Source organism: Uranotaenia lowii, chromosome 3, assembly GCF_029784155.1.
Source record: "Uranotaenia lowii strain MFRU-FL chromosome 3, ASM2978415v1, whole genome shotgun sequence".
Classification (NCBI taxonomy): Eukaryota; Metazoa; Arthropoda; class Insecta; order Diptera; family Culicidae; genus Uranotaenia; species Uranotaenia lowii.
The window spans coordinates 158,222,528-158,510,885 of NC_073693.1; the positions used below are offsets into that span (position 1 = coordinate 158,222,528).

Consider the following 288,358-nt stretch of genomic DNA (forward strand, 5'->3'; position numbering starts at 1 on the left):
CGATTTGGGCGATTTCACCAGATCTTTGGGTTGGCCTTTTTGCACTCGGATTTGCTGCTCTTTTTCGGCATCACCCGGAACTGATTGCAGCAAGCCTTCTGGGCACATTTCTTCTTGGAAGCGTTGTTTGCTTTGGAACGTGCCATCCAGGTGAAATTCTCCGCCTCTGTTGGAAACGGCACTGGTATTGAATCCGGAACAAGTTTCCGTTCTTCGGGATAATAAAGAGAAAAAAACAGCTCAAACGCAATTTATACGGTATAGAAATAAACCAACCAGCTGATATTTGTTTACATCGGGAAGCATGTGCTGTCAAAATTCATGATAGTATTGGTGAGAGCGCAAGCAACACCGAATATTTTCAGAGTGTTCCACCGTCCACTTTATGGTGCACTACCAGTGGACTAGTCATCCTGAAAACGAGCATGAAAACAGCAAAAAGTGCACTACCGGTAGTGCCCCGGTGCACCACCACACGAAAACAAATTCTCTATTAAAAAATTCTGGATTATTTGCTGCGTGACTTGATTTTTAACTAAACCACCTGGCATCTCTGTTTGATATTCACGCTCGAGAAGAATTAACCATGATTGGTTAAATAAAAAAAAACAATTAATTTTTTCTAATTTTACTCATTTTCTAGCTAATGAAACAGTTTTTAAAAACTACTGTATAAAGAGTTACGTTTTGATTTAGTGAAGAAACATTTGATTGATCAAATATTTGAGAAATCCAGTAGGTAGTATTTCATCTGTGGTGATATACTACTACTATGCTACTATGGTCAGTGTTACTACCACTGATCATACTGACTGGACACTCGTTTTCGTTTTCTGGATAATTTTTCCAACAGTACGCAATGTCGATTCTAGAGTGCGCATCGATCGATTTGAAGAAATGCTATCCCAGTCAGGAAATGTCACCCAACTTTCAAAATAAAACACGCAATTTCTACGAGAAAATCGGGCTAAACATGACCATTTTTCCTACAGGGCATTTTTTGTCAAATTTTTCAGGTTCGCCACCTGCCGTCGGTGTTGCGAACCTGCAAAATCTGACAACAAAAAATTAGACAAAATGGTTGAATTTTTGTTCTAAGTGTCATGTCAGTGTGGTCATCTGTATGTGTGTGTGGAATCTGAATGTTTTTCCAAGATCAGCCCTTAATTTTAAAGTCGTTTTCCGGCTGAAAATAAAGATTAAAAAATTTACTACTTCAATCGGATTACTTGAAAAAATATATCTTACCTCGACGCGACTTTAAGAAGTTTTGACAAACTATATAGGACTTTTGCAGGCAAATTTACAGAACTAGTAAAAAGAATATTCTTTTAGTTATGCTTTGTAGTTCATATTTAGAGTATTGAAACGATCAACTGGGCTTGGGCCTACTAAAATTTACACTTTTGCTTGCTCTTACAGATTTCCATAAGAATGACAGCTTATCGGAGTGAAATTTAGAGTGAAGGCTATTGCTTTCTCTGTTTAACACATGAGAAATCGTATACTGGAATGGCGAGCGCCCATCGCCAACTCACCGAAAACTTCCTTTGGGTGAAAATAATTTCACCTTCAAAAATACAAATTCCAATTTTGACAGATCGATTGCTGGTTCAGCAATGTAGATAAAGTGCTGGAAAAATCAGTTGGACGTTTCCAGCATTTTTTTTTGCTGAAAATCGAGGCATGAATTTGCTGTCTATGTTCTCTTTGGTAGTAACCAGTCACAGATTTATAATAAAATCGATAGTGCTGTAAAGCTATGTGTTTGGTAGAATTAAGACATACACCTTTTTGGCCGATTTAAGCTTTACAGACTGAATAAACGTGGACAACCTATCATGTCACCAGTGCACAGTGGTTCGAAAGGGCAAAAAGTGGAACTTTTTTCCTACCGCGTTTGTCTTGATTTTAAGTTCTAATTTTTTTTCCGAACATTTGCTCCTTCAATCATGCTTTATAACTAAAAAAAATTAGCCTTTATGGGTCTTTATAATAAGTAGTCATTACTATATATAGTCATTAGGCAAAACTACTATTAAAAATTGAAAATGTTAACTTTTTTGTTTCAAGAGATAGAGCTTCATTTTGTCTTTAAAAGTTGTAGAATACGCAAAAATATGAAAACATTATAACCAGGGTCACAACTTTGTTTCTATCAAGAGCAGAGTCATAGAGCTTTAATTTTAAAAACTGATGTTAAAAATGTTCTTAACAGTTGTTGAGTCACATGTTTTGCACAAGATTTCAACGTTCTTCATTTTTGTCATTTTTGTAATTTTTGTAATTTGTGTAATTTTAATGATTTTTGTAATTTTTGCAATTTTTGTAATTTTTGAAATTTCTGTAATTTTTGTAATTTTTGTAATTTTTGTAATTTTTGTAATTTTTGTAATTTTTGTAATTTTTGTAGTTTTTGTAATTTTTGTAATTTTTGTAATTTTTGTAATTTTTGTAATTTTTGTAATTTTTGTAATTTTTGTAATTTTTGTAATTTTTGTAATTTTTGTACTTTTTGTAATTTTTGTAATTTTTGTAATTTTTGAATTTTTGTAATTTTTGTAATTTTTTTCTAATTTTTCTTATTTTTATTAATTTTTGTAATTTTTGTAATTTTTGTAATTTTTGTAATTTTTGTAATTTTTGTAATTTTTGCAATTTTTGTAATTTTTGTAATTTTTGTAATTTTTGTAATTTTTGTAATTTTTGTAATTTTTGTAATTTTTGTAATTTTTGTAATTTTTGAAATTTTTGAAATTTTTGTAATTTTTGTAATTTTTGTAATTTTTGTAATTTTTGTAATTTATGTAATTTTTGTAATTTTTGTAATTTTTGTAATTTTTGTAATTTTTGTAATTTTTGTAGTTTTTGTAATTTTTGTAATTTTTGTAATTTTTGTAATTTTTGTAGTTTTTGTAATTTTTGTAATTTTTGTAATTTTTGTAATTTTTGTAATTTTTGTAGTTTTTGTCATTTCTTGTAATTTTTGTAATTTTCGTAATTTTTGTCATTTTTGTCATTTTTGTCATTTTTGTCATTTTTGTCATTTTTGTCATTTTTGTCATTTTTGTCATTTTTGTCATTTTTGTTATTTTGTCATTTTTGTCATATTTGTCATTTTTGTCATTTTTGTCATTTTTGTCATTTTTGTCATTTTTGTCATTTTTGTCATTTTTGTCATTTTTGTTATTTTTGTCATTTTTGTCACTTTTGTCATTTTTGTCATTTTTGTCATTTTTGTCATTTTTGTCATTTTTGTCATTTTTGTCATTTTTGTCATTTTTGTCATTTTTGTCATTTTTGTCATTTTTGTCATTTTTGTCATTTTTGTCATTTTTGTCATTTTTGTCATTTTTGTCATTTTTGTCATTTTTGTCATTTTTGTCATTTTTGTCATTTTTGTCATTTTTGTCATTTTTGTCATTTTTGTCATTTTTGTCATTTTTGTCATTTTTGTCATTTTTGTCATTTTTGTCATTTTTGTCATTTTTTTCATTTTTGTCATTTTTGTCATTTTTGTTATTTTTGTCATTTTTGTCATTTTTGTCATTTTTGTCATTTTTGTCATTTTTGTCATTTTTGTCATTTTTGTCATTTTTGTCATTTTTGTTATTTTTGTTATTTTTGTCATTTTTGTCATTTTTGTCATTTTTGTCATTTTTGATTTTTGTCATTTTTGTCATTTTTGTCATTTTTGTCATTTTTGTCATTTTTGTCATTTTTGTCATTTTTGTCATTTTTGTCATTTTTGTCATTTTTGTCATTTTTGTCATTTTTGTCATTTTTGTCATTTTTGTCATTTTTGTCATTTTTGTCATTTTTGTCATTTTTGTCATTTTTGTCATTTTTGTCATTTTTGTCATTTTTGTCATTTTTGTCATTTTTGTCATTTTTGTCATTTTTGTCATTTTTGTCATTTTTGTCATTTTTGTCATTTTTGTCATTTTTGTCATTTTTGTCATTTTTGTCATTTTTGTTATTTTTGTCATTTTTGTCATTTTTGTCATTTTTGTCATTTTTGTCATTTTTGTCATTTTTGTAATTTTTGTCATTTTTGTAATTTTTGTAATTTTTGTAATTTTTGTCATTTTTGTCATTATTGTCATTTTTGTAATTTTTGTCATTTTTGTCATTTTTGTCATTTTTGTCATTTTTGTCATTTTTGTCATTTTTGTAATTTTTGTCATTTTTGTAATTTTTGTCATTTTTGTCATTTTTGTCATTTTTGTCATTTTTGTCATTTTTGTCATTTTTGTCATTTTTGTCATTTTTGTCATTTTTGTCATTTTTGTAATTTTTGTCATTTTTGTAATTTTTGTCATTTTTGTCATTTTTGTCATTTTTGTCATTTTTGTCTTTTTTGTCATTTTTGTCATTTTTGTCATTTTTGTCATTTTTGTCATTTTTGTCCTTTTTTGTCATTTTTGTCATTTTTGTCATTTTTGTCATTTTTGTCATTTTTGTCATTTTTGTCATTTTTGTCATTTTTGTCATTTTTGTCATTTTTGTCATTTTTGTCATTTTTGTCATTTTTGTCATTTTTGTCATTTTTGTCATTTTTGTCATTTTTGTCATTTTTGTCATTTTTGTTATTTTTGTCATTTGTATCATTTTAGTCATTTTTATCAGTTTTGTAATTTTTGTAATTTTTGTCATTTTTGTAATTTTTATAATTTTTGTCATTTTTGTCATTTTTGTAATTTTTGTAATTTTTGTCATTTTTGTCATTTTTTTTTTTTTGTCATTTTTGTCATTTTTGTCATTTTTGTCCTTTTTTGTCATTTTTATCATTTTTGTCATTTTTGTCATTTTTGTCATTTTTATCATTTTTGTCATTTTTGTCATTTTTGTCATTTTTGTCATTTTTTTCATTTTTGTCATTTTTGTCATTTTTGTCATTTTTGTCATTTTTGTCATTTTTGTCATTTTTGTCATTTTTGTCATTTTTGTCATTTTTGTCATTTTTGTCATTTTTGTCATTTTTGTCATTTTTGTCATTTTTGTCATTTTTGTCATTTTTGTCATTTTTGTCATTTTTGTCATTTTTGTCATTTTTGTCATTTTTGTCATTTTTGTCATTTTTGTCATTTTTGTCATTTTTGTCATTTTTGTCATTTTTGTCATTTTTGTCATTTTTGTCATTTTTGTCATTTTTGTCATTTTTGTCATTTTTGTCATTTTTGTCATTTTTGTCATTTTTGTCATTTTTGTCATTTTTGTCATTTTTGTCATTTTTGTCATTTTTGTCATTTTTGTCATTTTTGTCATTTTTGTCATTTTTGTCATTTTTGTGGTCGTTTTTGTCATTTATGTAATTGTTTTTTTTTTGTTTTTTTTTGTTGTCATTTTTGTACTATTTTAGTTTCTGCATTTTTATTTTTTTAATATTCCCAAATTCGTAGTTTTCTTTTGCAATCACTTCAGATCCTCTCGCTCAACGTGAAGTTGTAAATTAATTTCACACTGTGGCCAACGTTAGTCAAAACGAAATTTCTGAAACGATTTGAACGAATGCACGATCCTTCAGCGACTCGCTGCTCGTCATTGTGAGATGCGCCGATTTAAATTGCAAACTCGCATCTCAGTCCAACAGGTGCCTTCTGGTGCGTTCTGTTCAGTTAAACGCTAGCCACCGAGGTGTTCAAACGTTTCTCCGGTATTTTCCACTGCTGGCCGCAGAAAATTATTTCACTCTGACGAATCGTTCGGTGGCAATTCTATATGTTTAGCTCTGCTGGTTTCGAACAATAATAATTGTCGAGTGAGCGATTATTTTAAGCAGCTAAAATAGTGCGTTTGGTGCTTCATAAACAGTGGAGCTCAGTTTATAAAATAATCTTCATCGTTCTAAAGCATGTGAGCGCAATATGGATAAGCTAACTTATAAGGTTCGTCACTTCACGAGCGCGCAAATTCTTTGATATGTTAAAATTTTGTCAACTTGAAGTGCTTCGCGATGTTATCAACATAATTTCATTTATTCTAGTGATAATATGTTGAAACGATAGATTGGCTAAGCTGTGTGTTGAATAGAAAACGGTGAAAATATGACAGTGCAAGAACAGCACTACAAATCGAGTTGTGCCTGGTACTTGGCAACCTGCTAGATTTCTATCAGAAGTGTTTTGAAATCACGTAGATTGAAGAGATATGTTCATCGAAGAATGCAAATCCCATACTATTGGTTGGAACGGTGGATATCGTTTGGCTTTTTAAACGGCGGCTGCGGCGTGGGTGCGAAGATGATCCATATCGTTGCTTCGCTAACGGCGATCTTTGGAGTTATTATTTTGCAGCATGGTGAGGCAGTTAGCGCTTTCCACCTGGATGTGCAACGAGTAAACCACATTCTGTTAGATAACTCGAAGGTAATTGGTTTTTGCATACTTTTATTTCACAAACCATGTTAATTACTTTAGATTTTCTATGAGCTGATTTTGTCAAATATCTATTGAAATAAGTAAAATAGTTAGTAAATTCACTGTTTCTTAGAACCCCATTTATTTTTTTTTTGCTTTCAACTTAATTTTTATTATGTCTATTAAATATCGAAAGGGAAAGCATTTCAATAAAAATTTCAATTATTACATGTGGAGCTTCATCACTCTGAAGTGCAGAAAACACTTAATTAAAGTTTTCATTTGTGTAAATCATATAATCCTTTCATGATGTATTCTGAATACGTTCAAACAGCGCATAATTTTTAACTTCCTTTTAAAGTACACCTGAGAATTACAAGTGTTTTCGTGAAGCGAATCCTTGCCAAAATTCAAACAAAATCGAGATTAAAGGTTCATTGACTAAAGTTGGCTATATAACTTTTAATTTAACAGTTGAGAAGTGTCAGAAAAGAGAAATGTTTGTCTACAGCTTAAAGGCGCTATTTTCTAATTTTTAGATTCATCTTGAAAGTTATTTCTACTAGGTAATTATTATATAAATACTAAAGCTGATTGTACCCGTGCTCGGGTTCACATAAAATATAAATCAAAATGTGTCGTTAGCCTTCTTGATATTTCGGAAGCCTTTTATCCATCATTATAAGAAATTTGACCCATGTCATGAAAGCTTTGTAACTTTTGTTAGTGTTTTTAAAGTTTTGATTAAGATTTTACTGTGTTTATCGTTTTCAAAATACTGAGAAACTTATGGTTGTGAGGTTTGTAATAATGAATACTTAAAATAATTTCCCTTGAATGCTTGTTAATCCTATCACGAAAAACATTTAACCACCCACCATTTTTCATGAAGTTCGAAATGATTTGGCCTTATATTTTTATCTTCAAATGATAAAACTGTTTTTTTCTTTCCCATCCCATCTAATAAATATCTCTTTTGGAGTTTATCCAACTTTTCATGATGAATAATTTCCCCGTACAATGGTTTATTAAAATTTTATTTACTAAGAAATTAAAAAAAAAAGACTTGTTTAAGACTCACTTAGGGACCATTCAAATATTACGTAACACTTTCAGGGGGGGGGAGAGGGTCTAGCAGTTTGTTACGATTTGTGAATTTTTGATAGAAAATCTGATAAAAATGTGTTACGTAGGGGGGGGGGGGGGGGGGGTTGAAAATGACCGAAAATTGCGTTGCGTAATATTTGAACGGCCCCTTAGCATGTTTTCAATAGTATGTGTGTGTTTTTTGCTGTTTAATTTCACACTGTTTTATGATTAGTTTTTCTTAAATGTTGAAACTTCCTGAAACTTCAGCTTTGATTTTAAAATTGCAGCCTTCAACTTATAACCCTGTATTTATTTGATTTATCTTTCTCTCTGAGGATTTTCGAAAATATGAAAATGGTTGAATCTTAACCCTTAAGTGCATGACTTTTTCATAAATAAAAATAACATCTACTGAGTCAGTGAAATAATAACATTATTTTTAACAATCATCCGTTCCTAAAATTTTACCCGCTTCAGTCCCTGGAGTGTCAATTTGACACTCTTGACTTAAACCATTTATAGTTATGTATGAAAACCTCGTAATGTAATTCAAATATGTTTCTCAGAAAATATTCACCTACAACACTTCAGGCTTTCGTTATTCAAAGTCTAAGGATAAAATTCCGAAAAAACATGCTTCGGAAAAAAGACTGTAAATCAGCTATGAAATGTTGCAAAAATTTCACTAAGTGTCCAAGATAGCTGAAGTTAGAAACTATACGTTGGCCATAAGCATATATTTTTTTGAAATTTTTCAAGATCATGACCACAAAAAATGTAAAAAAGTGGTGTAAAAACCGTACCTTTCAATCAATGAATCGTCAAAATTGTTAAAGTCATACCAGATAAATTCCGAAAAGAGGATTGGAAAGTTGACGTAATTTGGCCTATTTTTGCGATTTAAGATTTTCAAAATACGAAACAGAGAATTTTTGACGAATTTTCAAAAGAAGCTGTTTTTCGAACTTTTTTCAATTTGCAATTTCTCAAATTTTCTTGCACTTAAATTTAACTTTAAGATTTTAAGTACATAAAGGCTAGATTTCCGTTTTAAATTTCTATTCGACTAGCTGATTCAGTGTGCGTTGCAAAACCTTCCAAAATACATGAAATTTCAAGAAATTATTTTTGTTTTTCTTTTGTTTTGTTTTTTTTTTTTTTTTTAATTGAGCAGGGAAAAGCCCCCGGGAGTTGGTAACCTTTTAAGACCATTCTCCTGAAGGCATAAAACCTCCTCACTTTTATTCATATTTTTTCCATTTTTTCTAATTTTGATTGAAATTTTACACTATTTCTTTTCATCACAATTCTGTTATTTGATTTGTTGTTTGAATGGTGGTGGTGGTTGGCGGCTTGTGGCGGTGGTGGGTGGCGGTTTGTGGCGGAAGTGGCTGGCGGTAGTGGCTGGCGGAGAGGGAGAAAAAATATTGTATGGCGGCAGTTAGTGGCAGTTACATTTCAAGTGAGGAACTATGAATTTTCCGAGCCTCCAGTGAGAATAATCTCTGTTAAGGAGGCTCTGTTGGACTAATCTACTGCTGGTTCATCGATCTAGTTTGCCCTCGTTTTACGTTAGAAAGTTGGCTACATGGGTCTTAAGGTGGACTTTAACTTTGCGTTTGAAACTGGTTCTGTTACTTATGAGTTTCAAGTTTACTGGTAAACTGTTGTATTTCGTTTTCCCGAAATATTCTGGGGACCTTTTCATATTTTCGGTGTTAGCCCTTCTTTGCAGTAGATTTTCTCTTGATCGTGTGGGAAACCTGTGGTTTTGATGTCGAACTTTTTGGTTATGGTGAAAAAGCGGGTTGTGCAGCATGCTGTGGATCCGAACGACACTCTGAAGTTCCCTGAGTGCGGCTACCGGTAGGATTGACTCTGAGGCTTCTTGGAACAGGGTTTGCGTTGAGAAAAGTTTGGGTTTTTTATAAACTGCTTTGAGACATCGGTTTTGTATGGCCTGTAGTGGTTTTATGACGCTTTTCCTAGCAGCTCCCCAGATGGAGACCATATATTGCAATTTCGATTGTACAAATGCATGGTACATACTTATGAGGTTTTTGGTGGGAATAAACCTGGATATCTTCCACATTATGCAGTGTATAGCACTAAGCTCTTTCCTCAAACGGCCTATATGGGTATCCCATTTGATCAGCTCGTCGAAGGTCAGCCCAAGATACTTAAAACTTTTGACTTTCTCAATCACTGTTTGAACAACTTGTAGTTGATAGGGAAAGTCGAGATGCCAGTTAGTTGATTTAAAAATGACATATTTGGTCTTTTCAAGGTTTAACGACAAAAGGTTTGCATCGAAGTAACTTTGAAGTGTATCCAGACCTTTCGACATTTGGGATATTATTACGCTTGCGTCAGAGTGTTCATATGACAACGAGGTATCATCGGCAAATAGTCTGGGTTTTCCATGTAAACGAAGTTTGTTCAAGTCGTTTACATACAAGATGAACAGAAGGGGACCCAAATTACTACCTTGAGGAACTCCAACAGGAAGGTGTCCTAAATCGCTTGTAGTTTGGTTAATTCGTACAAACTGTTTCATATCTGCAAGATAGCTGGCAAATAGAGAATTCGCTGTACCCCTGATTCCAAGCGCATCCAGTTTTTTAAGCAGTATTGTGTGATCGATCGTGTCGAAGGCCTTCTTTAAATCCAGGAACAAAACTGCCATGAGTTTGCGGTTGTCAAGGGCGTTGTGAATATCGTTAACTAGTTCGGTTGCAGCTGTAAGAGTACTTGAACCTTCTCGGAAGCCGTATTGGTAATTGTATAATAGATTGTACTGTTTGAGGAACTGCGAAACCCTAGCTGCTAAGAGCTGCTATAAGATTTTACTGAAGACCGACAAGATCGATATAGGGCGATAGTTACTACAGATCGATTTCTTTCCTGCTTTGTAGATTGGAACGACGCGTGCGATTTTAAGGAATTCTGGAAATTCTCCTGTTCGAACAGCGTCGTTGAAAACGTCTCTGATCAACGGTGCTAAGATGTTATGATGAACTTTTACGAACTGCGCAGAAATTCCGTCTGGGCCTGGACTTCTCGAGGAATCGAGTTTGTTCATTAAAACAATGACTTCTTGCCAGCGATGGAAATGAAATGAATATGATGCGATAAAGGTTTTATCCTGAACTGTACACTTAGCGATCTGTACAAGTAGCGAACAAACTTGGTTCCTCTCAATCCATAACAAAATGTTGGTACGGTTGTCACTCGGAGAGAACGAATACATTGTTAGACAACATATAGCTCTGACAAGTGAGTAACTTTCTTTGCTCGATGTGTGCTCAAATCGCAAGCTGAAATGCTGCACGGAGAATGAGTGTCGATAACATTTTTGGCTTGTGACAGTCGAAGATTCTGTTGGTCCTCTGAATGTCGGAATGACATTTTTGAATTTTTGATTCCGTGACTGTCATGGAAAAATTTAAAAAATGTCATGATGCGACACATGAATAGAAAGCTCTTGACCTGTACATGATGGGAATTGATAGGAAAAGTGGTTCGGGGCCATCTGGTCCTGGCCACGGCCAATCTGGCCGGTTCCGGAATCCGAAAAATCAAAATGATCAGATTTTTACTTGCGACACATCAATAGAAAGCTCTTGCTCTGTACATGATGGAAATTTATGGGAAAAGTGGTTCGGGGCCATCTGGTCCTGGCCACGGCCAATCTGGCCAGTTCTGGAATCCGAAAAATCAAAATCAGATTTTCACTTGCGACACATAAATAGAAATGGAACAATGATTATATGGAAAGTTAAAATTGAAACATCAAATGTTTTATTACATGTTCATTGTGTTTTTATAAACTAAATTTATTTTGGAAAAAAATCATTTACTATTGCAAACCTTATCGAAAATTTCGCTTTTTAAAATACACTTTTTTATATCCTTTTATGTAAAACGCCTTCATGTAGGCAACGAAATTCAATTTCTTAAATTTTTCGAATCAATTATTGGTGCACCTTTTAAACTTGGAAAAGGACGAAATTCAATATAATTATGCATTCTTATTGTAATTTGGGAACCAGAAACTTTTCTCAAAGGGTAACAGTATTCTAAATTTGAGCGAAAAACACGTGGTCTGGCAGGCATTCTGCCTCAATTTTGATTGATTTTAGTTAAAATTTGTGGGAAGTTAATAAAATACATCGAAACATACATTGAAATATTGATAAAAAAACGCTAAGCTGTAGTTTCATCAGACTTCGCAGGCAGGTTTACCATATATTACCATATATATATTAACCATGCAAAACTCAAAAGCTTTCTATTCATGTGTCGCAAGATAAAATCTGATCATTAAGATTTTTTGGATTCCGGAACGCACCAGATTGGCCTTGGCCAGGACCAGATGGCCCTGAACCACTATTCCTATCAATTCCCATCATGTACAGGTCAAGAGCTTTCAATTGATGTGTCGCAAGTTAAAATGTGATGATTTTGATTTTTCGGATTCCGGAATCGGCCAGATTGGCCGTGGCCAAGACCAGATGGCCCTGAACCACTTTTCCTATCAATTCCCATCATGTACTGGTCAAAAGCTTTCTATTGATGTGTCACAAGTTAAAATCTGATCATTTTGATTTTTCGGATTCCGAAACCGGCCAGATTGACCGTGGCCAGGACCAGATGGCTCCGAACCACTTTTCCTATCAATTCCCATCATTTGCAGGGCAAAAGCTTTCAATTGATGTGTCGCAAGTTAAAATCTGATCGTTTTGATTTTTCGGATTCCGGAACTAGCCAGATTGGCCGTGGCCAGGACCAGATGGCCCCGAACCACTTTTCCTATCAATTCCCATTATGTACAGGTCAAAAGCTTTCTAATCATGTGTCGCAAGTTAAAATCTGATCATTTTGATTTTTCGGATTCCGGAACCGGCCAGATTGGCCGGGGCCAAGACCAGATGACTCCGAACCACTTTTCTCATAAATTCCCATCATGTACAGGGCAAGAGCTTTCTATTGATGTGTCGCAAGTTAAAATCTGATCATTTTGACAGTCGTTTTCGTACTGATGGATGATCCCTGCTTATTAGTAAGAAAATCTTTATCTTTGACGAAATGATTATGATAGGATCGCTTCTGTTCGTCAGATGTACATTTTCCGATAAACTCTTTATACCCAGTTGTGCACTTTGAGATCCACATTTAGTGGTCAGCGCACACTACAAGAGAAATATGGTAAGAAGGAGAGCGTAAAGTCTGAACCAACACGGATAGTATTTAGATGGTGCTCTTTTGAGATACTCGTAACTCGTTTCTCTCAGAGGTCTGTTTGCAATTGTGAGAGGAGTATGTGAGTGTCGTCGACAGGCAACGATGTCTATGCATCGTAGACGAGGTTTGTATGTATTCAATTATCGCTAGAAGCGATTTTTTTCCATCGCTGCTTCTTGCTCTGTTGCTGGTCGGAGGTATATGCTGCTATGGTGACTGGCTGTTAGAGTTTGATTTCCGTGAATATTTCTTGGGATTGTGGCAGCTAGTTGAGTTCCAACGTTACAGAAATAACCGTTGAAAGCATTTGCTACGAGTTTTTCTTCTGATGTGAGGACTCCATCCAGTTCTAATTTTATTGTTTCGGTTTGAGGCTGATTTCGTCCTACCAGTTCGTTTAAATTCTTCCACATCGTTTTCTGATTTGATTTGTTGAAAAGTTTGTGATAATAGCTTTGTTTAGCTTCCGCTTTGGCACGTTGAAGTTTTTTTGAGACATGCAGTAAGAGGTCATTCAAGTCATCGTTCAGAGGGTGTTTTTTACATCGGGCTAGAGTGCGATCTTTGATTTTCATCAGCTTCCATACATCTAGTGAAATCCACGGGCAGTATTCCCTTACCTTCACTTCTACATATACTGTTTTCGAGTATCTGTTTTTCAATATACTGTATAACTCGATAAGTTTGTTTAATTTTTCTGAAGGATTGGACGCTTGTATATTTTCAAATTCTATTCGAAATGCGGCATTTATTTGATCGTGTTGAGTAATTATTTTTTCTAGTTTCCTGTGCATTATGGTTTTTTTTTCAAATTAATCGTTGTCAACACCACGCTATGATCACTGATGTCGAGTGGGAGTGTCTCATTCAGAACCTGATCAGCTATTGAGTCCGAACATACAACATGATCAAGTATGTTGCTACTAGCTGGGCGAGTTATATGCGTGTTGGTCACTCTACATCCGTAACATCTCAGGAGATCTGTATATCGTTGGACAATAGGGCAGGTGATCGTGATTGATTGGGATGTTGATGTCGCCAAGCATTAATAACACTAGTTTACAAAATTTAAAAAAAATCGTGAACTTGATTGACCGACCAACATTTTTAATGTAAAATCGGACGCTGAATCCGAAAATGAAATTCAAAAAAATCTCAGTAGAACCGTTTTTGAGTTATGCTCCAAATATGAAATTTCGAAAAAAATAAAAAAGTTCTTGTACTTAGATTAAAATATCTCGGACGGCGTAGCAGTAATTTGAAATCTCTCTTTTGCATATTGAAGGTGAATTAGTTTTCTTTCGATTACCTGAACAATGTTTTAGCGTTTGACCAATAATATTGTTGATATTAGTGACTTTATGATAAAAAAAATTATAAAAAAACGCATTTTTTTAGGGAAAATTTTGTTTCAATGAAAGTTTTAGACTCGATGGTAGCATTTAAAAAATCTGATGTTCTTTTGCGCTTAAATGTTAATTCAAGACAAAGATTTCAAGTGGTTATTTATCAAAATCGGTTGAAAATTGAAGAAGTTATGGCTACTTAACCATAACTGAAATTTTTGGAGTTTTTAATAATTTAACGAACCGCAGTACACTTATCATAGTATAGGAAGAATGAAACATGATAAATCTCACTCGCTCCAAGTCAAAATTATTTATTAGCTTACCAGAAAGTCACATGCCAAGTTTCAGGTAGATCTGACCATAGGGAGGGGTTGCTTAAGTCTCAAACGTGCATAAAATTTTAAGGTATTTTACCCGGGAGGAACGAAAAATACTGGTTTTTCATCAATAACTTTTTTCATCACAAGCCGATTGTTTTTTATGGTTGATTTTCTTAAAGCCTTAGTTGAGACAAATATTTCATCCGAAGACTGTAACTCGATTGGATTTGAAACAGAAAAGTTATTGCGGTTCAAAGGCCGCAAATTTTGTCCAACACTCAATGAGTACTTTTTACGCATTGCGTTTTATACGACAATTTTCGACCAAAATACAATCTTTGAACCGCAATAACTTTTCTGTTTCAAATCCAATCGAGTTACAGTCTTCGGGTGAAATATTTGTCTCAACTTAGGCTTTAAGAAAATTAACCATAAAAAACAATCAGCTAGTGATGAAAAAAGTTATTGATGAAAAACCATAATTTTTCGTTCCTTCCGGGCAAAATACCTCAAAATTTTCTTCACGTTTGAGACTTAAGCAACCCCTCCCTATGGTCAGATCTTTCTGAAACTTGGCATGTGACCTTCTGGTAAGCTAATAAATAATTTTGACTTAGAGTTGATGAGATTTATCATGTTTCATTCTTCCTATACTATGATAAGTGTACTGCGGTTCGTTAAATTATTAAAAACTCCAAAAATTTCAGTTATGGTAAAGTAGCCATAACTTCTTTAATTCTCAACCGATTTAGATAAATAACCACTTGAAATCTTTGTTTTAAATTAACATCTAAGCGCAAAAGAAAATCAGATTTTTTAAATGCTACCATCGAGTCTAAAACTTTCGTTGAAACAAAATTTTCTCTAAAAAAATGCGTTTTTTATAATTTTTTTTATCATGAAGTCACTAATATCAACAATATTATTGGTCAAACGCAAAAACATTGTTCAGATGATCGATAGAAAACTAATTCACCTTCAATATGCAAAAAAGAGATTTCAAATTACTGTTATGCCATCCGAGATACTTTAATCTAAGTACAAGAACTTTTTTAATTTTTTCGAAATTTCATATTTGGAGCATAACTCAAAAACGGTTCTACTGAGATTTTTTTGAATTTCATATTCGGATTCAGCGTCCGATTTCACATTAGAAATGACCTTCAGTTTACTGAGTTCAAAAATGCTGTAAACTAGTGTAATCGAGAGCTAGGCTTCAGCGATGCAAGTACAAAGTCAAGTTTATCGAAAAACAACTGTGAATTTTGAGAGGACGGTCGATAAATGGCACAGATATCAATAGGCGAACATTCCGGCTCAAGACGCAGGTGGATAAAATGGAAACCTTCAATGTGTGTGTTTTCGATTTCCGAGAGATTTGTTGGTATCATAAGTGCTCGGTTTCTGCCAAAAAACTTGTATAGTAGCCCCTTTTCCCGTTCCCATCCGCAAATGTTGGAAGGAGGTAGGGATCTCATTTTTTCGTAATCAAAAACTCTCACATAAATTTGGTTATATTGGTTGATAAGTTTTAAGCAATACATCAACATTTATATGGAACCCCGAATTTTTTCCTTCCCCTCTCCACACTGCAAGGCAGGGTCTGTGAAATTCCATAGAAACATATCTTGTACTCAAAAACCTTCCCATGTCAAATTTTATATTTTTACTTGATTACTTCTATACCAAAAAATTGGGTTGGACCCCCCTTCCCCCCATTTTCTAAGTACTCACTGGAAAAAGATGGTGTTTCAAATAATCATGAACCATTTCTCATACCCAAATGATTTCCCATGTCATATTTGGTTCCATTTGTTTGATAAGTTCTTGGTTTATGCAAAACAGTTTAATGTGAGTTCCCCTCTTCCCTAATTTTATCTCCAATTCAAGTAGAAAGGAATGTAATCATTTATCGCATCCAAATGCCCTAGCATGTCAAAGTTGTTTCCATTTGCTCGATTAGTTCTCGAGTTATGCAAAAAATTGTAACGGAGCCCCCTTCTCTGATCCCTATCACCCCACTGGAAGTAGGCAGTAGTACCAAATATTCATAGTAGTATTCCTCTTAACTACTCAAATACCCTACCAAGCGAAATTTGGTTCCATTTGCAGGATAAGTTCTCGAGTGATGTAAAAAATTGTATGAGTGCACTCTCCCACCTTAAAATTTCCCCACAGGAAGAACAGAGGGTTCTCAAAATATCATAGAGACATTTCTCGAATTCAAATACCTTCCCATGCCAAATTAAGATCCATTTGCTTTATAAGTTTTCCAATTATGCTGGAAAATGTAAAGGAGCCCCCTCCCCTCTTTCTATCTCTCCACAAAAACTAGAAAAGGGTATCAAATATTCATCTTTCTCGTACCCAAATACTCCTCCGAGCCAAATTTGGTTCCAATTGCTCGAATAATTCTCAAGTTATGCAACTTAAAATGTATAGAAGCCTCCCCTCTCCTTGCTTATATCCCCACTGAAAAAGGGAGGGGTCAAAAATAACCATAACGAACACACACATATAGGATCTCAGTGAAACATCATGTTTCTTTGAAAAGATCTAAATTCCGCTTAAGACTAAAGCGTACATCTTTCAAGGACATGATGGCTAGCATCTTACTAATGCTAACACCAGCAGCTCACAGAAAGAGTACTATGTATGCCGTGACCGAGAATCGATCTCATGACCTCTGATTTAGAAGACTTAAACGCTATCCTCCATTTCTTGTGTTCCGAAACCCTCCCATGCCAAGTTTGGTTCCAATATCTTGATTAGTTCTCGAGTTATGTGAAAAAACGAAAAGTAGCCCCCCTCCGCCTTTCCTATCTCCCCACTGGAAGGAGAGAGGGGTATCTAATATTCGAAGAAACATTTCTCGTATCCAAATACCACCTCATGCCAAACTTAATACCATTTACTTGATTGGTTCTCGAGTTATGCAAAAAATAGTCTTTTGTTTGGGAGGCCCCTCCCTCCCTTCCTGTTAAGGGGAGGGATCCCAAACCATAATAGGAACCTTCCCTGGCCTCAAATACCCCCTCTTGCCAAGTTTCACGTAAATCGGTTCAGTAGTTTCTGAGTCTATAGGGAACAGACAGACAGACAGACAGACAGACAGACAGACAGACAGACAGACAGACAGACAGACAGACAGACAGACAGACAGACAGACAGACAGACAGACAGACAGACAGACAGACAGACAGACAGACAGACAGACAGACAGACAGACAGACAGACAAACAGACAGACAGACAGACAGACAGACAGACAGACAGACAGAAATTCATTTTTATATATATACACTAGCGGACCCGGTGTGCTTTGTACACCTTTCAAAAACAAATGATATTTTCGGAAATAATTCAAATTTTTATTGTTTTATTGGCATTATATAACAAATTATAACATAATACAAAAGCAAGCGCTATAAAATGAGAGCTGCAGCTGGAGTTTCGAATTGCAATACAAAGATAAATTAAACTAATTTTCTGAATCTTGATCTATAAATTTGTGCTAAAGTTCTGATAGTTTTAATCTGTTTCTTTAAGCTTCACACTGAAAACGAGGGTCTCAAATTAATCCTACGCAAACAATCTAACTTATAAAATATAGTTGTTTTAGCTGGATATATTCTAAATTTATGCTAAACAACTGATAAGAGAGCCCCCCCCCCCCCCTGTCCTTACCATCATCCCCTGCTGAATAAATGCCATGGTCTAAAAATCATACCTATTTTTTGGCACCCAAAAATCCTCTTATATAAAATATAGTTCTACTGGATGAAAAGTTTTTAAGCTTTATAGCAAAATTTATATGGAGCCCCCTCCTTTTTCCCCTCTCTACACTGTAAAGCGTAAGGGTCTATAACAATCGTAGAAACTTATCTCGTAACAAAATACCTTTCCATGGCATATTTCCTTCCATTTGTTGGCTTTGTTAGCATGAATTGAGAACTTCATGCTAACAAAGCCAACAGACAGACAGACAGACAGACAGAAATTCATTTTTATATATATACACTAGCGGACCCGGTGTGCTTTGTACACCTTTCAAAAACAAATGATATTTTCGGAAATAATTCAAATTTTTATTGTTTTATTGGCATTATATAACAAATTATAACATAATACAAAAACAATCGCTATAAAATGAGAGCTGCAGCTGGAGTTTCGAATTGCAATACAAAGATGACTTAAACTAATTTTCTGAATCTTGATCTATAAATTTGTGCTAAAGTTCTGATAGTTTTAATCTGTTTCTTTAAGCTTCGAACTGAAAAGGAGGGTCTCAAATTAATCTTACGCAAAAAATCTAACTTATAAAATATAGTTTTTTTTTGCTGGATATGTTCTGGATTTATGCAACAACTGATAGGAGAGCCCCCCCCCCCTGTCCTTACCATCATCCCCTGCTGAATAAATGCCATGGTCTAAAAATCATACCCATTTTTTGGCACCCAAAAATCCTCTTATATAAAATATAGTTCTACTGGTTGAAAAGTTTTTAAGCTTTATAGCAAAATTTATATGGAGCCCCCTCCTTTTTCCCCTCTCTACACTGTAAAGCGTAAGGGTCTATAACAATCGTAGAAACTTATCTCGTAACAAAATACCTTTCCATGCCATATTTCCTTCCATTTGTTGGCTTTGTTAGCATGAATTGAGAACTTATGCTAACAAAACTGTCCCACCTCCCTCCTTCAATGTGCCTACTCACTGGAAGGAGGATGGTGTGTCAAATAATCACAGAATCATATCAAAATGATTTTCTACGCTCAGTTTTGACCATTTCTCAAATTTTGTAAAAAAAAAAGTAAATGTAAGCTTTCCTCTTCCCTTCCTATATTCCCAACTCTATCCTCCTACTGCCAGAAAGGAATTGTTTCACATTGAAAAATTTCTCGTATTGAAATACCATCCCATGTCAAATTTGGTTTTATTTGTGTAAATTTTTGAGTTATGCATAAACTTGAAAGGGAGTACCACCTTTCCACCCGCCTACCCATTGAATGGAGGGGTAAGAACTTGATATTCATAAAAGTATTTATCGTACTCAAATACTTTTTGATGCCAAATTTGGTTTCTTTTGCTCGATTTATTCTCGAGTTATGCAAAAAATTTGTATGGAAGCCCTCCTTCCCCCCTTTATATCATTCAGCTGAAAAAAGGTGGGGCTTCAATTTATAATCGAAAAATTTCTCGTATCCAAATACCCTCACATGCCAAATATGGTTCCATTTGTTCGATCAGCTCTCAAGTTATACTAAAAATTGTAATGGAGACCTCTCCTCTCCCTTTTCATCCACCTTTTTGGAGGAGTGAGGGATACCAAATATTCATAGAAGCATTCCTCGTACACGAATATCGTTCCATGCCGAATTTGGTTTCATTTGCTGTTGTGGTTCTCGAGTTATGCAGTACAAATTGCATGAAACTCCCCTCCCTCTTTCTTTTCTTCCCGCTGGAAGAAGGAAGGGGTCTCGAACAATCATTAGAACATGTTACGTTCCCAAATACCCACCCATGCCAAAAAAGTCTCCTCCCCCCTTTGTATCTCCCTACTGGAAAGAGGGAGGAGTCTCAAATAATCGAAGAAATATTACCCTCCCATACCAAATTTGTTCCAATATCTTGATTAGTTATCGAGTTATATGAAAAATTGTCAGGTAAGGTGCCCCTTCCCCCTTCCTATCACCCCACTGAGTGGAGGGAGGGGTACTTTTATTCATAGAAATATTCCTCGTTCCCAAATACCACCCTTCATGAGAGAGGGAGGGGTCTCAAACCATAATAGGAACCTTCCCCTGCCTCCAATTCCCCCACATACATATGTACATACATACATTTCATTTATTAAAAGTTTGGTGTTGTTTGGATTCGGTGACAAAATTTTTACTATAACACTGAATCAAAGCAATCGAAAGATTCATTTTAATTCAACCATGGTAAATGAAAAGTTCAGATACCGGTATTTCGAGAGCAACTTTTTATCTTCTTCAGTAAGCGTTTACAATTGAATCAATCAAAAATGGTCACATTCATCCAAGTAGGCCCACAACACAATAGAGCATACAACATTATTGGTTGAAAATGCATACACAAAGAATTTAAAAAAAAAAGTGATTCTAAAACTATCTCATTTTTCGGGAAGTTCCGTTTAATTAAAAGTTATTCAGCTAAAATCATTACTTTCAGTTTTTTTCAGTTCAGTTTTTTTTGTAGCTTCAAAAAATAAATTAGGAATTTAGAAGGCTTCATTTGAAAGAAAAACTTGTTTGGAGTTCAAATCAGATTTATTTTTAACTCTTTCAGTTTAAATCTTAAATATATTATTATTAATAAATTATCATCAATAATTTATTTCATTATTAAAATCCTGTGAAAAAAAATTGAAATTTTTTTTTTTTAAACGCAATTGTAAAATGAGAGTGGTTTTCACCTGCTTTGTGATTTGTTTTGGGCCATTTTGAATTTTAAATCCGAATCTGAATTCTGCATTTTGAACCTGAATAAAAAATCTGGATTCCTAATTCAAAACTGATTTCTAAATCGGAACTCCAAACAAAAATTCCCAATAATTATGAACCATAAATGGCATTTTATTTTCTTCAACTATTTATTCATAATTCAACTGATTTATTCATAATAGTCTGATGAACATTCCGAGTGATTAAACTCTGATATTTCAATTCTTTAAATTTTCTTTCAAATTTAAATCCAAATCCTAAAAATGGTTTGTTTTTTTCTCTTATATTTTCTGTTTATATTCCGGAATGATGAGTTTTGAACATGGAAAATGAATATAATTTTAGTTTTAAATGCAAAACCATGATTTTTTTCAGGATTTTGTCTCAATGATGAATTGAACTGAAAACAATAATAATGAATAATAAACTGAATACAGATTCCACAATCCGGTCACAGGCAACAAATTTTGATTTTTATAAAAAAAATGGCACCAGAACGTCGGAAACGATTCAAATCAAGCTCACCGGGCGGGACAAATCCGGGCTATTTCATCTAAAAACCTTTCAAAATCCTGGCATTCTATTTCAAAGTTGACAACCCAAAATCTGGGCAATATCCAAGCAGATTTGGGGATTTTTTAATTCAAATCAAGAAGAACTCGAAAAGTTGTTTTTTTTTTCATCGCAACCTTAGTGAGCCAAATTTTAATGAAAATTCGATATTAGAACAGAATTAGAATTGTGGACCTGGGAAAAGATTTCGAGGTTTTGGCCTTAGTTCTGAGTGGAGATTGTTACTCTTGATTCATTTTAATAGTTCATCAAAATCTAATTAAGAATTCAAAATTTTGAGTTAAGAGAAGAACATTTTGCTTGACTTTTTTTGGACCCTCGTGGGGGGGGGGGGGGGGGGGTGGGGGGTGTGTAAGGGTAAGGGGAAGAAGGTGACCCCAACCCCCTCCTTCGTTCCTAGGGCCATGCCTTGAGGTGTTTGATACGTTCAAGTGAGTGATGGTCAAGGTTGCCAGATGGTTTTTATAATCTGTATCGGCGTCATGAAAAAAATCTGTATTTTTCTGTATTTTTCTGTATTTCAACTAAAACTTCTATGTTTTTGTTTCTGTGTTAGTTTTTTGCTTAATATTCCAATTGGATATGTGTTCTAACGTTTTTAACGCATTCGTAATACAAAAATTGACAAATAATTTTATTAATTGAATTTAATCTAGAGTTATAAATATTAGTTTTAAGGGTGTAAGATATGAAAATTATTAGTCTTTCAATCTCAAGTCAAAAAGTTCATTTTTGTTCGAAAATTTTGCGTTATGGAGAATTTAATGTTTCTGCCAAAATTCAAAAATTCGACTGTCTTGAAGAGAGCTATTCCAATACCAACCGTTTTAATTAAAATCTTTTAAATTATTTGTTGAAATCAAAATAAGTCACTTAAATTTAATCCGTGAGAAAATAGTTGAAACTGCTTTAACATTTCGATCATGGTTTAAAAAGTTAAATAATATCTATATCTGACATCTTTCAAAAAAGTCTTTGAGCATTTGATATTGAAGATTTTAACCCATTCAACAACTTTGCTGAAGACTGCAACACGTTTTGACGCATGCCTTAAGAAATTTCGAGGATTGATTTTTTTTAATTCAAATATCGTAAAAAAATCCCGTTTTTATTTTCTGAATTTTTTTTTATTATAGTTAACAGTTTTTTTATTTTATTTTATTTTTCACAAGTCTAAATTACTGTTTCCGGGAAAGTTGATCATTGGATTAAAACCTTTATTTTAAGTATCTTTGTCTAGTTCTATAGTTTTGCAAAAAAGCATACAAATTTATTGAATTAATTTTTAACCAATTTCCAACATTTATATCGAATATAAGACCTAATATAGCGTGTATTTTTCAGTATTATTTTTAAATTTTTAGAAAATTTAGGACTAACTACGAAAAAACTCGTCTTATCGGGTTTTTACGAATTGAAACTCGTATCAATAAATGGGCTGACTTCCTTCAAAAAATGAACTGCAAATCGTATAAGAATTTGTTTTTTTTTTAATTATAAAGTGTCTTTTTTTTAATTCAGACAATCTATAAATTCGGTGCAGTATTTTGTTACTTTTCGACAAAAAACTGAAAACTTTTTTGAGAGTTGTAATCGTTGAGGAAAAAACTCGTGCCCGTATTAAACAAAACTTTTGTTTTTATAGATTAGCTCAGTTTGTTAAAATTTGTAAACCTGTTCAATGCAAAACTTTTTTAAAGACTTTAATTTAATAATACCTACCTAAGGGTCCAGCGCCGATTGACCGGCGCATAGGGCTGAGATAAAAGATCTCCACTGCTGGCGATCCGGAGCCAGCGTCTTCACTTGCTGCCAGCCGAGGTTCTCGTCAACTGTGCAGATTTCAGCGGCTAGACTTCGCCGCCACGAGCTTTTGGGCCTGCCTCTTCTTCGATGCCCATCTGGATTCCAGTCAAGCGCCTCTCTGCAAATCTCGTTTTCATCTCTTCGCAGCGTGTGCCCAATCCATCTCCACTTACGTTCCCGAATCTCGATTTCTAGCGCCTTTTGATGACACCGGCGATGAAGTTCAACGTTTGAGATCCAGTTGCCAGGCCACCAAGCGCGGATGATGTTCCGCAGGCAGCGATTCACAAAAACTTGCAGTTTTCGCGTCGTCACCGCATATGTGCACCAAGTTTCACACCCGTACAGCAATACGGATTTGACGTTTGAGTTGAAGATTCGGATCTTAGTTCGTAGAGAGATCTGGCGTGACCGCCAGATGTTTCGGAGACTCGCAAACGCAAATCGGGCTTTTCTGATCCGGGTTTCGATGTCCTTCTTGGTCCCACCATCAGGCGTAATCTGGCTACCAAGATACTGGAAGCACTCCACTGTCTCAACCTGTTGTCCAGCTACCACGAAATTGGAACGATTTTCTGTATTGATTTCCATCGACTTGGTCTTTCCGACATTGATTTTGAGACCTGCTGCCTTGGAGCTTTCGGTGAGGTCGTCGAGTTTGCTCTGCATGTCTTGTTGTGTTTGGGCGAGCAAAACAATATCGTCTGCCAGGTCAAGGTCGTTTAGTTGCTCCATGGTTGAAGGATTCCACGGCAATCCTCGGTTTGGTCTACAGTCAATCGATCCAGTCAAGATCTCATCCATTACGATGAGAAAAAGCAGCGGTGACAAAATACATCCTTGTCTCACTCCAGCAGTTACCGGGATTGGTTCGGACAAGACACCGTCGTGCAAGACCTTGCACGAAAATGCCTCGTACTGTGCTTCGATGAGATGGACTAGTTTCTCTGGGACCCCTCGTCGTCTAAGAGCAGCCCAGATGTTTTCGTGGTTCAGTCGGTCAAATGCTTTTTCGAAATCAACGAACACCAGCAGAAGAGAGTCCTGGAATTCGTTGATTTGTTCCAGTATTATTCGTAGCGTTGTGATGTGGTCCACACATGATCGTCCGGATCGGAGAAATTTAATAATGATCATTCTAAAAAAACAAATTTCGATGCCTGCTCACTGGTCAGTGATTTGATCATAGACCTATTTGACATTTGAACGTTTTTTTCAATTTAAAATTTTCCAGCACCAGGTTAAAATCGGGGTTTCTTAAGAGTTTTGAATTAAAAACCTGACGACGCTAACTTTATTTAATTTGAAATAAGAATTATATGATTCTCAATCTATTTACTTTAAAACTCTCATAAAGTAACAATCTTAAATATATACTACCATACTCTATAGATTAAAAACTTAAGGATAAGAGATTTAATATGAATTTAATTATCTAAATTTGTGTACTGTATTTGGGGGGCTATCATTCACCGTTAAGAAGATATACATTTAAGTTATGCTTACTGTTGTTTGAAAGAGACTATTGAGGCTTCCTTCCTACAAACCTAGTATAAATAATAATTACATGGATATAGTCGTCATTGATAAACTTAATTGTAGAAGTTAAAGATCTTTGCAACGAAAACAGTATTTGCGATATACTGCAGGTGGAAAGATGAAGGCCTAAAAAGATATAACTCGGTTAGCCCATGGAAACTGGTTCATTAACAATTGATTTTGAGTTTATAAAAAAAAATCTGTATAGGTAAATCTTTATTTATGTTTAAACATCTTTATAAAAATCTGTAGGGGAGATAAGGGCATAACGAGCAACCGGGGCATAACAAGCACTCCTCTTTTCTACAAAAGAACGTATTTTCTTAAACAAATTTTCATGAGGATTTGTTTCATACTTCATTTAGTATTAATTTTTCACCAAAAAAGAAATCTTCTTATCATCTTTACAGAAATATTTAGAAAAAAAAACCAGCTAGGTTCTCAAGTGACGAAAATATTATAATTTTTGACCACCACGAAATAAGCTTTTATTACATTAAAATCATCTTGATCACACATTGTTCTCCAATTTTCACCATCATCAAATTTTTTATTTTTCACTTTAATCCATTTTAAAACGCGTTTTTCCTTAAATTTGTTGACTCGGAGTGAATAGAGCACTATCAATCGGGGCACGATGAGCGTTTTCTACCGTATAATCTATCAGCAAATTCAACTCGATGCAGTCAACTGAATTGTACAGCTACAGTTTGACTAGTCTACATCTGATGATGATGATGATGATGTTGATCTTTTTAATTCAGTTGACTTCATCGAGTTGAATTCGCTGCAAGATTCCCCGGCAGAAAACGCTCATCGTGCCCCAATTAATGGTGCTTATTCTGCCTCAGGGGGGGGGGGGGGGGGGGTTCTCATTATGCCCCTACAGTGACTAAATTTTCAGCTTTCGGCAAAACAAATTAAAATGCATTTTTAAACGTTTTCATCTACTTTTTCAAGTTTTAGCTCATTAGGAAATAGACTATTTTAGTGTCTGAACAAGAAACAATGATGTAATTCACATATTATTGCTGTTTTCTATGATTACATAAGCGTTTTCCTTAAGGTGACCATTATGCCCTTATCTGTATTGACGTTGAAAAATGTGTATAATACAGAAAAATCTGTATATATGACGCCGCTGGTGATGATGCATTGAGCTTAAATTGAATTTAATTTTTTTACATCATATCGGAAACAAATTTGTCTTTAAAACATTACAAATGGTCGTGCTTCGACCAAACTCAAACGAGTGGCTGAGAAAACTCTTGAACATCGCACTGGAATGTTTTGTGACCGATATGTGAGATCTAAAAACAAAAGTTATTGATAGTAAATAAGAATGGTAAAGATGTTTTGAGTGAATTTATATGTTCGATTTTTTTTTAGTTTTTTACATATTTATTTCATGTTTGTTAATCTTTTTTTAAAATCGAAAATAGCGTAAATTTGTTTTTCGGCATATCGGTGAAAAGTAGTTCTGAAATTGATAAAGATGGATAGAGAAGTGAGAAGAAAATTTACAGATGTTGAAAAGAGCGAAAGAGCATTTTTGCGAGGAAACTTATTAACGTACACCATACTTTACCCTGCAACATTTCATTATTTAGGAGAAGTAGTACCGGGATAGAGGTGGCACTACCTTAACTTATACAATGAAATCTGGTTGGTCCGAAGTCTACATGTGGTGAACACGTATACTCCGGACGGGCTATACGTGTGCCGGGAAACCCCTGCCTTCAGATTTTGTACACTCAGCCACCTTGTCCTTGTCCTTGTTTGCCTTGAACTGCTGCTCGTCCTTAGCAGTTTTTTGACGTAGAATTACGTCTTACGCAACAATTGAAATTCGCGAACGGATCTCGCGTCACGAAAAACGCCTCTTTCACGGACATCTTTTCCGAACAACATTTTGGGTCGGCTATGTGTTGGTACACCAATACTAAAACGCGCTAATACAAATTGGTGCGCAAAACACCCGAGTGAAAAAACCCCGATCGTTGACCCAAACTGCACTAGATGCGAAGTCATAAAAGAGCAAGGATTGCCCCGACTCGGTTTCATTTGGTTTATGGTCTTTCTCCCGGTCGGTCGGTTGTTGCGACCAAAAATGTGTGCAATGCTGTTGAGAGAAGGCCGCTTGCTAGGATTGTGTGTGCTGTTTGAAGTTCTTCATAAGGACGACGAGGACAACTATGCTCGGATGAGTAAACCATTTTCACTGAAACCCGGAGCATTCATTATGCTTCACTACCAATGTTGAACTGGTGCAGCAGTGGCCTGGCATAGGGTTGCCAGAACATAAACATAACCTTGAAACATCCGGTTCCTTTGAGAAAATCAAACTCAAAGGAACCGAAAAGGCCAAAAGCCCACCAAACCACATCAGCAGCATCGTCCAGATTCAGCAGTTTTCCACATTTGCGGGGTCAGCCAACTGAATCCTTCAGGCTACTTTACAAAGGCATAAGTCAATATTGAAAAAAAAATCATTTTAATTTTTTTTTGTATGGCGACCTGTAGTTTTTTGAATATAAAAAAATTTTACAACATTTGATTAAAATTATAAACCTTTCGTTACTTTTCAATAACGTTCTTCTATAGAGATGAAATTTGAAATAAATTTTTTATTGTGCATGGCAAAGATAATTCCACGGTTCAAATCTTAAATCAGAACTTTGATAAAATAATTTAAAAGTAATCCGCGGTCCCGATTTCTGAACAGAAAAATTTCACGTAATTAAAATGTGTAGAAGTTTGAGTATGACACCATTCATTGACATATTATATTTATTCAAGCAAAAAATTCCATTGGAAAAAACCTGAAAAAAATTTCACTCTAAATAATTTTGTATTAAGTGCGCTTTTCATTAAAGTTAAATTTGTTGTTGAATTTTTATCTCCATCCAATGTACAATGACGACCTCTTCTGTATACCCCTTAGTGCGCATTTCCCCTACTGATTCGAATTAAAGACATAATACTGAATCTTTAAAGCTTTTTTCCGAAGCGTTTGATAAAACGCTTGAGGTTTGTAGTTGCATAATTGCAGGCGCATTGGCTCAGTTGCATTGGATTTTGAAGCAGCTAGAAATATTTTCCCGCCTTTTGCTATGCAATTGTCTAGAGCTACAATCTGTCTCAATTGGCCGTGATAGTTCATGTCAAAACGATCAACATTTTCCGAATATGAAAATTTATTATAAAACATATCCTATTGACACAGGACCGGCTGTCGTAATTCTACGTTAACCTTGCGGTCGTGGCTTATGTACAACCTGTTTAACTTTTTTGTCTTCTTTAGGTTCCGCTTGACAACAGCCCGTTGGGACGAATAAACCCATTGGGCTTAAAATCCCGAAAAAAAATTGACGATAGCCCAGTATTTCTCAACTGGGCGGAGCTCTGGCGTGTTGGGAGGGTTCTTGTCCTTGGGAACCACCTGCACGTTGTTGCCGGCGTACCAATCCATGGCCTTTTTACCGTAATGGCAAGATGCCAAATCCGGCCAAAACAGTACGGAACAATCGTGTTTCTTCAGGAAAGGCAGCAGACGTTTATTCAAAAACTCTTTCACGTAAATTTCTTGGTTGACAGACCCGGAAGCTATGAAAATGCTGCTTTTCAAGCCACAGGTACAGATGGCTTGCCAAACCAGATATTTCTTCGCGAACTTTGACAGTTTCATGTGCTTGAAAATATCTGCTACCTTTCCCCTTCCTTTTGCCGTATAAAACTCCTGTCCCGGAAGCTGCTTGTAGTCGGCTTTGACGTAGGTTTCGTCGTCCATTACCACGCAGTCAAACTTCTTGAGCATCGTCGTGTACAGCCTCCAGAATCACGCTTTGGCCGTCGTATTTTGTTTATCATCGCGATTTGGAGTCACTACTTTCTTGTAAGTCGATAGTCCGGCTCGTTTTTTGGCTCGATGTACGATTGTAGACGATACACCCAGCTTATTTGAGGCATAGGATTTCGCTTGACTACCGGCAACTCTCTTTGTCGTCTCAGCGGCTTGCGGTTTTCAATTTCCCCTCGATCCAGACTTCCTGGCTGTCGACAAACGTTCCCCAAACACTTTAATTACATTTGTAACGGTTGATTAGGCAACTTTTAGCGATTTTGCCAGCTTTGCGTGCGAGTAGCTCGGATTTTCGCGATGCGCAAGCAAAATGTTGATACTCTGCTCTTCTTCCTTGGGCGGCATTTTGACAACTGAAGAATGAATTCCAAAATCAAAATAGGAGCAACATTCTACACACACACCTTCAAAATAAGGGTGTTCAGGTTTTTTTTAAATGCAACAGAAACAAGGCATTATTCTCAAACAAACAAGAGGAAAAAGAAATAAAATTACTTGAAATTTCAAGTTTTCATCGAATTACAACAGAAGTGTTCAAATCGAATCTAACAAATAAATTTACTCTAAAAAATCGTTTTGTAACAGAAAATTTAAAAAATTTCAAAGAGATATTTGATTTTTTTTTAATTGATTAAGCAAAAAAATCTGATAAACCCGGGTAAAATCCGGCAAGTTTAAAAAAATATGTAACAATCCCGGTCAGATTTAACTTTTCTCGAATTCTTTATTTAATTTATGGGCAAGCCTGGATATATCAAGAAAATTAGGTTTATTCCTAATCAAAGTATAAAGCTATCTACAGTGAAAAATACACGGATACATTTAAAATGTTTAACTGAAACCGTAAGTTTTTGATGATTTTGGTGGTTTTTCAACATTACCTTTGGATATTTAATAAATTATCTCCAACATCAGTTGAAAAATTTGAGAAGTCTGTTTTTAATTTTAAATTTTAAATATCTAATAAATATTCAGCCTATTCGGTCGAATACTTAGCTCAAGTATGCGGCTTACCTGTTTTTTGGCGGTATTCGGTGCAGAATATTCGGCCGACCGAATATTCGGTACATCTCAGTTTCCAAGCATCTAAACATCTGCACATTACTATAATTGTGCGTTAGTTGCGCAAGAAATGCTTAATGAGCATATATTCCTACCCAACTGACTGTTGAACTTCCATGCTTCGGTCAGCAATATTAACCGGTGTCATCAGCCATTGTAGCATAAACTCGCTCTATGCCAATAGCAGCGATGATAATCAATTCTGAGGTTGAACCAGATCAAAGCCAGCATCACACTCACTTGTTTTGTTGTGCTGGTGGCTGCCCGTGACTGAACCAACTTGCCCTGTAAATCTGTCGTGTAGTTTGTTGAGTATGTAGCTACGTATGCTTATTTCAAGTTGGGTTTGCGTGCCGGTGGCCATCAGAATCAGAGCCGTTCGCACCACGACCTGGATTCTAATTACATATATGCCAAGTTGATCGTGAACAATCCACGCCTTTTAGTGGAGGGGGAGATAAGGGCATTGTGGTCACCTTAAAGAAAACGCTTGTTTAACCAATATAAAACACTGTGAGTTCCATCACTGAATCGTAGACACTAAAGAAGATAATTTTGTGTCCGTTTTGAAATTTTAAAAGGTTGATAGTAACGTTTAAAAATGCATTTTAAAATCGTCAAATTCAGTCACTGTGTGGGCCAAGTCGAGAACCCCCTGGGGCAGAATGAGCTTCCTTTGAAATATAAGCTTGTAGGGTGTACAGAGGAACTTAAACTATACACATATTCATAGGTTACTAATCCTTGCACATATTCACACATACAAACATTTTACACACACATACATTATTTTTGTGGTTCTTTGATTAGAGTGTAATGCGTTCCGCCGTATTGTGGCCAAGGCCGCTTATGGCCACCCAGTATTCCTCTTGTTTGTATGCACCATCACTGAAAATTAGCACTGGTGGAATAAACAAAACCAATTGTAAGCCTGCCGAGTTGAATCAGTTGTAGAATTCAGCAGAGGGTGCTTAATCTGTCAAAGCCAATGGTGCTCTTTTTGCCCCTAGTCAACAAGTGTAAGTAAAAACGATTTTTGACATTAACTAAGATGAGAAAACAAAACTTCAATGAAAGTTAAACTTGAGAACTAATGAGTGAATCATGTTGCAGTATACAGATCAAGATGATACATCTATCCTTAAAAATTATTTCCTTGCGCTCAAAAATTATAAATTTTTAATCATTTAAAAAACAAAGGTTTTTTCTTTGAATATATTTCGGAAGAGATGATTACTTGTTTGTCAACAGATAGATACTCTATGAACTAAAGATGTGTTTCGCATGAAAAATTATTTTTTTGAATACGTACTTTCGTTAGAAAGAGGGGTGTTCTTTTTGCTTGGGTGCTCGTTATGCCCTTATCTCCCCTAGGTATGATACAATTGCCTTGCAATGCCATCGAACCATCGATAATTGTGAATGGCTCTAGGTGTCTTCTCTCAGAACAATAATTTGTATGGCACCATAGTACGTTTGGCTACCGAAGGTGACATTTTTCATACCATCCAGAACGGTTGAAAAGAACTGAGGAAGATAATTCCCACCGCGTAGTACAATGCTCAATTGAAGCTTCAACACCATTTTAACTAATTCAAATCCAAGCTTAAGGCATCGTGTACCTTCCCCTAGAACGCTGTTAACAATTTAACGTCCGAGAGTGAAATTTTTCATTCATTTCGACTTCAGAAACAAAAGTGAGAAAGCAAAAGCCGGCATAGCTCACGATTGATGATGTTTGCTCCAGTACAATGTGTGTGGTGTGAATAATTTGAATGTCAAAGACTCCACAATTCGTCACAGCTGGTGGAGTCGTTGGAGGCGCATCGATGAAAAGCCGTCCAAAAAAAACCAAATGTTTGTTTACAAAGTACATCGCTTAATTTGCAATTGAAAATAAATTCAAATACAATGAAAACCAAAAGTTTGATGTGTTTTTGAATCGTTAATTTTCACGAACTGATGTATTTTAAGGTTGAGGGTACATTCGGAGGTCAAACACCAGTTTTATGTTATAGCACGCCTATAGTACCTTCTTTATAACTCGTACAAAAATTATAAGGCGATTATGAAATTTATTTTAAAATTCCTACATATATTTCAAATCAATAAAAAAAATCTGAAATCTGAAACCTGAAATGTGAAATCTGAATCTGAAATCTGAATCTGAAATCTGAATCTGAAATCTGAATCTGAAATCTGAATCTGAAATCTGAATCTGAAATCTGAATTTGAAATCTGAATCTGAAATCTGAATCTGAAATCTGAATCTGAAATCTGAATCTGAAATCTGAATCTGAAATCTGAATCTGAAATCTGAATCTGAAATCTGAATCTGAAATCTGAATCTGAAATCTGAATCTGAAATCTGAATCTGAAATCTGAATCTGAAATCTGAATCTGAAATCTGAATCTGAAATCTGAATCTGAAATCTGAATCTGAAATCTGAATCTGAAATCTGAATCTGAAATCTGAATCTGAAATCTGAATCTGAAATCTGAATCTGAAATCTGAATCTGAAATCTGAATCTGAAATCTGAATCTGAAATCTGAATCTGAAATCTGAATCTGAAATCTGAATCTGAAATCTGAATCTGAAATCTGAATCTGAAATCTGAATCTGAAATCTGAATCTGAAATCTGAATCTGAAATCTGAATCTGAAATCTGAATCTGAAATCTGAATCTGAAATCTGAATCTGAAATCTGAATCTGAAATCTGAATCTGAAATCTGAATCTGAAATCTGAATCTGAATTCTAAATCTGAAATCTGAATCTGAATTCTGAATTCTGAATCTGAATTCTGAATCTGAATTCTGAATCTGAATTCTGAATCTGAATTCTGAATCTGAATTCTGAATCTGAATTCTGAATCTGAATTCTGAATCTGAATTCTGAATCTGAATTCTGAATCTGAATTCTGAATCTGAATTCTGAATCTGAATTCTGAATCTAAATTCGGAAGTTAGAGTTAGAGAGTTTGTTTTTATTCTAACCTAAGTAATAGATATATACAACACCGTTGCGTTTTTATATTTGTCTGTTGCTGGAAACAACTTACGTCAACGGTGACTGATTTTTTTCATTCTCATCTCTGAAGTAAATGTAGCATCTTTGACCGCCTCCAATGTCCACATCAGTAAATCAGAGCATCGTAGGGCGTCCACAGACAAAATACACTGCAGAATAGATGTTTGTGCAACAATAAAGCACTTTTGTATAATCTCGCGCTTACTTTTAGACCATTAAGCGCATAGAAAAGATTCGCACCCCCAGATAGAGCGAAGGGGGTTTAGCAGATTATGTTTAATGGTCCCGTCCCGCGACCAAAATCTTGCAAGCATGACCGAAAAACGCAAGATGATGGCGGGCGGTGCGATGCATTTTCCACCAATGGAGTTTTGTTTTCATTTTTGTATTTCTAATTATGCAATCAAGCGCATAGTAGATGAGTTTAGTTTGTGAATAGTGAAAACAAACACTTCATGGAAGAGACTAATTAAATTTACTTGAAATTGTTCAGCTGTTTTAGCTGTTCACGAGATTAACATACTAGACCATTGAACTGGGCTAGATAAATAAAAATTTAAGCTCAGTGAAGCTTAAAGATCATTCCATTCTTGGAAAAAAAAAAGTGAAAACTATGTTTAACAATGGATCAATCATATTGACATACTAGCGTAACAGTATGTTTATCAAGAAACAAAAGTCGAAAGCTTTTAACACGTTCAATTCTTCAGTTTGTGTCAGTTACAGAATTTATTTTAAAAAGTGATACCTAAGGTTATCATTTGTTTTTTAATTGGTTTCCAGCAGTTTTTGGGTCTCCCAATGGGACTTTCTTGATTGTTCTCGATTCTGCCCAAAAATGTTTCTGAGTCGATTTTCGATCATTTATGAATTCCTCGAATCCTGGGGTCTAAAAAGATTCGTTTTGGTATAAAACTCATTCATGATTTATTGTACAATTTTTATCTAAGTAAATTTGAACTTTTCTGTTTGTATGGGAAAATTGAATATTTTGTACTGAAAAATCAATATAATTTTTGTTTCTTCTGTGGAACCAAGTCTGTTTATGGTTTTTGTGTCAATTTAAAAATTCTCTAATGGAAATTTTTCGATGAACAACTTTGTTGAAGACCGTAACTTCGTATCCTATTAGGCAAAAAAGTTATTATGTCTTTTGGCATTGATAAACAATAAATTCCATTGTCATCACTTCTGGTGCCTAGCGAGGTATTGCATGAAAAGTAGCCCAAAAACCATAACCAAACCAATAACCAAAAATGATTTTGTTTTTTCAGTACAAAATATTCAATTTTCCCATAAAAACAAAAAAGTTCAAATTTACTCATGTAAACGTTACTTAAAAATACTGCAAAAAATTATAAATTAGTTTTAACCAGAAACGAAGCTTTTTAGACCCCAGGGTTCGAGAAATTCCAAAATGACCCCAAATCGAATATTGTAACAGTCTATCGCTCCTGAAATTAAGAACATTTTAAAGAAAGCTAAGGAAAACAAATCGGATTTCTTTGCAACAATCGATCGGATGCAAGCCGATCCAAACCTTAAAATAATTCAAAACACCATAAAAACTACAGGAGAAACCCGTTTTGAACCTACAGGCTTAAAAAATAGGTTCAGCTAGTGGTTTCAACGATGCTAAATATCCCCTCTCTATTCATCAAGGTCTGCTTAAGCTAGAAGACATTCGGCTAGCCAAGAAAACACTTAACATATCTTGAAACCTCTCACGTTTATTCAAGTTCTAGTTGTTGGTCTTGGGTCGTGTACTCTGGAGACTGCGTCCCACCTTTTTAGCTACTCTCTACCTCGAAACTCGGAACCACTGACTTATCCTGTTTCAACGCGAAACACCTCCTACACTGAACGGGTCACCCTGCTTCGTAGTTCCACAACGCGGCTCGGTGATCGTGCAGGTTACAGATGTTGCACGATTCAGCACTGGGTTGGCTGTCGGATGGCGGTTCTCCAATACAACTCTAGGAAGGTTGTAGGTCGGTGCTCCAGACTACAGACTAGGCTGCATTCGTGGTTTCGGTTGCAAGTTACGACGATTGTATTCTCGACGCTCGGTATGTTGACGGACCGATGCGTCGTTGTCTCGTCTCTAGCAGAGCCTTTGGTACAAGCGTGGCCTTAGTTCGAGCCCCGGTGAGTGTTACTGCTGCGTACGAGCCTGAACTCTGTCGTAATTGACTGCTTTTGTAGGCCAAGCTAAGGAGTAGGGAACACACCTTCGATATAAGTTAAAATTTCGGAGTCCTATGGGATATCAGAAATGGGTTCAGAAAGCCACTTAAATAGAAAGATATATGACGTCACCGTTCTTTCGCCTCATCCCTATCCTCAATTTACTTCGCTTTTTTGCCGCATAACACTGCCATCTGGTAGTGAAGTTCCGAAACCTGACATTACGCGCTGCTGTCAGGTTGGTCCTCTACAGCGAACTTCGACGCAAGGCGACTTCTACAAAAGTAAATTATCTTTTTGGAACATTTAACATTTACGCGCAAATATTAGAAAGTGTTAGAAATGTTTGTTGTTTTCATCGACTTTTTTCGGCGAAAATTAAAACGAAAATACTTGCCAGTTGGTCCAAACGTTTCGAGCTACTTTTGGCGATTCGTTCCTCCTCAGTGGACCTTAAAATTAAATTTATTTATTGTATAATTTTCCATTTTACAAGAGCTAATTATCTTACTTTATCTAGCGATCGTCGTACTGTTATTCGCTGTCTGTTGTTTGTTTTTGATGTTATGTTTATATTGATCTGTTAGTGTCTTGATCTATGGTAAAATGGAGTTGTATGCTGATTTGAAATTGATTGAATCTTTCTGTTTGTTAACAACGTCGTTGTCGCCTCTAATTTTAATGTGAAACATTTCTGCACAGATTCTGGTGTTGTATTTCGAAACTTTTTCCAAAATTTTGGTAATTTTAAAATCAAAAACATGACCATATTCGATACTATGTTGTGCAAGTCCGGTTCCTCATATTTTTTTTTTGTTTTAACATCGTTTTTATGTTGTTCCAATCTTTTTTGTAAGAATTGACTTGTTTCTCCAATGTAGGATTTTTCACATCCTCCACATTTTATGTTATAAACCACATTTGCTGTTTTATCTTTTGGTATTTTGTCTTTAGTTTTTGTGAAAATTGTGTTCTTAACTTTGTTTAAAGATTGGAAGGCTACATTAAAATCGTATTGCTTAAAATATCTGGCTGATTTCTCACCTAGACCTGCACAATACGGAATTGTAATAAAGTTTTTTGGTTGCTCATTTTTTGTTTCACTTAGACTGTTGTGCATTTTGTGGGTTCGTTCTTTTATAATTTTTGCAACAAGTTGTTGAGGATAGTTATTTATCTTTAAAATATTCTGTACTGTTCTTAGTGTTCCTTCTCTATAGTTAACATTGGACAATTTTAAAGCTCTGTCAACTAATGCTACTACTGTGTTAATTTTGTGGGAGAATTGACTCACAGGTCCAAAATCCAAGTATAGACAATTCATCGCGGCGATTAACCAGTTAATCAAATATTAGAAATATGTGTGTAAATAGCGTTGAAGTTTTCGACGTGTAGTGAATTTTCTCTACACCTATCATTTACTGCCATTTTTTGCAGCACTAAACTGCTCTCGAGTGATTTTAAGTAGAGTGTCCATCACCCAGCCATTTTAAAGTTCTCTGGAATCACGAAATCTGACAATAAATACATTTCCGGGAATCCGGGATCCGGGAAAAATTGAAAAAGAAAGCATACGAAACCTTATCTATATGGTTTTTTTTTTCAAGTATTAATATATTAAGTATATTTAGTAGATATTTAAAATCATTTCAAACTATTTTAATGCCTTGGAAATTCAATATGCAATCTAGAAAACCTAAAAAAAGTTATAAAATATAGATACTTTTACACTATTTACAAAGTTAAAAAATGCTTTTTTGCACTAACTTCTTGGTTACCGGTAAGCAAAGTTATTTTCACCGTTTTTTTTTTACTTTTTGTACATATAATTCATGCAGTAAATGGTTAAAACGGTCTACTATCATGCAAATACGTTAAATTGACAGTATAGGTGCTGAAAATAGAGTAGAAAATAAATGCAAAACACAGTGAGTAAGTACTTTTACCGACAATATTGACTGCTGCAAAAATTTGAAACTATTGAGAATGGTTTTTCACTATCGATGGAAGTTGGTTTGCTAGACTTCAGTTATTCATCAAATCGAAACGCATGGTCTAAATATGATAAGTGTGGCATAATAGAAAATTCTAATTGCGTTTGTTTGGTTTACCGGATTTTTTGTCATGTTTCACTTTTACAATGAGTTTTCGAACGAGAAAAAAACATTTACTTGTCAAATTCAATGTTTCAACCTGTTTCAACGAAAAAAAAAACTAAAGTCTAGGCCATATATTAAGTCAGGATTTTACTTGCTGAAATTGATTCATTTTTTCAATTTAGCTTGTTTTTTTTTTGTAATTTAGCTCTGTTTATTGGGTTGGGGAATTCATGGGGTTTTTCAACATTTCCCGAGATCCGGAAATTAAAGAAATTTTCTGATATCCGGGAATTCTCGGTCGGAAAATCACTGAATTCGACACTCTAATTTTGGTAGGATGATGATGATTATGATTTAGTACCCAAAATTATGGTTTTTTTTATACCCCACTGATCTACAGAATAGTATATTTTTTCAAAATTTTTCCAATATTTCCGTCTGCTGATATACTAACCAACGAAAAATGTGACTGTATTTGATTAGCAAAATCGCTTCAGTATTTAATTTGGAATCACTGTGGCTGCATACATTTAATTAGCATAATATCTGTGCCACATCACGTATGCATCCAATTCAATTAGCGTCCGTTGACCCTTGGGAACAGAAAAAAAATACTACCAAGTTTAATTAAAAGTGAAAACTGTTTAAATCCCTCACCCTTGCTCGCATCTCGTACATTGGAGCAACAAACGCAGTAATTTATACACGTTCTAGAGCAAATTCGTCTCCACTAGAATGATGTATTCATGATGTGAGAATAGACTGCGTCGTGTGGTGGATCAGTCTAAAACTGTAAAGCAATAAAAAAAACTTTAAACGTCAGAACCATCTCTATCGTGTGACACAGGGTCTATTGCTGACGAGAGTTCTCAGCAGCATTTAAATTTTCATTATCACTGCAAGAACGAAAACAATGCTGCGTATAAACTGAATCCCAAATTTGACTGTTGATCATTTGGCGGGACTTACGGGTTCGTTTGATGGTCAACGTGCATGGTTAGGGCAGCTGTAGGAAATCATGGAAGATTTATGACTGGGCTTGGCTAAATTTTGGGAGTTTGCGGAAAGAGAAATCGTAACGGTCTATTGTTTGTGTTGATTTCCTTATTTCATTCCCAGGAATAAAAAAATTTAGAACATCTACATATAGCCTATGTTTAGTTCGAAAAAATGGACGTTATTATCTTTTTTTTTTTTTTTTTTTGTAAATTATTTATTTGAAACGGCTCATACCTTTAGGCTTTAAGGAGCCAAACTCGTTTTGTTTGATTACAATTGTGTACTTAGATCTAGTTCACTTTTTTTTTTTTTGAAGAAAAAGAAAGATAGAAAGGGAAATATGAAAATAAAGAGAATTATAGTCGAAGATCGATAGCTTTTAGGAAAAGGTATATCTCGAACATATAGTCCAAGTCCATCATACCTAATACATCCCTCACTGGAACGTCGGGTGGTTTTCCTCGGGCCCGAAGGGAATCTATAAAGTTCGCTCTGGCGAATAGGTGGTCCTCACACGACCAAACAATATGCTCGATGTCATGGTAACCTAGACCACATCCGCATAAATTGCTGCCAGCAATATTTAAACGATAGAGTACCGCATTCATGGAATAATGATTGGACATGAGACGGGAAAATATACGAATAAAATCCCGAGTCAGGTTCAATCTATTAAACCAGGGTTTAAGGCTTACCTTTGGGATAATCGAGTGGAACCACCGACCCAACTCATCCTCGTCCCATCTACGCTGCCAGTTGACAAGAGAGTTTCTTCGAGCCAAGAAGTAAAATTCGTTGAATACGATTTCACGCTGGTAAATGTTGCCTTCCATCGCACCCACTTTTGCAAGGGAATCTGCCCTCTCATTGCCTGCTATTGAGCAATGTGAGGGGACCCAGATAAAGGTGATAGAAAAGCAACGTCTTGATAAAGTGGTCAATATATCTCGTATCATTTCGAGGAAGTACGGCGTGAATTTTCCTGGTTTTATAGAGCGGATTGCTTCAACAGAGCTGAGACTATCAGTTATAATATAGTAGTGTTCAATAGGTCGTGTGGCGATACTATTCAAAGCCCAGTGAATAGCTGCTAACTCTGCAACATATACAGAGCATGGTGACTGGAGACTGTGAGATGCGCTGGATATTTCGTTGAACACTCCAAATCCTGTTGTTTCCTCTATAAGTGATCCATCGGTAAAGTACATTTTATCAGCATCGACGTGTCTATATTTAGCTTCGAAAATTCTTGGAATCAGAAGAGGACGATGCGGATCCGGGATTCCACGAATTTCCTGCTGCATAGACAAATCAAACTGGACAGAAGAATGATCGTAGTCTGGGCTACAAACACGAGTTGGAGAATACGAAGAAGGGTTTACCTGCATTGACATGAGGATATGGTATATAGACATAAATCTGGTTTGAACATTTTGCTCAAGTAACCTTTCGAAATTTACAATCACCAATGGGTTCATGACCTCACACCTGATGAGGAACCGAAGTGATAGTAAATTGAATCGATCTTTCAAAGGGAGTATTCCTGCCAAAACTTCAAGACTCATGTTGTGTGTTGAGGGCATACAGCCCAAAGCGATACGGAGACAACGGTATTGGATACGCTCTAGTTTGATGAGGTGAGTTTTGGCAGCTGACTGGAAACAGAAGCTACCATATTCCATAACGGATAGAATAGTTGTTCGATACAATTTGATAAGATCTTCTGGATGGGCTCCCCACCAGGTGCCAGTAATTGATCGGAGAAAATTGATTCTTTGTTGGCATTTTCCTTTCAGATACTCAATGTGGGCTCTCCAGGTACACTTGGAATCAAACCAAACCCCAAGATACTTGAAACTCCTCGATTGAGTGATCGTTCTGCCTAGGAGTTGAAGCTTAGGTTGAGCAGGTCTACGTTTCTTAGAGAAAACAACCATTTCCGTTTTCTGAGGGGAAAACTCAATCCCAAGCCCCAAAGCCCAGGAAGACAATCTGTCTAAAGTATCTTGTAAAGGCCTGTGCAGATGAGACTCAGTAGATCCTGTGACAGACACTACTCCGTCATCTGCAAGTTGTCTTAGAGTGCAGCCTTCAGAGAGACAGCTGTCGATGTCACTCACATAAAAGTTGTACAAAAGTGGACTCAAACATGAACCCTGTGGGAGGCCCATGTAAGATGTTCTTCTAACTGCAAAATCTCCGTGAGCAAAGTTCAAATGTTTCTCACAAAGTAAGCTGTATAAGATGTTGTTCAATAGAGGAGGCAGACCCCGGGAGTGCAACTTGTCTGACAAAACCTCTATTGAGACTGCATCAAAAGCTCCCTTTATGTCTAGAAACACTGAAGCCATTTGCTCACGTTTTGCGTACGCCATTTGTATCTCTGAAGACAGCAAAGCAAGGCAATCGTTTGTCCCTTTGCCCCTTCGAAACCCAAATTGAGTATCTGAAAGGAGACCATTTGTTTCTACCCATTTGTCCAAACGAAACAATATCATTTTCTCCATCAATTTGCGTATACAAGACAACATCGCTATTGGACGGTAAGAGTTGGGATCAGACGCTGGTTTTCCGGGCTTTTGGATAGCAATGACTCTCACTTGTCTCCAATCTTGGGGAACAATGTTATGCTCCAAGAATTGGTTAAATAAATTTAACAAGCGAAATTTTGCAGCATCCGGAAGGTTTTTCAACAAGTTAAATTTGATTTCATCAATTCCCGGAGCTGAATTGTTGCAAGAGAGGAGGGCAAGTGAGAATTCGACCATCGAAAAGCTTGAGTCTAGACCACTATCAGACCTATCAGGAGGCACGTTCCGGATTATTTTTTGCACAGGTGTAGAATCTGGACAGACTTTCCGTGCGAATTTAAATATCCACCTATGTGAATATTCCTCACTTTCATTTGTAGATGATCGATTACGCATGCTTCGTGCCACTTTCCACAAAGTACTTAAGGATGTTTCACGCGATAACCCACTGACAAAATTCCTCCAATACGCCTTTTTCTTCCCCTTGGTTAACTTTTTAAACTGATTTTCAAGGGAAACGTAAGCTTCAAAATGGACAAGAGTTCCATGTTTTCGAAATTCTTTAAATGCTGTTGATTTGTCCTTATAAAGCTTAGAACACTGAGGGTCCCACCATGGATTAGGAGGCCTTCGATGAATAGATGATTCTGGGATGGGTTTTGTTTGAGCGTCAACTGCACTATCGTGTATCAGACAAGAAAGAAAGTGGTACTCCTCCAAAGGAGGTAAAACGTGCATAGAGTCGATGGCGGTTTTAATTGTGTCCGAGTACTTTTTCCAGTCGATGTGTCTTGTAAGGTCATATGTCATATTTATTGTGTTCAAAGAGCTGACCCCATTGGTGATAGTAATTTCGATAGGTAAGTGATCACTACCATTCGGATCATGGACTACCTTCCACTGGCAATCAAATGATAGTGAATTTGAGCAGAGTGAGAGGTCAATTGCACTTTGTCTTGCAGGAGGTTTAGGTACCCGTGTTTTTTCACCCGTGTTCAATACTGTTAAATTGAAACTGTCGCAAATGTCATAGATAAGAGTAGAACGACTATCGTCAATTTGTTCTCCCCAGACAGTTCCATGTGAATTGAAGTCACCCAGGATCAACCTTGGCTCAGGGAGCACTGAGCACAGGTCCTCTAGGTGATTTCGATCCACTGCAACTCTCTGAGGCCAGTACAAACTGACAACACATAAGTCCTTACCTCTTATTGTTGTATGACATGCAACAGCTTCAATTCCGCCTGATAAAGGAAGGTGAATTCTATAAAAAGAGTGGCACTTATTGATCCCCAAAAGCACCCCTCCATAAGAATCGTCACGATCCAGACGGATAATATTAAAATTGTGGAATGAGATGTTAGATTGAGAAGATAGCCAAGTTTCGGACAATGCAAAGATATCACAGTTTGTTTTATGAAGTAAATAATTCAATGAATCCAATTTTGGAATAAGACTACGACAATTCCACTGTAGTACAGTGATATCTCCGACCTCTCGGCGTAAATTAGCCATCGAGAGATACAAACACTGAAAGGAGGGGCCAAGTTTGCATCAATTGCTTTAAAAATGTCTTTAATACAGGAAGCATTGCAAATACAATGTCTTTCACGGGTTCTGATACATTAAAACACGAAAAAAATCCGTTCAAAATGTCAGTCAACTTAAAGAGCCCAGACTGAGTCGTTGATTCTGGCATCACGTTTGGGGTTTGGGTTTGCGAAGCTCCCGCAGCTGTTGGTTTATTCTGCAGTGGTACATTTCCGCGGAAACCTGGAGGAACTTGTTTTTCCTTTTCAGCAGCAGTCGACTTTTTCTCGTTTCTATTTGAAGAGACAACCGTAGCTATTTTAGCTGGTATTTTCGGAGAAGGCGCCTTTGTTCGCTTCCGAGAGCCTCCTGCAACGAAGACTGGCTGAACTTCATCAGCCGTATCTGTGTCTTCATTGTCAACTGACAGCACAGAAAAAATGTTACAGGTCTGAGGTTGGACCGGTGGAGAGGCGCTCTTTAATATGGCGGCATAAGAACGCTTGGAGCGTTCTTTTAAAGAGCGCCTCTGTTTATCCCAGCTTGCCTGAAATGCCTCGCAGGAGGAGATATCATGGGGTGAGCCCCCGCAATAGACGCATTTTTGCTCAACTGCTGAGCATGCTCCTTCCCCATGATTCTCCCCACAATGCAAGCATCGCTTCTTGTTGCAGCAATGCGAAGCAGTATGCCCCAACTTGATGCAATTCTTGCATTGCATTGGGCGAGGCACATAAAGGCGTACTGGAAGCCTTAAAATTCCGTCAATCAAGACGTAATGAGGGAGGGCTGTTCCTGCAAATGTAACCCGAATCGAGGCTGAAGGCGAATACTTGGTAACGCCATCAACGACGGAGGCAGTCATGAGTTGGCGACAATCCAAGATTCCGACCGAAGTCGAATCAAGGCTCTTGAACTTACCTACGCCGTGAGACTTAACGTATTCAGCCTCCAAACTCGATTCGGTGATCACACCTGTGGTATCCTGTTTGGAGCTAAAACCTAAACTGGAATGTGAAACCGGTTTTGAGAGTGTAGAGTCAGTCTTGGTGAGAACGGTACGCGAATACAGACGTATGAATAAGAGTGCTTGTGGTTTAGATATTAATAATCCGAAATATCATATTGGCGATCCTCTGCCAGTGAATTTTAGAAACATCAAGGATAAGAAGTCACAATTTGGTAAGTAATAGAACTGTTATTTTAGTCTGAGATGTGGTATAGTTTTCATAAGCATTCCGTGAAAACGAAAAGTGCAGCCATTTTGGAGGACGCATAGCCATAATCAGTTCAAGACACTAAAGAAAAGGACAGCTATTAATAAAGGAGAGAAAAAGAAAAGAAATCGTGCATAAATCTACTGTTCGTGTTGCCAAGTTGCATCCTAGAAAACAAAATAAAAAGGAACACGAATGAGACGTAGTCAAAATTGAAAAAAAAAGTTTAGTCGGGTTTGGTCCAAGACAAACTAAATTGATAGAACTGAGTCGGATAAGGTCCATGACCAAGTTTCAATATATTGACAAGCATCATGTAAACTTGAACCTGGGTAAGCCATGGTCAAAGTTAAGTTAAAGTTTAGTCGGGTTTGGCCCAAGACAAACTAGTTAAAATGAACTGAGTCGGAATAAGTCCATGACCAAGTTTTAAGATGTTGTCTTGCCTCGAAAAGAGAGTATTGAATCGATAGTTGTGAAATTGTTGAGCAGGGATTTGCCCAAGACCAACTAAACCAACTAAACAGAATTTGAAGAAGAGTTTATTAAAAAAAACAAAAAAAAAATCATTACCAAAAAAAAAAAAAAAGTAAAGCTGAAAGCACTGCACTATGAAGAGAAATCGATACGTGATGTGTTCAACCAAAAATGGTACAAGGTAATCAGAAGTGAACTATAGATATCCTTTTCTAAATTCCCACAGGACTATACTTCGCTCCTTGTTGAAGAAAGACAGCCTGAGTAATTTTGGTGGTCAAATAAAGATGTTTTTCTACTGACGGCGCCCATTTTGTTTCTTGAAACCGTTGCGCTGCTACTCTCGTTTGTGGAAGTCATTTTTTAATTTTGTGAAGGAAAAACTTTGGATTTTATAAGACAGGTATGTTAAATATATAACCTTTAATGTAAGATTACTGACAAAGACAATTTATTAGGATGAGTGGTTTTTGGCATGAAAGTGACATCTCGTTGTCGGATGATTCTGACGGAGGGTGTACCCCGGAAAAAATGCCAGTACCAGCTGGAAAAAAATCTGCGTATTACAAGAAAAATACCAGCGTAACTAGCGTAGAGCAAAAGAGAGAGGACAATACGAGATCTGATTGGCTTTCTGGACCGTGGCCGCTAAAGCCTTTTAATGAATCCCTTCCGCCAAATCAAAGAAAAGCAGAATGGTTCCGCTTCAAGGGACAGTTCGAAAGAATTGTATCGTGTAAAGGCACTGTTGATTCCTCTACCAAACTGACTGGGCTCAAGATTTTTGCAGGTGATTATCTGCTAAGCATTATAGAGCTGCAGGAAAAGATGTTTACAGGTGATCAAAACGAAGTGTATGACTATACAATTAATGCACTTAATAAATATTTTGGCCAAACTTGCGACACAGCAAAAGAAAGAATCAAATTTCGTGAGATGGAAATGGAACCGACCGAGTCTTTCATGGACTGGGTTTTACGCCTTGAGTCGCAGGCAAAGTTCTGTGATTTTGTCGAGGATCAAAGGAAGGAAGAGTTTGTCCAAGCGTTGATCCGACGGTCCGTTCCAGACATAGCTCAAAAGCTCTTTGAGATGTCTAACATTTGGGAAAATGATCTCGAACTAATTATGAATCACGGAAAGCATTTAGATTACATTCGGAACGAAACTAGGCGCTCTGGGGAAGCCGGTGGAAAAAGAGGTTTATCGATTGAAACCCCGGAAAGCACTTATGAAGATTCGCGTTATAAACCAGTTAACACAGTATCGTTTCGTAAGCGTAAACTCAATACAAACCGTTTTGGATCTTTTCGGAAGCATGATTCAGATCGTTTTCCACCTCAGCATGGTAACAATTTTGTTCAGGGCCCATCTCGACGTCGTCCGTGGATATCTGACTGTACCAGGTGTGGCGAGAACCACGTTCCAATGGAATGCAAAGCTTATAGGGCTCAGTGCTATAGATGCGGAAAATGGAATCATTTCAAAAAAGTGTGCTACTCTCCAATTGATGATAATGAGCACCGGAAACATTCTGACTGGAGTCGTTCGGGCAGGAAACATGTTGATCGACAGCAGCAATGGAAGAAGGAGGCCGAGAACATAAATCAGGTAGCTACAGAGAATTTAAATGAATAGTTACTTATCTTTTTATCACACTTACACTGTTTTTGCTTACTTTTTTTTGAATCTCAAATAAATTTGGAAAAGATCTTCATTCAATCACATAAACATTTTCATTTCGCAAAATGTAAACAAACGGTACAAACTGCACTGAAACAAAATCTATTTTTAGTACTTGAGTTTTACTGAGGGTAAAATGATAATGAAATGCATGGTATTATTTTTTTTTTGCTTATTTTTAATTTTTGCTTTTGGCTTAGAAACAATAATTTTTTCTGTTTGTTATTAGAAACTATTGTCGTGAGAATTCATGGGAAATAGAATGATAATCTCATAACGATTTTTTTTCTTTGTTTTTTTTTTCTGACAATAATATTGCTTTGTTTTGCAAACATGAATTATAAACTTAACGTATTTGTTGTCCTATTATTTGTAGTTGATTACTGGAAAAACTCATCAGCAGAGAAACACTGATTCGAGATTTATCAAATGTTTCATTGGATCGGAGAACATTACATTTCTAATAGATTCTGGCGCAACCGTAAACACAATAACAAGCGAAATTTGGAATTCAATTAAAAAGAATTGTCGTACTGTTGTACAGGACTTGACTGTACATCCTACGGAGGTGTTGCAGGGTTATGCATCCCAATCGCCTTTAGAAATTGAATGCGCTTTTACTGCATATATTGGTGTTGCTGGAAGCAACAATCCTTTGGAAATAGCTAAATTCTTTGTGGTCAAGGGTACCAAGTTGTCGCTGCTAGGTTTTGAAACTTCAGAAAAATTGCGTCTTATTAGGATTGGGCCATTTGAAAATGTTAATAGTCTTACTACATCACAGTCCGAACAAATGAAATGTATGAATACGAAAAGTATGAGCATATTTCCGAAAATACCCATTAAAGGTGTTAAGTTCAGAGTGAACGAACATGTTATACCTAAACAAATTATCAGATACAATATACCTAAAGCGTTTGAGGCAGCTTTGAATGAAAGGTTAAGAACGATGGAAACGCAAGGTATCATAGAAAGAGCTGACAAAGAGCAGGACTCAATAACGTTCGTATCCCCATTAGTGTTGGTACCAAAAGGAAGTAACGATTTCCGTATTGTTATTGACTACCGAGAAGTGAACAAAGCTATAATTCGAGAACCTTATCCAATGCCCAGTCTTGAAAAAATTTGGACCGAGATCCCTAACGGTGGCGGCAAACTTTTCTTTAGCAAACTTGATCTTAAAGATGCGTATTTTCACATTGGGCTTCATGACGATGTACGCCATCTTACGACGTTTATGTCCGCTAATGGTTTGATGCGTTTCACAAGATTGCCATTTGGATTGTCATGTGCTCCAGAGCTTTTTCAAAGCACCATGGAAAAACTATTGGTCAAGTGCAAGAATGTTATTATCTATTTAGATGATATTCTTGTGTTCGCAAAAACCCTGGAGGGACTGAAGAATAATGTGAAGCTAGTTAAGGACACCCTACATCACAACAATCTTACCATAAACGAGAAAAAATGTTTATATGACCAAACGACAATTGATTTTCTTGGATTTACTATTGATGGTTCTGGAATTCTGCCAACGTGTGAGAAGCTGTCAGATATTAAGAATTTTGTGAAACCAAAAGACCTTTCAGAGCTACGTAGTTTTTTGGGAATGATGACGTTCATAAGCCCGTTCTTGGAAAATTTTTCTCACAGAACCAAACCGTTGCGTGAGCTACTCACACCCAAATCGAAATTTCAATGGGAGCAAAAACATCAAATAGCTTTCGAGGATTTAAAACAGGCTGCGGAAAACGATCTAATCAAAAGAGGGTATTTCGATGAAAATGATAAAATAATTCTGTATACCGACGCATCGCCGTGGGGTCTGGGAGCGACTCTGGTCCAAGAAAGTTTCGACAACAAGAATCGTAGAATTATTGCTTGTGCCTCTAAGAGCCTTACTGCGGCAGAGAGTCGCTATCCTCAGTTGCATAGGGAAGCACTTGGAATAGTGTGGGCCATGGAGAGATTTTCGTATTATCTATTGGGAAGAAAATTTACGTTGCGATCGGACAGTGAAGCGCTTATGTTCATGGTTAAAAAAGAAAACCGTAAGGACATTGGAAAACGAATCATGTCTAGAGCCGAAGGGTGGTTGCTCAGAATGGACCATTATCAGTTCGATTTTGAACACGTTTTGGGGAAAAATAATATTGCCGATGCTGCTTCAAGAATATCTCCAAGGAAAAATGATGTCGAGTTTGATTTAGAAAAACAACCTCATGAATTGTGCTCAGTAACGGCGGACATGAATGGGCTCAATGATGAGCTTTTGGCCTTAACTAATTCTCAGGTGAAAATGGAATTTGAGAACGATTCTGAACTCCAAGAAGTTTGTCAGTGGATCGACAAAAAAGAAAAATGGCCCGCACATATTTCAAAATATCAAGCTTTTCAGGAAGATCTGTACGTCCAGAATGGGATGCTCATGAAAAGAGAAAAGATGGTGTTACCTATTAAATTGCGCGCTCGGGCGTTATCGCTGGCTCACCGCAGTCACCCTGGTATGTCAACAATGAAGTATTTCCTCAGGCAAGGGCTCTGGTGGCTCGGTATGGACAAGGACATTGAAGACTTCGTAAAGCGCTGTCCGGAATGCCAGTTAGTCATCAAGGGTAGTAAACCGCTTCCCATTACCTTGACTGAACTACCTAAGAATCCATGGGATTACGTTTCAATGGATTTCGCATGTGCATCAGATATTCGTGGTTGGAAAGCTTTGGTGCTGGTTGATAATTACTCTCGTTTTCTGGTTGCGATGCCTATGGAAAAGACCGACATAAGTGCGCTGAAAATAGTGTTGAAGAAAATTTTCAATACTTATTATATTCCTAAAACATTGAAAGCGGACAACGGCCCTCCATTCAACAGCACAGAACTCGAAAATTGGCTGAGAAATGTTTGGGGAGTAAAATTGATACATACAACCCCACTCAACCCAACTGAAAACGGTTTAGTTGAAAGGAGCATGCAAGGTATAAATAAAATAAGCGCTATTGCAAACTTACGAAAGCAAAATTGGAGGGAAGCTCTATCCGATTACGTTGCTGCATATAATTCATGGCCGCATCATGTTACGAAAGTTCCTCCAGCTGAACTAATGTTCGGACGAGCAATCAGGTGCCTAGTACCGAATTGCCGAACTGATACGAAACAGTTTGATGATGACGAATTGCGCGAAAGGGATCGTATGGCCAAGTTTGTTCGGAACTCTAGGGAAGATGCTCGGCGACATGCAGGTGATCCTCAGATTGGTATTGGAGATACGGTACTAGTTGAACAATCCAAGAAGGACAAAACGGATACGAAATACAAAAACGCCTTACACAAAGTAGTGAAAATTTCTGGTGCTGGAAGAACAACAATACAAGATTTGACAACAAACCGAGAACTTGAGCGGAATGTCAAACACTTGAAAAAATTCAATGGTAGAAATTTGGGAAATGATGGTATAGTACAGACAATCGTGAAATTATTGCAATGTAATTTAATTTCTTTAATTACTTTTTTTTTTTTTATTTTCTTTTAGTTGCTTCGGAGGATGACTCCTCAGACACGGAGATGCATTCAAGGGAACCCTTTATTGTGACCGGGGATGGTAAAGCTGGCGATGAACTTGATGGAGCACCTCCAAACAAAAGGCCTCGTTCCACACGACAAATCAAGCGTCCTCAGAAATATTTGGATAACGTTGAATCGAATATTTATTGAAAGCCAGCGTTATTTACGTCCCGGGGAGGATGTGGTATCCTGTTTGGAGCTAAAACCTAAACTGGAATGTGAAACCGGTTTTGAGAGTGTAGAGTCAGTCTTGGTGAGAACGGTACGCGAATACAGACGTATGAATAAGAGTGCTTGTGGTTTAGATATTAATAATCCGAAATATCATAACACCCTCGATCTCTACGTCTCGAGATGGAATATAGAGCTGATACTCTAAATTAAAAAAATTACTGGCAAGAATTCCGTTTGCGGCCTTCCGGTCGGCCACAACAACGCGCAATTTGTTCGGACGTACTTTGGAAACACTGGTAACGGAGGGCCACCTAGCCAGATCTTTCGTGATCTGCACTAAATTTAATGGTTTTCCGTTAGTTTTGGGCCGGATGAAAACCACCCCCGGCCCAGAAGAGGATGAATTATCAGGATAAACTCGGAGTCGGGTTGTTTTTCCCGCAGCTGCAGATGGAGTAGCAATATCAACTGGCGGAGAAGGATGAGCATTCGAAGAACCAGCTACAGCTGAATCCTCCAGATGCTCCTCATCCTCATAGATGATTTGCTCACCATCCACCTCTGGCGGGTCCGACCCCCCGCCTTCGCTCATATTTCATGAAAATAAAAGCGAAGCTCAATTTGATCGAAATATATAATAGAGAAAAAATAGAATTAGAAATAGAGAAAAGTAAGAAAAGTATAACAAACTTGATTTTTGTTTTGATTGGCTCCTTCAGTGGTGATCCCAACCACGTGGTCCTTCTTCGAAGATGGCTGCCACGTCAAGTCTCGGCTCGAGCAAGAACGACCAGATTGATGATGATGATGAGTCAAACAATGGCGGCGGCCCTCGTGGTGACCAGTTGAGGGCAGTCAGCTAGCCAGAAAAAAACCTTTTTTTTTGTCGACCAACACTATAATAGCACCACTTTGGCGAGCTGGGGTCTGCCTTTGGCAGAAAAACGTATAGCGCGGTACAAAACACCGTATTAAACGCCCGAACGGAACGAAACACCCGGATATATTGGACGAAATCTCGAAACGCGACTGTTCACTATGAGCGATACGAGACGAATGTGTTATTATCTTTAAACAGTTTTATAATTTATTTCAACGTACTGTTTTGGCTTCACAATTAAATTAGCTCTTTTAAATTTCTGCTTACCAGAAGTGAATTTTTCCGAAAAAAAATTAAGTGGTTGTTCCGTTCAACAATGATAACAATTTCTGAAGTGATTACTTTGCCATCTAGTGGCGACATTTAGTGGTAAGAATAAGGTTTAGCAATTGCTTCTGTTAGCTTTTACTTAGCTCAAAATCAAGCAAAGGAAAAGCCCAAAGCATTTGCTTAATTTGGTATGAATTAACATTTGCTTAGCGGATGTGTACTAAAGTCTTAGAACATAGCTTTTGCTTCGAAAAATATAGCTATCCAACCAGCAGAATCTGAAGTTTTCTAAAGTAAAATGAAAGAAGACGATCAGAAAATTGAAAAGGGAAAAGTAGGCGTATGCTGAACCGTCAACACGTGTTTTTTTTCGTCCTGTTAAAAATTTTACTAAAATATTTAAAAAAAATGCTATATTTTCGAGGAATTTCAAAATAAACACAGTCAGAGAATATGGAAAATGTACAAATACAGTGTTTTTGAGATACATGCGCGGGTGAATCAGGAGGAGCCGTTCGTGAGCTACCAAAGGAATCGGTCGATCCTATGTTTTGCTCCATGTGGGTAGTTGGTTTGACAAAATGTTATTACAAACATCCAAGTTATGCAAGTTAATACATTTATTGTGAACAAAAAAGAGTTTTAAGTTTAATGGCGAAACAAGAAAAATTTTACATCTATCAGCCATACGTTTTGTAACGAGCTATAAATTTAAGTGAAAAATGGTTTTGTGCGGGGGGAAGAGTATTTAGCCATGCTGAATTGAAGGAGAATGCAGAAGAATTTTTTTTACGCATGTGAGCTCAGAAGTGTTCAAGAATGAATTAGATATTTGCAATAACATTTAAATGTTAGTTTTTCGGTATCTGAGGTCGAAACTCATTCAGTAGATTTTGCGAAAAAAATAAATAATTTTTTGTCACTGACAACTTGTGATCAAACTGTTTAATTTTGTGACTGCTGCGATCTTTTCAATTTTTTTGGGGAAGTGCAACCAACTGGGTTGCTAAAATCTACCTGAGGAAATGGGATAATCATCATGAGCAGGAGAAATGAAAGCTAAGTATAATTCCTGCATCTTTTGTGCTTATTTTACATAATATTTTATACCAATTAACCTTTACAATATTCAATATATGTTTAAGGGAATGTAATAAGTCAATTGTTTATGAATCTAGGTCAAAGTCGTTTAAAAACCTTTCGAGTTATCAACTTGACTCGTAAGGTTTTGTGTTCATTTGATTTTTTTTTGTTCTTTTTTCTTTTCAAGAGCGAGTAAAGGCGCTTTATCCTTGGTCGATGACCAGAAATGATTGTACACTGAAATCCAAAACAGTACAAGAAATACAAAATAAGCTTAGATTTCTTAAGTTATTTTATTTATTACAGCGAATTCTTCAAAACACTTGGATTTTGTGATTTCTGTGTACAAAATAAATCATTTCCAGCCCCTCAGAATGACCCAAGTGATTGGCCAAATTACTCTTGGTAACGCAGGGTTTCTTCATCAAGGAGCATTTTTCTTAGCATGCTTCCAACGATACATACTCAGCTCACTTGAAACGTATGGTACTGGTGGTCCACGTTTCTTCCTGTTCCTGTGTTCCGGATGTCTCTGCGTTCTCTGCTCCATGGTAGGCCCAACCATTTTGTGTTTTTGATCATTTTAATGTTTTAATGTTAAAATGATTAAAAACATGAACAAAGACAAGAAGAATAATAACACATTTGTTATTCTTTGGGACTCAGACATAAGTTCTGGCTATGGAAGTACGATTAGTGATTAGTGATTAGTGATTAGAAGACGATCAGAAAATTGAAAAGTACGGCTAAAATAGCCATGAAGTCGACGGTGCGGGTGGTGGGTGTAAGAACGACCGGATTTTTTTTAGTTAAGGGTGCTCGTATGTTTAAAGAAAAATGAATACATATTTGAATATGATATATGAAAGGACAATTCCAATTGGTCTAGCGAGCAAGAAACAGTTAGTTCACCTGAAAAGCAAAATGTTTTACCAATTAAAATTAGCTACTTTAAAATCAATAAAAAAATTTGTTTTGTTAAAACTTAAAAAAAATTGTTAAAAATTATTAAAATGGTATTCCAAGTTCGGGCCAGTAGGGAATTCTTCCACTATTCCCGGGATTCTGGAATGTTTTCTAATCGATTTGTTTAATCTCATGTAAGACTAATCATTCCATACAAACGCCAAGTATATGAAAAAATGGGGTTTCTTTTTTTTTTGTTTATCCATGTTGAAAATGGCTATTTGAATTGTTTTGAAGTGCAATATTGCCAAATTGATAAAATTATGACTTTATAAAAGAATTTTTTATTTGAAAAGTCTGCAAGCAAGCGAGCAAGCTTTGAAAATAAAGCAATTGCTTGGAGATTTGTCGAGCAATTGCTTCAGATTTGGGCTCTATTCATACCAAACTAGCTTGTTATAAAAGTAAAAGATTCTGTCAGAGAAAACAGCTGTCAAAACAAACTTTATTCATAGCAACCGCAGCAATTGCTTCAAGTGACAACTCGACTGCTCGATTTGGTTGGACAAAAGCAATTGCTAGGTTTTTTTTAACGAGCCTATAGTACTATAGTTTCTTTAGGTTTTTTTCAAACCACCCATTGCCTAGCTCCATGGCTTTTAAAAAATGATCAAGGATGCCTATGAAATGAGATTGAACAGAAAATTGTAAACAAACGATTATGAAAATTGCGTGCTCAATTTTCAGTTACCTACTTACGCTGGATGTGAACGAGAAATCTGAAAAAGTTACCACAGGCAAAAAACCCGGCAAAGAATCAAAGGTTTATTAAAAACCTTGCAAAGTGATTCTGCCAGAGAATTTTGTGGTTCAATGGTTCCGCGTGGAGTAACGGTCTTTAAAAAGCAAATACCTATAAGCAGCACGTCAAATAGAAAAAAAAACCTGAAGCTTCTGAATATTGAATAACAACTCTTAGCGTATCGGATACTTCATAATGCATTCATGCAAATTTTTGTGACATTATTTAAGGTGGTTTACCGTCAAATGCAGAAGTTTTTCGACTTTAATTTCTGGGAACCTTTTTCCAAATCAAGGCTATTTTTGATAACGTTTTCTGTTTCCTGAAGCTTGATCATCAAAACTGCTCAATTTTGTAGAAATTATGACAAACTTAGCCGTTTGTCCTCCTTAGGTACCCTTTTTATTAATTAAGGCTATTTTTGATAACTTTTTCTGTTTCCTGAAGGTTCATCAAAATTGCTCAATTTTGTAGAAGTTTTGACAAATTTCACCGTTGTCCTTTGGCACAAAAACAACATACCGTCAAACGGGGCATCAGCAACAGCGGGGTTCGATGAAACATTTATATAACACTACATTGAATCAATTTTTAATTTTTTGTATTGTTATAAAGTTATCTTTTAATGATAACAAAATGATGATGACATAATTTCTCGCATCTTAAGCTAGTTGTCTTAAGTTTTTTATTTTTATGTAAAATGTGAAAAATCGAGCAATAAATGTACAAATTTTAACATTTTTTATGCCGAAAAAAACTTTACCCAGTATGACGGATCGGCTTGATAATATTACCTACAAACTTTTTACAGGTTTCCTCATGTTATACCAACATTGTTGGTGTAAAAATATTTTTCGAACAATATCCCAATTTTTTTAAATGAATATTTTGAAAATTCAGTTAGGTGTCTGGGGTTAAATGCAACAAAATGCAAATCAAAGAAATACCTTGTAAATCTCGTTTCCATGTGCTGGAATATGAATGTTTTGCATCACGCGTTTGTAAACATTTAAATTTCATTCATCCAAACATTTATTTTTATGATTTCAGCTTGTAGAATTTTTCGTAGTATTATTTAACCCCTAAATGTATGCAGCATCCTTATTTTCAGAAAAAATGTGAAAATTTTTTTTTACAGACCCAAAAACTACTGCAATTGGTGTTGTCATGCGTAATGGTCTTTAAGGCATCGCAAATATATTAAACACTATGAATTTTCGTACGTGTTCATAAGATTTTTCATTAAAAACAAAGTTTGTTGCAAGTTACCCCATTTTCTAAGAAGTGTGAAAATCGCATGTTTTTAGAAAATTAAAAATAACTGAGGAAACCAATAATTTTTTTAACTACGCCAATTTTATGCCCCAACATCCTTAAAACTTTTGATGCATAAAGGATACGATTAACTGTGAACATAAGTTTTTTAGAAGCCATCGAAGTTGAAAATTGTTGCATGTTGCCCCAGTTGACGGTATTTGACATTTATCACTCCACCGCAGCTTTTCCATAAATTGCACGATTCCATATCTAGCCGAAACAGAGTATAAACTTTGTGGGACCTACTTAAAGACTATGCAGGAAAAACGGTCGCATTTGGAGGCAGTCTTCTTTGTACATTTAGCCCCCATGGTGTCAACCGTTATGAAATACCGACTGAATTGTAGCTTCAACAGATTATCAGCCTCCTCAAGAACTAGGCATCCAATTTTCTAATCGTTTCTCCTTGTTTATTTCCGGAACATCCATGCGAGACTTGTTAACGAACATTTTTTGGCTGGAACCTGGCAGATGCCCGCAAAAGAGTTCGTTTTGCTGTTCATTACGAAATTTTTCAAAGTTTTGCCCCGCCCGTGGTCCAAATGTTTTGCGAACGATTTGACCACCGTATTTTGTTAATTCAACCAAGGGGTAGCTTTTTTACCTTGTAAAAATTAAGTAAGGCTGTTTATTTTTTCGAGATAAAATCAGATCTTGACGTTTTATGTATTTTTCAGTCATTTGGCATTACAATTAAAATTTTTCTAGATTCCCTTTGGTCTTTCCTTAGGTGATTTTTGAGGGTAATGGCGGTTTGAGGTATCCCTAAATCAAGTCTGATTGAGCTTAAATTTAGCTTGGGCAGTTTTTTGGACCAATCTACAAAATGTTTTTTTACAATAGCCGAATTCGATCTTTAAATTTGTCTAATACACCCGCCACCCTAGCGGCCACATCTCATATCCGGGATCTGTAAAAAAATCAAATGTTCTAGAAGAATGTGCCAAATGGTACCAAACTAAACCACTATGCTGTTGACTTTAAAATAATTGAAAAAATATTTTTTGTGTTTATTGAATTTGGTTGCAATTTGAACAAAAACTAAAAGTATTTAAAAAAAAATTTCAAAATGAAATAACCATAATAACAAAAATATGTATTTCATTCAATATGTCAATAGTAGGAAAATGGTATGAACTTTTTAATGCCTTAATTTGAGAGCAATTGTGTGCTCTTAATATGTCTAAAATGTAACTTGTGGTTTGAGGCCGGAACACTATTTTCGGACACAATTTAGAACGCGACGGTTAAACTTCAAAAACTCAAATCGATAAACTTTTATTTTCGATGGTATGATTGACGGTTTATTAGCGAGGTCTTAATAGCACGGCGGATTGGTTTGGACTGTGTCTACACTTGTGTTGTACCAAAAGTGGCGAATGGTGGAACAGAATACAAATCAATAAGATTTCACACATCTACATTTTGTGAACGTGTTAAATATGAAATGAGAAAAGATTATAATTTTTACTCTGTGTGCATATTTCTCCCTGTACTGAACAGAGCATAAGCTCTTTTAGATTGCTTTCGGGTTGGTCTAAATTCCCTTCAAAAGATGTCAATAGAGGGAGGGGGGTGGGCTTGCATACTATTTTTATACATAACTCGTGAACTTATCGAGCAAATGGAACCAAATTTGGCATGGGAGGGTATTTGAATACGAAAAATAATTGTAAGATTAATTGAGGCCCCTTCTTTCTTTCAGCGGGGAGATATAAATGGGAAAAAGGGGCTTCCATAAAAATTTTGTAGAGATTAAAAATTATTCGAGTAAATAAAACCAAATTTGGCATCGAAAAGTATTTTGGTAGAAGAAATACTTATTTCTATGAATATTAAGTACTCACCCCTCCATCCAATGGAGAGATAGGTTTGTCTGTGTAGAAAGGGTAAATGGGACTCTCTAACGTGGTTTTGCATAACTGGACTAACCAGCTAAAAAAGCAAATGGAATCAAATTGTCATGGGATGTTTTTTGAATACGAAAAATATTTCAACAATTATTTTAAATAATTTCTTTCTTGCAGTAGGAGCACAGGATTGACGATACAGGAAGAGGCGAGGAGGGATTAAATACATTTTTTTTAATAACCCGAGTATTCATCTAACAAATGGACTAAATTTGACAGGGGAAATTATTTTGATATGGTTCTATGATTATTTGAGACACAACCCTACTTCCAGTGAGCGGGAACATAGGAAGAGGGGAGGATGGTCCAATACAATTTTGTTTACATAAGTTCTAAATTTATGTTGACAGAGCCAGCAAATGCAATCAAGTATGGCATGGAAAGGTATTTGAGTACGATTATTGAATATCCTTACACCATGCAGTGTGGAGAAGGTAGGAAAGGAAGGGGTTCTATAAAAAAAATTGTTGTAAAGCTCCAAACTAATCAACTAATGCGATTAAATTTTATATAATTAGAGACCCCGACTTTATTCCAGCAGTGGACGATGGGTATCAGAAAAGGGGTAGGCTTGATAGCGGACGATGGGAAGGATAGGAGGGCTCCCTTATGATTTTTTGTTTTGCGTTAATCGAGAACATATCAAGCAATGGGACCATATTTTATACAATTGCATATAAATTAACCTCCCCTTTCAGGATAAAGTCAGGAGAAAAAGGGAGACTTTACTCACATTTCATTTGACGTAACTCGAAAACTCTTATCAAACAAATGGAGCCAAATGTGGCATGTGACATTAGACTGAGTCGATTTGGGGTCATTTTCGAATTTCTCAAACCCTGGGGTCTTAAAAGTTTCGTTTTGTGCTAAAACTCATCCATGATTTTTTGCCAAATTTTTAAGTAACGTTTACATGAGTAAATTTGGACTTTTTTTGGATTTGGACTGTTCGAAAAACGCTATGAATACATTATCGCCCAACAAGCTGGCCGAAAACAAATGCCAAAGTTTAAATCGAAAAAAAGATTTGAGTTTCCAAAAATAAAAAGATACATTATAGGTATTCGCTTTTAATTTAAATACATTAAATATCTGATTTTTGAATTATTGCATATTTATGTTTTTTATGGTTACCCGGGGGAATATGTTTCAACAAAAGGCGTTCAGTTGAAGCAACTTTTCTTAAGACCTCATGATTAAGTTCTCAACTTTGTTTAACAAAATGCTAAACGAATCTTTTATCTTCATTTTGATATCCTGTTTATGAATATCGGTCAAGAACAGGCAACGATTCTAATATAGGTGATTTTAATACTGAGTGTGGGGTTCGTTGTTTTGCTGTTCCAGCTCTATGTGAAATGTTGATGCGCTTGCAATCAATTGAATGCCAGCCCTTCAAGCATAGTTATTTTTATTTATAGAAACCATCAAAACATGGCTCCTAATGTAAAGAACAATCGCTCCGAAGAAACTAGTATGATAAAATTTGAAAGAAAACATCTACGAGCAAATCAGTCAAGCAATCTCTCGTTTGTACCCAGCAGTGTTGCGGGTTTATTTGAATTGCTTTCAATGCCAAAAGACATACCTTCATTAAATTGGGTATAACTTCGTTGTCTGGAGAGATAATAAGTTACAGTCTTCGGCAATGTTGTTAAGCGGAAAATTTCCTTTTAGAAATTTATAAATTGGCACATAAAGGGTTGAATGGCTTGGTACCAGAGTAAAAAGAAAAACCATGTTCGTTTTTCAGTACAAAATTTTAAATTTTCCCATACAAACCTAAAAGTCCAAATTTACTCATGTAAACGTTACTTAAAAAATCGGCAAAAATTCATGGATGAGTTTTAGCACAAAACGAAACTTTTAAGACCCCAGGGTTTGAGAAATTCGAAAATGACCCCAAATCGACTCAGTCTAATGTGACATTTGTCAGATTCTCAAGTATTTCCATGGTATAGTTCGTGAGCCCTTCCCGCATTGGAAAGGGGGAGAGAGTGGGGAATTTATATCAATAATTGAATTAAATAATTGACTTTTGAAGCATATAAAAACAGATTTAAAATTTCAAATCTTGGAAACATATTAAGTTAACAAGTTTCAGAAAGTTAGTTTCAGTCTTTTTTGTATTGCAATTCGAGATTCCAGCTGCATCTGTTATTCTATAGCGGTTGCTTTTGGTTTATGTTGTATTTAATAATTCTTTATTTGAAACGGCTCATACTTTGAGTTTTTAGGAGTTTATGTTGCAATTTGATTTAAAATAATGCCCACAAAACAATTCAAATTTGAATAAATTTTAGAAAATTTAATTTATGTTTGTCAGATGAAAAAGATTTAAAAGATTGGTTTTGTCTAAATAACTGAGATTTTCGCTTTTACATTCCGAACCGTGCCCTAGACTAAATGGTGCATTTAGAGTGTTACAAACGAAAATTAATGAATCGTTGAAAGGAAGAACGCTGCTAAATTTTGAAGATCTATTCCGTAGAGTCTTGCAAATAATTAACAAGCAAAACAAGTTAAAAAATTTCAAATATCTTAGTACCTTTAACTGGGGGAACTTTGATCACTTTTTTCATTCATTTTTGAATAATTTTGAAGAAATTGCTTTATTATTTATTTCTGATCAACGGATCGCATGTTGATCCAAATGGTTACTTAAAATTAAAGCTAAAAACAAAACATTAAATCTAACTATGGGGTTCTCAAGGCCCTAATCACTTTTCTTCGGAAAACATCCCTCGAAATGTCGACGTCAAAATGCTCCGAAAAACGGTTGAAAGATTTCATTGCACCGATGAGGGCGCTATTAGCTCCGTAATTGTTCATTCGAAAGGGAATGTACAATTAAAGATCCTGATTCCTAAATCCACGGGGTCGATCACTAAGCGGAATAGCCTCCAGTAGCGTAGGACAGTCGATTCGCGATGTCAGGAGGTCGGCGACAAATAAGGCACGTGTTGCTTGTCTGCGGGCTTGAAGGGTGTCGATATCTATGAGGCGACATCGATTTTCGTAGCTAGGCAAGCGAAAAGGGTCTTGCCAGTTCAGGTGTCTAAGGGCATATCGCAAGAATCGCTGCTGAATGGCCTCGAGCCAATCGATACCGTTCTGGTAGTAGGGACACCAGTCACCAGACAGCTGAAGCGTATTCAAGGATGGAACGAACAATGCTGCAGTATAAGCTTTTCAGACAATACACATCCTTGAAGTTCTTCGCCACTCCAAAAATGAAACCGAGACTTCTGGATGCTTTGTCAAACACGTAGTTGGTGTGTGCCTCGAATTCCAGGCGCTGATCTAAGATTACGCCAAGATCGTTAACGTGGTTCACACGTGAGATGGGTTCGTCTCCAAGGAAGTACTCCGCAATTAAAGGCTGCCGCTTACGGGAAAAGCTGATGACTGCACATTTGCTGCGGTTTAATGGCAGGCAGTTAATGTCGCACCACACAGCGAAGAGGTTGAATTGACATTGCAGAAAATTTATGTCGTCGTTGTCGTTTATGGTGAAAAATAGTTTTAGGTCATCAGCATAGCAAAGTTTGGGGACGTCGAGGAGTGACAACACGTCGTTGAAATAAATTGGAAAAACAATCGGTCTGAGATGGCTACCTTGAGGCACACCGGAGGTGGCAGGAAACTGCCTGAAAAAGGTGTCACCCGTTCGAACAATCAATTTACGACCAGTTAAGTAACTGCGGAACCAGCCGAGTAGAGTACCACAGAATCCTAGGCGTTCGAGTTTTCCGATGGCAATCTCATGATTCACCTTGTCGAATGCAGCGGACAGATCGGTATAGATTGCATCGGTTTGAGATTTGGCAGCGAAACTTTCGTGCACAAAAGAAGTAAACGTTAGCAAGTTACTTGTTGTAGAATCCGTGTTGATCATTGGAGATGTTATTTTTGCAGCACGTGAAGAAAGGATCCAAAACCACCAATTCCAATAGTTTGGCAATCGAACATAAGCCTGAGATTCCACCGTAATTGTTAACATCTCTCCTATCTTCTTTTTTATGTACTGGGAACATGTAAGCTTCCTTCTATAGTAGAGGGAAGGTGGCTCTATCTAGCGAAGCTTGAAAAATGAGCCGAATAGGGGTCAGCAAAACAGGCATAAAACTTTTTTAAAAGGCAGCTGGTATCCCGTCCGGGCCCGTAGAAAAGGAATTCTTAAGCTTCGCTGCTGCTCTAGAGATGACTGCTTCCTCGATGTCAATACCATTTATTGAAAAGCCCAATGGCAAAACGTTCCTGACAGCGCTAGCTAAATGTTTTGGGGATGATGAAGCTGAAGTGAAGATACTGGAAATTTTTTTTGGCGAAAAGATCGCAGATTCCACGGTCAGAGTTCGCCGTTATGCCGTCAAAAACATATTTGAAGGTATACCAGGTTCTTTCCGCTGTCTATTTACGTGTTTCCATAACGATTTTGACGATTTAAAATACTTACTGAGATGCGGAGTACAAACATGATCATTCATTGCTGAAAATTCAAACGACATTGGTGGTTATAATTAAATGTTTGTGACAAAACCTGATTTCGAGTTCGAGCTACCCCGAACTTTGATCACTTTGGTTTTAAGGTACATCAACATCTTCAAAACTACTTTGATGGTGCCATTTAGCACGAAGACATAAACATTAATAACAGTTATTTTCGTTAGGACTAAACTGATTTTTTCAACCTTTTTTTTCAAAAATTTTATATCTTCAAATTGAACCATTTGATAGGGTTTTAGCCATTTTGACTGTACGGGCTTTTTAATGGAAAATTTCCATTTTTTTTTTCAAAATCCAAAAATTATGACCAAATGACCATAAAAAGATCACTTAAACTAAACCTAAACAAAGAAAAAAGTTGAACTTTCATATAAGAGAACCCATTTGCTCCTAAATGCTTGAATTTGATCAGGGGAAATGTTTGTTTGTGGGCCTTCGAAAAACCAGATATTTTAAGATTTTAAAATTACATTTTAAGTACTATCAAAAATCTACTAGTAAAAACCAAATTTAGCTTATTGGTAACACATTTATAGGCTTCCAAATGTTTTAAACAGATTTAAGATATTCTAACATTTTACTTATGTAATGATGATTATCTGAAAAAATTTCATTATGATCAAAAATACCCCGGTGATCAAAGTTCCCCCAGTGTACGGTAGTTACATCAGCTTCATTGATACAAGCAATAACAGATTAGATGTTCCAGCATTAGAGTTTCATTTAGATCTAGAGACGTAATGTGTTAGCATTATTTTATAAGACTAAATAAAACTATTTTAAAAACAAAAAAAATCCATAGGGTAATAAGCAAATTTTTAGAATTAAAGATTTTCGTTAAAATTTTTAACGGGTTTCCAAAATAATTCGATTTTGCTAGTGTTGTTTCGAAACAACATTAAAGAGTAAACATTTATACCGTTAAGTCCTTTCCCTTTTTTTTCATTCAATATTGTGTAAATCCATAAGTTCCATTATTTAAACCTCGTCTTGGGCTGACAAAGCTGAGGTGGACAGAATTAATACGACAACCAACAGAAATCAAATTCACTTCATTTAATAATTTACTTATTATGCACGTTCTATTCGTGAAGTTTTGTGAAGTTTTATTCATAATGTTGGTAACGATCAAAAGGCGCAGCGCATCGCAATCAAACGATCTTCAACAAGCATCGAAACAATGCAAACTGGAAACCTATTTTGTCACCGGTAAAAGGATGAAACTTGACATTGACGATTCATCTCACAGCTGGACGACCCTGCACAAAAAACAGCAAATCGCTGAAGGAAAAGTTCAAATTGTATGCAAAACCATCACTCAGCACCAAACCTCGCTTAGAAGCTGTTTTATGCGAATACTCAACCATGGCGTCTGTCATAAATTGCGACAAGCATGTAGTTAGAGCCATGGGGTATACCGTTACGACCTAAGACGTTCTGTGTCAGTCCTACTGCCATCTGCTGTACTAAATATCTTTGTTAACAAGTTTCACGAGGGAGGATGCAGTTGTCCAATCTAACGACATGAACACATGCACAATGCACTTGAATTCAGGTTAGGAAGCTTACCATAGAAATTTTATCAAGCCGTACCTACATGAAGATATATATATGTAAGAAACCTTCAAAATCGCTTATTTACGACGGAAAGGTTTGAAGAGAATCATTATCGTTTGATACAAGGCAAAATAAACGAAAAAAAAGTATTTGCTTCTTCGCCATTGTTTGCTAATTGTTTTGTCTTATTAAGTGGCGGCATCGATGAAGTTCAAACCTCTAACTAAACCGTTTGTTTGTGTTTTGTCTCTATTGCAGATCAACGAAAGAAATTTGCATCAATTTCTGGAACAGCACGAACGTCTTTTGTTGTTTGGAAAAGAAAGAATAGGTAAGTAATGTGGTAGATACTTTCCAAAGAAAAACAATTACCGGCTGGTCGTGCAAACGATTTTCACACCCGCAACGCAGCCCTTTCTCCACTGAAAGAAAGCTTTTCCGCACCTTCGAATGAGCCATGCGGTCACTTTGAATCGAAATTCATACAATTTGCCACTATCAACTTCAATTCTATTTTCCACAATAAGCATTCATGCCACAGTTGGCTCGATCTTCGGGCGCATTTGTCACATAACGCACGCACGCGCGACTTGGCGCTGCAGAGAACCATCTGAACTCATTGCTGAAATGACCCACCGGAAGTTGATCATTTTCCAGCGCAGACACACTGTACCGCGGCTGGCTTTGAGTTGAACTATAGACTACAGCGCAGTGAACATTCATAGATTATTTATAATTCCAGTTTTGAACTTGCAGCTCAACTGTTCGTTGTAGGGTTTAGAATTCATAACTCTTATACATAAGGTTAGATTTTTCTTTAAAAAAATATTATTATATTTTCAAATACACAAAACTTTGTAAATTTTCAACGGAAATCATAAAATAGCACATCAAAACGCATTGGAATTGAATGTGTATTTCAAACAAGATGTTTGAAAAAAAAATTACTAGTAAAAATGCAAATAATTTTTTTCACAAAAAAAACAACTTAAAAAATATTACGAAAAAAAATTAAAAAAAGCGAAAAAATCATAATATGATTAGGTTTAAAAGCAAAAATGGATCAAATTTGGAAGTTTGGAGAAAATTTTGAGGACCCTCTATTTCAAATTCCACAAATTCTGATCGTGCGTACAATACTGTTGTGCGGTCATGGCATGCATATATTTAAGCTGAGAGATTTTCCATTCTGCGATGCTATATTTTCCAATGTTCAGCCACCGGTGTCGCGACATTTAAACTACAACGCTGGTAGACTGGTTGTTTCCGTTTGTTTTGTTTTAAGCCCGCCTTTTACGAATCTATTTCGGAGCAGCCGGTAATTGCGGTGGGAATTTTAGAGCAAAGTTCAAGTTCACCGCTAAATTTAGGCGTGACATTCACTATTACGACTACGAGTTATCGTTGTGGAAGATTTCAGCGCGTTTAACATTGTGTATAACTCTATTTCAGATGACTTCAAACTTGTCAGCGTGACCCGAAGAAGAAGAGACACCAGGTCAGCCGGTAAATTGGTTCAGTTTAACATAAGTGAAAGTGAAGGTAAGTGAGACAAAAAACTTAACCTAGCAGTTAAGCTGAAAATGCAGTCTGGTAATTCGCTCTTAGATTTCAAAACTATTGCTCCATGTTCAAATGCCTTCATTAATTTACTAACATAACCAGAGTAGATATCAATCCAGAAAAATCTGAGTTACGAGCTCTTTCCAAAGGGTGAATACGAAATTATTGCGACACCGAAAATGTCATGCCAATTTTCTTATAAAGTTCAGAATCGAACCAAAATTTTAGGGTAGTTTTGTACATATATTTGCTTCAAAAATCAAAAGAAAAGTTAATCGATGGAGCCTTAGGTGTAAATTTGAACGCATTTTCGGTTGATGCCCTCCATCAAAGTCTTTACAGTGACATCCGGTACCAGATTGTCAGTTTTTTTTTCCATTTTCTCAACATGTCCTTCTCGTCTTTGACTGTCTTCTTGCTCTTCCGAAGTTCCTACTTCAGTAATGCCCAGTACTGCTTCACCGGGCGCATCTCCGGACAGTTTGGCGGGTTCATGTCCTTTGGACCGAATTGGCCTCATACCACTCCAGGACACTTTTAGAATAGTGGCATGATGCCAAATCTGTCCAAAATAGCGGAGCTTTGTCGTGCTACTGCAAGAAAGGCAAAAGCCGCTTCTCGAGGTACTCAGATTCACTCGCCATTTACTGTGCGCTTTGTCACGAAAGGCTCACTCCTCAGTCCGGAAGAGCAGATGACCTGCCGAACGAAATATTTGGAAACGAATTTCGACATTTTCTTCTTCTTAATATTGTCGTCCACATAGAATTTAAAAAAAAGGTGAAAAACTCCAACCCCGGAACTTGCTTAAAATCGGCTTTTATATACGTTTCGTCGTCCATCACACAGCAGCCATATTTTGTCAGAATCTTTTAGTAGCGCTTCCGCGCCCGAGTTTTAGCCGACGATTGATGCCGCTCATCGCGGTTTGTGAAGTTATGTATTTTGTATATATGAAATCCAGCTCTCTTCTTTGCATTCTGGACGAAGCTCTTCGACAAGCCGATATTTTTAGCCAAATCACGGCTTGAGATGTTGTGATTTGCTTTAATCATCCGCTTTACCTTCGTAACCGGTTGGTTACAAATCGTTTGATTTTTGTTTAATTTTGTAGTTTTGTATATTTAGCTCTAGAAAATTCATGTTCCTTGTACAGTCTCACAACAAGATAGCACCACAGTAGGCTACATTTTACTGCTGGCTGCTGTCAATTAACAGAGGAGGCAAAGGAGGAAAGAAAAAGAGGACAAGAAAGGCGAAAAGGAAGCTTGCTACCGGAAAATTCGCTCTCTTCTGTACCAGGCGTCCGCGTGTGAAGTCATAGGCCTATAAAGTGTTTGTGAACGTCCACGGAATTCACTCGAATACCGGTTTGCCTTCGACACGGGTCGGCCCGTAGACCTTTGGTGGTCTCGCGCCTAAATCGTAAAGGATCAGCATTCAGCATCTACGTCCTCGGGTTCTGCGGAATCCTAAATTCCAAGGAGGTCTTCCCTTCTCGGCCTGTCTGGATACGGGGCACTCTCGTGGGCAGGCCGATTAAAAGCCAAAGAAAGAAGACGCCTGCAACCACCGAGTTCAGCAACGCCCCCTGGCGCCGACGGTTTCGGCACCCCGTCGATACGCTCTTAAATCTAGCCGCAGCTTTTCGATCCGTAACACCTTTACTTTCGTCTTTTTATTCTCTGTTCCCGGTTTGCTTCCAGCTCCTTTGTCGTGGTCCAACGTCAACCACTCCTGGAACCGTTTCAACATTCTAGAGACGGTTGAATGGTAAATGTTCAATATTTTCCCGAACTAGCAGGCCGACAAGTCAGGAAATTCCTGGTGTTTGGAAAGAATTGGTTCTCTTCTGTTGAATGTGTCGCAATAATTTCGTGTTCGCCCTTTAAGGTTAAAACGGCTAACTCTTTCGTATAGAACAGTGATTTTCAAACTTTGTTCACTCACCGCCCCCTTTTTCAAAGTTTTTGAGTTCAACGCCCCCGTAGAGAATTTTTTGAAACTCTTTAAAATTTGATGATCAGGAACGCTGAACAACCATTTGTAGAACAAATATTCAAACTTGAAGAAAATTAGTTTGCTTTGAAAACCAAACTTATATCTTAAATGTTGTTGAACAAAATTCTTTATTTGCCATTTATTTGTCATTATTGTATTAATAAAACAGTAATTAATGTCAAGCCGGTGAAATAACTTATTTCTTAATGTGTATGTATGTGTATGTAGATAATCCACCATGGGTGCACGGATTCACCGCAGTTTCGCCAACGTATGCGCTAAATTGCATTCTTTAGATTATAAGTTCGGCCAATCTTCAATGCAAATTACCACATACCCGACACCATGGCTTCGTGTGAACTGTCATGTAATGAATGTATTTCGTGTATGTGTATGTCTTATTTGTAGAACGAGCAAACAGTTTCGCAACCGTATAACATTCTCAGTGTTATGAATCTACGACAGGTATTCCGCATGCGTGTAGATACCTGCCCAGATGGCAACTGGTTGAACGTTCTTATACAATATAATCAACAAATGAAATAGTTATACAACAGAATAACCTTACCTTTATACCCAACTTACCTCAAGAAACCCTAAGCTTACCTTTATCTGTAACCGACCTTATTCAGTATCATAGTCATATTAATTTCCATCTGATCTATCGGTCGATATTAGATTTCAAACCTTAAAAATCATGCCGATAACGGAGTTTTACACCAATACACCTAGGCTACCTGGATTCTAGATACGTTTGATCATCATTTGCGATCAACTTCTTGAATGTGTACAGCTTTCATTTGCGTACCGCCGCACGTTTCACTACCGACTGCATTAAACGACACAACAAAGCATGCGCGAAATTTTTCCACCCACTTTTCATTTCTTCCTTTTCAAATTTCTGGTATGATTTTCTTCTGCTTCTGGAACACTCGTCCCCGCCGATAGGCCATTCAGATTTTATTTCCCTCCTACTACAAACTTCTTCAGAAATTGATTTTTCGAAACTTGTGGTCAGCCATTGAAAAATCTTGCATAACTTTCTCTTCTTTTCATCCCCTCTATTCGTCACCACACTTAAGCCTTCTTCAAAACATTTTATCAACGAAGAGCTCAGAATCATCCCCCACTGCTCGGGATGGACATGGCTATATGTAAGTTTTAATTTTTTTTTCCGAGACAAATTCCCCGGCTCAGCTCTTCCGCCCTTAAACATTCATCGAATACCCATTACTCGAATCATACTTAAGGAGTAGGCACACATTTTTAGTGGAAGAAAAATAAAACCCATTAATTGGCTCAGACTCTTCGAGGAAGCTTTTGCATTACCGAATTCACTTCTTTTTAATTTTTATTTTCGGCTAACCAACCACCCATCCCGTTTTATTCAGCAACAAAGCAATCAAAGCAAGCGCTGATTTTCTTAATACCGAGACCGTTACATGCCGCGCGTTACCAAGGCAACCACTTTGGTCACGCGTAAAGAGACGCACGCGTTACCCTCAGAAAGCCGATCAAACGTATGCCGGGTATTTCACTGATATTCTACCGAAAATACTTCACTGTTCGACCGCGCACTACATATTATAATGGTTTCCTTGTCCATCTGATGAAAACCACAAGTGCAGCCAAATAAAAGCAATACCAGCCAGTCCTCTGTCGATGAGTGTACCATTAAGACGACATTCACCTGGTCATTTTTCTCCTATTACTTGCACAACATTTCTCTCAATTCATATAGAACATAAAATTATTAGGACTAAACCACATATCAATTATATTATCACTTCAATTTCCTTAAATCTATTCGGACACGTAGAGACATCCAATTTTCTCCAAACTGACGAACAGCCCTCCCCCACAATTTAAGCACTAAACACGGAGCGAGTGAAATTACAAACCGAACCGTTTCAAGTCCCGCGCGCGACTGTCGGTGAAATAACTTATTTCTTAATATCATAAATTGTAATCTTATATTTATGAAACCTAAAATCTGAATTCAACAGCATTCAATGTTCAAAGATAAACAGCATTCGTCGTTCTTAGACTTTAAAATTGATAATAATAACGGAACTTTGGCAATGATAGTGATAAACTAAGCATTCCAGATTGCTCGGTTTTATCAGGGCTGGGTCTGGATTTTCAGAGAAAAAAGTTAGAAAAAGGGCGGATTTTTCCACAATAACACCAAAATCGAAACCAAAAACTCTGATGGAGGTAAACATGATAATTTTTTTTTTCGACAAATAACGACATTTTTTTTCCCTTGCATAATTATTTTTAATCGTGAAATGAGATTTTAACGCCGCTCAATTGTCTGGATAAACAATATTTTTTTGTGTTTATATTACGCCTTTTTCTCCTTTTTAATACCTGGTTTTTGGAAGCATGAGCGAGATTTTAAAGTTGAAAATTATTAAATCCAATGTTCGAGATTTTTCCACGTTTTTGGATAAAAATTCCAGCTACGTTTAGAGAAAAATCTGAAAAGCTTATTTAATGATTTTTTTTTATTTTTTTTTTTATAAATTATTCTAAACAGTCGGAAACAATGTGTACATTGAGAAACAATATTAAAACTACGATTTTTCACTTTTTTTATACAAAAACTGTTGCTAATTTGTAATTTTATTAAACGAAGGAATAAAAGAATAAAAGTTCTCTTAGCCAAAATTTCATTATTCTTTCCATATTTTTAATTAATATTTTTTAGTAAAATTCAGTTAAAACTGACAAAACCAGATCAACATCGTATAAAAATGACAATTTAAAAAAAAATCTGCTCGTGATTGAGATACAAGGGCAAAATTTACTTCGCAGCTCTGCGAAATTATGTAAATTTTAGTCTTAATCATTCTATGTTTAGTAATGTAATTTCATTATTTTGCTTCGTGTTTACTCGTTATTATTTCAAATCTACGTTTTTTCGTGATTTCGGAACGACCTCGCTGCCCCCCTGAGCCCTTCCAGCGCCCCCAAATTCCAAACTTGAGCTCACCGCCCCCGTGGAAGTTCTCAACGCCCCCCAGGGGGCGGTAGGGACCACTTTGAAAACCACTGGTATAGAACCTCGTAACACCACCTCTAATTTTTTTTTCTAATTTCTCATCATTTGTATGTTTTATTTTACTTATTAAAACAATTTATTCTGCGCTTGCGAAAATATTACACATGTGTGGTAGAGTGTAGAGTGCCCCAAATTACCCGACTTTTGAAAAAGTTATGCACAGCAGGCTTATATTGATCCTAGGCCTAGTACAAGATTCCATGCCAAATTTGAGCCAGATCGAGTCTGAAGTTTGTATGGGACACTATGGGATTCTGAGACATTTTGTTCGGGAGGAACATGAAAAACCAGTTTTTTTTCATTAACTCTGGTCCCCTTCGGCCGATTTCTTTTGAAAACGGGTTTTCTTAAAGCCTAAATTATGACAAATGTTTCATCCCAAAGCTGCATTCCGAATAAAGTTAACATAAAAAAAGTTATTAGGCTTCAAAAATGGGCTGACATTTTTAAGGATGATATTCACCACTGTTAATGAGGCGTCAAAATGTTCGACCACCCCGGCTGAAACACTCAAATTGAAATGCATGTCATTTCGTCAAATCATGACCGATTTATATGGTTTTTGTTGCGTTAGATTGTAAAATCTCTAATTTTTCAAGCATTTGGTTGTGGTCTAATGCTGCGAAAGTGATAATTTTACGAAAAATAGTTCCAATTACAGTTTTCTTCCGTTTCTAATATTCTCCTAACGAAAGCTTTTTTTTTTAATTAAGAATGAAGGTTTAATCGTTTTATTGGCTGTTGATTGAAAAAAGTGTTTTATTCGGGTAAGAGTAAATTGTGTTGATGTTTGGAATTGCTGATTTGATAAATTTATTACGTTTAAATGAATCGATAAATCTGCTTCCGAACATACTTCGAAAATGAAAAAAATCTCTGTTATTTGTGAAATTTTTTAACAAGAATTGTAATGAATGTACCCTTGAGTCAGTCTAAAATGTTTCCAAATCAAGTAAACATGATTGAAGGGTGGCATGCATTACAACTGAAAAAGTAGGGGAGAATGAGGATAGTTGATCCCTGGGGATACTTGATTCCTTAGCTATATCTCGAAACTGGAATGTCTTACAAAGATCAAATGTTCTAGAAAAATGTGCCAAAATGAGCAAAATAACAATGCTTATAGTTTAAAATTTTTTAATAATTGTTTGAGTAATTGAACTTTGTTTGAAAAATTTCACAAAATGTAACTTGAACATCTTTTTTCATCACTTTAAAATGTTCCTTACATGGGAAAATTATGAAAAAAAAATTTGTTCCAATGTATCAATCGTTCGAGCGTAAAATGAACTTCATAATGCCATATTTTCAAAGCAATGGAAAACTCTAAACTTTTTTCAGAAAAAGTTTTCTAAAATGTTGATTATGGGTACAATTGATCCCCTAGAGTTGGGTACAATTGATCCCCCTTCCAAACGGCATATTCTTCTTCTGAATTGATAGTTATGATTGCTGATTACGAAATTACTAATATTTATCCAAAAACTAATATCTATCAAACAATTGTCTGAAGAAAAGAACAAAAATAATTAATTTTCTCTTAATTATAAAAAATAGCGCCTTTAAGTATGCAATGTTATTAGCGTTGAGAGAAAGTTATTGAATTTTCTTCATATGTCTGCTATAAATTGTGAAATGAGAACAAACATGACCAAAATAGTCAATTAACATTCTATCTTGGTGTTTTGTTTGATTTTTATACAAGGATTAGGGCTTCCTGAATAAAAGACCAACTCTCCTTCAATAGGGGATCAAGTCCCCTAACTTCAGAAAAATCGCAATTTTTTTACTCCCACGAAAATGCTTCTAGTTCATCAACGGGTTCAAGTATCGTTCTAATTTTTGGAGCATAGAAACTTGAAGTTACAAGCTGCCTTAAAATGTCAAAGACGGCGAGTTGCTAAATTTTTCCAAAAAGATATGGTGAAAATAAGAAAAGGGGATCAAGTATCCCCATTCTCCCCTACTGAAAGTCATGTTCTTTAGCCCCTGTGGTTATGCAATCATAGAAAAAACGGTCAAAAATTTATCTTCAACGATGAAGTTTTTTGCTTTGCAAAATTCGTTTATAATCATCACACTTAACCTATCCGTATTTTACAGCGAAAACGGAGTTCTGGGGTGTAATTTTCACTTGAAAATATGATGCAAACGAGAAATGGGGAACAAGTAATTCAATTCTCCCCTAAAGTTTCGCCTGGACTTTTCCCCGAACTATCACTTCATCTGTGCTATCACGTGAATATTATCCACAACCACAACGAAATATTTAAAAAATCAGAGATTTTACAATCTAACGCAACAAAAACAATCTAAATCGGTCATGATTTGACGAAACGGCATGCATTTCAAATTAAGTGATCCGGTTGGGGTGGTCGAACATTTTGACGCCTCATTAACGGTGGTGAATTTCAGCCCATTTTATAAGCCTTAATAACTAATAACTGTTATGGGATGAAATATTTGTCATAATTTAGGCTTTAAGAGACCCCGTTTTCAAAAGAAATCGGCCGAAAGGGACCAGAGTTATTGATAAAAAACTGGATTTTCATGTTCATCCCGAACAAAATGTCTCAAAATCCCTTACAAACTTCAGGCTCGTTGAGCGATCCCTTCCCTTGATCCAATCTGGCCCAAATGTTGCATGGAATCTTGTACTAGGCCTAGGATCAATATTGCAGAGCATAACATTCCACAGGTTTTGATTTTTCCTTACAAGTTTGGGGCACTCTAATGGGGAGCTGTCTTTAAAGTTTAGCAGTTTTTTTATTTTTTCTGTAAACTTGACTTGTAACTTGTTCTCTATTTTGAAAGCTGTTATTTCAACCTCATCAAAATGAGATTTTTACGAAATTTTTCAATATTTTCATTGATTCTAACAAGCTTTGATCAACAGCTTTCAGGGTTTTAAAAGCTTTTTTATTAATTTTGATTTGAGGAGACAACCCATTCAGTTAGATTTTTCCCAAAGTATTTGAAGTCCATACTTAACAGGCCTACTTAAAATTTTAGGCTGACCCTCTATTTACTCTCACCAATTTGTTAAAGCTGTCCTTTTGAACCCCTTTGTTTACCATCTCTGTTGTTTCGAGTCATATCATCTTTCTAATATTGTTTATTTTTACAGATGAAAATTTCTTTGTCAAGCTGATAAAATCGAATCTCCTGATAGACGATTCATTCGCGTTACTCGAAAGCTTCGATAATTCAACCTATTTGCTAGGAAATTCCTTACAACTAGTACAAAAATATGCAGACTGCTTCTATCGCAGTGATCATGCAGCTTTCGATCTTTGCGAGGGTGGAATAAGAGGCGTGATGAAATCGAATCAATCAGATTTGTTCATTCATCCCCTGCCAGAAAGGTTTGGATTAGATAACCACATATTGATCAAAAGAAATCGTACTACCCACTCAACTGCCTCTACCGATCAGACTGATGAAAATGTGATATTTGAACCTGATATGTCCCTCTACGAGCCTCACTATACCAAACCAAAGACTAAGGATCGCAGTAAAAGGCACATCAGCAATACCAAAATCCCAGACATACTACACATAGAGACTGCAATATTCATTGACAAAGACCTCTTCAGCCACATGTCAAAGAATTTTCCTAAAAACACCGAAGCTCATCTGATCCGATTCGTGCTGGCGATGATCAATGGAGTTCAACTACTATACAACCACCCATCTCTGGGACATCCTATCAATTTCATCCTAAAACGCCTGGAGATACTGCACAACGACCCGAAAGAACTTCGGAGGGCCAGTGATATTGATATTTATCTGAACAGCTTCTGCAACTGGCAGCGGAAGCTTAATCCTATTTCCGATGCTGATCCTGTTCACTTCGATCATGCAGTTATTCTGACCGGATTGGATTTGTACGTAGTTAGCAAAACAGGCAAGGTAAGCAATCAGGTTGTCGGATTGGCTCCGGTCGCCGGGATGTGTACGATGACTTCCAGCTGTACGATCAACGAGGGGAAGCATTTTGAGAGCGTTTTTGTGGTTTCGCACGAAATAGGTCATAAGTAAGCAATCTAGGATAAATTAAACAATCTATAGAAGCTGATTTTATTAGAAAAAAATATTTTTTCTAGTTTAGGAATGCGACACGATACCTCGGAAAACAAATGCGATCCCAGTTTGTTCATTATGTCCCCAACACTGGGAAGTGGTAAGACCACGTGGTCTTCTTGTAGCCGAAATTATTTGGAGTCTTTTGTGAAGTATTCCTTACATATTCCTTAAACAATATTGGGAGCAATTAATATTGAAATTCACACCCTTAGGACAAGTCAAGCTCATTGCCTTTTCGATCGGGGCCATTACGGTCCGAGCCTTGATCACAGCGCTGCAGGAAAGCTTCCCGGGGAAAGGTTTGATGCTGATCAGCAATGTATGCTCAAGTACGGTAAGGATAGCATCCGGTCCCAGTCCCAGAAGCTCGGCGATATTTGCCGGGACTTACATTGCCAACGGGATCGGTACACCTGGACTTCACACCCGGCACTCGAAGGAACTTCCTGCGGAACACTTATGGTATTTGGAAAATAACACGTCTGTAACGCTCACATCAAAATAATATGTTTGAATTCATGCAAATTTCAGTGAAAAGTTATTGGTCGCTTATCGTCTTTATATGTTTTTTTTTTCTAATTTTGTAAATGTGCCTTGTTCCTTAAAATTATTGCATAACTGGAGTGATACACAACTACAATTTTAACTACCTAATACGATTTCATTTACAAAAAAAAAATCGTACTCAAAAATGTTTATGCGGATTAAAGCTCCGCTCATGTGTCACAAAAATTCAGCTTTTCTCCAAAGTTTGGCTACAGGAGACAATTGATTTTTCTTTGCTGTACTAAAATATGACTACATAGTTAACGGGAATCTACAGTAATCTTCGAGTCAAGTAATTTATTTTAACAATCAGGTCCTGGAATAAATACTTTTTCGGTGAGAATCGGTTTACTTTTCTACCGAATTTCGTTAAATCTGTGGTTGAATAATCGAAATTCGTAGATTTCGTAATCGAAAATCACCAAGTTTTTTTATCGGTAAAAAGCACCTAGTAGACTTTAACGTATTTGTCTGGCATAAACGACGTTTCACAAGAGTATCCATCGATTAAGCTACGTGTAGCCATATTTAAAGGATAACGTCATAAAAAAAAGTTAGTGATAAATTATGCGTCCAGTTAACCATTATGAAATCAGTCATTTCAGTAAACATTATCAAACTACTTGGCAAAAATTAACGAAATTTGGAAAGTTGTTTAGAAATAAACGAAAGCTCGGTAAAGCATATGCCATATCGATTAACTTTTAGCCCTCTGTTAAGGTTTTTTTTACCAAATAATACTTATCATTAAAGGGTGTTCGGGTGAAAAAGTAGTCGAACTAAATTGCGTGTAAATCGATTATTACTTTATTTTAAAAAAAATCAAAGTATCTTTTTTTTTGATGTTCAATCTGTCATAAAAGACGGAAAAAATACTCAGTTAAGATTCCGGCCATCATATTTTGTCACTTTATCCACTTTCTTCGGCGCAGAACGCCAGTTTAATTTGAACTGCTTCTCGCTGCTTACAGTTTTTTGGGTCTTCTTACGGGTTTGCTTAGCTCTTGTCCAATATTTTTCGATTGGGAGAAGTTCTGATGTGTTGGGAAGGTTCTTATCCTTGAGCAAAACCTGAATGTTGTTAGCGGAATACCACTCCATGGCCTTTTTCATATTGGCAGGATGCTAAATCCGGCCAAAACAGCGTAGACAAGTCATGTTTTTTCAGGGAAGGCAGCAAACGCTTTTGAAGACACTCTTTTACGTAAATTTCCTGGTTGACGGTCCCGGCTGCAACGAAAATGTCGCTTTACAAGCCTCAGGTACAGATAGTTTCCCAAACGAGATGTTTCTTGGTTAATTTTGATAGTTTAATATGGTTGAAAATGTCTGCCACCTTTCCTATCTGGTTGCTGTATGAAACGCTTTTTCCGGAAGCTGATTGAAGTCTGCCTTGACATGGGTTTCGTCGTCCATTACCACGCAATCAAACTTTGTCAACATTGTTGAATACAGCTTCCGAAATCTTGTTTTTGACATGAGGTTTTGCTTTTCATTGTGGTTAGCAGTCACTACCTTCTTATAAGTCGATAGTCCGTATCGTGTTTAGGCTTCAAGCACGGTTGTAGGCGATGTTCCCAACTTATTGGCGATATCTCGTACGGAGATATTGGAGTTTCGCTTGAAAGTGCTAGCCACTCTTCTGTTTGTCACTGCAGCTACCGGATTTCGATTTTCCCCAGATCCCGGCTTCTTAGTTGTCGAAATACGTTCCCCGAACACTTTTATTATTTTGGTGACTGTTGATATCGTCACATTCAACGGTTTTGCTATTTCTGCGTGCGTGTAGTTTAGATTTTCACGACGCATGAACAAAATTCGAATTCGTAGCTTCTTTTTCTTGGACGCCATTTTGAAAACTAAAAACCTAATGTCGAAAATTTTATAAAAAAAAATCGAGTTCGTCGATTACCGCTTGTTGTATTCAAGAATTTTCAGAATATGGCACAATTTTTTTAAATTATTGTTTCGTTTTTGATAGTAAAAGCTTTCATTTAAATTGAGTTATAATCCTAACAAATAAATGAAACATAATCGCTTTCCTTTTTTCACATGAGCAAGTAATTTGATTATTTCACGTTCACAGTGGTGCCGAAGTGGGGTTTGCATTTCCAGAATACCCGGACTAACTATTCAATCCAGCGGGAAGCATATTACGGCTTTCAAAACAATCGACAAAAAGGCCTTCATAGAAGGGCTCAAATTTGCCAGTTTGAAGCAGGATGTAACGAAAGCTTTGAGTGTACTGCCAGTGTGGGATGCCTGGGAAGGTCCGACCGAATGTGAATCGGGTTGTCTGTACGGCGAATCCGGAAGACTAAAGGAAGGAAGCGTCGGGTTGCGGCAGTACAATCGCGTTTGTTTGGATAAAAGGTAATTTCAAGGTTTCGTGGTATTTATTTTCTCATTTTCACAAATCTAACTAGTCTCGATATTCTTGTAGATAGTATAAATGGTATAAATTTAGGCGCATTTAACAGCACCAATTCTTTAGAATAAATCTCACCGAGTTTTCTAAAATATTGAAAGGCACGTGACAATCAACACATTCACATTTTGTTGTGAAGTTTCACTAATTCATGTTTTCATCACCTTAATCATAGAAGAAACTGATAATTATTTTTTCTTTTCCAATATCAATGCAATCTTTTAGAAAAAGTTGTCCAGGATCTAATAAAAAATATGAAACTTGTATAGCAAAACAGGTATGACATGAAAATCGCTTTACTGAACACTTTTGAAATTAATTCATTTTCTTATTAGTGCTATAACATCGCTAGAACAACAATACTGGAGTTTGCGAATCAAATATGTGGCCGGGCCAAAGCTTTCGATCCAGATATTCTGGGATTCGGAGTGCAAAGGGTAGCTGAAGATGCTGAGGATGCGTGTAAAGTGTTCTGCGAAACTAAATCCGGGGAACCGAAAACCAAAAGTTGGATATTTCCTGACGGGACAGCTTGCAAAGTTCAGAGCGCCGATTTTGACGATTATTTTTATTGTATAAGCGGACGGTGTCAGGTAAATTTTCTTTTTTTTCCGTAATAAAACTCACCATAATCGAAACATCTATCTTCTTGAAGCAATTTTCATGCAACAATTCTGGTGAGAATTTCTATCGAATTGATCCCACGTTTTGTCCTCAACATCATCAACCAATTGGGAGAATCAGTAACAGCATTTATCAGGAAAACGGCAGAGATTATAAGAGCTTGAGCTTTGCAAATGACATAGCTGCTCGCAGACATGAAAACATATCGAGTAGATACGGTAAATTAATCATACAGTAAATATAATTGTAGTACAATACCAGATTTTTTAGCTCAACATAATATTTCGGAACGACCACGATATCCGGAAACGAATTTTTACAAAGCAAATGCCTACGGCCGTTGGAGAGCGCGAAACTTTGAGTCCGAAAAATATGATACTCTGTCTCAGCTAAGAACACGGAACCATAACTGGGATGTAAAATCTGGCTGTCATTTCAGCTGTATAGAAAAATCTAAGGGCATACAAATTGTGGCCTCCAAATCGGATATCCGTACAAATATTCAGCTATGCACACCGAATACAATAGTTTGTTTATCTGACTTAAATTTTGTCCATTTTTTTTGTTTATAAGTAGCAATTTTATAATTTCAGGCATGTGACAAAGTCTTAACGGCTTATGAATTTGCAACCCGCCTTTGCAAACGATACCAGCTGAAGGTTCGTGGACTTTCGGGAAGTGGAATGCAGATAGCTCCGAGTACCGAGGATCCGGATCGTAGCTGCAGGGTAGCCTGCCAGGATAGTATGATTCGACATCGCTTTTATTTAGTTAATGGAGAGCAAGGACATTTTCCATTCGGAACCCGCTGTAATCATGACGAGCCCAACAGATTTTGTGTCAATGGGAAGTGTTTGGTGAGACAATATTTGTTTAATTCATTCGATATACATATATTTATATTTTAATACTATCGTTTTATTTTGTAATGTTTTCAGCGATTTGGTGATGATAACACTCCAATCAGTGAATCGTACAACAGTCTTGCCCATTTGAGGAGTAGGAGAAGCCTAACAAGGATTAAACGGCATTTCGATTTCTACGCCCCCATCAATATTACGGAACGAATAAGCCAAGAATATTTGGATAATCTAATAGCGAACCTTGATTTTACTCATCAGCCAGGTAGGGTTATGAAAGTTTTGATTTTCAGATACTTGAAAATAATTGTTTTGCAACGATAGAAAAAATGACTTAAAACCATATTGTGTAAGGTATGTGACACATAAACGCTTATCGACTAATCATTAATTAGAAAGCAGACTTTTGGTTAACGAATTAACGATTTGTTAGGAATACTACTCCGTTGTTAGCATATGTATTAGTAAACCAACCGAAGAATATTTATAGAAATTCCTCATAAATGTATGGAATTTTTTTAAACATTAGTTTTCTAGAAAAACTACTGAATTCAAAATTCTGCAAAACATATAACAATGCTCAACGAAGTATTTACAATGCATTAAGCGGATGAAAAAAATATTTTTACGTGGATTTTTTTATTGAGTTAAACGAATTGCTTTTTGCCAAATTCCTTATAACTGTTTTTTCTTATTTTTTTAGGATCTTAAATAAAGAAGCATTCATTATAAGTTTCAACAAGCCTTTTTTCAGCATATTTTTACAACTACATTTGAAAAAATGCTTTCCGAAATTCGAATATTTTGCTGACATCCACACATTTCCCTTCTACTTACTCATATGATTTTGGTTACGATGTATCCCTATATGTCACGTTTTCATGTATAACATAGAACAACCAGTATTTCACAGCCACACATTCCCCTTCTACTCACAAAAATTGAGAGGGTAAAACAAACTACAATAAATTCCCATTATTTGCAATCATTTTAAAATGTCTGGGCCAATCACGAGAACTAAAATCCAAGTCAATTTTATTACGAACCATTGAATCCACAGCTTGTTTAGGTTTATTCTGCAAAGCAAACTTTTGCGCAAAATTTAGCGATTTTGATTAGAGATCTCTAACTTTGACCGAGTTAGCGATTTCATTAGCGCCTCAAACTTTTCATTAGCGATTCCGAACACTTTACATTTCTCTTATCCCACCTAAATTTGATTTCAATTTTTCAGATGACGTGCTAGAGGAAAACATCGATTTCAGAGATCCAATCTATTTTCGGCCGCTGAACATCAACTGAAATGACATCGCCAAATGGTATTTGATTTTGGATATCGAATTTTTAGCAATACACCGCAAAAAAAAGTATTCGACTGTATTTATAAATTCGTAGCTTTTGTAAAGTATTTATTGTTTTTTTTTTCTATGTTAAACAATTAAAGCAATTCTATAAAAACATATCTACTCTTATTATTTGAGGAAAGAATCATTATCTTAACCATGGGGTGGCATCTATTAAATATACAAAATTGTCGTGTAACGGTGTTAGTCTGATTTCTTCTCCGAAATACCTCAACTGATTCTCACGAAATTATTTTCAGAATATTCTGTAGGAATAGGTTTATGTCAAATACGCAGCGAAAAGATTTTTTATTTCAAAAAGGAAAGTGCGCCGCAAAAACAAAGAAAAATTTTCTAAATAAAAATGTCTCTGTTTAAAATGCATTTTCGTTTATTTTTTCAAAGAATTTTTCTTTTGAATAATCCTTTATTCAATTTGAATCATTCAAAATATTAATGCTCTAATATAAAAAAAACAGTTTCTTTTGATTTAAAGTTACTTTTTTTTGCATTTATTCTTTGAACCATTTTCCATTTATTCCAATTGGAAGAATTTTTTGCTGTTGTTTTGAAATTAGGAATTTCAAATAATTAAAAGAAAGGATTTTAAATCTAAAATTTATTTTATTCATAAATAAATGAAACACTGGTCACACACTGGTTCATTTTAATCGAATCATCCGGTTTCAATTTTCGTGGACCTGACGCTGGATTTGAAGCGTTTATGTTTATTAAAGAGTATAAATATTGGATATTATCTATAAGTGGACCAAGGCCGACGGGTGGTTTATTCAAGTCCCTGGATGCCTCAACCGAGGTAAAAGCTGCGCAAGATATGACACCGTTCCAAAACCAGCAGTCAGGTCGACGAAAATGTGAACCGGATTATTTGATTATATGTGAACCAGTGTGTGACACAGTGGGTGGTATGAAAAAAGCTTAGTAATTGCTTTTGCTAAACTGAATCGAGCAGTCGCTTAAAGCAATTACTTCGGTTGTTATGAATAAAGTTTTTTTGACAGCTATTTTCTCAGTCAGGAGCTTTTACTTTTAGAACAAGCTAGTTTGATATGAATAAAGCTCAAATCTGAAGCAATTGCTCGACAAATCTCATAGCAATTGCTTTATTTTCTAAGCATGCTCGGTAGCAGACTTTTCCAATGAAAAATTCTTTAATAACGTCATGAACTTATCAAATTAGCAATATTTCACTTCAAAACAATTCAAAAAGGTATTTTCAACATGTATGAAGAAAAGTCGAAGTGATAACCCAACTTTTTTCATATTCCTGTCGTTGTATAAAATCATTCGTCTAAGATGACAATAAACAAATCAATTAGTAAATATTTCAAATTTAAAAAAATCCGGCTATAGTGGAAGAAGCCCCAATTGGCTCAAAGTAAGAAATAAATGGTAATAATTTAAAAACATTTTACAGATCTCTCATTTTTATATAATTTTTTATAACCCTAAGATTTTAAAAATATCTAAATTAAAATGCGCGCCTATTGCCCATTTTTTCTATACATCGGATTATCCCGATCCGAATACATGTGGGAGAGCTTATGATAAATATTGAAGTTAGGCCATTTTTTGTTTGACAATATTCGAATATGTATTCATTTTTCTTTAAACATCAACATACGAGCACGCATTAACAAAATAATTCGGTCGTTCTTACACCCACCACCCGCTTCGTCGATTGCAAGGCTACTTTAGCCGTACTTTTCAATTTTTGATCGTCTTCTTTCATTTTACTTTAGAAAACTTCAGATTCTGCTGGTTGGATAGCTCTATTTTTCGAAGCAAAAGCTATGTTCTTAGATTTTAGTACACATCCGCTAAGCAAATGTTTATTCATACCAAACTAAGCAAATGCTTTGGACTTTTGCTTTGATTGATTTCGAGCTAAGTAAAAGCTACCGTAGCAATTGCTAAACCTTATTCATACCACCCACTGGGTGTATACTATTATGTATATATGTATAAATGTATATATTGTATAAATATATAAATATGTATGTGGTGTATAAATCAAATATATTTCTCAATGCATAAATTTTAATCGCAGAAATATTTCTCAGTGAGAAATATCCCAGCAATTACACCATGAGAAATATTCTTGTGCGCAAAAAGGAAGAAAAGTGAAAATACCTAAAAAATGATTGTTTGATATTTTATCTATTTCTGAGTGTATGTCATATGTTTTTGAATAAAATAAATTTAAAATTTTAAATACTTTCTTTTTATTATTCGAAATTCCCAATAGGAATTTCGAAGCAACAGAAAATATCACTTCCAATTGGAATAAATTGAAAATGGTTCTATAAATATGTGCTTTTAAATCTAAATCTAAATTACATTGTGGCAAAAGAAAATAACTTTGAATCGAATGAAACTGTTTTTTTTAATAATATCAAAGCATTAATATTTTGAATCAAAAGTTTTTCAAAAGAAAAATTTTTTGAAACAAAGGAAAATGCATTTGAACCAATTTTTTTATTAATCCCCAAATCAAAGAAAATTTTGTTTTGTTTCTGCGACACTTTCCTTTGATTTAAAAATCTTTTTGCTGCGTGCGTGGAGGATTTGGTGAGTTTTCTTTAAATTTATTTAAAGTAAATTATTAAAATTTCAAATAAGTTTCAGGTCAATTGTTCAGCCGACGACACGATTGGAACTAAGGAAAGTATCGAATTGAAAGCTGCGGAATTCCAAGTTGTCCGATAAGGTTCAGATCATCGCTATCATGTTTAAAAGTGAGAAACTACCTTCAACATTATTTATTGTTACACTACGATCTTAAAGTTGCTAGTGCTTAATTACCTTCCCTACATTTCATTCAATGTTTTTAAGGAAAGTATTTTTGTCATTCGTTTGTGTCTTGTTATCTTGAATGTTTTCTCTTTTACTCTCTTCTTTACAGGAAGACTTCCGGAAATTTGGCCCAGGATGTGGAACGAAGCGGCAAAACTTAAGATAAATAAATTATTGGAAAAATAAAATTTACTATAATTTTTGGAAATAAAATATTTGTGGTACTATTTTTGCAGAAACGCAAGAAAATAATTCGACCAAAGTAATGTTTATTTATCCCAAAATCATTGTCTCATGTTTTCAACAACAACAGATAACAATTCTCTGTCCCGCAACCGAAATTCAGAGTTCGCCATCCTTTTATCTGTGCAGCGTTGAAATATACCCAAACATTGAAATATTTCGAATCTGTACAGTCATTGGACACTAATAAGCTAAAATAAATTCAGCGTGTTACGGAACGCAAACTTCGAGTTGCTTTGTTGGTATGCGTGTGTTCGCCGAAGCTTTCCCCCGTTATGTAAAAAAATCCCATCTGTTCTGCTGCAGCTCAAGTAAGCTTTGCTTTTAAAATCCACTCCGTTCGCTCAATCACATTCAACGTCTCGCGCGGCAGACATCGGCGCCCTAAAACGACCGTTGGGATCTGTCGGACCGAAAATCAGTGTTGCGTTGTACAGAAAACTGGTTTTTGTGCAGTTTCCCCAAAATAGAATAGAAAGAAAGTACGTGATTTTGATAAAGTGATTAACCAGTTTACAATGGCCACCCAATTCTACATTGCTAAAACTGACGAGGTGAGTAAAATATTAATACATTATTTTAACACTTTCCTTTCCCTAGCCACAGATGGACCAAGTGGACGCCATTGTGAAATTTAAAGGGACAGTTCTTTTGTTATGGGAATGACCGTTATGGCGGATGGACCATTTTGAATTCGGTTTTAAAGAACATTTGAAACGTGGATTTCTAGGTGGGAAGTTGATGCTTTTGCTAGAATATTTTATATTCGTGTTTATACTATGTACAAAGCATTATTTTATAATCACAGACTACGGGATGTAACTAGGGTTAGTAGGAGTTCTAATTCTAGTGACGAATCCTTCAATATAACTGCCTAGGTCGTAAAAATTTCAAGGTAGTGTAAAAATTTCACAAATACTGTTTGTGTTTATCTCAATGGTAATTAAATTTACACATTTACATTTCCCTTTTTTGTTTGAATATGTAAGACTAACCCTATGTCAACTTAATTGATCAAATCACCAAAAATTCGTAGCGAAGAATAGAAAATGAAAAGGTTATCGAACTATTTCTCCTCAAAAGTCCATCTCGCTTTTTTTTTGCTTCATATACATCAGTGGAGGGATGGCGTACAGTCGGCCTCCGCCAAACAAATTATCACATGTGCTGCATTTCCCTTCCTCCTATCGACTACAAGGACTTGGCCGGCGTCGTTACCGGTTCACATTAAAGTAGGAGGCTCTCAAACTTATACGGTGATGCTTGTTCCCATCCAAGCCAGAATCTTTCGTTAAGTTCATGGTGCATGCCATGGTAATGGTAATAATAATGATGGTAATCTATCCATGTATTCAATGAAACCATTAAAAAAATTTAAAATACCTTTTTATTTATTCAAAACTGTAATTATTCCTGTTATTTTTTCTCACTTATAATATTGTTCGGCGCTGAAGATCAAGAATCTCGCCAAAACCAAAAAGTGATGAAAGTTCCTTCGACATTTGGCCTCCAGTGCTGCATGGTTGTCCAAAGATTTTATTTTCGCCGTTTCGAATAATCGTCGCCCCGTGCGCTAGTAATAAAAAAAAGGAATCTTAAAAATTACATACTAATAAAATTAACGTACTCTTGGTATTTTTTAAACTGTTGAAATCAACTCTCAGATGATTACTCTCCAGAGAATTTTTTCTGCTTACAACAATCTGCTGTCCGGAAGACAATTTTTTTTAAATTTTGTTAAGTGTTGTAGTAATTTTAAACTCTTGTTTGTTGCAATTTTTCGGTTAACGCTGTTTTTTTTTTTTCGATTTATAGAATGACGCTGCCCGTTTGCAAGCGAAAAAGATGATTAAGGACCCTGGGCAGGGCAAACGCGCTGTCTTGGGCGAGCTAGGTAATAAGGTTCTTAAGAACATCGACATTGTCAAAGGGAAGGACGGAACGCTGCTGAAGCAGGTCGATCCCGCCTTTAAGCATGTGAAAGCTCGTGTCGATAGCCACTGGAAGAAGACCGAGGAAACTAACGTACCGGCTGCAAGTCGTCTACTGAAGAAACCTGTTACCCGTTCAGACTCGTTGAAACAGAATTCAGCCGCTGCAGCCGCTGTGACTGCAGCACTGAGGCAAGCAAATGTCAAATCAACAGCAGCTTTGAAACCAAAAATTGTTTCCGTCACCAAAGGAGCAGAGGTCAAAAAGGTAAAAATCGTCAATCTAAAGCGTGAAGAAAGTCGGCTGACTCGGCGTTCGTTGACCAAACTGAAACAAATCCGGAAAAATTCGGATGCTTCCTCAACGACTTCTTCAGAAGATGGTTCCAGTGGTGATGATGTCAATGTTTCTGAGGTAATATTGTTTTATTTCTGGATCGCGAAATGTGGTTGAAACTTTTTCTCTTACACAGAAAATTGACACTCCTGATACTCATTCGCATAAACTTTTGGAAGGAATCGAGAACATTGATATCAACGATGCATGGAATCCAATGTTGGTGTCGGAGTATGTGAACGACATTTATAAATACCTCAACCGTTTGGAAGATCAGTATGCTCTCCAGGAAAACTTCCTGGAGGGAAACAAGCAGGTTCGTTGCTGTTATGATAATTTTTTTTGGGAGTCATCTCAATTCATACATTTTTTTTAAATTCAGATCAATCATAAGATGCGGACAATCCTAATCGATTGGATTAATGAAGTTCACTATCAATTTAAATTAGAAATTGATACGTATCATATGACGGTTTCTATCATCGATAGATATCTACAGGTAAATTAATCATTATTGCGGGTCTAAGCTATCCATAACACGTTTGAATCTTGACATTTCAATTACAGCTAGTCAAGGACACGCAAAAGAAGGAACTGCAGCTCGTCGGTGTAACTGCTATGTTCATCGCTTCCAAGTACGAGGAACTGTTCCCACCAGATATCAGCGATTTTGCCTACATCACTGACGACACTTACAACAAGAAACAAATTCTGGAAATGGAAAAACGAATCTTCAAAGTGTTGGACTTCAACCTCGGCAAACCCTTGCCGACGCACTTTTTGCGGCGTTACTCGAAGGCTGCTCAGGCGGCTGATCGGAATCATCTGGTGGCTAAATATATTACCGAGCTGGCTAGCATTGATTATGGAACTGCACATTACAAACCATCGGAGGTGAGCAATTTTCTTTCAAGATATTGTTCATTTACCTCAATTTTTCAACCTTCACTTTTATCTTTACAGGTTGCTGCTGCTGCTTTGTACATTTCGTTGAAACTGTTTCCTCTCGCCAACTCGACTGCTGATTCGAAACTGTGGACCAAAACTCTCGAACACTACACGCATTATACGGTCGAGAGTCTTTCGCCGGTTGTGCAGCGGTTAGCCAAGGTGTTGAAGAATGCTCCGAACCAGAAAGTGCAGGCAGTGTACTCGAAATATCAATCCAGCAAGTTTGAAAAGGTGTCCCTACAACCGGAAATGCAGAGCTCGATCCTGGACAAACTGATAGAGGGTCAACTGTCGCCTTGAGATCGGCAAATAGTACCAAGTTTATTTTTTATTTAGCTCTTTTGCAGACGACCGACCCGGTCCTCGCGGTGGCAATTTTATACTGCAGACACGATAATTGTTTTTATATAACTTGTAGTGTTAACCTTACTATCTAAGATGATTTTACAATCTTGCTAAATTTTCTTTAAGTATCTGATTTAGGCATCGTTTGCCAGCCAACTTAGAAAAATATGCGATCAACTTAGCGGTAATTATCGTTTTGAGTATATTCTAACGAACTTAATAAAAAATGACTGAACAAATAAAAATTAGTTGATTCGAGTCACAACCAGAGAAATCTCATTCCTTGTTAAATAATCAAATAATCAAATGCGAGTTGAATTTTATCAACTGATTTGCTATTTACTAATGGTAGTACAATTGTATGGTGACTTCGACGAAATTTAGCGCAAGTGTATGCTTTATGCTGTGCTTTGTACGATCAGAGCGGGACCGTATCGTCCACCCATCGGCACGTTTTTATTGTCGTTAGTTAATGCGAACCTTGCCCGGCCTATTATGGTCATTATTTCATTTAAAATGTAGATCTAATTAGGAAACACTCGGTATCGGTTGGATTCAGTTCGCGCCTTTAGTTTGCTTTGGTGTCACCAGAGGAGAAGGAGAAGAAGAAGCAACAATCGGTCACTTAACTACTTACGTTCATTGACGGGAATGATATTTTCCAGTAACCTAGGGGGGATACGTCACCAAGTGAAGATTAAATTATTTGGTGACTGTTGGCTGTGGATGAATCTGGAACAAATTATCCATTTTAGTATAATGAGGGATGGGTTGATTGTGCTGCTGCTTAGCTTTATCAACTCGAAGAGGACTCGTTTATATTTTTGAATTATATCCACCATAAGAGGCCGTTCAGATACCACATGGACAGAAAGATGAGATTTTTTACCCCCTCCTCCCCCTCCGTGGACATTTGACAAACCTTACCCCCTCCCTCTTCGTGGACAGATTTGAAATTGTTTTTTTTTTTCTAAATCTGATTTGACAATTAGTTTTTGCCTTTTCTTATTGAAATTGCTGATTTTGTAAAAAAAAGTGGCTACTAGTTGTTCAAAATTAAACTGGAAAGCTTTACAATTCTAAAAGTTTGATTTAAACATCTTAATATTTATTCAGCCTTAGAAAATATTTTAGAAGTAAGTATGTCCACGTGGACATGACCCAAACCCCTAAGCCCTCTCCGTAGACAAGCGTGGGCATTTGCATAAAGCCTCCCCCCCCCCCCCCCCTAAGTTCTCCACATGGTATGTGAACGGCCCCTAAGTGTAGCATTGTCACCCAATTTCCAGAATTTGAACTGTTTAGAAAGCCCAATAAAACCTTCCGCATATTTCAAAGTTTTCTTCCATTAAATTCAATACTACCTTGCTTGCAAAAAATTGAAATGATGAATTATTTAGGCAATGTATGGTTTTTGAACGTACCTACATTTTTATATAAGTAATTACCTATATAAGAGAATTAAAAAAAAAACATGTCGTTTTTTGAAACTTTCGAATTGAAGAGTATAATTTGACAGTTTTGTTTTTTTTTGTAATTTCTTTATTAGAAACAGCTTCAAGGAGCCACACTCGTTTTGAATGTTTACAATTGTTCGCTTGAGTCTAGATCGTCACTTTTTGAAAAGAACAGGAAATAGATAGAGAAAAGTGAAAATGAAAAGAATTATACACGAAGATCGATAGTTTTTAGAAAAAAGTTTATTTCGAATACATAATCATCGAACATATATCAGTAGTATTGTTGTATAAGTAATATTAAGCTATATTTGAAAAACATCATGATCCTGAAATTCCATATCGGTGAATCTGTTTTATTACCTATTCGTTTGGCTTGAACTGTAGTGAAAAAGTATGTTCAGCAGTCATGCGTAGCTTTCAAAGTTTCAACCGCAGCATCAAAAGAGCGCCAATGCTTCTGGTTGATATTTTGAGAAAGAGAGAAAAAAGAAGCTTTTAAAAGAGTGTTGTCAGATATTCACCCTTACTCTCGTTTTCGAACGAATAATATTCGTTTCGAAAGTTTCAACATTGGATGAAGTTCCAATTTCCAACTTCATATTTCAGCTTATTCCGCTAATTTAGTTTAGATGAGTTGAAGAATAAAGTCTTAACCGAGTGAATAAAAATGAAGTAAAAGCTTAACATTTCTGTGGCCTATTCAATAACAGGTTCATTTTCTTAAGTTTCGTGAACATAGTGTTAAACAGATTTAAAAAAATAGCAGAAACGTTGTATGTTTACAAATACAAGTACAATAAAGTGATCGCTGTAAATCCGTCAAAGAACCCAAAGCTCTGGCAACTCTGTGTGTAAAACGCACGTGTGCCTCTCACAACTTTCGAGAAAAAGTTTTTGTTTTCGAATATACGCTTTTTGATTGGCTACAAATCTTGCGCGACTTCTCTGAAACATTTTTTACTCTCTTTCTCTCTCCCTGCTCTTTCTTCGGTCGGTGTAGTGTAAATTCTAAAATCGGTTCCTTTGGCGCGTCGATCGATCCCGTTTATTCCTAAACAAATCGTCGCATCAAACGGATCGGAAGTGCGCGTGTGAACTTGGGCTGCGCAGACCCAATTACGCGCCCCCGCTTCCCTTGGAGCGGGGGTAGTAGGTCGTGGGGGCTCCGAACTGACCGGACGACATCGTGCTCGCGTGCCGTTGGGGGAAGTGGGTCTACGCATTCCCACACTACCGGAAAAGAAAATTATTCAGAGGAAAAATTGTGCAAGTGATAAAAGAGCCAGAGTTGATTCCAGAAAACGGAAACAGAAAACAAGTGTTGGAAAATTAGTGGTAGTGCTTTTTCATAAAATGGTTTAGTTTAAGCTGTGTAGAAAATTACACAAAAAAAGTTTATTGGTAATAAAATGTGAGCATCCTGATCGTTGGGAAACCAGAAGGAGTATCAACTTTTATGGATCTTAACTTCGATTAAAACAACTTCAAATATACACAATTCTGTAAGTATAATCGTATAATCCACCGGAAGTTTAGTTTATTTATTTATTTTTTAGTAGCAACTCAAAATGCAGTTGCAGCCGAACTCAAAAGTATTGTTTCTATTCGAAAGCTGTTAAGGGAATTGAAAAAAGGTTATAAATTTCTGGAACCGGATATTGTAATTCCGGTGAAGATTGCTTTGGGAAGAGCAGTGGAAAAGCATCACACTTCCGGTAAAAATTACAATGGAAATTTCCGGATGCTTCCCACAGGAAGTAACAGTTAGCAGTTTTAACTCCGTTTTAAACCATCGCTTAATGGGGAAAAAGGTGTATAAACCGCGAAGAAATTCAATAACTCCACTCCTACACGAACCAAATCTTTGAAATTATACTTTGCTTTAGTGAAAAGGTCCGGAAAATCGATTGGACGATTCAGACGCCGCAAAAGCTTACGAACGGAGATATAATTCCTTTTTAACCCCTTATTACCATATATTTTTTAAACTATCCAAAAAACGCAGCTTTAAACTAGAAAATTCTGAACAAAAATGAACCTAACTTGTGTGATTTTTTTCCGAGAAAACGAATGAAGGCTGCTTTAGCCATCACCTGCATCGGAAAATGGAGTTATGGTTGTTTTACCCTCAATTCCCCTACATTTTTCAATTCATTCAGGAAAAGTATGTTCAGACTTGAAAATTTTAAACTAAATGAGACTTATCTTGTGTTATTTTGTTCGAAGAATCGCACGAAGGCTATTTGAGCCACCGCACACATCGGAAATTGGAGTTATGGCTGTTTTCACCCTGATATCCTCTACATTTTCAAAAATTTCAGCCATAACTCCTTTTCCGAAGCGTGTGGTGGTTCAAACAGCCTTCATTCGATCCTTCAGGAAAAACTACACAAGATAAGTCTCATTTGGTTTTAAATGTTCCAGTCCGACCGAACATGCATTTTCTGAAAAAAAAAAGCTGTAGGGGAATTGAGAGTAAAACAAAACTCGATGCGTTCGGTGGCTGAAATAGCCTTCGTCCGATTTCTCGAAAAAAAAAATCTCATTTGTTTCGAAATTTTCCAGTTAGAACAAGCTATTCTGAATTATTAGAACAATGTTGAGAAATTGAGGGTGAAATAGCAATAACTCAAATTTCCGATGCGTGCGGTGGCTCAAATAGCTTTCATTCGATTCCTCTAAAAATAATCACCTAACATTGTAAGTCCATTTTGGTTTGAAATTATCAAGCGAGAAAATGGTTTTCTGCAACTTCAAAAAAATTAGGGGAATTGAGGTTAAAACAGCCATATCTCCATTTTACAATGCGATCGATGGCTCAAAGCCTTAATTCGGTTCCTTAAAAAAAAATCACACTAGATAGGTCTCATTTGCTCCAAAATATTCAAGTCCAAACAAGATTTTTCCTGATCTATATTAAAAATCTTGGGAGACTGAGCCCAAGCAACCAAAAGTACGGATAACATTCCTCTATCAGGTTTGATCAGCTTAATCGTGTATGCTAATACAACTTCTTTTCAGCTCAATTTTTAAGTAGTTGAACGAACTTTAAAGTTGACAAAAGGTTCGCATAAATCGCCAAACAACTTCCAAGCAGCTTCAAAATCCACTTTATAAGCAGCATAAAAAATCGAAAAAATTACGCTTTCGCTCCTTCAATTGCCTTCTCAAGTCCACTAATTTGATTCATATTAATCAACCATATTTGTTACTAGCTCACATTACATTTAAAAAACATGTTCTTACCAAGCCTCGAACCCGAGCTCACCGCTTGGAAGTCGAGATCCATACTTGTTGCCCTATATGAACATCATGAGTAGGCAACGATTTTACTCGATGTGATGATTTTCTTTAAAACGACTTTCAGGTTCTTAATTTCTACTTTATTCCCACTTTCAAGTTGTTAAAAAGTTCTTCCGGAACTAAATGTGTACTTCACATTGTTGTTTCCCAAGTAACGATGTGTTTATTTATGCAAACACGTGTTGAAGTTCGGAAAAAGTAGATATAAGCTTTTAAATCTACTTCAAAGTTTCTATAATGCGAAGTTGCTTTTGAATGCCCGTTGGAACTAATTAAAAACTTTCAAGTTTACAAAATAGTACAACTGAGATTTTTTACAAACTATTGAGCTGTACAAAAAGACTTGCAACCCTTTGATAGCTACTTGATTTTGAAAAAATGAGAAGTACGTAACAAGTAGATTGTTTTTCTTCATACAAACTTTAAAGTTCCCAAAAAGTAGAAACAGAAACCAAAACAGTACTTTAAAGCTTTTTTTGAGTATCGGCTGAACTTGATAAAGAATGAAGTTCCATGGACCTCGAAAAAGCATTTTGAACAGCAAAAAAGTTCCGCAGAACTTTTGTACAGCTTTATATGAACTTATTAGTTCGTTCCTTAAGTGATATTCGAACTTTTGGTTGCTTGGGAGGGTAAAACGGCCATTACTCCAGAGTTCGATGCATGCGGTGGCTTCCTGGAAAAAAACACAAGATAGGTCTATTTTTGTTAAAACAATTCTTGTCGAAATCAGTTTTTTTTCTGGATTGTTTATAAAGTATAGGAGAATAAGGGGTTAAACGGCACTATTTCTTCGTGTGTAAGCTCGTGCGATATGTCCAATCGATTCTCTGGACATTTTCACTAATTGAAATTATATTTTCAAAGATTTTGATCACGTAGGAGAGAAGATATTCAATCTCTTCGCGGTTTATATACTTTTTTTCCATTGTGCATCGCAAGAAAAAGAAGAAGAAGGGAACTCAACTTTAAGTTCATAGAATCGAACTATTTGAATCTCATTCAAACTTACCAAAAAAGGAGCCTGAACTGTAGTATTTACCTGTTAATATATGACCTGGTTGCGACAAGACCGTACTGAACGCTATAAGAAAATTTTGAAACTGGAGATTTTAAAACTCATCTAATCCTTATGTGAGACCTCAAAAACTAATATAACTCAAGAGAATGTATAGCTTGGACTATAAACTTTAATTGATAAGCTTTACTAATTATGTATAAAGTTGGACATATTTGTATATTAAACTCAAGGGACTTTTCGAGTGTTGGCGTTCAGTTCGGTCTGGTCGCACCCCGACCATGTTATGAAATTAAAAAAAATGTTTACAAATTGAACAAATTATCTAATACTGTACACTGGATTCTTTTTTTAAACGATCTTATTTTACACGGTTTTATTTTAAACGACTTTTTTTAAACGATTTTCTCGAAATAAGACGGTTTTTGAACATGTCAAAAACAGGTTCTACACATTCCCGCTTTTTGTCCGAACCACTCTTGGGTGGTAAATGGATTCGGACGTTGCTTCCCGACGGAAACATTTGCCGGAATGGCCACTTAGAGACTCTGCGGAAGTTCCGGAACAACCGTGGCTTAAAACCCAAAACAAAGCAATCCAAAACAAATCTTTGAGCTTCCCGGTTTCACTCAAATCACTTCCGAATGGTCTACCTGGTTGGAAATGATCGATTTACAGTGCAAGTTGGCCACTTTACTCAAAATGTGCGATGAATTTTGCCCGGTTGTTTCGAACTTTTTTTACACGATTTCTTTTTTTTGCACGAACACAACAATCGTTTAAAAAAAGAATCCAGTGTATTTGTTTTCTCCACTCGTGGAGTGTTCCACCGTACCCGATAAAAACAAACGCAAATCGTCGCCAGTGTATTGCTACCCAGCGGTGTTTAAACTCGCCTCGGAAAGAATCATTCGGCTGATTTTTTCCGAGTTTAACTTGTTGTGTGCAGATTGATTTTATCTTCGTTCCAATCATGACGTGATTGCACACAAAACAAAGAGAACAGTTCCGAGTTGATGTTTTCCCCTCTTCGCAGGAATAAAATCACACCAATGAAACAACAGAACGAAGCTTACCGTACACGAATGCTCACGAGCGATCGTTGCCCGACGGACCGAGTTAACATTCCTCGCACCCTTCTCTCGCTCGTTTCCCGTTCCCTTGTATCTATCACTTTTAGCCACGCCCCCATGCGTTGTCCGATTGATGTGTTCGGCTGCCGAACGAAAACGATTTTTTCTTTAATTCGCTGAACTGTTCGTTTGCTTCGCTGATGTTTCTCCCCCGATTGCTGTTTACTCCTGCCGAGTTTACCCGAAGCTTACTTCCTGATGCTTTCCGAGTTGAACTTTAGATAGCATCATTGCAGATTGAGTTTAACGAAATAAAAGCTGCGTTCAATCGTAAGTAGCGATTGGTTTCGACTAGTTTCTGTCAAGTGGTCGTTGTTCAACGGGCTCATGTTTTGGTCGAAACAGGTCTGGTCGTTGTTCAACGGAGCAAGTTGAAATCGATCGAAACTAGTCGAAACCGATCCAGCTCGAAAGCAGGATTCGTTTCTACCACACTAACACACATGCAGCGTGTGTGTCAGACAGAGAGCATGTTTTTGTTTCGTTTTCGCCATTTCATTCTCATCAAGTGCTCTGGATGCTTGAATTCAGTCGGCAGTCGGTTCTGTGTGTTTCAAGTCGGTGGGATTGTTGCTGTGCTAACTCTACCTGCAATTATTCCTGTGCTGTGCGGTAGAAGACGTTTGCACTTGCCCCGGGGGGAATGAATGGAATAAAAAATTGTCATAAAGTTATCTTATTTTAAGAAATTTAATGGTTTTACCTCTCGAATGCGTTTGAAACACGTCCACGCAATTTTTGTTATTAATTTTTTGTTTGCGGATGGCTATATAAGACCAAGATGGTCTACTAATGTGAACACATCCACAAAAAGCAAACCGCCAAAATGTCGCGGAACTCTGCAGATGCATGGGAAAATAAATTCAGATTGTCCCATCATCGCTTTTTCAGTCTCATTTAATATTACGAAATTTTTTATTTCAATACATTTAAGGATTCCATGCATATAAGCTTGTTTTCTAGCCCGTTACGATACGCGTCTAAATTTTCACGTGATCTGTTTCGGTCTGTCTAGAAATTCGTGTGCAAAACGCACAAAACATGCATTAGTATTGGTGTAAGTATGTTCAACGGACGACCTGGTTGAAATCGGTCGAAGTCAATTGGAAAGAGACAGATTACCAACTGTCAAAATCCATTTCTACTTGTTTCGACCTATTTCAACCTGTTTCGACTAACTTCCATTGAACACACATAAAATCGTTCTGCAAAGAAGGGCAAAGTGCGATTTTAACATCTCTGTTGCTACCTCGCTCACTCACACGCTCTCTCGCAACACTGACAAAATTTTCGGGGCAACACCGCCCGATGGCAGTGCAACACCAGGTCAAAACCAGTGCAACACCGTCCGAATAAACAAACAGTTTGACAGCACCTAGTGGTGCACCAGTGCAACACTCGGCATAAACAAATACGGTATAAATAACGTTTGTAGAATCAAAATAAACGCTTTTATTGACCTTTAACTTAAGACAAAAAAAAATTTTGGACAACTTATTCTGTGTGGATCGGCTGGATTGTGCCCTTCCTTTTTGTCTTTTTGCACATAACCATGAACAATGGATTAAAAACATTAGAAACAGGGTGAAGGGTGTCCACGATGAAATTGTCACACTTTGAAATTGCTCTAACTTTTTAACCGTTGGGTAGAATTTAATGAAAATTTGGGTGGATTTAGTTCTTAGTGCTTTGTTAACATCCAGCAAGTTTTAATGTCCTGTGATCAAAACTTGCGGAAATGGAGTCGAATGAACAGCTCGTGCGTGTTAAAATCTTCCGCATTCATCACGAGAACAAAGATCTCTCGCATCGTTCCATCGCTAAAACGTTGGCAATCGCGAATTCCACGGTGTCGCGAGTGATTAAGCGGTTCGAGGAACAATTGACCACCGATCGGAATCCCAGAAGTGAAGGAAAAAGTATTCCGTGCAACACCAAAAATCACTACCGCGTAGTTGGGGCCTTCAACGGAAACCCGAACGCCTTCGTTCGGGGTGTGGCTAAGTAGCTCTCCTAATAATATTTATCAATCATTTGCAAAGTAAAGCAGTATCAAAATTTAACGTCAATCTTCTGTAATTTAGTTTTGAAAAAAAAAAAAGATAAAACGTATCCAATGCAAGGAGAACAATTACTGACTTGAACTTCGCGAATATTGATCTTTCTTCCAAACCAAAACATCATTTGATTCGCTTTTTTATAATCAAAAGAGAAAATATTTCAAGGATTTGTATTGTTTAATAAATTTGAACTGTTTCCTAAGAAAAATCAATTTTTATCAAACCCGTCGAAACCTTCTTCGTTACTTTTGTTTGAAAGTCTTCTAGGGCTATAACACAGCCAAAACTAATTCTTAAAATTTCCCTTTTCTGTGATTGGTTTTTGTAAAGTTTTTGTTCATAATTTAAATTTGTCATCCAAGTCCTGATTTTCCCTAAAAGCTGTTTTAATTTTCCCCCTCCCCCTAAATTTTCCACGTGGTATGTGAACGGCCCTTAAGCAACCTCCTAAAGTTAAGTTATCCTACGCCGATCGCAATGTTATACAATCTCAAAATTCTTTGCAAGGCCATCATATTTACAACTTAGTGCTGGCGCAATAATTCTCGATAAAGCATTAGAAGTTCCTTTACCTACGTCTTTCGATTTCTGGATTGACTCAATTTATTTAAAAATAGTATACATATTTTATCCTGCGTTGTGGCAATGTTCAATTCCAGGCTGAAAAAAAGGTTGTTCAAATTATAATCTGAAAGTCGGAAATTTCCTTGGGGTCTCGAAACTCTGATCGGTATGTTAATTTCTGGGGGAGCAGTGAAAAATTATTTCGCCATACATGATCGATTATTTAAGGTACAATCTCGTGGAAAGCTCGAAGCGTGCACAGAAAATTAACTAAATTATTGGATTAATCGACGTTATGATTTCCCATCTTCTTCTTCCAGATTAATCCGCTCTCAACGTCCCGTATGCTGTTCTCAGGAAAAGAACGGCAAGATCGAGAGAAACGCGTAATTATCGGAATAATCATTTCAAGAACCAGGCAGCGGCTGACCAGCAAGCGGATACACGTCGTTAATTGAGAAAATTTTTGGTGTTTTTCTGAGGTAATTGTAATTAGTTTTCATTTTTTTTTTTGGGATAAATGTGAATTTGAATTCGTTCTGTGGAAAACAGTGATCGATTACAATTATCTGTAAAGATTAAATGAAAATAGGCCTTAATATTTCTTGTTGGAGATTTTCGTTAGGTTGGTTCTCGGCCACAACTGTTGATATTACTAATAATTGAGTAAGATCAAACCGATCGTCTCCATATTTCATAGCTTTATCGACACTTGAAATCGCAATGAATAGAAAGATTTGATTTTAGGTCACATGTTTTTGTCTTTGTCTTTTTTGGTTGAAATTAACAAATTTACATACCTACAACACTTTGAGATACTATGGTGCACAGAACGATTTTTTCATTCGGTATCCAATCTCAAGCTCAAAATACGAGACAGCAAGCTTACTGGAACTGTGTTCGCATCTGATCAAACTTAATGATGAAAAAATAGAAGCCGAGAAAAGAAGGGATAATGCTAACACGCCAAATTAGTGCTCCTAGACTTCTAATCATTTTAATAATTTGTTTTGAGCATGAACGGTAATTATACTACACACCGTTGATGAGTTTTAAACGTGCAGTTTTTGGGCTTCTTCAGACGATCTGAAGCCGTTTGGTTTTTTTTTTCTTCTCTCCTCTGTATTTCAACACATCTTTCTTCGTGATCATTTATTCCTCTTTCTCTCCCGGCTTTGCCAGACCTCGGTTGATCAGCTTTGGTTATTGTACCAAACATCTCAATTAAATTTGCTCCTCTGAGAAATAATTATAAGTAATTATTATTTTCGTACACTCTCTTTCCTGTTTATAATTTGGCCTTTGCTTGTCGGCAATTTGACTCATATTTGGAATCTTCTAATCAGTGCTGGTGTCCAGTTAATTTTTTTTCCTCACAGTTTAAGTTGAATTTGGAAAGTAACGGAGTTTTAAGGCTTCGAAATATTATTCAAATCATTCGATAATTATAGTATAACCACATTATACTATTCGTTACTAATTATCTTCTTGTCTGTAGAAGGAATTTGAATATGTATTTCTGAACAGACACTCGTAAATAAAAGTGTTTCAGTAAAATCTTTCAACTGTCAACATATTTTTAAGAAAAAAAAAACATAAAAGAGAACATAGTAATAAACAACAATTGAAGATTTCTTCACAGGAACGGTGTTTATGTAGATTTCCAGAGCTAGAATTTAAGTTTCCAACAACTAAATTTAACCATTTAATGTATTAAAAAAAAGGAATGCGTATAGACGATACAAAAAGGTAGAGAAAAACAAATACCTTCAAAACAAAATTCCAATCGCAAAAATTTAAATTTGGAAAAAAAAATAAGACGGAAGCGAAAAAAACCAAACATTCTTACAATTCAACCAAGTAACTTTCAATAAAATATAAAAAGCGCTTAGGTTGGAAAAGGGTGTTACATATTATTTTTTTCCGTAAAAGTCTGCATTTTAAAATTAATTCTTTTTTTGTTTCAGTCACATTAAGTGCCTTTTTGTTATGTTTATGCATATAGGACTAAGTGGGGTAATTCTGAACAAATGCCATACGCGCTGCTGTGGGGAATGAATTATTACAAAAAAAGTTCAAAAAGGAGTAGTTTGACATCCGATTAATAGCTAGAAGCTGTTTCCGATCTGTTTTGAAACCCTAATGATATCATTTCAGATGTTTTTTAAAATCATTTGGACAGTGTTCAATGTTTTGAATATCTGATCATAGGAAATCCAGCTAAAATGTTGTTATCCACTGTTTTACATCCAGTTTATGATGATTTTGAAGAAATTTTTTAAAAAATTATCCGCACTGATTCACAGATCAGTCTTTATTAGACCGCGGCAAGCTTTGTATGGAAATTTCAAATTCTTAAATTTTTACACCTCCCATAACTTTTTTGGCTGTGCCTGTTGCCGTATAGACACTTTACAACGTTTGTGGCGTTCGTGTCTAAATTTATGATAATAAATAAACATATGGAGGCTGTAAGTGTGCCAATTGAAGAAAATCTATTCGTCATTACCCCACTTAGTCCTACATCTCTGCAAAAAACAATGAATTGGACAAAATCTTATATTGAACAAAATTTCATACAATCTACATTGAATAAAGAATAACTTAAAAAAAAAACACACAAATACGAATGCATTCGAATATTTTACTAGGTAATTAATTGAATTTTTCATAAAATTTTTTAAACGTTATTTACGCATGACGTCATAACACATGAAGGACAAAACCATGCTTCCGAAAATCAATCATTTTCACTGAGCCATGCTTGACTACATTCAGAGCCAAAAAATCAAAGCAGTCAAATTTTCCTTCTTCAACCAAATCATACAAACAATCATGCATGACAACGACGCTTCTGTATTTGAAACACTTTTGCGATACATGATGAGGTAAAAAAGGACGCAGACTATCAGCAACGAACGTCTCGATGCTGATTTCCTCCCTCTAACGACTTTCAACCTTTAGGATCATAAGTGATATGTATCAGTTCTCAGCGATCTATGTAGGCTATCAGATGATTTTTTATTTTTCGTTTTGCCTAGAAGGACAAAATCATGACTAGGTAACCGCAATGAACTGTCCAGCATGTGCTATAGCTTTTTTGAACATGTGGTCCTGGTATTTATTCAGATTTTTCCTTTTGAAACATTAATGATCGTCTATCAATAACGAGCATTATCAACAATGATGCGAGGATAGACGTTCGGGAATGATTGAGGGAGCGACGTTCAAAATGTATCACCAAGTATGTCGATCACCGTCGATTAGCCACGTGACGAATAACAACGGTAGCCTCCGGTGGGGCAAGGTATATCTTCTTGTATCAAGTTAGTGTTGATTTTCGACATATATTCAATGGGTACTTTTACCACGTGCGTATCACAGCACTCGGAGGTAGCATCATTCTAGCTAGAAACCATTCCTGATTGCTTTTCTTGAGCGATTTTTCGACCACTGGACAAAACACTAGAATTCTCGGTTATTCGCTTGCCACAAATGTGCTACTCTTAGAAGCATAATTCAAATGTTATAATTTTAGTGATGAAACTCAATTCTACAAAATGGTACACAAAACATACTTTCGGTAACTCGAGAATACTAAATTTGTTAAAATTGATCCGGCGATGTCTTGCTAATTACTGAATCGAGTTTTACAAATTTGGTTTTGTTGATTACTTTAAAGTGTCTTGTTTTTTAGTTAGTAGACATTTATTCACTTCAAAATATAGAATTTTGTTATATTTTAAAATGTATAGACAACTTCTGTTGAAAAGTAATCGCTACTTTTCCGTTGTTTTGTGATGCTTTAACTCATCGTAAATTTTTCCGGCTTTGGGCTTTAAAGTAACACTAACAGAGGTTGGATTTCAAATGTAAAATATACATTACAATTCAGAATATTATAGATATTGATATGATAAATGTATTCACATAGTTGCCTTGTAGCATTAATTTATTTGACCGTTAAACCTACCTCAAAATAAAACCGTATTTCATGCATCACTTCAAATCGTTGGAAAACAATACACGATTTGAGTGAGAGCCTAATTATTCTCAGCACATCAAACGGTTGACAGACGCAGCAGCGCCAGTTATAGCTGCGTGTTCATTCATAATTATCCCCTAATTTACGTTTAATTTGAATGTGTACCAGCGGAACAAAAATCATATTTAATTTAATAATAATGACACAAAATGCAGAAGCAGTGTGTTGTCGTCGTCGTATATGCGGTCGCTATCAAAAATAATGGTACTGAGAAAGAGAAGATATCACCGGGCTATGGGATGGAACGGAAAGCAAGCTGAAAAAATCTTGCGGGCCCAAGAGGCAAATCAGTGTTCGTACGGTACAAATAAAAAAAAAGAAATAAACAAGACAATAATAACAACCCATAAACACGTTCAATTAATTCAAATTAAGTTTCATTAATGAGTGTACGCAACCGAGAACTCGACATACATACATACATACATATGTAAGTAGATATGCAGCATGACAAATCTGTGTGTGAACTGAGCGAGACGAAAACTATTAGCTTGTTTTGCGATAGGGAAATGAGTTTCGAGAAAGTAAATAAATAGTTGTTGCAGTTTTGAGCAAATATGTCACACAGGAAAAATTAATCCATAACAGACGTTTGTTTCCATTTCCAGATTTTCAAATTTTATTACAATGCCATCACGTACATACATAAGTTCATATTTCGTTTTCTCTAACTTTACTTGCTTGTTTGTGACTCTAAGCTACTCAATAATACATTTTTACAAAACCTAATCAATAACGTTTACCACAATAAATTGCCATCACATTTTTTACTTATCTGTTATTATAAATATCTTTTTTTCTCGTATTTTTTAATGTATCGATATTTTAAGTATAGAGCCTTCTGAAGCTCTCAATTTTTTTTCTAAGGTAAAAGTGTCTACTTTAAAAAAAAATCGGATTTCTGTCCGTCTGATCTCCCATGCAATGTTCGCTCGATTTTTCTGCATTTTCTCTGCTACTTTGATTATGGGGTTTGACAGCTCTATGTGATCCAGTGATCCATCGAAACACAACCTGTTCAATATTAGAATAAATTTTATGAAATTAATTTGCGGCTTTATCGGTGAGGGTTAAAGAGTTGAAATGAAAGACGGATTGAAGATCAGAAGAAAATTCTAAGGTGGTGAAAAGAGCGAAGAGCATTTGAAATAGAAGCTTGACCACATACTAAATTCTTTGTCCCGCACCAATTAACTGTTTTGAAGAAGTAGTACCCAATAGAGGAGGCACTACGTTTTTCGATACAGTTAATTATGGATGGTTCGACCGCCATGTGAATGCGCATGTGTCCGTAGAATCGCAAACGCAAATCGAGCCTTTCTGATCCGGGTTTCGATGTCTTTTCTGGTACCACTATCAGGCGTTATCTGGCTTCCAAGATACTGGAAGCACTCCACTTTCTCAACCTGTTGCCCAGCTACCACGAAATTGGAAGGATTTACTGTGTTGATTTCCATTGACTTGGTCTTTCCGACATTGATTTTGAGACCTGCTGCCTTGGAGCTTTCGGTGAGGTCGTCGAGTTTGCGCTGCATGTCTTTTTGTATTTAGGCGAGCAAAACAATATCGTTTGCCAGGTCAAGGTCGTTTGGCTGCTCCATTGTCCATATGCATACAAAAAACCATATCGGTTCAAAGCTTTGAAACAAGCTAATTCAACACTATCAAAACTTTACCACATAAGTCTTTTATTACTTTTTATTTCACTATTCACAATCCATACTTCCACAGCCAAAACTTTACAGTACCTACAGGGTACCAATACCATACGTTCCAAGGCGTCATTCGTAGGAAGATAAAAAAATACTTCTTGTCGTTAGTGGAAGTATGGCCCATCATTCCACGGCTGGAAATGAGTTATTTTGTACACAGAAATCACAAAAGTTTATGATCAGAGTGATAATTAAAAGTAATACAAGTATTTTTATTTTAACATAAGAAATTTATCATTTTGTATTGTTCCGGATTTCTGTATACCATTATTTCTAGTCATTGTTCAAGGTTTAGGCGCCTTTTCTCGCGAAAGAAAAAAAGAACAAAGAAGAAAGTTAGTAGAACAAAAACTTTTCCAGATCTTTTAAGAACTTGAAAGGTTTTTACAATATTTGCTTTTAACCCTAGCATGAACAAAGTGTGAACTAGTGACATAATTTCAAGAATGCCAATAATTAAAACATGAAATATTAAAAAAGTCCTAAAAATACAAAATAATGTAAACATACTATCATTGAGTCATTCTTCAGCAAATTCTTAGAGCACCTGTATCCGTGGTCGATTCTTGGGTCTAATTTATACAAGAATTGAACCAACAAAATTAGATCCAAACCAGTGAAAAAACTGGCAACCCCACTGGTGTTTCATTAATTGTCAAACGAATTGGAACTGCGTCAAATTAGATCCAAATGTCATCACTTTTGGATCAATCCTTATACCGGTTCTAAAAAATGTTGAGTTGAAAATGGTATAATGGAACACGGATGCGGTTGCTTGGGTCGGAATTTGGGTCTAAACCGGCTGTTTGGACCACGAATACAGATGCTCTTAGCGAACCACAAATGGAACTGAAAAAAACTTATCCGATCGTAGGAAACCTTTTTCCTTCACACTTGCATGAAACGCCCATTCATTTTCCAAAAATCACAATCCAAACATCAATTTGAACATTTATACTTAAAATTTAGTTGTGACTGTTCTTCATTGAAATGGATTCCTTAATTCGATCAACACACTTTTATCACCAGATATGAAAAAAAAACTCCAGCCACAGCAGATTTTCAGAGCTATGAAATCCACTCTTTTGGGAGAATTTGTGAGATCTGTCAGATGTTGCATTTAAAGTATTTAAAAAAAAAAACATTTCAATATTTTGCACATTTTCTGACCTCCGGATACCATGAACTAATTGCTCAAAGAAACGATTGAAACCTCCTGCATCCAGCAAATTTTTACACACCCATAACCCAGTTTAAAACACATCTACAAGCCCGTCCACAAGCAGGTTTAAAACACTTCCAGGCAATTAGTGTTTCTGTAGACTTCCGCATACTCGTTTTATATATTTAAGAACAACTTATCACAATAAATGAACTAAAAACAATCAATTTTCAAAAATTTTCACGGACTCAAAACAACATGTGCGATGCTATCAGGTCAACGCCTACTCTCCTCTTAGTCTTTTATTACTTTTTATTTGCCACTAATTTGCCAATTCCAAAACATGGTGTTCAACATCTAGTTTTTTTTTAACTTCTTGTTTGGGATCTAGACGGAGATTGTACTTAGCTCGAAGCTTTCACAAAATAAAGAATTATTTTGAAAATGGAATAAGTTACACATGAAATGTAAGAGTAATAGTGTGTGTGTAATATAGTGTATATAGTGTAATATAAGAGTTTGGCATTAAATTTTCGTTTCTTTAGACCCGAATCACTCAGGGTTTAAAAGGTCACTAATAAAACTGAAAAAAAAAATTAAATTTTCGTTTTCAATTAGCATAAAATTGTAAAAAATTTATAAAAATCTCAGAGCATGAAAATCATTCCGATCTATCTTAACCGGGCATGTGCAAGTTGAATTTCACCCTGGACGTTAATTATGGCACCAAATCCATCAGCAACAGTTGCGAGGCACGCTGCATAATAACAACGAGAATTGAACACTCCGCGAACCGGGTTCGTCTTCTGATTCTCGCGGTTTTCACTCATCTGAGCTGAGAGAAGTATCCCATCCATGCTGTTGCCCTCATCCGTAGTCATCCGGAATTCGATAAATGAGTTTGCACTCATCGCGGCTCGGTATAGGGTACCTTACCTATGCCTTCGAGTCATCCTGAGAATATAATAATGAAATTGAGTCTTGCCACCCCCGTTCTTCTTCGTTGCAGTCCATCGCTCCCTTGGGACACCTTTGGAATATTATCCCTTGAATTCCGAGGAGGGCTGCAACTGCATCTCCTGAGCTGAGCATGGAGCTAAATGGGACCCACAAGCTGGGGCAGAAACAGATTATAACTAAGAAAACTGCGCGCGCGAAGAAAGATCTTTATTTACAGGCCGAATTAACATTCCAGATATGCAGAACGGGTTGGCTTCAACGCGCCCGTTTGGTGGTTTGCCCAGGGAAAGACGATGCAAGAAATGATGAATTATCATTCGATGCTGTGGCCGCACATCGGTAAGGTACCGAGCAGTGTAAAATTAACGTAACATATACTTAATTCGATGAACTCGAGTGCAAAAGTCATTATACGATAATTTGATTTTTCTTTTTATCTGGAAGATGTGCTTGATCGTGATCCTGATCTTCCACGAACGGAGAAATATTTTTGTTGATCAGTGGCTGATATTTTTTTCCTGTTCAATTAATTGTAGAATTTGATTTGTAACATTAGACTGAGCCGATTTGGGGTCATTTTTGAATTTCTCAAACCCTGGGGCCTTAAAAGCTTCGTTTTGGTCCAAAACTCATCCATGATTTTTTGCAGAATTTTTAAGTAACGTGTACATGAGTAAATTTGAACTTTTAAGTTTGTATGGGAAAATTGAATATTTTGTACTAAAAAATCAACATCATTTTTGTTTCTTCTGTGGAATCGAGCCCGCTAATGGTTTTTGTGCCAATTTATAAGTTTCTTTCAGGAAATTTTCTGCTGAACAACTTTGTCGAATATCATAACTTCGTATCATTTTAGACAAAAAAGTTATTAGCTGTTAAACAGGTGTATGTATTTTTGGATTGATAAACCGTGAATTCAATTGACACCACTGGTTGTGCCCAACGAAGTATGGCATGAAAATTGGTCTTGCAATACTCCGCTAGGCACCCAGCAGGGGTGTCAATTGAATTTCTTGTTTATCAATGCCAAAAGACATACACCTGTTAAAGAGCTAATAACTTTTTTGTCTAAAAAGATACAAAGTTGTGATATTCGACAAAGTTGTTCAGCGGAAAATTTCCTGTAAGAAATTTATAAATTGGCACAAAAACCATTAGCAGGCTCGGTTTCACAGAAGAAACAAAAATGATGTTGATTTTTCAGTACAAAATATTCAATTTTTCCATACAAACCTAAAAGTTCAAATTTACTCATGTAAACGTTACTTGAAAATTCTGCAAAAAATCGTGGATGAGTTTAGGAACAAAACGAAGCTTTTAAGACCCCAGGGTTTGAGAAATTCAAAAATGACCCCAAATCGACTCAGTCTATTGTAACATTCAAATTAAATCAATGAATGATATCACCTTACTTGCCTTCATGAAGTCGATTTTCTAAGCTTTTGTTTCACACTCACCCCACCCCTGGGTCCTCTAACTCTCTTTAAACGACTTTTCCTCATAGATAATGGTCAAATAGTTGATTTCCAGCTGTTTCCGGTCCAAAATATGTTCGTTTATACTCTTCTTCTTTAAATGCTATCTCAAAAATAACCAAACTTTAAAGATGTGACAATACATTTGTAGCTTGTTTTGCTGAAAATTCTATCCACGAAATCAAAAGTGGAAAGCGTTAGGTACATTTTTTGTCGATTATAGTCCTTATTTTTGCAACAAGGTGCAACGTTTCTCATATCGTTACACCTCCTATACACACACCTTGATAGAAATCGAGCTATTTTTGCATCACAGCATGCGAAAATAGAACACGTGTTTGAAAATAAATTGAAAGCCGAACTGAATTGAGAATCTTGAAAATGTTTTTGCATGGTAAAGTTTTCAATAGTGTCAAAATTTCTATCACTTTTTCCCAACACCAGTGAACTTGCTCTAAAGAAGGTTTTTGCGGTATGTTTAGTACAACAATGAGGCTTGTCAAGTGCGATTTTTTGTGTTTGTTAAATTTTCAGCTGTGTAGCATGCTATGAAGGTTTTTTAAAAACTGAGTCAGCTCTTAAGCCCCCTTTTAATTGAACTTTTGGATGGTAAGGTACAGTACCGTTCATAATTGTATAGAAATTGGAAGCACGCGCAATGTCACTTCGACTTTGAACTTCCATAACTTTTCACTCTGATGATATTTTTTGATCAAATTTTCATTCAAACTGCAATATCTCTGAAACTACGCTACATTATATGTTGAAATTTTGCAGAGTGATTGTTGAAATATAAAGCTAGCATGTCTGAAGTTTTCGAAAAGTTCTATTGATGAGATCAAACGTTACGGGAGCTGCAGTAATTCAGGCATGAACCTAGAAATGCGATTTCTATAGAATTTTGGACGATTCATGAGAACAATATCGTTTCCTCCACCAATCAGGCAAAAAATGTCTGGCAAAAGCAATGAAGAAAAAATTGAATAAATGATCCATTTGTGTTTTGAAATCAGAATCTCGCGGTATTGTTTTGATTGTTTGGTTGAAATAGATTTACTGGTTGTTAAACAGAGAATATGATTTTCCTATGGAAACATTCGTCCAAAATTTTATAGAAATCGTATTTCTAGATCCATGCCTGAAATATTGCTCTTCGCGTAACTTTTGATCTCATCAATAGAACTTTTCGAAAACTTCAGACATGCTAGCTTTATATTTCAACAATCACTCTGCAAAGTTTCAATAAAAAATGTAGCGTAGTTTCAAAGATATTGCAGTTTGAATGAGAAAAGTCCAATAAGTCCGATTTTCTTAGAATTACTGTTTCTCAGGCCATTCAAATTCCAGATAGCTCAAATATTGTGATATAATAGTGTGATAGTTGATCTATCTAACGCAAAAAGTTTGATCAAAAAATATCATCAGAGTAAAAAGTTATGAAAGTTCAAAGTCGAAGTGACAGTGTGCGTGCTTCCAATTTCTATACAATTATGAACGATACTGTATATTATGCTCAAGAAATATAATCATTTAAAGTTTTAGGGGATTTCGAAGATAAATCATTCATTTTGTTTATACCTCAATATCTGATTGTAGGAAATTCGGCTTCAGAGTCATGTTTATTTTCATAAGCGAACACAAATTGCAATGAGGGTTGGTTTTCAGTCAAAACAATTCTTCCGAAGACTTTTCCTATTGGGAAGAGTCCACTTCGACCATTTAGTTGATCTATTGTGGCATTATCCCCCGTTACTATTTTTACTTTGCTATGCTACTTGACACCCCTGCACTATCATTGGTTGAAGTGGCAGTTGTTTACCTGTAGCATTTCGAGCACACACATATTGTGCGTTTAGATAAAAATTTTATAAACGTCGTTGGTGAACTGGCATCATGGCTGACTTCCGACCAAAACATATTGAGTCGTTTTATTTAAGCGTGCGCCAAGAAATTTTCTGTTTTCAAATTCACATAAAATCAACGTTGCCACAAATTCATTTGAATCTTTTGTGTATCTCATTCTTGCCCGTTAGAGTATATTTCACATGAACACAAACGATTGCTGGCGAAAACAGCAACAGCAACAAAAAAAACATTTCTACCCCGGCAGAGGATGGTGGTTTGTACAAAATATTCCGATCCCGACCGATTTTACTCAAACTGTTTGGGCGCTCATACAAGCAGTGCCATACACGATGCAAATCGTGTTCACAGCGACAAAATTTCATCGAATTTCATCGCATTTGTACCAATGTTGTGTAGTCTGTGGCCCGCTTAATGTATGTAGAGATACTCTGGTGGATACAAATTTATGTGTGGCAACGTTGCATATAATACACTGTTATTTTTTTGAACACAACTGTCAAAAGTTCGGAAGTAAGTTCGAGATCGGAAGTCCGGACTTCCGAAGTAAAATTTAGTGCTGGCGCTATAATATTTAGATAGAATCTCCAAGTGCAATCAAAATTCCCTTGAAAAGATCCATCCACATGCATGTGCTACATCATTGAGGCGTACAAATCCAAGGTATACCCGGATAGCATTCCACTTAGAGATGTGTCATCCCAGAGAATGAAAATCCCGTACACAAAAAAAATTGCATTTCACTAATGCTAAAACCGCCAATCTCCATCGTACTATGTGTGCCACTTTATTTCACGACCGGGATTCGATTTCATGACCGTTGGCTTAGAAGATAAGGATGCTATCCTCTAGACCACGATCTGCTGGCTACTTCAGGCATACACACGCACAGCGCTCGGTCAATTCATTCGAATTTATATATGCACTCGCTGACCCCGTACCAACTCCGTTTCGCTTTCAACTAGATATGTACGAAGTAGTGGTATTCGGCGAACGGCCGTTATTTACATTTCCTTCTTTTTCTTCCATTTTAATGCTCTCCGTGTTTGAGTCGATTATTTTCAACCAGGAAGGACAACAGATGACTTGTCGCTTCTAGGGCGTTTATCAACAAGGAGATTGGGTTCCTGTAAAATCTGGGACGTAACATGCCGAAACAGGTGCCAAGCAATTTGAAATTGCTTGTTTGATAACGAATTAGATGAAGGTCGAATTTGAGTAAAATATTTTCAAAATAGTTGTTAAAATAATGTTTCCGCATAGTCGAGAAATTTAAGACAGTTTTTGAAAAAAAAATAAAAAAAGGGCAAATCTGAACGAAATCTAGGATTTATTCTTAAATATAGGGGAGATAAGGGCATAATGGCCACCTTAAGGAGGGTGCTAATTTAACCATAGAAAACAGCTATAATTTGTGAGTTCCTTTATTGTTTCGTGTTCAGACACTTAAAAAGTCTATTACCTAACTGGATAAAACTTGAAAAACTAGATGAAAACGATAAAAAATGCATTTTAATTTTTTTTGACAAAAGCTGAAAATCAGGCATATTGGTTAGGAGAGATAATCAGAAGGCTTGAGATCGATTCCTGCTCGAGGTGGTTTTTTTCATTTACCATTCAACATTACCTCAAGCTATTTCATAAATCATTCAAAATCTTTTGAAAATTTGGACAAGTCTGTTATTGTATAAATTTAAATAATAAATATTCGGCCTATTCGGCCGAATACTTAACTCAACTATTCGGTGAGCCGAATATTCGGCTTAACGGTTTTTTGGCTCTACTTCTAACCATAATTATGTGAACATGAGTTTGCGTAACCGGAGAGAATCCGATGCATTTTCGCGACAAATTGGATAAAACATTCAAGAGTGTTTAAAGACTTCTCTTTTTCTTGTCCTTCAACCTATAATCACAAAACACTAAACAGGTAATAAGGTTAGTTAATAATGTCAAAGACTCAAAAACAGTTAATATGGACAACCCCTTTTGCCGACCCCTGCCCCAAACTTTGACTCCTGACATTTATTGTCCGTCCCTCAAAACACCTTCGTGCCAATTTTTATAAGAATTTAATGTATAATAACGTCAATATAGCAAAAACAGTGAAACGTTCGTATGTAGACCCCTTTGGCCGACCCTTAACCCAAAATTTTATTCCTGCAATCAATTGCTCGTCCCTCAAAACTCCCATATGCAAATTTTCATCTCAATCCAATGCATAATTACGTCAAATCCTGTATTCGAATCTGGTTTCAGGCTAAGCTTAAAGTTTTTAGGTCCAGAGATTCAATTTTTCAACGAGATATCATTGTCAGGTTGTCAAATCAAATTGTAAACTTGTTACAAGACGCGATTCTACTCAAACCGAATTTTGTATCTGACCAATCTTTACCAATTTTAGTCTGCTACGCGTATAATCTCACACTGATATGAAGCACTCGTCTGAAGTATGAAGCCAATTTGGTTTCATGCAAAAAGAGCATAGTAAACAACCATTTGTGGGCTTATCCGTTAAACTGAGTTTATTGCCGTTCCACAACATTGTAAGTGGGCTTTCTTTATGGTTTGCTCACGTTACACTTGAATGTTGACGTTGATTACAGACCAGCATATCCGAAGGCACATAACATCAGTTGGAGTATGTAGTTCATTGATAAAACTAAAGGTAGCGAAGTTTTTATTTGTTCAACACAATACTAGAACCTATGAAGACAAATGTACCTACACTTGTTGAATCTCATACCGACGACTTCGTAGACAGAGGTTCGAAATGTGGAACGATCGATTTGTTTTCGCTACTCTTCCTACCGCTCGCTCACCGATTGTTAATGGTTATAAAAATACCAGAACAGTGGACAGAAATGCAAATGAAAATAATTGCTATTCTCCGAATGATTCGCGATTTACCGTGGGGGCTTCGATCTTCCCGTCATCATCAGTATCGTCATCAATGACAGCAACATCGATATGTGTGCCCGGTTGCAGTCGAGAATCTGCCATTCAACGCGAGTTTAATTAAAACGGCCATTAATATAATTGTCCGTTTGGTTGTGAGTTTCTCTGCATCTGGTCAAATTGTTCGTGATGGCTTTGAGGTTGCTGTCCTACCCACTTTATTTGATGGCGATAGTGTGTCATCAACGACTTTCGATGTGATTTTTTTGCATTTGATCCAAACTGTGAAAAAAATGCGACGATCGTTGTTAGGTCGACTAAGTTTAGATTAGCAAATATTCTGCTTTGAAACTGTAGCCATGATCGTTAAAGTCTGCATAATTTAAGAAAACCGTTCATTCAAATGTGCTTACTTCAGGTGTTGATTATTCTATGAAATGTCAATTGTTGATTCCACAAGTTGTTAAATTTAGTTGAGTGTGATCAATACTTTAGTCTTAGGTTTGTATTTGAAACAATTTTTTTGAAACAAAGTTTGTCCAATTGTAAATCATTGTGAGAGTTTCACTTTCATCGTTTATGACTCACCTGTCTTTAGCGTTAATCTGATAACGCAAACATTTTCCGGTTTATTTTGGTCTCAAAGAACACCGACCCAGGTGTGGATTATTCAACGCTATGCGTTGCCTTTCAGCTCGCCCGGACTTGACACTTTTTCCGACACAAATCAGTTTTTATTCAACGGGTGTAATTCATGTGTGCACTGTTATAACTTAGGATTTATGTGGTAATTGAGCCAACATTTGCTTCAACTTGTGTTCATTAGCTTAAAAATTATTTATACTGTTATTGTTGACCGTTTATCGAAGGAAGCTATTTAGTGTCTTTAGCACTAACAATCAAGTTAGCTGATTTTAATTGCCGTTTTCATAGTTCACCAGATTACCGCTTATGTATAATATAGTGCTTCACCAAACACGGAACAGTCCTCTGTTTGCTTAGCGACCCTCCTTATTCGGGACAATTCCTTCCCACAGCAGAAGCAGCGAGTTTATCTTTTTCACTGCGGCGGTCATCACGAGGCTCATTTCTTTTTCTGCGCACTCACCAGTTCTGGGCCTTTTTCTCGCCATCTGGTTGTTTGCTTCTCGTGCTTAATGTTGTTAAAAGATGGCAGTCATAATTTCATATTCTTCGCGCGAAATCTTCCCTTTGAGTTAGTAATATATGTACCAGTAGAAGGGTCCAATATTGCCGGTCATCGTTTTGTGATTTTTTTTTTCAAAGCAACAATTTACAATTTTTTTTTCGAAAAATTGGAACATTTCTCTAAGTTTCCATATTCATATTTTAAAATTTCGAGAAACCTTTGACATTATTAATTTTTTTTTTTTCATTTTTCTATTATACTCATTTAGCTCTGACCCTGTGAGGGGTACATTCAGTCATTCAGTGAAAATAAGGTATTGAAATGAATCATGAATCTATCATCACGATTTGAAGCTTTTGGAAACAGAATATATGAAAATAAATGTTGAAAAACATGCGAAAAAATTAATCGCCGTACCCCAGTTGGATTCGAACCCACATCTTGTGCCTCTCTATGGCCCATGTGTTGCATTCTACGACAGAAGATCAAGGTTGCCGGAAAAAAAATCTGTGTTTTTGCGAAAATATATTTCGACTCTTTCTTCTCCTTCCTGCATAGCCCAAACATATAAACATCTTGAAAAAGGAAATACCTGCGTCCATCATTTTTCTTTTCAACGGAATATCTGTTACATAAAACATGCATTGCAGAGATAACCACGGCCAGGCCAACCATGCTGTAAATACCGCAAAAGATTCTGGAGCCAGGGGAGGAATAAAGCGTGGAGTTTCCTATCAAACGCTTCATATGGATTACTTATATACCTGCTACATAAGTTTCTGTATTAATTTCATTACACTGTGTATTAGGAAAATTATACAATATAAACGTTTAAAATAGTCCTCGTTGTTTTCGACTAGAAACATCTTCCTCTAGTTCGAAGCGGCTGTCGTTCAGATTTCTTTTAAACTTCCCTAACCCGGTTTCAGCATTCTGAAACAAAGCACAAATCACTCCAGAAACTTTCGCCCGTCACTTACTTAATCATTTTCCAATGTTCAGTTTTAAAATTAATTTAATTAAAAAATTTGATGGACGAAAACAAAAAAGCTTGCGGCGCCCAAAAGTCAAGGGTTACTTCTACCACGAAAAAGTGTTCTGACTTTTTGTAATCTTAACTAAAAAATTTGTGATGGGTTTCTGTGATATTATTTTTACTAACTTTATTGAAAAGTTATGAAAAATTTGGTCTTTTTTCTCTTATACTTGAAAAAAAAAACATCAATAAACAGTACCAATCTCATTGGGGGCCGTTCAGATACCACGTGGACAGAAAAATTAAATTTTTGACCCCCTTCTCCCCCTCCGTGGACAAGCGTGGACATTTGGCAAACCCCTACCCCCCTCCCCGGATGTCCACGTGGACAAAGTTGAAAAAGTTTTTATTTAAAATACCTATAATTTGACAGTTAGAAAACACCACTTTTTGGCTTATGGTTATAGAAATGGCTGATTTTGTAAAGCAGAATAAGAATTTCCTGATATAAAAAAAAAAAATTTAAATTTCTTAATTATCATATTTATCACTAGCTACTTATTGTTTAAACTTAAACTGAAAAGGTATGCCATTTTTAGAATTTGATTTAAACATCTTAATATGTATTCACCTTTAGAAAATATTCTAAAGTAAGTATGTCCACGTGGATATGACCCAAACCCCTACCCCCCTCTCCGTGGACAAGCGTGGGCATTTCCATACCCCCCCCCCCCCCCCCCCTAAGTTGTCCACGTGGTATGTGAACGGCCCCTTGTATGTAGCCAATTTAAAGTGAGATATCCGAAATGCATATTGGCATAAAATTTTATAGTTTTGAAAAACGAACTAAATTTAAAAAATCTTTGAAATCTGTGAATTTTTCCAAAATTCTATGTTCTGTAACACAAATTCTGTGATAAATTTTTGTTCATAAATTTGTGAAATATCTCGTGATTTCAGCAACTTTGCAGGACACAAAAGACTACCTATATGATGGCATATATTATCAATTCCAGTGTCGATGTCCCCAGATGGAAGGGATTTATCTTTCCCCATAAATATTATCATAGTTTTCGTTGTCCGTTCATTTCTTATTATGATAATTGAAGTCATAGAGAGGTGCAAAATAAACCATTATACACTTTTTAAAATTTATCTATAATGATTTCAACCATTTTGACGGTTCATTGGTTGAAAAGTACGGTTTTGCAACACTTTTTTACATTTTTTGTGATCATGATCTTAAAAAATTTCAAATAACTAAAGTATATACTTTAAGCACATAAAGGGTGATACGTTCAAAATTTGGTCAAGGGAAAACGCGTGTAAATCAGTGAAATCGTTTATTTAAAAAATCAAATTGAATTTCTTTTTCAAGTTTAATTAGTATAAAATTCAGGAAAAATATTCAGTTAGGCTTTCGCTTTTCCAAATCCGAATTGTCGGGCCTTACGCTTAACCCCTGCCATCAGATTTTGTACAGCCACCTTGTCCACCTTCTTCGCTGCAGAAAGCCAGTTTGCCTTGAACTGCTGCTCGTCCTTAGCAGTTTTTTGGTCTTCTTTAGGTTCCGCTTGACAATAGCTCAGTATTTCTCAATTGGGCGGAGCTCTGGCGTGTTGGGAGGGTTCTTGTCCTTGGGAACCACCTGCACGTTGTTTGCGGCGTACCACTCAATGGCCTTTTCACCGTAATGGCAAGATGACAAATCCGGCCAAAACAGTATGGAACAACCGTGTTTCTTCAGGAAAGGCAGCAGACGTTTATTCAAACACTCTTTCACGTAAATTTCTTGGTTGACAGTCTCGGAAGCTATGAAAATGCTGCTTTTCAAGCCACAGGTACAGATGGCTTGCCAAACCAGATATTTCTTCGCGAACTTTGACAGTTTCATGTGCTTGAAAATATCTGCTACCTTTCCCCTGCCTTTTGCCGTATAAAACTCCTGTCCCGGAAGCTGCTTGTAGTCGGCTTTGAAGTAGGTTTCGTCGTTCATTACCACGCAGTCAAACTTCGTCAGATCGCGCTTTGGCCGTCGTATTTTGTTTATCATCGCGATTTGGAGTCACTACCTTCTTGTAAGTCGATAGTCCGGCTCGTTTTTGGCTCGATGCACGGTTGTAGACGATACACCCAGCTTATTTGCGGCATCTCGGAGGGAGAGGTTAGGGTTTCGCTTGAAACTACCGGCTTTGTCGTCTCAGCGGCTTCCGGTTTTTGATTTCCCCCTGATCTAGACTTCCTGGCTGTCGATAAACGTTTCCCAAACACTTTAATTACATTTGTAACGGTTGATTTGGCAACTTTTAGCGATTTTGTCAGCTTTGCTTGCGAGTAGCTCGGATTTTCGCGATGCGCGAGCCAAATTTTGATACGCTGCTCTTCTTCCTTGGACGGCATTTTGACAACTGAAGAATGAATTCCAAAATCAAAATAGGAGCAACATTCTACACACACACACACAGACCTTCAAAATGAGGGGTGTTCAGGTTTTTTAAATGCAAAATTGAAAGAAATACGTCAAGTTGATATTGCAGGGCTGGTAGCGAGTCACTTTTTAGTGACTTGGTCACTTTTTTCGGGTCAGTCACTAAAAAGTCACTTTTTTCATCATTTGGTCACTAAAGTCACTATTTTCCAAAAAATGGTCACTTTTATCACCAAAAGTCACTTTTTTCACCGAAAATAAACCAATGAAAGAGTAATTTTAATTGCCCTTGTTAATATTGACTGTAGTAACGGTAAATTACTTGATCAGTCAGTCAGAAATTTTCTTCGCCTCCGGCGGAATTTCGGCGTGAATCACCCTTGGCTTGAGACATTTCGATCTACGACATTATTTGACGTTCGTGAATTGAAACTAACTTTGATTGTAGATTCTAGTTTTTAGTTCAATCAACCTTTTGTATTGGAACTCAAAACTTGATATACAAAAACCCTATCTCGTCTTTAGTTAGAATAGGTTTTTATTAAGAAGTGTAACTAAGATTGAGATTGAAATGAACCATTTTTTTATGAAAAAAAAATTTTTATGTCATAACAAATGTTATGATGATATGAAATATTATTTAAAAAACAATAAACAATAAACAATTTCGTCTTTGGTTTAATTACCGTACAGACTGATGACTTAAAAACTAGGAAATTCTTCTGAAGCCTATTTTAAAACGACGTTTGCACATATTAAAATTAAACAAAGTATACACTAAATTAAAAAGTTCACAACACTTGTCAATAAGGTGGTTTTGGCCATAGGCAGTACGGTGGTGAGGAATTGAAAGAAACTGACGTTGTCGAAGTGTTCTCGTTGGTACATAAATGTTAACACGTTGTAGAATGTAAGCACAGTCAATACGGTTGGTCAATGTGTCGAATATAAAACCTTGCTGCAGTTCGACGCGCCGCTTTTCGAGTGAGGTTAGACATATCAGAGCACACCTTTCCTCGTACGGTGGGTTTGTTATTGAAATGAAAATAATTTAAAATCTTTAGAGAAGTTTCTGCACTTTCTTTTTACAAAAACTCAAATCAAAAACATATTATTTAGAAATAAAAGTTTTATATAAATTAATGAGCTTTAAATAGAATCAAGTTTTTTTACACTTTCTGCTGTGATGTCAAAAATACTTGTAATGACATTTTTCCATAATCAGTTATCTATCAATTTTACTAGTAATAAACTCTTTATTACCAAAACTAAATGGCCGAATTTGACAAAATTTCTAGTTGAGGACACTATTTACCAAATCAATAATTGAAAAAATAAGCACCAAAATGGTTATGATGAAACATGTTTATTGAAAAAACTCTTCCTGAAATGTTATTAAAAACTAATCTTTTTTATTTCCATACTGTTTTTTCAATTTTTTAAATAAATCTACCGAATTTTATTGTACAGTGTTTTTTTTCAATTTTATAATCAACTTGCCGGATTTTTTTTAACCAAACTTTTTAAATTTTTAAGACATATTTTTAACAATTGTTTCCTTGTTTTTAAATTCTAAATTTTCGTGTTCTTCAACTATTAGCCTTTAACTCCAAATTTTATATAAAAAAAAAACATAATTTCAACCTTCTGTTCTTTCAGGACCCAATATTTTAATCAAAAGAGACAAAATACTCAGAGCTTGTAATTCAAAGCTTAAAAACCTGCGATTGAAACTTTAAAAACTTTTTATTAACATTTTTTATATGAAATCATATTTTTGGATCGATCATGATTTTTAAATTAATCTAAAAAGTTTGAAAAATTGTTCTAAGAAGCAACTTTCAAAATAAATTTTAATACGCAGTGTGAATAACAAAAGTTTTGAACTCATTATTTTTAATTGTTTATCAGTTTTTATCATTCACATAATTACTCATTTTCTAACATTTATTTGTCAGTATAGTTGAACATGGAGGATTTTACTTTATTAAACGTTTTATGTCTGGCTTCTATAACTGGCACTTTTAAAATAATTATAAATATATTCTTCTTTTTATAAAATTAAATTAAAACATCAAACATTAAATAAATTCTGTTCAAAATTCATTTCTTATTCAGTAATCGGTAATTTACATTTTAAATCGCGATTAAATATTTTTTGTTCAAATTAAAAAATTACAGCGGAATTTCTCACTAAACTTCCAGTTAAAAATGAGGAAAAGAATTCCAAATTTAGATGAATAAAAATTAACAATTATTATCATTTTCCTAACATCTATTCATGCTAAGTTTTGTACAAGATTTGACATTTATTTTAGAATTCAGATATTTTCTAATTTTAAATTTGCTAAGAAATTCTTTTGAAACTAATTTATTTCTAACTTTCTTGACTTATCGATAATTTGAAACATTCATTGTTATAAGTTTCCAAAATTTTGTTTATCAGTCATTTTTTTAGTTTTTGTGTTGAACATGAGTAAAAAATGGTGTAAAAAAACCCTTTCCTTTTCAATTGTTTATTTTTGGTATTGTTATTAATTTTATCTAAATTTGAATTTTGAAAACCCCTCCGGAAGGGTCCATCGCACGGGCCTGACTGGTCACATTTTTTGTACGTCAAAGTTATTTTTTCGTTCTACATAGTCACTATTTGGTCACTTTTTTCGGTCCTCAAAGTCACTATTTGGTCACTTTTTTTCAAATTTTGGTCACTAAAGTCCCTACTATTTCATTGTCAAACCGCTACCAGCCCTGATATTGACCAAATTTTAACCGTATCACCCTTTAATGCACATTATATGTGCAACGTATAGCTTCTAACTTCAGCTATCATGGACACTAAGTGATTTTTTTCAGCATTCCGTAGCTGACCTACAGTCTTTTTTACGAAGTATGTTTTTTCGGATGTTTTTCTTAGACTTTGAATAACGGAAAACTGAAATGCTGAGTATTGTCTGAAAAACATATTTGAGTTACGAGGTTTCCAAAACTATAAATTTTGTAAAAATCGGTTGAGTAACAAGAGAGATTTATTGGCTTTAGTCAGGAGTTTCAAATTGATACTCCAGAGACTATGCGGGTATAAATTTCAGGGACAGGTGAGGGTTAAATACCTAAAGTACAATAAACTTTTTCCCGATTCTCAAACACCAGCGTTTACCATTTTTAGGCAATTTTTGCATTCATCCAGTTATCGAACTATTTTTAACGATATTCATAAAACATCATCATCTGACATACGACTTTTTTAAACTAGCGCCAGTGGCGATTATTTCGTTCAATTTGGAAGGTCTTCTGACTGCTCACTCTTCAGACTGACATACTTTCTTTTTAACCCAGTGCACAAGAAGAAATTCAATATCTTCCCTCCTACACAGAACAAATCTATGACGAAGTACTTTCCTTTAGTGAAAATGTCCGGAATATCGATTGGACGTATTTTCAGACGCCGCACGAGCTTTCGAACGGAGTGTATCTTGTGCGATTTTCTCTTTGAACCACAGCACGCTTCGGAAAATGGAGTTATGGCTGTCTTTACCCTCAATTCCCATATATTTTCAAATTATTTCCGAATAAAGCATGTTAGGACTTAAAAATTTTGATCCAAATGGGACGTATCTTCTGTGTTTTTTTCCGAGGAATCTAACGAAGCCTATTAGAGCCACCGCACGTATTGGAAACTAGAGTTATGGCTGTACCATGAATAAATCCTAACATCAAAAAAGGCAGTAGTTTCAAAAGCACTCGTATGAATCTGCAGTTTGAAAACCAAGGCAATAGGAGGGACGTGCGAAAGTTATTTTTATAGGCGAAGGGCTGCCGAATTTGGGTGATGGTTTTGCCTTAGTAGAAGTGGGATGCAGCTAAAATTTCACCGGTTTTTTTAAGGAGAGAAAGAATAACTTTTCGATTCCATCGCTAATTATCGTCTTTAGCCACTTGGTGATACCGTAAAATGTCTTTTAAATAAGATTTCATTGATCTAACAGTTCCGTGACGCAAAATTCAGAACTTTGACTGAAATTTTCATAAGTTCAGAAATTTTAATTTGCTTCTGTAGGTATAGCCTAATGTGTTTTGAGGCAACATGGTTGAATAATTCTACTGAATCAGAGTAATCGAAAGATTCCTTTTAATTTAACCACAGTCCAGCAGTACAGTGTACAAGACATAATTCTACGATTAAAAAAATTGAATCAGTTCAGTGTAGCATTGTGTCTCGCTTGGCCCGCAAACATGGTCTATCTGCGGTGCATCATACACGTATGGATATTTTCCGGTTGTTATTCTTTAACAGTGCAACTTCAACAACAAAAACAACAACACCGGCCACAGTCTTTCACCGGATCGATATTAAAATAAGGTGAGAAAGAATTAATGATCTTCTCCTTTGGGAAACTTAGCGAAGATGCTTATGCACATTTACGAGTTTACTCACTAGGTTGGTAGGTACCTAAATGTATGAGCCAAGTCAGGATATCTGCATAAACGAGGCCTCTGGTGGCCCGTACGATGATATATGCAAAAGCATTCGACAAACAACAATGAGACTTGATGTGTTTTTTCTTTCTTGCTGGCTGGTAACTACAGAACGGAGGTCGTGCTGAGGTCCGTTTTATATATGTGAGCAATTGTGGAAATTATTGAATTTCATATTTGTGTATCGGCATTTCTGAGAACTGCTTTACGACGTTGAGTATTTTTTTCGATTAATAAGCAAGGGATACACCTATGGGTAGTTGAGGCGCAATACCATTTATAAAACAAGGCCAGTTTATTTTTTTTTTAATTTTACCAAAAACAAATTGTTTGTATAGATGTATAGGTTTCTTGTTCAATCATATTTAAATGTTGAACTAAGTTGTTTTCACGAAGAAGATGTTGAAGCACTGAAGTTTGAATAGCAATTGCCAACTCATATCCAGAATTGAGATATCAAATTCGAAATTACAATTTTGATCTAAGAAAATTGTCATGCAAAGCAAGAAAAATTTCATGTTATTTACAAGCTTAAACCTTCAAAGGCTTGGAACAAGCCTTTTGATGCTAATTTTAAATTTCATATACCTATGCAAAGTTGACATGAAATAAATGTTAAGTGGATCATTTTTGTATCTTTCAAATTTAACATCATTATATTTTACATCTCAATGCTCTTTACGCGTCATGTAAATCCCAATTTGTTAAAATTGTCTCATCTATTCAAATTGTCATAGTTAGTTAGTTTTTATTCATTTATCTAACAGATCTGTTCAAACAATGAAATTATTTAGAAAAGGTTCAAAAGAAACATGAAGAGCTTCAAAGCAACGGTTAGAAAATGTGATAAAATCATGAAATTATTGATTCTGCTTCTAATACTTCCACACACGAGAATTTGAAAAACCAATTTAAATCTCGAGTTTATGTTTTGTTTACCGATTGTATGCAAATTAACGAAAACGCACTTCCGGGAGGAGACTATTCCACATTTTTTTTCCCTCTCTCGATATTTTCATTTGGGTCAACGAATTAAGCCCGACTGAATCAGACACGCAGTGTGGTCGCTCCACAGATGAATGGATGAGACGAAAAAAAAAAAAATTGAAGAGGCGTGATCCGATGGGTTTTCCGCTCACCAACCAAATCTTTCCTCGTGTTCAACTTTTAAAACCGTAAAGCGATCCGACAAAAGCGCCCGAGTGACATTTAATTAATTAGGGAGTGTCCTTTATAATTCCCCTCTGCTGCGTTCATTCAGGTCGCGTTTTACATCTGCTGACGATGATGGGTTTGGTTTCGGTAGTTTGGTCGCGTTTCTGACGGTGATCATCATCAGCAGTAGAAGCAGCGGCGATCAAAACGATCATGTGAATTCGGACGCGTGAAAGATGACAGCGTTTATTCCGCTTATATGAATATATGACACGGCGGCATGAAGGGGAAACAACAATGATGGAGTTTTGAGGCGCGTTTTTATCTCTGTTTTTATTTCATTTGAGCTTTTTGAATTTTTAATTCGTTTTGATTGAAATGTGTTTTGGGTGGCTTTTTTAGCGAGTGTATGGTGATTTCATATTTGATAAATCGTGTTTGTGTTAATAAATATTTCATTCGGTGAAAATTTCATGTGAATATCGCAGCTTGTTTCAAATTGAAATTTTCTAAATCTTTTTTATAGATTCAAACTTTCAAATATAATTTTTTTCGTTAAGTCAATTTGAACAAACAAAACAAACTGTTTTACAAAAAAAAAATGAAAGACATGCCCAGCAAGATGATCATCTCAGGATTACCACCCCAAGCTTGGGCTATAGTTAGTTAGTATAATCTCCATCAGCAACGCGAGCAGGCAGACTAAAGGCGTTTTGCGCTCCGCTGTTCCCAATGTGTCCGCATTTGGTGTTGTTCATGCTGCTTGGTATGTCATTGTTTGATCGCTCGCTCTCCAGCTCATCTCGGAGTCCCATTTCCAGATCCGTACGCGTGAACGACATCTTGATGGTGAAAAGGGAAAGAAGGTACGGGCAGACAAACGGACAGGCGATGTGGCAAGTTCGGAGAAGAGGCTCTGATGGACCGCTCGAAAGCTTTTATTAATTTACAAGTAAATGATGTCAGATAAAATTAAAAGTCATTCAATTAATCTTTCCCTCCGAAGAAGAAGGAGGAGGTTAATGACATACAATACTCCTCGATCGCGGAATCGTGGCTGTGATTTCAATAATAATTAATCAGTCTGTTGGGCTATTGGTGGTGGTCACCTTGTCGGTTTCCACTTCAACATTTTGCTGACCTAACTGGGCTGGATGTTTCGTGTTCGAGATTTCCTCTCTCAATAATGATAATAATAACACCCCACGACGAGCCTCTTCGTTTCGGCTTAAGTACGATTTGTGAGCATAGATGAAAGTTTATTCAATATCCGACCTCTTGTTCTTCTACTGTAACGCACTAGAGTAGTTATTTCCATGCAAACAGGCAATCGTTTCATAAAGGAAAAGGAAACACAATAGTTCGTTATGTTTTAACCTTAAATAATAAACAACTGTTTTCCAAGTCAGTTTAGATGTGCATTACGGTGATCCAAAAACTGAGATCACTCCAAATTATGACAAACATTGACAAAAAATAACACAAATGACTAGGCCAACACAAGGCACTGACCCAGATTTCAGCTCATTTGGACCACATTACAGGATGTTCTTCTTCATTAAAGTACTTGCTTGTTCTCCGCAAATTTAATACGAATTAATTTTTTTTAGTATCTAGTTGACTATAGGGCTCTGAACAGTTAATTATTGAGCTGAACACCTCATTTAATGTAATAATGGAATGATGAATTGGAACAAATAAAGACATATTTAAAAAAAAAGCTAATTCGGACCTCACTAAAGGATCGATCATCGACGCTAAAGTTTGTATGGGAATTTGGCACATGGTGTCTGAGCTTAAGTTAAAATAACATTTTTTGAAGCTTTAATTTTTGCATTCGTTTGACTTTTGCTAATCGCACGCGTTTTTCTTTTCGTCCGTGGAAATTTTATATAATTTTTTATGTCAGTAGGTACGTTAAATAGTCGGGAATAAACTAGAAATGGCTTTAAGTGAATGCTGTAAGGAAGGACGAAAATTTAGAGGGAATATGTATGTTTTTTTTTTTAAAGAATTGCAAACCGGTAGCTGCAGAAACGGAGTATTTATATATTGACTTTCAATTTTATTCTCGTGTGGAAGTCCAGGGTTGTTAGGGGAGGCGCGTATTGTGAGAAAGTTTAGAAGTAGTTTTGTCCCTTAAAAAAAATTCATAGGGGAATGTAGAGAATATTGTAGATAGATAGGTAAATATAAGTTTCATTGAAATCAGTTTAATTAAACTAATGAGTTAGCAATATTCAAAAGTCGTATGAACGACCCTGTATGATTGTTTGATCGATTTTGTGAACATCGATACTGTTGTCAAGAATGACGGATAGAATAGACGAGAGAATATCAATTTAAAAGTACTCGAGTGTATAATACATGTATGAGAGAGTGAGAGAAAGCGAGAAGCTGGAACAGAATAGGTGTCGTGTGTAGATATAGGAATGAGGAGTCAGTTAATAGAGCGAGCTTTAAAGGTACGGATGATTCGAAGTGCTTGTGTGAAAAACGTGCATTTAAGGAAGTGAAATTGAAATTTAAAAAAAATAATTTGAAGCAAACGTGTCCGAATGAGGCGACGATCAGTCACGACAGGGAAAACTGCACAAGACGCACCAGTTAAGCATAATCGTTATTTACAGGGATACCAATCTTCTAAGAATCAAATTGAAAGTTTACGACGATTCTGGGATCAGATGCAAGTATTATCGAAAAGAAAAAATATGATAAAAACACGATGTTGATATTATATTTTTGTAAAAAATAAGGAAACAGCAACAGTTTCATCGTATTTTTGTAAACTAACCATTCTTTGGCTAAAATAATTTATTATTACCAAACTTATAAAAAATTTCGCTTTTAAAATACACTTTTTTATATACTTATAGGTAAAACGCCTTCAGGTAGGCAACTAAATTCAATTTCTTGACTGATATCGCGGCAAACATGGCGGCAGATAATTTTATTGAGTCGAATATCAATGCTCCTTTTAATCTCGAACAAGGAAGAAATTTGTTATAACTATGCATTGTTATCGTAATTTGGGAGTCAGCAAATAGAAGAATGGCATTTTGTTTTGATATTCGGGTTTTCTCATAAGTTAATAGCATTAAAAATTTGAGTGTAAAACACGGGGTCTTGTGGGCATTTTGCCTCATTTTTCATATTATTGATTTTAGTTAAAATTTATGGGAAGTTAGTAAAATCTTCTGAAACTGCATACGAATTGCAAAACGATAAGCTGTAGTTTCATCAGATTGCGCAGGCTGGTTTACCATAAAACCTTACGTGTAACCCATGAAAGTTACAAGTTTCACGCTGATTCCATTAATCCTTCTGTTTCTAAGATCTAAAGTCGTTTTGCTGAACTTTTCATCTAATGAATGATGGAAAAGCTTGTTTGCTACATTAAAAATGAATAAAAATATCATTCAAAGCCATAGGTTAGTGTATTTTTGAGAGGGAATGGCATGGGCCATCTTACCCCGGTTGGGCGTCTTGTACAGTTTTCCCCTAAATGAATGGGCGATGGAATCGCAAAGTTATTCTTTCTCTCCTTAAGAAAAACTGGTAAAAGTTGGATGAAATTCTAGCTGCATCCCACTTGAACTAATGGAAAACCATCATCATTCAAATTCGGCAGCGCTTCCATCGCCTATTGTGGAAAGCCTCGAACGAATAGGCAGAAATCGGCTCTGATCTGATGTGTTTTATTTGGCTCTTATGCGGTCTACGCAAATGTTATTTTTCTGTGCTCGGCTTGCTACGATCGATTTATTTTTCTGTCCTCAAATGTGAAAGATGAAAGGATCAACTCGAAAACACTGGTGAGATGACTGGTAATACAAATAAAATAAATTGCAAGAAACATTATATTCATTCACCATCATATTCAGAAAAAAAGTTGGATTAAGGCAACGGTAGTTATACCCGAAATTTGACACCGTATAGTCGTTGCCATTGGCCCTACCCCCCTTGGACTGCGGCCCAAACAGCAGGCGATCCAGCTGTAGAAAGAAGAAGAAATTTGACAACCGTAATTGACAGCTCTGCTGGCTGATGGATTGCATTTTCGTCAGTGTAGTCTAGCAACACTGAAGCAAATCGTCATATAAAATGTTTATCGATTTCAAAGATGCACTAAATCAGGGGTGAGCAACCTTTTGAACCAACGGGCCAATTTTAATTTCAATTTCTTTCAACAGGCCGCACTCAAAATAACACTGATTCAAATTTATTAAAAATTTGTAGGCTTATCGCTGTTAATCATTTCTCTGCCCAGTGGGTCATTGATTAATAATTTGTAGAAGTTTAGGGATGGTTATCTTTACAATAGAAATATTTAAATCTATATATATAAAACAGGGAGAGAGACAGCCCATACAGAAATGTACGAACACGCAAAACTCTTCACTGGATCATCCGATTTGCATGAGATTTTTTTGTTGTGTTCGTCTTCACCCGAAGAATAACACAACGGAGAGATAATTTCGAAAATGTTTTTGTGGAATTATAAAATAAATTTTTAGTTTTTATTCGTATCAAATAAAAGTCATGGCACCCAATTTCCATTTTTTTTTTTCATTCGAATCACCCAGAGTAGGAAGGCGCCAAAAGCAATCAAGGCTTACTGATGTGCATCCATCTCTCTATAGGAAGTTTTGGCGCCCATTTTCGTTGCAAGTGTACTTTTCACGTGGCACCAGTAAAATGGATACTTGGATGTGATTTTCCCTATGAGGTTCCGCAACTACGAAGCATAGCAAAGCCTGTACGAAGAATATTGACAAAATTTGTAATTTTTTGCATCAGAATCAAGGCAATTCTAAGATTTTTTTTAGATGTTTGTTCGTTCACCCTTAATTTTTTTTAAATGTCATATTCTTCTAGCAACTCAAGCAATATGGCTGTAAAATTTCCAATAGACTCAAAACAACTTAATGAGATTGAATTGAAACATTTCATTACCAATAATTTTTTATGAGTTTTGGTAACACCAATAGAAAGTCATATAACTGATTAAAGATCACCTTAATTTATTTTTTGTTGATTTTATCCAGTTAGTTTGAGAATTGAAGGTTATTAATTTTGTGGTTCCATGTAAATTGAATCATCATCATAAAAACGGATTGGAGGATCTGGAAACATTGGAAAATCCACACTACCTTTCAGGCTCAGTGGTTAATCGGAACTTTTGAAAATTTTAGCTATATAGGACTTTATATTGATATTAGATCAAACTCTCAGTTTCAAAAGCCAGAAAAAAGGATCGTAATCAATAATATCATCAGGTACTAAAAACATGAAAGAATTAAAAAAAATTAATTTTAAGTAAAAAGCATGTCACTTAAAATTTCGAACATTTAAGTATAGAGAAAATTCTGAACCAATACACAAAAATAAAAAATAAAAATTCGTACCAGATAGAAGATAAAAAAAACAATCTGTCAAGCATAAGTAAATTAAAGAATATAAACACTTAAATTCGACCAAAAAAATAAATAAAATAAAATCAAGATCAACGAAAATCCAGCTTTTAAATTTACTTTTTAATATAACTGAAAATCCAGATTCATTAAGCCAAATTTAGAAAATTGATTCAAATTAAAAATAAAATTCAGAATTAAATTTAACTGTCTGGATTACAGTTTCCTATCTTACGATCATAAAATATTAATTTAAGTAATTGGTGAACATTTTGAATTTTTATTCCAAATACTCAATATAGATTTGCTTTCATTTAGGGTTTGCCTGTTAAGAGAAAAATAATCTAAATACAAGAGAGTTTAAATTCTTTTTTTTGTTCTAAATTCTTTAATTCTTAGTGAAATTTGAAAATCCCTAACTGAAAATTGAAATAAAGATAATGATGACACAAATTTCGAAGACATTTTCAAACATTATATTGATTAGAAAAGTGTTGCTGTAAAATAAAATGATTAGTAACTTTTTCTGAATCGTTAAATATTTGTCAATCTTAGCTCTGTGAATTCACAATAAGATTCAATTAGGGTATTTAGTGCAAAGTCCGAAAAAAAAGACATTTGAAATAATTAAAAATTTAAATGTTCCGGGTCCGTTTTTTAATTATTCTATTCTGACGACCATGTTTAAAGAAAACTGTAATGTATTTAAATACAGAGGTTAAAACAAATCGAAAAAAAACTCTATTTATGATGACTCCAGCTAAAAAGATCCATTTTCTGTTGAAATCAATCTTCAACATTTTTAAAATACTTTATCAGATAGGAGTTTTTGAATATGAATGATGACTAAACTAAATTGACACTTGATAGATGAAGCGTTCTTAAGTTACCGGAACTGATCATTAGCAGAACTTTATTATACGCTACCTCAACAAGAAAATAAGTTCGCTGAACAAAATTTAGCGAACTTATTAGAGCAAATCGTATGAACATTTTTGTGTCACGAACTGCCGGTTTTGAATATAAATTTATGTATGATATTTTAAATTCCATTAGCGGTTTTATGAATGAACTTAAAATAATGAAACTCGAATAACGAACCATAATTCTGGATTTTTTTTTTCTGATACAAAGGTATCTGTCGGATTCGGTGATACTAAAAAACTTCAACACAACCGATAGCGTCTATAGTCTCGAGAATTCGTTAGTAAACTGATTTTCCGTTGCTCGTTTTTTCAATTCGTTTGTAAACTCTCTGACTCTCTCATTCCTTTTTTTCTTTCGGATCGCTCTCCAAAACGATTAACATACTTTCATCGATAAATACACGATCAATGAAAACTTGCCAATCTTCTTTTAATTTAAAAACTTTCTCGATGAACAAATAAACTTAATTTCCCAGCCAACATGAAATCGTAAAAGAAATCATCGTCGAACTCGTATATAGATGCAACTCAAATCGGAATCGTAAATATGTACACTTACCATTCGACCATATCGTTTATTCATCGTAGAATATGCAACTTCCCGATGAAATACGACTTAGTTACGATATGTTGGATGAAGTCGTATTTAGTTCCACCGATGTCAAATGAAATCTTATAATGATCGCATAAGATTTCTTAAGAAGCATTTTATTGGTACACAAATTACTTTCGAATCGAAATCGTAAATGACTTCGAATAAATTCGTAAATAATACTACGTAAGCATCGTCTTTCGTATCACGTTGTATGTTTACTAGAATGTCACATTAGTAGGCAAATTAACACCGTGTCTTTCCGATATAGCTACAAATATTATAACAAGTATAATTATAATCGTATAATCGGTCACTTTACCCACGATATAAATATATTTAATGCGATCAAATCAGATTCGTATTAACAGATACTTAGCGTTCGCCCACATCTCATCATGATATGAAAACTTCATCGTGATAAATCGTGTTCAGTGGATGTGCAATTTTGCGATCGTGCATACTACGAGTATCAAGGAATGTTTACGGACAGAATTGTGGCCCGGCAATTTCCGCTGTAAACCCGGAAGAAAGATGCGTCAAAGATCCTGAGGGAGGCATGGAGGCGGTGGCAGTTAGGAAAGTAAAAGTAGCGAGCGGGACAATGCCCGGTTGCGGTACCTACGAAAATATATGTAGTGCATTTCAATGTTAGTTATAATAAAAATCAGTTAAAATCATCAATTAATTTTATTTCTTCCTAGCGTCGTATTTCAATCACAATATTACACATAACATGCTACATAAAATGGTCCGCAAAATCGTTTTATGATACAAATCGTACATGAGTACATCCCAACTCACATAAAATATCGTTTAAAGAGTCCATCAAATGTCAAATTGCATCATATCGTACAAGCTTACAACACACATCTTATAAAATGTGACTTAAGTTGTCAATCGATGTTAAAATCTCTGAACATCGTATAAGACTGCAACACATCTCGCATAAAGGATGACATAAATCGACATTCCATCGTCAGATTGCTTCGAGTCATACAGGAGTACAAAACATCTCGCATAAAGGGTGACTTAAATCGCCAATCCATCGACAAATTGCTTCAAGTCGTACAAGAGTTCAGCACACCTCGCAAAAAAGGTGACTTAGATCGCCAATTTATCATCATATCGCTTCAAGTCGTAAAAAAGTAAAACACACATCGCATAAAGTGTGGATGGAACTGTCAATCCTCCCATCATCGTAAATGCACATGAATCGAATCCTTTAATGTAACGTACAAAACGACGCCAATGCGACATAAAGTACCAAAGTATTTTTAACATCGTAAATGACATCACATATGATGTTGTCGATGTCGTAAACCAGAAAATAACGAAAACATGTACGTATATTGCCTCCACTTTTGGTAGGTATATGCTTTTTTCTAACGTCATGTACGATGATTTGTGTCGACATAGACGTACGTATATCTTTTGATAAACCTACCAAATTGTTGGCTGGGTTCTTTTTTCTCAAAATTTTTAACTTATTCATCTTTATATACTACAATCTCCTCCTCCCCTAATCTTACAGAGAATGATTCTTTTGTATTGTTTCGACGGTTAATAAAATTTTTCGTGATGAACTGAAAAAAAAAATAACATCAGCAAACTTTCGAGTGAAAATGCTTTTCACTAAAATTCGTCATACTCAGATTTTCGATTTGCGTCACTTTAATTCAAGTCAAATAAACGATTTTTAAACTATTGAAATTTGAACATCTTAAATGTAATGTTGTGATATAACAACTACGTAAACAGATAAGATCCATCATTTTAATCATTATAGTCGAGGATGACGTTTTTTTTTTCTTAAATTTTATATATTTTTCTTTAGTTTGATTATTTTTATAAGTATGCATTTTAACATTTTTTTTCTAAATTGGGAATTTCACTGAAACTGTTTCAATCAAATGACTACGTCCTGAAGCTCGTATTAATGCTTTTACCAAGCCAGTGTTTAAATCATCATATCATCGTTTTAGCTGACGACAATTTTTTTTTTTTATTACTTAATCTTTTTTTTGTCACTTAAAAAATTTAAATTGATTTTCATGGAATTGATTTTCAAGAAGCTCGTTTCATAAATGCTTCTACTTATTTTTATTCAAATAGGTTTTTAGATTCTAGAAATTTGTACAGATATAGAATTTTTTTCATGATAACTTTTTTTTTCAGGATCTTTACCTTCCCATCGAAGCCTTTCCATTCAAAATGATAAGGATCTTTTTCTTAACATTGAAGTCCTTATTGCCTTTTTTATTGATTTTTTTTTTACTACATAAATAAATATAAATACATCACGATTCTCCAAAGTCAGATCTTAAATTAGCGATAATATTTTTTAAAAGAGGGTTTCAAATAAGCGGTTTTCTAATAATCTTAAAATTTGAATAGCTTGAATGTAATGTTATTACTACTGAATATGAAAATTTAACTTTGGTTTGAAATTCTATCACAATTATTTATTTTGATTTTTTTTTGTCAATTGAGAATGTCATAGAAAACTTTTTTTTTATCGATTAAATTTCAAGGAGCTTGTTTCATAAATGCTTCTACTTATGTCTTTGTTCAATTGTATGCACCTGGCTGTTTACGAAAGCCAACCTCTTTGTTATATTTTTTTCCTGTAAAAATCGAATACAGATTCATGGGCCGGTATCAAATTTCAGGTTAATGCTAACAAAACATGTACTTTTACATACAATATAAATTGAAATCTCAACTGATGCGTTAAGTTCCAAATTAAATTTCAGATACAAGGTTACATTTACAGATTAATTATTAATTTCTATTCAGAATATAACTGACGGCTTCTGTTTTAATGTGTTTTTCAAACGTTGGTATTATTTCCAGCATTCAGTATTACTTTATGAAATCATCTGCGGGAATCCATAAGTTTAATATTCTGAATCCTAATGGAACAAATCACTAGTTCTTGATTAAGAAAAAATCATCAATTAAAGTATTAACTCATTTAATTTTTTCTCTTTTTTTCCACAAATTCAAATTTTGAATTTAACAGCTTGTAAATATTTTAAAGAATGTTATCTTCTAATCGAGTGTAACATTTAGTTTCAATTTTTTTTTTAAGTTGCCTTCACTAGGACTGTTTCTTGTTTCTCAAAACTTGTTAACCTTACCATGGGTCACTTTCAAAACAATAATTTTTCTTTCAAATATTTATTTCTTTTTTTTTTTGTAAAGGGACTAGAATCTATTCATTTCACTTATTTTTTTTTTAAGAACTTCGCCTTCTCATCGAAGCCCTTTAAAAGTTCATTAAAATATTTTTTATCTTACTTTGGATCTTCGCCTTCCCATCGAAGTCCATCATTTTTATTTATTCATTTTTTCAACTTTTTTTTTCTCCTTTTTTTAATTTTTTTGGATCTTCGCCTTCTCATCGAAGTCCTTTAAAATTTTTATAATTTTTTTTTTCATTTAATTTTGGATCTCCGCTTTCCCATCGAAGTCCATTATTTTTATTTATTTATTTTTTCAACAGGATCTCCGCCTTCCCATCGAAGTCCTTTATTTTCTTTTTCATATTAATTTTCTTTTTTTTGGATCTTCGCCTTCTCATCGAAGTCCATTTGTTTACTTTTATCAGGAGCTCCGCCTTCCCATCGGAGTTCCATCGTTTAATTCTAAATTATTCAAAGATAAGCTTAAAATCCGTTTCCGTTCCGTATTATTTCTCACAATACTCACCCGATCCGTGGAGTCTCGACTGCGCCATTGTCGGATTCGGTGATACTAAAAAACTTCAACACAACCGATAGCGTCTATAGTCTCGAGAATTCGTTAGTAAACTGATTTTCCGTTGCTCGTTTTTTCAATTCGTTTGTAAACTCTCTGACTCTCTCATTCCTTTTTTTCTTTCGGATCGCTCTCCAAAACGATTAACATACTTTCATCGATAAATACACGATCAATGAAAACTTGCCAATCTTCTTTTAATTTAAAAACTTTCTCGATGAACAAATAAACTTAATTTCTTTTTTCTCAAAATTTTTAACTTATTCATCTTTATATACTACAGTATCCACTTGCTTTTATACACTTAAAAGGAAGGCTGACTAGGGAACAGTGCTAAAATAAAAAAAAAAACTCTAAAATTACAGGCTTAACAAAGTTCGCCGGGTCAGCTAGTTAAACATAAATCTTGGTAACTAAATTTTTTTCATTTAAAAACACTAAAAAGGATATATAAAACAAATTCATGTGTTGTTAATTTGAAATCTTCAATGATAAATTAAAACCCGTTTTTAAAACAAGTCGACATTACCAGCCGTAATCAATCAATCTTAGTAAGTTTTATAGTTATTGTTAAATTATTTTTTTTATTTATTTGTACTTCTTGACAATCACTCGTTTATCTAAAAAGAGGCATCATTAGCTTTGGTTATTAAAATGAAAAGTGCAAATTTATGAAGGCCTTTCACGGCTTATTAAAGACTTAGTACTTACATTTGAAAGTCTCTAATGAAACTAATTGTTAGGCTTTTTTTTAAATCGTCGTTCGACGCTGAATGGTTATCGACATTTTTTGACTTAAATTTTCTTTTCTGTGCATATTTTTCGAAGCTTTATTTTATTTTTATTTACATAGTATTCCGTCTCACGACATAACTTGACGAACATAATTCCTAAAATTCACTCGGTCCATGGCAACCGTTCTTCAATTTCTCGGGCACCCCACGTTCGCCAGATCACGCTCCACTTGGTCTAACCACCTCGCTCGTTGCGCCCCCGCTCGTCTTGTTCCTACCGGATTCTTAGCGAACACCTGTTTTGCAGGACAGTCGTCCGGCATTCTCGCAACGTGTTCCGTCCAGCGTATCCGGCCAGCCTTCACCACCTTCTGGATACTGGGTTCGCCGTAGAGTCGCGCGAGCTCGTGGTTTAGTTCGGTATAAAATCATTCCACTGGGATGTTTAGCAAAATTTAAAATTTACATTATTTAAAGGATTTTTAGCAATTTTCCCGAAGGATCTTATTTACAGTTTGATTCTTAATTCTTGAAGCTTTTCAATGTTTCCAAGATTTTTTGATTTAATTAAAACATCACTGCTGGGATAGGATTTCCAAAGCGAATTTATGAAAAACTTATGAAATTGATGTGAATTGTCATTATCCATTCCTAAAATGGTTCAACCTAGCAATGTTTGGCATGACTTTTCGAAACAAAAATATTTCACTTGTTAAAGGTTTCAGTTTTTTCAATATTTCAGTGCTAACGAAACAAGCCAGTTTTTGTCAAATTTTATAAAATAAATAAATTTTCAAAATAACTTATATGCGGAACATATTTACCATACGATTTTTTTTCTTCTTGGGGCTCAGAAAATAAGCATTTCCCACTGGATTTACATATGCCCATGCTCATCTGTAACTTTGAGCATTCCAGATTGTCCGATTTATTACCGGATATCCAAGAAAAAATCGAGACAAGTCCGGTCGTTCCTAAGATATTCTGCAAAATTAAACATAACATAATGATAAATTTCGATATTTGGGTGAAAAAAAATGAATTTTTAGAGACTTTTTTTTTCTTCATAATGAACTGTCTTTAGAATCTCTCTGGAAGCTTTGAAAATGATTGAAACTGTTTCGAAAAAAAAAATTCAAATGATTTTTTTCATCTTTTTCTGATTTAGTTCGAATAATATTTTTATTTGGCTAAGATTTTCTGGGATATTGCCCGGTTTTGGGCTTGGAAAGTTTGAAATCAAATGACCGGTTTTCGCTAGATTCGAAAGAAACATTTGACTGGATAAACCTGGATTGGATACGTGCTGGAAAAATTCTGGAATGCTAATTTTATAGCCTTTCAAATTCTGTTTTGAACTTTAGATGCGATTTCACACTAAATCATTATTTGAATAAATAAATCGACTTTTCGGCGAGTTTTGTAAGTTATAAGATATTGATCAGAGTTGGTTACTTAAAAAAGATCTATGGCTAAATGGAACCATTCTTTGTACTGTAATAATTTTGAATGTTTATGTTAACTCAATTCATTTGAATTTAGGATGTCAAGTATTATCTCGCCAACGCTTTCGGAAGTCGGATTTCCCACTTCCGACGAAGAAAAATTATGTTTTTACTAGATGGCCGGAAGAATGTCAGTTCCCAAACGACGCACAATATTTGTTTGATTGAGTCTAATGGCGAAGCAAAGCAAAGCTGTTTGACACGTAGCTGGTTTTTACTCAAATTCAAATTCAATTCAAATAATTATTATGCTTCATAGAACTTTTAATTATTCATTTTAAATAGGCTGAAATGTTCCGAAAATCGCTCAAAACTGATACATATCAGTTGTGATTCTAGGAGGTTGAAAATCATCAAGGAAGGCAATCACTATCGAGACGCTCGAATACTGATAGTCTTGGTCCTTTCCTGCCACAGCTTGTTTTTTCAGGAACGTTTGAAATATGCATAGAAGCGTCGTTGTCATGCATAATTATTTGTATGCTTTGGTTGGAGAAATAAAAATTGACTGCTATGATTTGTTTGCCTCCGAATGCAGTCAAGCGTGGCTCAGTAAAAAAGAGGGATTTTCGGAACAGCTTAAATATCGTGAAATCCCGTTATGTTGTCTGATTAAAAAACGTGTTCTGAAGATTTATTGCAGTTTCAAATTTGAGTTTTCTTTTTTGACGATTGCGGTAGTGCTTCTGCACCTTTTTCCCAAACTCACAAAATTGTGAAAACAATATTCATTCATATGCGTATCACCTATGTAGGCTTATGCCTGTTGGTATCTAATGAGAAGTGCAAATTGAATATCACAGATATGGTCCACCCAAAATTTGCTTATCGATTTGAAGGTTCCATCATTCCATATTCATCTAAATTATCAACAAATGTCCATTGCCATCATCATAATTTTGAAGTAAACTACGACCGTGGCCACTATTGTTGCTACATGCTAATTGGTATTATTGGTAAATTGGTCCGAGCTGGTGAGTGACAATCGTTCGGGTCCGAGATTTGTTACGCAGTCATCCAATTTCAAAAATGATGCTCTTCATCGGACCGATGAGTCGAAGGTAGAAAACGGAAAGAATTTTCCACCATTCTACTCGTCCATCTTTCAACAAGTCTCCCAAATGAACGTCAATATGTTAATTGTATATTGTAAATAAAAGGCTTCACTGTCAATCGCTGGAACGTGAATACAATGGTCCAGATTTTGAGGGCTTCTCGAATAAGCACGGACAGCCCTTGCAATGAATGACGCGACGAATGGTTGACGTCCGTCCCTCCCGGACCAGAAACGAAACCTCAATTTGAGGTCCTCAAAACTGCAATCCAGGCGATTCGACATTGACTCAACGGGTTTTCGATATATGATGCTGGTGAATTAGGATTTATGCTAATTGAAAAACGAGAGAATGAGAACCCTTGATGATGGTATTCAGCCAAGCTGTGTATTCGCGGAATAAGAAGCATGATCCTTTTGTTTTAGGAAAAATATTCCTCTGCGTTGTAATAATTCTTTCATACAGAAGATCAAACGAAAATTTATGATCTGCAAGATATGCATTGTGTTTCTTTACTGTTTTGTTTTTTTTTTTGTAGAATAAGAATATTGTCCAGCTTAGGAAATAAAATCGGCTTTTTTATAATTAATCTAGCTTAAGGTTTCAATTTAAGTTATCCTCAAGCACTAGCTACAGTCGATGAAGACCCATATCTAAGAAACTCATTTCAGGGCGAGCATTCCAATCTTCAACCATTAGAGTGGTGTGAAAAGGGTCACTGCTACTGGTTCCACTCGGCGTAAAAAATTACCAATGAATGCACGAAGATAATGCGTATGCTTCTCCTTTTTGTCGGATGTTTTACGCTTTCATTGATAACCAACGTCCAACGTCGTCGTCGTCTTCGTCGTTTTCAGGCCTCTACCAACTAAATTGATCCGGGAATGTCTGTCTGCTTTTCACCATTCAGCCAGTCAGTCAGTCAGTCAAGCACGAATTCGGATGTTGTGACGGTATATTTTAGCTGTGATTTGTTTCAGCATTTATTTTTGATAATTGATGGCCGAACCGATCGAAAAAGGGAGTGGAATTGGTAAAAGAGATAACGGCACATTCATTCGAATTTATAAGACCGACCGATCCCCGCCAATAATCCCATCCATGATCCCACGACAGCCTCACAACGAGAGTGAGGTGAGCGCACCTTCAGCCTCAGCTTCAGCTCGAAAACCACACACAAACACTCGTAACCATATCGTTAATGTATGTATGTGCAAAAGGAAAATGAACAAAATTATAATTGGATTTCTTTTGTTGAAAATTATTTCAGCTCCATTCTTCCCCGCCAATCAAGCGATCGAGCCTTCCCCATTCCCCACTCCATTCCATTAAGCACTTGAAGCCCCAAGAGCCGCCTCCGGGAGTGGGGGAGATGTGATGGCGAAAGATGCATTACTTGATCCTCTCTCGCTCTACTTCCAACAGCATTGGGGAGCTGATGTCTTTTCTTTTGTCAGCCTGTTAATGCTGCCATAGGCCGATATACATCGTTAATTCATCTACTTAAAAAGGTAGACCGCGTCATTCGATCCGGCCTATCAAGGAGCACAAGAAGGTTGAACGGAATGGAATGGATCGGAATGGGGGGATGTTTTTGTATATTTCCAACAAAACGCCAAGTGTGGCTTTTGGTGTCACGACGATGGAATTATTGATACTTCGCAATCGCGCGCTATCGTTGCCCAGTTATCGCACCTTTTACCGAAGTTTTTGTGTGATTTGGGATCACTTAGTCGGGACTTTGCGCGAGCTTCGGCTTTCTTTGGAGTGGTGGTAACCTATCGGGAACTATGGATGGAGCCCTAGTTTTTGTGATCAAGTGAAGATCATTGATTTAAATTGAAAAAGTCACGCGACCTGTGATCATTACTTTCGGAATCACATTTAAACTATTGTAGATAAGAATCGTTTCACATTTTTAAGATATTCATGGATTCGATGGTGATGAACAAAATAACGTAAAACAGAAAACTAAAATTTCTTTAGAAGTTTTAGCACCGTCAACTAGGGCATTATGCTACACGTTTCAACTTTAATGGCTTTCCAATTATCCATGTATTATGTATATCCATAGATAATCAAACGGATTTTGCATCAAATATCTAAAGGATAACTTAAATGTTATAAATTTTATATTGAAGCTTGTGCAGACCTGTCCGGTGCTCCGAAGCTCGGACGCAGCACCAGTAGGCCACCGGTTCACAAACTGCAGCGGGAACTGCACACACAACTCAGTTTGATCGCTTGCTCGCCTACTGACTGACTGACTGACTCCTTGCACGCTTGTGTGGAATGACGCGGTATCCGTTTAATCCATCCACACAGAGAGAATGTATTATGCCCAAACATCCATTTTTGCACCACCCAAAACTATATTCGACTTAAATAAATAAAGATATAAATGATTTAAAGAGTGTATACGCAAAAAAATGCAACACTTTGTTTTGCGAATAAATTTTGAATGCATAGATGGAAAGATTAAATTTTCAGCGAAGCTGCCTAGTAATGTAATGTGCACATTTTTGTTACGTTCTTTCAAATGATTTTTTAAATAGCATCCAATGAAATAGTTTTTCTACTTTAATTGTTGGGCACCACCTGCATCATCTATAATGACTGATAGAAAGTTAGAAGAAATGAAAGATGGTTGCATGAGCGGGTAGAATTTATTAGAAGCACTATCATCACATACCAAATTTTTTGTTCAGCACGGAGGCCCGTGTGAAGGACCCGTCCAAGGGGAGCGGGGAGGTTGGTTTCGGAATTTAGATCTAGCTAGAAATAATAATAATATCAAAAAAGCACAACAAAAATGCAAGTTTATTTCTAAAAAATGCTTGCTCAAGTGTGACCATCACACATGCTCGAAATTATAATAAGTTTTACTGATACGATTCAAATTCAATCAGAATCAATGTTTTAAATTATTGCGATTTTCTGGTAAGTCATTAATAAATTATTCAAAATGATTATCCTTACTCTGAACTAAAAACTTGTTCGAAAATAAATGTTAAACAGTCTAGTTTACAAATTCAAATCAATATTTCAGAAACACCAGAAATAGAATGCCAATCAAATTTAACATTAGAGTAAGTGCACAGAAACAGAATATATGAAATATAACACAAGATTTAAATAGTATATAATCAAAACCGAACTGCACATACCAGATTAGAAATTACTCATAATAAAACAAATTTCAGCAGAAGAATTGTGGATGTTGATCATCTAAATATAAATTTACTTTCTTTTTTTTTTGTAAATATTGAAAGCACGAAGCATCTACTTATTTTAGTGAACATTGCCCATTAAAATTTAGCTTTACTGCTGCTACTTCAAATCATTTTTCTTTTGGAACTTTCGAAAGTATTATTTAAAAAATTGAAATAATGATTCAAGAAACATGATAAAAAAAATGGGTGGCATATTTTTTATTTATTTTCGAGCTCAGGTACGTAATTAAAAATTTTAAGCTCTGAATATTTTGTAGCCGTCTATTGGAATGTTGGGTTCGGGAAAGGACAAAATGTAGAAACTAAGTTTTTCTTATAAAAAAATTAGATCTATAGGTTTCCAAGAAGATTATTTTTTCAAAAAATAAAAGTTCAGGATTTAAAAAACACAGACGAACTAAAAATATGGCAAAAGATTTAAAACGTTTGACTAAAAAATTTGGCAAAACTGAATAAAAAAAGTTTCTATAAAATTCTGTAAATTGATTCGAAAAATCAAAACAAAATGTCAAGTTGAAAAATATAAGTTTTTTGACAATTTAGAAGGAAACCTGTTCAAACATTTTGCCATTTTTTTTTTGTATGAGCAAATCCACTGCGACCAATTTATTTGATCTATTGTGGAGTAACCCAATTTACTATTTGTCTGATTACGTCGTACTGTCATCATTAATTGAGATGTCAGTTGCAGACGAAATCAAGACATATGTAATTCCAGTTTGGGATGGTGTTTCTTATGAATTCCACCACCTTACTGGCCTTCATCTTCCAAATATCATCGGGCGTTAGGATTCGCTTACCAAGAACTTTTAGTCGATGTGTCATAAGACATCCACAGTCACACATTAAGTGCTCTGCAGTTTCTACTTCAGTTTTACAGAACCGGCACATATCATTACTAAGTTTGCCAATTTTTTTAAGGTAATAATTGCATGGACAATGCCCTGTTAAAAGGTCTGTAAATGTTTTCAGATCACTTTTCGACAGGCTCAAAGGGTCGCGAGTTTTCTTTGAATAAGGCTTTATGATTCTTTTTGATTGCCTAGCAACAATAGCCACAAGCCATTTGAATTTTATTTTTAAATTTTCCCAATTTTTTAGTTCATTGTGAAGTGCACAAGTTGATACTCCACAGAAAGGTTCCGGCCCAGTCATTGGCCCTTCCGATCCTCTCCTAGCCAGTATATCCGCTTTTTCATTTCCTTCTATGCCGCGGTGACCTGGAACCCAATGAAGGTTCACCTGATTTTGTATTGATAATTGATTTAAAGCATTAATACAATCCCATACTAAATAGTTTTGAGCTGCACATTGGAGGAATATGCATATATTAGCGTGCCTATACATCCTCTTCAAACAAATTTCCGCGCAAGAGTAAATCGCATGGACCTCTGTTTGGAAGACTGTTGGCCAACATCCCATTGGAATCGATATGTTAACCCCTGGGCCATAAATTCCGGCACCAGCATTGTTATTCATTTTTGAGCCATCAGTAAAAAAAAGATACATTCTAGTTGTAGGGCCACCCTGTGTCCAGGTTGATCTATCAGTATCCACAACTTCGAAACTTGTGTAAAAATTAGGTTTGTTTACCATCCAGTCTTGAACGGACGTAAATCATTTATTTTGAACCTATTTAATATTTTTAAGTGCCCCTTAAGCTCCCAAGTTCGTAATGAATCAGATCGTTGTAACCTCAAAGCTGCTTTTCCGCCTCTAGCTGTACGAACTCAGGCAGAAGCAAAAGGTGCAGCAATGCATCCAGTGCAGATGAAGGAAATGATTTAGACGCTCCTGTTATTGAAAGACATGCTACTCTTTGTAATTTAAGTAGACGTTTTCGTGTTGTTTGTAGAGTTTTGGGCCACCAAACAAGAGCCGCATAGGATAATCTGGGTCTCGATATTGCTGTATAGATCCATGAGATCATATCCGGCTTCAATCCCCATGATTTGCAAAAAGTTTTGTTACATACCCAAAACGAAGAAAGAGATTTCGAGATAGCGTATTCTAAATGTGCGTTCCATTTAAGCTTTCTGTCAAGTATTATACCGAGAAACATAACTTGAGTTGCAAGTGATAAGGTTTGGTTATTTAAGCTTATTTCTTTTATATTGACCTTTCTTTTTGTTGTAAATGAAATAATTGTGGTCTTTGAGGGATTTATATTAAGACCTTCCTTTTTACACCATTTGATGCAAGGTTTAAGGCATTTTGCATCCTGTTACTAACAGTGCAGTCAAATTTGCCTCGTACAATTACTACTATATCATCTGCAAAACCGATCACTTCAAAGCCTTGTTCAGTCAAGCTTTTAAGGAGATCATCTACAACCAGTGTCCACAACATAGGCGATAGTACTCCACCTTGGGGACAGCCTCTTGTTGTTTTCACTGTCAATGATGTGTCTCCCAGATTGGCTGTAATTCTTCGATTGCTCAGCATTGCCTGAACCCACTTTATAACACTTTCATCGAATTTACGGGATATCATCGCTGTTTTAATTGAGTTATGAGAGGCGTTATCAAACGCTCCTTCGATATCAAGAAAGGCTGCAAGAGCTATTTCCTTCACCTCAATTGATTTTTCAACTTTTTCCACTAGATTGTGTAACGCTGTTATGGTTGATTTATTAGCTTGATATGCATATTGATTTTTATTCAAAGGTTGCGTTACAGAGTTTTAAAATAACAGGCCTGAGATTTTTACTGGTCTATGAATTTTAAAGGCTCACTGAAAAATAAATGTCTTTGACCTGTAAATTTACAGTTAATGTCCTGCTCCTTTTTGTTACAGGATATTTGCTATAGTTTTAAAGAAACTAATTTTTGCTGTGTAGGGTTTAGAGACAAAATTCTAGATTTTTGTAAATAAACTCTTTTTTCTTCATTTTTAACCGTCGTTTCTTTTTCTAACTGGTTGTTTCGAATGTAAGGATTGTTTCAATGTAGAGTTTTCCGTCAAGAGCCAGCTAGTTTACGAGAAATTTGCAATTGAAAAAGATGCACATAAACTTAACATCGTAGTTAAAAATAGAAAATTCCCAAAAAGCCGCTGTAAACATCCTTTACTGTCGGAATCGTATTTTTTTCATTACAAATAAAGATTACAAGTAAATTTAACATTCTGCATAACATGCTTGGAAAAATTGTTCACAGTATTGTTTTAAAAGCCATCGTCCCAATTCCCCGGTGTACCTTAGATAAAAGATATTTGAAAAACTATCAGCAATTAATTTACTGATTCATTTTAGGGTCGAACAACGACAACAATTAAAAGGACAAAGATCCTTAAATTCATTTCCTGAAACAATGATGCATATTGAAAACGCGTAAATGAAGCGATAGATGCTGAAGTCAAAGTTCAAGAACTGGCCCATTAACAGAAGCAAATCGTTTCAAATGGGTTAAAAAAGTCTCAGTTATTAAAATTAAACAAGTTTTAATAGAATTTGTTGAATAAAGCCTCCAAGCATCCTTTTCAGTTTGAAATCTGATAAAAATCCACTTCATCACTGTTTGACGACATTTCACTGCTTCACTGCATTTCAGCGGAAAAAAACTGTGAACCCAATCGCGACCTGCTCCTTGTCCCTTCCTTTTATTAGCTTTGGAACTCTCGTCAAGCGCTGTTTGGGCAGAACAGAAAAAAAATCGCCGCAGAGATTTTCTTCTGACCCCATCATCTGCTCCCATTCCTGCTCCCGTTGCGTTGATCAGCAAACTCCAATCTTTATATGCCCCGCTTTTGTAGTTCTTGATCTGATCCCCAAAGAGGCAGATGGCGAGTGAGTTTAGTATGTAAAATAGCTGCGCAAGCAGACACAAAATGACCATTGATTATTTATATTTTCATACATTATTTTTTATACTCCTCATTGAATTATTTAATTCCTATTGTATTCGTGTCTTCTTGTTTCGGTCCTGGTAGTGTTTTGTTTTTCTTGCCTTGTCCATTGAAGGGAGGCCCTTTTGGTCCCTTTGGCTGTTGCGAAGCGTTGATCACCTCCCTCGGTTTCAATCCGCCGTGCCCTCCATCGATCGTCCATCGTCCGGTTACGTGTTTCATTTTTTTTATAAAATAAAGCAAAATATTTTTCATCGACGCGCACCGACCGCGCGATTTGGTTAAGCCAACCTCAGAAAGGTTCCTACGGATATTCGAAAGAAAGGACTCTTCGGCGGTTGGCTCTTTGGGTGCTGGCTGGAAGACATAAGTCGCACGAAATAGTGGGTGGTAGACGCAAAGTGCGGAAATCGTCGTCGTCGTCGTCCGCGTCTTCGTCTTTCGCCTTCGTGAGGCAACCGGCTGAGCAGAAGAGGAAAAACCCCGATGGAAAAGAACGGTCCGGCCAGCCAGCCGTACGCCAGCCATCGGTGAACTTATTTCGATAATTATTGAATAATAAATTACACCTACAGGGTTGTATTATTTCGATCCGATCCGATGGATTAAGGTGTACGTGGTGTGTGCTTGTTTGGTTTGGTGTCCGATCTTGTACGGAGAATTTTCTTATGAGCTTCAATGCGCTTGCAGCCTTTTTTTCCACTGTGCTCTTTACCGGGATCACATCACAAAGTACCGAACTGCGGAGCGGAGATCGGAGATATATCCTACTCTTTGCATTATTTAATTTATATATATATCTCGGTCAAGCGATTGTGTGGTACCACCGAAATAATATGAATTTTTACTTTATAGTCTACGGCTTGAACTTATTGTTGTTGTCAGCACATGACTCCTGATTAAAAAAAAACGTAACTTAAATCGTCTTCAATTTTGACACATTTTAAATTAAAATATAAAATTTTACCACATTGTAACTACTGTCAGTGTTGTAACTATGGATAACGGTTCCTTGACATGTGGCCGAAAATTGATAGGCTGGGTGTTCGGATCAAAAAGTGGGCAACTTTTTTTTTGTTCGGGGGATATTAGGTGAGTGGGCAACTTAAATTTGTTGAACACTACTCATTTTGTAGATGTGTGTGTAGAATTATGCTTTTATTTGGATTTTGACATTAAATTTTTAGTTCTCAAAATTTTGTCGACAGCTAGGGAGCCTGGAAATCGAAAGCTAGAGCCTACAACCGTGCATGAAACTAAAAAAACGATCCGGACTATCGACTTTTAAGAAGGTAGTGACTTCGTTTCGCAACCATTAGCGAAACCTTACGGCAAAAACCTAATATTTTAAGATGTATAAGACATTGTTAGACGACGAAACCTACGCCAAGGCAAACTTCAGACAGCTTCTTGGATACAAGCATTATACAGGAAAGTTGGCAGACATTTTCAAGCATATTAGACTACCAAATTTTGCCAAGGAATATCTCGTTTGGCGAGCTTCTTGTACCTGTGGCTTGAAAGGCGACATTTTCTTTGCAATCAGGACCGCCAACTAGGATATTTACGTGAAAAAGTTTCTTCAAAAGCGTTTGCTGTCTTTCCTGAAGAAACATGACTTGTTTGTGCTGTTTTGGCCAGATTTGGCATCCAGCCATTATGTAAAAAGGCCATGGATTGGTAAGCCGATAACAACATTCAGGTTGTGCCCAAGGATAAAAACCCCTCCCAACACACCAAAACTTTGCCCAAGCGAAAAATATAAGAATATGACCACTTTTTGATCCGCACAACCTTAAGAAAGAACAGGAAAATAGACCGAATATATCATTAGCCCAAGATCGTAATAAAGGGTGTCCCACATCCCTTTGCAAACGCTGTAGAAAATCTCCCATTGCGCATTTTTGCTTGGATTTTTGCGTAGAACTATCTGAAATTGTATTGTTTTCAGTGTATTTTTTAACAAAAAAAAAACAAAAACAATCACTCAAAGCGCAACGACGCAAATTTATTTTGTACAAACTTCAAACAACAACATATTTTTTTTTGTATTTTTCATAATATAATTGTATAATAATATAATAATGATAAAATACCTAGTACATAAATATAACTTTTACAGCACTCAATACGTATAACTGATATCTTTGAGTGTCTTTAGCAAACTTCTGGAACCAAAACACGATTCACTCTAAACCGGTTTACAGTTTGGCTCCATCTGCAAAACTACTGGACTCGGTCAACTAGCTAATTTATACAGCGTTTTTGTGTGATGCAATTTAATGTGGGACACCCTTTATCCTGTGCATTATTTACGTTTGAGCGTTAGGCTGTATTGGCGCTTGACCAAGACGCTGTCCTATGAGGGGGGAGGGGGGGAGGGTGATCGAGGTGATCACCCCCCCGCGGGAAAAATATACGAAAGTGCTCGAACTTTAAAAAAATTTAGAACTTTTCCTAGTTGGTATACCCTTGAATTTTCGAAATGTTCCACTCCGTGGGAGCGTTTCTCAAACAAATTGCAGTCAAATTTTTCATTGAGGTGATCAATTTTCCAATAGGCACTTCAGAAGCTTAGGACTTCTACTAGCAGCCTTACTTTCATATCTTTCTCTTAACGTTGTAGCTATTATTTAATGTTAAAACTTCAATTTTTTTTGCCATAAAAAATCTAAGAAGTTTAGTTATGATTACGTACCACTTTAGTTCTACGAATGACTTTATCGTTTAGAAAACAAATTTTACATTTTTCTCAAAAAATTGCATAGCTACATGGACTTAATGACTTAATATCAGTATCTACTTTTCCGGTTGCATCCATTTAACATATTTGTTGATTTAATGTCGTTTTAAGTCGCCTTAAGACGTGTTTTATATTTCTCTTTTTCAAGGTCCATTTTCAGTTTTCTCATGTTAAGGGTTTCTTAGATGTAGCTTTTGACAACTGCTTGTCATACAGTTGTCATTAGTATGGTTTCTTACATAACCACATTTTGAACCATTCTGCGCAAAAAGTAAATTAAAATTAGTGTAGGCTTGGCTTTAATGACGATTGTAGTAAACTCCGTGTACAAGCGGTTTTAGAGGGTTAATAAAATTCAATGTAAAACAATTTTTTATATTAAGTTACAAATCGAAAACAGACATGTAAAACATAGAAAAGCAACAATTTTTTTTCAATTATTTTATCGTTGGCTGTGAAACATGATTTAATTTAAAAATTAAAAAACTTTGAAATAAAGGGTTTAAACATGTTTTTTCTTTTGATTACCTTTTAATAAATTTCATCAAAATCATTAAAATACACTTTTAATAGGAAGTCCCGATTTTGACAGAAAGCATATAATGAAGACAATTAAACTGGGTAGATAATTTCAATTAAGAAGATGTATTTAAATTTTAGAATCACGCAAGAAGTTTATAGATATCTAAAAGATAAAAGTCTTAGCTCACATTTTACACTTACTCTTCGATTGCTTTCCTCCTTCCATTTTCATCTCTATCTAAGACCCATTCAACGGTGATGTCACAAATTTGTTTGAGCAATGTTCCTATAAAACGTGTATAAAAGATAATCTTAATAGCGTACCAATCTAAATGGTATATCATTTGAGGCGCTTAGGATCAGAGGGGTGCAAGTGCCGAAATGATGATTTCGAGAAAACGGGCCTCAAAGTTTTTTTTCTAAATCAAAATTATCGAATCGCTTTTTCTACTCAATTTTCGATGGAGTGTGTCTCAAGAGATCTAAAATGAATGATTCTGAAAGAAAAACCAAAGTTTTTGCGATATTTATGTTGAAACGGCAAACTACTTTTTTTGATATTTTTCACTTGCACCCTTCTGATCCCAAGAACGACACTTGCACCCCTCTGACTCCAAACAATATGATCGCATCCTTTTGGAACGTGTATGTAACGAGTATTTTTAGTATGACACTAGCTGTTTTGTTTTTGTTCACATATTTGATTTTCTGCGTTTTTGGGCTACAAATTTCCATGCAACTCAGAATGAACAAGATTTGCAAGTTCCATTGGAATCAACTGTTTAGCTGGTCGCTTTTTCCGATAGAATCAACGTATTTTTCCCCTTAGTTTCGTAGCTTTTTCCGCAAGTTGAAATTCCAGACTGTCTGATTTCGTTGGCATTTTCGGAGCCTTGATGAATGACCAGTTAACTATCCAGAAGTGGACTCATTCTCGTTAGCAACTGCAGCAGCAGCAACTTCTGATTCTCCAAAAGAACCGTGGATGTTTAATTTTTCATTTTTTTGGTCCAATTCTACCAGGCCCTTTTCCAAAAATGTTATGTAAATATTCCTTAAAAGACTTAATGTTATTTTTTGTAAAGTACCTTCCGACAACGACTCATCTGAACTTTCCGAAGTTTCAGTTTGTTCCGTGGAATAGTATGTGACATCATGATCAGAGCCTGTCGAACAATCTTGATCTTCTGAGCTTTCACCCGAGGGACTTTTCTTAGATATATTTGCCAAAAAATTGTTGTAACGTGCGTTTCGTGTCTGTCTTTCACCTTTATTAGCATAAGCTAAATTTGCCATAAAAAAAAGAAACCTTTTAGAATTTTTCGTATACATGACAATAAGGTTTTTCATGTTTATTAACCTGCCGACGAAGTTTCATCTGAATCTATTTTCATCACTTTTCTATTTAGGGACTTTGGATTATCCGATCAGAACCAGTAGAAAATCCTAAAAAGTCGGAACTAGATGATTGTTCCATAATTGTTTCACTACTTGTTTTCAGTCTTAAAGACTAAAGAGTGCACTTGCACCCTTCTGACACCAAACGAAACAGCATTTTCATTAACACGTTATTTTTAAAACAGCTTAAAAATATCGAAATAATTTTTTTTCGACCTGTGTCTTCTATAGAATGTTAATCTATACTTTAAATTTCCAAAAAACAGATTATCTCAGTTTTGATAAAAAATCACTTGCACCCCTCTGATCCCAAGTGCCTCATTTGATTCAGAATTTAAAGCATTACATTTTGATATTTAAAGTTTATTTCTCAATAAAATAGTACGCCACAACTTGCCCATTTTAGATTTTCTGAAAATTTCACATATCCTATTTATGATTGAAAGTTATGCTTGAAAAATTCCTTTAGAAAAGTGTATTTTTTTTTATAAAATTCTGAAAAAAGAACTGCCCAAATGCTGAGTGGTTACCTGGAATGGGTCCTAACTAGAATTATTCGATCGTTAAGAAAAGATCGATCAACAAGATTGATTCAGATGGGCGGTGGTAGGATCGATTCACCTTAAAATCGATGCTTGAGGATCGATCTCTAATAGATCGATCTTATCCATTTTTAACAAGAAAGAGAACATTTTGTTATAATATGGATAAAAAAAACACAAAATTTCAAAGATGCGTAAAACTTCTATCTTTGGTTGAAATAAATGCATATAAACGCTTAAATTTAGGTACTCGATATAAATAAATTCCAAACAATTACTCTGGTGTACCTTACATATATTTTGAGCCAATCAAATTAAATAATGAAAAAAATATCATTGTTGTTTAAATTTATCAGAAGTTGCCTATAAGATTTTATTTAGTTCTTCATATTTTCAAGATCCGAATCATTAATTCAAAATCAAAATGATAATATTGTAAAAAAAAAATTTGGTTTCAGAAGCGAGTGTATGAATTTGAAAAAAAGATATAGAGTAATGATTTAAGATCATTATTAAAATCATCATCATTTAAAAATAAGTTATGAAACTCAAAAATGAGTAATGTCATAAATTTATATGTGTGTATTCGTTTTAAATCTAAATTTCATAATGCCATCTGATATATCTAATTTAAAAAAATCATATTTTGAATTTTGTTTCCGAACTCGGCTAAATTTTAAGATTCATACCGATCAGTTATGAAAGTTATAATCCAGTTTCAGATTTGACAAATAAAGTTTTACTATTGGAAAGAGAACAGCTATTTTAGTGCATATGTTTCAATAATTGTTTCGAATGATTTTGGCATCATGAAATATTCCGTCAGATTATGTCAATCGATTCTAGTTTTGGTTCTATGGCTCGTATAATTCTAAAACTTAGCAGTTTTCACTGAATTGCTGCTCAGTGAAATAAAAAACCTCCATAAAAACTATAAACTGATTAAAAATATATTTGTTATTCTGAATTTAATGAAGGATCAAGGTTTTGCCTAGATTTTCGAATTTCACAGATACAATTGAAAATTATATAACTATTTCATTTCTGACATCACGAAAGGGCGTTTTGATTTTTTTTTAATATGAATGTTTTTAATTTATTTAACATCTATGTAGAAGACTGCAAAACGTTTAATTTTTAATAAAATCTGATATTCATTTTGGTTTAAAACTTCTTTGAATTTTGATTAAATTCCTGAATTTCTGTGGATATGTAAAAACAAATCAAAGAGAAAACTTATGGAACTTTTTCTGATAAACCTAAATTATTCACTCATTTTATTTGCAGTCATCGAGAAAGTTGATCATTTTATCAAAACCTATATTTTCAATGTTTTTGTAACATTAAACAGTTTTTTTTGTTAAAAAATGCGCGATTTTTTTTACACTCCCAAATCAGTTAAAATCATAGAATTTTTTTTAATTATTTCTAAAACATCGAAGAAACAGGGATTTTTTAAAAATGTGAACATAAATTTTCATTTTATTTACCCTCTTTGTTGGAAAATTTTTACAATTCCAAACAATTGATTAAAATTTCAATTCATTCGATTCAGATTGAATGAAGTTCGAAAATGAAGATAGAATAGAATAAAATTAAGATTAAAAAATGAATTTCTTGAACTACAATTCACAATGAGAAATGAATTTAAGAATTGATTGGAAAAAAAACAACATGAGATTTTTGAATCATCATTCTGAAAAATATAACAGAACAAAAAAGGGTTTTGAAATCAGTTCTAAGTTTATTACCTACAATTATAATCAAAATATAATCTCAAATATTTGTTTCTCACACATTTAGTTGCGAAATGAAAATCATTTAAATTTCGTTTCGATTAACATTCATTGGTATGAAGAATCTCATAAAAAAATGGATGAGTTTCTGAAAAATTTCGTCTATTCAACAACAGGTGAATCATGTTCATTTGTAAAATGACATTTATAACCAAAGATTTCTTAATGAGCTCATAAAGTCTTCCTGGTATATGTACAAAATACGAAAATCAGCTTTTATCGATATTCTCTCACGTTCTCTCAAATTATAGATTCGCAGATGGAAGTTGTATCAAAGAATATCGAAAAAAAAAATTAGAAAATAGGTTAAAAAAAGTTAAAATTAATTCTCCAATTTTGAAATATTTCATAATATCTAAAACAAAGTTCTTTGAGATCGTAACTATTGAAAGAAAAGGGGCTACACACTGTATCCTCACCGTATCCTCAGAGTAAAAGGGGGGGGGGGGGGGGTCTTTACTTTTTCAAAACGCACATTTATTCACGATATTTTCTATTGATCGATTTTTGAAAATTTGTTAAATCACCTCCATTATCATATACGATTTGAGAAGACAGTACAAGTACTCAGTACAAATTATGTCGTGAGACGGAAAACTACGCAAATGAAAAATAATCTCAGCACCGCTTCTCAATTCTCTATTCTTATTACGACTCGAACTTCTCACGTCTCACCGCGAGACTCTCACGTTTCATTTTTCACTTCTCTGGTGTCACGTTTCATGTTTCATGTGCCATATCTCAGGTCTTAAGTTGTCTGTCTCGTGTCTCATGGTGTCATGACCTCAGGTCTCGGCAAAATTTTCCGAAAAAAATTGCGGAAATTTTTTTTTATATTTTACTTGAGATTGAGAAGAAAATTCATAATATTGGGAATACGTACAACATCTTTGAGATCTGTAAATATTTTCAAAATTCTGTGACATAGATTATGTGATAAAAATTTGCTCAAAATTCTTTGAAATTGGAGATTTTTCCGTGATTTCGGAAACCTTGAGTCTTGGGGCTTGCTAAGGTCTCGAATCTCAGGCCTCAGGTCTTAATTCTTATGAATCAGATATCAAGTCTACACACAAAACTTTCGAGGCTTCACTTAGCAAAAATACTGCGTTACTTTCGATTAGCAATAAGAGATGTTTTACTAACGTGATAGCAATATGCTTGTTTTACTTGGATTTAGTAAAAAAGCGGGCTTACTAGCCGCTTTGTTCGGATAGCAGCCGCCGGCTACTAGAAAAAAAAAAACAATTCGACGCGAATCTGTGCGCTTGACAAAAATAGGTAGATGTTGGCGGAACCTGTGGAGACGGGGCTAACAAAGTCAGCGACCATAGTGTATACAGGTAACAAATGATTAGGACATGAACGGATTGTCCGATTTTGAAGAGAAAAATTTTTGTGTTTTTTAAGGAAGAAACCAATGAACGAACGGTTGTTGTGCGGTTACGAAAACGGGCTCACTGCTGGCGGAGCATTTGATTGTCAAGTGGACGACGGAACGGTGGATTAATTGATATCGGAAGCGTACAGGTAAGGACCGATCCGACTATGAGAAAATGCGGCTTCTAATATGTGAAATTCTTTGTTTTTTTCATCAGGTTGCTTCTGCCGGCCATCATTGCCACAATGATCGACAGAAAGGAAGCGAATTTGCAGATCGACCGCATTATTTTGCACCCAGGCGGAAGACCAGTTTTGAAGATCAAGTGCAAAAAGTGTTTAGTGAAATGATCTTTTTTAAATAAATGGAGTGAAAGAATCGGTGGTGTCTTTTTCATAATACTTTCCGAATTTCCAAAGAAAAAATAATAAATTTGAATTTCAAATCCCCCGCGGTCTTTTCCGTCGTTTTTTGCTAAAATTTTGGCAAAATATTCCGGCGGCTAACTTTTTCTCTCGTTTGCTAAAATTCTAGTAGAAAAAATTTGCTAAATTGGTTGCTAAATTTCTAGCTGGTCAAATTTGAGCAAAATTTTGCTAATTTCCGGCCTCGAAAGTTTTGTGTGTAAGGTTTCAACACACAAAACTTTCGGGGCTCCACTTAGCAAAATTTCACTGTTACTTTCCGTTAGCAAAAAAATTTTTTTACCGTCGATTTAGCAAAAAGTTAAATTTACTGGATTTTAGTAGTTTTAAAGTTTATCTTGCTTGATTTTAGTAAAATGAAGGTTGTTTAGCCGCTTTGTGTACAGACAGCAGCCGCCGCGTGTTGGGAGGAAAAAAACAAACTGACAGGTAGGGCCAATTATAAATTATACAGATTTTCCAACTTTTTAATTTCAAAACTGTTTATTATTTTTCTACCAGGTTACAACTTCAAAAAGAAATCCTCAACAGTCTGGAAATGGAAAGGGCCGAGATTGAAAATTCAACGAGCTCCATCCCACACACAACTTAGTGCATTCGTTGGTAAGAATGGCATTGCATTTCGCTCGCCGGAAAGTACGTCCCCAGGATCGGAACTTCTGTTCTATGAAGTGTTAAATTTTTTTGGGAAAATGTGAACAATAAATTGAAAGTGAATGAAATTTGAGTATTGTATTTAATAATCAAACATTCCCCTAAATCTCCAGAGAAAAGCCCATAAATTTTGAAATTTCAGGTCCGGCGATCTTTTTCTCCGGTTTTTTGCTAGAAAAGGGAGCAAAAATTGCGGCGGCTAAATTTTTCTCTCGTTTGCTAAAATATTAGTTCAAAAAAATTGCTAAATTGATTGCTAAGATTTTAGCTGGTCAAATTTGAGCAAAATTTTGCTAATTTTCGGCCTCGAAAGTTTTGTGTGAAGCTTAGACTTACACAGCAATTTTTTTTTTGCTGGAAACCAGCAAAATTTTGCTGGTTTTTGTCCCGCTGACTTTCCAGCAAAATTTCCAGCAATTTAAATTGCTGGAAAAAAACAGCACACGTGAATGCTGGTTTCCAGCAATTCAAATTGCTGGAAAATCATCAATCCAAATTGCTGGAAACCAGCTTTTTCTTTCAACACAACCGGCAGTATTTTGAAGTCAAATTCATATTTTACTTCAAAATTAAATTTTAATATATGCTGTGCATATAAAAACAATAATTTTCTCCTATTTTCAATAAGGGATTTATTTATTTCCAAAATAATATTTTTTTACATCTTTCTAACACCGGCTCTGGGGTGGCAGCTTTGATTAGTATCTTTTATGGAATTTCTGCCTGTACAATAAAAACTTACCCTTTACTTGATGCCTGGTTGCTAGAATATAGAGGAAAATAAAAATCATTGTATTAATCTAACCAAAATTCGTGAAATACAGTCTCACCTTGCCTCAGCGTACGAAAACAAACAGACTCCAATTTGACAACTCGATTGCTGATTTTCCAGCAAACTAGATCAATTGCTGGAAAGTCCAGCAATTTGAAAATCGATTGTGATTTTTCAGCAAAAAAGAAAAGGACACAACCGAATGCTGAAAAATCCAACAACTAGAAAACTGATTGCTGGTTTCCAGCAAAATTTTGGTTGCTGAACGGTTCCAGCATTTTTTTTGCTTGAAATCGAGGCAAAAATTTACTGTGTAGACTTAGACTAGCCGCCGGTCGTGGCTTAGAGGATAGCGTTCCAGTCTTCTAAGCCAGAGTCCACGAGATCGAATCCCGATCACGGCACATATAGTACTCTTTCTGTGGTCTGGTGGTTTTAGCATTTATAAGATGCTAGCCATAATATCCTTGAAAGATGTACGAAATTTAGATCTCTTCAAAGAAACATAAAGTTTCTCTGAGATCCTACATATATGTGTGTGTTCGGTTTTAAAAAAAGCTTAAGGTCTGAAATCTAAGCTCCTTTGTCTCAGGTCTTGTTTCTAGGTGTTGGGTCTCAGATTTCAGACCTCAGGTTGCAGAATTCATTTCTCAGGTCTCAGCTTTTGTGTCGCTGGTTTGAAGTCTAGTTCTTTAAAGTTTTGAGGAGTAGGTCCAGAGCCAAAGGATTGAAATCAAGAAAGAATTCTTTGAATTTGGAGTGGTAATGATCCAAATTCCACAATTGCTTCACAAATTGCAACAATTAGCACATTTTCACTCTCTCTGAGCACTAGTTTCTCTCATTTGAACTCAAACCTTCAAATTTTCTCTAACAAATTGCAACAAATTGAATCATAGATGCACAATTTGTGATAATTGACGAATTTTCTCCCTTCGTTTCAGTTCCCCGTCCCAAGCCCAACTTCAAAAGTTCTTATACTTGGTTTTCCGCCATTAACACGCGTTTTTCAAAAATGGTTTTCGTGAATGCACGCACATGGTTTTGAAAAATTAATATAGTTTTTAGGAATTAACACGTTTTTGTACGGGTTATAAGCGGTACGTAGAAAACCTTCGTGTATACCATTTTTCTAGCTGAAGGATTTCAATTTTCAAATTGTTGCTCGGAAATGGTTTTTGAAAAATATCACGACGAAGATACTGTCAGTATTCCTTATAGCTCAATCTTGTGACGAGAATCAACTTCAACAGTAGGTAAAGAAGTATCTTCTCATCTCCGCTTTGCTGTCTTTTGTATCATACATCAACTTTTAAAGTAGCGCCCCATTAGCACATCCGAGTTCCTCCCACAAAACGCCTTCCCATTTCGGCTCAGACCCGACAGCCGGCCTTGCGTTCATCCTACTTACATACATATGTATGCCTATGTCGCTCCTCACAAACCAAACAAGGATGTGCAGCGACGACGCCCAGCAACGAATTCGCGAATTCGCTTTTCTTATGTTGTTGAGGCGTGTGTTGCTGAATTTCGAACGTAAAGCATAAACGTGAAAATGGCAAACGGAATTCGAGGATCTTTTTTCTTCGAACTGACTGAACTAACGACGCACGTTGGGGTGTTGAGGAGAGGCTCTGAAAGAATAGGAATGATTGAATCAAAGAAAAAATGGATGATTTCCACTATTATAACAAACGCGAGTTAATCGTTCCAAAGCTCTACGGATTGCGGCAAACCACTACTGGAAAGAAATAATCCGATCACTTATTAAAAATTATTCAATCTCTAAATTACACCTGATCGTTTTTGGATCGAAGATGCGCTGATCTAGATTATTCGCCCAATCAAGCTCGATACGATACAGGGAGGAATCATTGTCGATCATCTGGATAACTGGTGCGAAAGACGGAAACCCGTACGAGGTGTTCTTGATTTTGCTTGGCTTGGCTGCATTAGACCGTTTCAATGCAAATATGTCGTTAAGTTATTTTTCCACTTTTTTTTAAAGGAATACTGAAATATATGTACAGTTCCTACAAAAGATAAATGTGTCACAAAAAATGATTGGAAATAACATCAACACGACCTATTTATTGTTCCAATGGGTCCGAGCGAGGGAATCAAAGTGATCAATTTGTGGGTGCAAGCTAGTGGTGGCTCACAATAATTTAGAAGTTCGCAAGAAGCTGATGAATTCTTCTCCGGGTCGTTCCTTATTCCTGTGGTCCATCACATGCTGCGTAAAACGAGATTCATCCGACACTGCAGAATAAGGAAATGGGTCTCCTTTAATAAAAGTTTCCTGTCGCCTCAAGCCTCCATTGTGCATTGGCTGACTGATGGAGTGGTTTATAAACCTTGCCAAGGTTTTCAAAAAGGTGAAACTTTATAAAATTGTAGCTTAAAACAACCTCTCATATGATATCTACAACTTTACCGAATGAATAAGGAAAAACCAAGTTTTGGAATCTTTAGGAATGATTTTGAAAGGAAATTAATTTGTTCCTTCTTCAAGACCTTTTAAAACGAAACTATGCATATATGTATGGTTTTGGAATAACTTATTCTTCCGTTGGCTGCGTCAATGTGATTCTCAAAAAGGAAACATAAGACAAGGGCCTTCTCGACTTCCATTTCAGGCACAAGATTAATGCAAAATTAAAGGATTAACTTGTTTCTATTCGAGCCACGCACCGGACTGTCGCGTTCGAGGTTCAAACACTCCACAAGAATAACCTTATTGAATCATCAAAAGGTTGGGATAGCTAGAAATAAAATTTTCCGCTCAAAAATCTTGTAAGTTGAGCCACTTTTCTAGCTCAGGTTAAATTTATGTCCAACACCTGTTGGTACTAAACCTGTGAGTCATTCTATCTTCTGGATCGTATGCAGCCTCAATTTTCAATAAATGCTCACATGCACTTCGATGTCCACGGCCTCTCTGTGATGGTGATCCCCGATCTCAGCTCAATGCATCCCGAGAGAGGGGAAAAGTATTGCACCGTACATCCCGAATAGGATTTATGATCCCTCCCGGCCAACATCCATCGCCATTAATACTAAAGCACTAATTATGAATAAAAACCATAACTTTTATGTGATAAACGTCCGCTAAAGAAAAGCATTTTTCCATACGATACGGATCGAAAAATGCATAATATAAGTGCGAGAACGAGAAATAATAATCGGCGAACATAATTTGCGATCAACGCTGCTGCGGTCACAAGTCGAATTAAAAAAAAGAGTGTTGGGTTCATGAAGCCAACCATACAAAAATACCTTACCAGGAGAGAGACGAGACGTGTCCGCTTCCTTCCAGGCATCGGATATAATAAGTCTGGACTGGAGCAGGGAGACGAGAATAAAAAAAACAGAGCACAAAATTCACGCACGAGCATCTTTTAAATTGAAAAATAATTTAGCTGCAGCCCTAAAATTAATGAGTTTTTTCTCCTTGCCCTTTTTAAGCGCTGCGAACAAGAGATTCGGCGAACATTATTGCGCAGTGTGTGAAAATCGGGTAGGCTCACCTCGCAACAGTCTGTTACTAAAAACGGCCAATTTGCAACGACGAAAATTATGAATTGTAATTAAGAAGGGATCAGAGACCAGACATTCCAAATATTTATAATCTTACAATACAAATTTGGGAGGTATACTTATAAGAAATTACCCGTGATTCCATGCTAAAACATCCAGTCTAATTATATACCTTTTTATAATAAAAATAAAATATAATTTTAATAATATTTGTTCTATGAAAAGAGCTAAATTTTTTTGTAAGTTGTCACGATGATTTTCAGAAAAAAATAATCATGATACATCCTATTGGGTTAAATGCGTTTGCGAAAATTAACATTTCTTATTAAACAAGATTTAAAGGTAACGCATGCATCAAAAAATGGTCTTTTTTGGATGGTGGTATGAAAAAACTAAGACAAATGATTGAGTTTTGTAAATTTACCATAAAACCTTACTACCATTCATGGCCGTAGGAACGGGGGGGGTTTTGGGGGTTAAACACCCCCCATGAGGATCCAAAAAAGCAATCGACGTATTTTACTCTACACTCAAAATTTTAAATTCAGAACCTAATTATGATAATAGAGTAAGGTTAATCAAGAGTAACATTCTAGACTAAAAACTAATGCCCAAACTTCCAAAACCCATCCAAAATTCAAAATTCTGCAACACTTTTTAAAAATTTCCTCACTTGTTCATAGAAATTCAGGTGTGAATTTTAAATTTAACCCATTTCGGGGATCCTGATTCCATAATTCCCATAACCAAAATTGTATTCCTATTTTCGTATTTTGGATTCTGTATCTATTTCAGGATTAATGATTTTCAGTTCGAATAATCATGAGAGATACAAATGAAGTTCTGGTTCAAATTTGATTTTACATTTAATATTAAATTTGAATCATATTTTTAGAATTCATATAAATTTTCGTTATTTTGATAACAATTTTCCGAATATAAAAAAAATTATTTATATTCAAATTTGAAATTAATTCTATAACACAACATTAAAACATTCAAAGCTTCGAAAGGCAATCCAAAATTGAAAACTCAGATTTAGATAATTTTAAATTTATATTTTAATTCAGATTCACAATACAGATTAAAATTCAATAATTTGAATTTGAATTAAGATTAAAATTAAATAATTTGAATTTGAATTAAGATTAAACCTGAACTACAGAATTTTAAAAAAGATTCATGAATGAAGGCTTTAAAACTTTACTTAAATTCTTATCTGGAATTAGATTCGGAGATCGTATTTTTTGTACATTTAAGAAATCGTATGGAAATTTGGATACCGATTCAAAGCGCAACTTTTGAATTGAGGTTTATATTTCAGATTCAGAATGCAGATCCAAATCTCAGAAAAAGAATAAGCTTGAAAATAAAATTTACAATCAACATTAATTGTTGAGATATCATATAATATCAGATAATATCATGATTCCTTTACAATTAAATTTTAAGATTCCAAATTTTTATTCAAAATAAGATTGTAAACACAATTTAGTTGAAAATCACAAATAAATAGTATAATTTGAGTTTTTCGTTTTATACGAAAAATCCGAATTTTATTCAAAAAACCTCATCTACATGATTTCAATAATGGAATCGATTCTTTATAAAAAATATTTGCTGATCTGTACTGTCAAACATATTTAAAATTTGGCATTATATATTTCAGAAATTCCGCTAATTTATACATTTGAGTGACGAGAAATGTTGTATTAAATTTTGTAGAATGAGGTTTCATTATATGACTCATAACTTTTGAATTATGCCGCAATGGTCCGCAATAATGAAGTTTTTTTTAAAGCCAAATTTTAAACTAAAATCATTTGTTTGGTGCAAGTTTGCATCAATCAAATCAATCAATCAATCTTCCTTTTTTTAATTTGAGTTTTTTTCGTCAAAGGTTGGAATCTTTGAATTTGCAAAATAGTTTTGAAGATTGGGCTTGCGTTTAATTCGATTATAGAATAGGCTTTTATAATAAATGAAAGGCTCTCCTTAAAAAAGCTTATTTTATGCTCAAATCAAGTTTGATCTACCAGACTCTCAAAAAAATTCAATGATTTTAACCATCGATGAATGCGAATTTTGCTCACCTTTAAAGTTGTTCTAAATTTACGATTTAATACGAAAACTTTTTATGTAAAAGTACTTAAAAATGAATATTCATATAGCTAACAACATAATTTTATAATTTTTTTTGTATTCGTTCGTGTATTGTTGAGCAAAAAATCATAGGTAAAAATCAGTCACCAAAACCCCCCCCATGAGTCGGTTCTTCCTACGGCCCTGCTACCATTTACCATATCATAAGCTTACTCGCAAAATTCAAATTTACGGACGAAAACATGCGTGTACTAAAGCTTGCTTCAGATAGAATTGGAACCAGGCTTACTGCGGTATCCTAGGGAACGAGGAAGCAGACCAGCTAGCTAGGGAAGGATCTCAGGGCCTGTTAATTGGACCTGAACCTTTCTGCGGAGTATCTAGGATCCTTGAATATGGAACTCAAGAACTGGGAAAGCACCACTATTGTCTCCAACTGGAGAACAGCAGAGGGAGCAACTCAGGCGAAAAGATTCATTGAACCAAGCGCACGACTCTCCAAAAACATGTTGAACTTAAGTAAGCACGAGTTAAGTACTTACACTGGTCTATTGACAGGACACTGTCCAACAAAACAGCATCTCAAAAGGATAAACATTATTCAAAACGACGACTGTCGGTTCTGCGGGTTCGAAAAAGAAACTGCAGAGCATCTCTTATGCAACTGCTGCGCCCTCCTTAAGAGGAGAGAGCGTGTTCTTGGGGCAAAGTTAATAAGCGCACAAGACATACACGGAAAATAAAAAAAAGGTAAAATTTACCTTTTTGCGAGGTGAATTTTTTCCACCCCTCTTTCGAGGTAAATTTTACCTTTTTTTCATTCACCTAGCAAAAAGGTAAATTTTACCTTTTTTCAATTCACCTAGCAAAAAGGTAGATTTTACCATTTTCTCATTCACCTAGCAAAATAGTAAATAATACCGTTTTCCCATTCACTGATTTAAAAGGTAAATGCTTGTTTGTTTGATTGGTTTCTTCAATAATAATTAATTTAAACAAAACACAATTCATGAAAAAATTGGTATTTATTTGAAATAAATAGGGAGTTACCTAATATTTATTTTTGAAATATATCACCGTGTTCTCTAAAAATTGTTGAGGCAAGTCCTTTGTTCGCCAAGCTTGTCAGGTCCGGCTTGTCCGGAATAATATCTGAAGGCTGACGGGAAAACAACATGAAGCTCTGTGGGCCGATCTGAAACAAAAGCAAAGTATTATGAAGAGAACCAGCACAGCTAAATGAAAACACTTACCATTTTGTTCCGATTTTCACATATTGTGCACGAAGCAGAACTTGTTCCTCAACGGCAAAACAGCTTAACCTCAATAAACGGATTCGTCAAATAGTTACTTTTTTTCGAGATGATTTGTACCGTTTTGTTGAGCTCAATCCAGGTCAACTTCACCTCGCTACGAGGTAAGTTTTACCTTATTTGGATTTACCTTTCTTTCTAGGTGAATTATACTTTTTGATTCAGCTCAATTCAGGTGAACTTCACCTCGCTACGAGGTGAAATTTACCTTTTTTGGATTCACATTTTTTCTCGGTGAATTGTACCTTTTTTCATTCTTCGTTTCAGGTATATTTTACCTCGCTGTGAGGTTAGTTTCACCTCGAATAGGTAGAAGTTACCTTTTTGGCTTTTGCGAGCATTCACCTTTGCTGTCTCGGTAAATTTTACCTTTTTATTATTTTCCGTGTATGGTTGCATATCAGCCCTAAGAAGGTTATATCATACATCTTTGATATCATACCCGATTGGGATAAAATGCTTAGTCAGCAATCAACTGTCACTTCAACCCATAGATCAACTACTGGTCGCAGTGGGCTGTCCCCTACAAGGAAAAAAAAACCAGGCTTACTGATGCTTCGTTTACTTCAAAATTTCCAATCGTTACCGATGCATCCACAGTAACGACGCTGTTTAGCATTTACTCGCGAACGCATTAAAACATGCAACTGAAGAGCGCCGTCTTAGTAAACTATTTACGATGATTTTTCATTCAGCCTGGGTTTCCTTGTTGATTTTCTCATCCCGATTTTCAGTCATTCGTTACTCCAGCAATCATTTGCTTCGCAACTGAATCCATTCGTCTGCGAGTTGATGACGATGATGTTGATTAATGCCCGGACTCAGACCCTTAAGGAAGAATGCTACTAAGAGGACAATTCTCGAGATAACGACTAATATCCATACAATTGACACAACTTGAGAGGAAAATAAGCCAATATTGGCCTAGATTTAGTTTTGGGTTTAGTTTAGTTTGCGTTCCTAGAATTCAATCATTTTGTTTCACGAAGCATTCGTGGCGAAGCATCACGGTGTACAATATAATGAGGTGATATCTTCCCGACAATAGGTGTGTTCAACAGAACTCAATCGAAATCAATTGAAATGGATTGACAGTTGATCAGCTGTTTTTCCAATTGACTTCGATCGATTTCTATCAGGCTGCTGAATGAACAGCCAGACACTAATACTAATGCGCTTAGTTTGTTTTCATTTTTTATTCGGCTGCGCGCTTCAAGCATTCGTCCACAAATTTTGCGGACAGCAAACGCTGAGGCTGAGATGCGATGTCGTGATCGCGCAACCGGAATTCATCTAAATTAAATGAAATAAAATAATGATAAATAAATAAAATTAATGATAAAATTGCCAGGGAAATGGTCTTGAGCATCTATCCCACACACAAACATAATTTTAAATGTCATCATGATATTAAGAAATAAAATTCAGGGTATTAATTTAAAATTTATTTGGCATCTTACCATATTTGACAAACACTTTCACCATACTTTTTGATCAGTTGCTGCTGCAAGAAGAAGAAGAAGTTGCTGCAGCAAGCACACCGATTGATGAGACCAACGCAGAAACATCGACACCGCACCGACGGATGCTATACCAGCACCGCACCACCCAAGACGGACCACATCAACACGGACTCCCTGCAGCAACTGATTTGACTGACACCAGACTGCTAGCACTGCACCACCACCCCGGCACAGAACCACTGCACCACCGACGCTGCATCGGTTGACTCCACTGTAACTTGCACTGCAGAAATTAAAAACAAATCGAACCAGCGGTTTTTGACAGTAAACAACTGCATATGTGTTAGTGTAATAGAAATCGATAGAAACGAATCCTGCCTCTGAGCTTGATCGTTTTCGATTGGTTTCGATCGATTTCGATTGGCTTCATTGAACGTCAATTGGATTCGTTTCGATCACAACATTGGCTGAGTGAACAACAATTTACCAATCGAAATCGATTGAAACCGATTTCAATTGGCTGTTGAACACGCTTAATGTCGTCATTACTATCCATCTAGTGATTCTCGGTGTATGCAGCATTACCTTACGCGCGCCAAACTTTTTGCCTGGCACGCTATACGAAGATAGTAGGGGAACATGCCCTATTATGCGCCACCTAAGCGAATCGCTGATTTTCTATGTATTCCACGTACAAATTGTGTTAAAAATGGGTGCAATCGTTGAAGAAATTTGTTTTCTACAAATGCCTATGATTTTTTATTACTCAAATTGCTATAGTTGCTTCAAAAGTAGATTTGTTGGGCTGAATTAACGCTCAAAATAAGGTTTTAGACTTTTTGTTCATTTTCAATGAAAATTGGCCTTTTTGAAAAATTAATGCTATTTTCAGCCTACTACGATTGGCGCGTTATGACGAGCGCATGGGCCGTGATAAAACATACCCATAAAAAGCATACCATAGCGAGTTCGGTATAATTTTTTAGCATTAAATCGTAGTTTAGATTCTCCTCTATTCGATGTGTCAGAAAATATTGTCTTATTCGTTTTTCTCTGCTTGGTGACACCTTATTGAAAGTGTTTTAAAATTTAGATCGAAATGAAGAAAAACCTAAATTGTGAAATTATCACGACACAGGAGCATTTTAAGGAAAAATTCATACTTGCCATGACCAATCACAGCATTTAGAACAATAGGTAATATTTTGCAGGCTTAAAATGCTTCAGATTCTTCAAAACAAGGGTGGCGCGTATTAGCCACATGGGGCGTTATATGAACTTTTCCCCTAATGACGTCACTTGTTTACATTCAAACGAGTTGTTTACTCGTGTTAGTAGCCTACCTTGTCTATTTATACCGTGGCAAGGCAAAGCATGATCGTCAGCGAGTCGAGAAGGCGTCGAATGATACGACGCCCTCTTCGCGCAATGTTTTCATCAAGAACAAATGATGATTGTTTGATGGTTACCGATAGTAACTCAGAAAATAACTGATCACTAGAGAGGTAAAGAAAAACAAACTAGGTATGCGTCGTTCGATGCTGAAAACCGTCGTTTGTAAAGAAAACAAACTTTCTATGTTGAGGAGTAAAATCGTTGGTGACTAGGATAGGGAAAAAAACATTCTGAAAGAAGATCCGCAACCTTAATTGGAACAAAAACAGTTACCTGTATTTCAGTTATTTATAAGTGAATTCAAGATCTTTTTTATACAAATGTAGCGTTTTCTTCATATTTAAAAAAAACGGATAAAATTATTCGTAACGGTTTCGAAGGAATTCTCGAGTTTTTCCTGTAACACGGTTCATTAGGCGGCGCACACCTTCTTCGTCCATCGTTTGAGCTATCTTATTCCACCAAGTCTACATCTGATTGATGCCTGTGACAACCTTTCCCTTTGCCTTGAGTCTCCTCTTCATGATTGCCCAGTATTTCTCAATATGGCGTTAAGGTTTTTCGGAATAAACTGGCCAGCTGGCCAAATCTGGCCAAAACATCACGGGATCAACACTCTTTTTGGTACAGAAAGGTCACTCAAGTATCAAATTGCTTATTGAAAAAAGCGTACCCGGCTTGGGGATCGAACCCCGATCTTCGTGGTGAGAATCGAACACACCACCACTAGACCACGCCCAGATGTTGTAAAATTCGAAGTGATGATAGCGCACCCGCCCAACCAGACAGCCAGCTAAGAAGAAAGCACCTCAATACACTTTTTGTGACTTTGTAAATCCCGTTTTGAGTACTTTTGTACCCTTTATGTGACTTGAGTCCCTTACAACGTACATATAAATCACTTTTCCAACTTTCAAGTTCATTAATAAGTACAAATAGTTCACTTATGGGAATTGAGCGAAATAAGTCACATACAACGTACATGTTAATCACTGTGCAACTTTCAAGAACATTGATGAACACATAAAGTTCACTCAAGGAAATTGGGCAGTTGATTCTCTTTGTCAGCCAATATGTAACTTTCAAAGCCTCCATTCAAGTAAATATGTGACATTTTGTTACTTGGGATGTTTGTAGAAGTTTGTAACGGGATACAACTTTACTGTGGTGAGATACCTTACTTTAATGTAAAATCAGGCACTCAATTTGAAAATGTAATTTCAAAAAAAAAATTACTAGAACAGCCTTTCAGTCAAGGCCGTGCGAACGGGGGGGGTTTTAGGGGTTTAACCCCCCCCATGGAGATTTTTTCCAAGTAAAATTTTCAACGTAGTAAAGGAAAATTACTTGATCTTTAAAGGTGTTCAATAAGTGTTAACAAAAATGTCAGAAATTTTATCTCGCCTCCGGCGGAAATTAGTCTTAAATCACTCTAGGCTTGAGACATTCTATTTCATGGCACTACATACATATATGCCGTTCACAAATTGAAACTAATTTTTGCATTACAATTAATCTTTTGTTTTGAAACTCAAATCTTGACATACACAAACTTTTTACCTTGTCTTTAGAATGAGTTTTTATTGAGAAGTGTAACCAAACAGATTCAGAATTTGAGACCAACCATTTAAACTTAAAATTAATTCATCGAATATTAATTTTTATATCAATAAGTTGGAAGCCATGGTCATCGGAATTAGCAAAACAAAATCTTAAACCTAGTATCCTCTACATTATTACTAAAAATTTTGATTTACAAAAAATGCTGCCAATATGAAATATTCTTCAAGAAATCAATTCCAGTCTCAATATTATTATGTGTTTCTTGATCTTCTAAATGCTCAACATCACACTCAAAAACGTTTTGAGAAATAGCACATGGCCAAAGAGGTTTTCTATTTCTTTACTTTTCTAAGTAAAATTGTCGCTGTTTTAAAACAAAAATATAATCGTTTTGCATGTTTGAACAGTTTTTTTTTTAAATTAATTAAATTTCTTTAAACTTAATTCAGTTGTTTCTGACATACTTATGATAATATCCTTTTTAAACTAAAATAACTGTGGAATTAAACTATTTTAGATCATGCATTATCATCTTTGAAATATTATTTCTTAATTGAATTAAATAGGTATAATAAACAAAATCAAAATCATTTTTTTTCATAAACGTAGATTTGTTATTTCATCAGTTATCAATGATTGATGTCACTTAAAACTGATACATAATTAAGCTAATAAAAACCAAACGCAAGGTGATAGTCAAAATTTTCAAGCTCAGGACGCTTAATTCTTCCAAATCAATAATTCAATCTAAGGCACCAATTTGCAGTTCCCTCGAGTTGTCATAAATTCTTTTAATAAGATTTTAAACTGGTTAGACGAGTTTATTGAAAAAAACCCTTCTGAAATGTTAAAAAAAATTATCTTTTTCATCTTCATATTTTGTTTTAATATTCAAATAAATTAATCGAATTTCAAAATCTTACTTTTAAAATTTATTGAAATATTTTCATAAGTTTGTTTTTTTACTCTGAATTTTTTTTCTTCTGAAAACATAATCTTCTTGGAAGCCTTTAAATCTATAATTTTATCACATTTTCCATCTTCTCTCTTTTAAAGGACCAAAATCTGGAAGAATTGAAATATAGAAAAAGGTTTTATCTGTGACTTTGATCACTTGAACTCTTGAAACATAATTAAACATTTTCTTTTTATTATCAAATAAAATTCAGTTGTTAACTATTAAATAAATTCTTCTAACTTCAAAATAAACTTCTTTCCTAATCGAGAATTCTTACTTCAAATCATGATTTTTTTAAATTCAAGATATTACGTTTTTTTAATCAATTCTTCAATTGAAAACTAAGAAAATAAATGTAAAATTAGATGATTAGATTATTAATAACAATCATACTCATTTTTCTAACAATTTTAAATCATGGTCAATTTTTAACCTGATCTGACATTTATTTGTGAGTTCAGTTTTTTTTATTTGATATTTTATGTATTCTATTATTCTATTATTAATTCATAAGAATTTATTTATGTCCGAAGCTTTGATTTTAAATTCGAAAACTAGACTGCTTAAAATTTATCTTCAAGCTAATTTCTAGTTCAGTCTAAGGAACATCATTTTGAATAATTTATCAATGACTTACCGGAAATAGTATTGATTTGAAACAATCATTTTGAGTTGTTTTGAAAACTTTGATTTATTTTATCAGTAAAATTCACTTTTTTTGAGTTTGTGTAATAATAATAAGTACGTAAATGGTTTATAAATAATTTTCCTTATTTATTGTGTGTTTTTGGAATTGTTATCATTTTTGGTTAAATTTGATTTTCAAACCCCCCCCCCTCCCCCCCCCCCATGGACGGGTCCTTCGCACGGGCCTGCTTTCAGTTATGCTAAAAAAATGAAATAAAGTGCTCGAGTACATAAACTCAAATAATTCGGTCTACACATCTTCAATATGAGATCTTTTTTCCTCATATTGGAGGTGAACAAACCTGATATCGATCATTTGAATCATTTTTGTGTACCATTAACAGTATTGTCGATTTTTGTGGATTTACCATAATAGATCAACTACTGGTCGCAGTAGGCTCTCGCCTACAAAGGAAAAAAAATGTGTTTAGGAATGTAGAATCAAAAGTTGATCACGCTTCCAATACAAAAATGCCCTAGACAATTTTCAACACCTATCCAAACTTTATCCTCATCTGGTTGATGCTTGCTGGTGCTCATCTGATGCTTTCCTATCCGCCTGTTCTTCATTACTTTACAAATTCTTCTATCTAGCATTTCAATAAATTCAATCAGTCAATATTTTCATGAATTACAATACAGACAAGTTGAATAGTTTAAAATAGGAGGAAAAAAGTTTTAAGGTAAAAACTTAAGATATCAATAATCTACGACCTAAAAAGAATAATTTGTAATGTCCGTCAATAAGACTTTGTTCAATTTTTTTTGAGACCTTGGCTAAAAAAAACACCAAAGTTAACACTTTCAATCTTTTCAGAGATTTATTAATTTAACAATCTTTTTTTAACAAACAATTCAATTGTAAAAAAAACTGCTTCGGTTAAAAATAGGTCGATTTAAAAAAATATTTCTTGGTTTCATGATGTAGACATTAACCTCAGCTTTCATATGCATAAGGCAACTATTTTTTTGGACGTGTGATATATGAACTACAGCAGTTTTCCTGAGGCATGTTTTTTGGATTTTTTTTTCTTTCATGCTGAATAACGAGAAAACTAGAAGCTTTAGCTAAATATAATGTTCTAAACATATTTTACTGACATTACAAGGTTATAAGTTACAAGTGATATAAGTTTCATTGTAATCGGTTAGATATAAAAAGAGTTATGACGATTTTAGCTTGGAGTGTCAAATTGACACTCCTAGTGCTGATTAGGGTAATGAAATCTAATGCGGATGAGGGTTAATATTAAAACACTAAGACCGATTGTCTAGAAAAGAATTCCGAGTATTTTTTTGGATTTCAAACTTATCAACTTGTAAATTGGAATTTTCGCTAAACTTAAGTCGGCCTCAAAATATTCCTTTTAAAATAAAAAAAAATACGAATTTAACCCATCAAGGTCATTCTTCCTCGAAAAAATTCCATCGGAATTGATGATTCAAATTCAACTAGTAAGACCATTTGTTTATTTTCTTAATATTATTTAAAATTATTCACTTTAAAATCATTAGTTTATATGTTGAGAACCGAGTTCATCTATTAAATTTTCCTCATGAATTCTTCTTTTTATTTGCAGACACTCACCAAAAGGCAGATGAGCTAACCCAGATCGGCTGCCATTCTATCGAGCTAGTAATGGAGGCCCCCGGTAAACGACTGGTTCAAGGGCCCGCTAATAGAAAAATGGGATGTATTCTTGGACCCTCATCAAATGCCGTTTCCCAGAGGAATTCATTACACCGTGGATCGTAGACTTTCAACCAGACTCAGAAGCCATTTTTTCTTTCAACTACATAACTAGAACGTGGTAACCTAAAACCCGAGGGGACATTAAGTTGTGCTTCGAGGGTAGTGTTATTTTGAACCGGCAAATTTATTTCGTGGTTAAACTTTTTTTTCAAACCAGTTGGATTTAGATTTTCCAATTTCAACAAATACCGAACTATCCATTGCAATTTCGTCACTAACATCTGATGGAAATTGGGAAGCGTAAATTAAACAGTTTATTAAATTAAGCATACACCACGAATTTTTTTGAGAGTAAAAGTAATATTCTTTAGAATTATGAGCTGTCAATCAGCAGATGAGAACAAAATCTGTAGATAGTGAACTGCTTAATTAATTCCTGAAAAAAGGTAATTCACAGAATAACAGCGAAAACTGTTATTTGTGAAGAAAAAGATGACGATACCACACGACTATGATAACACAGGCGAGGAAAACTAATCTAACTTATCAAACCAGAATTTGAGCGAGGAACTTTCACTAAGATCTATTGAAGGAACATTTGATGCGAGGAAAAACAATAATTTAAGGCAATCTCCTAACCGTACTGAAAATCAAATTCATAGTTATAGCAAGAGCAATTTCAAAGGTGTACAATTTTATGTGTAAATGAGCGAGGAACCGATTGTTAAAGAAAGTTGCTAAATGCAACAAATTTTCACGAGTTAATAGCGTAGAACACACTATTTTGAGCCACTTAGACACATTTGTAATAACGATGAAATTAAAAACAAACACAAATTCTAGTATATGAGTTTATTTTTTATGAAGTGAATATCACAGCACATTTGAACCAATTTTTATATATGTATACTGCCGTTCTAAGCAAGACTGTCCCATGTGACTTTTGGGTCATTTTCACTTTTTTGCTGGAAACACTCTTTTTTAGTGTTAAGTTTCGAATAAAAACACAAAAAAGTATACTTTGTTCTGAACTTATATGAAATTTTCATCAAGGTGGTTGTCTCTATGTTGATGATTCTACGCAAGAATGTCGCACTAGAGAAAATTCTATTAAAAATGCAAATTTCATCAAAAAATTCTCTTAAGATAAGTTTAAACTGTTGAATATAATGTTATCCACTGAAAAAAACACTAAAATTGAGGGCGGAGGAGGAGCGAGAAGCCTTGAGTGTTTTATTCAGAGAAACTTTCACAAACATTTTTCGGTAGGCACTACTTAAAGGATCCATTCTTTTTTTTTTTATTTAACAACTAGTTTATTAAAGGCCTTTTACTTTTACAAGTTTCAATGTGCCGAGTGTATTCGTTTCACTAGATTAGTAGGGAAGGGGGCCGTAATAGTCGCGGCGACTCAACTGTTAGAACTTTTTAAATAAGGGGAAGGAGGGGGTTTATAGGGGGGTATTCTTCGAGAACAGTTTTCCATTAGGGTTCAGTGGTGGCCTCCTGCAGCTGTAGTTTCGATGGCTACGGTTTGATGTTGGTTTCCTTCTGGCCAGCCTTCTTTACGTTATTGTCGAACCCGTTGGATGAGAGGTGGAACTAAGAATTAAACAAACAAAACAGACATTAAATGAAGAACACATAAGGGGAGAGTTTACATGGTAAGCGGACTAAACGACCAAGTCAGACAGCTTGAGATATTTATAAATTGGGAACAAATATCCAAAATCTAAGTTTGCCAGAATGTCTCGAATTGGGACACCAGGTAATCTACCTCGGGCCCTAAGGATATCCAGTAGCCAAGCCCTCGTTTGACCATACCTTTCACACGTCCATACAACATGATCGATGTCGTGGTAGCCATCCCCACAAACGCAAACATTGGTTGCAGCGAGATTAATACGAAACAAGTGCGCGTCAAGCCGGCAGTGATTTGACATGAGCCGAGTAATCACGCGAATGAAGTCGCGACTCAAGTTAAAATGCTTAAACCATGCCTTCGTCGGAACCTTAGAGATAATCGTATGGAGCCAACGTCCCTTTGTGCCATTATCCCAGCTAGACTGCCAAGCGTTAATCGCTAAAGTGCGAGATATTGAAAAGTATTCGTTGTAAGTTATTATCCTCTCAAAGATTTCACCTTGTAACGCGCCCACCTTAGCCAATGAGTCCGCCTTCTCATTGCCTTGTATAAGACAATGAGACGGGATCCAAGCTAAGGTAATCCTATACGAATTTTCGATCAAAGCGCCCAATACCCCTGAAATTTCCAGTAAGAAATGGGAAGAGCGCTTCATCAGTTTCATCGATCGAATTGCCTCAACGGAGCTGAGACTATCCGAATAGATGAGATAGTGGTCTACGGGCAGTGTGCGGATGTGTTCCAAGGTGCAGTAAATAGCGGCTAGCTCAGCAGTGTAAACGGAGCATGGCTCTCGGAGCTTGAACGAAGCTTCAAAGCCCTCATTATACACTGCGAAGCCAGTCGCGTTTTCGATTCTAGAACCATCAGTAAAGAACATTTTTATAGGATCAATTTCACGTACTTTTGAAGCAAAGATTGAAGGAATAATGTTGGGTCGGACGTGATCTGGTATTCCACGGATGTCAGCGGTCATGGACAGATCGAATTTTATCAAGGAACTGCTACTCGGGTAAAAGTGACTCGTGTCCGAATTTAATAAAGAAGGATTTATTTCTAATTGACTAAAAGTTTTATAATTATCTACATATTTTACTTGCGGATTAATATTCATAAGCCTTTCCAAATTTTCTATCACCAAAGGATTCATAGTTTCACTTCGAATTAGGAAACGTAGCGATAAATCGAAGAACCGATTTTTCAACGGCATTATTCCCGCCAGTACTTCGAGACACATCGTATGTGTCGACTGCATACAACCCATGGCAATACGCAAACAACGATACTGTATTCGTTCTAGTTTGATCAAGTGAGTTTTCGCGGCGGACTCAAAGCAAAAGCTTCCGTATTCTATGACCGACAGTATCGTTGTTTGATATAACCTGATGAGGTCCTGTGGATGAGCACCCCACCAGGTTCCAGTAATCGTTCGAAGAAAATTGATTCTCTTTTGGCATTTTTGTGTCAAGTACCTTATATGTTTTCCCCAAAGGCATTTAGAGTCGAACCAGACACCCAAATATTTAAAACTAAGAGATTGAGTTAGAGTTCTACCCATCATAAGGAGCTCTATTTGAGGAGGGGAATGTTTCCTTGAAAAAACTACTAACTCTGTTTTACTAGGCGAAAACTCGATGCCTAGATTCTTGGCCCAATGTGATAAATTATTTAGAGTTTCTTGTAACGGAGGTTTAATTTGAGTGCCTTTTTTACCTGTGATATGAACAACACAGTCATCCGCAAGCTGTCTTAGCGTGCAATTTTGTGCCATACAAGCATCGATCTCTCGGACATAAAAGTTGTATAGCAGGGGGCTTAAACATGAGCCTTGGGGTAGACCCATGTAACTAATTCGTTCAACTTTGGTTTCTCCATGACTAAAATGCATGATTTTTTCAGACAACAGAAAATTGTTCAATATTGGTGAAAGTCCGCAAGAGTTAAGATTACTAGATAGCACTTCTATGGACACCGAATCGAATGCCCCTTTGATGTCCAGAAATACTGCCCCCATCTGCTCTTTTTGGGCAAACGCCAATTGAATGTCTGATGAAAGTAATGCTAGACAGTCGTTCGTACCCTTGCCTCTACGGAATCCAAATTGTGTACTTGACAACAGATTGTTTGATTCAACCCATTTATCCAGCCGAAAGAGGATCATTTTTTCGAGCAATTTCCGGAGACACGAGAGCATTGCAATCGGCCTATACGAATTGTAATCAGAAGCTGGTTTTCCCGGTTTTTGGATGGCGATGACTTTCACTTGTCTCCAGTCATGCGGAACAATGTTCAGTTCCAAACACTTATTGAATAAATTCAATAACCGTTTTTTAGCGGAGTCTGGCAGATTCTTCAACAAGTTGAATTTGATTCTGTCCAGTCCGGGAGCTGAATTGTTGCAGGACCAGAGCGCAAGTGAAAGTTCGACCATCGAGAATTTATCCTCGGTGTCGGAGCTACCCAAGCAACCAAAAGTTCGGATAACATTCTTCTATCAGGTTTGATCAGCTTAATCGAGTATGCTAATATAACTTCTTTTCAGCTCAATTTTTAAGTAGTTAAACGAACTTTAAAGTTGACAAAAAGTTCGCATAAATCGCCAAACAACTTCTAACCAGCTTCAAAATCCACCTTATAAGTAGCATAAAAAATCGAAAAAATTACTCTTATTCTCTGTATCCCGATATATTTTCAGAGCTGGCGCTGCGTCCGGGCAGACCTTTTTCGCGAACTTTAATAGCCATCGACTCGAACTTTCTTCACTTTCGTTCGAGGGAGTGTGATTACGCATGTTTCGTGCTGTTTGCCAAAGTGTGCGCAGAGACGTTTCTCGAGATAACCCATCCACAAATCGCCGCCAGTATCCACGTTTCTTGGCATTGATCAGGTTCTTGAACTTGCGTTCCAAAGCTAAGTAACGCTGGAACTTCTCTGGCAATCCGGTTCTGCGAAACTCGACAAACGCCTTGCGCTTTTCATTTCCCGCGCGAGAACACTCACCGTCCCACCACGGAGTAGGAGGTCTTTTCAGGATCGTTGAGTTTTCGTTACGTCTGACCTGTGCCCCGATTGCACATTCCACAATCGTCTCGGAGATGAAACCATACTCTGCCTCCGGAGGTAGTTCGTTCGTTGAGTTGATGGCGTCGCTAACACCCGATGCATACTTTTTCCAATCTATATTCTTTGTGAGGTCATAAGGAATATTGATTTCTCCGGGTGGACTACGACCACTGATGATAGAAATATGGATAGGCAAATGATCGCTTCCCTGAGGGTCCTGGATTACCTTCCACGTACAATCCAAGCTCAGAGAGGAAGAAGCTAAAGAAAGGTCTAAAATACTACGCTGTGATTGGGATCCATTAATTCGAGTCACTTCCCCATTGTTTAAGACAGTCATGTTGAAGTCGTCACACAGCTCATAAATAATGTTAGCACGATCATCATCACGTGAGCTACCCCAGCCCACGCCATGGGAGTTAAAATCTTCCAGAACTAATCGGGGTTCTGGGAGAAGAGAAATGATATTCGCCAATTGGTTCCGGCTCACGCTTGAATTTGGCGGAATATATACCGAGGCTAGGCAAAGGTCTTGACCTTTAATTCTAGCTTGGCAACTGACGACTTCAATACCTGGAGATGGTTGTAGTGGAATACGATAGAAAGAGTGGCATTTCTTGATCCCCAAAAGAACGCCGCCCCCTCTTTGACCATCACGATCCAGGCGAATTATGTTGTGGCTATGGAAGGTGAAATCTACATTTGGAGAGAGCCAAGTTTCGCATAAGGCGAACACATCACAATTCAAATTGTGTACCAATATTTTGAGTGCGTCTAATTTTGGTAAAATACTCTCGCAGTTCCATTGCAATACAGAAACAATTTCTCTTCCCTCATTGGATGAGTTAGCCATCAAAAGAAATTGTCTCTGCGATGAGGGTCATGGTGAGAGCTTTCTTTTTCAAGACTTCTCTCAAAAGCGGTACAAACATATTGATCATAGTCCTCCATCCTGCTGGTACACTGAAAAAGTCCAGGATGAACGCAACAATTTCCGAGAATTTCATCTTACCATCAGCCGAAAAGCTGGGAAAACCTTTCGACGATGGATCAGATGCAGTTTCTCTGGAAATTGTTGCATTCCTGTTAGTTACTGCTGGGCCTGAATTCTGAAGGAAAGCCTGGGGTTTTGACTTCCCAGAAAGTGGAGGGAAGTCCTTCGGGGACGGATTAAAACCCGGAGGACTCTGAATAGGAGGGGCAGAATTACTATTTCCACTTTGAGGATTTCTTTTATTTTTAATTTTGCTGGCAGCTAATCTGGTTGGTGTTTTAGTGATGCGTTTCCTTTTTGGAGCCTGTGAACCATTATTTTTTAAAAATGGCCCAGTTGAAGTCCCTTCACATGGATCCTCCCCTTCGGACTCACAGTCACTTAGAAGGTCAAACTGGTTCTCTGAGACGATTGGCAAAGACTTCAGAACCATGTCTCTATAGGACATTTTTACTCGATTTTTTAAGGAAGTCTTGATTTTTTCCCGGCGCGATATGTACTTAGGGCACGCCGAGAGAGCATGAGATGCTTCACCAGTGCAATACAAACACCTGCTTGCTGCTTGTACTGTACACGAAGCTTCCGCATGCTTCTCCCCGCACTTAGAGCAGCGTGCCTGATTGCAGCAGTAGGCGGCCGTATGATCCAACTGCTTGCAATTCTGGCAGAACATGACCGAAGGCACATAAAGTCTCACAGGTAGACGAACCTTCCCGATCGTAACGTAATCAGGAAGTGCAGTGCCGGAGAAGGTAACCCGAAAAGAGTTCGACAGGGAAAACGTCCGTTCTTCCCCCTAGCCAGATGCTGACTTTAGTTGACGCGCGTCCAACACCTTGACCGTTGGAAGAGCAGGATCCTTGAATCGGCCAACCCCTGATTCCATTAAGTCATCGACGGTCAAACCCTCTTCGGTTACCACTCCGTCGATTTCCACGTCACGAGCGGGAACGTAAACGCGGTACTCGATCGTAAACCTCTCGTCACAAGCAATGGCGTTTGCTTCCTTCAGACTACCAGCGACAACGCGCATCTTGTTCCGACTCATCGACTGGTAGTTGATTATGGAAGGGTACGATCGGTCGAGGGTTCGGGAGATTGAAATCACATTAAGTGGTTTCTTATTCTGTTTGGGCCGGATATAGACTACCCAGGGTCCCATCGATTGAGACTGGTAAACCCGACGGCGAGGGGTAGTTTCCGGTAACTTTGAACTTTCATTTGTTAAAAGGGGGCGGGGATTACCGAATATGAAGGGTGTTGACGAATTAGGAGTTTTAGTTAGTTCAGGAGCAGAGGCAGGAGTATCTTCTGTATCTGAAAGATACATCGGTTGTATAGGGATATTTTGAGAAGGAGGTTCCTCCAAAAGATTATCTTCCGTGCGCATTCCCTCTTTGAATGGAGGATGCATACCATCCTCGCCATCGTCATCCGTTAGTCGTTTGCTTTCCGACATAACGGGCAAAAGTGGAGAACGAAACCTTTACTACTGTGTATTACACTGTGTGTAGTCATAAAATTTAGCAATTAAAATAAGATCAGAAGAAAAAAAAATTAAAAGAATGAGGATCAATAATAAGTGGATAAGAATAATAAAAGCAAACAAAATAACAAACAAGAATAAGTTAAAAAAAAAACAAGTGAAGAAAAAAAAAATTTTTTTTTTTGCAAATACTTATCCGTCTGGTAACCCTATACCAATCTCAAACTTCTCGGCCCGACCGAACGTGTGGCCCTTTGTCCAAGCAGCTGAAGTCCAAGGTCAATGGTGGCTTTGTTCTATGCGTACAGATAGAAACGGCTTTCCTGACAACTGCACACCCAATTATTCACAAATTTTATCACTGAGCTGTGATCGCGTAATCAGTGATAATATCACAATCGTGTTTCACTACCGAACGGTATTCACACCCGGATAATTTTGGCACAGAAAACTTTTCGTCACTGTCTTTGAGCTACACTAGCAGAGGCGAAAAAACACGACCGTTTATAGCAAGTGATGCGGTACGAATGAGGATCCATTCTCAACTATACATTTTTATAAACAAAGAGGAACGTATTTCCCAAATTAAGGCTTAACTTGAGTTTTTAGGAATAAAAGGAACTATGCGAGCTTTTAAAATGATAGAAAAATTGTAGCCGTGTGACAGTTTTTCGTAGAACTACCTAGCATCGGCATGTGTTCTGATTCTACGCAAAAGTGTCACACGGGGCGTTTTTGGCTCTAATTTGCTGTTTTTTGTAGGAAATGTTATTTTCTTTTGTCAGAAAACATTTAAAAATAATTAACTTGAACTGTTCACTAAGAAAAAACTTACGGTGAATTGTTAGTTTGAGAGAAAAATTGAAAATATAGCTGAAATTTCAATCGCGTTTTTCTCGTTTGCACGTTTATTCACATGTGACAATCTTGCCTGGAACGGCAGTATATAGGTATCATGTTTCCGAGTTAATAACGTGGTACAGGCTTTAAAATTCTGGTAGATGAAACGAGTTTGGCCATGAAGTGCAACTAGTTGGAACTGTTCGGCTCTTTTCTGAGAGTCAAGGTCAAAAATATAGTAGAAGTGTACAAGGTTTTGTGATGAAAAAAAAACTAAAACTTGTTATATTTCAGGCAAACTTTAATATTCCATGCCCAGCTCTTTCATTCGCTTTTCTATATCTAAAGTCGAGAGGCCGTTGTCTAAATTGTACCGATAGGTGATTAGTAGCTGTTTTTCTTCCAGCCCTGGTACATGCTCAAAAAGGGATCTTTCCAGCCCCTGGTCGATATCGTTCTCCTCCCTCAGTACACAAAAATAGATCATAAAAATGGTTACACTGGCAAGGACCACATACGGCTGATACCAGGGCACGTCTTCGGGAGCTTTGCCACTTCTCGTGTGCTCGGCTTTCCATTGGGATGCATGGCTGTTGAAAAATTTGATTGGTTTGTCTTTGGCATTTGGTTGTGTTTCCGGTTGTTGATCGGCTGATGCTTTAGAAGTGGACTGTCCTTGTGCACACGTGTTGGTCGCGAGCCACCGTGAAATTGGGTTGCGTTGAATAGAGGATCTAAGATAAGTTTTTGGAAAAAAGAAGATTGCTACAAATTATCAAAATTTCCAACTAATTAAGCAAATATTCGTTCAAAATTAAAAAGAAACTATGGTTTTGATTTTCAGATAGAAAAGAAAACTTGTTAAAACCTGATATATCTATTAATATAATTAATAGAATGAAAGCTTAGCACATAAAGTTTTTTTTCATTTAAGGTTCAGAATTAAAATGCATAACTGCAGTGATTTCCAATTTCGACAAATAAAAATTTGAAAATTGAGATCTGAGAAGATAAAAAGGTATCGTCAATAACAATTCATGGTAGTTTTGGTAATTCCATACACAGTGACGGACAAAACTTTAAGACCAGTTTTCAGCCAAACCGAATCAAGCTTCAATACTTCTTTTAGGGTCGAAAAATCAATGTACCATCAAGACGCCATTCACCGCCCAGTTAAGCGGTTTTTCAACTTCAAACATGTGTAATAAAAAAACGACGGCAGATTTTTATTCGCTTTCTTTTCCAATACATCCCAAAACTGCTCTACTTTAAATAAAAAAATTAGTGGAATGCGAAAAATGTACGCTTTTCGAAATAATTAACTAAACTTTTGGGTGTTCAACTGGCCCTATTACCGCCCACTCGACTTTTTCGGGTATCGATAATGTTTTCTTAAGGAAAAACTATCTGAACAACACGGAAACTGTTCTTTTTAGTATTTTCCATACAACGAGCTGTCAAAACCATATTTTGGCTCTTTAGAGAATACTGTGTAGCCGTTAATTGTTGAGCTGTCGTGTCGTGTGCGGCAGCAGTCGACTAACTATCTTCGGCGAGAGTGGACGCGTATCTCCCGTTCAGCCAGTACAGCACCAAGCTCAAGTGTGCACAATGGCGAATCTTGCCAGGAGATTTATTTTAGTCTGGCTGAACGGGAGACTAAAAAAGGTTGTTTTGTGAGTTTTGTTTCGATTGTTGTGGTTAAGTGTAGTGCTTGTGTCGATGCTTTGGCTGGATCGGTAAGTTTTTATGTTGATTAGAATTCGAAAGAAACAATTTGAGTTGTATGAAATCCGAAATTTTGTCATCAAAATGGCGTGATAAGTAGAATGAACTTGTGTCAGTTTTTTTTGCATGTGAAGGAAACCATAAATTAAAAAAATTGGTTAATGGCTTGTTTGCTTGCAGCTTGAACCGTTAACATGGCAGAGGGAACGAAACCCATTCGTTTGCTCTTTAATTCAATCCTTGTCATCGAAAACCGTTGGGAGTTGAAGACAGTGGATTTACACATACATACGTATAAAGCGTCTCAGGGGTTTCCTCGCTTCTCTCACTAGCACTCATTCATCTGGATTGTTTGCTATGATTCCTTTTCTTTTTTCTGCGAATTAAACTTTATGTGCCGGGGAGTTTGCGCACATATTCAAACAAACTCATTGCCTGAGAAACTGAGCGGACATTACCTCATACTTCTCTCTCGCTCGGGTTTTGTCCCTATGTTTCTCAACTTTCAACAAAGTTCCGATGCATTTTCTGATAAATATGTTTGGCTGCCACACGAGCTGACTTGAATTCTAGGGAATGGGCGTAATCTGATGTTCCTTATGAATGCTGTTAATTTGTTTTGAGTTTATCGTTCTGTTTTTTACACGTTAGAATCTCAAAAGATTGATTGCAGTCTGACTATCTAACGAGATTGAATCGATCAGCAAAATTCAAGAATCGTAATATCACAATTCACAATATCAAAGTTGATTTTTATGTTGAACGCTGTGGAACGAAATGTTAGTTGTGTTTAATGCTTTCTTCGAAAATATTTATTTCGGTGAATTATTCATTTTTTTAGAAATTTGATGAAATTTGGAAAATGTCAAAACGAAAAATCAAATAATCGTTTTGGCAAGTGAGGGAATAGCTTATTGACATGCTAGTTTTTGAGGATTCGCGACTTTTTCATGCTTCTTAATTATCTTTGTAATATCGGGAGGGAATCATAAAGCAGTTTTTAAATAATTCCATTATGAATTTTGATGCTGTCATTAAAAATACGTGAATATCATATTTCGTAATCTTAAAATTATCCAACAATTTTTTTTTTTTTTTTATAAATTACTTTATTTGAAACGGCTCATACCTTTGAGTTTTAAGGAGCCAAACTCGTTTTGTGTTTATAACAATTGATTACTTAGGTCTAGCACTTTTTGTTTCAAGAAAAGAAAAAGATAGAAAGGGAAATAGGAAATTGAAAAGAATTATAGACGGAGATCGATAGCTTTTAGAAAAAGATAAATTTCGAACATGTAGTCCAAATCTAGCACAGCTAACACATCCCTCACTGGAACATAGGGTGGTTTTCCTCGGGCCCGAAGGGAGTCTATCAAATTCGTTCTAGCGACAAGATGAACCTCGCACGACCAAACAATATGCTCGATGTCGTGGTAACCTTGGCCACAGCCACACAGATTGCTGCCAGCAATATTTAAACGATAGAGTACCGCATCCATGGAATAATGATTGGACATGAGACGGGAGAATATACGAATAAAATCCCGACTCAGGTCCAACCTATTAAACCAGGGTTTGAGGCTTACCTTTGGAATAATCGAGTGGAGCCACCGACCCATATCATCCTCTTTCCATTTGCGCTGCCAGTTGACAACAGAGTTCCTTCGTGCCAAGAAGTAAAATTCGTCGAAGACGATTTCACGGTGATACGTGTCGCCTTCTGTCGCCCCCACTTTTGCCAGAGAGTCTGCCCTCTCATTACCCATTATCGAGCAATGTGAGGGGACCCAAACAAAGGTGATGGCAAAGCAACGTTTTGATAAAGCACTCAGAATATCTCGTATCTTCCCAAGGAAATACGGCGAGTGCTTTCCCGATCTTATTGAACGGATTGCTTCAACAGAACTAAGACTGTCCGTTACAATATAGTAGTGTTCTGTTGGCCGTGATGCGACGCTTTCCAACGCCCAAAAAATGGCTGCTAACTCTGCAATGTATACAGAACATGGTGACTGGAGATTATATGAGGCGCTAGCTATTTCGTTGAAAACTCCAAATCCCGTTGATTCCTCTATTAGAGACCCATCGGTAAAGTACATTTTATCAGCATCGACGTGTCTATATTTAGCATCGAAAATTCTTGGAATCAAAAGTGGACGATGCGATTCCGGGATTCCTCGAATTTCTTGCTGCATAGACAAATCAAACTGGACAGAAGAGGTGTCGTAGTCAGGGATGAAAACACGAGTTGGAGAGTACGAAGAAGGATTAAACTGCATGGACATAAAGACATGATATATAGATTATAGACATAAATCTTATTTGAAGATTTTGCTCAAGTAGTCTTTCAAAATTTACGATCACCAATGGGTTCATGACCTCACACCTGATGAGGAACCGGAGTGATAATAAATTAAATCGATCTTTTAGTGGGAGTATGCCTGCTAAAACTTCAAGACTCATGTTATGCGTTGAGGGCATACAGCCCAACGCTATGCGGAGACAACGATATTGAATACGCTCGAGTTTGATGAGGTGAGTTTTAGCAGCTGACTGGAAACAGAAGCTACCATACTCCATCACTGAGAGAATAGTTGTTCGATACAATTTTAAAAGATCTTCTGGATGGGCTCCCCACCAGGTGCCAGTGATTGATCGGAGAAAATTGATTCTTTGTTGGCATTTTCCTTTCAGATACTCAATGTGGGCTCTCCAGGTACACTTGGAATCAAACCAAACCCCAAGATACTTGAAACACCTCGATTGAGTGATCGTTCTGCCTAGGAGTTGAAGCTTAGGTTGAGCAGGTCTATGTTTCTTAGAGAAAACCACCATCTCCGTTTTCTGAGGGGAAAACTCAATCCCAAGCCCCAAAGCCCAGGAAGACAATCTGTCTAAAGTATCTTGTAAAGGTCTGTGCAGATGAGACTCGGAAGATCCTGTGACAGACACCACGCCGTCATCTGCAAGTTGTCTTAGAGTGCAGCCTTCAGAGAGACAACTGTCGATGTCACTTACGTAAAAGTTGTACAAAAGTGGACTTAAACATGAACCCTGCGGGAGGCCCATGTAAGAGGTTCTTCTAATTGCAATATCTCCGTGAGCAAAGTTCAGATGTTTCTCACAAAGCAAGCTGTATAAAATGTTGTTCAAGAGAGGAGGCAGACCCCGGGAGTGCAACTTGTCTGACAACACCTCTATTGAAACTGCATCAAAAGCTCCCTTTATGTCCAGAAACATTGAAGCCATTTGCTCACGTTTTGCGTACGCCATTTGTATCTCTGAAGACAGCAAAGCAAGACAATCGTTTGTCCCTCTGCCCCTTCGAAACCCAAATTGAGTATCTGAAAGGAGACCATTTGTTTCAACCCATTTATCCAAACGAAACAAAATCATTTTTTCCATCAATTTGCGTATACAAGACAACATCGCTATTGGACGGTACGAATTCGCATCGGACGCTGGTTTTCCGGGCTTTTGGATAGCGATAACTCTCACTTGTCTCCACTCTTGGGGAACAATGTTATGCTCCAAGAATTGATTAAATAAATTTAACAAGCGAAATTTGGCAGCGTCCGGAAGGTTTTTCAACAAGTTAAATTTGATTTTATCAATACCCGGAGCTGAATTGTTGCAAGAGAGGAGGGCAAGTGAGAATTCGACCATCGAAAAGCTGGAATCCATACCACACCTATCTGGAGGCACATCCCGTATTATTTTTTGTACAGGCGTAGAGTCTGGACATACTTTCCGTGCGAAGTTAAATATCCATCTATGTGAATATTCCTCACTTTCATTCGTAGTTGATCGATTACGCATGCTGCGTGCCACTCTCCACAAGGTACTCAAGGATGTTTCTCGTGATAAGCCACCCACAAAATTCCTCCAGTACGCCTTTTTCTTCCCCTTGACCAATTTTTTAAACTGATTTTCAAGGGAAACATATACTTCAAAAAGGGCGAGAGTTCCATATTTCCGGAAATCTTTGAATGCTTGTGATTTGTCCTTATAAAGCTTGGAACACTGCTGGTCCCACCATGGGTTTGGAGGCCTTCGAGGAACTGATGAATCTGGGATGGGTTTTGTTTGAGCACGAAGTGCACTTTCATGTATTAATCGTGAAAGAAAGTGGTACTCCTCTGTAGGAGGTAAAACATTCGTAGCACCGATAGCTGATGTTATTTCGTCCGTGTACTTTTTCCAGTCGATGTGTCTTGTAAGGTCATATGTCATATTTATTGTGTTTGAAGAGCTGACCCCATTGGTGATTGTAATTTTGATAGGCAAATGATCACTACCATTGGGATCAGGGATTACCTTCCACTGGCAATCCAATGATAGTGAATTTGAGCAGAGTGAGAGGTCAATTGCACTGTGTCTTGCAGGTGGTTTAGGTACTCGTGTTTTTTCTCCCGTGTTCAAAACTGTTAAATTGAAACTGTCACAAATGTCATAGATAAGAGTAGAACGACTATCGTCAATTTGTTCTCCCCAGACAGTTCCATGCGAATTGAAATCGCCCATTATTAACCTTGGCTCAGGGAGCACTGAGCACAGGTCCTCTAGGTGATTTCGATCCACTGCAACTCTCTGAGGCCAGTACAAACTGACAACACATAAGTCCTTACCTCTTATAGTTGTATGACACGCAACAGCTTCAATTCCGCCTGATAATGGAAGGTGGATTCTGTAAAAGGAGTGGCGCTTATTGATCCCCAAAAGGACCCCTCCATAAGAATCGTAACGATCCAGACGGATAACATTAAAATCGTGGAATGAAATGTTCGATTGAGAAGAAAGCCAAGTTTCGGACAACGCAAAAATGTCACAATTTATTTCATGAAGAAGATGTTTGAACGGATCCATTTTCGGAATTAGACTACGACAATTCCACTGTAGAACAGTGATATCTCCGACCTCTCGGCGTAAATTAGCCATCGAGAGAGATAAACACTGAAAGAAGGGGCCAGGTTTGCATCAATTGCTTCAAAAATGTCTTTGCCAAGGGGAGCATTGCGAAAACAATGTCTCTTATGGATTCAGATACGTTGAAAAACGATAATATTCCATTTACTATATCAGTTAGCTTGAAAATTCCCGCTTGGGAGGTTGGTTCTCCCGAAACTACGTTGAATATTGGAGACTTCGAAGATCCTGTCACTTCTGGTTTACTCTGGGGTACAAATTTCATGGGGAATCCAGGAGGGCCTGTTTTGGCATTTCTCGAACTTGATGGATTTTGTCTATTATTTGTTGTAGAGCTAACTGAGGGTATTTTTTTTGGAACTTTGGGGGTTTTAGGAGCAGGTTTTGCCCGTTTCCGGCAGTTTCCAACGAAGATAACTGGTCTATCCTGATCAGTGGAATCAGTGTCTTCACTGTCAACTGACAGCACTGAGAAGATGTTACTGCATTGGGGTTAGGTCGGAGGCGCCGCGCTCTTTAAAATTGCGGCATAGGAACGTTTTGACCGTTCCTTCAAAGAGCGCCTTTGTTTATCCCAGCGGCTCTTGAATGCCTCGCACAGGGAGATATCATGGGGTGAGCCCCCGCAATAGACACATTTCTGCTCTATTGCTGAGCACGCTCCTTCCCCATGAGTCTCCCCACAGTTGGGACAACGCGTCTTGTTGCAGCAGTGGGACGCTGTGTGCCCCAATTTTATGCAATTTTTACATTGCATCGGTCGAGGCACAAAGAGCCGCACAGGAAGCCTCAAAACTCCGTCAATCAAGACGTAGTTAGGGAGGGCGGTACCTGCGAAGGTAACACGAAATGAGGCTGAAGGAGTGTACCTTTTATCTCCATTAACGACGGTGGTAGTTCTGAGTTGGCGACAATCCAAGATTTCAACCGAAGTCGAATCAAGGCTCTTGAACTTACCAACGCCGTTGGATTTAATGTACTCCTCCTTGAGACTCATCTCTGTGATCACGCCCTCGATCTCTACGTCTCGAGACGGGATGTAGACACGGTACTCAAGGTTTATGAAATTGCTAGCTACAATTTCATTTGCGGCTTTCCGGTCAGCCACAACAACGCGCAGCTTGTTCGGACGTACTTTTGTAATACTAGTTACAGAGGGCCACCTTGCCAGATCTTTGGTGATCTGTACCACATTTAGTTGTTTACCGTTTACTTTGGGCCGGATGAAAACCACCCAAGGTCCAGTGAGAGATGAGCCCTCTGTGTATTTTCGGAGTCGGGCTGTTCCACTCTTAACCGAGGGCGATGAAGAATTATCACCTACCCGAGAAAGGTTCGCATTTGAGGGACCAGCATGATCTGTATCTTCCAAATGCTCTTCATTCTCGTAAGTTAAATTCTCATCGTCTTCGGTTGAAGAGTTTAACTCCCCGCCTTCATCCATATTTATCAACGGAGACACTAGTGCCTGCCGTTTTCAAAAATATGAACAAAGCACTAAAATTCGAAATTTAATAAATGAGAAAATGATAGGGTAGAAAAAGAGAAAAAAAAAGAAAGTTACAAACTTGTTTCCTTATTCGTAATCGACGATTTTGTTCAGTGTCAGCAATGGTCCTATTTTCCAACGTCAACAATGGCCGTCCACCACGTGTTTTTCTTCCGATTCGATAAAACCTCGTCCGAACTGCTTGTCCGCCTTGATCAGACGTAGATTGTCCAAATTGTGTTCACCTGGATGAATTGGTTCCCCGATAACGGCAATCAAATCCGAATTATTCGGGCTTCCAAAACAATCCCTCCGCCGTTGCGGTAGATTTTATCCGGATGTATCCGGCTGTCTGGAGAAAATAATCCTTTCCGGTACTACTGTCGATTGTCCACTCACGGTCCAATTTTAATCGCACTTGTACCATAAAACTCCACAAAACTTTAAACTTTTTTTCACGCTTTTGTTTGGTTTCACTAGCAAAGGGTAAAAAAGGCGACCGCCTTCGGCGAGTGATGCAAAACGAATGATTATCCAACAATTGTTTACCAGAAAATATTATTAAATTTGGTACAAGAAATTGACAAAATGGTTAAATCCTAAAAAAAGAGTTATTAAAGCTTTGACATTAAAAAAAATGATCATAATTATGTTTCATAAAACTAAGGTAAATTGAAAGAGTGTTCTAAAGGTTCACTTTATGTTTTCACGTTGGATCGGGAGGACCAACATGAAGAGTGTTCTGAAGGTTCACTTTATGTTTTTACGTTGGATCGGGATGACCAACATGAAGAGTGTTCTGAAGGTTCACTTTATGCTTTTACGTTGGACCGGGAGGACCAACAGGAAGAGTGTTCTGAAGGTTCACTTTATGTTTTACGTTGGATCGGGAGGACCAACAGGAAGAGTGTTCTGAAGGTTCACTTTATGTTTTACGTTGGATCGGGAGGACCAACAGGAAGAGTGTTCTGAAGGTTCACTTTATGTTTTACGTTGGATCGGGAGGACCAACAGGAAGAGTGTTCTGAAGGTTCACTTTATGTTTTAACGTTGGATCGGGAGGACCAACATGAAGAGTGTTCTGAAGGTTCACTTTATGCTTTTACGTTGGACCGGGAGGACCAACAGGAAGAGTGTTCTGAAGGTTCACTTTATGTTTTACGTTGGATCGGGAGGACCAACAGGAAGAGTGTTCTGAAGGTTCACTTTATGTTTTACGTTGGATCGGGAGGACCAACAGGAAGAGTGTTCTGAAGGTTCACTTTATGTTTTACGTTGGACCGGGAGGACCAACAGGAAGAGTGTTCTGAAGGTTCACTTTATGTTTTAACGTTGGATCGGGAGGACCAACATGAAGAGTGTTCTGAAGGTTCACTTTATGTTTTACGTTGGATCGGGAGGACCAACAGGAAGAGTATTCTGAAGGTTCACTTTATGTTTTAACGTTGGATCGGGATGACCAACATGAAGAGTGTTCTGAAGGTTCACTTTATGTTTTAACGTTGGATCGGGAGGACCAACATGAAGAGTGTTCTGAAGGTTCACTTTATGTTTTAACGTTGGATCGGGAGGACCAACATGAAGAGTGTTCTGAAGGTTCACTTTATGTTTTTACGTTGGATCGGGAGGACCAACATGAAGAGTGTTCTGAAGGTTCATTTTATGTTTTACGTTGGATCGGGAGGACCAACAGGAAAAGTGTTCTGAAAGTTCACTTTATGTTTTAACGTTGGATCGGGAGGACCAACATGAAGAGTGTTCTGAAGGTTCACTTTATGTTTTACGTTGGATCGGGAGGACCAACAGAAAGAGTATTCTGAAGGTTCACTTTATGTTTTAACGTTGGATCGGGATGACCAACATGAAGAGTGTTCTGAAGGTTCACTCCATGAATTCAGAGCAAAAGATTGTCTGGTTATGACAGAGATCTTACTGAAGTTTGATTGTGATGGAAATTACAATTAAATGTTGCGCAGGAGCCTGGGATCTCAAAATGTTATCGTCAAAGACACATTCGGAGGTACTTGGTACCAAGGTTGCGAGAATTTATCCGACGCGCTTGACTTGACCAGCAATTTTCCCTCAATGTTGAACGACTCCGTACTCGATTGGCGGAAGCTCACTAGACAACATTTCTCCGTCTGGTAACTGGCGAAGCTCTTTACACTTCAAATGAAGGAAGAAAAGGAAAGACCTTGAAAACATACAAAAAACCTTTCAAGTTCGGCTGCTGACGGCGGATACAACTAATTGAACGACTTGCTGGTAGGAAGCAAAAACAATAAGAACAAACTGAAAACGAGCTTGCTGGCAAGAGCAACTCCAATAATACATGCGTTCCTTGTTCTTCTTCGGTCGTTTCAGTGCGATTGGTAAATGCTGCACTTGGAAATTCTTTTAGCTTCACGACTGGGAGATGAGAGTCCGTCACACGCTTCACGTTTCATGTCGATGACGGATCGCAACCCTGCTTGGTACTATTAGTAGGCGAAAAGATGATATCATATGGAACAAACGGTAATGTATAAATTGAAATTATTGTGGTGAAATGTATGACGCCTTTGAGAATTCAATTTGCCTGCCGAATAAGTTAAATTTGGGATTCACAGATCTACGTTCATAAAGGCTAACCTGTTTGATGTTAACACGTGTTAGGTTATCTGAAGCCGGGGCTTTGTGAGTGTTAAACAAGATAAAAATGGCTCTGTAATGATTGGATTGCAATGCTAGTTTTTTAGTACTCGTGACACATTGGTTTTAATTTTCAGAAGTTGATAGCTTGACAAAAAGCTTAAACAAAAATTGAAAGGGTGCTTTTGTCTTCACTTATTTTGGTGTGGAGGGGAGATGTGTAGCCGTTAATTGTTGAGCTGTCGTGTCGTGTGCGGCAGCAGTCGACTAACTATCTTCGGCGAGAGTGGACGCGTATCTCCCGTTCAGCCAGTACAGCACCAAGCTCAAGTGTGCACAAATACATTTTGTGAAATTTTTTCCGCAAATTTAGTACAAATTTTAACAAAGTGCGTTGACTGACAAAATGATGATTCCCGGCAAACAACCTCAAGTAACCGGTTATTTTCAGCGATAAAACATCATTTTCTAACATAATCAAACTAAATGCTTCTTACAATTTACACATTTGACACAATACATGCGTTAAAAACAAAGAAATTGTGCGTGACCGGTCATTAGGAACCCACACTTTTTTTTATACACCAATTACCGCCCATCACTAAACGCTTCAAAAAACAACAACTATTGAAAAAATCGAAAATTTTTTGATGCAAATCTATTCTACGAAAATAAAACTATCGTTTCAAGTCGATTTTAGGTCCAATAGGTACTATCTAGTAAACAAAAACCCTCTTTGCCCTAGGAGTACAGTAATGCTTAGTTCGCTAACAGGCGTCGAATTCAATAATTTGACCGGAAACGAAAAACCAAATATTTTATTTCTGGCTATAGTTAGCATAATTGAGTGATGTTTTTTCAGTGAAATGGTCAAACAATGATGCCGACACAGAACACAGGTCTTATATTTGGAGAAAACATCCCAGTTTTTTCAAAATACACACAAAAGGGTGATTTTGGGCGGTAAATGGTGTCTGGGCGGTGAATGGCGTCTTGATGGTATTTGTTTAATGCACACTGCACAGTAGTTAACATCACAAACAATATACGCATTGCGAGATTTTACTTTGAAAAACGGCGTCCCTAAATGCGACTCCACCTAAAATATTGCTTTGACAAAATTTTACAATCGATAATTTTTAATGGTTTAATCGTCTTTTTGGACAAGACATTTAACTGACAACCCTGTGCATACTGTTCATGTGGTTTCAGAGGTTTTTGAAGGGATAGTGTGACCAGGTAGAACCAAAGCAATAAAATACTACTTTTTTGTTCGTCTTTAGTTTCGCTTTTCTTGTTGAATATATCTTGGCCAAAAAGGGGTATTAAACCATTAAAAATGATCGATTGTGGAAGGTTGGAAATTTGTAAGCGGTCTCATATTAAGTTGCGCTTTTTTCCAAAATTTTCATCATGTAATTTATTTTTTCAAGGTCTTTTAATTTTTGTACATCTTCCAAACTTTGAAAGTGTAAGATGCTTTTGTAATTTGTAAGTTATTTTGATCAACTTCTATACAGCCTTGTGGTTGTGTTTTTGAGATTAACGGCGCGTTCGTAAACTGATTTTTTTGGGTGATGCATCGATGTTTTTGGTAAATGTCAAATCACCTTCCAATGATTTTGCATACAGTTTGTTTAATTTACGAACGCCAGCATCGATAGAAAAAATCACTTCGATAGAAAAAATCACTTCGATAGAAAAAATCACTTCGATAGAAAATATCAATTTACGAACACGCCGTAATATATGCATTAATCAAAATAATAACATTAATATTAACCCTAAAGTAGGTATAGTTTGAATTTTTTCTGAGAAGTGGTCTGCCGTTCTACGCAAGAATGTCCCATGTGACTTTTGGGTCATTTTCACTTTTTTGCTGGAAACGGTCTCTTTTAGTGTTAACTTTCGAATAAAAACACAAACAAGTATACTTTGTTCTGAACTTATACGAAATTTTCATCAAGGTGGTTGTCTCTATGTTGATAGTTCTACGCAAGAATGTCACACTAGAGAAAATTCTATGAAAAATGCAAATTTTATCAAAAAATTGTCTTAAGATGAGTTCAAACTGTTGAATTTAATGTTATTCACTGAAAAGAACACTAAAATAGAGGGCAGAGGAGGAGCGAGAAGCCTTGAGTGTTTTATTCAGAGAAATTTTCACTAAACACTTTTCGGTAGGCACTATACTTACAAGATCCATACTCAACTATACATTTTTATAAAGAAAGAGGAACGTATTTCTCAAATTACGGTTTAGCATGAGTTTTTGGCAAAAAAATAAACTACGCAAGCTTTTAAAGTGATAGAAAAATTGTAGCCGTGTGACAGTTTTTCGTAGAACTAGCATCGGCATGCGTTCTGATTCTACGCAAAAGTGTCACACGGAGCATTTTTGACTCTAATTTGCTGTTTTTTGTAGGAAATGTAATTTTTTTTTGGCAGAAAACATTGTAAAATGATTAACTTGAACTGTTCACTACGAAAAAACTTTCGGTAAATTTTTAGTTTGAGAGAAAAATTGGAAATATAGCTGATATTTCAATCGCGTTTTTCTCGTTTGTACGTTTTTCCACATGGGACAATTTTGCTTAGAACGGCAGTGGTGTGGTCCTAAAGTTTTATCCGACACTATATTTATGAACGGTACTGTAGAAATAAAGTGCTCATGTAGTTTTCAATTTTCCTCATGCGGTTATTAACTTATGCCGGCGATTTAAGTTTGAACTACAACTATGGAAAATCATGCTCTACTTACAAAAATATCCGCCTGGTAATATCACGAGTAAATGCTATTTGCGCCATTGTTTGAAGAAGATAATTCCGAACCCCTTTTTCCTAACCAGAGCTTACACAATCTTCTACAATTAAAACTAGAAAAAAACCTTTGTTGGTAAATAAAGATCTCAGGTTACACGCTTTGTGTGAAATTATCATTTTGCTACCAAAAACAACTCATTTTGCGAGACGATTTTGTTCCCGTTTTTCGAGAGCGTAACGCAAGTAACGCCATATTGTCATTATTTGTTTTCAAAGAAAACAACGGGCATGAACAGTTTTGAATTCATCCGCTGCACCTTTTTGGCCTGTTTCAGGTTAAGTTTCCTATTTTGATCATTTTGATATATAATTTCGAGTATTTCAAAAGTTTGTTTATGATAAGGCAAAGAAATACAATTCTTCGAATATCTAAAATGTTGAAATGCATTGGTAAAATTCAATCGCTGCTGGTTTTTAAAAAACGATGAAACCCAGTTTCACACATATCGCATTTCATTTCAGATATTGGGTCTAACCTGACCGATCCCATGTTCCAGGGAATCTACAATGGAACCAGCAAACACCAACCAGACTTGCAGAATGTTTTAGAGCGTGGCTGGGCAGCAGGACTGCAAAAAATTATCGTCACCTGTGGCACAATCAACGATTGTGATCCAGCATTCGACATTATTAATGGGAACGGTAACGTGCTTTTTTTTTGAAAATTATTCTAAACGCTTTGCCGATTTATAGGTACATTACAGTATTTATCTAATACTTTCATAATAACCGGTTATTTGGTAACTTATTCAAGTTAATAAATTACAAATTGCTAGTTATTTATCGATTTTTAACTTTTAGTTCGTTTCAAATATTCGGTTATTTTTACAGAAAAATGGTAAAATATTACAGCATTAAGATAAGAACTAAAATCAACTAATATTGAACACCAGTTACCTTTGCCGATTGTTTAGTTAATCTCCCAATGCTTCTTATTTCTGCAGATCGTTTATACACTACCATTGGATGTCACCCTACTAGGTGTAAAGAGTTCGAGAGCGATCCAGAAGTTTACTTCCAATCGTTGTGTAACAAAATCGAGGAAAATCGGGAAAAGGTGGTAGCCATCGGGGAATGCGGACTCGACTATGATCGGTTGCAGTATTGTGAGAAAGATGTCCAGAAAAAGTACTTTGAAAAACAACTTGATTTGGCGGAAAAGTATAATCTGCCGCTATTTTTACACTGCCGCAATGCACACAGCGACTTCATAGATATTTTGGAAAGAAATCTTACGAAGATTCCCAAACGAGGCGTAGTGCACACCTTTGATGGGTCTCTGGAATATGCTAAGCGCTTGATCGAGCTGGGTTTCTACATTGGTATAAACGGATGCTCGCTTAAAACCGAGGACAATTTGAGTGTGGTAGCGCAGATACCAGATGATAAAATAATGGTCGAGACCGATTGCCCATGGTGTGAAATACGGCCATCACATGCTGGTTTTAAGTTCGTTAAGACAAAGTTCCCATTGGTGAAGAAAAAAGAAAAATGGGACAAGGACATGCTGATCGCGGGTCGCTGCGAACCGGCAATGATACTGTGAGTCACCTATTTCTAAGCAAAATGTTCTCAAATATTCTAATTTGAATCTCCTTTCTAATTTAGCCAAGTGTTGGAAGTATTGGCCGGTATTAAAAGCAAACCTATAGAAGAATTGGCTGATGAGTACTACAAAAACACCGTCAGAATGTTCTTTCAAAATGTAGAATAAAAAGGATAAAATCAATTTGTGATTTTTTTAATCGGAACTCGAATAAATTATTGATTTTGTTAGTTTATCATACACGGTGATATCAATCCGATTCATTCAAGAGCATTCAATGGTTAGTTCAAGGAAAAAGTAAAAAAGAAGCAAACTTATCTCGATAAATGAAAAAGAAATTCAAACGAAAACTTAAATATCGCGTTCAAGAAGGGGTGGTGCTGATGAATCTATGATCTCGCTTAGTTTTCCCATTTTTTGAACTCACAACCATCCGGAGGTTTGACATCGACCTTTTGAGCGCCCACTTCGGACCAGTTTGTGCTAAGCACGGTGCCTCCGGATTCGTAGAACGATTTCATCATGGCCTTTTTGGTGTCGTCGCTTGCGTCGGCGTAGATTTTCTGGAACAGTTCCTTTACAGCTTGATCGCCCTAAAATAATGAGTAATTGGTTAGCCTAACAAACTTTAGTTATGAGATGAGCTTCGAACTCAATCAGTAAAAGATAGATAGATTTAGAATCTTTATCCTAATCGTTATTTAGCATTGATTTAAATTTTATTTTAGAGCACTGATTGATTTGTACATAAACATTATTGAGTTAACTGCGAAGATTCCCGAAAATTTTAAAAAATCTTCAAAGCCGTTTTTCTTGATTCAATGTTTTTACATATGGGAAAGTCTTGACAGGAGCGGTAGAAGATCAGTCGTGAACAAATTCCTTTGATCGGAAAATGTGGCCCAATCCGAATTTTTTAAACCGAATTTGAAAACAACTTTTTTGTTAACAGATGTATTAAAAAATGGTCTACTCTCACTATCGCCATATGTGTGCAAACAACTCACAAGAATCGCAAAATTTTAAAGTATGTACATACACACAAAACTTTCGAGGCCGGAAATTAGCAAAATTTTGCTCAAATTTGACCAGCTAAAATCTTAGCAATCAATTTAGCAATTTTTTCGAACTAAAATTTTAGCAAACGAGAGACAAATTTAGCCGCCGCAATTTTTGCTCACTTTTCTAGCAAAATCCGGAGGAAAAGATCGCCCCGGACCTGAAATTTCAATATTTCTCGCGTGAGCTTTCATTACGTCGAATGAAACAGAAACACCGAACCGAAAAAAACGCTTCTGAAATTTGAAGAGTGTTTTTCAAATCCTATTTTCATTCCTCCGCCGATAACCCTTCAAAAAATACGCAATATTCATGGAAACTAATTGTGTCAGATATTCCACATTATGAATTTATTTTTTTACAATTTTTAGAGCTATTTGTTAATCATAGAGAAACATACGACATATTCAAACATAAATCGTTCATACGTCTGAACACATGCGTCGTTTGGAGGGGAAATTTGTTTCATTCGTCTCTTTTCTTTCGTCCTTTGATTCGTTCAACTTGCACTTACGCCCAAATGTTTCTGATGCAAATACTATGGGAAATTTTCAATTTTCTCGGCGTAGTGGCTGTTTAATAAGTGAAATATCTAGTGTAGCGGTAAATTGGTGAGTAAATGCATAATGAAATGTGTGAACCGGGTGCGCCATCGGTCAAACCAGCTCGCTGCTGCTGATCAGCTTTCTGTTGCCGACCAGCTGGAGGGGAAATTTGTCTCATTCGTCCTTTGATTCGTTCAACTTGCACTTACGCCCAAATGTTTCTGAGGCAATTACCGGTAAATTTTCAATTTTCTCGGCATAGTGAATTTTAACTTATTGAGTTGTCGAGTGCAGCGGTAAATTTATTAGTGAATGCGTAATAAAAGTGTGAATCGGGTGATTGGATGACTAACAGCAGCAGGCTGCTGCCGCTCAGCCTGATGCAGTTAGTAGTTAGGTTTGCTGCTACTGCTGCTGTTCGGTTTCTTTTCCTTGCTGCATTATTTTACAGCGTTCCAAAGCCTGCTTGAGTATCGATTTAAGAACGCTTGAAAAGAAGAATCTGAAATAATATTCATTGCCAGGTTGATATTCTGAAAACCTCTACCTGTATACCTACACTTGTTTGCTCATGGAATCCATAGCGAATGTGCTGTGTTTTCTTCCTCTGCACATTCGCCGTTTGGAAGAAGGGACGTAAGCAACATTGAAATTGGCAATCAAGGTTTTGTTTCATTCGTCATTTTGGAAGTCTTAAATTTTATATATTAAAAGGGTTTAAATTGATTGTTTTATCAATCACATAGGTAGATAATGTTATAATGAAGCTTTTTTAGTGAATATCTCAGTTTTTCAAATTTTGTTTCATTCGACGTAATGAAAGCTCACGCGAGATTTATTGTTTTTCTTTGCAATTTCTTAGGGAATGTTAGATTATTGAAAAGAATACAAAAATAAGTTTACTTTCAATTGATTTTTCTCTTTATTTCGACACTTCATGGAACTTATTTAGTTCCGATCCTGGGAACGCGAAATGCCAAGCGATCGACACAGGGGTTGTTCCGGACGCACCGCATTGAAATTCCAGCTTTGTCCCTTTCGATTTTCGGACTGTTGCAATTAAAACCCGGAACCCCACCGGCAGCAGCAACCTAATAGGAAAAAAAAACATAAATTAAAAAACGGAAAACATTTTACACTTCTTGATCGACTCTTACCTGTTTGCATCCACTATCGATTTGGCTACCAATTTGTCGTGAACTTAGCCACCAAAAGAACCGCCAGCATCGAATTTCCGGAACGGCACTGAATCCCGTCAGTTTATTTTTTTGTCTCTACCGGCAGCGGCTGCTATCTAGAAATAAGGCGGCTAGAAAACCTTCGTTTTACTAAAATCGAGCAAGATGAACTTTCTGATTACTAAAATCAAGTAAATTGTGCTTTTTGCTAACTCAAAAGTAAAAAAATATTTTTGCTAACGGAAAGTAACAGCGAATTTTTGCTAAGTGGAGCCTCGAAAGTTTTGTGTGTACACACAAAATTTTCGAGGCCGAAATTTAGCAAAATTTTGCTCAAATTTGACCAGCTAGAAATTTAGCAATCAATTTAGCAATTTTTTTCTGCTCAAATTTTAGCAAATTAGAGAAAAATAAGCCGCCGGCATGTTTTACTAAAATTTTAGCAAAAACCAGTGTAAAAAATCCTGCAGAATCTGAAATTTCAATTTTTTATGTTTTTATCTGCAAATTTCGAGGGAATATTCGATTATTTAAAAGAATGCTCGGATAACATCACTTTGAATTTATTTATATTTTTCAAAACACCTTTCACTAACACTTTTCATAAAATGTTTGGATCCTGGAAACGCACCTTCCGGCTAATGAAACCCCAAGCGACCGATCGTCATTCATGCATCGATGATTGTGCCCGATGCAGTGCGTTGAAACTCCAGTTGTCCACTTCCGAACTGTTGTAAAAAACCCGTCAATCTTGTCGGAAATTGAAACCTGGTTGAAAAAAAACAAACAATTTTACAATTCGAATATCGGAAAATCTGTACACTACTTGATCGGCCCTTACCTGTACGCATCCGGAATTGATCTGGCTATCATTTTGCCACCGCTAGGACCACCAGCATCGCGCTTTCAGAACCGCACCTTATCGCGTCAGTTTATTATTTTTCTCCTAACTGGCGGCGGCTGCTGTCTATAAACAAAGCGGCTAGAAAACCTTCGTTTTACTAATATCAAGTAAAATTGCCTTTTTAATTACTAAAAAGAAGCAAAATTTGCTTTTTGCTATCACATCAGTAAAATAATCCTTTTTGCTAATCGAAAGTAACAGCAAAATTTTGCTAAGTGGAGCCTCGAAAGTTTTGTGTGTACACACAAAATTTTCGGGGCTCCACTTAGCAAAAATTCAGTGTTACTTTCCATTAGCAAAAATATTTTTTTACTTTCGAGTTAGCAAAAAGCTAAATTTACTTGATATTAGCAATAAAAAAGACCATATTACTTGATTTTAGTAAAACAAAGTTTTTTTTAGCCGCTTTGTTCACAGACAGCAGCCGCCGCGCCAGTTGGGAGAAAAATAAAAAGTTGACGCGATTAAGTGCGGTCCCGGATGTTCGTTGCTGGTGGTGCTTGTGGTGACCAACTCCACGACGAAATGGTAGCTAAATAGACACCGGATGCTTACAGGTAAGATCCGATTTTAAAGTCTACAGATTTTCCGATTTTTAATCGAAAAAATTGTTTTTTTTTTCTTCCAGATGACAAACGCCGGCAAACACGACGGGTTTTTTGCAACAGTCCGGAAATGAAAAGTTGAAATTGGAATTTTGAACCCGCTGCTACCGGAACAAACCCGGTGCGTTCGTGAATTAGGATCGGTCGCTTGGCGTTTCACTCGCCGAAAGGTGTGTTCCCAGGATTGTAAATTATTAAATAAAAGTGCAAATTAAGTTTCGAAAAAATTTGTAAAATAAAATCAAAATGAAGTTATTTGTGTATTCTAATGCTAAATCAAACATTCCCTCAATAAAAAAAACAATAAATTTTGAAATTTAAAATCCGGAGCTATCTTTTCCTCCGATTTTTGCTAGCAATTTTAGTAAAAAATGCGGCGGCTAACTTTTTTTCTCGTTTGCTCAAATTTTAGTTAAAAAATATTGCTAAATTGATTGCTAAGTTTCTAGCTGGTCAAATTTGAGCAAAATTTTGCTAAATTCCGGCCTCGAAAGTTTTGTGTGTACACTGTAAATTTTTGCCTCGATTTCCAGCAAAAAAAATTGCTGGAAACGTTCAGCAATCCAAATTTTTGCCGGAAACCAGCAATCTGTTTTCGAATTGCTGGATTTTTCAGCATTCGGTTGTGTTCTTGTCATTTTTGCTGAAAAATCAGCAATCGGTTTTCAAATTGCTGGACTTTCCAGCAATTGATCTAGTTTGCTGGAAATTCAGCAATCGAATTGTCAAATTGGAGTGATTATTTCCGTACGCTGAAACAAGGTGAGACTTTATTTCACGAACTTTGATAAAATTAATACAATTATTCTTATTTTCTTCTATTTTCTAGCAACCAGACATCAAGGCAAGGGTGAGTATTTAAAAGATAGGTAGATATTTCACGAAAAATACTAATCAAAACTCTATTTCAGGTGGCGTATGATTAACACCCCGGTGTTTGTATATTAGAATAACATGTGATTTCGGGAATAAATACATAAATGAAAAATGGAAGAAAATAATTGTTATTTATTTCTTGTCATACCACAGCCAGTATCCCAATATTTAATTTCGAATTGAAATATAAATTTGATACCAAATACAGCCGAATGTTCTGAAAGAAATAGCTGGTTTCCAGCAATCTGGATTGCTGATTTTCCAGCAATTTGAATTGCTGGAAACCAGCATTAACGTTTGCTGTTTTTTCCAGCAATTTAAATTGCTGGAAATTTTGCTGGAAAGTCAGCGGGACAAAAACCAGCAAAATTTTACTGGTTTCCAGCAAAAAAAAATTTGCTGTGTATAGTAATAAAAGTTAACTAACCTCCGGTTTATCCTCGGCATCCTGTTTTTCAATCTCTTTGGAAATCTTGTCCCAGTCATGAGGTTTTTTCTTGACTGCCGGATCCGTAGTGGCCACGGCTTGTGCTTTTTTCTCTAGCGCTTCCCACCGATTGCCGATCAATTTGGCCAGCTTGATCTCCACCTTGCTAGGGGAAGCTTTGTGCGAGCTCTGATCCACATTGATATCGTTCCAAAGGTTCAGCACTATCGGATCGATTCCATCTGCCGTCAGCCGTACTGTGCTCTGTTCGAGGGTTACGGAATAGTTCTTGTCGGCAGCGTTTTTAAGTAAAACCGTAATAGTTACGGCCGTGTCCGATTGATACCAATCGTACTTTACCGAAGCCATTCTTTGTGACTTCTGTCGCAGGATCAAATCTTTGTTTTCCGGAACAATGAAAATAGTTACCACTGTTGAAGATCCTGAAATGTTAGGTCGATTGCAGATTCTAGAAATTTGTGGAAACGAGTGCAATACCCAGTAGGAAATCTTCTTCTTCTTCTTCTTCGTTTTAATGTTTTGGCCAGAGAACGTTACTCTACAGTAGGAAATCCTGCTGGCTCAGCGAGTAGAACATGTTACGAACCGTTATTCTTTTTCTTTTCGTCAGTTAACGACTTGATTGGGAATGAACCCAATGAACTCAATAGCAATTATAATCTCAAATTTGAGTAGTCCACACTAGGCTAGGAGACGGTTCGGAGACGGTTCGTCTCGAGACGGTCTCAGCGTCTCCCATTTTCTTCGGGAGACACTGAGACCGTCTCAGGTTTCCAACAACAACAACAGACAACAAAGTTCGTTTCATAACAAAAATCGCAGTTCATGTTGCCTAGTGTGGACTAGGCTTAACAGAGACTCGGAAAGAGATTTGTTGATAACATCAAAGGTGCTATCACGGCTTCACGAAACCCTGGCGACAAAACGCGGCAGCACCATAAACATTGTGTAGGCGTGACCAAAGATTTGTTCGTAAAGACAACAGCCCGACTATCTTGATACTTAACACTTAAAGCATATTTGTTTTCATCTGGTGATCAACCAGTTCTGAAAGTTAGTCATTTTGTCTGCACTTGCGTTGTAAAATTTTCAGTTTTCGGCCTTGTATACAGCAACATGATTTATAAAGTTGTAGCTTTAAATTTGTTACAAAGAGTAAAAAACTACGCTAGAAATTGAATAATGTTTAATATTAATTGTTAGGAGTAAGTGAGCCTGTCAGTTGTTGTTGTTCATCATTATGTTCCAACCGTGATTTTCCAAAAGTGGAAAGTGTTTCAGAGTGGATAAATATAAATATGAACTGTAAATTTAAATAGCTGTTCAATTGCTAGCTTGATTAACCTACCTAACCTAAGGGTCCAGCGCCGATTGACCGGCGCATAGGGCTGAGATAAAAGATCTCCACTGCTGGCGATCCGGAGCCAGCGTCTTCACTTGCTGCCAGCCGAGGTTCTCGTCAACTGTGCGGATTTCAGCGGCTAGACTTCGCCGCCACGAGCTTTTGGGCCTGCCTCTTCTTCGATGCCCAACTGGATTCCAGTCAAGCGCCTCTCTGCAAATCTCGTTTTCATCTCTTCGCAGCGTGTGCCCAATCCATCTCCACTTACGTTCCCGAATCTCGATTTCTAGCGCCTTTTGATGACACCGGCGATGAAGTTCAACGTTTGAGATCCAGTTGCCAGGCCACCAAGCGCGGATGATGTTCCGCAGGCAGCGATTCACAAAAACTTGCAGTTTTCGCGTCGTCACCGCATATGTGCACCAAGTTTCACACCCGTACAGCAATACGGATTTGACGTTTGAGTTGAAGATTCGGATTTTTGTTCGTAGAGAGATCTGGCGTGACCGCCAGATGTTTCGGAGACTCGCAAACGCAAATCGGGCTTTTCTGATCCGGGTCTCGATGTCCTTCTTGGTCCCACCATCAGGCGTAATCTGGCTACCAAGATACTGGAAGCACTCCACTGTCTCAACCTGTTGTCCAGCTACCACGAAATTGGAACGATTTTCTGTATTGATTTCCATCGACTTGGTCTTTCCGACATTGATTTTGAGACCTGCTGCCTTGGAGCTTTCGGTGAGGTCGTCGAGTTTGCTCTGCATGTCTTGTTGTGTTTGGGCGAGCAAAACAATATCGTCTGCCAGGTCAAGGTCGTTCAGTTGCTCCATGGTTGAAGGATTCCACGGCAATCCTCGGTTTGGTCTACAGTCAATCGATCCAGTCAAGATCTCATCCATTACGATGAGAAAAAGCAGCGGTGACAAAATACATCCTTGTCTCACTCCAGCAGTTACCGGGATTGGTTCGGACAAGACACCGTCGTGCAAGACCTTGCACGAAAATGCCTCGTACTGTGCTTCGATGAGATGGACTAGTTTCTCTGGGACCCCTCGTCGTCTAAGAGCAGCCCAGATGTTTTCGTGGTTCAGTCGGTCAAATGCTTTTTCGAAATCAACGAACACCAGCAGAAGAGAGTCCTGGAATTCGTTGATTTGTTCCAGTATTATTCGTAGCGTTGTGATGTGGTCCACACATGATCGTCCGGATCGGAATCCAGCTTGTTGCCGTCGGAGTGTAGCGTCGATTTTCTCCTGGATCCTGTTCAGGATCACTTTGCAGAGTACTTTGAGGGTTGTACAGATCAAAGTTATGCCACGCCAGTTACCGCACTCTGTTAGGTCTCCTTTCTTTGGGACCTTTACGAGGATACCCTGCATCCAGTCGGCCGGGAATGTAGCAGTATCCCAAATGTCAGCGAATAGACGGTGCAACATTTGTGCTGACAAGGCAGGGTCGGCTTTGAGCATTTCAGCAGGAATGCAATCGATTCCAGGCGCATTGTTGGATTTCATGTCCTTGATTGCCGCTTCTATTTCAGCCAGCGAGGGCGCTTCCGAGTTGACGCCATTAATGCGACTTACTGTGGGCGCCTCGAGCTGCGGGTTCTGTTGGCCATTGCTATTTGTAACTCGAAAAAGTTGATCAAAATGCTCAGTCCAACGCTTGAGCTGATCTGTTCGATCTGTCAGCAGCTGACCTGCTCGGTTTTTCAGCGGCATTCTTGCATTAGTCCTTGCACCACTAAGGCGGCGAAAAATATCATATAATAATCGGATATCTCCAATGGCGGCGGCTCTTTCTCCCTCTTCGGCTAGGGAGTTTGTCCAGGCTCTCTTGTCTCGTCTACAAGCTCGTTTAACTGCCTTTTCCAGCTCCGCATATCGTAAGCGGGCGGCTGCTTTGGCTGACCCGGTACATGCCTGCTCAATTCCGACTTTCGCCTTTCTCCGATCATCGATCATCCTCCAGGTTTCATCCGACATCCATTCACTTCGTCTTCCACAAACTTTACCGAGAGTACCATGGCTCGTCGTGATAAAGGCATTCTTGATTCCACACCACTGTTCTTCGACTGTTCCGTCTGTCGGCAATTCCGAGGCTCGGGATTCTAGCTGTTCAACGTATGCCCTTTTCACCTCTGGATTCTCCAACCGGCGGACGTCGTATCGACACCCGACTTTCTCCTCGCGCCGTTGGACACGCGCAACTCTCAGTCGTATCTCGCCAAGGACGAGGTGATGGTCAGATGCAATGTCTGCGCTTCGTTTGTTGCGGACATCAAGAAGGCTCCTTCTCCATTTTCGGCTGATGCAGATGTGGTCAATTTGATTTTCTGTTCGGCCATCTCGGGATACCCAAGTGACCTTATGTGCTGGTCGATGGGGGAAGAGCGATCCACCGATAACCATGTTGTTGTTGCCACAAAATTCTACAAACAGCTCTCCGTTTTCGCTCATCTGTCCTAGGCCATGGCGCCCCATGATGCGCTCAAAGTCCTGATTATCGGAGCCAATCTTTGCGTTGAAGTCGCCTAAGTGGATTTGAATGTCACCCTTCGGAATTCTCTCAACCACGCTGTTCAATTGACTGTAAAACTGCTCTTTCTCCTGCAAATCGGCAACGTCAGTTGGCGCATAACACTGGACCATTGTAAGGTTTCTAACCCGTGTTCTGAATCTGGCTACGATTATTCTTTCGTTTATCGGTTCCCATCTTATGAGGGCCGCATGGGCCTGCGGGCTTAACAGGAAACCAACTCCTCGTTCCCGAGTAGCATGTTCTCCTCGTATGCCAGAGTAAAGCAGTACTTGCCCGGACTGTGTCTTGTGTTCTCCAGTGTTAAGCCAACGGACTTCGCTCAGTCCCAATATCTCTAGCTTGAGGCGGCTAGCTTCTCTAGCAAGTTGAGCCAGCTTTCCTGGCTGGGCAAGGGTCAAGACATTCCAAGTTCCAATTCTAGTCCGTGTTTTCATGCTAAAAGTCGTTGCCAAAGTTCCAATTCGGTTATTTCTTCTCTCAGTTTCTGTAACAATAAATGATTTCAGGAGCAGTAGGTTGTTAGCCTAAAGTCCCTATCCCGCGATGGGGCTGCCATCTTGTACTTAGCTGGCGGGAGCCGCATTTCATAAATTCAGCCGCTTGCTGCAAGACAGACGCTGTTTGAGCCGCCCCTGACCTGGAGAACAGACGCTCGGTTGTTGTTGCACGCCGCCCCTGACCTGGGGAACAGACGCGTGCGGCCACCTTCTCAGTCTGCATGCGACCAAAGCATCCACCGGGGTTGGGTACCCGATCTCCGCTTAGGTTACTCGCACCCCAGCCGGCACCGCGGGGAGGTAGAGATAGGAGTTGTGAATAAGAGGTGATATGACCACTATGGGGTCTCGTGTTGCACATTATCCACCGTTTACCAGCCAGCTAGCTTGATTGGATGTCTCAAAATCAGCATTAAACCAACTCATAAGCGAGTAACAACATTTCAGTGTGTCACGCGACGTAACGCTTTCAATTCTCTCACGCACACACATTAAAGTATGTTTCTTTTCTTTATGTTTACATTTTGGTTCCTCCTTCACGTAATATCGTTCATTCATCAGTTACGATCGGTGTAGAAATGGAGCTGATCTTGGTGCTTTAAAAGTTTTGCAAAGAGAAAGTAACTAATTTGAGTGCTTTAGCAGTGGAGAAGACTTCTCCCAATAAATTTCGGCGTTGAGTTTAATTTTCGAAGTTGGCTGCAGAAAAACATTGTGAAGATTCAGATGAAAAATTCGAAACATCAATGAGTTTTCAAACACGGGTTTATGTTTCAGTTTAGTTATTGAGCCTAGTCATTCTTCAAATTAGCAGTATCGAAAGCCGTCTGACTTAAAAACTTAGACCATCTCGAGGGTTTCCCCGATTCTTTCCATGGATGAGATGTAATATGAGCAAGAGTCAGCTGCTGAAAACGAAATTGCACAGTAAGGATTTTCAGTTGTGTTATCGTCATCGAACAAAGAAGAGAAGGAAATGATACATTGGTGGAGCTAAAGTAACTGGATAAATTGAAAAGAAGTCAATATTTTTATGAGAAGCCACCTGTTGAGACAGCTAAGCTAAGTCATGTACGCATGCTTTGCTGTGTGGGGTAGAAACGCGACCAGGAAGCAATAATATTAATAGATACACAGAGACTGGCCAAAAACTTAGTAAAGTTAAGCTTGTATTAATAAAAATAAAATTAGAAAAGCTTTATAGGAAAAAAGCAAGTGACGGTGAATAGTTCTGGAAGAAAATGAAGGCAATCGAGGCAAAAATTGTCGTTTTGGGATCACAAGGTAATGTAGGGTAATAACAACGGACTTCGCTCAGTCCCAATATCTCTAGCTTGAGGCGGCTAGCTTCTCTAGCAAGTTGAGCCAGCTTTCCTGGCTGGGCAAGGGTCAAGACATTCCAAGTTCCAATTCTAGTCCGTGTTTTCATGCTAAAAGTCGTTGCCAAAGTTCCAATTCGGTTATTTCTTCTCTCAGTTTCTGTAACAATAAATGATTTCAGGAGCAGTAGGTTGTTAGCCTAAAGTCCCTATCCCGCGATGGGGCTGCCATCTTGTACTTAGCTGGCGGGAGCCGCATTTCATAAATTCAGCCGCTTGCTGCAAGACAGACGCTGTTTGAGCCGCCCCTGACCTGGAGAACAGACGCTCGGTTGTTGTTGCACGCCGCCCCTGACCTGGGGAACAGACGCGTGCGGCCACCTTCTCAGTCTGCATGCGACCAAAGCATCCACCGGGGTTGGGTACCCGATCTCCGCTTAGGTTACTCGCACCCCAGCCGGCACCGCGGGGAGGTAGAGATAGGAGTTGTGAATAAGAGGTGATATGACCACTATGGGGTCTCGTGTTGCACATTATCCACCGTTTACCAGCCAGCTAGCTTGATTGGATGTCTCAAAATCAGCATTAAACCAACTCATAAGCGAGTAACAACATTTCAGTGTGTCACGCGACGTAACGCTTTCAATTCTCTCACGCACACACATTAAAGTATGTTTCTTTTCTTTATGTTTACATTTTGGTTCCTCCTTCACGTAATATCGTTCATTCATCAGTTACGATCGGTGTAGAAATGGAGCTGATCTTGGTGCTTTAAAAGTTTTGCAAAGAGAAAGTAACTAATTTGAGTGCTTTAGCAGTGGAGAAGACTTCTCCCAATAAATTTCGGCGTTGAGTTTAATTTTCGAAGTTGGCTGCAGAAAAACATTGTGAAGATTCAGATGAAAAATTCGAAACATCAATGAGTTTTCAAACACGGGTTTATGTTTCAGTTTAGTTATTGAGCCTAGTCATTCTTCAAATTAGCAGTATCGAAAGCCGTCTGACTTAAAAACTTAGACCATCTCGAGGGTTTCCCCGATTCTTTCCATGGATGAGATGTAATATGAGCAAGAGTCAGCTGCTGAAAACGAAATTGCACAGTAAGGATTTTCAGTTGTGTTATCGTCATCGAACAAAGAAGAGAAGGAAATGATACATTGGTGGAGCTAAAGTAACTGGATAAATTGAAAAGAAGTCAATATTTTTATGAGAAGCCACCTGTTGAGACAGCTAAGCTAAGTCATGTACGCATGCTTTGCTGTGTGGGGTAGAAACGCGACCAGGAAGCAATAATATTAATAGATACACAGAGACTGGCCAAAAACTTAGTAAAGTTAAGCTTGTATTAATAAAAATAAAATTAGAAAAGCTTTATAGGAAAAAAGCAAGTGACGGTGAATAGTTCTGGAAGAAAATGAAGGCAATCGAGGCAAAAATTGTCGTTTTGGGATCACAAGGTAATGTAGGGTAATAACAAATAAACATCTTCAAATATTTATAATTTATCATGACAATATAGAATCTATCTAGAATAATTGATATTTGTCGATTTAGTCGTATTTATTTGAAGTAGATCTATAAATCATAAAATAAAGATTCCCGATATACTTATAGAAAAAAAAAACAAATGTTGGTGAATATTTATTTATTCATGGGATCATCATTATTCAATAAACAGTTTTGTATTTTTTAAATCCTTTATTTCGTACAGCATGATCAATGAAAAAATTTACCTGAAATCTTGTTATTAATATACACCAATCGGTTGCCTAATAACCATTCCAAGCTGATCTCCATATCGTGGATAATATGGTTTTTATATCATGAATTCATGACTACCTACTACTGATAACGTCTTATCATGAAGGCAGTGGACACAAAACTCGACTTGATTTTTGACAAACGAAACATTCAGCCTCGCCCGGTAACTGAATTGCACTTTTGGCAAACATTTTCAAACAAACTTGCAAGAGAACAGAGTTTATCTTTTTCAGTTATCATTTAATTATACCAGATTAATTCCAATACCCCTAAGCTTAGCTTAAACCAAACTCTGAAAGTAGAATGATTTGAAGCACGTAAACTGGTAAAATGTTTTTTTTTCTAATATGTTTGTTTTTGTTTCCAGGCGTTGGTAAAACTAGTTTAGTGGTGCGGTATGTCTCTAACGTGTACACGAAGGAAGTTTCTCCGACCATTGGTGCTTCTTTTTTTACATGTAAGGTAAATTTGGAAGACTTCAAAGTCAAAATGCAGGTACGTAAACGCAAGATATTGGTTTTTGTATCCCTTCTTCAATAAGAACATTTGTTTGCTTTTCAGGTTTGGGATACCGCTGGCCAAGAACGGTTCAAAGCAATGGCCCCGCTTTACTATAGGAATGCAAATGCCGCTTTACTTGTTTTTGATTTGACTCAGTATAATTCGTTCGTCGAGATCAAGTCCTGGGTTCAGGAACTACAACGAAATGTTCAGGAACCGATGGCCCTTTCATTGGTAGGAAACAAGCTCGACCTGGAAGCGAAACGGGCCGTTTCTCGGGAAGAGGCTTCACTGTATGCAGCTTCGATTGGTGGAAACTATTTCGAAACCTCGGCCTTGCAGGATCAAGTATTTGTGTTGCGTTTGGTGAACTTATTTTAGTTTAATACAAAAAAATCATTTTATTCCAGGGCATCGAACAAGTATTCATATCTATTGCTGTTGGACTGATTAAATTATCTGGTGAACAGATATGTCCCTCTCTCAAACGTTACGAATCCTCGGATTCGCTCGTCCTGTCAGGATATTCTAGTGGTACGTATTAGAATATTATCCAGCATGACAATTATGAGCCTTATTATTATTATCAATATTTATTAAAGACCCTTTAACAATTGTCATTCGGGAATTAGGGGCCTTAATTTGATTAAATTTTGAGTACCATAAATATCAAAATGATACCTACTGGTCCTCGAAGGGTAGTGGAAGCATTTCTGAACGAATAACAGTAGTAAGTTGAAAAAAAATCGTACAAAATCGAAAGCTCAGAGACAGAAATTTAAGCTATGTTTTTGAATTTAAAATGCATGCCGTAATCAGGAGTTCGGAATTTTGAATTGTAATAATCGGGTTTTGAATGTGGGATTGAAACTACAAATTTTGCCTTCTGGATTCAACACCCTAAAAGAATTTGAAATTGATGAAGAATTATAAATATATGGTATCGAATCAGTGTTTGTAAATGTTAAAGCACAGACAAGTTAAATGTTAAATTATAATAGAAGGACCTTCTTCTGAGTCCTTCCCTATCTGTTTTTTTTGCGCTGAATAATTAAAAGTAATGTGTATTTTTCAAACAACTTTTGTTCTACAAAAAAAATCATATTGATGGAAAATTTTTATATTTGAAACAAAATATTTTAGGCGATTTTATTTTCTATCACTTTTAAAAAACTTTTGAAAAAAAATTTTTTTTGTCTATGAATCAGTTCATCATCTTTGGTAATTTTAAAGCTTCATATTTATATTTTTTTTTCAGAACGAAAAACTATATCAAACTATGTTGTTTGTTACGGAATCTTAGAAAAACATCATTTTAATCATTTAGCAAAAAAATGTAAAATTAACTATTTGATGCTGTTTGGTGATAATTTTAATAAACCCTGTCCAAAGGTGGGTTTTGGCACTAGAGGGTGAAATAATCTAAATATCTGGATTGCATATTTTGAGCCAGCATTTAAAATTTTAGATAAGATTTTGATCTCTAGAATTTTAAATACTTGTTTAATTTGGAAATCTTATACGGGTAACAATAATAGTCTACCTCAGGGGTGAGCAACCATTTGAACAAACGGGCCAATTGAATTTTAAAATTTTGTCGGCGGGCCGCACATAAAATATTTTTTTGGCCCAATAAAATCTGAAATAGGAAAGATAAAACCAATTCTCTTGTTAAAAAACAGAAATTCAACACGACTTTTTAAATACCCCATATTAAAAAGGTAGCTAACATTCGTTCTTACAAGATTCTTGTAAAAACCGATAGTACTATTTGTCATCACTTTCATTTAAAAAATTTCTGGAGCCACATGCCATATGCGGCCCGCGGGCCTCGGGTTGCTCACCTCTGGTCTACCTGATAACATCTAGAAAATGGTAGGTATACACGGAGAATAAAGTATAGTTTTCCCAACTATATTCCGCCTATATTGAACTATATTTCTGATTAATTCTCGGCTAACTATAAATATTAAACTATGAACTATATATATAATAGATGATCTGGTTGATTTTTTGCATTCAACTTTACATATGATAGATTCAACTATAGCCTTATGGTTGATTTTGTGCATTCAACTATACATATGATGAATTCAACTATAATCGTTTGATTGATTCTATGCATTTAACAATAAGTATAGTAGATTCAACTATACTAATATAATTGATTCAATCATAAATATTATAGATTCAAATATACTAATATAATTGATTCAATCATAAATATTATAAATGCAACTATATCTATATGATTGATTTTTTGCATTCAACTATATGTATATTATTAAGATTATTATAATACAGTTGGCTTTAAGTTGTGTTCTATCCCTACATTTAAATTAATTTTATGTATCTTGCAATTTTTAAATTTATTTCAAATCACTCATTCGTCATCCAGTTTGGATACATCAAGGAGGTACAATGAAAATACATGCTTGTTCGGTCAGACTCCAGTGACGGAAAATTTCCCACTCGGGTGAAATGTTGTTCGAAGGCCCTCCGGAAGCTTCCAGTGCGGAACCAATAAGCACATTTGGCCCGAAATATCTATTTGCGAATGATTTCCTGCAAAAAAAAATCTTATCTATCACTGCTTTAAAAAAAATGGGACGAGACTCACGGATTTATTTTAGCTTCCGGCAGACGGTGACTTCATTCTTCCACCATCTCATCTTCTCGGAACCGGTCCCCACCGCCATCAAATGAGATGCACATCCAACAGATGAACCGGGTTGTCTTTACCCTGTCCGGGGATCCCGCCGATGGGAAACAAGAAAACAAAATGTTATTGTGGTGCTTCATCATAAAGCAAATAAATTTAAAAATCTTACCCGTCGTGCTGCTCAGGGCACTTGCCGTAGTTGATGCGACAACCAGTGCCTCCGCTCCCTGGTGGTCAACGAGGACCATTTCGAGCCGGACAACGACAATCGGTGCTACCCAGCCGGGATGTCCAACAATTCCTCCGGCGGCATCGATCCCTTCGTTGTAATTTGAGCTGCTGCCGCATCTGGATTGAATTGACCTAAAGGGAGGAAAAAATTTGCCCCAAGTTTATTTAAACAAGCAATTGTATGCACCTTCGCTAATTACCTTTTGTTTTTGCCATTGGTTAACACCCAGCCACCTGCTGCTGAAGGCACACTGACTACACTTATGTAGATACATTTTTATTCAAGTATCACACAATCAATCATAACAATGTAGTTTTATTTACTATTTTTATGGTTCAATACCTAGAATCAATCATACATTTGTAGTTGATTCTATCATTTTTTACAATTGAATCAATTATACCACTACACTTAAATCTATCATATTTACAGTTCAATCAATTATACCACTACAATTGAATCTATTATATTTATAGTTGAATGCCTAAAATCAATCATACAATTGTAGTTGAATCAATCATATCTACAGTTGAATCAATTATACCATTACAATTGAATCAATTATACCATTACAATTGAATCTATTATATTTGTAGTTGAATGCCTAAAATCAATCATACAATTGTAGTTGAATCAATCATATCTACAGTTGAATCAATTATACCATTACGATTGAATCAATTATACCATTACAATTGAATCTATTATATTCAAAGTTGATTACATAAGGTCAATCAGCAGTTTGTAGTTGAATCTATTGTATTTATAGTTGAATGCATAAAATAAATCGTACAGTTGAATGAATTATATTGATAGTTCATTGCGTAAGGGCAATTAGAGGTTTGTAGTTGAATCTATTATATGAGTAGTTGATTGCGAAAAAATCAACTGCATTTCGATTATTGGTATAACGAGCTGAAATAATTGTAACAACTGTCGTCTTTTTTCTCCGTGTAGGTCCAAGAAACTGACAACGTCACAATTGCCGAGCATTCGAACTTTTGAAATTTTCATTTATTTTACTTTGCGATTAAATATTAAAAAGATTCAGAACACAGAACGCTTTTATGTTAGCAATCTGATCATAGCGTCACAAAGTGCATTTATCCTAGTGAACCTGCATGTGATCATGTAGATACATATTATTAGGAGTTTCCTTAGGAAATGTCTAGGAGCATAGGAGGTGTAGGTCAACCAAAGATCACACCATTTTCCAAAAATGGCTCCTGATCCAAACCTCTCCTTTGCTAAAACAACCCTTTCTGAGATACTTGCATATAGATTCGCAGACTTATAGACGGTTTCTATAGCCGGTGATACTGACTTATCATTGTTTTAGAGTTTTTTTTAAAACAAGGTTTCGAACAAAACTGGAAAATCAGATTTATGGTTGGTCCTAAAAAGTATCTTACTAACAATCCTTCCTTCAACCCTCTTTGACTTCTAGGACCTGGCCGGCGCCGTTATTGACATTTTTTTTTTTTAATAGGGAGAGCATGAGTTTTGTGAATTGAGAATGAGTTGCTAATCCTAAGCTGAATTCTTTATGATGATTGTGTTTGTTTTTCAATATTACTTTTGGATATTTTATAAATTATCCATTATCCATCATTAGAAAAATTTGACAAGTCTGTTACTGTACAAATTTTAAAAATAAATATTCGGCCTATTCGGTGAGCCAAATATTCGGCTATCGGTTTTTGTTGAGATTTGTCCAATCGAAGCAATCGATGGGGCAGATAACAACATACACATAATTATTAAACAATTAGGAAATGTAACCATAGAGAGGGTTTTAGTATAAATGAAATAAAGTATTCCAAGTTCTACCAGCAAGTAGTAAAGGTCTCTACTTTCCACTGCCCAAAGTGCTTCCAACAACAGTTTTTGGGCGGTAGTTGGCGTCGAATATTCGGCCGGCCGAACATTCGGTACATCTCTATTTTAAAAGCAGATTTCTGAATTGCAAATTTTATATTACAGAAAAGCTATCTGCTTTCTCTTATTTTCAAAAGTTGAAGTTATGATTAATATTGTGATGTTTTTGTTGTTTTGAAATTCAGAACGTTTTAGCTATCAATTGAATTCACGTTATTCAAGTATCAGAATGGGGGTAGGCTTAATAGCAGACGTTATCCAAACACATGGGAAAATTGTGGCTCAATTGTTCTCTTAAATAAACTGTCTGCTTATGGTTTTGAATTTCGAATTTTTTTTAGTGATGATCGATTCCTGGTTTCAAATGATAAATTTTCATTTCAAATCCCGTAATTTCTGGATTCGAAATTTTATATATTTTGTATCAGGGAATCATAACGAGTAATTTGAGTGAAAGATTTTGTATATATTTTTTTTTATTATTGAGAACATTGAACTTTCAATCAAGATTTTAAAACTTGGAATGCTGAATTATGATTCTGGTATTATACCGAATATTGAATTTATTTGAAATACTGAACAACGAAATGATAAATGAACTCAAAATTCTGATTTTAATTAGATTTTTTTTGTTTTTTGCTGGAGTTTATTCTGAATATTTGGTCGAGAAATCAAAAAATAAAAAATAAAATAAAATAATTTGTGACACTGCATGAGATAGGGTCGTGGAAATTAATCTGTTCAGAAAATGGGAATGATTGATAAATCTTGAAGACATGAATTAGGCGCGATCTATTCTAAATAATCGATTATTATCACCCTCAGGTTTGAATGGAGTAGTTCAGATGGGCATCCCGGTTGATTGCGACAATGTTCTGACGGACGGAACCGGTCGTCTAGAGACGCCTTCTTGGAGCAGGGATCACATCGCACATGCAGACGACCAGCGGCCAGGCTGGTGTTGCTATTAAGGAGCTGTTCAAAATCGCCTTTACGAAACGTAGAAATTTCAACTTATCACATGTGACACTTTTGTGATAGCTTTCATAATATGTACTGTGTGTTAATTAACGATCGTTACGTTGTATATACCTATCGTGAAACGAAGCTGCAACACCTGACCAAAAATATACAATTATTACGAGCGGAAGGTCCCGTGTCCAGAAAAATAGTGCTTTAAGCTCAGTTGACTGCTTTTCATGACAGAAATGATCTCCTCGGAACGTCGCGTTTTCCCCCCTCTCATTGATTGGTTCATTGAATTATGTTTGCATCATAGTAAAAACGAATCCCATATCACGAAACCATATAACCATAAATATATTTATATTCATATATACACAGTCTTCGTCAATTAGGGCATAACATAGCTATTCTTTCGTTAATAAGTAACATAGACGCTTGTAAAATAAATCAAAAATTTTTAAACTGTAGCTTTTATGTGGGATAGAAAATTTGAAAGAAATGTTATGCAGCTTACTTACTGACTTTGCTTAATGTTCCCGCGCCGATCCTCCGGTGCATAGGGCCCGCCACGAGTTTCTGGGTCTGCCTCTTCTTCGCTGTCCTTCTGGATTCCAATCTAGCGTCTCTATGCAAATCTCTTTTTCATCTTTTCGCAGCGTGTGCCCAATCAATATCTCCACCTCCGTTCCCGAATCTCGATTTCTAGCGCCCTTTGATGACATCGGCGATGTAGTTCCTAATTCGAGATCCAGTTGCCAGGCCACCAAGCACGGATGATATTCCGCAGGCAGCGGTTTACAAATACTTGCAGTTTTCGCGTCGTTACCGCATATGTGCACCAAGTTTCGCACCCGTATAGCAATACGGATTTGACCTTTGAGTTGAAGATTCGGATTTTCGTTCTTAGAGAGATCTGGCGTGACCGCCGGATGTTTTGGAGACTCGCAAACGCAAATCGGGCCTTTCTGATCCGGGTTTCGATGTCTTTCCTGATACCATCATGAGGCGTTGTTATCTGGCTACCAGGATACTGAAAGCACTCCACTTTCTCAACTTGTTGCCCAGCTACCATAAAACTGGAGGGATTTCCTGTGTTGATCTCCATCGACTTGGTCTTTCCGACATTGACTTTGAGACCTGCTGCCTTGGAACTTTCGGAGAGGTCGTCGAGTTTGCTCTGCATATCCAGTAGTGTTTGGGCGAGCAAAACAATATCGTCTGCCAGGTCAAGGTCGTTCAGTTGCTCCATTGTTTAAGGATTCCACGGCAATCCTCGGTTCGATGCACAGTCGATCGATCCAGTCAGAATCTCATAAATTACGATTAGAAAAAGTAGCGGTGATAAGATACATCCTTGTCTCACTCCAGCAGTTACCGAGATTGATTCGGACAAGACACCGTCGTGCAAGATCTTGCACGAAAATGCCTCGTATTGTGCTTCGACGAGATGGACTAGTTTCTCTGGTACTCCTCTTCGCCTTAGAGCCGCCCAGATGTTTTCATGGTTAAGTAGGTCGAATGTTTTTTTTTCGATATTCACGAAAACCAGCAGAAGAGAGTTCTGGAATTCATTCATTTGTTCCAGTATGATTCGTAGCGTTGTGATGTGGTCCACAGATGATCGTCCGGATCGGAATCCAGCTTGTTGCCGTCGGAGTGTAGCGTCGATTTTCTCCTGGATCCTGTTCAGGATCACTTTGCAGTGTACTTTGAGGGTTGTACAGATCAACGTTATGCCTCACCAGTTACCGCACTCTGTCAGGTCTCCTTTTTTTCGGGACCTTTACGAGGATACCCTGCATCCAGTCGGCCGGGAATGTTGCAGTATCCCAGATGTCAGCGAAAAGACGGTGCAACATTTGTCAGCACAAAGGCAAGGTCGGCTTTCAGCATTTCAGCAGGGATGCAATCGATCCCAGGTGCTTTGTTGGATTTCATGTTTTTGATTGCCACTTCTATTTCAGCCAGCGAAGGCGCTTCCGAGTTGACGTCATTTATGCGGTTTACTGTTGACGCTTCGAGCTGCGGGTTCTGTTGGCCATCGCTATTCGTGACTCGGAAGAGTTGTTCAAAGTGCTCAGTCCATCGTTCGATCTGATCTGTTCGATCGGGATACTGAGGCGGCGAGAAATGTCATAAAGTAATCGGATATCTCCAATGGCGGCGGCTCTTTCTCCCTCTTCGGCTAGGCTCGGCTCCCTCCCTGTCCAGGTTCTCTTGTCTCGTCTACAAGCTCGTTTAACTGCCTTTTCCAGCTCCGCATATCGTAAGCGGGCAGCTTTGGCTGATCCGGTACATGCCTGCGCAATTCCGACTTTCGCCTTTCTCCGATCGTCGACCATCATCCACGTTTCATCCGACATCCATTCACTTCTTCTTCCACAAACTTTACCGAGAGTACCATGGCTCGTCGTGATAAAGGCATTCTTGATTCCACACCACTGTTCTTTGACTGTTCCGTCTGTCGGTAATTCCGAGGCTCGGGATTCTAGTTGTTCAACGTATGCCCTTTTCACCTCTGGATTCTCCAACCAGCGGACGTCGTATCGACACTCGACTTTCTCTTCGCGCCATTGGACACGCGCAACTCTCAGTCGTATCTCGCCAAGGACGAGGTGATGGTCAGATGCAATGGCTGCACTTCGTTTGTTGCGGACATCAAGAAGGCTTATACTCCATTTTCGGCTGATTTGATTTTCTATTCGGCCATCTCGGGATACCCAAGTGACCTTATGTGCTGGTCGATGGGGGAAGAGCGATCCACCGATCACCATGTTGTTGTTGCCACAAAATTCTACAAACAGCTCTCCGTTTTCGCTTATCTGTCCTAGGCCATGGCGCCCCATGATGCGCTCAAGGTCCTGATTGTCGGAGCCAATCTTTGCGTTGAAGTCGCCCAAATGGATTTGAATGTCACCCTTCGGAATTCTCTCAACCACGCTGTTCAGTTGACTGTAAAACTGCTCTTTCTCCTGCAAGTCGGCAACGTCAGTTGGCGCATAACACTGGACCATTGTAAGGTTTCTAACCCGTGTTCTAAATCTGGCTACGATTATTCTTTCGTTTATCGGTTCCCATCTAATGAGCGCCGCGTAGGCCTGCGGGCTTAACAGGAAACCAACTCCTCGTTCCCGAGTAGCATGTTCTCCTCGTATGCCAGAGTAAAGCAGGACTTGCCCGGATTGTGTCTTGTGTTCTCCAGTATTAGGCCAACGGACTTCGCTCAGTCCCAGAATTTCAAGCTTGAGGCGGCTAGCTTCTCTAGCAAGTTGTTCCAGTTTGCCTTGTTGGTTAAAACATTCCAAGTTCCAATTCGTGTCCGTGTTTTCATGCTAAAAGTCGTCGCCAAAGTTCCAGGTCGGTCATTTCTTTCGGATTCCGTAACAATTTCAAATCGGGAGCAGTAGGTTGTTAGCCTAAAGTCCCAGTTTAACATGCCTGTTTTAAATCATATCTTTAAGTCTTACTTGCCCTAAATGTAAGATTCATTTCAAAAGGATTGTTAGTCTTAAACATTTTATCCTCCCAGGCACCCATAGTAGGATAATATAGCACCAATTAATATCATATTAATATCATCTTCTAGCTCGACCTCGTCTAGTGTTTGTTAATGATGGATAGAGACCAAAGTTATTGATGGAAATCTGATTTTCTCGTCACTTCCGAACAAAGTTTCTCAAAATTCCATAAGATTTAAAACAGTCGGCATTTCAAAGCTTAAAGTAAAACGAACTTTTTAGCATCAACATAAAAAGTAAAAGGAGGATATTTGTGAAAACTTGGAATCGAAGCATAGAACGTGTGGAAATCTTTGCAACTCGGAGGGAGAAGGAGTAAAACGAATAACGAAAGCAAGGAACGGTAAAGCCAAATGTTTACGCCGCCAATAACACCTGTTTCCATAGCAACGCGGTTTGTTGTCGCTTATGTTCACTTTGCGCTTTGAGGTGTTTTCAGTTAGCCGGTTGTATTTTTCGAGAGTGCACGTCAAGCTTGATCGCTTGAAATACGTTTTATTTATTCATAGAATATTACCATTTTAATCATGGATAGTGCTTGTAAGGATTGTGCTAGTGAGACAATCAAAATAAAACCTGTTTTAAAATCTAATTTTAAGTACAAGAGTAGTAACGATGGGTAAGATATAATTTTAAAAATTGTCTTCTTTGATGACTTATTTATTTTCTTCAGCATCATTTTAAATATTCACCATACTGTAAAATCGGACGATCAAGTTCTGAGAATGCGGTTTATCGTTGCGTGTTTCAATCATCAAAATGACTTATTCTTGGCTGTTGATCACAGGTAAAAGCATTTGATTTGAAAACGATTTATCCCTAATACACCAAATTTATCTTCAGAGGTAACGTTTTTGTGTTCGATTTAATAAACATGAAATTCTGGATTTGTCATGACAGTGTGAAATATGCAACCGCCATAGAATGTGTCCCCGACATTAACAATGTGATAGTAGGAGATAAGGAAGGTTTGCTGCATGTCATGGATTATAGTAAGTATCTCTAATGAATAATTACAATGAAAACCTTGGGTTAAATAAGCAATTTAATAATTTGAAACTACAATTTTCATGTTCAGAAAGAATTAACGCATTAAAAATTTACAGACCAAAATTCATAACTTGGCTATTTGGATTCAAAATACAGAACTCATAACTCAGAATTAAAAAATCATAACAGATACATAGTTAAGAATTCAAGACTCAAAATTAAATTTTCCCCATAAATTTTATAACCTTAGGAACGATGAAAACTGAATTCTAATCCGAGGCTCAAGCCTCAAGCCTCTTAAATCATTCATTTTTGATCTTAAACTTGAATTTGGAATTCTAAATCTCGAATTTTAAAATCTGCATTTTGAATCTGAACTTTAATTTCAATTCTTGATTCTGAACTTTGGATTTGAATGATTAATCTGTATCTTGATTCTGTATATTCAGTCTGATCTCAAATCTTATCTTCAATCTGAAACTTAAATCTGATTTTGAATCTGAATCTTGAATCTGATTTTCGAAGCTGAATCTTGGAAATGAATCTTTGATCTTAATTCTGATTAAGGATCTTGAATCTAAATTTTGAATCTGAAACTTGGATTTTGAATGTGGAGCTTAAATCTTAATCTTTAATCTGAATCTGTATCTTTAATCTGAATCATGAATCTGAAACATGAATCTCGTATCTGAATCTTGGTCACTGAATCTGAATATTCAGATCCGAGATTCATGATTCAGATTAAAGATACAGATTCAGATTAAAGATCCTTAATCTGAATCTTTTATCTTGAATCTGAATCTTTGATCTTGAATCTGAAACTGTAATGTCAAAAAAAAATCGAAACTCGAATTTAGAATATACATATAATCTCTGTTCAGATGTGATAATTCAAACTCACAGTTTTATTAGCGAACAGGGCTGTTAGGGAGAGTTCTGGACCTGTTTTCATGAACATGAATTGAAATAATCGTTTAATGAAATTTGATTTTTAAATATTTTTCTGTATTGTAACTCTGAAAACCGAATCTACCTTTTTCTTGTATTGATTTCAAATTTTGAGTTTTTTTTGCTTTATAAATAAACAAAATGGAATAGAATAGAGTCCTATTTGAGAATTTTAGATTTTAAGGGCATCTGTATTCGTGGTCTATACTTGGGTCTAATTTATACAAAAATTGAACCAAAGAAATTAGATCCGATCCAATGAAAAAACTGGCAACTGCACTCGTGTTCCATTAACTGTCAAACGGTTTAGAACTGCGTCAAATTGGATCCAAATCTCATCAGTTTTGGATCAATCCTTATACCAGCTCTAAAAAAAGTTGAGTTGAAACTGGTATAATGTATCACCAGTGCGGTTGCTCGGGTCGGAATTTGGGTCTAAACCGGCTGTTTGGACCACGGATACAGGTGCTCTTATGATTTACAAATTGTGAACAATTGAAAGCCGTATAACATTTTCTTATGCTAAAATGTTTGTGCGAAAATATTGCGAAACTGTTTAAATATTTCATTTTTGAATCACTTTTATTACTTAGTGGAATATCAAATAACTTTGGCTAAATTTGCAAAATTTTGCAACAAGTTAAGTCTGTTTTTATTTATTAGCCAACAATTTTTTAAATTAAAAAAATTGTTGGTTTTAATTTCCAAAACAACCAGAACTTGGGGAGATAAATTTAAGAAAAAAATAAATTCTATGAGGTTGACATTCCGAAATTAAGATACTGAAATGAGATTTTATTCTAAAGCCGGGAAATATGAAAATTTGGCATAATATATCTCAGGTATCAGTGAAATAAATTCTACAAATGTGGTATTTATGAACAGACGCAGGTTTTGGGTTTAACTTTTAGGTTCAAGTTTTATGTTAAAAATCATTTGAGTAACGCTTTTTAGAGTATTTAGCACACTTAAGGCAAGCGAAAAATTTGCGTATTTGGTCCGCAAATTGTTAACTAAGATTATGAAGTTAAAGATGTTTTCTTTATTCAAAAAACTATTTGATTCAATTCGAAAAATGTTCAGGAAATCGGGTTCCGAGATTATGTTTTTGGATCTTTTTTTTTAATCCTAATAAGTATATTGATTCTCGAATCACACAAAAATCGTTCAGCATTTGGAACCCTACCAATCCTACAGCCTTAATAGAATTTATAGGCCCTTATTCTGCGCCTCGAGTGACGTGACGATAGTAGAGTCACCCAAGTCACTCTATTCCAGCAGTCGGTTTAGGTGAGGAACGTCACTTCGGATGAACTTTGTGAGTTCTTACCCTATTCTTATAGTCACCGTGGGTGAGAATCGTCGCATTCAGGTGACGATTTTAGGTGAGAATTGTCGGTACCTTTTGAGGTGGTGACGAGATAGGAATTTAATCGAAAATTTATTTAAATCAGATTGTTAGGCTCTAAATAGTTAATTATACTGATGAATGTTGGTTTTGGAAACAAAATAAAACAAATTTATTAGCAAAATAATTTTTAAATATATTGAATATTTTTCATTGCTATCTAAAATATGTAATTTGAATTAAAATACTGAATGGAAAGTATGATCTAATGAAATCCAAACTTCAGTTTAAATTGAAATTTGATTTGCGAAACGTTAAAACGATGAAATGACAAAAACTTAGAAAATCAAAGTACTTTTAATTTTTTTTCCACTTTTTAATCAAACTTATAAAGGTGAATAATTATTAAAATAGATTCGTGCAAAAATCTGGCTTTTTCAATGAAATCCGCCCAACCGGACCAAACCGAACTATTTTCATATTTAGTTTTAAATGTTTGGACAATAATCTGGAATGCTAAGACTAGATGCTTAACAGATTAAAATTTAAAAAATAAAACTTCTTATTTTATTAAAGTTTGGTATTGGAATTAACATGATTTCGAATATATTTGAATATTATTTTTAACATTGAAGATACCCATAGATAATTATTTTAAAAATGTAATTTGCTCTGAAAACGACTCTTCTTTCCTCCATGACTAAAAGAGATTGCCGCATCTTATCACCTTTAGCATATCCGTATAATTATCGGGAATCGTCCTTCAAATTCCGAAAAAACTCCTGTCCTTTTGGCTAGCACAAAAGTCCCTGGTCTGGAAACCACAATCCACGGCTCGATGCCCAAATCTGTTTTTTCTCCAGCAGCTTTTTCAAATTTTCAATTTTCAGGAACTGGAATTTAGTTGATAGGTTCCTCCCAGCAGCGTTAGTCTAAAATGATATTTTGATTATTTGTTCTTCCTCTGTCGCTTACGCATATTACTCACCCAAAAAAAGCTGCTGAATTTGGTAAAAAGTTTCTTAATTTAAATCCTCCTGGTCATCGGTTGGCAGGATATTGCCGATGACTTCTGCCTTCGTTGTTTTTTCATACAACTCGGGACCAGCGGTGCTTGTTCCATCCAATTTGGAGCTTGTTAGGCTCAGTTGTGATTGCCGAAATTGTATCCTAGGACGTAAAACTTGACCGTTTTTTTGTCCTGAGCAGCTTGCTGGCACTATAAAATCCTATTGCCGCCCTTCTCTGGCCGAAATTCAAACTAATAATTTTTAAATTAATTTTTAAAAATCCGAAGTGTTACAAAATCAAAACAGCACTGAACAAATTCGACCATTTTGACAGATGTGTTCATTCGGTCACTCACCTTGAATGAACCTCTGTCACTTTACCCACATCGACTTCGGGAATAAGGTGACAAATCTCACGGTGACTCCGAAGTGAGGTGACAATCATCACGTCACGCGCGGCGCAGAATAAGGGCCATAGTAACACATCTTGACCAGAATTTGAACTGAATATGTTTGGTCTGGAATAAATACAGTCTGGTTTTGGAATCATCTCAGAAATAAGAATTTGTGAAGTTGCTTAAAGTTTATATACGATAAAAGCGTTTTTAAGACTTTGTAATTCCAAATAGTCCTTTTTTGATTCAAAATACGCAATGCAGAATGTTGAATTTCATTTGCATTTTTTATCAGTTATCAGAAAAAGGGTAGGCTTAATAGCGGCACGTTATCCAAACAAACGGGAAAATTGTGCCTAGCCTATTTTACAGATTTCATCGTATGCCTGAGAATTCTGAAAACCAGAAAAATGATAAGAAAATAAATTAAATATATTAAATAAGGCATAAATCCGATCCACGTAGGGATTTTGAAGCATTGAAACTCATAAACACATTGGGCGAAGAATGACAGAATATCATTTTAGTTAAAATTCTTAGAATCAGATACACTTATTACAAGATAGGCGATAGGACAACATAAACGTTGTCTAGAGAACGAAAAACAGTTACATATGAGCTGGAATGAATCATTCATAATAGATTCACAACTAAAAGATTCAGGATTTTTTAGTTTACAAAGATCAGAAAATGTTCTAACCGGGATGCTACAATGAGGGCATTAGACAATTTTATTATGACAAAGTTGGCATTCAGCCTATCCTATTTTTTTAAGCATTAAAGCTTTGTTTGTCATTAGATTGGAAATAAGGACTTTTTTTAACTTGCTTAGTTAAATTCAGACTTACACTAAAGAAATGTAGTCGGGCAAATGAGGAACATTTACACACTAAGTGGAAGGTACAATATAGGTACAAAAGTACCTCTGAATTAGCTAAGCCATACAGGAGATTTAGAACACAAAGTCTTGTTTTTATATTTTGTTTTTATTTTACTGACCAGTTAGCGCTCTGACCAGACAACTACAATGGGTTTCTGTGACAAATTTGAAACAAGCGATATTTACACTGCACGAAGCTGTAGCAGTGGATTCCAGAACCAGGGTAAGCGTATAATAATGAAATATCAGAGTACGACAGTAGAGGAGCTTCGGCTCTTCTTACCCCTATAACCATTCTAAAGCTAAGGGAATTTGACAAACGTGACAAGTTTTGATCAAAAACTTGATTCAACAGGGAATTTAAAGCCTTTTGGCAACCTAAAATATGACAACCTTAAATGATGTACATATATGAAAGGACGTTTATCTCCACAGAATTCTGTTACCAATCCAAATATAGAAGGGACTGAACTGTCCAATATAAGGAAAATACACAAATTTTGCGCTTGATATTGCAGATATAACTGATGTAATTTAGATAACATTCTTTTATGATTTCAAATCGATTATTACTAATAGATAGCCAAAATAATGGGACTGTAAGCGATGTGTCCATAAAAGAGATTCCCATTTCAACACATGTTTCAACACAAGAGTTTCATTAAACGAAGTTACTAAATAGGAGAGCAAAGAGATTAGTAAAATGTAAAATCATATTCCAAATTGGCGAAAGAAGAAAATATGGAAGAATACAGCTTCTGCAAATGCATGTTATTACAAATGCGCTATCGGCATACCCTTCTCGAGAGAAAATACGTCCAAAAGTTCAAAACTTGAACATGAAACATTTCTGAACTCAGCAGGCTATAATTGACCTTGACCTATTTTCTCCCCCTCCCAGATACAACCTCATTGATATCCAATAGACAGAAATATGAGATAAACGTATTCGGGAAGTACTGGATAAGTCGCCTCGTACGACATGGACCAGTATCACAGTGGCAGTATTCTTTATGCCGCTGCCACACAGCCATGGAATCATCTCACAAATAAAAATTTGTGAAGTTGCTTAAAGTTTCCATCGGATGAAAGCGTTTTTGAGACTTTGTAATTCAAAATAGTCCTATTTTGATTCAAAATACTCAATGCAGAAAGTTGAATTTCATTTGCATTTTTTTAACTCATAGAAGTGGTAAGACGGTAATCGCTGGTCCACTGGTGGCATGGGTTCGATTTCTATCTCGAAGCTGGGGGTTTAAAGTTTATCTTTAAAGATTTAGGATCGCGAAAAAAATCTGAGCTGAGATACATCTTAATTCGGCATTCTATACCTTAAAACTCGCTGGACAAAATTTTATAAATATAGTATCTTTGAGTTACCAAAATTGTGTTTTCAATTTTCTAAAATTGAGATTCATTGTGATATTAATCCCTAGTATTTGAGATATACCTCTATAACTAGCACAATCGAGCCAAGAAAAAAAAAGAGAATTCTCGTATTTGGCCCGTAATGTGTTAAGTTGTTCACGTTAATTAAGTTTGACAAGCCTAAATCGGCTAAGACGGTGGAAGTATTCAACCCTCTTCTGCATGGACTATTAATTCGTTGAGAAATAAAATTTCCGTCAACGGAAATAACTCATCTCTCCTTGACCTCTAGCTGAGTAATTCATGCCAAAAAACATAATTGATTTTCCAATAGTTTAGTGAACAAATAAGATGAATTTTATAATATTTTTTTAGGCTTTATAATTTCTAATTGAACTTCTGATTTTAATATTATATTGAAATCTTTAAAAGTATTAAATTATGCTAAAAATGTGAAAAAACATCGAGGACATACCTATTTAAACAAAATGTTCGATGAATAAATATAATAATAATAATAATATATGGGCTCGTACGCAGTAGAGGGTTTAGAAAATTGAAAGGTTTCATTCCAATTTAAAATAAAACCCACTTCTCAAACAAAGTTCCAACATGAAAGGGACCGTTACTTTAAAGTTAAATGAAAACGTCGCTCTAATTGTGTTACTGCAATAGCTGGATTCACACCATTTGTCAATTTCGTTCACTGTGGGGAAAACACCTAGCTGAAAGTAAATTTCTCATGTGTAATTATTGTCCGCCGGATGGTTGGCAACTGTAACTGACGGCATGGCATTGCTGGTTTTCCTTTTCAGCCACGGGCAGCGAGATAATGCGCTTAAAAGCTCATCATACACGTGTAGAACGCATTTCGTTTCCGTGCGGCAGTGGCCAAGTCCTATCAGAGCCGTCCAGATCTCAATGGCGGCCACCGTCAACCAAATCCGTCGAAGTGAATGGAGGAAGCAAAAGCAGCAGCAGCATCAGCAACGCCGGAATACCGAAAGCAAGTCCTCGTCCGCTGTTTTTGCTCGCCACCACAACTGAATGCGCAAAGTTGTACAATGCTCGAAATTTTGTTGAGTTGCATCAATTGAATTACGGGGCCTTGCATGCCATGTGCCGCATCGTCGAGCTCCGCTGGATTCCTAGAACGTCGGATTGGCCGCCCCAACTCATAGGCCTTGGAGTTGATGGGATTCTTCGGATTTGGAAATGTGACTTTGAACTCACGAGAAAGTTAAATCTGCAGAAGATGAGAGACAATTATTTGAAAAAGTTTAAAGCCGAAACCATCAGTTTCAGTTCTCCGTATGAGGAAAGTATTAGCGCCAACGGAAACCACAAGCAACGTGAAATAGAACAAGTTATCCAGAACATAACCGGAGGCGGACGCGGCAACGGAATTCTGAATTCGATTCAATTCGACCAGAAAGGAAAATTTCTGCTGTTCAATTGCATCGACAATACGTTTCTGATAGTCGCCTGTGATGCGTGGCAGATATGGAAAATTGTCGTCCTGCTCAACTTGTCCATTATCAATTTCGAAATCGTACAACAGCCAACCAAAAATAAACCCGAACTTTCCATTGTCGCAAAAACAGCTCAGAGTGATTTGTTGCTAATGAATTTAGACGATGGCTCTAGTCACATAGTTCGCAGTCCGGAAAGCAAATGCTATAAATTCTGTTTATCCGGCAACGGGAAAATGTTAGCAAATCTAGTGAAAAGCGGTGAAATTTTGCTACACAATTTGGAATTCTATTCGAATGCCGTGACTACGAATAAATTACACTATTCCGCCACTACTGGAACCAAAGCAAGCGGAAAAGCGCCGTCCCTTGTCGGAACGTCAACGAGGTTTGTAAAACATTTAGCCTTTGCTTGCTGTTGTTGTATTTATGTCCCGACTTGATAGTTTGCGAACAACAAATTGTGCTCCTCTAGGAGCGGATACACTTTCCGATGATGTTTTGGATTGTAAGTATCTCTTATTGCTTTGTCCAAAATACCTAAGCACGTACGAAATTAGCTACTATTTTTTCAAAGGCAAACCGCATTAGTTTTGAATTTAAGGTAGGTAATATAAGTAGGGGAGAGTGGGGTATCGTGGGCCATGGGGAAACGTGGGCCATCCTTAACATCTTGGATGTGTGTTTAGATAAAAAAATGCGAACGCGCGTCAGCTAAAATCAGCACATGGCGAGATGAAACAAAAAATTTCCCTGACGAACTCTTTTCGGGTTACCTTTTCCAGCACTGATCTTCCGAATTACGCCACGATCGGGAAGGCTCGTGAAACTTTATGTCGGGGAACTGAAATGAAGGGAGAAAATTCAATGATTACACAAATTGTGCAGTAGAGTGCCCCAAATGACCCGACATATGAAAAAATTATGCGCTGCAGACTTAAATTGATCCTAGGCCTAGTACAAGGTCTCATGCCAAATTTGGGCCAGATCGGATCACGGGAAAGGGTGCTCAACGAGCCTTAAGTTTGTATGAGATTTTGGGACTTTTTATTCGAGAGTAACACGAAAACCCAGTTATTCATGAATAACATTTTTGGTCCCCTTCGGCCGATTTCTTTGGAAAACGGTTTTTCTTAAAGCCTAAACTATGACAAATATTTCATCCGAAGATTGCATTTCTATTCAAGTTAGGACACAAAAGTTATTAAACTTAAAAAAATAGTTATCTTTCTTAAGGTTGATATCACATCACTATTAATGAGAGAAACTGCTTCGAACATTTTGACGCAGCATTAACAGTGATGAATATTACCCTGAAAAAAGTTACCCTATTTTTGAAGTTTAATAACTTTTTTATCATAAGTCAAATCGGAAAGCAGTGTTCGGAAAAAAAATATGTGTCATAGTTTAGGCTTTAAGAAAAACCGTTTTTAAAAGAAATCGGTCGAAGGGGACCAAAGTTATTCATGAAAAACTGGATTTTAATGTTCCTCCTGAACAAAATGTCTCAAAATCCCATACAAACTTTAGGTTCGTTGAGCGACCCCTTCCCGTGATCCGATCTGGCCCAATTTTGACATGAGACCTTGTACTAGGCCTAGGATCAATTTAAGCCTGCAGCGCATAACATTTTACAAGCTTGAAATTGCTCATACAAATTTGGGGCAGTCTATTGTGCAGCCATTGATTTAATTTGTGGTAATTTGTGGAAATTTGTTAGAGAAAATTAGAAGGTTATTTGAGTTCAAATGAGAAAAAACAGTGCTCATAAAGAGTGAAAATGTGCTAATTGTTGCAATTTGTGAACAGATCCCGGCAACGTTATACAATCCGCGTGGAGCACATCTCTCAGATTTAAGCTTTTTTCTCAGATTTGAGCTTTCATCTCCTATGATCTCAAGGCAAAAAAGCTTAAATCTGAGGAAAAAAAAGCTTAAAAACGAGATTCACCCAGACTTAGTTAAAAGATGTTGGTCACACGATACATAGACAATTCGTATAACGTTGCCGGGATCTGTCTGAAAAATGCTATAGAGACCAGATCCCGGCAACGTTATACGATTTTTCTATGTGACCAACATCTTTTAACTAAGTCTTGGTGAATCTCGTTTTTAAGCTTTTTTTCCTCAGATTTAAGCTCCCCGACCATTGGCTTTGGTAGCTTATTTCATTCACAAGTCATGTCATTTTACATTTTACTTAAAAAATATCAATTACCATAACTAAAAAATTATCATATTCTATCATATTTTTCAAATTTAAAGATAATTAGCCAAAAATTATATTGACATGAAAAACTGAATTTTGGAAAAACGTCCATAATTTAAAAATTGAGTAAAATCTGTGAATATTTCTAAAATTCTGTGTTCTGTGACACAGATTCTGTGATGAAAATTGTCTCAAAATTCTGTGGAATTGTAGATTTTTCTGTGATTTCGGCAACCTTGTTCACCGTTCGGCATTGAATTTCTTGGCGATGTCATAGTCCGACTGCCCTGGGTTTGTCTTGATCGTTCTCAACACTTTCAAATGCAGTTTCCGATCCTTAGTTTAACTATGACGTTTGATATGAACCTGCCGATCGCTAGTATATGCATCTCACAGAAACGTTTGAACACACTGCACACGGTCGACCATTTTTGACGATTTCGCGATTTTTGAACCTGACCACGTGGGTTTCCAAATAAATTTTCGTTTCGCGGCTTCCATCACGTGTAATTTTTTTGAAACAAAAATAATCGTAATGAAATTTTCAGCACTGAAAAAAGAAACATTCCAAAACCAAGAAATGTCAAAACATTCCAGATCCGAGCACTAGGAGCGCTGTGGTATAATATACAGAGCGCCCAGATTTAAGATGAACTATGCTTTAGTAGGCACGACTTCAGCGGATCATTCGCCGACGGATCTCACGGCTGGTGTCATCGTCTGCATTCACCAGTGAGCCGAGATAGAAAAAGTCTTCGACTAAATATATCCAGCTCGTCGCCGTCGATCGTGACCTTGTTATTACTGGATAATCGGGTTCGGTCGGTCTCGGATCCGCAGGCTAGCATGTACTTCGATTTAAGATTTTTATCGCCGATATATTTTTTGATTATATTATTTTAATGGCATTGCGGCGAGATGAACTTCTAAGGTAGAAATGTTAAAGCTATGTGAAGAATATAGCTGGATAGATGAAGCGAGTGCGCTTCGTAGAAGGAGTGGAAAGGTGGTGAAGAATGTAAGTGGAGGGCAATTTGTGTAGAAAGCTCAAAACCGATCGGATAAACTTTTGCTTATTCGATCAGCAAAAGCATTGAGTCGCGATTTCATTCGTGTGGTTTCTCGGCTCATGTCAAATCACTACTGGCTTGACGCGCATTTTTTCGTATACAACTAGTTACAACCAATGTTTGTGTTTGTGGGGATGGCTACCATGACATTGATCATGTTGTGTGGACGGTGTGAACGGTTTGATCGATCGAGGGCTTAGCTACTGGGGCCCGAAGTAAACTATCTAGTGTTCCAGACATCTTGGCAAACTTTGATCTTGAATATTAGTACCCTATCTACAAATATCTTAAAATGTCTGACTTGGTCGTTTAGTCATCTTACCTTCACATCCATCCCCTGTATATGTCCCCTCTTAATGTTCGCTTCGTCTACTTAATAGATAGAGATACCTCTTATCCGATGGGTCCGACATACTCCTACAAGGTTGGCCAGGAAGACGACAGCCTGAAGTAGCTATCGAAACCACAGCTACAGGAAGGCACCACCGAACCCAGATGGAAAATAATTTTCGATAGTGAATCCTAAACGTTCCCCTCCCCCTTCTTCCAAATTAGAATAAAAGCTTACAGTTTAGTCGTCGAGACTATTACGACTCACCTCTCTACTAATATAGATTAATAAAGTGATACACTCGACAAAATGAAACTTAATAAGTAAAATGCCTGAATAAACAAATGTATGATAAACAAGCGGTATGATTATCTGTGAATATAACTTATTTAGAAGCCATTAAAGTTGAAAAGTGTTGCTTGTTGCCCCAGCTTATGGTATACGTCGAAATGGTGCAGAAGTCTACCCTACAGCTTAGTTTGTACTTTTAAATGACCATAGAAAAAAAACGGACCATAGTTTTGGTCATAACTTTCTTTGGATTTACCCCTTCGTTTCCCGATCGAAGTATAGAGATTCCACTCAAACTGTATTCACAGGCCTGTGGATTCGAACCCACTAATAGATCAACCATTCGGACCACAAATCTTCTTTTATTTTCAGAACTGCTTTGTAACTTTTCACAACATTCACAATTGCCGCACGATTCCAAGATCATTTTCCTATATCCCATTAAAAGAGTTGAGTATTTTTCCAAAGATTGCGCTAAATAAATTTGCAACGTTGTCATTTTTTTTTCGATTATAGTCGTTTTACCATCATTATGGCATTCGCTACTTTATCAACGTTACAGTTGGCGGATCGTTATTGAAAAACTTATCCGGTACAACTGTGTTCGATGTTTACTCTTGGGCTCGAACTGCTCAGGAGTCAGGAGACAACTGAAACATTACCATTAAGAAATGTTCGGACTTTCACAGGAGTGACCACATTCACAGTTTAAGGTTGGAATCAATCTGTTTATTCAATTATTTTAGTCTTTACAATATACCTACTGGAGGTACCTGGAGTCGATTATGGGTTTGTTATTTACTTGATCGCGTGATCGCTATAAAGAGAGCGAGGATAACGAGAGTACCGTGGGTCTTCGAACTGCTCTATGCACTCATTTACATGTGTTGCATAAGCATTTCGAAGGCTTGGGTTAAAATTGATTGCTACGTGGGAATCGCGCATTTCACATGCTACACCATCCCCCTACGGAAATTGTTTGGAAAACAAGGATCAATTTGAAATACGACTCCAAGGACCTCTCACAACTTTTCCTTTGTATATGTTTATGATTTAAATGTGTTTTTTTTTTGTTTTATGTTAATTGTTATAGATTCCTACCCTCTTAAAGAAATTTATCTTTTAAATTTTATTAATCTGCTTCTGTGTACTTCTAGCCGTTTATTTCTCTCATTTATGATAGTTGCGTTAGATGGGGTTTTGGCTATTACTTTGTACGGACCTTCGTTTACCTGGTCTAATTTTGATCTATTTTCTAATACTAAATAAACAATATCTCCAACTTTTATATCGTCTGAACCAATTTGAATATTTTTATTTAGTTCTTGAGTTCTTTTATGTTTAACTTTTTGAATAGCATCTAAAACGTGTGTATGCGCAACTTGAAGTCTGTATTTCATTTCATAGTTGTAGGATTCGTGATTATACACTGGATTGATTTTTGGCGGTATGATTTCAAAAATGTTAGATTTTCGAGCAAACAACAATTCGAAAGGGGTGTAGTTGTGATCGAGATTTGGAGTTGTATTATAGCAAAAACTATAATACGGTAACCAACAATCCCAATCATTTATTTTTTCATTACAGAAAATTCGCAGGTACTCATTTAAACACCTGTGATTTCTCTCTAATGCGCCTATTGTTTGAGGGTGATAGGCAGCTGAACATGTATGTGTAATTTGTAATGTTTTACACACTTCATCAAAGACAGCTTTAAACTCTGTTCCTTGATCTGTTTTAATTTGATTCATTTGTCCAAATATTAAGATGCATTTTTCAATCACGGCTTTTGCCATAGTTGTTGCTGTTTTATCTGGTATTGGAGCTAAAATAACATACTTGGTAAAATCGCATTGCATCGATACTGCATAACGGTTCCCATTCTCCGATAACGGGAATGGTCCAACAGTATCAATGGATACGACTTCGAATGGTTTTATGGGTGTAGTTGTGACTACTGCTGGGGCTTGTACCTTAGTAAAATGTTTATTTAGTTTGCATTGGGTACAATTATTGACATAATTGGTAATAATTTTTTTCATATTGAGCCAGAAATATATTGGTCTTAGTTTTTTATAAAGTCGGTTAATTCCTATATGTCCACCGACGGGTGTATTGTGATATTGGTGAAGAATGTTTCCAATATCAATATCGTTTTTTAAAACTTGAGGTTTTTCAAAAATTAGTACGGTAACATTCCTAAGAATTGAGTTACCTATTTCTTTAAATAAACTGACGTCAATGTATTTAAAAATTAAATCATTATTTGCAATCGCGAATTGCTTGGCCATTTTTGGATTCAATTGTATAAGTTTTCTTGTTTCTTTACTCATATTTGAATCATTTACCTTCATTTTTGTGTTAGGGATCCCTTTATCAATTATCTCAAATGCTTTCTGTAGCATGGGTTTTAATAATGTTTCATTATTTAATTCAAGATCTTGCACTAATGCTAAGCTCTTTTTGTAGTTGTTATTGAATATATGTAAATCTATCTTATTTGTATTTTCGTTATATAAAAATCTTAATTTTGATAAATCAAATGTATCCAGACCGCTGACTGCATCGTACACGTGAAGTTGATCAGGCTTCTGTGTCTGATTGTCAGTTGGTTTGGATACGTTTCTTTTGGCCATAGATCTGGTTACTAGGTACATGTTTTTGAGTGTTTCTGACGTTACTTGAATTCTTGATAACGCGTCCGATAACACATTCGAACTACCTTTAATGTATTCTATTTGAAAATCATATTCCTCCAGATCCCATCTCATGCGTGTGAGTTTGGATGAAGGGTCTTTCATGGTAAATAAATATACAAGAGGTCTATGGTCGGTTTTAATAATAAATTTTCTTCCATATAGATACGGTCGAAAATGCTTGATGGCCCAGTGAATTGCGGCCAATTCACGCTCAATCGTAGATTTATTAGACTCGCCTTTTGTAAACATTCTACTGGCGAAAGATACAGGTAGTTCAATATCATCATACGCTTGAGCTAAAACTGCTCCGCAAGCCACATTTGAGGCATCGGTTGTCAATATAAAATCCTTTTTAAAATTTGGAAATTTTAGAATTCTAGGCGATAAGAGTTGCTGCTTCAATGTAAGAAATGCTTTTTGGCATATCGTATCCCAGTTAAATTTTACATCCTTTTTTGTAAGCTGGTTTAATGGGTATGAAATCTCCGCAAAATTAGGAATGAAACGTCTGTAGTAATTGCAGAATGCAACGAATCTACGGGTTTCATCCCTGTTTTTAGGAGTTGGGTAATTTTTAATTATATCATATTTTCCTTTATCAGGTTGTATACCTATTTCAGAAACGTGATGGCCAAGAAATGTGACTTCTGATTTGAAAAAACAACATTTCGTCGGGTTTAGTTTCAAATTGCAACTTCTCATTCGCTCGAAAACTCTTTCTAGATTTGTTAAATGGTGTTTTAAAGAGCATCCAATGACTATGACGTCATCCACATACAAGAATGCGCATTCGGGAGGTAAACCACTCAATGCCAGCGTCATCATTCGCGTGAAGCTATTGGGGCTTATATTCAACCCGAACGGAAGCCTGTTGAATTGGTAGTGACCATTTCCTGCTGTAAAAGCTGTAAACTTTTTGCAATGCTCTTGTAGAGGGATTTGGTGAAACCCGGACATGAGGTCAAGCGTTGAAAAATATTTCGCTCTTCCTAATTGGTCCAGTATTTCTTCGATCCTAGGTAGTGGAAATTTATCAGGTACAATTCGTTTGTTTAGTTGCCGAAAATCGACAACCAATCTCCATTTCTTGTCTCCGTTATTGTTTTTCTTTGGGACTAACAAAATGGGTGAATTGTACGGTGAGCTCGAATTTTGAATGATATTTTGATCCAACATTTTTCTAACTTGTTGATCAATTTCGTGTTTTTGAGATTCGGGAATCCTGTAGTTTTTTATATAAACAGGAGATCTATCATTGAGTAGGATCTCTTGTTCATAGAAATTGTTGACGGTTAGATTATCCTCTTGCAATGCAAATACATCATGAAACTGCATGCATAAGTTTTCAATTGCTTGTTTTATTTGAGGGTCAGTATGGTTTAATTTCAATTCTTTCAAAAGTTTTTCGTTTCTTGCGCCTTTTGATGTGTTTTCAGTGACCATGTTTTGAATATGAAAACTTCGCAGGGGTATCATAGTAGGTACAAAATTTGTCGGAATAAATATATTTTCGGTGGATGTGTTAATAAATTTAACGAATTTGTTATCGTTATTAATTATGCAATTTGCATACATTAATCCTGGTTTGATTTGGTTCGCAATTGTAACCATATCTTCACTCATGTTTGGTATTTCTATTTTTTTAATAATTTCACATCTTGGTGGAATTATTTGTTTTGTCAGTGTTTTTTCATGTATTGGTATTGTAATATAATTATTTTCAAAATTTATGTTTAGTAACCATGAGTTATAATCTAAACAACATTTGTAAGCTGCGAAGAAATCCCTTCCCAGAATTCCATCTGTAGGAATCGGGAAGTTATCGTCAACAAGATGAAATTTATGATTTATGATAATTTCATCTGTTTGTAAGCCGGTGGTAAGGCTTCCATAAGAATTTATAATACCTTTGCCAATTCCTGCAATTGAACAGAAATCATTGATATTATATCCTTGTCTTGGTTTTAATTTTGAAACTTTCAAAACTGAAATGTCTGAACCGCAATCTATCATGAGGCTACATTGCTGTTCAGAACACTCTATGTTTAAGAGCACGAAATTAGTGGCGGACAGGTTAATTGCATAAACTATCCCTGTTGGGAACCTAAAAAAAATTGTGGTGGTTCAGGAACATGTTGTGGAATTTGTTGGTATTCTGGCATTTGTGGGCTATTTTGTTGTTGTAAATGTGGAAAATTTTGTGTGAACGGTTGTTGGGCCATTATGAACATCCCATGATTACTTGGATGTCCACGATGAGACCAGTTTCCTCTTCTCTGCTGAGGACATTGGTGAAAACCTCTGTATTGATTCGAATTTCCCCGGGTGTTATAATTAAAGTTGTAATTTCCCCGGTTTGAATTATTCCTAGGAAAATTATTATAATTTCCCCGTGAATTTAGGAAGTGCCCACGGCCATTTCCCCGATAGTACTGTGTGTTCCTACCACGCATCGATTGATTTACTCTACCAGCCGTAAATATTTTAGCGACAGAGGTGGGCGTTTCCAGAGAAGTTTCACACTCTATCATCTTCTGAGTGGCGTCGTTAAGTTGAGTAAAAGTCCCTGCCTTTAAAATGAGTTTTGTCTCATTATTTTTTGCTCCCTGGATGAGGGCATCTATTCCATATTTAGTGGACATTTTATTCGCAGTCTCTTGAGGAATTCCATCCCTCACATAGACTGTCTTAATCTGGCTACAAATTTTGTCAATCTTGTCACAGAATTCAGCCAAATCGCTATTCTGTTTTATTGTTTTCAGTTTGGCGATCAAACTGTCTGCTGAAACTTTGGAGGTGCAATTTGATTTAACTGCATTAATCATCTCATCTACTGTTTGATTAACATTTATTGCTTGCCTCGCCTTGCCAGTGAGGCGAGTTCGAACGAAGCGTGCTACAGTTAATGCTGCCGCAGCTTTTTGTTCCTGTGGGGCTTCAGCAAATGTTTGGTCAACGATGTCGTTAAAAAGACTGACAGCGTCAACAAAAGAATCTAATAATTCTGGGGCACCATCATACGTTTGTATGAGGCTGGTGCCCAATTTAATATCTACTATAGGCATCGTTTGATTTTGTTGTTTTTCCCCTTTTTTACTAGTTACTCGTCGAGAGCTATTAGTAGTAGTTTTTAATATATTTTTTGGGCTTTTCGACTTTGGTTTGTTAATTTTATTTTCAGTCTGTTTCAATTTAATTATTTGGCTTACTTCGTGGTTCCATAATCTTGTTTGTTTGCAGATTGCATTGAAATGTTCTGAAGGGATTACAGTACAGTTTTCTTGCAAAAAGCGTTCTATCGTTTGGAATAGTTTTTCATTCAACTGCTCCTTCTTAGTTAGAGTTTCGTCTGTTATTTTATTGTTAATTGATTTTTTTAAGTTAGTGTGAAGCTGTTTCAGGGATTCATATTCTTCCATTACCGTTATGAAGAATAATTGTTAAAGTTATCCTACTTGTTTTCTGCTGCTGTTGTCTCCTCGATACTCATCTCGATAGCTGCTGCAAAGCAGTGGAGGTACACTCCTCGACGCTCAGAAGACGATGCTCTCCTTTCGCTGGTCTGACAAAGCTGAGAAACTGGTTGTTGTTATTTCTTCTTCAATGGGATCAGTACGTTCCACATTTTCACGTTTATTTTGTTTTATTTGTTTTTATATTTTTTTTTATTCACTGTTTGCATATTTCAGAGCAATGCAGACGCTCATTAAGTTTATTTAAAGTTTTTAAAGTTTGGCTACGTATCACGTAATACAGTAACACGGGAAGTTAATTTTTCGTTCCACTAAATCACCCACTGTGATCCTCCAACGTCTCATATAACAAACTCCATATAACTGTGCTCCGGATTGCCGTTCACTATTCACCCACTGTATTTGTTTATTTATTACTGATCACCTCGGACAAATTTGCCATTGACCGGGCGGCGTTTATCACTGCGCGTTTACGTTCGCGCTTTGTTATAATTTTGTATACAATTACAATCAGCTGCGCTGACAACATCACGATAATTATCCACAATTTTGACTCGTTACTAATGTGATACTCTTCATGCACTTCTAGTGCATTTAAAATGTTAACCTGCGGATCGTTCGATGTTTGTGCGTTTTTGGTGTTTGTGGTACCCATTTTAATTTAATTTTAATGTTTTTGATTTTCACTGTTCACTTCATTAAACATTAAGAAACTTCAATGTATCACTGTCACGGTCGCCATGAAACATTACCATTAAGAAATGTTCGGACTTTCACAGGAGTGACCCCATTCACAGTTTAAGGTTGGAATCAATCTGTTTATTCAATTATTTTAGTCTTTACAATATACCTACTGGAGGTACCTGGAGTCGATTATGGGTTTGTTATTTACTTGATCGCGTGATCGCTATAAAGAGAGCGAGGATAACGAGAGAGGGGTATATATGTTTGACGATGAAGGTCATTAGCACCAAGTGCGCTAGACAACGACACTTTGGGTGCATCGTTCTAAAGACTTAATATGAGCTTACGTTTTTGTGCCATGTCGTAATTTATTGCGAAGTACCGTGGGTCTTCGAACTGCTCTATGCACTCATTTACATGTGTTGCATAAGCATTTCGAAGGCTTGGGTTAAAATTGATTGCTACGTGGGAATCGCGCATTTCACATGCTACACAACAGACTTGCCAACTGAGCTATATCACAAGCCCATCGTTGTCATTCAATTGACTATTTTTTCTAAATTTTCAATAAAAAAGCTTCATTTTAAACAATGCAAATATGCCAATTTTGCGGTAATAATACCGAATGGGTGATTTTCTACAGAATTCGCAAAGTGATGCATTTTGATATGGGACACCCTTTAAGGGGGGAGTAGGGTTTAACACTTTCAAAAAATCGATTTTTTTATTTTTTTATTTTCTTATTGTAAAACATTTCAAGAATGTTGTGTCAAATTTTCAAGTCAATCGAAGCAAAACTGTAGAAATTATAGGCCTTTATCTCCTCTTATCTAATACCGCAAGAGAGAGAGAGAGAGAGAGAGAGAGAGAGAGAGAGAGCGGAAACTTCAAACGCGTTTTTCTCGAAAGCACATTTTTAAAGTCAATGGACATCGTCATTTGAAAACTACTTCACCGATTCTTTTCAAATTTGGAACATATTTTCTACATATAAAATACTATACCCCAACGATTTTTTTTTACTTTGGGGAGATTTTACAGATAAAAAATGGCGGATTTTTTCGTGAAAAATCGTAGTTTTTACTTCAAACAGCCACAAAAATTAAAAAAAAAAAATTTTTTTTTTAAAGTTTAATAAAATCATTGGGGTCCAGAAAAACATCTATTAAAAATATTTTGCTCTGATTTTTTGACTTCAGATGATTCTGTGCTGAGATGCAGTGTCCACCGCAAATTCTGTTTTCTAAAAGGCATCTTCGAAAGTTCTCCATCACCGGCTCATTTTTCAATATTTTTCTACGAAGAAAATACTAAATGCTCTTTTAACAATGCTTTGTATAATGCAAAAAATTTGAATAAATTTGTTTGAACGATAGCTCTAAAAAAACTTCGTGAAAATGGTGTTTTTTTTACCCGTTAGACCCTACTCCATTAAACAACAAAGTCTTAGAAAAGATTTTGTAATTTTTCACTTTACTTGAATCCTCAATTTCCAAGGAAGTTTGTATTTGATTAAAACTTCGTAAAAGTAGGGGAGAGTGGGGTATTATGGGCCACTTTTTTTTCTTTGCTTCATAACTTCTTTATTATGATAGATAAAAAGAAAAAAATAATGGAAAGGTTTTCTACATTTTTAAGGTATCATTAGGCAATGTTTATTGTTTTTTTATTACATTAATTTCTCAAGTGTTTTACTGTTTTAAAAAAATATTTTTTTTTTTTTGGATTTTGAAAAACTGTGGGGAAACGTGGGTCACCAAATCCAAATTGACTAGATAACGTGCAAAGTTTATGAGTGGACCCAAAACTGATATTTCATAATTCATTAGTTATTTCAAAGCAATTTCATATGAGGAAATAAAAAAGAGAGTTGTGTATGATCGAATATTTCCTAAAACCTGGCTCGCGAACGTTTCGGAAAATTCCTTACATAGGAATTATGTTCTCTCTATCGCATTGAAAAAATGGACAGAACATTTTACACAACTCTTTATTTGGCATAAGAAAACTTTGCAGATAGGAAAAACGTATTTTAAATTCTGAATGTGCCCAAGATACCCCACAAAATGTGGCCCACGATTCCCCACAAGCTATGATTTGCAAAGTGGTTGCGTTTGTGTGACTTATTGATGTTTCATCAAAAATTCCTTTTCCACGTGAAAGAACATAACAAAACTAAGACCATAATCGTATGCGGATATTTTTGTAATGTACTGTAGGTCTCCCACGGATGCAATTTGCGGGTACTTGTTTAATTATTTAAGTACATTTTTCTAGGCTAGTTAAATAAAAGAAGCATATGATATGTAAATAAGTCAACAACATATAGAAAAACAAGCTTACGCAAAGCAACGACGATGACAGTTGGATTGATATTTTCATCTCAACACACAGCTGAGATATTTAAAGTAGCCCATGTTTCCCCATGGCCCACGTTACCCCACTCTCCCCTACTCTAAACATATTTAGTTTTAGCTCAGTTTTCGTATATCTTCTCAAATTTTCTACGAATAAATAAGAAACCAGTTATAATAATACCCAGAGCCGATTCCTTCTTCAACGATCAATAAAAAATCCACACTTTTCCATGATAATTTGATTTCAGTAAATTTAATAAAATCTTCTTGAGTATCTTCCATGAGTATGAAAAACAGAGATTAGGATAGTTGTTTCTCTTGAAAATCTTCATAAAGCCAACATGAAAATTTGCAAGCACGAATTTGTATTCAGTTCGTAAACTATCAAAATGTGTTAGGATTTTTTTATTAGGTTTTACGCTAAAATACGAGAACGTTTATTTTGCAGCGATCTACGAAAACGACGAAATGAGGAAGTGAGTCAAACGAATTCCCGAGGAAATCTGTATTCAGCAACTTCAGCTGTTTCATCGCTCTACTACAGCAGTATTCCACAGAACCCGGTTGCAACAGCCAAAGGTGTAAATTCCGCCAGTTCCCTCGCTACAAATATCACTAGATCAGCAACCTCGTTATCAATCTTCCGAAGAGAGAGCAAGTTGAAAGTGGACCAACGGTTGGAGGAAATTCATACTAAGGTATTTTATTTGGATTCTTCTTTATTTATTGAATAAATTTTGGATTAAGAGGAAGAATTTAGGCTAACATTTCAATGTAGAATTCTGAAACAATTTGGCTGTGCCAAAAAGACAGCATCCATTCCCGAACTGAAAACAGAATTCAACATATTTGAATTACTTGCAGATTTCGGAAACGTTGGCCAAGAACCGGCTTCTCCCGATACTAAAGGAATTTGGCGAATATCCGCACAAACACAGGCTATTAATATGGCGCACTCTGTTGCAGTTGCCAATGAATATCGAATGTTTGGACCGGCTGCTGCAGCAGGGTTACCATCCATGTGTGGCTGATTACGATCGGAAGTTCTCGCAATATGAACTGCGAACAGTGAGGAACATGAAAAAAGTTGTTTCCGGTCTCGCGAGCTGGGCGGTAGTTTTTGCCCAATGTGAATTTCTGCCATTTTTTGTGTACCCTTTCGTGCGCCTTTACCAGAACGATTCCCTGGCGTGTTTCGAAACCGTGGCCACGATTCTGCTCAACCAGTGCCAGCTGTGGTTTGAGTTCGCCCCGTTAGAGCCATTCAATTATTTGGGCCTGGTGGAAAACGTCCTTTGTGAGCTGGAACCAAAACTGATGAGTTTTTATCGCGAACGTAATATATCCTCACGCGTCTATGCACTGACAATGATGCAGACTGCATTTGCTGAGAATTTCGATGCCAATCAATGGGTTCGCGTTTGGGATCATGTGTTATCGAACGAGACGTATTTCATGGTGTTTTTCATTGCGGCCTACAACGCCGCTCATCGGTCAACTATTATGAGTTGCGCTTCCGCGAACGATGTGGAAACATTTTTTCGCGAGCCCTCATTGATAGATGCCGGCAGGGTGCTGAAAAGGACATACGATATGCTTGAACGCTGCCCGGACAACATTCATCCCCAGTACTACATGAAATCCTTTGTCTCTCTCAGCAGTGGCCTAGCGTCGTCGGCCGGCGCCAATCAGAATGGGCCATTGAAAAAGCATCCCAAATTGTACCAATGTTATGACCCCAGTCAGCTTGATAATCGCTATCAGGAAAAATCGTCCACAGGCACGTACAGTAGATTCAGCAACTTCCCGAAACATCTCATTGACACCAAAGCTGGCGATATGGATGATCTGAAAACAGAACAGCAGCAATTAGAGGCAAAAATAGCGGAACTGGAGAAACTGGAACTGGCTCTGAAAAACAAGGTTACGGACCATTTGGTCCAGCAAGAGCACGAGAACCGGATGCGAGGTAGGTGCAAATTCATTCTCATATGTATAAGTGCATTTTCCAATCAATTAAGTTTGCAACACGCATTTCGATGGCTGTGCACAAACTATGTGCGGCGAGATGCTGAATCATTCGTAAGCTCCGTTCCGGCGTTGACTATTTGTGGTATTTCGTCATGTTTTATTTATGCTAAGGTGTTTGGCTTAATTGACCTGATCTCTCTATTGGTGATTTAGCGATTATCACATTATAAATATCAACCAGCTGCTCACAGCACCTTATTGGTTTATCATTAACTTGGTGTTTGGAATGGACAGATAGATAATTTATTAGTAATTATAATCTCAATTATAAAGCAACAGTTTGAAAGCAGAAACTGAGCGAAATGGAAAGTTTGTAATTGTCATAAAGGAATTTTTATTTAATGGAGAAAATAAAAGCTTTGAATACAACAATCAGGGATCGGATATTTTTATCAGAATTCAGAGCTTAGGAAAAAAATTTAAATTAAAAAACAAATAAAAGGGAAATTATTGACCATTTTTCTTTAGGGAGGGTAACCGAAATCAGAATACATATTTGATAATTGAAGCTGATTCAAAATAGAACCAGTATATAGGATCAAAGATAATAGATGAAAATTTTAGTTTATTTGAGAATTGAAGATAAAATTGCAATTTTGAAAATGTTTAATGATGAATTATAAATACTGAGTAACGGTAGGTAATATTACAAGTTTGCATTTAGATTGAATAGTTTAGGAAAAAGGTAATTTTCAAACGCCTAGTTTTGTTTAGACTTTTTGGTAATTCTGAATTCAAATTATAGACCCCCCAATAAGTCTGATTCTTGACATAAAAATTGAGATCTGACTTAAAGAAAAAATTGGAATTATAATTAATGTCGGTTTTAGGAATACATGGCGGATTATGCTACTATGCGTATAATGCAACAATCAAAATAATTAATCATGATTGGTAAATAAAAAAAAATCGCCTCGACCAGGAATCAAACTCGAGTCTTCTGAATGCCTTTCCGGCGCCTTACCAATATGCTAAAAGCTGTAGTTGCTATATAATTCAGTTGACTTCATCGAGTTGAAATCGCTGCTAGATTCTACGGCAGAAAATGCTTCATCGTACTCGAATTTATTTTTATTTTCAACCGCCAAATTGATACTCCACTCCATGAAATACTTTATCGAATTTTGTCAGCTTATGTCACTTTAAGGAGAAGTTTGGTTTTATTAGTTTATTTGTATAAAAAATCAACGGATCACATGTTGATCCAAATGATAACTTAATCCTAAATAACTTTCTAAAATTAAAATCCACTCGACACAGTTCTGGACACGTCTAATATTTTCCCTCGGAAAAGTTTTTGAGATTCCGACAAAAGCGCTGTTGGCCCCATATATGTTCAAACGAATGGGAACGTAAAGCAGCAAATGCTGGTTTCTTAATCCTCGGGGACGTACACTAAGAGGGACAGCCTCCAGCAGCGTGGGAGAGTCTATTCTCGATGTCAGCAGGTCAGCCACAACCAGAGCTCGAGTAGCGTTCTTACGAACTTGAAGAGTATCCAAGTCTATGAGGTGGCAACGATTTTCGTTGCTTTGCAGACGAAACGGATCGTGCCAATTCAAGTAACGTAGGGCATTTCGCAAGAACAGGGTTGCTAGCGATTTTTCGTTTTGAAATTCCAAAGTTTTTCCCGGTTATTCCCAGGTTTTCTCCCGGTTATAAATGCTGATTTTCCCGATATTTATTATACTCGTTTTTGAAATAAAATTATGGTACATAAAAAAAACTCAATATAAAGGGCTTCAAATTTCTACTAACCAAAACTTGTTAAACGATTAGAAATCATGACAAACACTTCGGCGTCTTCTAACACGTAGTCTTTTCGTATTAAATTGACAGGTTTTCATGATTTTTTAAACAAATCTAACGAACTCCACAATTTAAACAATTTTGAAAAAATGAGTTCGGTTAAATTGATCTTGAAACTATAATGTAGTACTTTTAAGCCGATATAAATTTTCTAGAATTTTTAAAAGGTTCTAGAAAAAAAGGTCGAGTATGGTGGGGTAAAAGTACGACCTAAGTGCTATCTGATTTTTAGACAATTTTGCAGTTGTTTTTCTAAAAAACCAAGAGCAACATTTGATTCCTTAGACTTTTATCTCTCTTCTAAAAAATTACGAAGATAATCGATCGGCGCATATGATAGCAGTAGTCAAAATGCCTAACTGCTGTCGAAACGTACTCTTTTACCTTCCCTCTGGGGCAAAAGTTCGAATGATGTGGGGTAAACGTACAATCATTCAAAGTTCCACATTTCTGCATGAAGTCAAGAGGAAAATTATTTTATACTATTTCATTTCTAATACAAATCCTTTACATAGGCAAACAATCTGAGCTAATTCGGAGTTCTCCACTAATTCTTTATATTCGTCTGGTTTACGAAGTCCAGCTCTCATCGTATTTGAGCAATTTTTCGCGCGAGCAGGTTTTTTTAGATTCAAAAATATGCTCTGATGTTTCCAGTGCATTTAAAAAAAAGTTAAAACTTTGGATCTGAGTACCATTTGTACATTTGCCCCATTTGCAGCTTTTACTTTTGCCCCTTTAAGATTTTTTGTAATTAATAAAATGCAACTTTCCCTCATTTCATGCCTGGATGTAGGCAGTCCAAATCATTATCAATCCACGCCAGAGTTTGTAATTTTGCTGTTGCCAATTTGTGACAATCTTTAAACGTACTTTTACCGCACCTTATTCTATAATTTGTATAGAAATATGTTAACAATACATCGAAACATATTATAAAATCAACATGTATAGAGATTTGTCGTACAAATCTTAAAATTATCAGATTGCAGGAAAATATTTAGTTATTTTCTAAATGCAGTTAATTTTAAGATATGTTTTTTAAATAAATGTTTTTTTTAATACAAAACAATGAATAACTTTAGTAATAGTCATTTGAACTAAAGATTCGTGAAAATGTAGAAATCGTGTATAAGACAGGGCTGAGTTTTAATTGTTTGAGTGTAAAATATTAATTTTTATCAAGGTTAGGACCTTGGATTTCGTGAACTTCAAGGAACAGCTTACCGTAGAATGGATTAAAAAACTTAACACTTGCAATGTAATGCTTCGTTCCTCAGGCCAATTCGAACGAAATACACAACAACAACCACAACAACATTGGAAAACCAATATCTTTTATGGTGAAAAAGAGGTGTAACTCTGCTTAAAAACGTCTCACGCTGCCAAATTATTTGCTTGCGGAGAGCGAAAAATAAGATAACTCATATTTCTCCGCAATTAGCTAAAAAAGCGATTCGAACTTCGTTTGTTTACTAATGAACGAAAATAAGCGTTTATGAGAAAATATCAAACATATCAATTTTCCCGGTGAGGTGCCGAAATTCCCGGTATTTTCCCGGTTTCCCGGTGACGTGATGAAATTCCAAAGTTTTTCCCGGTTTTCCCGGTTCGCTAGCAACCCTGTAAGAAGCGCCGCTGGATAGCCTCGATTCGTTCAGCTCCGTTCTGATAGAAGGGGCACCAGACAGCTGATGCGTACTCGAGGATGGAACGAACTATGCAGCAATAAAGACTTTTGAGGCAGTACACTGTGGGATACGAGTAAATCAATCGTGTCATATGATGCAATAAGCTAAACAATGCAACTGGCACCACTATTTGCCAGCATTGTCATACCCGTCACGATTGAGATCTTTTCACTCCAATCTTCTCTTTCCCACCAATGCGCTTCGCCACTGGCTCAGTCAGATCGTCAGTCGTTCGTCTTTCGTGCATCACAACGGTCGTGCACAGCGATGCCACACATACCGATTTTCCGGTATTTATACCGATTTTTGAACAAAATTTTGACCAAGAATCGGTATATACCGATTACCGATTTTTGGCAAAACATACCGATTTCATACCGATTTTTAAGATTTTAACTCAAAATTCATTTCACTTCAACATTTCCACTTCATTCAAGCTATCCTCTTAAAGGTCCCGTAGAATGAAGACGAAGTTTGGTAGCTGGCGTGGCGTAACTTTGATCTGTACAACTTTTAAAGTATTCTGCAAAGATCTCCACGGCTCACTCTCATAATTCGTTCAGTTGTTCGCGCTGTTTTGTTCTTTCAAATGATGCACTGTTATGGTACTCAACCTCAAAGCCAATGGACTAAGCTCAAGGCTGATATTTGACCTTCTGCGACTGCCAATAAAAGTTCCTTAAGGTCAATCTCAATTGACGATCGCATTAAAGCTCTTGTCTCATGAGATGCTAACTTTTCAAGGAAACACATACACTCGTCGCCAGATGGGGTATGTCGAGATTTGAAGTGCAATCAGATACACGGTGTATAAAATTATCGGTATAATCTTCAATCCTTCTGCATCTTGTTAGCCAAATAAATTATATCATAAGTACCTAAACTGTAGAGATCGCAGAACAAAAGATCACGCCAGACAAAATGGGTTTCAGTTAAAGTAAAACTATGGGTTTTTTAATCTTTTTCGGAAGAACACCTTCTTTTGGAGCACATCTCTCATTTATTTTCGCATAAAATTCTTGGATTTTAATATGACTAGGGTAAATGTACCCGACCTTGGCACCTAAGGCATGGTTTACCCTTTTTCTCGACATTCCAACCTTCCTGTTGAGTGTACTGTAGAACATCCTTTGAAGAATTTACTTGCTAACTTGCTTAGAGTTCAACAAAAATATGTGTTCTCTATGGAACTTTCATTAATGTAAGCAAAATGCATGCAAAGTACTCACTGCGGTGCTCCAATTACTTGGCCGCCGTTCCAATTGTTTTCCGTTTCTATGATCCGATTCTTGGCCACCAGCAGAGTGCAATAGATCTTTACCAACAAGGCTCAATTGACAGTTAACAGAATCGTTGGCTATTCTGAATATAAGGCCACTGACAGAATGACGTCAGCTGAGCGTAAAGTTCTATGCGACGATGGAACACCGGGCGCCACTCATACAACAAAAAGGCTTTTGAAAACATTGATGAACTTGGTTGGAAGGGAAGCACAAAATAAGCTTTCATTTCAAAAAGTCGGAAGTCCAGAAATTCCGCAATGCGACTGCGACACATAGGGTTATTTTCACTACCAAACAACTGTCTTCATATTGTGGAATTTGGCTTCATAAAGTAAGAAATTAAAAAATTCCTTGAAAGGTATTTTAAAATTTCGCCCTTTTGAATTTGTTAGCTGAGATTATGAGCTTCTGGCAAGAGCCATCTCGAATGCCCGGGGCGTTGCGCAGTGGATTGATACGCCAAAAAGATGTAATAATGTAAACCTTGCTAAAACATTTTTTAAATCGACTCACAAATTTTAAGGAATAATTGGAAAGAAAACGATATTTTCCTGAACTTCCAGCTTCTGTTTGCAAGAAAAAAATTAGAACAAAAATCTATAAAATAAATTCTGAGTATATGGTCCCCAAGCAATAGAAAACGATTCCAAAACTCAATTAATTGTGTATTTTATATACTAAAGTCATAAATTGCCATCGATCTAACAATTTTTGGATAAGAAAAACATCTTAAGTCTTGTGATATGCTTAATTTAACTTAGTTTTTTTTTATATTTCAAACCACTGTGTGCTGTAGGAGACCACGTGGCTTTTGCTCGGCAGACTGCAATGCAAATGCTGTTCGCACGCATACCAATGTACCTTCGATTCATGGTTCCCAAATAGCGATTTTGGCATTTTCAATGCTTGGATATGACTTTTAGTTAGTCGAATTACTTATGTTCTCCAACTTATTTCAAAGCTTAAGTTGATAGAAACGGTCTTATAATACAACCCAATTAGTATGAAAACATTTGTGCGTAGTTTTAAATGAAGTTTTAGGGAAAACATCAGCCCAAAAATACCTCTTTAATGAACATGTATTTTTTCCAGCTTCCAACACTGGTGGTGTATTTCGATTGAAGTTGCATGCCAAGAAAAGGAACAAAATTAGTTTTAAATTTTTATTCAAAACCTCAATAAATATTCACTCTTTGGTCTTTCTAGTACTTTTTGATTTTTTGCCGAGTTTAACTGTAAGCATGAGTATTTATTGCAAATTTTTCAAATGAATGTCCGCGTTTGAAATCGCATGTGAATTTAACAGTTGCACTAGAAAGGTGAGTTCATCTGATTTTCATACGATGATTTCCAACATAATTTCCACGGATGCAGATCGAAAAAAATTAACTTCTTTATTAAAGTACAAAGAATCAAAAACTCCGGTATGCACAGATTTGAAACAAATTATTCTCTTCGCAATGAAAATATATTCAAAATTTTTCAAGCTCAATTTGGACCTGAAAAACATGAAAAGATATGTTGGCATGCCAAGAAAAGGACCATGCCAAAATAGGGCTCACTTACCCTAATACGTGATTTTTCATAAAATAAAATTAATTATTTATTGGCTATAAAAAAAATGAAGCAACAACTCTCTCAACTTTCTGCAATCATTTCATTTTCTAATCGCTAGAACTCATATCTAATACTAAAAGCTGAATTGGCCAACTTGGCGAAAATCCATCAATAAAACGAAGAACATCAACTTGGGTCCATATTTACCTCGAAGGTCAAAAAGCCTTTGGATTTTTAAGTGCTTACTAAATAAAAATTTAGGTTGACCTGGTTCTATTATTGCCTTATCGAGTTTATCAAATTTACATCCCACTTTAGCCAAACATTAAAGTCTCAAGTTTCTACTTAATTTATATGCCTAACCAACGTGTAACCTGAAAGGGCCCGCCACGCCTCTATTTTTCTTATCAAATGGTCACTAGTTAAAATTAATTTCCATTCAGTTATGAGTACTGGAAAGAAACACTTATTTCGGATTTTCTGCTGAATTTTCATTTGTGATTTTTGCTTTTGTCAGCAAAAGCAGATAAGGCTATGATCATTTAGAATCCGGGCAATTACAAACGTGTGTATTTTGAAAACTATTCATCTGATCGAAAAACTTTCTATGGAGGAATTGAAGGTGTGAATATGACATTTAATGTAAAAATATAAAAAAAATATATTTATCAATGATTTCAAGAAATACGATAACTTTTTCATAAAATCTCTTTTTTATCTTTGCACACTTTTTTCAGTCATGTATTGATTTATTTTTTTACCACAGAAGCAAAACCTTTGAAAAATCATGGTATTAGCTTAGCTAGCTTAGCTTGATTAACTACTCACATCCACCTTAAACCGTAAAACCCGAAGTGCATGGTTGTAGAAAATGCATGACTTGTTCCAAAATCCACTTATGATAACAATCACTTCGAGTTCCACGATCGCTGGCGTGGCTCAGTAGAACTAGTTCCACATCGCCAATGGTTGCTACTCCGTGATTGACCGAGGCCATCAATTTTATTCAGAGGTCAAATGAATGGTGTTTGGGACTAGCAACTCATTCACACTGCACAAAACTGATGCTCTCTCTTTTAACGTCAATAACGGCGCTGGCCACGTCCTAGTAGTCAATGGATAGATTGGAAGAAAGAGAATAGGATGAAAGATCTATTTTGTGCTTTAGGACCGAGGTCACCTCTGCATCCTAGCAATATAATTTTGGTTAGGAGATGGGTTAAAGGAATTGATTGGGAGACACTTTTGACTAGTGTTACGATGAACCATAAACATTATTTTTCTGACTCATAAAGTTCCTATAAAAAGCTTTCAGTTTATAAGCAAGTAGAGCGCAATCTTTTCTAGTTTTTTGTGAGCTTTCGACTGTGAGACTAATTAATCGCTTGTATGTTTTTTATAAGCACTAACATTTAAGAATTCGGGAATCAAATTACTAACGTGATGGGTGGAATTTTATTATATACCCCCAAGTAATCTTTTGTTTCCAAGGTAATGCTAGTGTAATATGGCATTTGTTTTTTGTATCTTGAGATACAAATTGAAAAGGTTCGGGTGATATATTTCGGATCATGCTGGGCAAATGTTTGGTAGCTATTAATAATTTTGAAAGAGGAGATTTTCAAACAAGTTAAGCTCTTTACATTTGAAATTATCTAAGCGAACGAACATGCTTTTGATAATAAATATTCTTAAGTGAATCAACACAAATAAAACAAAAAACATATTTGTGAAAACTTATCATAATTTCGAAGGACTAAAACTCCTGAACATGATCCTTTACAAAGCGTGTTTAAAAAAATTAAAATGGACTCCTATCCCAAAGAACACAAGTTAATTACATTAACTAGCAACATAACGCTTAAAGGTTCGACTATTATTTATAATACAATCAATCATGCTCTCAGTTAGAAAATATATATATCAGGTTAAAAATCAAAGTAAGATTACAGAACTATTTCCATGTACACAACCAACTACTTTGGTTGAGTCTCTAACTAAACTTCTGAAGCACACATTAAAAACACCATTAAAATAACCGTTGAACTGAATTGTGCATGTTCTTATGCTTGAATATAAAAAGCTTTACCAAAACATTTTGGTCAGCCAACTTTGGAGAAGAAAAATCAGTTTGAACGCAACCGATATGTTACCATCTTGACCTTCTGTGAAACGTAATGTTCATACCTTCCTGACTACGATAATTTTTAAATCAATGAAATATTTTTCACTTCATAAATTTATAAAAAGAATGGTCTTTCTACTATTTTGGATTTATGATTCATTCTTTGTACTGTTTTTACTATCCGCTATCGCAAGTATGAGAAAAATTTAATTATGCTATCCGAAGGTGTAATCTTCAACTGACATCAGAAAAAGAACTGACCCGTAACTTGCGTTTCAGTTTGCACAAAAAAATAACAATGCAATTTATCTAATGAAACATCCCCTGCTTGGCTGATCATGTTGTTTATCAAAATATTCTAAATAAACCCCTAAAAGCTTTTATTTTTAACTATATGCTAAAATTTAAAACAAACTACTTATCTTAGAAATAATGTTGATCCGTCCGGCAGTTGAAATCAATTCTCCATCAGCTTTACAACACCCCAAGGTTGTTCCGGAAGGCGTAGCGCTAGCATCCCGTTTTGGGACAAACTTTTCATTTACTTTGAAATTCAGAAAATCCAGAACCTCCATTTCAGAACTCTTGAAAATTTTCCTCCAACAAAAAAAAAAACACTTCCGTCATCCAAAACCTTTGAAAAATCATGGTATTTTACACAAACTCGCCTGGAAAAAGCAATTAGAATCTGGTTGGAACCTTTTCATGAGTAGGCATCTCGAAGAATTTGATTTCTTAAATCCGGTTTTAACATAAATTTTGTTGTCCATCAGAACATACCTGTCATATTGCGTAAAAACCGGATGCATAGATTGCAATCTTTGGAACTGATCATTTTTAATTATTTACTTGGTGTCTTCTAGTCAGGCCACACTTTTTGCCTGCCGGAATTGGACATTTTGCATTATTTAAGGGGTCTGCATTCAGTTATCCCCAATAACCAGAGACTTTTTACCATATTTAAGATCAAGGGTTGCACTCCGATGGTTGGTTTGAACTTCGTGTGGATCCTAGAGTGGCTCCTTATACTTCTTCACCATTTAATTCGAAAAAAAAAATCAGAAAAAACCAACAGTTCATGAACTTTCAAGTCAACAATGATTAATTTTCGAAGCGCAAAATGCTTAAAAGGAGCAAATTCGTGCAACATTATTTTTACCATGTCTTTTTGCGACATTAATATCTCAAACACACGTTAACTTAAAAATCTATCAAAAATAGGCAAGATAGCCCTTTTCATAACAAACAGAACGCTACTAAAGTTTTGCATATCCGAGCTCTATTAACGTAGCTATCACCGAAATAAAGTGCCCGGATACTAAATGATCATAGCCTTAGTTTTTAAATTAAAAAAAATGTAAATAAAAAGTTGTAAATGTAAATGTAAAAATGTAAAAAATAAAATTCTGTTAAAATTTCAAAACCGTCATTATGTGTAAACTATTGTTACCTAGAACCAATTTACGGAGAAAATGCAATAATATATGCTAAAACACATTTAGTCAGTTATTTTTGAACTAAAAATGAACATTCATAAGAGTTCTTAGACTTGATGTTTATTGCAAGCTTCTATTTAAAAAAAAATACTTTAGCAAGTTGATAATGTAAGCATTTTTGAATATCCACCTCAAATACCGATTTTCATACCGATTTTTAGGATTTACATACCGATAAAAGATTTTTTTGGGTTTCAAAATACCGATAGAAATGTGGCATCACTGGTCGTGCACTTTCACCGCGAAGTCCATAACAACAGTTTACGCGTTGATCGGACAAACGGATTGAGATTGTTCAGGTTCTATGCTAGACTCTGGAACTGGTCCCACATTTTGGCGACCGTGACAGGACAGGACATCACAGTGTTGGTGTCCCCTAAGTTGGTGTCCCGAAGTGAAAAAAAAATGAAATCAAGTTTGAGACGCCAACAAAACGGCGCACACAGGGGTAAATGAACCTAATAAGCGATCAAAATTATTTGCGGACAAACGGTAAACGATAGACATTTGATGTCTTCGCAACATTTTTATATTTTTTGATGATCTATCAAATTCTTGAAAGAAAAAAGTGATTTTTTCACCTGGAAGGGAGATAAAAAAAATTATTTCTTGAAATAATTAGTTGAGCTTCTTGATGTCTTCACAAAAGTTGTAGATCTTATTATTTTAAGCAACTTTGTTGAAGACATCATAAAGATCGCATGAAATTCAAAAAAGTTACCAGCATTTAAAAAATAACGAGAATTTTAACAAGTAATTTTGAGTTTTTATTTAATATCTTTTTAAGTATACGATTTACAAACTTGGTATATTTGAGAAAGTTGTTCAAATTGTTAAAATACACAATTTTGTAGAACATTTCAAATACATATTTCAACTAAGAAAGGAGATTTACTGCAAAATATCCAAAATAATGTCTATTTTCAGTAAGTTATAACTTAAGAGTTCGGACGAGTTCGGATAATTTTTTGAGTGGATTTTGTTGGTCAAGTTATTGGCTTTCCATTGATATATAAATTAAACATTAGTTTTGAATAGATTTTCTGCAAACTAGCAATCAATAATGAGCTTTTTCCTTTAGAAATACTTAAAATTCGAAGAAAAAACCCCCCAATTTTTCCTGTTTTTAGAGGAAAAAGCTCATTTTTGATTGCTTGTTTGAACAAAATCTATTCAAAACTAATGTTTAATTTATATATCAATGGAAAGCCAATAACTTGACCAACAAAACCCACTTAAAAAATTATCCGAACTCGTCCGAACTCTTAAGGTTATAACTTTCTGAAAAAATGCATTATTTTGGATATTTTGCAGTATATCTCCTTTCTTAGTTGAAATATGTATTTGAAATGTTCTACAAAATTGTGTGTTTTAACAATTTGAACAACTTTCTCAAATATACCAAGTTTGTAAATCGTGTACTTAAAAAGATATTAAATAAAAACTCAAAATTACTTGTTAAAATTCTCGTTATTTTTTAAATGCTCGTAACTTTTTTGAATTTCAAGCGATCTTTATGATGTCTTCAACAAAGTTGCTTAAAATAATAAGATCTACAACTTTTGTGAAGACATCAAGACGCTAAACTAATTATTTCAAGAAATAATTTTTTTATCTCCCTTCCAGATGAAAAAATCACTTTTTTCTTTCAAGAATTTGATAGATCATCAAAAAATATAAAAATGTTGCGAAGACATCAAATGTCTATCGTTTACCGTTTGTCCGCAAATAATTTTGATCGCTTATTAGGTTCATTTACCCCTGTGTGCGGCGGTCAGAAAAGTGAAAAAATGAGCAAGTGATGACAATCTGGAAATTTGACAATGGCTTACAGAAAAACCAGCGGATACCGGTATATAAATTGCTATAGTTCGGCGGATACCGACTATAGATTGAAAACCGGCGGATACCGGTATAAAAATTCCCATAGTTCGGTGGATACCGGCTATGGTTTAGAAAATCCGGCGGATATACGTATAGTTCGGCTGATACCGACTATATATTGAAAACCGGCGGATACCGGTATATAAATTGGTATAGTTCGGCGGATACCGGCTATAGATTGAAAACCGGCGGATACCGGTATAAAAATTTTCATAGTTCGGCGGATACCGGCTATGGTTTAGAAAATCCGGCGGATACTGGTTTAAAGATTCCCATAGGTTGGCCGACTATGGATCAAAATCCGGCGGATACCGGTTGTAATTCTTTCAGTTCGAATATGAATAAAAAAAAAACCGCTGATACCGGTGGGTGATGCCAAGCTGTTCGGTGGATGCCGACTTAAAAAAAAAACCCGGCGAAAACCGATGAATGAGAATCATAAGTTCGGCGGAAACCGACTTTGAATTAGAAATAAAACAATGAAAACGGCGGATACCGGAGATTTTAATTCAGTTTTTCGGCGGATACCGACCAATGGATTGAAGAAATAGGTAAATACCGAATATCAGGGTACGATAGCTTGGCGAATGTCGACTATAAATTGCAATGCGTGGATACCGTTGCCAAAAAAAAAGGAATGATGAAGGAAATCTCAATAAAGAAAAAAAATGGGAATTTGTCTAATGATTTACTGTTTTCTTCACGTAACCAACTATCTCTTGATGTTTTGAGAAAAAAATAAATATTGTGGCGGATACCGAATGATTGAATATCATTGTATTGTTTCTTGTTTTATGCCTTCGACTTTGAAACTTTGGTTGAATGAAGTTGAAAAAATGATTATGATTTTTTACTTTTGACGTTCCGTTGATTCAAAGTCATTGTAGACACACTTCGAGATCGCAAACTGCTGTTTACGAATCCTGGCGGAAACAGGTCCATTGAAAATTACCATAATATTTATCAAAAGCACATGCGGGAACCCCTGTAGATTACGACGGATATGCTAAGGCTCAAATGTTAATACTTTAGTAAATATCGAAGCGATTTGCTCTGGGCAAATTATTCGGCAAACTGGCGGATAGATTTTTTGAGTGAACGATTTGTAACCGTATGATATTTATCTCCAATGTATTAAATAGAAAATGTTTTAAATCTTTCAAATTCAATTGATTGTAGATGTTAATAAAAAGCTAAACCAATTACCTTAACAATCGAATTGAGTCCAGCTTGTTTCCTGAAAGACAAATAATTTTCTGATCTGTCTCGAGAACACATATTATGTTTAAGCATAACATATGTTACGAAACAAATTTCTCAAAGAAGATCAGTTGGTACATAGATATATGAACAGCGTTTTCAATCTTTAAAACGAGTTAATTGTTGAATATTAGGACAACTCGTAAATGATGAACACCGGCAAATGAATCAAATTTGATTGTTGTTTTTTACTTGATAGCATATATTCTTGAAGAGGAATGCTCACGTGAGAAAATATATGAACTGAATCAACTGCCGGAATTTGAGTCTTTTCCAAAAAATAATATCTGACCTTAATCTGAGTTTTGTTGGGATTGTGAAGGCTGCTAGGTTTGGTCCGAGTCTCATGGCAAAGTCTGTGATTTTCATTTGACACGTTGGTCTCTATTTTGAATTAACAAGTTAGGGGTTTGTTTTCAGGAGACTCCTGGAATCTGGAATTTCTTCTGAAGTCTGATACAAAGATTTGACTAAGAAATTTAAAATGAATCAAAATACGGAAGCAGAATCGAAAATGAAATGATTCTAAGTTATAATTTATTACTATAAATTTGATGTTTCAGATTCAGAGTTTGTCTTGATTACCTAAGAGAAATAAAAAAAAACTAAAGGAATTTGAAAACGAGTGAGTATTGGAAAACGTTATTTTTCGAAGCTAGAATTAAGAGAAAGATCGTGAATAAATGAAAACTTCTACGTTGTTTTGTTGAATTCGCAAAAAGGCAAATATGGAGCTAAATATAAATTTAAAGAAGAGCTGGCATTAGTAATTAGGAAAAAACGACTGTAAAGTGTAAAAAAAAAACGTAGAAGCTTCTCTCATGAAAAGATCGATGAGCGAATCACGACCGCAATGTTTTGTGATATGTTTGTGATAATGTTTTGTCATATGATGCAATAAGCTAAACAATGCAACTGGCACCACAATTTGCCAGCATTGTCATACCCGTCACGATTGAGATCTTTTCCCTCCAATCTTCTCTTTCCCACCAATGCGCTTCGCCACTGGCTCAGTCAGATCGTCAGTCGTTCGTCTTTCGTGCATCACAACGGTCGTGCACTTTCACCGCGAAGTCCATAACAACAGTTTACGCGTTGATCGGACAAACGGATTGAGATTGTTCCGGTTCTATGCTAGACTCTGGAACTGGTCCCACATACACGACTTTGAAGTATTTGGCCATGCGAAACAGGAATCCAAGGTTTCTAGAAGCTTTGTCAACAACATAGTTCGTGTGAGTCTTGTACTCCAGCCGTTGATCGAGGATAACTCCTAGATCGTTGATGTGTTCCACTCGGGTGATGGTATCGCTTCCAAGGATGTACTCAGCATGAAATGTGTGCCGTTTACGGGAAAATTATATTACCGAGCATTTGCTGCGGTTCAACGGCAGGCAGTTAATGTCGCACCAGTAAGCAAATACGGAAAATTGCTGCTGTAAAAAGTCGATGTCGTCTTGGTTGTTTATGGCGTGAAAAAGTTTCACGTCATCAGCATAAGCGAGTTTTGTGCCGTCAAGAAGCGAGATTGCGTCATTGAAGTAGATTACGAAAATTATCGGTCCTAAATGGCTTCCTTGGGGCACGCCTGAGGGGGCAGGGAATTACCTGGAAAAGGATTCACCAACTCGAACGGATAATTTCCGTCCCGTTAAATAACTCCGGAACCAATCCAGTAGAGATCCAAGAGTTTGAGCTTTGCAATAGCATGGTTCACCTTGTCGAACGCAGCAGAGAGATCAGTGTAAATGGCGTCAGTTTGGGTCTTCCTGGCAAAGCAGTCTTGAACGAAAGATGTGAAGCTCAGTAAGTTGGTAGTTGTGGATCGTTTAGGCATGAATCCATGCTGGTCGTTGAAAACTTGAGGCTTGCAGAACGAGAAAACATGATCCATAATAACCAGTTCAAAGAGTTTGGATATCACGCAAAGACCTGATATCCCACGGTAGTTGCTATTATCTCGCTTGTCCCCTTTTTTTGTGGACAGGAAACATAGGAGCTTCCTTCCAAAGTGAGGGAAAAATTGCGTTGTCCAGCGATGATTGAAACATATATTTGATGGGAGTCAGCAAAAGTGGCATAAAACGTGTTACGTCATACACGAACGCGCCGGCGCTACCAACGAGCCCCCACCAGAGTTCGCCTGTCATGGCCCACGATGAGAAAGAAAAGGAGAGAGAAACTAAACAACGGCATGTCATATCAAAAACGCATGTGATCCAGAAGGCAAACAATTCTAAACCATTTTGAGTATTCCGTTATTAACTGCCTGGTAATACTGAACTTTAAGTTGCACAGTTGTAAGGTAGTTAGTTGGCATCCACATTCACCGGTATTTTGCTAAAAGAGTTTAGAATAGTACATTTGTTTTAAGGATAAATTTATGCTCTTTATAGTTCATGCAGTAAGGTGTTCTAGTGACTATAGTTCATGCAGTTAGGTGTACTATTGACTAGTGACTAGTACAGTTAATGTTAATGACAGACTGACTAGTACTACAGGTAACATACAATCATTGATGACAGCACACTGAAACATGAACTTAACGTTAAACTTATGCTAGGTCTCACGCAACACGAACGAACAGTACCGTACTGGGTAGAACTCCGAACTCCGAACAGCGACGAGAAACATTTATATACAAACCGTAAGTCATCTGATATTAATTTAATGACGGTGCACAGAAGCATAAAAATATCGTTGAACTTATGTCAGGTTTCACGCCCCGTGAGTTAAAACTCCCACACTAGGTCGAAATTCGGACAGCACACCGATTATTAAAAAACGTAAGTCACCTGTAGAAAAACGATTGCGCATGAACATAACACAACAGAACTTGAATTAAAAATTAAACTTATGTTAGGTCTCACGGAACACGATAAACTATTACCGTACGGGATCGCATTCCAGACAGCAAACGAGATACGATAAAACACTAAACGTAAGTCATCTAATGATAACAATATCATCTCAGTTTATACAATCAAAGTTTTCGCGTTACTAACGTAGTTTACCCTATTGTATATCGCTTGCAGGAGAAACCACTGATTAATAAAATCTGTTCAAATTCACGGAAGTCGATCGTACCGTCTTGTTACCAGCTTCGGGAACAAATTAAATTTCTCGTTTACTTTGGAATGATGAATAACGAAGATGGAAATGGTTCAAATAATAATACAAGTAATTCAGCCGGTAGTGAAGGGGCGAGTTGTGGAACATGCCGTAGACCTGATACCAATCGAATGGTGCAGTGTGACCAATGCGATGTTTGGTATCACTATGAGTGCGCTGGCGTAGATGAAAGTGTAGCAAATCGGGATTGGATTTGTGTAAAGTGTGAGAGGAAGTCTTTGCTGAAGGAAAGGGTTTCTTTAATCGGTGAACGCGATGAACTCCGTAAACAGCAGAAGCGGTGGCAACAAGATCTACAACAACAGAAGCGGTTAGAAAAACAGCAGCAGCAGCAGTTAGAAACGCAACAGCAGATGTTGGATCATTTTGAGCAGCTTCAGTTGCAGTGGCCCATGTCGCAGCCGTATAGTAGGCAGTCGGAAGCTTCAGCCCCTAGCATTGGTAAAGAGAATTCTTCAACAGATCTTCCCGGGAGAAATACAGGAACTATCCCAAAGGATGTGACGTTTTGCCGTAGTGGAAACTTGCGTGTAGAGGAACAACATGAGCCATCGGTCAATCGGTCGATTGATCCGAATGGATCGTTGAACAGAACTAAGAAAGCGGGTTCGAAAAGCTCTAGACCAGTGGTCGGCAACCTTTTGAGTCGGAAGAGCCAAAAACTTCAAATTATCAAAAATTCAAAGTTTGAAAGAGCCACATTAAAGATTTAATGTTTTTGTTTTGATTAAAAAAAATTAAAATATATGAATAATCAATAATCAATGAACATTAAGTTTTACGAAAATAACTTAAAGCTTTTTAGAGTTTTTTTTTTATAACTCTTGTATTTTCTCTTAAATAAATATGTTTCTGATTACCATTAATTACATGGATTTTTTTCTGGATCGTCAATTCTTCAAACTTGGTTTGATTTTAATGCGTTAGCAAATATCGAGTATAGAAAATTTTAAATCCCTGTAAAGCTTAAATCAATACTTTTCATGATGTTACAGAGAAAGATTTGAAAATATTTACATAAGCGTAATATTTATAATTTCTTCGGCAAAGAGAAGCTTTTAAAATAACAATGGAAAGGGCAGTTAAGAGAAAATTTCATACGATTCACACCTAAATCTCGTATGTCTCTTAGTAATAATGTTTATGAGTTAGATTACTCACTTTATTCATTCCAAAGTGGAACCGTCCTTCCAGCTAGAAGGAAATCAAAATCAATCCGACCCGCATCCGCCAGAAGAATTTTCCGACCCGATCATCCGACGCCCACGCCTCACTTCAATCTAATACAGTCCACCCGCAATTTGTTCACCACCCGAACAGATACTTTTAAAGTTACAAAACAAAAATTAAACAGAAATAAATCAAGCGTGATTAACTCTTAATTGAAAATGAAAAAAAATATTTCCGTTCCTGACACTTCGTCCAAATAGGTCAATTTAGTTATTGATTACAAGTATTCAGTCTTTGACTAAACTTTCAAATAGATTTTCAAAACTAAAATTTCCTTCATTCTCAAAGCTGATTCGAGTTTGAAAAGCTGTTAAACTATAATTTGTAATTCTCAATTCTTAGTTTTGAAATTTTGTACTTGAATTTCATGTTTTTATTCCTTTTAAACCCGTTATTTATTGAGTAGGCTTTCCATAATTTTACTGTATGTATCAAGCCCGGGCAAATCCGGTTATTGAGTTTCTTAATTTTAAGCTCATAACCAGGTAATATCCGGAACAATCCAGCCAAAATCTACGTATTTTTATAAAAGGGAGAAAGAAAAGCGGAAAAATAAACACAAGAAATATAATTTTTACCAAGACACATCTGTGGCGTTCAAATATTATCTCACAATTTCAGAAAATGCTTGTGAATTTATTTCGCTGAAACAAGCTGAAAATTTTGAATTTGGTAAAAAATGTTAATAATCCTGGAAAGACTCGGGCCTTTCTCCTTGATATCCGGGCAACAGGACCGGACCTGGCATTTCCCATTTTTTTTTTTTTTTTTTGAAAATCTGGGCAATCTGGGGTTAAAACCCGACAACTGGATTGCTAATGGAGTATCTATATTCAGATAAATTAAAATTATGATCTTCAATTTAAATAAATAAGATAGGATTGGGGTGGTTTTCCAATACACAGCAAAAAATTTCTAAAAGTATACGCAGTATAAAACTTGTGGCATCTATATTTTTCCTAGTGTAATTCTAAAAAGATGTAATTTCATACTCTTTATGGTCTATTTTTCGTCGGATTAAAATAAAAAAGTGTAAAATTGAATTCTTTGCCATAAATTTACACAGCATGGTCTAGAAACGAACGTTGGGATATGATTTTCCATTAAAAACGATATAAAATTTGACAAATCCCTTGTTTTTGTTTCTTTCGCGGCTAAAGTTTGTTAATTTTCACTCAAAAAGATGGTTCGTTTTGTAGAATCATCCAAAAAAAAAAGTAAAAAGTCACAGCCACAGCTGCTGTCCTAAGATTCCAGAAGATCGTACCGTCATCATTAGGCAGCTAACTTTGAGGGCGAATCCGTCAGAATAAAAATTCTGACTTTCTGTGATTTTATCCAAAAATTCTGTGATGGTTTTCTGTGATGCTATTTCCTTTAATTTCATTGAAAGTTCTCGACACATAGGATCTTTCAAACATTTAGGTTGGAAAAACAACTAGGGTGAGCCTTAACTTGGCATGCTCCTTATCTTGGCATGCCAAAATGCATTTTGGAAATTTATATGTCAAACATATGCCTAAAAATACAAAATAAATCAAACATAAAAGAAAATCGCATTTGTCTACATTCTGCATAGCATTTGTCCGCAATCGAATCCAAATTACTGCGTAATAATTTTTTTTCACATGACGAACTGGAAGTAAAATTACGATTTTTCGAAAAAATCTGAAATGAACCTACCTTGCTAGTGCATCTGCCACCTTCGGATCGATTTTAAAAACACACTTCCCTATGAAAAAATCACTAAAAAATACCGTTGGTTACAGCAAAACGTGGCAAAAAATATAAAATTATAACCTACTCCAAACAACGTACATATTTGATCTAAAATTGAAGAAAATATAAACATTTTTTTCGCCTAATCTTGGCATGAAATTCCACTAATTGAGGTTTGTATGTATGTGTGAGAACGAAATCAGCAGGCAGACGGTAGCCGGCAGCCGGCAGCCGAATCGTCGGCCGTTAGTGCACAGTGGTCTGGAAATTTAAAACCGGTCGAAATTAAAAAGAATAATTGAAATAACTTAAAAATACCATAAATGTATTTTGGACTATAATCAATTTATTTATCTCTCAAGCGTATTTGGCATCTTTCTTGGAATTATAATACTAAAAGTTTAGCTGCCTTTTTTTGGTAAATTTCTAGAACTTTTTCTCTCAACTTCTGAGCACGAAATCAACAGGATTCGGATCCGAATCGATATCTTGGATCTCAACGTTGAAGTAACTTTATCCATACCCAAAAAAACATCTACAATTGGAAATAAGGTTCAACGTATTTTGATTTCATTTTATTTGTCCTGGAGATAAACATTTGCTGTAAATGTGTCGCTTTGAAAGGAATGGTTACAAAGTTCAAATTATGACATTGTAAATATTATGTTGATTAAAAAAAAGTAATTGCATTACAATGTTGAAAAACTATATTAATAAGAGCTAAATTTTATTGTTTTCAATTTCATGTGAATCAAAAATAATATTTTGACCAAGTTTGTTTTATATTATGGATCACTGTGCATCAGCAGAGGTGACGACGTTTGTTTTCCTTAGGAAAGGAATATGCGAAGGAAGCGCTGCCGAGTTTGGATGATGATTTTGCATGAGTGCGAGTGGGATGCAGCTTGAATTTCACCCAGCTTGTAAATTTGTTGTTCGCTTCCATTGGCTATAGTCCCCAAACGAACGAGTGAGATGCAATCTATTTCTATCAGGCCGGCTGGAGTGAGCGATAGTTTGTCTTGTTTTGCTATCCGGGTGTACTCAAACGATTGCTAGAAAATTCCTAAGGGCGACATTTTAAATATGTAGGTATGATTCAAAGAATCGTTCGCTTACTTGAGTTTTAGCTTTAGCTTGCTCCTTGCCTCGGTCATAATGGTTTTTAAAATGTCTCTCCTTCTTTTATGGGAGTGGAATAAAAAAAAACATGAACATTCACTATCGTATGTTAACTTCAATGGGAACAGATCCATCAAGATTTCATTTTAAAAAATTGAACAAACGATTTGTTTGCTCGGTTAATAAACATATTTATGTTAACCAATGCAATATTGTGGAACCTATTTGTTCTAGATTGTCATTCTGATGATAGAAATTTTAAACACACCAAAAACTGGAACAAACAAGTGAAACTTTTTTACGTAAGATTATAATTCTGCACGCAAATATCGATTCTAAAAATTGGTTGACATTTCGTACTTTCGACTTTTTGAAAACAACACAGAACATTGTTGTGCTTCTTTCCAGGATATTATCAACGAATTCGTGGGGGCTGTTGTTGTATTAGTGAGGCAAATTTCTTCTAGAGGCGGCCAATTTAAGGAACTCATAAAGGGCCACAATTCGGAACGGGGGCCACAATAAGGAGCATTTCAATCAATAGTTTGATCAGGTTTATCTCAAATTATCCACCGCTTTAAAGCTAGGATATATTTTTACTACATTTCAGGCTTGTAAGCAATCATATTTGTCTAAGGACTTTTGAAGGTACATATTACAGGAAGACTACAATCATGGGAAATATAGTCAACCATGCCTTAGGGGCCAAGTTCGGGTACATTTACCCTACTGTTGTCAATCCTTTAAAAATTAGCTTATTCAAAATAAGAAAACAAAGTTTATATTGGCTGAAAAAATTATAATTTTTGATATACATTGAAAATTGAAAAATTCTGTGAAATCTGTGAATATTTCAAAATTCTGTGTTCTGTGACACAGATTCTGTGATGAAAATTTGCTCAAATTTCTGTGAAATAACAGATTTTTCTGTGATTTCGGCAACCTTGCGACCAAGATGTGCTGAATTGGCTGTTTGCTGATAGCGGCGAGGCTGGTGGGTTGTTTGAATCCAAAATCATAAAAGCCCGAGAAAGCCACGAAATTCCGAACGAATGACGGTAAATTAAGTGAAATACAAAAAGAACTAAAGGTGTTTAAATCTAACAGTTTTTCTTTATTTCATTATACTGACGTGGATCCGGATTGCCGAAGAGGAATTCCTCTCAACAATTCGACGGGTGACACTGACCAGGGTGGACCAGGATAAACGATTGATGCAACTGGGCGCATTCCATGGTGGTGGGTGAAGGTTTTTATTTTACTTTTAATGCTTTGTTTAAAAATAAATGTCCAATAATAATAATCATCGTATTTTTTTTTCATTTTTCAATGTTTAAAACCTGTATATTTACTAAAAACTGCCAATATCCAGAATGAATTCTCAAATTTTACATCACGATGTATTTTTGCACGACAAGCCGTTCCATTTTCGTGCATCGCTTTTGATCTAAATTTACACGCCGTGATAGAATTTTAGATCGAAAACTAAGTTCCGTTTATGTGCATCGCTTTCGATCTAAAATTACACGAATTATTTTTGCTGTGTATTTGTATGTTGTTATGCGTCAAACTTGTAAATATTTTTTGAAATGGTTGGTTAATTCTAAAAAGATTTTAGAAAAAAGAAAAAAAGTTATTGCTAGCCCTTAAAATATAAAAATTTTGAGGGTTACGTTGTTTCGTAACAAAACAAAAGCTGTCCAAGAACAACTTTTTTGTAAATGATAAAATTTGATTTTACTGTTCACTTTTTGTTCGATTGATTTTTCAATAAACACACGTTATGGAAATAAATAATTTGATTTACGTTTTTGTTTTTGTAAGACATTAGTTATTTTTTGCATTTACGGTTTATGAATAATGTTTATCAAGTTATTTCGTGAGACAGTATACTATGAAGATAAATTAATAAACACTAAAATGAAAAAAAAATTGTTAAATTATTCGTCAAAATATGCTATTTTGCCATTTGGTCCTTTTTCGTGGACCTATGAAAATCCGTTTGCCAGGTCAAAAGACTCAATTATCCCATTAGCACAATTTTATTCAAAAATATATTCATATTAGCGCAGCGAACTAAAGAGCCGCAGGTTTACATCAAAAGAGCCGCATGCGGCTCGCGAGCCGCAGGTTGCCGACCTATGCTCTAGACGATCAGAAAAGGCGAAGGAGATGCAGCTGAGAGCTTTAGAAGCCAGACAGGAACTGGAAAAGAGGCAGCTTGAGGAACGTCTTGCCTTGGAGGAGGAACTTTTGGAATCCAGCGATAGCGAAGCAGAGACGGTGATGAGTAATAAGCAGCTTGAAGATTGGTTAGATGAAACTGAATGCGTTAGAGTTGAGGAAGATGACATTAATGAGATACGGGCGAATCAAACTCCGTTACCGAAATACTCAGTTAACCCGCAGATGCTTGCTAAACCAGGAATGTCGCGAACTCAACAACAACCTACGTATGTGTCTGTCGATCGCCACTCGCAAATGAGACACACCTCAACGCCACGAGAGGTTGGAACATGCTTGAAAGAGAATACAGAAAAAGCTGTAGCCTTGAATAAAAATCATCTAGCGGCACGACAGACTGTGAAGGATCTTCCTAGGTTCGGTGGTGATCCCGAAGATTGGCCCAGGTTCATAGCGGCGTTTGAACGAACGTCTAGAATGTGTGCATTCGGAAACGATGAACTCCTTGACCGACTTGAAAGATGTCTTCAAGACAGGGCACTGAACGCTGTGAAATGTTTACTTTTACATCCTGATAATGTTCCGACCATAATGAATCGCTTACAAACATTGTTTGGAAACCCAGATTCAATCATCGAGACAATGATTAGGCGAGTAAGGATGATGCCACCTCCTAAAGCGGAAAGAATGGAATCGATTATAGATTTCGGTGTCGGAGTACAAAATCTTTGCGCAACAATCCAAGCGTGCGGAATGGATGAACGCTTATACAATGCTACGTTGATACAAGAATTGGTTGAAGTTCTTCCTTATCCTTTGAAAGACAAATGGGCAAGGCATATTTACAAAACAGGCGCTAGCTCTTTGTTAGAATTCAACGAATGGATCGGAAGAATTGTTGAGGCTTATAGTCTGGTAACGAGACCACAGGTGTGGGTTAAATCATCAGGAAAAACGAAAAGAGATGAAGCCTATCTGCATGTTCACATCGATTCGCCCATTGAAGCTATTGGTGGAAACTGCCTTGCATGCAATGGAGAATGCGCTGGTCTGAACGAGTGTCCCCGCTTCAATGAAATGACAACTGCATCCCGTTGGTCTCTTGTGAATGATAAGAAAATTTGTCGCAAATGTCTTAAAAGGCACTTCAAGGCATGTGAAGTAAGGGTTCAATGCAACAAAAATGGCTGTCAGTATTTACATCACTTTCTTCTGCATGACGAAAATAAGCACAAAGTCAATATCCGAAAAATTCCACAAAACTCATCTTGCAATACCCATTACCGTTCACATGAGGAGATTCTACTTAAATACGTACCAGTTACTGTTTACGGAAAGAATAAATCTATTACAACGTATGCCTTTTTTGACGCAGGGTCTACCTGTACGTTGATGGAGCATAGTTTGTGGAACGAATTGAATATGGAAGGAGAACAGTACCCACTCTGCATAAACTGGACGGCAGGGCAGGGGAGGTATGAAGCTGATTCTGTTAAGTTCTCCGTTGATATAAGTGGCACTTCGAATAAAAAAAATAAGTTCCTTCTTTCGAGTGTACACACAGTACGAAGCCTGGATCTTCCGTCACAGAGTTTGTGCCTTTCGGAATTAGTGAAACATTTTCACCATCTGTCTAACATACCGGTGGAGTCGTATGAGAATGTCAAACCAAGGATTTTGTTAGGAATGGATAACATTCGTCTGGAGTACCCATTCGATTCTAAGGAGGGTGCTGAGAATCAACCAACTGCAGTTTTGACACGCTTAGGATGGATTATTTATGGACCCTGCCTTGTGCCAGGATCGGCATTCTCCGAAGAAAATAAGCAAGCTTTTACCTATCACATTTGTCAATGCGAAACGCTTAATTCAGCAGTAAGAGATTATTTTTCATTCGATAGCCTGGGTATTTCAACAAGTAGCGATCGATTATCTTCAGATGATTCGCGAGCATTAGATCTATTGAGATCAAAAACTGCATATGCGAAGGGGAGGTATGAAACCTGTTTGCTTTGGAGATATGATGACGTGATACTTCCAGACAGCAAAGCGATGGCTATGAAACGACATCTTTGCTTGGAAAAACGTATGATTAGAGAACCTAAGATGGCTAAAGAACTGCAACAGAAGCTCTTGGAGTACGAGTTCAAAGGTTACACTCGCAAACTTTCACCACAAGAAGAAAGTGAACATCAAGGTCGCCAATGGTATCTTCCTATTTTTCCTGTTTTCAACCCAAATAAACCTGGAAAACTGCGTATCGTTTGGGACGCAGCGTCGAAAGTCCGTGGTGTCTCCTTAAATTCATTCTTACTGAAAGGACCCGACCAAGTCGTTGCACTGCCCCATGTACTTCTAAGATTTCGTGAATACCGTATAGCTGTTTCGGGGGACATTAGAGAAATGTTCCATCAAGTTGGCATCAACGAACTTGACCAACATTGTCAACGCTTTTTATGGAACGATGGTGTCATCGGGAAGACTCCGACGGTGTACGTTATGCAGGTGATGACATTCGGTGCAAGCTGCTCACCAAGTAGTGCACAGTATGTTAAAAATACGAATGCGGATCGATTTGTCAACAAATACCCGGAAGCAGTATACGCGATCCGCTCTGGAACATATGTGGATGATATGCTTATCAGCGTCGAAACAGAGAGAGAAGCAATCCAACTAGTAAAGGACGTGCGTATGATACACTCGGAAGGAGGATTCGAAATACGAAGTTGGTTGTCCAATTCGGGACAAGTGTTAAAAGCTTTGGGAGAAAATTCAACTTCTCAGAAGGATTTGAATGTAGACAACGAGTTAGGCTCAGAGAAGGTTTTGGGAATGTGGTGGAATACGGTTGAAGATATATTTACATTCAAGGTGCCACGCAGATGCAACCAAGAGATAATGTCCGGCACCGAGACACCCACTAAAAGAGAAGTTCTTCGAGTTCTCATGCTTATATATGATCCACTAGGAATGCTCTCTAATTTCTTAATGTATTTAAAAGTTCTACTGCAAGAAATTTGGCGATCTGGAGTCGGGTGGGATGAACCAATACACGATGAACAGTTGTCGAAGTGGCGTACATGGCTAAATGTTTTAAAACAGGTAGAAACTGTTTCAGTTCCTCGATGTTATCGAAGATTCACGTCAGCAAATCACAGTACTAAGGTTCAGCTACACGTATTTGTGGATGCCAGCGAAAACGGATATGCGGCAGTCGCATACTTTCGGTTCGAAGAATCTAACCAAATAGAGTGTGCCTTCATCACTTCGAAAACGCGTGTTGCTCCCTTACGATATGTTTCCATCCCACGCTTGGAACTCCAAGCCGCCGTCATCGGTGTACGACTAGCAAACGATATCGGAGAAAGTCATCGTATACATACGTCACAGAGATTTTTTTGGACCGATTCAAGGGACGTGTTGTGTTGGATACGTTCAGACCACAGGAGATACAGCAAATTTGTAGCCGCCAGAGTAGGAGAAATTTTGGAAAACTCTGAAATCTCAGAGTGGAATTGGATTGAGTCCTCCGAAAATGTTGCTGACGAAGGAACTAAGTGGCAAAAAATCCCGGACTTTTCCACATCCAACAGGTGGTTCAATGGCCCGAAATTCATTCGTCAGGAACAAACATTGTGGCCAACACAACCATCCTTCTATAGGACTACAACGAATGAGCTTCAGAAGTTTATTAACATTCACATCATTCAACAACCACCCTTTGATGTTACAACATTCTCTAAATGGTGGAAGCTGGTACGCGTGATATCATTTGTAATACGATACCTACAAAACATCAGAGCTACTATACAAGAAAAAAAACTATCTACTGGAGTTCTCACTCAAAGCGAATTGCGAGCTGCAGAGATTTGTATCTTACGTCAAGCGCAGAAAGATGTGTATGCTGAGGAAATCTCGTTGCTGTCTTCATCTGATAAAAATATCACTCTACCAAAAAGAAGTCCTCTCTTTAAAGTATCCCCATTCCTCGACGCAAACGGTGTCTTACGTATGCGCGGGCGTATTGGATCCTGTACGTTTGTTGATTTGAACACTGCTCATCCTATAATTCTGCCTAAAGATCATCACGTCACAATACTGATCGTGCAATTTATGCATGAGCGTTACCATCACATTAATAATGAAACTGTTGTCAACGAATTGCGCCAGCTTTATCAAATTCCAATGCTACGAAGAGTGTGTGATAAAATTCGACGGAAATGTCAAGTTTGCAAAATTGTCAAAGCAAATCCTCAACCTCCACTCATGGCTGACCTACCATTCGCCAGGCTCGCTGCTTATTCTAGACCCTTTTCCTACGTTGGGATAGATTACTTTGGACCGTTGAATGTAGTTGTTGGAAGACGCGTCGAGAAAAGATGGGGAGTTCTCTTAACTTGTTTGGTAGTAAGAGCTGTCCATATCGAAATTGCGCATTCGCTCAACACCAGCTCTTGCATCATGGCCTTACACAACTTTATAGCCAGACGTGGGAAACCATTGGAGATCTTTAGCGATCGCGGAACAAATTTTGTAGGCGCAAATAGAGAGCTGAAACATGCGCTTCGGGACATGGATCATGACAGACTAATGGAAGAGTTCACCTCTACGGATATTAAATGGACATTTTTACCGCCAAGTAGCCCACACATGGGTGGGAGTTGGGAGCGATTGATACAATCTGTGAAGAAGACCCTCAGCAACATGAAGCTCCCTAGACTCCCCACAGATGAAGTACTGCGTAACGCACTTCTGGAGATAGAAAACATCATCAACTCACGACCCCTCACTTACCTACCGATAGAAAATTCAGACACCGAAGCCCTTACTCCGAACCACTTCCTGCTGGGATCTTCCAGTGGATTGAAACCTGTAGTACCGTACGAAGACGACTTGAATACTTTGAGAAACACTTGGAAGACCTCTCAAGTATATGCTAATTATTTTTGGAAAAGATGGTTACGAGAATATCTTCCAACGATAACTCGCCGTACAAAATGGCACTATAATGTGAAACCCATCGAAGTAGATGACATCGTAGTCATCGTAGACAACGACCTTCCAAGGAACTTGTGGCCAAAAGGAATTGTCACTAGCATCACGAAAAGTCGAGACGGACAAGTCCGTAGTGCAACGGTGAGAACTGCATGTAATACCTACGATCGACCAGCGGTGAAGTTAGCAGTACTAGACGTCGGCGCAACGAGTAGTAAGCAGAATTCATAATTCTGCGTACTGCGGGGGAGTGTTACGTCATACACGAACGCGCCGGTGCTACCAACGAGCCCCCACCAGAGTTCGCCTGTCATGGCCCACGATGAGAAAGAAAAGGAGAGAGAAACTAAACAACGGCATGTCATATCAAAAACGCATGTGATCCAGAAGGCAAACAATTCTAAACCATTTTGAGTATTCCGTTATTAACTGCCTGGTAATACTGAACTTTAAGTTGCACAGTTGTAAGGTAGTTAGTTGGCATCCACATTCACCGGTATTTTGCTAAAAGAGTTTAGAATAGTACATTTGTTTTAAGGATAAATTTATGCTCTTTATAGTTCATGCAGTAAGGTGTTCTAGTGACTATAGTTCATGCAGTTAGGTGTACTATTGACTAGTGACTAGTACAGTTAATGTTAATGACAGACTGACTAGTACTACAGGTAACATACAATCATTGATGACAGCACACTGAAACATGCACTTAACGTTAAACTTATGCTAGGTCTCACGCAACATGAACGAACAGTACCGTACTGGGTAGAACTCCGAACAGCGACGAGAAACATTTATATACAAACCGTAAGTCATCTGATATTAATTTAATGACGGTGCACAGAAGCATAAAAATATCGTTGAACTTATGTCAGGTTTCACGCCCCGTGAGTTAAAACTCCCACACTAGGTCGAAATTCGGACAGCACACCGATTATTAAAAAACGTAAGTCACCTGTAGAAAAACGATTGCGCATGAACATAACACAACAGAACTTGAATTAAAAATTAAACTTATGTTAGGTCTCACGGAACACGATAAACTATTACCGTACGGGATCGCATTCCAGACAGCAAACGAGATACGATAAAACACTAAACGTAAGTCATCTAATGATAACAATATCATCTCAGTTTATACAATCAAAGTTTTCGCGTTACTAACGTAGTTTACCCTATTGTATATCGCTTGCAGGAGAAACCACTGATTAATAAAATCTGTTCAAATTCACGGAAGTCGATCGTACCGTCTTGTTACCAGCTTCGGGAACAAAACGTTTCAAAAAAGTTGCTGGTATACCGTCCGGGCCCGTAGAGGTAGAATTTTTTAACTTTGCTGTCGCTTTCAAGATGGCTGCATCTTCAATTAGGAATCTATTCAAAGATGAACCTAGAGGTAAAATATTCCGGACAGCCCAGGCTAGTTGCTCTGAAGAAATGCCCTCAGTTGTAAAGACGCTTGAGAATTTCCTGGCGGAGAGCTCACAAATTTCGGGGTAGGAATTTTTTACGTTCTTCCAAAAAATTTTCGGACTGGTCTTGAAGTTTCGCTGTAGCCGATTAAGATAATTCTGGTAGCAGCGCTTACTGGTTTTTTATACTTGTACTTGTTATAGTTACGAAGAGCACGTTTTTAGCTGTCTTCAGTTGCCGCAGTTCTTCAGTGACCCACAGAGTCCGTAGATTAGCACCTAAGCTACGTTTCAGCACATGGCGATCGATAGTGTGATTAAGGATATTCGTAAATTTCTCTGCAGCTGCGTTGGGATCAGAGAGATCGAGCTCAACTTCCCATTCGATGGATTCCAGAACGCGCACGATAGCTTCGGAATCCATATTCTTGAAACCTTTATAGTAAGACGTTTTCTCAATGGGAGAATATAACCTAGTGGCACCGAGTGAGACCACTAGAGCTGGGTGATGTAGGACAGCTTTGACGAGTGGAGCGGGAGCTAAATCGATCGTCGAAATCCTGAACCCTTCGTTAACAAAGCAGAGGTCAAGCATCCTGCCGTTCTCGTTTTCAACGTTATTTATCTGACGTAGAGTCACTGTGCTTAAGACATCTAAGTAGACGCTGCAGGGTGCCGTGAAAGAAGAACCGCAGGATCTGGAAACAGAAAGCCGCCTTGTGAAGAGCACCATTTTAAGCCAGGCATGTTGAAGTTGCCGATGACGAGGATGTCATCTTCAGGAGAGCAAATGGAACTGACGTTAAAAAGGCAACGTGAAAAAGATTCGGCTACAACCAGGTCACTGGAACGATCAGGAGGCACGTACATTACGCACACATAGAGTTTCCGATCACCAAGATTGATGCGGTTCCAAAGAATTTCCAGATTAACCAAAGAATCGTCTTCAATAAGCATGGCGGGGAGTTTAGATTTAACGGCAAGTAACACACCGCCTCCGGTCGACTTTTTGCTGTTGAGTGGACTTTGATCGTAACGAAACACTGCGTAATCAGAGCCGATAACCTGATTAGATAGAATGCGGTCGTTAAGCCATGTTTCAGTAAGGGCGATAATGTCATAGCAGGAACACGAATTGGCGAGAAAATAGTCAATCAAGCAAGAATTGACACCACCATCATTCTGATAGTAAATGTTAATCGAGTCGGCTGATTCAGAAGCAGAACAGGAACGACGATCACTGGAAAGGGAAATTACATCAGGCGGAGAAGGACTGTCGGTGATATAATACTTGCCAGATAACGCAGGCCTTCACCACAGACGAATTCAGGGCCGGGACGACTGTTGACGCTGGCTGGAATCAGCGCGACTGAGTCGAAGGGCTCAGGGGTCTCCGTAATTCCTAGTTCGTTGCGTCCCGGTGCTGGAGGCCCAGAAGAAGTCATAGGATTAACGAGGTCCGGAAGATTTGACGGAGTGCATCTGTGGTAGAGTGGAAACAAGATACGCGAAGAGCATGTTCTTAACATAACCTGGTACTTGCCTGGAGAGGAGGAACTCAGGGCCAGGACGACTGAAGACGCAGGCAGGAAACAGCGCGACTAAGTCGATGGGCTCCGGGGTCTCCATAAAGCTCAAGTCGATGCATCCTGGTGTTGAATCCCAAAAAGAAAATGCCGAGGCTTTTGCGGGAAATAAATGCTGGTAGCTCTCGGAACGTCTGTGGTGGTGTAAAATATTATCAAACAGAGATAATGTTCTCGAAGAAAATAAATACTTGCCTGGGAATGCAGGCTGGAGAGCCTCATTACCACGATCGAACTCAGGGCTGGGACGGCTGATGATGCTGGCTGGAAACTGTGCGACTGAGTCGAGGGGCTATGAGGTCTCCAAAGTGCTCAATTCGTTGCGGTGTCCCACTTCTTCGCCACGTCACCCGGAAAAGATCCTAGTGACGCTATTGCTGGTACGCTTAATACTCATCCATCCGTGAATTGTTTTTCCCGTTACAGTCCCTGGAGTGTCAATTTAACATTCCTGACTTAAACCAACATATCTCTCTTGTAACTTAACCGATTTTTACAAAATTTATAATTTTTGAAACCTTGTAATGTAACTCAAATATGTTTTTCAGACATTATTCACCTGTAACATTTCAGTTTTCCGTTATTCAAAGACTAAGAAAAAACAACGTACATTTTTGTAAATTATCGCAGCGCTTATGTAATTACACTACTAGAATCGGTATGAAATTGGCTTTCGGGTGAATATAAATTTATTGCGGATATCTTGAGTAATTATACTCAAAATCCAGTGCGTAGTAGTATTTTAGTGCTAGAAAATCTGAATAAATTGCTTACTTATATACTTACTTGATGGTCCCGCGCCGATCCTCCGGTGCATAGGGCCGTGGTAAAAGACCTCCACTGTTGACGATCCGGAGCCAGCGTCTTCACCTGGTCCCAGTCAAGACTCTCGTCGACAGTTCGGATTTCAGCGGCTAGGGTTCGCCGTCACGAGTTTCTGGGTCTGCCTCTTCTTCGATGTCCTTCTGGATTCCAATCTGGCGCCTCTCTGCAAATCTCGTTTTCATCTTTTCGCAGCGTGTGCCCAATCCATCTCCATTTACGTTCCCGAATCTCGATTTCTAGCGCCCTTTGATGACACCGGCGATGTAGTTCCTCATTCGAGATCCAGTTGCCAGGCCACCAAGCGCGGATGATATTCCGCAGGCAGCGGTTTACAAAAACTTGCAGTTTTCGCGTCGTCACCGCATATGTGCACCAAGTTTCGCACCCGTACAGCAATACGGATTTGACGTTTGAGTTGAAAATTCGAATTTTCGTTCGTAGAGAGATCTGGCGTGACCGCCAGATGTTTCGGAGACTCGCAAATGCAAAACGGGCCTTTCTGATCTGGCTCCGGATCGCCAGCAGTGGAGATCTTTTATCTCAGCCCTATGCGCCGGTCAATCGGCGCTGGACCCTCAGGTAGGTCCTGGACGACGACGGTTGAGGAACAAGAGAGATATTGCAGTTTTAAGCGAGGAGTGTCAAATTGACACTCAAGGTGTGATTGGGGAGTTTTTTTTCCTTGGCTTTCAGGGTGCATCCATTAAAAAGTAATGATGCAAATTTAAAGACTTCGAGTATTTATTGGGGGTTCCCGAAGTATTATTCGGATTAATTGGATGCACCCGAAGAAAGTTACAAGCCGCCAAACTTCCAATAGTGTCATATTTACACTAAAGAATGGATTAGGGTTAGTGGATTCAAACTCAAAAGTTTTTCCTACCTCTAACGGGAATCGAATCCAGTACACCTGGCTTACCAGGCTAGCGCCAGTCTATCCACTATACCGTTTGTACGAAATATTGTTACTTCTAAACTATATAAATGGCATGTTTATTCGATACTATAAATAAAAAATATGAATGACGTAGAAAATACTACTGCAAAAAATCGGTAATTCATTCATGATAGCATCACTAGGTTGATTCCAGCCCTATATTGGAGCAATGTATTTATTACGGTGTGAAGTGAAAATTTACATGAATTATCTGAATGTACGGTTTGTTTTCCCAAGGCATTTTATGCAAATATGCATCTTGCAAAGTGATGGGATCTGGTACAAAAGAAATTCAGAAAATGGCTACGATTATAAATGGGTAAACCGGGAGACATTAAACCGTAGTTCACGTAAAAGCTGCACACAGCTATGGCGTTGCAGCATCCCAGAAAACTAGAGAATGATTGATATTCTGCCTTATTCACGTTTTCATTTTTTTTGCTGCTGCCGCTATTTTCCAGAGGTGGATAAAAAATTTGCCGAAGCACTGGCCAACGAGGAATCCCGCGTTGAATTACAGCGAAAGCTGCTTCTGCTGCACAAGAAACAGTTCCGAGAGAAGGAGAAACAGGCGATGCTTCAGGCACGTAATGTCCAGCTGCAGAAAAATGCCTCGGCGCGCGAATATGAGCTGGAAAACTTGCTGAAAACCCTGCAACAAGAGGTAATTGTGCTTGGCCCTGATTGGATGTTTCCGTCATTAAAACGCTGTACCAAAAATTTAAATTTACGTTTTTCGTTCATTAAATGGCTATAGGTTCTTTGTTTCAAATTTTACACTCGTTTTGAAATGCAATTTAATAATGTGTCAATTTTTCAGCTTCAAAAGATCGTTCGTATTTTATACAACCAAAACAGGTCAATTCTTGGTTTTTGAAATTCTTTTTTTTTTCAATCTACAGCGTCGACGAGACGAAACGGAAATGATGTTTGCTGAAGAAAATATCAAGCTGCGAGAGATGGACGCTTTGAGTAAGCAATACGAAACTATCATCAAACCAAAGGAAGATCAAACTCTCGATCAGCGCTATCATAAAGCAATCAGGCAGTTGGAACGTCAAAAACAGAAGCTTTATGAAGATATAGAGCAGGTAAGGTTTATTTTGGCTTCGTTTTTTGAAGCTGTATATTCTCTTTGGATAAAAACGTTCGAAGCCTAGCCTTAGTTTTAGCCTTCTGGACAAAACTTCGGCTTAGGGGCAGCTTCTTAGCCACATTTTGAACGGAGGCGTTCGGGTTTCGGTTAAAGGCCTCAACTACGCGGTTGTTTTTTTTTTTGCTTAGATTATAGTCGTTTTACCATCTTTATGGCATTCGCGACTTTATCAACGGTGCAGTTGGCGGATCGTTATTGAAAAACTTATCCGGTACAACTGTGTACGATGTTTGCTCTTGGGCTCGAACTCGCGGACATCGGCTCAGGAGACAACAGACTTGCCAACTGAGCTATATCACAAGCCAACTACGCGATTGTGATTTTTGGTGTTGTACGGAATAATTTTTCCTTCACTTCTGAGCTCCTGATCGGTGTGCAATCGTTCCTCAAACCGCTTAATCACTCGCGACACCCTGGAATTCGCGATTCCCAACGTTTTAGCGATGGAAAGATGCGAGAGATCTTTGTTCTCGTGATGAAAGCGCAAGATTTTATCACAAACGAGCTGTTCTTTCGACTCCATTTCCGCGAGTTTTGATCACAAGACTTTAAAACATGCAGGATGTAAACAATGCACTATGAAATAAATCCACACAAATTTTCATTGAATTCTACCAAATTTTCGATTGAAAAAATTTGTTTTCCCATACAAAATTATATGAATCGCTTCCAAAATTTGTTATTGATATTTTCGGAAGAAAAAACCATCAAAAAAGTAATTTTCAAGCTAAATTTTCATACAAAGCTAGCAACAGTCTAATGTCCATGTGTTGAGAATACATTCGATTTTGAATGCCTTTTTAGATAAGATATTTTTGAAAGTAAAGTCGAAAACGACAAACAGTGAGAATCGGTTTCTATATTTACAACATAATTTCCAGGTTACACAATACAACGAAGAGAAAAGTTCATCGAATGCATCTGACTCCAGCACCTGGAATTCGACCCAAAAAAGCAAGTTTCAGAGAGGTTCTGAGTTTGAGGTGAGTGCTTTCTATTTTTAGTTATTTCAACAGGTTATGTGTTTTGTATTTATTATTCAGGTTTTTTAAAAACATAGCACAATTGGGATTATTTGAAGCCAAATTCCCAAAAAAAATGAAGCAGGTTTAGGACATGAAATATTACTTATGCTACGTGAAATTTTCTCAGTTATTCGAATCCTCCATCGGGTTTGACTGGAGACATCTGATTGAAGTGTGTTATTGGCATTATTACTCAGAAAAAATGTCATAGTCGATAAGTTCACATGTTAATCGAAAACTGCACAGTAATCGAAAATTCCCGAGTTGGGTAGTTTTTTTTACCAAAATCCTAACATGTGTAAATTGTTAAACTGTTCGGTAAAAGATAAACGAATATCGGTAAATGAAGAATTGATTTACCGATGTTCGTTTATTTTTTACCGAAAAAATCACCGAACAGTTTAACGATTTACACATGTTAGGATTTCGGTAAAAAAATTACCGAACTCGGTTATTTTCGTTTACTGTGTAGGTGACCCTCTCTCCACTTTATATCTCCCCTTTGGAAGTAGAAGGACGTCTTAAATCATCAAAGAAACATTTCCTGTACACAAATATGCTCCCATGGAAATTTGGTTCCATTTTCTCGATTAGTAATCGAAACATTAAAAAAAAAAGCAGTAAGCGCGTCCTCTCAGAAATCGACAGAGCATGCAAATAAATGAGAGTTGAGTCACCGAACTTAGAATAAAACGGTTAATTTCGGCGACACTCCAAGAACGCAAATATTCTCATTCGTTTTGTCCTGCCGAGATACCTAGAGGCAACGCATACGAATGCGTACATGCGAAATCTGTTTGAATCGTACACTCGTATGGTGTGCTCGAATTTTATCCCCGTGCTTTTCTTTATATGTGTGCTATCAATCGTAGCAGTCGACTTCTCATCTCAGGCAGGCAAACACGCGTCTCGAAGGGAAACATACGATGTTACGTGTTTCACTGAAGGCGTGTCTTAGATTATTTCGTGGCACTCACCCAAGGCACGCGTATGGTGTGTTCCTCTCTGCCTATTAGATGATGCAAAATCGCTAGAGAGATCGTTCCCCTCTGTCGATTTGAGTTACCTCTCTGCCGATTCATGTTTACTGGGAATATGGGTGACCTTCTTCCCACTCAAGCTTCAGGTCTTAAATAATCATAGAAACATTCCATGCATTCAAATACACTTCCATGCCAAATGCTGTTCCATTTGCTCGATTGCATGATTGTTCCCATATCATATTTGGTTCCATTTGTTAGATAAGTTCTTGGTTTATGCAAAATAATTGTAAAGGAGCTCTCCTCTTCCTTAACTTTATGCCCAATTGAAGGAAAATGAATCTAAATTAAGCATATAACCATTTCTCGTATCCAAATGCCCTCCAATGCCAAATTTGTTTCCATTTGCTCTATTAGTTCTCGAGTAATGCGAAAAATTTTATGGGAGCACCCGTCCTCTTAAAATTTTTCCTCTGGAAGAACGGATGGTTTTTAAAATATCATAGCACAATTTATGGTATTCTAATACCTTTCCACCCTAAATTTGGTTCCATTTGATTGAGTAGTTTTCCAGTTATGTTGAAAATTTTTAAAGATCCCCTTCTCCACTTTATTATTTCTCACTGGATGGAGGGAGGGGCACCAAATATTCATAGAACCATTTCTCGTACACAAATGATCCTCCAAACCAAAGTTGATTCCATTTTCTCGAATAGTTCTCAAGTTATGCTATAAGGAAGATATGGAAGCCCCCTTCCCCCATCTTATACCCCCACTGGAAAAAGGGAGGGGTCTGAAATAATTCGATTTAATGCTACGACCAGATGTTGTTCATTAAATATTTTTGGCTTCTTCGGTTTTTAAAGTATATTAAACAACTTTGTTTTTAAATACCCGACGTTTTGACCAGCTTTGGTGGTCTTTTTCAAGGGAACTAGAAATTTATTATTGAATTACAAATTTGTTTCGGAGCGTTGTTAATTAATAAATTATGTAGTGTTTAACTCACTTATCAATCTGTTGTTCTTGTCAATGTCGCTTTTATCCAACGGTTAGGAGTCCACAATTCGCAGCTCGCCTGTGGCAGACAATATGTTATTTTTGTATAATACATTAACTTGAACCTTCTTACATTTTTACACGGAAATAACCATTAAAACATTTCTCGCATACTAATACCTTTCCAAATTTGGTTCCATTTGCTCGATTAGTTCTCGAGTTTTGTAAAAAATTGCGAGGTAGCCCCCCTACCCCTTCATTTTTTTTCATTGAAAGGAGGGAAGAGTTCCAAATATTCATGGGAACATTCCTTGACTTCAAAAACCCTCCCATGCCCAATTTGTTTGAATTCGCATGATAAGTTTTCGAGATATGCAAACATTTGTCTTTTATTTGAGAGACCCCCTCCTCTCTGTTTAGTGTGTTTTTTGCACCTTTCAGGTCGTTATATAGAATTTCAATGACTAAAAATTTCATTTTTCTAGAAATTACAAAAAAACAGCTTATTTCTGAGCAATTTAGGTCGAGCTATTTTATTTAAAAATTTGGCCAATTCCAGGAATTATTCAAAAACAATCACGAAGAAACATGGTTTTCTCATCGAAACACATAACTCTTTGCCGGGATTTTTATATCGAAACATATATCAGCAACTTTTTACGTATTATACGCTTCAAAAAAGTCGATCATGATTATTTTGATAAAATTTTGTCGAAAAATTTAAGATGCAAAAAAAAACAACTTAATTTGTGATTTTTGTAGATTTTGAAATAAAAACTAGGTAATAAATCCGGGCAAAATCCAAGAATTTTCCAACAAAATCTGGGCAACCAGGTCGGACCGGACCTTTCTCAGCTTTGGTATCGAATATCGGGACAAGTTAGAGTCAAACCAGGCAAGCTTAACATGAAGCAAAAACTCTGCCTATTGAATCGATTTTTTATGAAAGTTATTGAAATGTGAATAACAATAGAAAATCTACTGAAATATTGTATAAGTAGTTTACAAAGTTTATATTAAAAAAAAAATCTGGTGAGGAAATATTAATAGGTGCCAAATCATCAACATGAATTCAAAAAAGAACCAAGTCGTGTTTCACATCGGCGTGTTAGCCCTGAACTCTTCATCATTCAGCTTCTTTCATCTGGAGAAAAAGACAAATTCCAAAGAATTTATCCGTTTTGTCCTGATGATGATAAGTTGAATATTTATCTCCGATACATACGGTTAGATAGTTTTCTACTCGACCGAAACAATGCATTCAAATCCAATGAAATCTTAATCGAATACAGAAACTAATGCAGTTATGTGTTAGCAACTTATAACTTCCTTCTGCTATAGGTGTTTTTCCAACCGTGTGTAATAAATTTATTTCAATAGGTAGGTAATCAATATGGGAATTATTTGGTGTATGTAGGATTAAGATTTAATCGGAGTTCTTCTGATCAAGCGTTCATTGTCGAGAATTTCACTGTGAAAAAGTGTTATTCCATAATCCATCGGAATGCATCTGAAATGCTTTTAGTTGGAATATGTTAACTTTTTTCTTCTATGTTCTGCATTCATTCCTAATGTAAAGAGACAAGATAACGATTTTTTTCTAAATTTTGTCTTCTTAGTAATATTATTCAAAAAATTATTTTTTAAATGCAACAATATAGCTTAGAATTGTCTAATTTGTGATTTATTTCAATTTATTCTTTTTTTATGCAGGTATATTCTGCCAAAATCAAATCGATTGGAGAACAGCTGGAATCGTTGCTGCAGCTGAACAAAAATTCGATGGATGATCTGCGATACAGCTCGTTTGAGGACTAACACACTTTGCTCGATAAGATCTTCTGTCAAAAGTTGTAAGTGAATTTGAACTTGTTTATTTAGGTTAAATCGAATACTAAAATAAAAAAAAATAAACAAGAGTTTTCTTCAACCTTTTACCTTATGCTTTATTTATGTCGGCATTCAACGTTTCAAGAAAGTTCACAGCAGAAATTGTCAATTGATTCCAACCCATCTTGTTTACACAAATCTCAAACAAGTATCAATAAACTATCCAGGAAACAATTTCAGAAAGCTGTTTTGGCATTATCCATATGTGGGTTAAAAACTTTAACGCCCCCACATTTTCCACTCGCCGATACTTTAGCGCGCTTTATCGCCCATGGCGAAGTTGCGAAAACAAGATTGGAGCGCGCGAAAAAGTTTTCCTGCCATTGTCAATCTGATTCCGGTCGATTTCTCAACTCTATTTGAACTCATGCAACTGGAAACGAACCTCTAAGCAGCAGCAGCAGCAGCAGCAGCGATAGACGATCGAACTTAAGAAAGAGCGAAAGAAGGATGCCCATAAAAGTTGTTCGTTTCATAAATTTTTACCTCTGCTACTGGCGAATAAGTTTGTGACATCTTTTGCCGAACTGAAAGCTTTGGATGCTGGATGTTGTTGTGGAAGGATTCATTTTTTAAAGTTCAATTTTAAAGAAAGAATAAAACAAAAATTGAGTTGTAAATCCATATTATAAGTCAAATTCGCAGGTCCACCGTAAAATGAATTTTTTTTTTAAATATTGGCCTTATCTACAATCATGATCACTTACACATATGCATTCGACCATACGCGATGTAACATGGGTGATAAAACGGTTCACGCGATTATATGGGATTTTTCACAATTAAGCTCAATACACCCATAAACGATTTCTTTTTGCTTCCCACTTCTGTGGGAGGTGAGATTCACAGAATAAAGGTTAGAGATCTTTACCAGGATTCACCTCACATTGAGCTATTTTTGAACTTGGCAAAATGACATTTACCCAGCATAATAAGGCAAAATATGTTTCATCGTACCTTGGTATTTAATTTTTTTTCTGATTCGATGGGAGTTCAATGTGCTTTTCATTTCTATGATTTTTCCATTCCATGCTAATATTCATAACGATTCAATTTGTTATGTTCTGTGCTGAACGTTACAGTAAGACACCACGCCGATGCCTTCATTTGTAACACGTCAGGTACCTAACACATTTCAACGGCATTGTAATGTTAATGAAATGTCCATATCTAAAATCAATTTGATTGGAAAATTATCGTTTTGCTATCTAGAAGCATAAAAAAAGAAATATTTATCCTGCCATTATTTTTCCGCATAGTAATGTGCCATGGCAGCAATGAAAGTCAATCAATCATTTGTTCAGAAGATCGTAACCGCGTCACGCTTCAATGCGGTATGCGGCAGAAAGTTCAAATTCTGGTTATCCGTATCCGGCATCGAGGGAGTCGTGCGTTGATACCGCAAATTTGTGACAGACGTATGAACAAATAATTAAAAGCGTAAATCGAGAAAGGGTGCAGAAGTGCATGCAAAATAGTCTGTGGTGTTTTTTTTCGGGTCTCGATGCTTCTGCAGACATTTCTTTGCGTTTGGTTTATCGAGTGATGACTTTGAAAATTATGTTGTAAAGACAGTTGTTTAACCGTGATAGATTCCGTGTGACTAGTTGAGCAACTAACGTATGAGCTAATGAAACATACATAAACTATTAAAAACATCCAAGTTCGAAAGATTTGGTTTGTTGCCTATTAAATTTCACGCAGGAAGTTACGTATGCCGCATTGAAATTCGTCTCTATTGATAGACTAAATTCTGTCCGTGTCCGTTGCTGGCTCTCGCGGCTATGAAATATATTAAGCGGTAAGGCACTTTGTTTGGATATCAAATTTAAGCACACCGGTGATAAGAATCTCGAAGTTGAAATTTGCACACCTCGACGAACAACTCTGGGGTATGTAAGGGTAAGAGCACACAAGTTCAAAGAACGACCCTTGGGGTCTTGAACATTGAGGTCTATGAGATTGTGAAAACTAAAATTCACGTTGAAAGTTGGACATTGAAATATTAATTTTCATACGGGGAGCAATAAGTTTGACAAGAATGGTACGTTTGCTTGTTAAAATATAAATGATTGAATGTCGTCAAAATTTTCTTCTACAATTCAATTTAGATTGTCAAACGGATAAATCAAGTAAAAGTTTATTTATTTGGATAAAGCAATTTTTGCTGAAGACCAAAAATATGAAAAAGTGCGAAATGAGAATAGTACCACTTGTGTTTTTCTTTTTTTTTTTTTTTTTTATTTCTTAACGTTTATTAGGCCTTTAACTTATAAAAAGTAATTATGTGCCGAGGGTCCTTTTTGGCTTTCTTACAGAAAGGCATAGGGAACGGTCAGTTGGGGATATCATTAATTAAGGGTCCAAGACCCCACTTTATAGGTACCAATCGACTCAGCTCGACGAGTTACGATGATGTCCGGGAATTTGTATGTTCCATAAAAACGTTCTTAACACATTAACTCCTATTCTAGGTTTCACGATTTTGATGAATTTAGTATCAAACAATTGGATTTTTTTTCTTGTAGGACCTATCTCAAAACCAAAAAAAAAACAAAATTGTTTAAAATTTTTCTATTCCATAGAACATATCATGCTTACGTTGGCTCCAAAAAAGGTAGCCATTTGCTCAGCAGCAGTAGCCAGCAATCGCTAAATTAAGTACAAAGGCGATCAAAAATTTGACAAAAATTTCATAAAACAGCAGAGAATTGATCCCACGCCATCTAGCATGAGAGTTTAGGAGGTTAACCCCTTGACCACTAGTGAGCGTCGAGATATGTGGCTCTCAAACTTTAACAGTTTGAATTATTTGGATTATAAATGAACTCGTTGAATATAAGTTCGTTTATCCTCCAAAAAACGTACTGGGCACCTTTTTTTTTATATTGAGTTTAGTAATTTTTGCTATCGATTTTCTTTAATCATAATCTTTTTTATAGATTAATAATAAATAATTCAGAAATAAGGAATCCATTATTGTGTCATTTATTTCCAAAGATAATTGACACTCTGTAAGAAAGCCTCCAATCCACTGATAAGTGTATTAAATCGGGTTTTTATTAAACGATTTGGAAAGTGGTATGAAAGGAAATAGGAAGTGGAAGGATATGAGGGGAAGGGGTTATTTGGGTATCTCTGGTGGTCGCACCTGCTGCATGCTCCGTGTCACGATTGATCGAGAAGATGTATTTTTTTTAACCATATCTTCAGCGACAACTTCTCCTGTCGAAGTTGTTGGAAGAGAGGTTGGAAGGGGGGTCCGTTTCCGAGGCGGGGAATCTGCATCCAAACTGATGCCATCAGTTTGAAAAGATTGTGGTGTTGCTGGAGTGTGCGTTCTTTTCTGGTTCAAGCTCGTCTGTTGGTTTGGTGCTTCTTTTTGTTGGAGTTGTTGCTGTTGTGTTGTGTTCTGGGTAGTCTGTTGGTTCTGGCTCGTTTTTACTACATGTGCGTAGCTGGTTGAGTTGCTGCTCGTGTGTACTATTCTTCGGGCTTCGTTGATTGGAACGTTTTTATCTGTGCTGAGTTTGAGTGCTGCAGATTCTGCTGTCCAAATGGGGCACTTTCTGTCCAAGGGGGAATGACCTGGTGATTTGCAATTTCCACAAAAGGGTTCGACACGGCAGTTAGCACTTTCGTGAGTTTCAGAACAATTTTTGCAAGCCAACTGATTCTTGCAACGGCTTTTAGGGTGGCCGTACTGCAAGCATTGTCGGCATAACAGAGGCTGCGAATAGTAAATGCGCGTGCGAACTCGAAGGAGACCGAAATTTATAATTTTCGGAATGATGGTGCTGTTGATTGTAAGAATTAGCGTTGATGTACCTATGATTCCTGCTGGGGTTTTTTTTGTTATGCGGCGAACATCGATTATTTTTTGAGGCGCTAGTTCTTCCAACAAAAGTTTGTCATCCATTCCATCAACTTCTCGACAGGTGACCACTAATTTCCGCTGGTTTAAACTAGGATGACGACCTATGACAATCGGTGTACCATCCAGTAGAGTTGATAATGTTGTCAGCTTTCTTCCTTGGTCCTTGTTCCTTATCTTGAGCACGTACCATTTTCGAGATTTTTCGTAAAAGGCGCCCTCAATTTTACCCGCAAAGTTCTCGATGGAACGTCCAATCAAGAACGGGTTTTTTGGAAGTTCTTTAGCTTTACCTTGAAGCGTTAGGTAATATAACCGACCGTGCAAATTTTGGGGATCCATCCATTCCGGAATGGTCCGGTTTGGATGGTCACCCGGTGATGGGCTCATCACCGCGCGCTGCACAACACTTTTTCGAAAAAAAATTCGCTGCCTTTTGATCGATGATCGAGAGTAGAACACGTCCGACACCGACGAAGGCTAAGAGGGAACTCGATGTGTTTTTCTACAAGTCAAGATTATTTCACGGAAAATAAAAAAAAGGTAAAATTTACCTTTTTGCGAGGTGAATTTTTTCCACCCCTCTTTCGAGGTAAATTTTACCTTTTTTCAATTTACCTAGCAAAAAGGTAAATTTTACCTTTTTCGCATTCACCTAGCAAAATAGTAAATAATACCATTTTCCCATTTACTGATTTAAAAGGTAAATGCTGGTTGGTTTGATTGTTTTCTTCAATAAGAATTAAAAAAATACAAAATTCTTTCAAAAATGATACCGTAAACTGGGGGAACTTTGATCACTTTTTTCATTCATTTTTGAATATTTTGGAAGAGGTTGTTTTTCGTAACACCTAAAAGCTTTAAAACACTTACTGAGGTGAGCAGTATCAAACATGATTATCGATTGCTGTTAATTCAAACGACGTTGGTGGTAATAATTAAATGTTTGTTACAAAACCAGACTTCATGTTTCGGGGTAACTTTGATCACTATGGTTTTTACGTATCTCAACATCTTAAAATTTATTATTTTGATGCCATTTAGCAAAGAAGGCTCAAAACATCGATTACAGTCATTTTTTGTTTGGACTCAATTGAATTTTTCAACGTTTTCTTTCAAAATCAAATATACTCAAAATATGGAAAATTTTGCTGCATACATTTAGGGGCAAAAATTATAAACATTTTTCAATATTTTTTGGCCTCAAAACAAATGAAATTTTACCTTTATGCAATTCCCTAAGTCCTCGCACTGTTCCCATGTTCTTGTATCCTTCAAACTTAACCACTTGATAGGGTTTATAGTCATTTTTTCTATACGGGCTTTTTCATGGAAAAAGACCGTTTTTTTTCAACATCCAAAAAATAATCATCAAATGACCATAAAAATAACCCTTTAACTAAACCTTAACCAAGAAAAAAGTTGAAATTTCACATTAAACAACCCATTTGCTCCTAAATGCTTAAATTTGATCAGGAGAGATGTTTGTTTGTGACCCTTCAAAAAACCAGATATTTTAAGATTTTAAAATTACATTTTAAGTAACATAAAAAATCTTCTAATAAAAACCAAATTTAGCTTATTTGTAACTCAATTTATAGGCTTTCAAATGTAGTAAACAGTTTTCAGATATTTTCACTTTATACTTAGTTAATGATGATTATCTGCAAAAATTTCATGTTGATCAAAGTTACCCCGCTGATCAAAGTTCCCCCAGTTTACGGTATTTATTGGAGATAAATAGGGACTGGTAATTCGGCTTCGCGTTCTTCTGAGCCGGTTGTATACTGTTTACCGGAATTCCATTTACCGGAAAACCATTTACCGGACTGCTATTTACCGGAAATTCATTTACCGGAATGAACCGTTTACCGGACTGCCATCTACCGGAATGAACCATTTACCGGAATGACATTAACCGGAATGCACTATTTACCGGAATGCCATTTACCGGATCAAGTATTTTTAATCTATGATTGTATCCCGTTTACCCGGAAACTTATTTTTGGGCAAGGTTTGGGTATTTTAATTGATTTCATGTGTGGCATTTAAAAATCGTTTTGATATCCGACTCCTCACGCTGCGCGTTCGAACTTGAAAGACATATCGTCCTTCACGCTGTCGCGTGGCGGACGGGGCTAAAGGATCACCCCTAGCTTTCACGCAGACCTAGGAAGCCCCGACAGACCTAGACCAATGTTATAGGGCCGCCGCTTCCGACGGCGGGTCAGCGGCTTTGTGCCGCCTCAGCCCCTTCATTCTCGTTGGTTGCGGATTTGCCGCAAAGAATAATATTTTGAAAAATCCTTTTTATGGATACAAGTTCATTGTTTTCGAATTCTTGTTTTTAATGGTAATGGTAATTTTGGTGAAATGATGAATTGAGAAATGATAAATTCTGGTGATAAAAATTCTGGGGAGAGGTATATTCTGTCGAAAATTTTTGGGGAAATGAGATACAACCCATATTTATACGTTTTAAAGAAATTCCGTTAAATGGTAGTTCCGGTAAATGGTATAGTCCGGTAAATGGTTTTCCGGTAAATGGTATAGTCCGGTAAATGGAATTCCGGTAAATAGTACAGTCCGGTATATGGTATTCCGGTAAATGGTACTTCCGGTAAATGGAATTCCGGTAAACAGTATACTACCTCTGAGCCGCTATGGCCGCTGAATCCACCTGCGTTGCGTACATTCATGGCCTCCTCCGTTCGACTAATCCGGTCAGGTTCGGCTTTTCCGGCTGGAGGATGACGTGGAATACACCTCAAAGCTCTATGGGCCGATCTGAAACAAAATCAATAGTATTATGACGAGAACCAGCACAACTAAATGATATTTAAGAACACTTACCATTCTATTCCGATTTTCACATATTAGGCACAAAGCAAAACTTGTTCCTAGAATGACAAAACAGCTTAACCTCAATGAACGGGTTCGGCGAATAGTTACTTTTTTTTTTAGAAGAATTGTACCGTTTTGTTTAGCTCAATCCAGGTCAATTACACCTCGCTACGAGGTAAGTTTTACCTTATTTGGATTTACCTTTTTTTCTATTTAGGTGAATTATACTTTTTTATAGAGCTCAATTCACCTTGCTACGAGGTAAGATTTACCTTTTTTGGATTCACCTTTTTTCTCGGTGAATTGTACCTTTTTTCCAACCTCGATTCAGGTAAATTTTACCTCGCTGTGAGGTGAGTTTCACCTCGAAGAGGTAGAAGTTACCTTTTTGGCTTTCACGAGCGTTCACCTTTGCTAACTCGGTAAATTTTACCTTTTTATTATTTTCCGTGTTTCTTAAAATATACTGTGTAAAAAAGAATAGGGGAGATAAGGGCATAACGAGCACCCAGGGCATAATAAGCACTGCTCTTTTCTACAAAAGTACGTATTTTCTTAAATAAATTTTTATGAGGATTTGTTTCGTACTTCCTATAGCATTAATTTTTCACAAAAACAGGAATCTTCATATCATCTAAAATAATTATAATTTTTGAGCATCACGAAATAAGCTCTTATGATCTTAAAATAACCTTGATCTATAATGTACGCACTGCAACATGATGCACACATTGTTTCTCAATTTTCACCATCATAAAGTTTTTGATTTTCCACTTTTATCAATTTTATCAATATATATTGCTAGTAGCATCATCCGCCAAACCAAGCAGCAGAAACATAATGTATGAGCGTGTGTGTATTGTTTGTATTCTACACGAAACAGTAATGTAACCTCCATATTATAGCTATTTTTTATGGTTAAATAAGCGTTTCCCTTAAGGTGGCCATTATGCCCTTATCTCCCCTAATAATGCTTACACGACCTATTTGAATGGATAACTGCGTTTTTATGCGTTTTCTAGTAACGTAAAAACATTATATATTGAACACCATCTTTGGTGGCTCAGCGAATTTGTGCCAATAAAAAATAATGAAAGGGTTTTTGGATAAAACTTTGATAGTGCAGCTCAAGCTTGTCCAACAGCTTTCAGTCGATATGATTTTTTCACCGGAATATGTTTTAAATCATCATTATTCTTATTCAAAATTGGTTTGTCCACAATTATTGGATTCTAATATCGAACAGTCAATGTTCCGATTATCAAACACGTAAGTAAACATTTGTAAACATTTAGAGATATTTTGTGTAGTAGAATAAATTGCAAGGGCAATTTGGGTTGAGCTAGCAACCAAGAAACAGTTCGTTTATATTTTCAAGTACCAACCGTTGTTTGTTCAGTAATTGGTACACGTATTTCTTTGCGAAACGAGTAGGGTAACGGACCTATTCTGGACCACTTTGGGAAGTGGCTATGCAATTTACTTAATAAAAAAGTAGGTAAATGTTATAATTTTTGACTGCTTTATCCGTTCATTACGAAGATCAAGCGTTTTTCTATCGAAACGTATCGTCGTTTGTTGCAATGTAACAAGATTTAAGCCTAAAAACGCCTCTCTTCGATCATTAATCTGGTCTGTATTTTGGACCACTAGGTTTCTATTTTGGACCACCCTCTGGACCTATTTTGGACCACCCTTAAACTAAATAAGTTTTTCTTTCTTAACTTCGCTATTTTTACGAAAGCGATTGATGCCCATTTATGTGAATAATTCAGTTAATCTTTTCTTTTCTTGTTCTAGTGGTCAAGTATTGTTTATTCGATAAGAATAGAGTGAAATAGAGTGTTTTTAAAATTCTGACAGCACACTGCAATCTCGACGAAGTTTGTTCTGCAGTGTTAAATACTGAACAGTTGGCTTATCTTTAGGATCAATTTTCAGAAAGCAAATCTCCTTCAAGCGACCCAATAATAAGTTGAAAAAGTCAGACATCATCATCTCCGCGACATCAAATGATGCATTTTGACTTCCGAAATGATAAAAAAGTGCAAAAATTATGCTATCTTTTTAATCATCTGAAAGCCAGTTTTTTTTTGCTAAAAAATTCGCGAAAAATAAGTTTTATTTTCAAAACAATTTTTGTTCTTGAAAAAAAAAATCGTTGGAGTTAATTTTTCTAGTACTTTTTCGCTTGAAATTTTTTCACATTACACATCTACTGTCAGTGTTTTATCATAGACAATAATGGCACGTCCTCCTGAAATGGTCTTGATCCTGTCCAACTGTCAAAAATCACAACTTTATTTTCAAATTTCTCTTCCTTATCAGATTATTTGAATGAAATTTTAGATACGATTAGAAATAAAAGAAGTTGCTTTAACTATATTTGTTCAAAATTTACATGATTTACATGATTTATAAGAGAAATATTGAAAAAAGCTGCAAGTTGGTCCCAAATATCTACCCGGTCCAAAATAAGCCCGTTACCCTAGGTACTGCAAGATTGAAAGTTCAATAATTGAAACATTGGCGTTTTCGGTGATCCAATTATTGAACACTTCAATTTGTAAAATTTTAAGAAAATACAGATAATCAGGGATTGAGCGACTTTCACTGCTCAATTATTCCATACCTCCGCTTACAAATTGACAAGGCTCCTATCTTTTTTGTCTACGGAGCTTCGTATCGCTAAGTTTGTTTTCACTGGTGCTGTTCGAACCAATGCCAGCTTTCTGTGTGCTTTCTTGCATTTTCAATAAAATTTTACGGAAATATTGCCAGAAAAACAGAAATTTTGCCCAAAACATAAATAGGTGCATTTAGCACGCACGGTTTATGGTTCGGTATTTTAGTCAACAGTTATTATAATAAAAGCGTTTTCTCGAAAACTGGAGAAGATATCAACATATAAATTACTCTAATGTATAGAAAACAGCTGCTTAACAGGCACATATAGCCTGATTCTACTCTAACTATGAAAGGGCTTTCGAAGATCATTAAAAAGCTGGGGATGTATCTGACCATGCTGGCATAATTTCTTTCCGTGAATGATTGGTACAACCAAAATATAATGATGATGAGCTGCCGATTATATTGGCCCTTTTCAACTTGATCAACCAAAAGTTTGCATGATACGACATCCTTTCGACAAATACATCGGCAGAGTAGGAAAATTAGAATATTGGGTGGTACGATACAATAAACTAAATTTAGACATGAATCTCAGTGGAAACAGATTTTCTTTTTTTCTTTCAATTTTATTTACAAAAACAACAAAAATTAAACTAGAATCTATTAAACTAATGCTTTACAAATGAAAAATTTAAAAAAATGTTTTACTACTAAATTAAAATTAACAGATTATAAACAAATTTTTTGACTAATACGCAAAAAAAAAAGTTACAGAGGTTGTATATAAGAAACGACCGATAAGTTCACGTAGAATTACGACAGCCTGTCCTTTGTCAATGTGTTTTTCGTCTTAAATTAGCATTCTTGAATAAAGTATGTCGATTTTTTTTAAAGGAAATGATTTTCAAGAAAAATCAGTCTTCCCTAAATTGTCGTTTAAATACCTATTAATGGTCTAAAACGACCCATATAGATAGAATGCAGCTTGCTCAACTGCATAACAAAAGGCGAATTAAATATAAGTAAGGTACACCGGGGTAAGTGGGGACGGTTTTTCGTATAGTTCAACTTTAAAAAATCATTAAAAAATCAGCAGTGGATCAATTTTGATAAAACTGCATTCAATGTGATGCAGAACATGTTGTTTACAAATGCTGAAAAGATGAGCTTGATAGACGCAAAGCGAAAAAAGTTATCACGTAAATTTTTATGGACTGCTGGTGTCTTCACTTACCCCGCTTTATGGGGTAAGTGGGGACGGTAGATTTTCCCTTTGATTTCTCAGGAAATTTTCAACAAATTTGTGTTTTCTTGGTTGAATACGTTACTTTATTACTCGATCCGTCCAAAATTTTGAAAAAAGTTCATGGTAGTGATTATTGTGTTCAATTTATGTTACAACACACGAGATCCGATTTTATCGAAAATATATACTTATTTCAGTACTTTTCCCAACTTTTCATGATCCGAATGCTAAATAAAGCTAAAATGTATTGAATGAAGAGGAGAAAATTGAAAAAATGTGTAAACATCATGTATATATAAAGCCGTCCCCACTTACCCCAGGTAGGGTTTGGAGACAACATTTTAGATTTTTTAAAATAAACTATTTTTTCTTAATTTTTAATCGTAGTTTCTTTTCCTAACTTGTTGTTTCGAATTCAAGGATTGTTTCAATGTAAAGTTTTTCGTCAAGAGCCAGCTAGTTTACGAGAAATTTGCGATTGAAAAAGATACACATCAACTCCACATCGTAGTTAAAAATAGAAACTTAACAAAAAGTCACCGTAAACATCCGCTATTGTCGGAACCGTATCTCTTTTACAGTTGATGGATAGATTGCAAGTAAATTTAACATTCTGGTTTAAAAGTTTGAAAATATAGTTTACAGTATTGTTTTAATAGCCACCGTCCCCACTTACCCCGCGTCCCCACTTACCCCGGTGTACCTTATAAGCAGAAACAAAGCCGATGTCGTCGAAATGATTGCGCCCGGCAGTTATGCAAATAATGTTATCAACACACGAGCTTTGTATCAAACGCTTGCGAGAATAGCTTTCAATGACTGCTTTGATCTAAACGCTTGACTCAGTGCAAAAGTTCTCGAACTGTTTCGCCTCATGCGTCTCGTTGGAATCAGTATTATGCTTTCATTTCCCTTCAGATCACATTGCAATCGATAACTTAACATGTTGATTTTACCTAGGATTCCGGAGCAAGCGTTATATTAACCATGTTTTCATTCCATCACAGAATTATAAACGGTCCTTTTCAGGGCCAAAAACTTTTAAAGAGTTGTTCTTGATCTTTTTAAATTTTTGAAAGTCGTGTGCGTTGAGTGGGCGGTATGGATGGGTGTGGGGTGGTGTGTGATTGGTAGGTGGTGGTGTGCGATGGGTAGGTGGTGGTGTGCGATGGGTAGGTGGTGGTGTGCGATGGGTAGGTGGTTGTGTGCTATAGGTGGGTGGCATGTAAAAGCTGGGCGGTGTGAGATGGATGTGTGGAGGTGTGCGATGGGTGGTGAGGATGGGTGGGTGGGTGGTACAGCGCGAAGGGTGGTGAGGTTAGGAGGGAGAGCGATGTGGGAAGAGGGCGGCGGTTGGCGGGTGATGTTCCATGAGAGGTTTTTTTTGTGATGGGAGGTGTGCGTGTGCGTGTGCGTGTATGTATGTATGTGTGTGTGTGTGTGTGTGTGTGTGTGTATGTGTGTGTGTGTGTGTGTGTGTGTGTGTGTGTGTGTGTGTGTGTGTGTGTGTGTGTGTGTGTGTGTGTGTGTGTGTGTGTGTGTGTGTGTGTGTGTGTGTGTGTGTGTGTGTGTGTGTGTGTGTGTGTGTGTGTGTGTGTGTGTGTGTGTGTGTGTGTGTGTGTGTGTGTGTGTGTGTGTGTGTGTGTGTGTGTGTGTGTGTGTGTGTGTGTGTGTGTGTGTGTGTGTGTGTGTGTGTGTGTGTGTGTGTGTGTGTGTGTGTGATGTCATCTTAGCTGTCACAATTTTTTTCCGGCGCGCTGGTGGCCATCTCTGATGCTGCACATGTGACAAGTTTGAGTTTCTTTTCACAAATGAAACAAACCGTCAGACGACTCCTTCTTTTATAACTTTCGTTGGCTGGAAACAACAAAAATCATGAAGGGGCGGGGCTTTCAAGTTTTTTTTCCATTTTCGAATAGCCAATCAACGTTAAGCAGGCTTGGTATGTCTTTTAAGAAAGATGTCTCTCAAAGAGGCGTTTTTCGTGACGCGAGATCCGTTCGCGGATTTCAATTTACCCCCCTATAGTGTTGCCGTAAGACGTAATTCTACGTCAAAAACTGGCAAGCCGATTTTGTTATTTGCCTTCAAGTGATCAGTTGGATATCGTCCTTTAAAGCCAAAGCCACCCAATTGACGCTTCGGGCCCTTAGCATTTCCCTTAGACCTCTTTTTCGCCCGGATCCTTCCGGACCTTAGGATCCCGGGCACGTTTTTCAGGGCTCCTGGTCTCGTCTTTCCTGAAGACCCTCTTCTTCTCTGCAGACTGCATTTCGATTCGAGTAAAGATAAAAAAGTTATTAGACCTTATAAAAAGAGGTAGCTTTTTTCAGGGTGATTTTCATCACTATTAATGAGAGACACTGCTTCGAACATTTGGACGCAGTATTTACAATAAAAAAGAGTTACCTCATTTTTGAAGTCTATTAACTTTTTTTATCATAAGTCGAATTGAAATGCAGTTTTCGGATGAAATATTTGTCATAGTTTAGGCTTAAAAAAACTGTTTACAAACAGCAACTCTGTTTATTTTGTGTAGCAATTTGTTCAGAGGTTTTCTAAATAACCCGTTTTTATGTGTTTTTAATTGTTTTAATTATTGATGTTCAGTCCTTCTTTGAATCACTCTCAATAGAACTCGGTAATTATCGAGTACTTGCGTGACATAAGAAGGAAAGAGTGAAATATCGCGTTAAAGTTCCGAGTGTTGTAAGAACGTTTTGTTTACCGTGGACGTTTAAATAAACAACCCATCGCGATTTTTTCCAACCGAAGCGACATCTAGCGTGAAGCATTATAACCTTACTGCAGCGAGTTTATTGCATACCTGTCAGGCGCAATGGAATCCAACTGCTCGAAATGCAACCAGGAAATTACAGGAATCGAGCATATGGCTTGCAGAGGAATTTGCAGCAAACGATTCCACATTACGTGCACTGGCCTAACAAAAAGTTTGGTAAGGCAAATGGACACGTTATCAAAAAATTTCCTCTGGTTTTGTGATGACTGCGTTGCATTGGTTTTAAACTCGAGCTATCGTTCAGTGGCATTTAGCGCTCCACCGGAAACTAACGCTATAGCACAGCTCATGCACGAATGCGATAACTGAACTGAGATCAGACATTCAGCAGCTTGCTCCGAAACCAATTCGAACTCCGTTGTGGAACAAATCGACGCCCACGCCTGAGCTGAGGCGCCCGCTGAAACGAACTCGGATTTCTGATGCTGTATCAGCTGAGCCCTGCAAATTGGGGTCGAAAAATGCTTCTGATGATATTGTCACCATCTCTCTTTGCGACGACGATAACCCAAAACTGTTTTGGCTTTATTTGTCACGGATCAAACCGGACGTAACTGAGGACGCCGTTCGGGCCATGGTCCATGCCAACCTGGGTGTAGAAGAAGCCAACGTTGTGAAATTAGTCTCCAGAGGCAGTGATATGAGCTCTTACCGGTTCATATCATTCAAAGTAGGCATTTCTCCAGATTCCAAACAAAAAGTATTAGATCCTGAATCCTGGCCCAAAGGATTATACTTCCGGGAATTTACGGACTATAATTCCCGACAGTTTCGTGGCCCTCAACAGTGATCAATTTCAACCGCCGCCCAGTTGGACATCGGGACGCACCAATCATGTCAGTTCGGAAGTTCTCTTCTCTGGCCACCAACGACCGCTCGATCCTGCCGCAAGTCGTCCCATTTATCGGTCAGGTGGTTCAGGGGGAGGCTTCCAACTGCCATACAATGGCAAGTATTCTCCTGTTTTATGTTTTTCTCCGAGTCACGCACCTCTGCCTTCCAGCCTCGCATCAAGCGCGTTAATTCAGTTTAACTTCAACCGTTATGACGCCCAATTCAACACGGATGAAAATGTTATGATACTGCCTGCTGCTAATGACGCTTTTGATATCGAAACCAATCTTGCAAATTTCTACTGGACGTCGGGACGCACCACTCAAGGCAATTCGGAAGCTCTTTTCTCTGACCACCAAAGACCGCCCGTTCCTGCTGCAAGTCGTCCCGTCTGTCGGTCAGGTGGTTCAGGGAGAGGCTTCCAATTGCCATGCCACGGCAAGTATTTTCACTAGGACCTCGGGACGCACCTCTCAAAGCAATTCGGAAGTTCTTTTCTCTGACCACCAACGACCGATCGTTCCTGCTTCAAGTCGTCCCGTGTATCAGTCAGGTGGTTCAGGGGAAGACTTCCAATTGCCATACTGTGGCAAGTATCCGTCTGATTTCAATATTTCACCCAGTCATGCACCTTTAACTTGTAGGCCCGTGTCGGGGCCGTTGGAAAGGATTTCATCTGCCCGTACGAATGAAACAGCTTGGTGTTATTATCAGAACGTCCGAGGCTTACGCACCAAGTCAGAAGACTTTTACCTTGCGACCATCGAGTGCAGCTACGATGTCATTATTCTGACAGAAACTGGTTTGACTGACTCATTCAACTCGGCCCAACTTTTCGATAATGGTTACTCGGTTTTCCGATGCGACCGCAGCTCGCGTAAAGGCAGAAA

The 288,358-nt window shown here is 36.6% G+C and overlaps 9 protein-coding genes and 1 long non-coding RNA gene across 21 annotated transcripts; 8 read left to right on the top strand and 2 right to left on the bottom strand.

Annotated features, from left to right (window-relative positions):
- The first annotated feature begins 5,639 nt into the window (after nt 1-5,639).
- Nucleotides 5,640-78,952, top strand: LOC129755938 (A disintegrin and metalloproteinase with thrombospondin motifs adt-1). 3 transcript variants are annotated; one of them, XM_055752650.1, is made up of 15 exons: nt 5,640-5,856; nt 5,987-6,368; nt 62,648-62,720; nt 63,842-63,931; nt 72,148-73,057; nt 73,127-73,255; nt 73,319-73,568; nt 75,739-76,025; nt 76,306-76,357; nt 76,416-76,673; nt 76,736-76,922; nt 76,975-77,231; nt 77,298-77,561; nt 77,643-77,829; nt 78,799-78,952. In XM_055752650.1, exons 2-15 carry the CDS (start codon nt 6,165-6,167, stop codon nt 78,864-78,866), a joined length of 3,216 nt encoding a protein of 1,071 aa, XP_055608625.1. In that variant the 5' UTR covers nt 5,640-5,856; nt 5,987-6,164; the 3' UTR covers nt 78,867-78,952. The 3 variants fall into 3 exon arrangements, with proteins under 3 accessions (XP_055608625.1, XP_055608624.1, XP_055608626.1); XM_055752651.1 differs by having other exon boundaries at nt 5,663-5,761; XM_055752649.1 differs by having other exon boundaries at nt 5,640-6,368.
- LOC129755939 (uncharacterized protein K02A2.6-like) lies at nt 47,452-49,197 on the top strand. The gene is made up of 2 exons (XM_055752652.1): nt 47,452-48,869; nt 48,950-49,197. The coding sequence occupies exons 1-2, from the start codon at nt 47,453-47,455 to the stop codon at nt 49,129-49,131; spliced, it is 1,599 nt and encodes a 532-aa protein (XP_055608627.1). The 5' UTR covers nt 47,452; the 3' UTR covers nt 49,132-49,197.
- A 3,343-nt stretch (nt 78,953-82,295) lies between the features above and the next one.
- Nucleotides 82,296-85,776, top strand: LOC129754632 (G2/mitotic-specific cyclin-B). The gene is made up of 6 exons (XM_055750795.1): nt 82,296-82,521; nt 83,783-84,313; nt 84,372-84,551; nt 84,618-84,734; nt 84,803-85,129; nt 85,199-85,776. Exons 1-6 carry the CDS (start codon nt 82,486-82,488, stop codon nt 85,484-85,486), a joined length of 1,479 nt encoding a protein of 492 aa, XP_055606770.1. The 5' UTR covers nt 82,296-82,485; the 3' UTR covers nt 85,487-85,776.
- Nucleotides 85,777-88,025: 2,249 nt separating this feature from the next.
- LOC129753184 (uncharacterized) lies at nt 88,026-166,229 on the top strand. The gene is made up of 3 exons (XR_008738915.1): nt 88,026-88,493; nt 95,390-95,551; nt 165,275-166,229. It is a non-coding gene; the product is annotated as an uncharacterized LOC129753184 (long non-coding RNA).
- A 7,438-nt stretch (nt 166,230-173,667) lies between these two features.
- LOC129753183 (uncharacterized) lies at nt 173,668-187,098 on the bottom strand. The gene is made up of 2 exons (XM_055748985.1): nt 186,951-187,098; nt 173,668-174,149 (listed from the first exon to the last, which is right to left on the bottom strand). Exons 1-2 carry the CDS (start codon nt 186,995-186,997, stop codon nt 173,717-173,719), a joined length of 480 nt encoding a protein of 159 aa, XP_055604960.1. The 5' UTR covers nt 186,998-187,098; the 3' UTR covers nt 173,668-173,716.
- LOC129753181 (deoxyribonuclease TATDN1) lies at nt 174,973-188,741 on the top strand. 2 transcript variants are annotated; one of them, XM_055748983.1, is made up of 4 exons: nt 174,973-175,154; nt 187,475-187,654; nt 187,957-188,554; nt 188,621-188,741. In XM_055748983.1, exons 2-4 carry the CDS (start codon nt 187,501-187,503, stop codon nt 188,724-188,726), a joined length of 858 nt encoding a protein of 285 aa, XP_055604958.1. In that variant the 5' UTR covers nt 174,973-175,154; nt 187,475-187,500; the 3' UTR covers nt 188,727-188,741. The 2 variants fall into 2 exon arrangements, with proteins under 2 accessions (XP_055604958.1, XP_055604957.1); XM_055748982.1 differs by lacking the exon at nt 174,973-175,154 and adding an exon at nt 187,253-187,402.
- On the bottom strand, nt 188,738-194,674 carry LOC129753182 (protein SGT1 homolog). The gene is made up of 2 exons (XM_055748984.1): nt 194,153-194,674; nt 188,738-189,151 (listed from the first exon to the last, which is right to left on the bottom strand). The coding sequence occupies exons 1-2, from the start codon at nt 194,519-194,521 to the stop codon at nt 188,960-188,962; spliced, it is 561 nt and encodes a 186-aa protein (XP_055604959.1). The 5' UTR covers nt 194,522-194,674; the 3' UTR covers nt 188,738-188,959.
- LOC129753179 (uncharacterized) lies at nt 193,244-208,334 on the top strand. Of its 7 annotated transcripts, none has more exons than XM_055748976.1 (6): nt 198,116-199,837; nt 201,237-201,329; nt 202,001-202,128; nt 202,195-202,482; nt 202,545-202,668; nt 207,732-208,334. In XM_055748976.1, the coding sequence occupies exons 2-6, from the start codon at nt 201,287-201,289 to the stop codon at nt 207,875-207,877; spliced, it is 729 nt and encodes a 242-aa protein (XP_055604951.1). In that variant the 5' UTR covers nt 198,116-199,837; nt 201,237-201,286; the 3' UTR covers nt 207,878-208,334. The 7 variants fall into 7 exon arrangements, 6 of the variants coding, with proteins under 6 accessions (XP_055604951.1, XP_055604948.1, XP_055604950.1 ...); XM_055748975.1 differs by lacking the exon at nt 198,116-199,837 and adding an exon at nt 200,380-200,972; XM_055748977.1 differs by lacking the exon at nt 198,116-199,837 and adding an exon at nt 200,380-200,972 and having other exon boundaries at nt 201,250-201,329.
- Nucleotides 208,335-211,544: 3,210 nt separating this feature from the next.
- On the top strand, nt 211,545-273,213 carry LOC129753178 (TBC1 domain family member 31). Its single transcript, XM_055748972.1, has 10 exons — nt 211,545-212,009; nt 212,064-212,177; nt 212,234-212,382; nt 219,145-220,189; nt 233,363-233,612; nt 233,779-234,883; nt 267,651-267,853; nt 268,092-268,280; nt 269,227-269,328; nt 273,063-273,213. The coding sequence occupies exons 1-10, from the start codon at nt 211,918-211,920 to the stop codon at nt 273,165-273,167; spliced, it is 3,354 nt and encodes a 1,117-aa protein (XP_055604947.1). The 5' UTR covers nt 211,545-211,917; the 3' UTR covers nt 273,168-273,213.
- LOC129753180 (uncharacterized) lies at nt 261,277-265,019 on the top strand. 3 transcript variants are annotated; one of them, XM_055748981.1, is made up of 3 exons: nt 261,277-263,375; nt 263,453-263,530; nt 263,625-265,019. In XM_055748981.1, exon 1 carries the CDS (start codon nt 261,449-261,451, stop codon nt 262,661-262,663), a length of 1,215 nt encoding a protein of 404 aa, XP_055604956.1. In that variant the 5' UTR covers nt 261,277-261,448; the 3' UTR covers nt 262,664-263,375; nt 263,453-263,530; nt 263,625-265,019. The 3 variants fall into 3 exon arrangements, with proteins under 3 accessions (XP_055604956.1, XP_055604954.1, XP_055604955.1); XM_055748979.1 differs by having other exon boundaries at nt 261,277-263,925; nt 264,046-265,019; XM_055748980.1 differs by having other exon boundaries at nt 263,453-265,019.
- Nucleotides 273,214-288,358: the final 15,145 nt, after the last annotated feature.

Bases quoted from the DNA above. Each gene is read 5' to 3' on its own strand.
- LOC129753181 (XM_055748982.1), top strand. From the start codon at position 187,348: ATGATAAGGCAAAGAAATACAATTCTTCGAATATCTAAAATGTTGAAA. The intron at 187,403-187,474 runs GTAAAATTCAAT...ATTTCATTTCAG, and splicing joins TAAAATGTTGAAATGCATTG to ATATTGGGTCTAACCTGACC. The intron at 187,655-187,956 runs GTAACGTGCTTT...TTATTTCTGCAG, and splicing joins CGACATTATTAATGGGAACG to ATCGTTTATACACTACCATT.
- LOC129755939 (XM_055752652.1), top strand. From the start codon at position 47,453: ATGGTTAAAAAAGAAAACCGTAAGGACATTGGAAAACGAATCATGTCT. The intron at 48,870-48,949 runs GTATAGTACAGA...ATTTTCTTTTAG, and splicing joins TAGAAATTTGGGAAATGATG to TTGCTTCGGAGGATGACTCC.
- LOC129753180 (XM_055748979.1), top strand. From the start codon at position 261,449: ATGCGCGGGCGTATTGGATCCTGTACGTTTGTTGATTTGAACACTGCT.
- LOC129754632 (XM_055750795.1), top strand. From the start codon at position 82,486: ATGGCCACCCAATTCTACATTGCTAAAACTGACGAG. The intron at 82,522-83,782 runs GTGAGTAAAATA...TTCGATTTATAG, and splicing joins ACATTGCTAAAACTGACGAG to AATGACGCTGCCCGTTTGCA. The intron at 84,314-84,371 runs GTAATATTGTTT...TCTCTTACACAG, and splicing joins ATGATGTCAATGTTTCTGAG to AAAATTGACACTCCTGATAC.
- LOC129753183 (XM_055748985.1), bottom strand. From the start codon at position 186,997: ATGGCGCAAATAGCATTTACTCGTGATATTACCAGGCGGATATTTTT. The intron at 174,150-186,950 runs GTAAGTAGAGCA...AACTTATCTTAG, and splicing joins ATTACCAGGCGGATATTTTT to ATCCTCTATTCAACGCAACC.
- LOC129753179 (XM_055748973.1), top strand. From the start codon at position 200,924: ATGAGATGTAATATGAGCAAGAGTCAGCTGCTGAAAACGAAATTGCAC. The intron at 200,973-202,000 runs GTAAGGATTTTC...TTTTGTTTCCAG, and splicing joins GCTGAAAACGAAATTGCACA to GCGTTGGTAAAACTAGTTTA. The intron at 202,669-207,731 runs GTACGTATTAGA...TATCACCCTCAG, and splicing joins CCTGTCAGGATATTCTAGTG to GTTTGAATGGAGTAGTTCAG.
- LOC129753178 (XM_055748972.1), top strand. From the start codon at position 211,918: ATGGATAGTGCTTGTAAGGATTGTGCTAGTGAGACAATCAAAATAAAA. The intron at 267,854-268,091 runs GTAATTGTGCTT...TTCAATCTACAG, and splicing joins TGAAAACCCTGCAACAAGAG to CGTCGACGAGACGAAACGGA. The intron at 269,329-273,062 runs GTGAGTGCTTTC...TTTTTTATGCAG, and splicing joins AGAGAGGTTCTGAGTTTGAG to GTATATTCTGCCAAAATCAA.
- LOC129753182 (XM_055748984.1), bottom strand. From the start codon at position 194,521: ATGGCTTCGGTAAAGTACGATTGGTATCAATCGGACACGGCCGTAACT. The intron at 189,152-194,152 runs GTTAGTTAACTT...TCATTATTTTAG, and splicing joins ATGCCGAGGATAAACCGGAG to GGCGATCAAGCTGTAAAGGA.
- LOC129755938 (XM_055752649.1), top strand. From the start codon at position 6,165: ATGCAAATCCCATACTATTGGTTGGAACGGTGGATATCGTTTGGCTTT. The intron at 73,256-73,318 runs GTATTCCTTACA...TCACACCCTTAG, and splicing joins TATTTGGAGTCTTTTGTGAA to GACAAGTCAAGCTCATTGCC. The intron at 76,923-76,974 runs GTAAATTAATCA...CAGATTTTTTAG, and splicing joins AAACATATCGAGTAGATACG to CTCAACATAATATTTCGGAA.